At 32.3% G+C, this 215,417-nt stretch overlaps 24 protein-coding genes, 2 long non-coding RNA genes and 4 other non-coding genes across 50 annotated transcripts; 11 read left to right on the top strand and 19 right to left on the bottom strand.

Moving 5' to 3' along the window:
• Positions 1-12,517: 12,517 nt before the first annotated feature.
• On the bottom strand, positions 12,518-14,882 carry LOC126688027 (gibberellin receptor GID1B-like). Its single transcript, XM_050382589.2, has 2 exons — positions 14,399-14,882; positions 12,518-14,122 (listed from the first exon to the last, which is right to left on the bottom strand). Exons 1-2 carry the CDS (start codon positions 14,435-14,437, stop codon positions 13,127-13,129), a joined length of 1,035 nt encoding a protein of 344 aa, XP_050238546.1. The 5' UTR covers positions 14,438-14,882; the 3' UTR covers positions 12,518-13,126.
• A 3,718-nt stretch (positions 14,883-18,600) lies between these two features.
• On the bottom strand, positions 18,601-22,431 carry LOC126687883 (uncharacterized). The gene is made up of 4 exons (XM_050382439.2): positions 21,935-22,431; positions 19,436-19,913; positions 19,131-19,365; positions 18,601-19,049 (listed from the first exon to the last, which is right to left on the bottom strand). The coding sequence occupies exons 1-4, from the start codon at positions 22,075-22,077 to the stop codon at positions 18,601-18,603; spliced, it is 1,305 nt and encodes a 434-aa protein (XP_050238396.1). The 5' UTR covers positions 22,078-22,431.
• A 21,719-nt stretch (positions 22,432-44,150) lies between these two features.
• On the top strand, positions 44,151-46,149 carry LOC126653918 (protein VAPYRIN-LIKE-like). The gene has a single exon (XM_050347917.2). The coding sequence runs from the start codon at positions 44,465-44,467 to the stop codon at positions 45,917-45,919; it is 1,455 nt and encodes a 484-aa protein (XP_050203874.1). The 5' UTR covers positions 44,151-44,464; the 3' UTR covers positions 45,920-46,149.
• Positions 46,150-48,618: 2,469 nt separating this feature from the next.
• LOC126685866 (histone H2AX-like) lies at positions 48,619-49,340 on the top strand. The gene is made up of 2 exons (XM_050379840.2): positions 48,619-48,860; positions 48,945-49,340. The coding sequence occupies exons 1-2, from the start codon at positions 48,657-48,659 to the stop codon at positions 49,167-49,169; spliced, it is 429 nt and encodes a 142-aa protein (XP_050235797.1). The 5' UTR covers positions 48,619-48,656; the 3' UTR covers positions 49,170-49,340.
• A 659-nt stretch (positions 49,341-49,999) lies between these two features.
• TRNAA-UGC (transfer RNA alanine (anticodon UGC)) lies at positions 50,000-50,072 on the bottom strand. The gene has a single exon. It is a non-coding gene; the product is annotated as a tRNA-Ala (tRNA).
• Positions 50,073-50,173: 101 nt separating this feature from the next.
• LOC126686152 (uncharacterized) lies at positions 50,174-53,287 on the top strand. Its single transcript, XM_050380186.2, has 12 exons — positions 50,174-50,289; positions 50,404-50,503; positions 50,586-50,694; positions 50,812-50,900; positions 51,095-51,151; positions 51,380-51,488; positions 51,568-51,669; positions 51,797-51,861; positions 52,277-52,380; positions 52,492-52,556; positions 52,767-52,821; positions 53,015-53,287. Exons 1-12 carry the CDS (start codon positions 50,232-50,234, stop codon positions 53,173-53,175), a joined length of 1,074 nt encoding a protein of 357 aa, XP_050236143.1. The 5' UTR covers positions 50,174-50,231; the 3' UTR covers positions 53,176-53,287.
• Positions 53,288-54,414: 1,127 nt separating this feature from the next.
• Positions 54,415-61,680, top strand: LOC126686992 (serine/threonine-protein phosphatase BSL1). The gene is made up of 20 exons (XM_050381327.2): positions 54,415-54,855; positions 54,940-55,079; positions 55,188-55,267; positions 55,367-55,461; positions 56,440-56,539; positions 56,623-56,692; positions 57,051-57,152; positions 57,385-57,466; positions 57,548-57,718; positions 58,311-58,494; positions 58,625-58,826; positions 58,910-59,077; positions 59,161-59,399; positions 59,629-59,713; positions 59,801-59,899; positions 59,974-60,173; positions 60,253-60,328; positions 60,748-60,883; positions 60,962-61,101; positions 61,201-61,680. Exons 1-20 carry the CDS (start codon positions 54,651-54,653, stop codon positions 61,282-61,284), a joined length of 2,658 nt encoding a protein of 885 aa, XP_050237284.1. The 5' UTR covers positions 54,415-54,650; the 3' UTR covers positions 61,285-61,680.
• Positions 61,681-62,196: 516 nt separating this feature from the next.
• LOC126687422 (uncharacterized) lies at positions 62,197-63,289 on the bottom strand. Its single transcript, XM_050381982.2, has 2 exons — positions 63,209-63,289; positions 62,197-63,123 (listed from the first exon to the last, which is right to left on the bottom strand). The coding sequence occupies exon 2, from the start codon at positions 62,811-62,813 to the stop codon at positions 62,385-62,387; it is 429 nt and encodes a 142-aa protein (XP_050237939.1). The 5' UTR covers positions 62,814-63,123; positions 63,209-63,289; the 3' UTR covers positions 62,197-62,384.
• A 1,407-nt stretch (positions 63,290-64,696) lies between these two features.
• On the bottom strand, positions 64,697-75,339 carry LOC126687098 (nodulin homeobox-like). Its single transcript, XM_050381472.2, has 18 exons — positions 75,112-75,339; positions 74,194-74,236; positions 73,877-74,002; positions 73,638-73,796; positions 72,970-73,053; positions 72,764-72,892; positions 72,235-72,453; positions 71,701-71,832; positions 71,524-71,619; positions 70,738-70,899; positions 70,130-70,421; positions 69,909-70,034; positions 69,757-69,826; positions 68,751-68,814; positions 68,567-68,635; positions 66,660-67,193; positions 66,524-66,558; positions 64,697-65,436 (listed from the first exon to the last, which is right to left on the bottom strand). The coding sequence occupies exons 2-18, from the start codon at positions 74,233-74,235 to the stop codon at positions 64,902-64,904; spliced, it is 2,874 nt and encodes a 957-aa protein (XP_050237429.1). The 5' UTR covers position 74,236; positions 75,112-75,339; the 3' UTR covers positions 64,697-64,901.
• Positions 75,340-76,770: 1,431 nt separating this feature from the next.
• LOC126687099 (nodulin homeobox-like) lies at positions 76,771-85,161 on the bottom strand. 2 transcript variants are annotated; one of them, XM_050381474.2, is made up of 16 exons: positions 84,888-85,161; positions 84,450-84,492; positions 84,220-84,345; positions 83,976-84,134; positions 83,358-83,441; positions 83,140-83,268; positions 82,597-82,815; positions 82,174-82,305; positions 81,997-82,092; positions 81,506-81,667; positions 80,909-81,200; positions 80,687-80,812; positions 80,535-80,604; positions 79,548-79,610; positions 78,906-78,983; positions 78,676-78,727 (listed from the first exon to the last, which is right to left on the bottom strand). In XM_050381474.2, the coding sequence occupies exons 1-15, from the start codon at positions 84,929-84,931 to the stop codon at positions 78,977-78,979; spliced, it is 1,752 nt and encodes a 583-aa protein (XP_050237431.1). In that variant the 5' UTR covers positions 84,932-85,161; the 3' UTR covers positions 78,676-78,727; positions 78,906-78,976. The 2 variants fall into 2 exon arrangements, with proteins under 2 accessions (XP_050237432.1, XP_050237431.1); XM_050381475.1 differs by lacking the exons at positions 80,535-80,604; positions 80,687-80,812; positions 80,909-81,200; ... (8 more) ...; positions 84,450-84,492; positions 84,888-85,161 and adding exons at positions 76,771-77,045; positions 77,150-77,386; positions 77,500-77,742 and having other exon boundaries at positions 77,852-78,727.
• Positions 85,162-86,806: 1,645 nt separating this feature from the next.
• LOC126687100 (cytochrome c oxidase subunit 5C) lies at positions 86,807-88,278 on the bottom strand. Its single transcript, XM_050381476.2, has 2 exons — positions 88,125-88,278; positions 86,807-87,304 (listed from the first exon to the last, which is right to left on the bottom strand). Exon 2 carries the CDS (start codon positions 87,266-87,268, stop codon positions 87,077-87,079), a length of 192 nt encoding a protein of 63 aa, XP_050237433.1. The 5' UTR covers positions 87,269-87,304; positions 88,125-88,278; the 3' UTR covers positions 86,807-87,076.
• A 1,976-nt stretch (positions 88,279-90,254) lies between these two features.
• On the bottom strand, positions 90,255-97,903 carry LOC126687097 (sister-chromatid cohesion protein 3). Its single transcript, XM_050381471.2, has 22 exons — positions 97,656-97,903; positions 97,384-97,552; positions 97,095-97,207; positions 96,813-96,905; positions 96,463-96,626; positions 96,122-96,358; positions 95,854-95,998; positions 95,587-95,765; positions 95,337-95,482; positions 95,129-95,253; positions 94,655-94,828; positions 94,270-94,431; positions 93,980-94,180; positions 93,771-93,905; positions 93,460-93,663; positions 93,181-93,325; positions 92,896-93,002; positions 92,508-92,645; positions 92,028-92,293; positions 91,734-91,858; positions 90,808-91,095; positions 90,255-90,503 (listed from the first exon to the last, which is right to left on the bottom strand). Exons 1-22 carry the CDS (start codon positions 97,695-97,697, stop codon positions 90,490-90,492), a joined length of 3,372 nt encoding a protein of 1,123 aa, XP_050237428.1. The 5' UTR covers positions 97,698-97,903; the 3' UTR covers positions 90,255-90,489.
• A 5,397-nt stretch (positions 97,904-103,300) lies between these two features.
• LOC126688070 (NPL4-like protein 1) lies at positions 103,301-106,342 on the bottom strand. Its single transcript, XM_050382644.2, has 2 exons — positions 105,222-106,342; positions 103,301-103,859 (listed from the first exon to the last, which is right to left on the bottom strand). The coding sequence occupies exons 1-2, from the start codon at positions 106,200-106,202 to the stop codon at positions 103,611-103,613; spliced, it is 1,230 nt and encodes a 409-aa protein (XP_050238601.1). The 5' UTR covers positions 106,203-106,342; the 3' UTR covers positions 103,301-103,610.
• A 1,001-nt stretch (positions 106,343-107,343) lies between these two features.
• LOC126688140 (peroxidase 24-like) lies at positions 107,344-109,343 on the bottom strand. The gene is made up of 4 exons (XM_050382739.2): positions 109,128-109,343; positions 108,317-108,508; positions 108,059-108,224; positions 107,344-107,888 (listed from the first exon to the last, which is right to left on the bottom strand). The coding sequence occupies exons 1-4, from the start codon at positions 109,332-109,334 to the stop codon at positions 107,482-107,484; spliced, it is 972 nt and encodes a 323-aa protein (XP_050238696.1). The 5' UTR covers positions 109,335-109,343; the 3' UTR covers positions 107,344-107,481.
• Positions 109,344-118,321: 8,978 nt separating this feature from the next.
• On the top strand, positions 118,322-121,483 carry LOC126653520 (rho GTPase-activating protein 2). The gene is made up of 4 exons (XM_050347425.2): positions 118,322-118,899; positions 119,521-119,641; positions 120,042-120,392; positions 120,629-121,483. Exons 1-4 carry the CDS (start codon positions 118,547-118,549, stop codon positions 121,172-121,174), a joined length of 1,371 nt encoding a protein of 456 aa, XP_050203382.1. The 5' UTR covers positions 118,322-118,546; the 3' UTR covers positions 121,175-121,483.
• Positions 121,484-122,266: 783 nt separating this feature from the next.
• Positions 122,267-123,261, bottom strand: LOC126688041 (uncharacterized). Its single transcript, XM_050382606.2, has one exon. The coding sequence runs from the start codon at positions 123,065-123,067 to the stop codon at positions 122,648-122,650; it is 420 nt and encodes a 139-aa protein (XP_050238563.1). The 5' UTR covers positions 123,068-123,261; the 3' UTR covers positions 122,267-122,647.
• A 359-nt stretch (positions 123,262-123,620) lies between these two features.
• Positions 123,621-124,633, top strand: LOC130015734 (uncharacterized). Its single transcript, XR_008791073.1, has 2 exons — positions 123,621-124,210; positions 124,289-124,633. It is a non-coding gene; the product is annotated as an uncharacterized LOC130015734 (long non-coding RNA).
• A 5,355-nt stretch (positions 124,634-129,988) lies between these two features.
• On the top strand, positions 129,989-130,842 carry LOC126687882 (E3 ubiquitin-protein ligase SINA-like 10). The gene is made up of 2 exons (XM_056106371.1): positions 129,989-130,076; positions 130,148-130,842. The coding sequence occupies exons 1-2, from the start codon at positions 129,989-129,991 to the stop codon at positions 130,840-130,842; spliced, it is 783 nt and encodes a 260-aa protein (XP_055962346.1).
• A 7,463-nt stretch (positions 130,843-138,305) lies between these two features.
• LOC126687316 (uncharacterized) lies at positions 138,306-140,829 on the bottom strand. Its single transcript, XR_007644102.2, has 3 exons — positions 140,095-140,829; positions 139,266-139,355; positions 138,306-138,674 (listed from the first exon to the last, which is right to left on the bottom strand). It is a non-coding gene; the product is annotated as an uncharacterized LOC126687316 (long non-coding RNA).
• A 2,879-nt stretch (positions 140,830-143,708) lies between these two features.
• LOC126687315 (RNA-binding protein BRN1) lies at positions 143,709-148,303 on the bottom strand. The gene is made up of 9 exons (XM_050381848.2): positions 147,879-148,303; positions 147,661-147,743; positions 146,466-146,517; positions 146,156-146,281; positions 145,985-146,064; positions 145,073-145,252; positions 144,510-144,849; positions 144,275-144,418; positions 143,709-144,155 (listed from the first exon to the last, which is right to left on the bottom strand). Exons 1-9 carry the CDS (start codon positions 148,069-148,071, stop codon positions 144,028-144,030), a joined length of 1,326 nt encoding a protein of 441 aa, XP_050237805.1. The 5' UTR covers positions 148,072-148,303; the 3' UTR covers positions 143,709-144,027.
• A 6,144-nt stretch (positions 148,304-154,447) lies between these two features.
• LOC126685672 (uncharacterized) lies at positions 154,448-157,496 on the bottom strand. 4 transcript variants are annotated; one of them, XM_056106417.1, is made up of 9 exons: positions 157,401-157,496; positions 157,193-157,309; positions 157,049-157,110; positions 156,723-156,959; positions 156,458-156,628; positions 156,260-156,309; positions 155,738-155,898; positions 155,066-155,103; positions 154,448-154,918 (listed from the first exon to the last, which is right to left on the bottom strand). In XM_056106417.1, exons 1-8 carry the CDS (start codon positions 157,417-157,419, stop codon positions 155,081-155,083), a joined length of 840 nt encoding a protein of 279 aa, XP_055962392.1. In that variant the 5' UTR covers positions 157,420-157,496; the 3' UTR covers positions 154,448-154,918; positions 155,066-155,080. The 4 variants fall into 4 exon arrangements, with proteins under 4 accessions (XP_055962392.1, XP_050235544.1, XP_055962393.1 ...); XM_050379587.2 differs by having other exon boundaries at positions 155,766-155,898; XM_056106418.1 differs by having other exon boundaries at positions 154,898-154,987.
• A 7,510-nt stretch (positions 157,497-165,006) lies between these two features.
• LOC126688309 (U1 small nuclear ribonucleoprotein C) lies at positions 165,007-167,257 on the top strand. Its single transcript, XM_050382961.2, has 6 exons — positions 165,007-165,292; positions 165,402-165,444; positions 165,531-165,572; positions 165,655-165,898; positions 166,273-166,539; positions 166,928-167,257. The coding sequence occupies exons 1-5, from the start codon at positions 165,285-165,287 to the stop codon at positions 166,524-166,526; spliced, it is 591 nt and encodes a 196-aa protein (XP_050238918.1). The 5' UTR covers positions 165,007-165,284; the 3' UTR covers positions 166,527-166,539; positions 166,928-167,257.
• Positions 167,258-167,657: 400 nt separating this feature from the next.
• LOC126688307 (uncharacterized) lies at positions 167,658-171,344 on the bottom strand. 2 transcript variants are annotated; one of them, XM_050382959.2, is made up of 8 exons: positions 171,260-171,344; positions 170,872-171,120; positions 169,137-170,755; positions 168,761-169,030; positions 168,604-168,684; positions 168,407-168,509; positions 168,256-168,322; positions 167,658-168,114 (listed from the first exon to the last, which is right to left on the bottom strand). In XM_050382959.2, exons 1-8 carry the CDS (start codon positions 171,327-171,329, stop codon positions 168,060-168,062), a joined length of 2,514 nt encoding a protein of 837 aa, XP_050238916.1. In that variant the 5' UTR covers positions 171,330-171,344; the 3' UTR covers positions 167,658-168,059. The 2 variants fall into 2 exon arrangements, with proteins under 2 accessions (XP_050238916.1, XP_055962232.1); XM_056106257.1 differs by having other exon boundaries at positions 168,256-168,316.
• Positions 171,345-171,487: 143 nt separating this feature from the next.
• On the top strand, positions 171,488-171,559 carry TRNAP-AGG (transfer RNA proline (anticodon AGG)). Its single transcript has one exon. It is a non-coding gene; the product is annotated as a tRNA-Pro (tRNA).
• A 3,446-nt stretch (positions 171,560-175,005) lies between these two features.
• Positions 175,006-175,077, bottom strand: TRNAP-UGG (transfer RNA proline (anticodon UGG)). The gene has a single exon. It is a non-coding gene; the product is annotated as a tRNA-Pro (tRNA).
• A 13,599-nt stretch (positions 175,078-188,676) lies between these two features.
• Positions 188,677-196,038, top strand: LOC126686228 (uncharacterized). The gene is made up of 3 exons (XM_050380273.2): positions 188,677-188,784; positions 189,002-189,949; positions 194,956-196,038. The coding sequence occupies exons 1-3, from the start codon at positions 188,756-188,758 to the stop codon at positions 195,929-195,931; spliced, it is 1,953 nt and encodes a 650-aa protein (XP_050236230.1). The 5' UTR covers positions 188,677-188,755; the 3' UTR covers positions 195,932-196,038.
• A 3,464-nt stretch (positions 196,039-199,502) lies between these two features.
• TRNAY-GUA (transfer RNA tyrosine (anticodon GUA)) lies at positions 199,503-199,592 on the bottom strand. The gene is given in 2 exon segments: positions 199,503-199,538; positions 199,556-199,592. It is a non-coding gene; the product is annotated as a tRNA-Tyr (tRNA).
• Positions 199,593-199,737: 145 nt separating this feature from the next.
• Positions 199,738-201,782, top strand: LOC126686685 (secoisolariciresinol dehydrogenase). Of its 2 annotated transcripts, none has more exons than XM_050380863.2 (3): positions 199,738-200,029; positions 200,225-200,305; positions 200,936-201,782. In XM_050380863.2, exons 1-3 carry the CDS (start codon positions 200,010-200,012, stop codon positions 201,735-201,737), a joined length of 903 nt encoding a protein of 300 aa, XP_050236820.1. In that variant the 5' UTR covers positions 199,738-200,009; the 3' UTR covers positions 201,738-201,782. The 2 variants fall into 2 exon arrangements, with proteins under 2 accessions (XP_050236820.1, XP_050236821.1); XM_050380864.2 differs by having other exon boundaries at positions 199,739-200,029; positions 200,231-200,305.
• LOC126686686 (uncharacterized) lies at positions 200,827-204,161 on the bottom strand. 3 transcript variants are annotated; one of them, XM_050380865.2, is made up of 3 exons: positions 203,815-204,161; positions 203,470-203,731; positions 200,827-201,831 (listed from the first exon to the last, which is right to left on the bottom strand). In XM_050380865.2, exons 1-3 carry the CDS (start codon positions 204,061-204,063, stop codon positions 201,764-201,766), a joined length of 579 nt encoding a protein of 192 aa, XP_050236822.1. In that variant the 5' UTR covers positions 204,064-204,161; the 3' UTR covers positions 200,827-201,763. The 3 variants fall into 3 exon arrangements, with proteins under 3 accessions (XP_050236822.1, XP_050236824.1, XP_050236825.1); XM_050380867.2 differs by lacking the exon at positions 200,827-201,831 and adding an exon at positions 201,860-202,459; XM_050380868.2 differs by lacking the exon at positions 200,827-201,831 and adding an exon at positions 202,192-202,434 and having other exon boundaries at positions 203,815-204,160.
• A 182-nt stretch (positions 204,162-204,343) lies between these two features.
• LOC126686684 (auxin response factor 2B-like) lies at positions 204,344-210,497 on the bottom strand. Of its 13 annotated transcripts, none has more exons than XM_056106136.1 (17): positions 210,336-210,497; positions 209,952-210,049; positions 209,695-209,832; positions 209,500-209,612; positions 209,226-209,321; positions 209,034-209,090; positions 208,698-208,853; positions 208,111-208,195; positions 207,201-207,291; positions 206,799-206,963; positions 206,544-206,663; positions 206,177-206,261; positions 205,916-206,084; positions 204,983-205,629; positions 204,849-204,901; positions 204,717-204,777; positions 204,530-204,620 (listed from the first exon to the last, which is right to left on the bottom strand). In XM_056106136.1, the coding sequence occupies exons 1-16, from the start codon at positions 210,392-210,394 to the stop codon at positions 204,756-204,758; spliced, it is 2,154 nt and encodes a 717-aa protein (XP_055962111.1). In that variant the 5' UTR covers positions 210,395-210,497; the 3' UTR covers positions 204,530-204,620; positions 204,717-204,755. The 13 variants fall into 13 exon arrangements, with proteins under 13 accessions (XP_055962109.1, XP_050236807.1, XP_050236809.1 ...); XM_056106138.1 differs by having other exon boundaries at positions 204,603-204,620; positions 204,717-204,769; XM_056106134.1 differs by having other exon boundaries at positions 204,344-204,620; positions 204,717-204,901; positions 210,336-210,496.
• Between the last annotated feature and the right edge of the window lie 4,920 nt (positions 210,498-215,417).

Raw genomic sequence — 215,417 nt, 5'->3', positions numbered from 1 at the left:
CAATTTCGATTATAACAATTTGTTTAAATTAGAGTTAGCAAAAGTTTGAATATATCTTTCATATTGTTCTAATTTTTCTTTTTACAATCAAGAATTCCAAATATGAGGGCATATTTGAACCTTTTTCTGTTCCAATTTAAACAAATGCAATTAAAACTGAAAATTTAAAAATAAAATAAAATTAAAAGATTTTAAAAGTTGGGATCATAAACAAAAAAAATCGAAAAGATGAAGTATTTTCAACAATTAAACCATTAAAATCCAATGAAATGAAGGAGCATTTATCCCCAACTTGACACATAATATCAAATGAGTTTAGCTAAAAGCACATAGTTTTACATTTTTTCATCATTTTAATCGACTTGTAATATAAATGCTTTTTTTGAATGTAAATCTAAAGATTAATTAATAGAACACATATTTTTTTATTAATAATAATATGATTATCTAATGAAAAAAAAAAAATTAACCCTAATTGTGTCCTATCTTGTGATATATATGTTGGCGTCAGTTGATCTTGTTTTAATTTCTATATATGTGAATCGGGGTAAATTTGATTGACGTTTAGCAAGTAGTAAAATAAGTCTATGTAATAATTTCTCACTATTAAAAAATATAAAAAAAGAACAAACGAAATTATAATAGTACTATCATTTTAATGATTTGTTATAATGTGATTAGTTTAGTCTCGTGATAGATGAAATATATAAGAGTTATTTTTTAAAATTAAAGTGTAGTTAAGAAATTAAAAATTGCATCCGAGCATTTTAATTAGGTTGACACTCTAGTAGCAAATACATCACTTTTCTTACTACATATAGTAAATAAATGAGAATTTATACAAGTTCAAGGACCAAATCGAAAAAGCAATTTGGTTGACACTCTACTTTGATTTTACAACTTCAAAAGCATAATTATTAGTCCTTTCATATGAAAATTTTAGGTTCTTCCATATATTTTTAGGTCTTGATGTGCATTCTATTTCTGCTTGTACCTTCTCACGTCATTTTTAATAAAATTAGAAGTTTATTTTTTCGCTGGTTTACAAGATGGTCGCTCGGTTGACACTCCATTAGAAGCGAATATCAAATATTGTCGTGCAATTAAATTAGTTAAAATGTTGAAGAATTCCACATTGAATAATTAAGAGGTTGCCGAGTGATTTATAAGTGGAGATTAATCCTCCACTTATAAATCTGTCAAATAAAAAAAATTAGGTTTAACTCATATAAAGGTCCCTGTACTTTACACATTTTTTTCGTAAGTCCTTATACTTCATTTTTGTATTATTTGATCCCTCTACTTATCTGTTTTTGATTTTCAGGTCCTTTATGAGTTTTTTTCGGTCCTTTTGTATGGCTGGAGGAAACAAAAATTGTAAGTAGAGGGACTTGAGGAAACAAAAATTGTAAGTAGAGGGACTGGAAAAAACTCACAAAGGACCTGAAAATCAAAAATAGATAAGTAGAGGGACCAGATAATACAAAAATAAAGTATAAGGACCTATGGAAAAAAAAGTGTAAAGTACAGGGACCTCTACATGGGTTTGGCCAAAAAATTATAATTCAATTAAGAAGAATATTACAGATAATAATAGAAACTGAAGTACTGCTAATACTCTTGGACTATGTGTTACACTTTAATTTAAAGTAGAAAAGTTCCAAAATTATCTTAACTAATGCCTAATGGACATTATGAAGGACTTCAATTACAAAAGTTCCTAAATTCAGCTGGTGAGGCTGAAGCTGCGGCAGTAAATTAAAATTTGGAGGCCACAACTTAAGTAAAGAAGGACTTGTAGGCTTAGAATTCATTGTCCAGGTACCAATTTATGATCATTAAATTTTATTGTAGGCTTGCTACTGCTGAGTTTCTTTAGGTGTTGGAGAGTTGGCTAGCTTTTCTGAGATAGAACATGTTTTGTTAATATTTTGATTTAGAAGGTTAACTGATCATAAATGTATTCAAACTATTGTTATTTTGTATTGGTCAAATTCTAATTTGTTTTATTTTGATTACTAGACTTTAATTTTATTTCAAGTATAGCTTTCTAAGAAAAATATATTCACTTATGGTATTTTTGTCTTTACTTACCGAATAGAGATATCAATTTGAAGGATCAACTGTCATTTTTAGGTAAAATGAGACCTTAATGGAGATGATGGATGGAACTCCTATTTTGACTGCAGTTCCGTAGCAGTGGAATTGAGCCATATAACAATCAAATTTTGCTAGCTTTTGCGTATGCACAATTTAAGGCTAGAAGAAGTTCTTAAACCAAATTATGCATGCATCAGCATGACAAGTATTTAGGTAAAAAATATAAAATTCGATCGCCATACATACATTTTTTGTCAGAAAACTTTTGTTGAAACAAAATTAGAATTCAGTAATTAAATTGAAAAGTGATTAAAGTTTGATAAAATCAAAATAAAACAAATTAAAATTTAGTCAACAAACTATAAAAACGACAATTTGGATACCCTCATAATCAACTATCTGATATTGAATAGCATTGTAGATTGTTCATGAATTTGGATACCCCTCCAGCCCATCCAGACCTGTTCACCTTGAATCGGGCTTGAATAATGATTTTCTTTCAAGTCTTGCCCAAATCCGAAAAACCCATTATTTTAAAGACGAATTTATTAGACTTTTAATATTATTAAAAATTTAAAGTAGGCTCATTCAAGCATGGCACGAGCCCGTATAGATAGTATGTTTGGGCCGGATTTGAAAATAAATTTGAAACATGAATCGAATTAGGGCGGACTCGAGCTCGTATTTAGAAAAGTCAAGCCTCTCTAGTCCAGCACAAACCTGCCCAATCCCCATGAATGTATTTAATTGAGTGTAATATTACCAGTACAACCAAATGAGCCGGTGATGGTTAGGCTCTTCGCGTGCATTCCTTAATACTTAGGTTCGATCTAGCTTCAGTTAGCCTGTGATTTTGGGATGAATTAACTCAATATCATAATCTAATAATAATAGCTAACCTGATCAGATTTTATTTCTATCGAAAAATAAACATAATGCGTCCTTCATCAGATGTGAACAGCTCTGACTAAATTTTAGTATCATTTAATATGACATTTATTTACTGATATAGGATCATTTTAATTGGTTTTGCTCATTGATAGTCTCGGCATAGCTTTCTCTTAGTACAATTTACATTCAAACATGTAGTAGATCAGAAACATTTACATGAATTTAGCTAGATTCAGTTAAACTGATGGATTAATGATGTAATATTTTAGCTAGAATTAATATGATATTTCTTATTAATCGGTGATTGCATTAGTTAATGTCACGTAACACAAGATAAATGAATAATTCATAATTCTACGTGGCGGATTCACCTAAAATTTTCTCATAATATACATATACATTATCTGCAACATTGAAAAGAAAATCCATTCGGAGAATTGCATACAATTACATCTCATTAATAAAATAAAAAGTAAATTTCAAAGCGCGGGTGGGTTGGTAAGGCGTTTTCCTAGTTCAAATGGGGTCGCGGGTTCGAACCATAGTCATGTATGCAGCCATTTAAAATTTGGGGGAGTTTTGCCTCCCGCAAGCACCTACCCGACTCGAGTGGGATTAGTCTGAATGTGGAAGACTTAAAGGCACCGTTTCATAATTGGAACCCGTTTAGGATACCTCATGGTCAAACAAAAAAAAAGTAATAAACGCACTCAAATAGGTCTCATCGAATAAATTTTAGATATCATATATTATTCGCACGATCGATTATTTGTATATTTTCTTGTTTAATAATGCATGTATATTCAGAACTGAACCGGTGAGGCCACCAGTTTTTGGTTCAACCACTTGAATCGGTTCAACCTGTTTAATAAATTTAAAAAAATTGGCTCGCCGGTTTTGTACAAATTCAACCTCCGGTTTATTGGTTCAACCTTCGGTTTGATCCGATCTAACCCAGTCCGACCGTAAATTTTGGTTTTTAGCATTTTAGACCGGATCACTGGCCGGTTCCAGATTTAACCAGTTTGACATGTCGGTACGGTCCGATTTTAAAACACTGTGTTTATTAGTATTTTTTATAATTAGTATTCTTTTAGTTGCATATTTATTATCTTAGATGTGAAAACACATATAATTGAAATTATTGAAAAATAAATAATCTGTTAGGATAAATTTTAAATTTATATTTGAGGATAAAAATGAATTTTATTTGGTGTTTCTCAGTAATATTAAATTAATCCAGTTTTTGTTTATTTTATTTCATAATTTTATATATATTCATATATTATATATATTCCTTTTCCAATAATTCAGCTCATTCAGTCGGTCCGACCCATTTTTAGAAACAAAATTAGTAACTAGAGAATTATTTATTCTTTGAAATATAGTTAAAAATTCATTATATTTAAAATAATTAATTAATTATTATATTTGAAACACTTTTAACTTTAATTTATCTATTATTTTTACATGCTTTTTTTCATAATTTTCATATTAATCATTTTTAAAGATATTACAATATATATTTATTTAAAACTGGTAAAAAGTAAAAATATGATCTTAATCTTTTATAAATAAGAAAATTAAATTACACTCCAAATTTTAATTTTCTATAACTCGGCCTCTTAAATTGCAAAAATTGTGCAAAATATGCCTTTAGATTAACTCCATTTTTTTCTATCAGAAAAAGAAGAAGTTGATTTGTACTTATTTTAAAATCGAGATGCCCTAAGTTGGAATTTAGATGGATAAATATCGTTTGATCGAAATTGACGGGCGTGTATACCTTTTATCTATTTTTTAATAGTAAAAGTATGATTTTTTTTTTTTGTCAAAAATAAAGTACGATTTTTAGAGTCTCAATTTGTTAGTTGTTAATTCCAGAGACATGATCTCTTGATGAATTCGAAGACGCTTAAGGTAGGCGCCTAGTCCCACAGTGGCACAAAAGTGTGATTACAACTTACAAATATATCACAATGCAATCTTTGAATGTGTCTTTATATGGAAAATTACAAAAAGGATTAATCATAAATTGTGAATATGGAGGATCTTGCAAATGCTATGTTTATTCTTGGACTTGAGCTGAAACAGACGAGTTTCAGCAAAGGACAGGAGAATGTATCTTACATAAAAATACAAAACGAAATCAGATTTGGCTTTGAATTAAATATAATATAAAATTGTTTTGGGTAATGCAAAATATTAATTTATCTCCTCAAAATTTGAGATCTTATCTAATTTGGTTTGTCATTTTCTATTAAAGCAGATATATTTCAATCCAAGGCTATATGACCTCAGGCAATCTCAAAAGCTAACTTAACTTACTTAGCAATGTTGGTATTGTGATCTTTCAACAAAATTATTTTAAGATTATTAAATCTAAATTATATTATTTTTTGTTAATTATACTGAAAATATATCTAAGATATTATAAAACTATGCTTCCTTAAAATTTGGTTTATTCTTCCACTTGGCTTGAAATTATATTTATTGTACTTATCTATGTTTATGTATATGCAATCAAGAAAAAGTTTATGTATATAGGATTTATTTGTTAAATATATTTGATGATAATGTTCATTTATGTAATGAAGTAAAAATTTAATTGGGATTAATATACTGGATAATTCAATAAATCTTTATACATCCCGAGTATTTTTCTATACAAAATATATAAAAAATACATGCTACTTAATTTTTTTTAACTTATATCGATATTAACCCATTTTCCGGTTCGTTTTAAACTTTTTGCACATAATCACATTGTACTAGAAAACTCAACCATTAAACCTCTGTATTTTCATTTTCATGTATCCACTATCTTTTTGTTAATGCGAATGTTGACGCCGTTACACTCTTTTCATTTTCATGAGCATAACTAATTTTTTAGTCCCTTAACCATCAACCTTTTTAATTTTAGGTCCCTACACTTTTGAATATAGAGATTAAATACAAATATATAGTCATTTATAGTTTAATCAAATAAAATCAAATATACGATATTAGAAATTATATTTTTAATGACTATGAATTTAGCGTATTTAAATAATAATGTCAAAATTTATATATTTAGCCATTATTTTATTAAATATCTAATTATTTTAGCTTTAAATGAAAAGAATATAAACATCTAATTTTTTTTATTATGTTAAAATATAAAATTTAATTTAATTTTTAATTTAAAAAAAAACATGTTGGGATGAGTTTGACGTTTTTTATATTCAGTATAATTTAAAAAATTAATTGAGTATGTATTTATTAAAATTTAGTTAAATTAATTAAAAATAAAAAAAAGAAATATAATTTTCCCTCGGACTTAGTTTTTTTTGAATGATTTCATTCTTGGAGTAAACAAATAGTCTCAAATTTAAAATTTGGGATACAAATGAAACATGAATATACAAAATAGGATAAAATTGGTGTTTTTTTAACGTCGGAATGGAATCAAAATGGGATAAAAGATGGGATTTTTACATTAAGCATTAAAAAATTGTTTCAATACGAAGAAATTATAACTCTATGTGGTTTTGGCTTTTTGGTTTTCATATATTTACTCTATAATAAACAGAAGTTAGAATAGAATTTTCTTTGATAAATGAGGAATTGAGAGTATTTGTGGGAGAAATTGCCCACGACCTTCACAATTTTGTGCAGTGCTTATACAATTTTAGTTATAGTTTGTTAGTAAAATTTGAGTAGAATTATTTTTAAATTTTATCAATAATTTTATTGGCATACTAATAAATTATAATTTAAATAATATAAGCGCTAGACAGTAATTTTATTAAACCGTAAATTTTATTTCTCCCACAAATATTTTCTCCAATTATAAAAAATATTATTTTGATGACAAATTTTGTTGGAATGCAGTGAATGTATTCGTATGTACATATGAAATTTGGTGAATGTGTTCGAATGTAATGAAAATATTATATTTCTATATTATCATATATGTAGTATGAATTATTCCATGTATATATACTCGATATAACCAAAAGTTTATCATAATTAAGAAATATTAAACTTGGTATTGTTGGAGTTCTATCAAAAACAATGTCAACTATGCAGTAGCATTGTATTTTCTTGTGTTCTATTGTTGCCTATGTCTTATGAATACACATGGGATGTTCTCATTGGCTTATTAAAAATAACATTGTATTCTTTTGGCCAATAATAGAAATTCATCCGATCCAAACTAAATTGTCAATTATTTTATTTTTGAATATTTACATATTTTGACGATTCATTTTTATGTTTTTCTGCCGGCGAATCGTTTTTAATTTTTTTTTGTAAATCGACTTCGTTTTATGTAAAGGATTTCTTTCGGTTTTTTTATTTTAAAAAGTTATTGATTATTAATATTAATTAAATAAAAAAATATTATTATTTGTTAATTTTAGTGAGGAAGAAGGCTAAAAATAAAGGACTATTTTAAATGAAAAATCAAGTAAAAAAATGTTAATTTAATATTTTGTGTTATAATTAAAATATAAAAAAATATATGTTAAAATTAGGATTTTTTTTATATCATGCAATTAAAAAAATCAAAAAGTGAAGGAGTTTTGAGTATCAGACCTTCTAAATTTGACCAGTAAATTTAGAAAACTCACTTCGAGTGATAAACTAAACTTAGGTTAAGTCCAAAAGAGATTCGGTAAATAGTGTGAATGGGAAATTACAAGGTAGGCTTGTATAAAAATCGAATTATAATTTAAACTGAAATTTATATACCAAACAGTAATAATCAACTTTCATGATATCTTAAAAAAAAAATAGATTTCTATGACATTTATTGATTGTGCAAAATATATGGATTTCACTCCTCCAAAATCCCTCAATCCAAACGTGCCGTAATGATTTTATTTTGGATTATGATTCCCTCATATTCACTTTAACTTAAAAGAAAAATATCCAATAAATTTTATACCATTCATTACAAAATGAATTGTGTTGATTAAAAAAGTCCAATTATAATTAAATTAATCAACACTTTTCATTTTATAATGAACAGTAGAGATTCCTCAATATCCTTAAGTTGAAGTGAACTCAAGAAAATTCTAGTCCATTTTTTTCATCAAAAACTATAATATCGTGAGATAAAGATCGAGTACATCGTTAATCAAATGAAATGAAATATTTGAAATTAAAGTAAAACCAAACAATTAATCTATTTGAAAAAATACAATAACATAAAATTTTAAATTAAAAGTTTGACGACGTAATATTCAGGTAAGTGTTTATATTGAAAATTTTGAAACACTATTTACACTCTTAAAAATTTCATCTTCCACGTACCTCGTTTCAATAAAGTTCAATAATATAATAATTTCAACAAAGGTTTCTTTTGTCCATGAAGCATAAATGATCAATTAAGATTAATCTCATAATTATTTTTTAAACACCTCAAACCTGATATTTTAGTCCATTTTACACTTTTATCTCTAAATTGTCCAATAATATTTTATCATTTCGGCTTCAATCTATAAATAATGCTCTAATCATATTCTAACACTTCATCTAAAGAAGTAAATAAGCAAAAATATCAATTTTAAGGGCGTATTTTTTTTTCAAAACTACAAACTTAACGTCATTTATTTTTTATATCAAATTCAAAGATAAAATGGATGTTTATTGATAATAATTTTGATACATTAAGAAATTTGAACATAAAGTTCAAAAAAATGCTAACCAATTTCGATACATCGAAAAAATTATGAAAACATATAAAAGCCGAAGATCATCCCTACAACAAAATTATGAAAACATAATGCTAACCAATTTCGATACATATAAAAAATTATGAAAACAAATTTATATGTCGGAATATTTTCTTAAAACAAAAACAAAAACTACTAAATATACGGATGAATAGAGGATGATTTCCGTCTAAAAGCCGAAGATCATCCCTACATATCCTCAAAAACCAGTTAGTGGGTGAAACGGTGAAGAGAATTAGCTGAAGAAACAGTGAGGACATCATCTGATAAACAATGACTTTGCCGTGTCCTGTTAGAGAATATAATTTCAAAACATCAACAGCTCATTTACATAGGATAAGACATAATAAAATCATGTTAATCTCAATATATTAATAATAATTAATTAGTATTCAAATTAAAAGTAAGCAAAAAACAAAATCACATAACATTAGCATATAATAATAAATGGGTAGGATTGACAAATTGACGCAGATGCAACCTAAGGTAAAGCATAGTATAATATAGCAAAGGAGCCTATAAAGTCAATAAAAGACAGGCTTTCATGTCTATATTCGAGCTTACCTCTGTCCATTTTCTATTATTAATTTAATAATACAATATTTGGATGTTTCGTGTTCGTGTTCGTATTGTAAAATTAGAGCAATTTCATAAAATTGTTAAAAGAAATTATTGTCATAATGAGTTTTATCCGACTCGTGTTGAATTAAGACAAAAGTTCCAAATCAAATGAATCGTCCATTTACGATTTAAGTGGTTGTGTCGATTCAGCTAGTTAATTCGATATAGAAAAAGTAATAATAATTGATAAAAATGTTATTAAAATTTTATTAACTTATTAATTTTATCAATTACACCAGTTTAAACGCTACACCTATTCGGAATGGATTGGGATTCCCTCAAGTTCAAATGAACTTGAGGGGGTCATGTTTACGATCTACACCGTTTATTGTAAAATGAACGGTGTAGATTAATTTGATTAAAATTGTACTTTTTTGATCTACACCGTTCATTTTGTAATGAACGGTGTAGATCGTGAACATGACCCTCTCAAGTTCAAAATGAACTTGAGGGAATCTCAATCCATTCGGAATTCATGCTTACTAGCAAATTTGCCAAGCGTTGCTTTGGCTTTATATTATCAATTGAATAATTAGTATTAAATTAATATATTATTTTCAATAAAATAGTTTTAATGAGTATTTTAATTCTTTTATTATACATATTGGTTTTAGAATTTAAATAATTTTATTAAAATATAATTATATGCCTTGATAAAGGTTGCACGACAAAAGACAACATGAATAAATACATATGTTGTTGAAATATAAATAATAAAATCTATTAAAAAATAATAACATAAATTATAGAATTAATTTAAATTATCATGTTTTAATTATTAATTTAAATATTATAACTATTAATATAATTTTATCATGAAAAATATTGCAAATAAAATTTATATATTAGATTAAAAAATTTAATTAACAAATAAATATTATATAAAAGAACATTGGTATTAATTTGTCACACAATTTTTTTTAAATAATTTAATCAATACTTATAAAGATGTTGACATTTTTGTAATGAGTTAATATTATATTATAAAAAAATGTACTTCATAATTTATTTTTTAATTCAATCCAAAGCATAAATTTACTAATAGAAAATGGTACCATTATATTTAAGTTGCAGTATATTTCTTCTTATTTTTCTATATTTAAATATACAATTTAACAAAAAGTTTATTTGATATTTGAAATTGTAACAACTACTTACGAAAAAGTAGATTCTAGTTAAAGTGAAATCAACCAAAACAAATTCTCATAAAACTTTAATCTATAGGATAATTTTTTAATTCTCGACACTTTCATATTTTTGTATGCGTGTTTGTTATAAGTCTATTTTTTTTATATTTTCACTTGTATTGGAACAAAAACTTGCTACATCATTTTTAAAACATAAACATGCATAAAAACTACTAAAATGACCAAAGATCAACATTTTTCAAAAATAATTATTTGTCCTTAGATATTTTAGCATTTATACTCACATTACTTTATCATATTTAACAATATATAATATTTAAAGATAAAGATAGAAGCTTCAAGTCAGGATTTTATTTGATTATTTATTAAATCATATATTTATATATATAATTGGAATACACATAAGAATATACTTCTATATAATAAATATCTTCATAAAATTCAAAATAAAAAATAAATTATTTCATATCTTTATAATTTTTAAACGCATTATAATTTTTTTTATTTATAATTAACAAAATAAGAAAAGGTTACTATCTAAAAAATGTTTTATTATATTATAGTAGTAAAATATTCTTTTAATAATAAATTAATAAGAAATCATAATTTACTAAATTGATAAATCTTTTAAAAACAATAAAATTAATAAAAACACAGTATAAGAATTAAAGAGTAGTTTTAAACAGATATAAGAATCAAATATGTTATTTTTTCATATTAGAATTTAGTTGGACTTGTTAGGCGGGTGGATAATCCCTACCCTTCCTTTGTAATTCTTCACTCTTTGTTTAATGTTTATACACAATATTGATGTCGTTGGTATTTTATGTCGTTTCGATTTCACTTTCATGTATAGTATAATTTATACATAGAAGATACTTTAGATTTAATTCTTATTTTTAATACTTAAATTTCAAAATAGATTTGAAATAATAAAGTAGTAAATTGTTTGCCTCATAAATCAATATAAATAAAGTCCTTATAATAGCAAAAATGAAGCTTGTTTGAAAAGCAATCTCAACAGGTTCCATTTTGTAAGTATTTGGAGTATTTATTTATGAAAGTGGTCCTTTTAGAATAGATCCAAAAATCCCAACCACTAGAGGATGAGTTTCCTTCAAAACAAACCCAATATTTTCCCCAACTCCAAACAAACCCAATTGCAATGCCCAATCAATCACTACCTGACAACTATTAATCAATCTTGATTTAGAAATTAAGATGGTGATATCCACCTTTTTGACCTTTTGTCCAATCATTTACTCCTTTTTTCCCCTACTCCAAACAATTTATTTGGTGCCCTATTTTTAGTGGATTTTTTTCTTTTTTGGCTTTTGTGAGACATTTTGATGGCACCATTCTATGTACAATGGTGACATTTCTCTTCAGTGTGATTTTAATTTTGAACAAATTGTAAAATAAATAATACAAATTTCTAATTTTAGTAATATAAAATATTAATTATTAAATATTGATAATTTGTAATTGAGCAATTATTCAGTAATTGATGAAAATGCTATAATATACATTATCATATCACTATTCCGACGTTTACGTATCATTATAAAAAAAAATATTGCAATTATAAAAATTAATAGTTTGCATTTTAAATTAATTTAATTTTTTAAATAAAATTTATAATGTGTTTTATAATTACTCCAACTCTTTAATTTTTCATGTTTTTTTTTTATTAATTTTTTCAATTTGGCATTTGGTATATGCTTTATGAAGCCATATTGAGATTTAAATCCTTCATGGGATGCAAAGGAAGTGGACATATGATGAAGCAAGGATTCTTCTATCAACCTTAGCCTTTTCCATTTTAGAAAAGACTCTTCTTCTATTGGCAATAGGAATACTTTACAAAACCACCCAATGTTTAGTTGAAATGACACCAAATTACTTTCATTTAATAATATATCAAATTTAAACCAATTTTTTTTACCGCTCCTGTCGTTTTATCGAACTCAAATTTAAATTAATCGACATTAGTATAAGGATCGAATAATATTATAAATGAATAAAGAAAATAGAAGATTTAGCAAACAAAATCTTTAATATATTTCTAATACACAAGTATAACAAACAGGTTCATAGCAACATGGATACATTCCATTTCTAAGTTAAACTGAAAATTAATGAACCAATTGATGATCATCATCAAATATTACCCTCAACACTTGTTCCTTCCTCATTATTTATAGCCAGAAAAGTGAACCAGGGTCCATTGTAAATTCTATATCTAGTTCCAAAGACGCAGAACTCAGATCACCACCAATCCTATAGTGGTGACATGTTAACAAGTATATAATACTACACAATCTTTATAACTACACACCACCACTGCAAAAGGGAAGGCAAAAAAAGATAACCCAAGTGAAGTGTCAATCTTCTGTTATGCATTTGGCTGCCTATAGACTATCTAGCACAAAATCAGAACTGAAAACGCCCAATTGAGCAACGCCCAGACGGGTGTCGAGATACGAAGATGTCAAACTTTAGGGGTCGAGAAATTTAGGTGCAACATACCATATAGATACGAAAACACCTAAATGGGTTTCGAAACACGGAACGTTGAACCAAAAAACTCGAGAAATTTCCGGGCACCATGGTCTATAGGTAAGGTTAAGTAGTAGTATTAGAGTATTAACAATTAGGATTGACAAAGCTTTTAATCTCCTCCATAAGGCTATAGAAATGCTCATTATTGGGCAAAAAGTAGAACCCAATTGTAGCTTGTTCTAGATAAAGAAGCTTCACATGATGCCCACTTTTTTGTAGCCCTTCAACATAAGCTAATTGCCAATCTTGAACAAGATCCAAACCAGCCACAACAACTAAACTTTTCGGCAACTTCAATTGCTCAACTTTTTTCGCCATCGGACCGAATATATTGCAGGCCGGATGATCTCTGTCTTCCCCTTCCGGTAGAAATGCTCGCCAATACCAATCACGATCTTGCACCGTTACGAAGTATTTCCCATCCAATCTTTTCTCGGATTCCGTTCTTTCTTGGCCGCCGAACATGGGGTGAAGCAGTATGTTGCCAAGTACTTCAATATCCGCCGTGGCTGCTTTTACGGCGACGTGATGAGCTATATTTCCGCCGGAGCTGTCACCGGCTAGATACACATGAACTTTTGAATCTTTACCACTTTGAAGCCAAGTTCTTGATTTAACCCACTTTAGAGCTGCCCAGCCGTCATCATACGCACATGGGTATCTATACTCAGGTGACCGGCGGTAGTTAACGGATACAACAACGGCGTTACACGTGCTGACAAGACGGCGGCAGAAGGTGTCGTAGATGGCGCTGTTTGCGGACGAGTGAGTGAAGCTTCCTCCGTGGAAGAAGATTATAACGGGGATGATTTCAGTAGTGCTTAACGGCTTTTCGAGCTCAATAACGCCCCATTGAGCTTCGTTTTCCGGTGCGGGTTGATAAATCCGGTTGAGAAGACCGGTGGCTCTGTCGACGTGATCGAAAGAGAAAACCCCGTCAACTGGAATGGTGTTGGCGTTCACTTTACGGTCAAGAAACTCCGCTAAGTCACGGTTGAATGTTCCGTCAGGGCGGCGGAGGAGATTGTATGCTAGCTTGAAGTTAGAAATGAGAACCCATGTGTTTAATGGAACTACCCTCTGCAATAAAAAAAACAGAGGATTGTAAGAATTAGAACTGATCACACACATGTTGATTTGAGAAAAAGAAAATAGTATTAATAAACCCCGAAAAACCCACAAATAGTAGCGAAATCACATCAAGAACTCAAACTGTTGAAGTTTGCAAATCAAACTACAGTTTATCAATAATTAAAACTAGAAACGCTGGAAAACAAACTGTTAAATCGTGGATTCAGCGCTCTCCCTCCTCTCCGATTATATAAGAAAAAAAAACAGAGGAAGAGAAATTATTACTTTAGATTCATTGATGTTGACTTCATGACCACCAGCCATAGATTCTGGCTCTTCTTGAACGCCCGGAAAACAACAAAACCCCAACAAAGAAGCGGCCAACTTTACAAGAAGTAGTCGGAAAACAACTCCACCTCGGCCGGGCCACCACCCCGCAGCAGCAGAGAAAACAGTCAACTTTGTTGTTGTTGTTGTTGAGAGAAAAATGTTGATGATGATGAGGTTGAATTAATATAGGTTGTTTCATTCAAGAAAAGAGCCAGCAGTAAATGAATGTCCACAGGATAATATATAGAATTTGTAGTATGTTTTTGTTTTTGGCGGTGGAGTGATGATTCCTAGTTTAGGAGAAGTGAACGAAGAAGGAAGGGACAGTTGTTGAGTTGGGCTGTGTGGAATATAGGGTTGATTTTTGAATATGAATAAATGAATATATAAGAGAGTGAAAATTGGAAAGTACGGTTATAGAAAGAATTTATGAGAAGAAGAAGGAGAAGTGAAATGAGAGAGAGAAAGGAAAAGGAGGTGGACGGAGACGATAGTAACGACAAAGCAGGCGGCCGAATTAATCTGTTCATGTGGGTCCAACCTACCCCCACCTCCCCTATGTTTTACACGCTCTCCATTTACTATCATTTTTTGCTAATTCAATATTTTTATTTATTTTATGAAAAAACCAACTAAATATTTTTATGAATTTTTAATTTTAATTATTTTTATTTTTAATAAATATTTAACTTTTATAAATCAATTTTAATATGAATTATTTATTCAAACCATTTTTGCTTCTATTCTATTATAATTTAAATATATTAAAATTGTAAGTTTATTAAATCTATTTAAATTTGTGATAAATTAAAGTGATAAAATATTATTTCAATTGTAAGCTTAATGTGAGGATATATAATGAATATAATAAAAATTTCATAAATTATGTACCCTACATTATAAATGAATAGAATTAATAAAATTATAATAAAAAGATTTAAATTATGATTAATTAAATTATATAAATAATATCTTTAATAAATATATTACATTTTTATTGGCTCTATAATTTTTTTTCCCGGATTGGCTCTATAATTAATAGTATTACTTTTGTGGTTCCATTTTAAAAATTTCATATTTTTATACAAAAATTAAAAAAAATACTTCTTATTTTTGTCTTTTTATCCTTTTCATATTTTGTCCCTATTTAAATAGAGGAATTTTATATAGATTATATTTAAGGTGACTAAATTAGGGATAAAAAAATTAAATGTGAAAATACTCTAAAAATAAAATATGTAACTGATAAAATGGAACGTAGAAAGTTACACATAAAGTAATGACGTATACTTTTTCTTTTTAACCTACTTTTTTTTATCCCACGTGACGTTGTATTAAGAAAGTGATAAAAATTGATTTTTGATATATACAGTTTTAAAAAAGAAATTAGACAATGAAATACTGACAGGTAAGAAAGATTATTAAAGGTGGATTGATGGTAGGTTATAAAGAATTTTTTAAAAATATATTAAAAAAAACTATTTGAGTTATGACATTTGAATATTAAGATTTTGAATTGGGAGTTTGAGATTGTAAGGTCAATTTTGGTTCGGGAGTAATTGGGGTAGGACAGTTGTATATTTTGGAACTTTTATTCATATCTTTTGTTATTGAATTAACTTTTTTGTTCTTCATATTATAAAACAAAATTAAAAACCCCAAAAAGTAAATGAGTTGGTAAGACGTTCTTTTAATTTAAATGAGATTGTGAGTTTGAACCATAGTTATATATACAGCCGTTTAAAATTTGGGACAAGAATTTGCCTTCCGTAAAAGACCTATATGACTCGGGTGTGGATTAGTTTACATGTGGAAAGTTCAAAGGTATCGTCTTATAGTTGAAAGCCGTTCAGAAAACCTCATGAATCTTATACCAATAAAAAACTAAAAAACTTTCATAATCTCCATTAGCTCTTAAAGAGCCGAACTAGTTCGACTAGTTTGACTATAACTAAATTCATGATCTAAGTTTACCGTACTTTTTTACGCTGTAACTGTTTTTGTTGTATAATTAATATAATAGTTTTTACATTGATTTTGTAAAAAATCATATGATCCGACTTTTTTATAAAAATATAAATTTTTATTTCAACCACTTATAAAATTTTATGAACTGACAAATTAAAATTGTTCCATTTTGATTAATTCAAAAAAAATTATTTAACTTCCAAAAGACATATATAAAATCAAGCTATATTTTTTATCATTTTTTAATATATATATATATATATATATTCATTCAAACAATTCAATTAATTCAATTAATTATTAAACTGATTAAACCGGTTGAATTGTTAATCGATAGCAATGTCAATTTAAACCGACTTAATTTTTAAAAATAGTCTTTGTATGAGTATCTAATTGATAAACAAATTAATTTGAAATTTAATATTTTTATATAATTAAATATTAACTTTTTAAGAATATACTAATTTTTTATAATATTTGAAAATTTATGATTTCAAATTCAATAGATTATTAAATATTATTTTTAGTTTACTTTTTATTTTGTAGCATTTCAAGGAAAATAAAAATTATAGCTCCTGTAAATTTGAATTATAAACCAAACACAATTTAATATTGCTTCCTAGCTTATAACTCTCTATATATTAATTTTTTTAAAACATAAAATATTTTAAATCAAAAATCTTTAGAGTTGCTATTGACATACTAATGACTAATTATACTCTTTATTTTTCAATTAAACAATGAAACTGCTCCAGGAAAAATTTAAATTCTGTCTTTTAATATATTTAGAGGCTTTTTATATTTATTTTATTATTGAATGAAAGTGATTGTAGCTTATAGTAATGACAAAAGAAAAATTATTTTTAAAAATCAAAGTAACAATCAGCATTTTTTATTTTTATAAATTTATTTATATTTTTTTTGAATTTGAATTAATTTGACTCTAAATTAAAGTATTAATTTTATCAACTTGTACCATAACATTTTTGGAATTATTTACTTGATTAGCTGTATTTTTTATCTTTAAATAATATAATGAGACAAATAAAATAACAAATGTTCTTTTGACAATTTTAGTGAAAAGGAGAAAACTACAATTATAATTTATTATATGGTTGTTAAAATTAATCACGTGATTTCTATTAAAACCCATTAAATAAATTTTATGTTCAAAATCATTATGTGACTAAATTATTTTCTGAACTAATAAGAGTCAAATTAATAATATATGTTATAAATATATTAAAATTTAATAAAAAAGACCGACTTATATTGTCATTTTTTTTTTGAAATTGTACATTCAAGAAATTAAAATGATTTATAAGGTGTAGTGGGAAAGAGGTCTGGCAATAGCTGTAACAAAATAAATTACTATACATTAAAATAAAACAATTTCCACTAAAAACAAATCCAAAAAAGGAAGCAAACGAAGACTTTCCTGCGTGCGGCCAACGCCAAGGCACGTGGCGACAAAGGGTTCCGTCTCGACTCTTTTGACAAACCCACCACCCCACCATCTCCTTTTTCCTAAACTACCCTCCGTCTTTCCCTTATCTACCAATCTACCCTCGCTTGAGGAGGACACGTGTTTTGTCTGCTAGTGAAAAGCGCGTGACGGCATGTCTTTTGTCAGGACTCGAAAACTTCTTTTATGTTTTGGCTTTTTTCTCTTTTTTAAAATTTTAAAATTTTATTTTTTTCCTTTTTTACGATCATCCATTGTGGGCTTTTGATTTTGTCGTATTTCGGGGAGTCCTGGTGTCTCTTGTCAATCCGTCTATATTTGGGACACGTGTCTTTCTCAGAGCGATTATTTAGTATTTGTGGTCCCCATTTGCTTAGACATTTCCTCTCCTCAGTGTCTTAGGTGCTGTTTGATAAAACTGAAAATTAAGTGCTGAAAATTAAGTGCTGAATTTTAAGTGCTGAATATAATAATTGCTGAATCTTTTAAGTGCTGAATTAAATAAGTCTGTTTGATAACTATAAATATCAAAAAGTATAAAAATGATTTATTTTACCTATTTGACCTTTCAACATTAGTTATTTCGAATCTAAATATTAAATCTATTATAAATTACAACTCTTAAAAGTATAAATAAATAATACACGAAAAAACACGTAAATTTAATGACCAAATTTATATCAAAAATTAGATACCATAATAAAATTACTATTACAATAAATATTTAAACTCTCCTGTTTATCAACTCATTTGCAATTTGATCTCTTAAATTCGCCATAAACATTTGATCTATTCGTCTTTGTGTTCCTTCTTGCATAACATTATTGTTAGCTCCTTGAAAAATCACCTCCTCTCTATCAAATTGCTCAAAAAAATCATCTGTAATATTCATTTTGCGTAGATAGTTATGCACAGAAACACAGGCAATAACAATGTTTCTTTGCACAGCAAATGAGTATGATGGCATTGTCTTCAAAATAGGAAATCTTGCTTTTAAAACTCCGAAAGATCGCTCAATAACATTTCTTAATCTAGCATGGGCATGATTAAAAATTTCTTCTTTTGTTCTAGCACGATCGTTTCGAAAATCTGATAACCAATATCGTGTGTTACGATAAGGAGCCATAAATCCTCTAGTGTTTGGATAGGCAGCATCACATAAATAATATTTATCTAAACAAAAAATAAAAAAAACTGTTAACACATGTAGAACAAATTAAAATGCTTAAATAATTTGATAAATAGATTACATACCATGTGGGGTAAAAGGAAAATTATTACTTGGATCTCGCATAGTTTCTGTCAAAACTCGTGAGTCATGTGCTACTCCTTCCCATCCAGCCCAAACAAATGTGAAAATCATGTCAAAATCACATATAGCAAGCACATTTTGATAGCAATCTCCTCTCCCTCTGCCTCGGTATGGTGTTTGTTGTGTAGGTGGGATGGAAGCACGAACAAGCGTCCCATCAAGTGCGCCAACAGCACCCTTTAAAAAAAATATTTTATAAAATATAAATTATTCATAAAATTAAGTGTTTTTTTATCTCATGTATTACCTTGAATACGTTTCGAAGTCGCCGATGATATGTAACTTGATTCAAATCTGGATCGAAAGTAGTAGGTATCACCATTTCCTTTGCAAAATGTAGCATTGCCAGTAATACTTCATGAAAATAGTTATGTACAGTTTGAGTTGAATGGTTGAATCTCCGTTTTATGGCGCGGTTTCGATGATTTTGACTGAGAGTGAACATAAATATTGCCATTTTTTCCTCTACTGAAATGTAGCGACTGTTTTTTAACCATCCTTTAGCTTTAAAATGTTGACATAATGCTAAAAATGCTTCTTTTTTCATTCTTAACATTTCCAAAGAATGCGCAGGATTTCCATCTAATATTTCTTGTACATATCCACTTCCACTAAGAGAAGAGTTCGTATCCGGCCTTCTCCCAATATGACGTCTTTTAATTTTTTTATATATAAGAAGTGTGGCAATTATTTTTAAACTTTTCCTCTGTTTATCGGTCAACATACTGTTATAAAATTCAAAACACAAAACACAAAAGGGATTAATAAAAATAATAGGTATGCAAATAAATAACAAATATCAAATAAGAACATATAGAATAAACCAGATAAATTATGAATTATAATTAAAACTTAGAAATTATTTTCAAATAATTAAATAAATTAGAATAAAAAAATCCTAAAATAAAAACTATCAAACATTTAAAGAAATCCTAATTTCTTAGCAACTATTTTTATCCAATTAATTCTAACATCTTCAGACTTCTTGGAAAGAACCATCCATTGCTCTCGGTATGCTTTGCTTTCACAGAAAATACTACAAGCAAGAATGTATAAAGGATCATCCACTGTCAACGTGCTCATCTCATCTAACTTTACATTGCACTCTTCTATGGTAGGTCCATCAGACTCTCCAAGAGTTTTTAGAACTGCCATTAATTGAGCATCAATGTCATCAACTTTATTTTTTTTATGACGTTTTCCATTTTTTTTTTCAGAAACTGTAGTTGAATTTGGTGAATCAAGATCAACATCAATAGGTGACTCTAAATTCACTTGTTCATTAGCAAATGAAAATTCCAAGTCATCTAAATTTACTGTGTCTGGCATAGTTTCTTTAGAAGGACCCCAACCATCTTTTCCAGTTGCTGTTATACCATCAAATAAAGATTTCATCTCATCTGCAAATTGCAATCCAACATATCGATATTGTTTTGCCTCTGGAACTCTCTGTTACATTATAAAGTTAATATTAAATATTTTATCTAACTATTTTAATAATTAAAAGGATATATTAAATTAATTGATACCTTTATGTATTCATCCCATTCTTCAGGACTCCAAGTAACTGTATTTGTTACAGGATCAAATCCATGTCCGCTTTTTCCTACTATATTCGACCATATAGTATATTTTCCCTTCAAGTAGTTCCATTGATTTTTCATTTGTTTTTGATTTAACTTGAGATTTCTTTTCTCTTCAAGTGATTTTATAATTTTTAGCCAAGAATCCTTTTTCAAACTACTCCCTTGTTTTCCAGCTTCACTTACTTGTTCAATGCATAAATCTAAAAATAATTTAACTAATGTAGGGTCCTTCCAATTAGCTCTATTAGAATCATCAGACGCCATTCCTATATATAAAATAATTTTAGCAATGTAATTATCAATTACGAAAAATAAAAAAATTAGATAATATAGTATCGAAATACATTGAAAAAGATAACAGTTTAATGCTCTATCAAAATTTAATAAAAATGAGACTCAAATTGACATTTAACAGATAACAGAAGGTGTTGCCCAAGGGCCAAGCTCACCATGAAATTCAAATATTAGACATACTGCAAGCTCTAGACTATATTATATTCTAAAAATTCAATTCTTAGGTGAGAAGTTTCATATATATCATGGAAAATGTTACGTAAACCCTTTATGAGTGACTCTTTGTATTCTATTATCAAATAAAATATATTATACATGTTATTTGAAAATCTATAAATCTTTATTATCTGAGTATGAACTGTTTTCTTTTATGTAAATATGTACTTTTAATGTAAATATGTACTGATCAAATGTTTGTTTATATGCACTATCAAATTTATACAAGAGTTATTAACTTTTTAGTTATCATTAAGCTTGCAGTAATAATTTTTTTTGTTAAACGGATTTTTAGAAAATTGATAACTTTAAATTCTAAATTTTATCTATCAAACTAATGCTACGTGAGTTATCAATTTTAATTTGTAGGCTCTATTTTCCCCTAAATTTATTGTTTTAAATAAACAAATAACACTTAAAAAAGCAAAGCTATTTTTTTTAATCATCTCATATAAATCAAGAGCTGGGTAACTATCATCATACATAAAAAAATAAAATCTAAATAATAGTCATTCTCCTCAACCTCAATTATTCAATATCAACCTAAAATGTATCCTTTCTCGAAAAATGACATCTAAATTATACTCATTCTTTAATATTGGTGCTTTCATTAGTAGCAATAATTAAATAGTATAATAGATCGAGCGTACCTTAAAATTTCAATCTGAGACTTTAAATTTCCTTCAAACTTCAATGATAGCTCACCACAATTGTGCTGGGTATAAAACAATAAAAGAACAAAATTTGACAGTAAAGTATTTTTTGCATTTAATTGAATTATGAGAGTGCCCATTTATAGTCTCATAAAGAACTGATAACAACTAAAATATCTCACCTAATCAGAAATATTCATGGAATCATATTTTATTTTAACTAACAATTACCAAGATTCTAGGAATAAATAGAAAGACAATCCAAGACTGGTTCAAAGCACCATCAATTACGAATCCCACTTCAACAAATTAAACTTGTTGAGTAAAATTGATTTTCCAAAGCTATCATCAGTTGTAGAAGTAATGATATTAAAAATCTCAATAATTTGAATTATGATTTTATCTTTTGATAAAAAGATTTGAAGAAAGTTTAAAGATTTGTTTCTCAAATTAGCAACTCACGTTATATAGCAGAGCTAACAAAAAATAGGGTTTTGATTTACAAAGAAAGGATATATGGTAATTATTATAAAACTACAAGGACAGGTAAGTCAATTTCATAATTAGCTTTTTAAAATGTGTGGCTTAGCGTGTTCAGTAGATATTTTAAGTCAAAAATTTCAGCTTATTATTTTCAGCATTTTTCAACTTAATTGAATAATTTAAGTCAATTTATTTTTGGTTATCAAACCAGCTTAATACAATTAAGTGCTGAAAAAATTAAATTAAGTCAAAAATAAGGTTATCAAACAGGCCCTTATTCTTATAACTTGTTGATACCGTAGGAGTGGGACCCTAGATCATCATCCATGACCATCATATGCTATATCAACTTATTCTGCCATTTATCAAATTAAATTTAAGAATTATAATATCAACTTATTCTGCCATTTATCAAATTAGATTTAAGTATTATAATATCAACTTATTCTGCCATTTATCAATTACTCTATAAGAATTGATTTGTATTTTTTTAGTTTTACAAATTACTTATATAACCAATTAACTTTAATTTATATAATTATGTCCTATAACATAATAATATATTTAAATATTATCTTTATTATTATATTTTTATATAATTTCTAATAAAATTAAAAAATTAATTAAATAATAAAAAATTACATATATTATAAATTAATAATATATGAAATCAGCAAAAAAGATATTTTAAAATATAATACAAACAATTATAAAAATAATTATAAAAACAATAAGAATAATAATAATATTAATAAAAAATAACAACAACAATACCACTATCCATTATCCGTGTGCTCAAAAAAAATATTTTGCAAGTAAACAAGAGGCATGTAGAAAAGATGTGGAGCGTGCTTTTGACATTTTGCAATCATGCACGTTTTGCAATTGTTGCGCAAACTACACGTTTTTGAAAAACATTTGTGTTGCGTGATATAAAATGAGAGTGCATGCATTATCATGCACAACATGATAATCGAGAATGAACGTGATCTTAGATACAACAGAATTGCGCGAAATCAGTGGTTGAAATAGAAACAAATGAATATATTCGGTTTCAACAATTTCTTGCTCATATTAGCAATAACACTAAAAAATAACAAATTTTCATATTATTATCATTATTATAGTATAATGATAATGATCATCAGTTTATCATCACATTATGATAGTATTATAATCATAACATTTATTAGCAATAACACTAAAAAATAATGAATTTTTATATTATCATCATTACATTGTCATCAGATTATCATCACATTAACATTAACTTATCATAACATTATAATCAGTTTATCAAAACATAATTATATACATATATTGGAAAAGCATACCTTTTCAGGCTTGTCCTTGAAAATCTCATTTAGTTGAGTTTTTTCAAAACGCTCAACAGCAGCATGTATATTCTTTCTAATACCAAACTCAAAATCAGAATATTCAGTATCATTGTCAAAAGCCAAATCATTTAGTTTACTAACAAATTTAGCGCAAGCGGACCTCGCCAAATCAAAAATTTTAGAAGCCTCGGAATTAGGATCTGCAGCTCCATCTTGGTGGTTAAGTCCATCACCAATATGTTGACCAATCTCATGATCAGATGCTACAATATTTGACCTCACTATAATCTACAAACATACAAAAAAAAGTAATCAAAAATTAAAAAAAGCCAAGAATAGCCAATAATTATAAGAATAATTATACCATTTCATTTTCATCGTCAAAAAGTTTGTAATCAAAGTTCACAATCTTTTTAATATCCTTCGGACTCCAGCGCAATTAACGGGGGAACGCAGCAGGATTACTCAATGAGCACAAAAACTCAGAAACAGAAACTAATGTTTCATAAAACCAAAACTGGATAGCATATGGGAAGCCGTACAAACGATAAAACGAAGATTCATTAGATAAGTGCAGCTTGGTCCAAAGTTTATTCTTCGTAGACTGGACAAATAATTCAAAAGAATATTTCCCTAAGGAAAATCATCGAAATCAGGACAGTCCAACAAGGGAAAGAAGCGCTTTTCAACCATAGTGCTTTCGAGACTACCCAACAGAAAACATTGTATCATGTAAAGCTTTGCAAACTTTACAGCCTTCTCGTCATTATCCCACACAGCTTGATTAAACTTTTCTTCTATAACATCGCGAGTAATTTTATTCACATCACCAAAAAATTTATCAAAAAAAGCTCCATCCTGAAAGAAATCAGAAAATTTGGACTCGTCACCACAATAAACTAGTCCACTAACCAACCCAAACTCATACAAACTGAAGCGAATATTCTGCGAATCATAATTAAACCAAAGTTCCGAAAGATTTGTATGATGCACTTCCCTTAGCAACAAAGAATGAATAAGTCTGAGGCTCAGTACATCCTTTTGAAGCCTTAAAAAGACACCAAACCTGCTCTTCTTGAATGTAAACAGTTGATTAGAATTTAAACTAGACTTTATGTTCTTAATCACATCAAAAGAACATGCATTTCCAATTTTCCCAATATAGCAGTCTTTCGGAGCGATTACATCAGTATCATATAAAAAAGGAACATAAAAATAACAATATTTGTATGCTATAATCAGAATATCATACATATGCATTATCATGTAAAAATCATAACCTGTATATACATTATCATGTAAGTATCATATAATTATATACAATTATCATATGAGTAGTATCATCAGATTATCAATATCAAATCATAAGTAAGTACATTGACATTATCATACAATTATCGTACGAGTAATATCATCAGATTATCAATATCAAATCATAAGTAAGTACATTAACATTATCAAATATATTATCATACAATTATCATATGACTAATATCATCGTATTATCATATAAGTATCATACATTTATCATAAAATTATATGCATAAAAATCACATACCTGCAAAGATTCATCCTTAAGCAAATTATCAATGTCAAGCCTTCTCACCTTAATGTCTCTTTTTGTAATATCAAGATCTGCTTTCCTCTTTCTAACACCAGACTTTTTCACACTTTTTGACTTAACAATCACTTTCTTGTCGTCATGAACAACAACTTCAGTTTTATCTACATTTTTTATTCTCAAACTTCTATGAACAGGAGAATTAACTACTTCATTCTCCAAGTCATTCTCCATTTCATTCTCAACATAGCCAGGCTTTCTCAATTGCGCATCATTTGTGTTAAAGTTCTGTTAAGATCAGATTCACTCATGTTGCGTTAGTATCTGGGAAAAAAAGCAATATACAACAGTAATCAATTACAAGAACAACAAAAAATCAACAAAAAACATATGCATGTACAAAATGAATTAATTAAACAACAATATAAATAATGATCCTAATAGAACACGAACGACATAAAAAAATTAAAACTCTAACATCAAAACAACAATCAAACATAAAAATATTAAAGATATGGAAAAATTAAACAAAAATCGTAATGTAACATAATAAAACAGACTAAAAAAACTCACCGTTGCAGTAAGAGAACGAAGAAACACCAAATGTCGAAGAACAAGAGCGACCAGATTATCAGAACTGTTAAAACTATGAATATCGAAGAAACGAGAGAAAAATCGAGAGGGAATAATGAGAAGAATAGAGAAATTAAAGATAACTGCTTCAGGAGTGAAAAAATAAAGATTTAAATTTTAAGGGTATAAACATAAATCGATAATAAAACCGCTAATTTGTGTAAAGACACAAATGTCCAAAATAATAATGGTATTTTCAATAAAAAAAATTTACCAAAAATATAAAATATAAATATTTTTAAAATTGGAGTTTTTTTCCGATTTTATCTTCTTAGTACCCTAAGCATAAACCCTAACCTCTCAACTTCTTCGAATATGGAAGCAGCTTAAGTAGTTGCCGCGGAAATAGCTTATGCCATGAAGGGTGACAGATTTAGGATGGGGGAGTTTCATTTCAATTTGGATTGTTTATTAGACGGCTACGTTCAGCTGATGAATGAACTAAAGTATGTTCACAACAACCTATATTTAGGTCGAATTACTTTTCACGGAAGAGATTACAAGGTACTTCATCTTCAGCATTCTTTGGATTCCTTGTCTACATATCGTTTGAGTTTTTCAACGTTGAAGAAAAATGTGGGATATTCTGGGGAGAGCAACACTGGTGGAACTGAGAACCTCGACGCTCCGGGGTATTTTATGATTGTGCTCCAACATTCCGGTAAACCAGGGTGCAGGTTAGCCGTCAAAATTCTGACCTCAAATCTATATGTCATTGGATTTAGAGTTTATTGTCAGGGGCAGGGACGAAGCCAAGATTCTTTTAAAGGGGGTAAATTGAATTTTACTAATAAAAATAATTGAGTCTAATTCAACATAAAAAACAAATATCAGACGCGAAATTTTAATTTGTTTTAATTAACTATGATAGCGAATCACGTAATGTACTATATAATTATATCGAAAACATTACCAAAAATAAACTGGCAGATAACAAGTGAATTACTTATATACCAACCTCCATAACAGAATTTAACTCGATATAATTAATATATAGATAACTCTAGTTAGCCAAAATAGACAATAAAGAGAATACAAGAATTCCAATAATATTTGTAAAAAATTATAGACTAAAAAAAATAACACAAAAGCTTTTAAAAATTAATAGGCTTGTTTGTGTGGAATAAGATGCTTCAAAGGAAGATAGTGAGTTTTATTTTATAGGTAAAAAAGCTCCATTTTCCACTCTATAAGCAATATGGGATAAACTGACATTACAAATTTGTCTATTTTAATATTTTATTTTAATAATTGACAAAAATTATATTTTATTCTAATAGAACTCTTAAATAAATAAATAAAATTTGACTTACTAATTAATTTAATATAAAATTTACATTGCATGTTACCAAAAATCATTAATTAGGTCTGAAATAAAGTTATATTATTTTATGAGTTTTTACCAAAAATTATATAACTTAACTAATTCGGTCTCAAAATTAGATCTAATATTAACTTTAGTGGGGCAAGTGCCAATGCATGCCCCCCACTGTCTCTGTCCTTGGTCAGGGGAGATGGCTCGATTGGAATGCGATTAATGAATGGAACGCTGCAAATAATGCCTGGAAACACCCTAACATTAACCCTATAACTATGTTCGAGTCAGTGAATTATTATGCTTTAGGTCTGTTGGATTATGAGATTTCGTATTCAGTTTTAGTTGGAGCCTTTTACAATATCGTGCAATACTCAGAGAATCTTGTTGATAAGGTCGAGGGGAGGTTTATTGCAAATAATGTTGATAAGGTTGAGGGAAGGTCTATTACAATAATGTAACCATTTTTCAGCGAATCTTTAAGATCCCGCTCAATTGGGGATCAATTTGCAGATATGGCTCTTTTTTTATAGAGGAATTCGAGTTGACGAAGGTTTGGTGCGAAAGTGGAACGGTGTCTCGTTTGCTAAATAAAGACTTCAAGAAGTCTCATCTTGATATCTATGAAGATATTCAGGTCCTGCTTGTGCCCAGCTTGGTCAAGTTTAAAAAAGATCCGTAAAATATGGGTTTTTTTTTCCGTTTAGAATGAGGTAATGAGATGTTTAAAGTTTTTATTTTAAATATATCTGATGATGTCTGCTAATGATGTATAAATTATTTTTCGTTGTTGGATTAAAGTTGCTCATAAACCTTCGGTATCGTCTTGGATTTGTACTCAATAATCCTGAGGCATTGTGAGCGGAGCAGGGTTCGGGGGCCGCTCGCCCAAGGCTTATGGCTGACTTCTCGATCTGGAAATGGTTTGAAAAATGGAGCCACCACCTAGTTCAACTAGAAAATGCCTTTTAACCGATTAGATAGCCTTACTCGCCTCCGGTAAGACTATCGTGCATCGGACCAAAGACTAGGGTTCGTGAACCTCCCCGAGACTCTTGTGTTTGGCTTATAGGTTACCGGCTTTATTTACTGAACATTTTCGTTTCATATCCCATCTCAACAGTATATGCAGTTCACAAGATAAGAAAGCTGTAAATAAACAGTGATGAAAGAAGTAAACACGTTTGACGCGCATATGACTCGTTCTAGAATGGCATTTGAGGCAAGTAGCAAGTACTCCTAAGCATACATCTAACCTTAGAGCTTTCTAGCAAGTAGTATAAGTCTGGATGGTCTAGATTGATTACATGCACAAAGCCTAAAAGCGGATGTATAAGCGTGATTTGATTGATTTTATTAGGTGATTAGTACTTTAACCGGTTATTATTTGATCTGGATGCTTTCGAAAAACTGTAAACAGTATCAGCATGCTCAGGGGCAGTTGGATATACATAAAAGGTTAGGGATACTTTTAAACCTCGTTGACTTTGAGTGTCTGGAGCTCGCGCGAGTTTTGACCATCGGTCTAGTCAGAATGGGCTTTCGGTTAGATCACGAGAGTTGTGCGTCTCGTCGATCCGGTTCTACTGGTTTGATCCAGAGTCGATTACGAGTTATATTTTGAATATATTAATGCAGTTGTGTTTTTAGGCATACTAAATGGGAAAGATAATGAAATTTCTAATATATTAATATAATACTTGGCTCCATTGTATTTTCTTTTATATAAAGACTATTATTATAATGTAATACTTTAATAAAGTAACTTTATTTTATAAAATATTGCACAAAATATAGAATATAAGTATAAAATTATCATAAATATATAATATATATATATATATATATATATATATATATATATATTAGGCCTAATGTCTTAAAAAACCCCGACCTTTTAGCCCCTTTTCAATCATACCTTGACGTTGCAAATTTGTCAATTTTACCCTATTTTGCATTTTTGTGTTTCAATTGTACCCTGAAAAATTAAATTAACATCTTTTGCGTTTGGAAATTTTTTTAAAACATTCTACATGTCTCGCATATATTAATTGTATATTTTTAAAATTTATTTAAATTTAGTTAAATTAATTAAGAATTTAAATTAGTGTTAATTTGATTATGGTTTTTAGTTAGTTTTTAAAAATAAAGGACTTATTTGTACTTTTTTGAATAAAAAAGAATTTAATTTCATGTTTAGACTTAATTAATTGAATGATTTCATCATTTAAGTAAAAAAATTAACAAAAATTAAAATATTGGGGTACAATTGAAAACAGAAAATTCAAAAGTGGGTAAAATTGACAAATTTTCAACGTCGGGGTAGAATTGAAAAAAAGTTTAAAGGTGAGGGGTTTTTGAGTGATTAGGCCTATATATTATTTAATTATGTGAATATTATTTTTTAAAATTTATTTATCAACTTTATTTAAAAATAGCTTAAATGGTATAATTTGTTAGCAATCTGCTGGGTATAAATTCAATTATCTACACAAACGCTCTTTTTTTAATTATTAAAAAACACTTTATTTAAAAGTGGACATTAATTGGTTTTATCATAAATTATTACTCCTTTTATCCCACTTTAGAAGTCTCATTTCACTTTAAACACAGATTAAGAAAAAATTAACTATCTTTGTCTTTTCATGTTTTGCCCCCTATTAATGATAGTGAATTTTCCACAGAGCTCTTTTAAGATAATTAAAATAAGGGTAAAATAGGGTATTCAATGAAAAAACATTTCAAAAATAGTAATGAGACTTTTTAGATGGAATATCGCAAAATAGAATATGAGATTTTTTAAACGGGACGGAGGGAGTACTTTTAAATGACATGACTTAGTTTGTTATGAGTTTTTGACAATAAACTAGACGTTCGACTTAAATAGTAATTGTCTCATATAAATTAATTTCGTGAAGAAATTTGTAGCTATAGTCAATTAAATATGTTTTTACAATAAAAATTTACTGAATTTGACCCCTCAAATTAAAAATAAATTTAAAGAAATCTTGATATAAAAAATAATAATTTACATCTTTATATTTGTATGATTAAATATATTTTTATACATCATATATTCTCTATTATACTTTATTTAAGAATGTAATTCAAGCCAAACTAAATGAAATTTTTTTTAACATAGAAACTAAACTTAATGAATTTAGGAATTTAATAAAATTTAAAAAACATTTTGACCAAACTAAGTCAAGTCAAATCACTATGATTAGAAGTGAACCCTCAAACACTAATAAGAGTTGTTAATGACACAAAGAAAAACTCTTTGGAGACAAATTTTAATTATAAAATATATTCTAAGAAAATTTTATAATGTGACTTTCTTTTGAAATAAAGAGTTTACCATTAGTTTAGTGATTAATATGATTTCTACTCAAATAAACAGTTTATAATTTCTACTCAAATTAAAATAAAGACTAACAATAGTAAAATTACGCATTTTGGAAAAATTACAAAAATATACATAAAATAATGTAAAACAATTGATATTGTGGCTGAGAAAAATATTTTTTAAGCTTAAAAAATTATCGTAAGGAAAATTAAAGAAGTATTTTTGAAAAATGGAATTTTAAAATAATAACTTAGCTTCATGTCAGTTTACTATACAGTCAACCCTCTAATAATTAATATATACGGTGGATTAATAATTTATTAATTATTAGAATTATCAATTTATTAAATATTAAATAAGATGTAACGTTGAAATTAATTTTTAAAAATTTTATTAATTTTTAAAATTATTAATTTATTAAATATTAATTATTAAAGAGTCTAATATACTTTGTCATTAGGAGAAATCTTAGAGTTACTGTAGACTCTATGCAAATCGCGTGTTCCAGTTTATCCTTTAGCTTTTCTATAAGCTGTGGGTCCTGTGCTTCTATTTTATTTGTAGATTTGGTATGTTTGTAAATCAAATTAATCGGGATCATTAGATTTAACCTTTCATCTATGAATAGTGATACTACTTATTTGATGGAGAAAACAATAAAAATGCCAAAAATTTGGCTCAAATTACACTAATTGCCATTTAACTCATCTATTTTACATTCATACCATAAAACACCAAAATTTTACATTCATGCCATTCCAATAAAAAAACATATGGTATCTCTTTCTCTTTCCATATGGTCCCCTTTTCTCTTTCATATGTCCCTCCCTCTCTTTCTCTTTCTTTCTTATCACGTGGTCTCCCATTTCTCTTTCTCTTTTATCATTTTCTCTCTCATGTGTTTCTCCCTCTCTTGCCACGTGTCCCCCCTTTCTCATACACACATATCATATGCCTATATAATTCATTTATATAACATAAATTTTAAAAACAATATTATTTTTAATTTTAAAAACTTAAATTTATTAAATTATTAAAATAAATAAATACACAAATAATACAATTTTTGTAATTATTTAATTTTTATGCCATGTATAATTATATATTATGATGTATCTATCATGTATAAATATATATCAAGATGTATCTATAAAGTACATTTTAAAAATGTCCCTATCATGTATAAAATATGTATCGGAAAATGTATAAATATATAAATGAACCTATCAAATTAGTCGGTTGATTCAATTAAATCGATAAAAATTAAAGATAAAAATTAAAAAGTTTAATTAATTCGGTTATTTAAACTCCATTAGTACATATAATTCACTTTCTCGATCAAAAGATTTTGGAAAAGATAAATTAATCCACATGCGCTTCTTTTAACTATTTATTTTTTTAAATAATACTAAGATGTATCGAAAATGAATCAAATATGTATCGAAAATGAATCAAATATGTATAAAAAATGAATCAAATATGTATAAAAAATGAATCAAATATGTATCGGAAATGTATCAAATATATATATATATATATATATATATATATATATAATACGTAACAAAACAAAAAATATATAAAAACAAGAAAAAATATTAAAGACTATCGAATATGTATATCAAATATGCATCAAATATGTATCGGGAATGTATCGAAAATGTATCAAATATGTATCAGAAATGTATGTTTCGGAAAGGTATCAAATATGTATCAAATATATCTCCAGCATTTTTGTTAAAGGAATCAATCTAATTAGTCGATTGATTCAATTAAATCGATAAAAATTAAAATTAAAATTATAAAATTAAATTTATTCAGTTAATTAAACTCATATTTTATTATATCTAATTCACTTTCTCAATCTAAGATTTTAGAAAAGAAATTAACCAACCTATGCGTCATTTTACTATTTATTTTTAAAAAATAACTCAATAATTATCTGAGATGTATCAAAAATATATCAAGAATGTATTTAAAATGTACTGGAGATCTACAAATAATACTCCAACGATTACGGTTCTTGAAACAATAGAACTTGACAGATCAAATATGTATCAACGATGTATCAAATATGTATCAAATATATATCGAATATGTATCCGTTATATACGATTTGAAGATGATAATTTAAATTTAACTGTTCAAGAGCCTTGTTTTATGTTTGATTGTTTCTTAATTTTGTTTCCGTAAATTAGATTCACTGTATTTCATTATTATTAAAAATTATTTTTTTAGTAACTTAATTTTTTTTTAATTCAATACTTTTTTCAATTAGAATAAGTGTATCATACATATATCTATTATATAAATTATAATAATTTATTGTAAAAACAAAGCCATATAAAAAATCGTTATTTAAATTGAAAAACAGAAGGTAATTGAGAAATGAAGGGCACAAAGGCCAATGACATTAATTAAAATAAAAGAGAAAGATGAGGGTCATTAATTACAGAGATTTCATATTCAATTATGCTTCCTAATCAGTAATTACACCTATTTTTCATTTTTGATGGATTTTCTCATCTTCTTTATGTCATCTCCATTAAATTATAAAAAATTAGCAAATTTGTAGAATCTAAAAGCTCCATTTTTTTTCTTTCTCAATTATCATGAAGAGGAAGAAGAAAGGTGGGCTATCAAATTCAGATTCAGTTGCGGGTTGATTTAGGAGAAAAAGAAAAAGAGAATAGGTATAGAGGAAGGTCAAAGGGAAGAGGTGAGGCACGTGACAGATGGCACTGGGTGAAAAGAATTGATAAGTTTTGGCATTGTGTGAAAAGAATTGATCAATTTTGGCACAGATGGAAAATTAACGCAAACAATGGTAGTTGATGTTAAAATGTAGAGTTTTGTGGTTTTTTTTGTTATTTTCTCTATTTGATGCTTGAATATAAATTTGCGGTTTAAAATACTTTCTAAATAGTTTTAAAAAGAATAGCAAAGTCAATTTACTTCTTGAAAACCATAAAATTTGAATTTTTTTATTTTATACCGATTTTTCCGATTTTGTTTTACTCATATAGCCATCTAGTTTAAAAATATTTATCACTCGACACCAAATTATGTATTTATTTAGAATTAATTTTTCCTGCAAATAAGATTGTAGGAACTCCTACAAACAAGTGCAGTGGTGGTCTAGGAGACTGCCACATCAAACATTATTTTCTCTCTATAAAATAGTTAATTAACCGTTCTATTTTATTCAATTAACCAACTCAATTCAAGTTACTTTACTATTTAATTACCATATTTTTATATAAATTTAAAATGACACACCAACACCTAATAGAAAGGTTTAAGTTAAAAAAAAAAAATTAACCTATTTATAAATACATACATTTATAAGATTATTTCTATAACACATTTTACATATATACATTTTTAATAAAAATATAGTTTATATTTATCTAAATAAATCAAGCAAAAGACGTTTATTTGAATAGTTTAGTGCTTCTCGAGAGATAATGAAAAATTTATCACATTATGAACCAAAACTAATTTTCATGTATTCAACTTCTAAAGTTTAAATTATTTTTTTATTACTTTGTTTATATTCATATTTTACATTTTTGTAGATGTAATTATAGATCTAAAAATAAAATAAGATTAAATGAATAAATGCAATGAGCAGTATGTGCAAAAAATGATAAATTATTAAGTGTGACTGTGTGAATTGAAGTCAGTAAAAAAGTCTGGTTATTTAAGCGTTTCAGTATTTGGATTGAAATAATTTAATGGTTAGTTAACCGTTTTAAGAGAAAATAATAATTTGTGAAGTGGCAGTCTCTCATGCCTCCGTCGCACCTATTTGTAGGAGCTGTTTGCAGGAAAATTTGTTATTATGTGGCGTGTAAATAGATTGTTCATATGATAAATATTCTCTAAATATTTTAATTTTAAGGCTTAAATGCACAAAAAATCACCAACTTTCTCGTGTTTTTGGTATTTAACATGAACTTTTAATTTTGGCGTAAAAATACATGAACTATCAAATTTTTGCATATAAGACCAAGTTTGCATTTTTTTCAAAAAACGATGTCGTTTTAAGGTAAAAACGGTGCCGTTTTATGGAGAAAATGGTGTCGCTTTATGCCCAAAATGATGTTCGTGTTATTATTGTAAAAATCAGATAGTTCGTGTATTTTATGCCAAAATTAAAAGTTTGTGTTAAATACCAAGAACACGCAAAAGTTGGTGATTTTTTATGCATTTAAGCCTAATTTTAATGGCATTATAGTCAACCTTCGGAAAATACCCTTCTAAAATAAATTAAAGTTCGATGACTTTAAGAAAATAAATTAATATATATTATCCTTTTTAAAATAATTTAAAAACTCAATGACCTCTAATATATTTGACCCTTAAACTGAATGTGAACTTATTTTCTTCATGTACGAACCCTTCCTAGAGCTTTTTTTCGTACTTTAATCGTCTACTTTCAATAAAATATTCAACCCATAAAATAGAAATTTCAAATTAATTCACGCCATCTGAAATTTCTATAAGTTTAATAATAAAATTGAATGTGAGTTTTAAATTAGTCAACATACCATAATGTATAAGATTGTTCGTATATGTATAATTACAATAATAACTTTATTAAAATTTATTAATAAAATATTTTATTTTTTTTATCTTGATACTATTTACACTATTAGATTACATCAAATTGTGTATTAATCTCAAAGTTTTATTTTTATGAATATTTATTTAATAAGTATAGATGATAAGTTTAAATATAAATGACCGTACAATTTAGTTTTATTTTGCCGACAATAGTTTATAAGACCATATTTCCTTGAATAAAATAATATTTTCAAATTATATCAACATCGCCAGAAATATTTAAGTGACGTTTAATTAAGAGATACAAAGAAATAAAGAAATATTAATTAAAAATACACGAATAAACAAAATTTGATAAAGTGGAAGTATATGTACTGTCGTTTAATGGAGTGGGTAAGCATGTGATGCGCGCACACGTACAATGTACCGAAACACATTGTCGTCTGGGTTTTTCACTTTATTGTCTTCTTCTTTCCAATTTCATTAGCTAGTTTTCCTCATTTTGTTAATTTTTAAATCATAATTTTAATTGTCGTTTTATCCCTTTATAAGCAAAAAAATCTATAGCTTAATATACAGGTCCCATGCTTAATTCGTCCATTAGGTCAAAAGACCTTTTGAAAGATTTTTGGCCTCACTTGCCGATTGAGTTAATTCCACCTCCTTAATTTTTAGTTTTGTGTTAATTTCTCTCTTTAAAATTAAAAATTTAATGACCCAAAAAAAAATCTCATCTGTATTGAATTTTTTTATTATATTTTTTTCTTTGTCAAAGATAGCTTACTCTAATTGTTAGCAAGGTTAGCGGGAGTTTATGTTAAACATATTTTAAATAGGCACACTGACACTGTCCATGAGTGTTGAGGGTCGAACTCTCAACTTTATACACATACCATTAGAGTTTGACCAACTGGACCAAATCTTCAAGTTTTCAAACTCGTCATTATTTCAATTTTATAGGTATTTAGTTCTTAAAATTAAATTTTTTCATAGAACAATAAAATCTTATATTTGACAAACAGACTAAATAAACTCTTAATATGTTAAAAATGTACAGAAAAACTATAATAATGTTAAATTTTACAATTCAAATTTCATATTTCATATAAATTTTCAATCTCTTTGAGTTAAAAAATTACAACTAAAAAGAATAATAAATAATAATTATTTTTAAATTTAATTTATTTTTTTAAGTAGAAATTAAAAGAAATTAAAAAACAAATAAATAAAACAATGTGAACCAAGATTTTTTATTTTTTTTAAAAACGAAGGATATACTTGAACTCATTTTTTCATTAAGAGCCTATCTAAACCATATGTGAAATACGAATAATATTTTAAATCTTTATTTAGTGAAAAACATCTACCTTTAAAAAATGGATACGATTAAAAATTAAAAATTAGAGTAAAATTGACGATTTTAAAAATTTAAAATATATTAAAAAATAACGATAAGGTGAGGCATTTTGAACAATTATACCAACAATAAATCATAAAAAAGTTTTTTTTTCTAAATAATAGAAACATATGAATAAAATTTTAACAGTGACAATAATGTTTAAATTCTTTGGCATTATTTATGCGTTTTATAATTTTATATTCATCATATTCTATTTTAAATATATTTTTTTGGATAAATATTTTAAACATATTTTAATGAGATGACTGAAATTTAAATCCTAAAAAATATTAAATTTAAAGTTTAAAGTAAACTCTAAATTGTCTTCACTCTTGACAATCCAAACAACTATACAAACATCTCATTATATGTAATTAACTCCAATAATTTTATTTACAAATCAAAGCATAGTCAATGAAGCATTTTATTAGTATTGGCAGTAGTGGTGGATGATTCTTGAAATTGGGTTAAATGAAAAGAAAACGAGGCAATTGTATACATTGAATTTGGGATGATAATTAGGTTTCCATTAAGTAAAACAAAACAATCACCAAATTTTTTGTTTTATTTTAATTTTTGGTCAGAATGTCTTTACTTACCAAACTTATTATACACTGTATGTGTCAAGTATCTTTTATTTCATTGCCTTCTTTATTTGACCTTAACTAAAGTCTCACGTTCATCTTACGTTCATCTTTATCTAATTTTTCTCCTTTAATTGCTGCTTATAAATAAACTAAAGTTTTATTATTTATTTTTACAAAAAAATCATTAACTTCAAGCAGCTATAAATATAATTTTTTTGAAAAATATATAAAACTATTCTTAATAATCTAACATAAAAAAAATATCTAAAAATTATATACATAGAACTATTCGCTAATCGAATTATAAAATAAAAGTAATGTAATCGTCTTAACATGATAGAAATTAAATTATCAATTTTATTATAAAGTACTAATAAAAAAATTATACAACAAAGACAAATAATTTTTTTCATAAAAAGAGGTAAAATAAACCTTTCAAAAAGACAGATAAAATTTTCATAAAAAAATATACATAACAAAAAAAAATTAAACAATTTTTTAAAAGACAAATCGTTTAAATGTACATTACACATGGTTTGTTGAAGAGGTTAATTTCAATGTTATGTGGGTAGGCATGAACTTTAGTTTTGTTGTTTTATGGACAAAGCATTTATGGAAACTTTATAATTTAGTTAGGTCTAAATATGGTGATGCACGTAATTATCATTATTCAATCCATTTACGAAGTCAATTTAATGCAACTTTTCCTCAGCCTTCAAAAATGCTTGGCGATAAGAGGCATGTTTTTTGCTTACATACTCCTTTATTTGTTAAAATCCAAAACTATATATTAAAATGTTTACCTTCTTTGTTTTTGGCCGAATGAATAAATTCATTGATATGAAAAACGACTACAAAGTCTCAATTCTAGCCACAAAATTTGTGTTAGAAAATTACAACGAATATTTACATCTCGAAGGGTTTTTTTGGCCAACAAATATGTTACCCAATTCAATTATGTCTAACAAAAGTAAAAGAAAAAAAAATTGATTGCCAATGAGCTATTTGTAGTCCTTAACTACTACATCACAATCAAAATCTACTCTTGAATTTGCTACCAATGCATCAATGATGCAAATTGCTCTCAAAAATAACTTCTGATAATTGAAGATGCTTACCATATAATTTTAATAATTGAAGATAGAAAAGCGCCTGTAATAGAAATTTAACCTACAATTTTAATAGTCTGCTATCAAGACTTGTACCATTTGAATTGAGTTATAGCTCGTTGGTTGCTTATATCCAAATTAGCATAATTAATTATTTTGCATATTACAAAAAAAAACATGTTTAGTTAAAATTAAAATTAAATTATGAGCATCAATAACTATTTATCCCAACAACTATAACTTAATAATATAAATATTATAATCTATTGTAAAAAAATCAATTCAATTCGCCCGCACTTTATTGTTATATTAAAAAAAACAGTATCAATTATTTAAAAAAAAAAACAGATTTCTCCGATAAGTGGCGAACTCCTATCATATAAATTTGGATTGGGATTCCCTTAAGTTCATTTTGAACTTGAGAGGGTTCACGATCTACACCGTTCATTGTAAAATAAACGGTGTAGATCAAAAAAACACAATTTTAATCAAATTAATCTACACCATTCATTATAAAATGAACGATGTAGATCGTAAATATAAGCCCTCAAGTTCAAATGAATTTGAGGAAATCCCAATCTCTATAAATTTTCCTCCAAGCCCTTGATTAGATCCCTAGCTTTTTTGTTCGGAGATAATCCAAATGAATATAATTAAAATATTGTTACCTTGAGAAAATTTATATGTTATATTGTCAAATCAAGACCCCAAAAAATTATGTAGATAATTAAAACCCTTAAAGTTAGACTCTAATTTAATTTGAATTTCTTTTGCTTTTATTTTTCTTTCAAATACTGGCATAAATTCTATTTACTTTTTTTTGTAAAAAGTTAAAATTTCTATTAATAATAATAAAAATTACACAAATACTGGCATATATTCTATTTACTTCAAGTTTCCATATTAACATATAAAAATATAAATCTTGACTATGGTAAAGTCATAGCATCATTCTAATTATATGCTTTATTTAATGAAAGAACTCATATATTTTTCCTATTTTTCTGTGACAAATAATAAAGAAATTATTGTGGTCTAAGTGCAAGCCACATCTTGGATTATAATAGTTTATATTGCAACTAGTCGTTATAAATTATAGACTGCAACTTGAACTGTGTTGGATGTTGGAGTTGACAGCAAGTTTTGTCATAATCTATTCCTTAATTTATATATCTAATTTATTTTAATTAATAGTAATTAACTTATTAAAGTCTTTCTTCTTAATCCAAAAAATATATTACATAAAAATAATAAAGTCAATGTTTTATGATACTCCACCTTTGGTCAGTGGCAGATGCAAAATATTTTCCAGTCGAACTTAACTTCTAATTTATTTATGATTTTTCGCCAGCACAATCTTCTTATAATCCTGAGTCTTGTTTGTCTCATTTTATATATCTTATCTTAAAATGTTTTTACTTTTATTTTTATGTAGTTAGCAATTTTAAATATGTATTAAATGTAATTTAGATTTGATAGAAATAACAAAACAAAATAAAATATAATCATATGTTCTATTAATATCGATGTAAAGCTCGTCGGTTTTTTTAAAAAACGAGACGAAGAAAATATAATTTAATCATATAAGATAATAATGAAAAACTGAGGGCATGTGTTAGTTAAGATGGAATAGGATAATTTAAGTGTAATGGTTTAGAAGAATCCACGACATAAGATAATAAATTATGGATTCTTTTATTGTATATCCCAAATTTCGTGGCAAGAATTTGCATACGATTGCATCATTCAATCACACAACATAAAAAAACTATTTTCATGCCACCCATTTAAATGCCATCCACTTCTCAGCTTACCTTTTTTTTTTTACTACTCATTCCGCATTCTGTTCAATCTAATTAACAATATAATTGTTGCGTCCTAAAAACAAATCAATAATGTGTTAATTATATAAAAAAATTAATGCTAAAAAATAGTATTAGTAATTAAAAGATTTTCAATCGCAAATGTTCGTTGTGTTGTAAATATAACATGACACTTAACAAATTAATAAATGGAGTATAATTTATCAATATCAAGCTAATTGATTTTTTTAACATACAATTTAAGAAAGTTAATGATTTTACTTTTATATATTTATAATACATTAAATGCATTATGTTTTTTTTTAAATATGTCTAAGTGCGTTAACTAAAAAGGAAAAAATTAATATAAAATATATTTTATAAATAAAAAATATCAATTAGAATGAGACACAAAAAAAAAAATTTGATTATATTAAAATAATCGAAATATAATATTATGTTTAAGCATTCTTTTACATTAAATACAATATACATGTAAAAATTTAATGGCTTTGAGAGTGATGGGACCTGAACTTATGACATCGGATCATTTAATTCAATTTTTATTTTTTAAACAACTAGCCCCTAAACTCTTTCATTTTAGGCCAGATTACTTCATAATTTAGGTTTTTATTGCAAGAATTAGATTTAGGATATTATATCTCAACTATTGAAGAGATATCTAAATTATGAAGTAATCTGACCTAAAATGAAAGAATTTAGGGATTGGATGTTTTAAAAAAAACTGATTTAAATGATCTCGCGTCGCAAGTTCGGGGAGCACTATGACAATTTCTTCTAATCTTATTAGTATTTTGCTCTCAAAATTATATTGAAAGTCATGGGTAGTATCTGGCAAAAGTAAGCCCAAGCCCATGATTTCGTCATAATGTAAAGTTAGCACAGAGCTTATAATTACATAAACAGGCCTAAATAGGCCATTATAACACGATGCCCATTATTGGCATCGCTACGATGGGCTTTTCCTCTTCTTTTCTCGAGTGTTGTGTTGAAGAAATCAAGAGATTCTCTTACAATTATTATTTAATAGATTTATAATTCATAATTTTAAAAAATATATTTTTTGGGGATAATTAATTATTTTATTGTTTAATAATAAAAAAATTTAAAATGTATTCGATATAAATATCAGGGATATAACAGCCGATCTACCTCATAGATAGACATATAAATATTTGAATTTTTGCAATTATTTTTTAAGAGAAATTGTACTCACTGATTATTTATATTAGTTATAATTCAAGTATTGTCTATACTATTTCATATGATTTTAAAATAAAATAAAATAACAAATATTTGGCAGAAGATAATGCAAATGAATGAATAATTTTTTAGTGAATGTGAAATAAATTTAATTGATTTTTTATAATATAATACCAATATTAAGTCCATAAATACGGATTTCTTATTAATATATTTAATATTAGGCTCACCATGTATATTAATTATTAAAGATTCTCATATAGACCTTATTTTTAAACATATTTCACCGAATACTCTCGTCCTTTTTTCCTTTTAATTTTTCATAATATTTTCTTTAAAACAGTGGTGAAACTTGCTACTGCTTACTCTAGTTATAGAGTTCATTTGCACCCACACTCACTGATGTTCAATATTTTCAGAATAATGAATATTCTATGAGTAAAGGTCATACAAACACAATATTGTCAATATACATAATAAATTATTTTATGCCTTAAATAAATCCTAAATTATTGGAAACAAAGATTTTTGTAATAAATAATTGTAACCTTTGATTCTTAATCCTTGACCCATAATCATAGTTTAGGTACTTCTCATGCATTTACCAAGAAAATCAGGACTTCGATTTTTTGCTCCTGAGAATTTGAACAAAAATTAAGAAGTGTCAATGCCAGGAAGATTATGCCAAACTTTGAAGAAAAGAACCGGCAATGTTTTCACACTTTTAGAACAGTGATTTAGAATCGCCAAATCTATTCAGTTGATTCGACATAAACAATACTTCCTCCTTATTTTAAGTGTTCCGAATAAATAAATTTATTTTCATTTTTTAAAATTAATTAAGTGAATATAATTTAAATACTCTTAATTGATTATGACTACCAACAATAATTGATGATTTTTGATAATTTCAATAATAAATATAATTTTATATGTATTTCATCAGTCATTTTAAATCAATATATAATAAAAATACACTAAAAAGTGTACGGATCAATTATTTAATAAGAATATTATAAGTAGATAATATTATTTTACTATAAAAGATAAATTTTTTAATATATGTAAGTCAAATAAGTAAATTAATTTATGGATGAAAAGAATATATATATATATATATATATACTAGTAAGTTTGAATTATTTTTTTAAAAATAAATTATATCGATAAATTTTATATTTATAATAGTATGGCTGAGAGACTTTCTCTATAGCCGCAGATATTCTTGTACGATTTTTCCCATTCCGATTTCAAGCTACATATATAGGAAGATGCATTGCTTAGAAAATTAGGTTATAGTATGTTGAATAGAAAAACAGTGACATCTGAACTAACTTTTGAAAATACACTAATGACGAAACAATCAAAGAAAAAACGTAATTATGTTTTTAAATCCTTCAATTAAGTTCCAACTTGTAAAGCAATGATCAAATGAAACCTTAAGTCTTGTTAGGAATCTTTATTTGATTAATATTATTGTTCCATCATCTTTTGAATTCATGTTCGTCATTATATATAAATAATGTGATTATGAAACGGTAGCAGACAAATTAACACTTTTGAGCTTTGACCCATGAATAATTAAGCTGCTGATTTAATCATGAAAGGCATATTTAACGCAGAGATCCAATGGCATTATACTTAGATCCTTTCTATTACATAAGCTTCGTTTGAAACAAATTATTATTCATGAAGCCAGTCCACACCTATGAGATGCTCTAACCATAGTTCGCTTAATATATGATTAAGTGTCCGGATCATATATCCGTTCTGCGGAGAGGTATGAACTGAAAAATTTAGTTCGGTTTGATAAATTAAAAGATTTATTTTTTCGGTTTGATATTGAATATTATTATCTTTTACTAAATTTTAATGTAAACAAACTAAAATAACCAAATCAAACTAGAATAGTCTAGTGAAACAACTATAGTTCGATTAGAAAATGTTAGTTCCTTGTAAATTTATGGTGTAAAATTGAAACAAATGGTAATACAATTTTATAGTATTAACAATTAAGATATAGTGTTAGAAAAATCTATAAACAATTAAGAAACATTATGGAAAAGTTATATTAATAATAGTACATCTCAGTATTAACAATTGAGATGTATTATTGGTAAAACAATAACCTACTTTTATAAATTTGTCTGGAATTAAAATTATTGGTTCCTTAAAATAATCAAGATTAGTTTTCAATCGAACTGAACCAAATCAAGCTGAAACATCTTGATCGGTCAAAATGAATTATAAATAATTTTAAGAAATGGTCTATTGTAAATGTTGGATCGATTTAATGACTGAATCGGCTATAGCACATCTGTAATAGTAATAACTTAAAAATTATGCTTTAATGAAAACTATTTTTAACCATATGCCTAATCCTTTTATTAATCATCGAAAAAGATAAATTCCACGAGCTTAACAAAATTTTGCACAAAAACCTTTATTATTTGAGCTATAGTTTCTTTTTTCAAAGATAGAATAATATATTATATATAAAACATCAAAATACACCGTAAAGCAATATTTAAAAAGACCAAAAACAAATTAAAACTTAATAATTGATCCAACAACACAATAGATACCGCCAATATTCCGATGAATTTAAGTGATAGAGAATTTTCGAATACAATTTGCATTCTTAAAACTTCCATCATCAACACATTCCACTTTTAATATACTCCAATGAATAACCTTTAAGTTTACAATTTTATCAAAACTGACTAAAGTGGAAATGTTATCAAAACCGTGCCCACATATGAAAGTAGAGAAAAATGCAAGTAGCATAAAAAGTTAAAACATTTCTTAAATAAAAAAAAGCACCCAAAATTGTCCTTTAATATAGACAAGTCTTCTTACATCTTCAACACTTTAAACAAAACTACACCCTTTCATTGTCAATGTCTCCACAATCCTCCTACATCTTCTAACCTAAACCACCAAGCAAAACTCCTTAATCACCTTGATTAAGAAATAAACTAAACATTTACTAATCAATCAATTAACAATTAAAATCCAACCCCCTAAATTGAAAAACAATTAACATTCAAAAACCCTAAAATTAACACCAAAACAAACAGAAAAAGAGCATTCCCATCATCTTCATCTTCCCCAATTTTTCCTCTTAACCAAACAGAATTTCTCAATTTCAAATCCTCCGCCATGGATAGACTAGTAAAACCAGATTTAAAAGAAATAGAAATAACTTACAAAAAGGCCCAAAAATGCACAACAACGTTCAGATTAAGCAATCTCATGCACACTATGTCAGTAGCAGTTTCATTAACTTCCACAAACCCATCAATTTTTTCCTTCAGCCAATCATTCTCCATAATCCCGCCTCTCTCCACGTCATCCTACACTCTAACTCTCTCTCAACCGTCCGATCACCAATCACCGCCGCTCCACACTCCTCCACACGCCGTAACCGTAAAATCCGCCATGCTACCCACCGGGAAAGCTCACCTGGAGGATCTCCGTCGTCTCTTTGCTAGACCCGGGCCCCATATTTTTAAAGATGGGATCATACCCATTTCTCTTGTGGGTCCTCACGTGGCTGATTATATCATTACTAATCAAAATTACATCCACAGCTCTGATCTTTGTGCTTATTTTAACAGAGCTATATCTGGTTGTACTGGATCCCAGCTCACATCACTTCTGGAATCTGCTGTGGTATCTGGTAATTCTAATTTGGTTGCTAAATTGATTGATTTAGGTGGGGATTTTAATTTTAAGAATTTAAAAGGACAATCTTTGATTAGTTTAGCTGTTAAATCAGGTAGTTTTGATGTTGTTAAAACCCTAATTTCATCCGGTTGCTCATTTGATAATTTAGTAGATAAAGTATTGCATGAAGCAGCTGCTATAAATAGAGTAGATTTAATGGAGTTGTTGTGTTCTCGTTTTAAAGATCTTGTCGGTTCGAATTCGATTGATTTACATGGTAGAACACCAATTCATGTTGCTGCTAGTTTAGGGTATGCAAAAGTGATTAGATTTTCCGCTTCGGTCGGAGTTATAGTTGATTCGGTTGATTGTAATGGCTGCACTGCACTTCATTTAGCTGCAGAGAAAGGGCATTTAGAAGCTGTAGAGTGTTTATTAGAATGTTCGTATTATATCAAATATGTTGTTAATAAAGATGGGAAAACCGCTTTCGGAGTTGCGGTTGATAATGGAAATTCACATTTGTATAGTTTGTTACAACTTGGGGATGTGTTACATAGAGCTGCTGGATTAGATGATGTTAACGCGATCAAGAATTGCGTTTCTCAAGGAGTGAATGTGAATGAGAGGGATCAAAACGGATGGACTCCGTTGCATAGAGCTGCATTTAAAGGTCGGATTGAGAGCGTAAAAGTGTTGCTGAGTTATGGAGCGAGAGTTGACGTTGTTGACGATGATGAGTATAGTCCGCTTCATTGCGCTGTCGAAACAGGAAATGTGAAAGTTGCTATGTTGTTGATTGCTCATGGTGCTAAAGCTAATGTAAAGAAGTGTGTTAAGAGTTCTATGATGGTTAATAAGTACTGGTCTGCTCCTTTAAAGAAGAAATCTTTGTGTGGAGAAGATGGTACAGAGTTATGTGTTGAACTTTCTTCTTGTGTTTTGTAAATGGATTTTGCGGTGAGGATATGAGAGAGATGGAGAATGTTTTGCATTCTGCTCCGGTCCAAGACGGCAATGTCTTTTATTTTGAGGATGAATGAGAAATGAAATGAGTAGTTTTCTTTCATGTATATGTTTTTTTTCTTCTTTTGATCAATAGTCGAAAATGCTTTTGTTTGATAAAAAAATATGTTGCAGCAATTAGAAATAATCTGCTTTAGTGCTTTCTTTGTTTATGTTTTTGTTTTTCTTCTAGGATAATTACTATGATCCTGATTTTAGGCTGTTTTACGGTTGTGTCACGTTATTTTTTACAATAAGCCAATAATTTGCGATATAAATTTTTTAATTATTGTTGTTTTTTTATCATTTAATATTTATACACGGCTAACGTCTTATTGGTTTGTTGCAACACGAATGGCGTGCCGCAACCTTTGTGTTGTATAATTATTGATTATTTTATAGTTTTCTCTGTGTTAATATCTATTTATAATCTATAAAAGCATGTGTTTTTTTATATTTTAAAGAGTATTTTTGTAAAATAAAGAGCATCTTTAAAATAAGAGTTAATTCTATAAAATATCAAACGTTTGCGGATTTTGTCAATTATAGCCAAATCTTTCGAAATCGGCAAGTTTTGCCAATTTTGAATATTTGAAACCTTTTTTTCTTCCAAATTAGAATCAACTATGAATCTTAAACTTATAAAAAGTGAAAATAATATAATAAAAGACATATACATGGGATATTAAATTTCCTAGGTTACTCAATTATTCGAAAGTTACAAACAGGATACTGTCTAATTTTTTCTTAAGCCAAAATGCAAGAAAATGATGCGTTTTTTGATGACTTGTAACGTCTGAATTTGTCAATGAATCTCTCTCCTCCACATGTGTATGCCACGTCAAAATTCCACTATCATTTTTCATTTAACCAAACGGTAAAAAATCAAAGGAAAAAACGTAAAAGTACTTTCTTCAGTCTCCTCATCGATGTTGAAACTCTAAATTTTCTTATTCTTCAATTTTCTTTATTCATTATCATCCTTTCTTTCAAAATTTTGTACTCTAACTATTAATCAGGAAACTCAATTTTAGAACAATTCACATTATCGATTCATGCCAATGACTGCACATATCCAATAGCTTGGTGTCTTTATCGATAGGGAAACAAAAGAGAATCGGATGTGGTTTATTGGTCTGTTGGCAGATGATTTGCAGATCAATAATAGTCACGAATGGCCTTTCATGAACGATCGACAAAAGGTAACTCTTGATTATCCATTTTTTAATGCCAAACATCTAGCACTGTTACAGTTTGTGTATTATCAACTACATGTCTTGATGTATTATTGGTTGATTTCTCTTTGATTATTGTTTGTTTATTGGTTGATTGTTGATATAGGGACTGATACATGCAATAGACACTTTGTTTCCTCATGCTGAACATAGGTGTTGTTTAAGGCATATCCTTACAAAATTTTAGAAAATCATATAAAGAAAAGACTCTAAAAGACATTCTGTGGGCTTGTGCTAGGGCAACCTATAAGGAGAGGTTTACTAAATGTTTGGCATATATAGGTGAAATAACTCAGGGTGCATTTAACTATCAGAGTCGCATTATTAGCCATTGGACTAGGTCTCATTTCGATTAACATTTCAAGTGTGATATGTCATTGAACAACCTTCCTGAAAGCCAACCATGTTATTTTTGAAGCAAGAACTAAAGGCATAATAACTATGAATAAGATGATTATGACAAAGTTGAGTTCTACACCAATGAACGAGTGCCATCTTAGTGCCGTGTAAACATTTGGAAAATAATGGTAGTTTGTGCATAATAATGCTAAAATTTAAACTGCGTGATTAAAATAAAAAAATATATAAAGTTCGTGATTTTTTCTAACATTAACCCTTTATAAAATAAAGAGTATCTTTAGAATAAAGAGTAATATTTTCAATTGTACTCTAATGGCCTCTCTAATATTTTTTTATAAATAATAATAATAACATTAAATATTAATAATATTAATTTAACAAACTTTCTTTTAGTTTATTTTTATAAATAATGATATAAATATTAATAATATCTTTTTTTATATTTTTAACCAATGAGTTTATTCAGATTTTATATTTAAAATAAAAATAACAAACTCATCATTTGAAATTTGAAATCTTATCTTGTAAAGAATAAAATAGAGACTGAAAATCATTCTCTCAATATAGAGTCATTTTTATTATCTATTTTGAATTTAAAAAATAAAAAATTAATAAAATCTTCAGTCAAAAATCTTACAATTTTAAAGAGTCTTTAAAATGCTCTAATTATAGCATAAAAATGGACAAATTTTAGTAATTCCCATTTGAGATTTATCCAAGCTGGGCTGGACAAATGACCCAATTGCTGAGAATAGCAGCCTGATTATACCAACAAATACGACGTCGTTCACAGCAATGAAATTCAAAAATGAACCCTGCTGCCACATTGGCAATCCTCGTCAAAATAAAACTACCCAATCAACCAAGCTCCTTCTTTCTTTCAAGTTTCATTAAACAAAAACATTCCCGCCTAATTCAAATTTCGCCGTTGCCACGTTGGCAATCCGCGCGGAGCGCATACATTCCAATCAAAACCCTTTCCCTTCATCTATATAAATAAAAACTTCGTTTACATTTCTACTCCATAAAACATTTCATCTTCGTTTCAATTTCTCAAAGAAGATCTCAATCAGAAAACAGAAACAATGAGTTCTACACCAGCAGCCGTTTCAACCAAAGGAGGCAGAGGCAAGCCAAAAGCCAAAGGAGTTTCAAAATCACTCAAAGCGGGTCTCCAATTCCCAGTCGGCAGGGTCGCCCGTTTCCTCAAGAAAGGAAGATACGCCCAGCGGGTCGGGTCCGGCTCCCCAGTCTACTTATCTGCTGTTCTTGAATACCTCGCTGCCGAGGTTTGTTAATTTCCTCTGAATCCCTAATTTCCCCTTTAATTAATCTAAAACATTGATTAATTGATTTAATTTCTCTTCTGTTAGATATTGGAGCTTGCTGGAAACGCAGCGAGAGACAACAAGAAGAACAGAATAATTCCGAGGCATATTCAACTCGCTGTGAGGAACGATGAGGAGTTCAGTAAACTGTTGGGATCGGTGACTATTGCTAACGGAGGAGTGTTGCCGAATATTCATCAGGTTTTGTTGCCTAAGAAGGGTGGAAAAGGCGGGAAGGGTGAATCTGGATCTGTTTCTCAGGAGTTTTAAATGAGTTGTTGTTTTGGTATATCTGCTGTGCAGTTAGTTAGTTAGATTGGGTTGGGTATTACTAATGGTTTAGACAGTGTTATATGAGGATCTTGTTATTGTAGATTTGCAATGAAATTTGTCTCTTCGGTTTATAACAATCAAATTTTAGAATCTCTTTTGTTCTTCCAATTATCAAATGTAGTTGAATTTCTGTTTGTTAATTGGTGATATCCGTTATTATAATCCAAGAAATTGATGAATTTAATGGGGCTAATTAAGTCGATAAACATTTTTCTCAAGGTAATGGAAAAACAAATTGTCTTCACTGTTGGAAAATGTGTATTTGATAAATCTGTAAATCAAGAAGCTTGAATTGGAGCAACATTATCTCTATTAATAAATAGCTATGCGCAGCACCATCATCATATTTGTGCAGAAAATGATAGTTCATCTGTGTGAACCTATTTGTTTTAAACTCATTAATTTCGATTTCCATCTGCAATATGTATTTCACTAATAGATTATCAATTTTTCTAATAATAATTAAATAAAGTGTTTGCTGTTAATGTCTTTTGCTGGAATTTATCGTTCGGCAATTGGCATGAATGATATTTTTGGCCAAGGTGTCACAGCCAAAGTCTTACTACATCCAATTTGGTGATCACTATCACCTCTATTTTATCAAAGACATACCCTTTTAGACCTGTTTTTTTTTTTCTCATTGGTTCACTATCGAAAGTATTTTAGACTAATCCTCTCATCAAGGGAAAACAGCGGCGATAAGTTGTCGAGGTGATCGTTGGCAGAGGAAATGTTTGTGAATTTTTTTAAAAGAACAAAAGTAAAAGTGGAGATGCAGGGTATCGAACCCTGTACCTCCCGCATGCAAAGCGGGCGCTCTACCATTTGAGCTACATCCCCTTGTTGAATGTTTATTCTGTTAATAAAAATATAACAAGGTTTTTTGAAAAACTCCATTTATTCTGGTTTGTTGACTGTGGCCTCAGTACATTGCTCCTTGATAAGAGTGGCTAGGAGTACCGGCAGAAAGCACTGGGCAGAGGCAGTGCAGGAAGAATAATGTCTGTACCGGTCTTCAACATCACTCCTAATTTAACAGTTTCAAAGCTATGCTTAGGTTTGTTTGCCCTACTTCTCCTTCTCTCTCTCATTTCTCTGTATTGTAAAAAATCAATTTATGCAAACTCTAAAACCCCACCGGCCACCGCATTCCGGTGTCGATTGTTATCAGGAACTATGACATTCGGCGAGCAAAACTCAATGCTTCAATCATTTCACCTTCTCGACCAAGCTTTCAATGCTGGCATCAACTTCTTCGATTCTGCTGAAATGTATAACGCTTGTTTCTTTTCCTTGGCTTGTTCACTCATTGCCTTGTTTTTTTAGCCTTAAATTTTCATCTCTCTCTAACAGGTATCCAGTGCCGCAACGCGCTGAGACTCAAGGCAGAAGCGAGGAGTACCTTGGCCGTTGGATTAGAGATAGGAGAATTCCACGTGATCGTATTGTCTTGGCGACTAAGGTTTTCAATTCAAATTCAATTCTCTTTTGTTTTTATCGATACACAAAATTGTTTCTACTTAAATTGTGATGTATGATACTGAGGTTTCTCAATTTTTATTGCAAATTTTTGATGCAGGTTGCTGGTCCTTCTGGTCAAATGACTTGGATTCGAAATGGACCTAAGTGTTTGGATGCTACTAATATCACTGAGGCCATTGACAATAGGTTGATTTATGTGTTCATTCTATTTTTAGCTTTTATGTCATCATCATTTGGAATAGAATAGCTGTGTGTTGCTCTACTCTCAATTAATTTTGTGTACTCAGTCGAATTGATTATCATTTACCAAACATGCTTTAGCGTTTTCTGTTTTTTCCCAGCCTCCATTTTGACCTAGTTTTCACATTACACTGATGCAGCTTATTGCGAATGCAAACGGACTACATTGATCTCTATCAAATCCACTGGCCTGATCGGTTTGTATGTAGATCCTACTCCATTTTGTTTCTAAATGCCCTCCTTTTTGTCCACTGGTTAATTGGGGTTAGCAGTAGAGTGGGTTGGTATATTGTTTCAAGGGAATAGGTATTATCAGTGGTTATAACTAGAGGAATTCCTGCAAATAGTCTCATCTTCAATTTTTGGTTTTGTAGAGGCAACTATATGCTGTCTTTTTTGAATTTGACTTTTGTCTGTTCCTGTAGCTATGTTCCTATGTTTGGAGAAACCGAGTATCATCCAACTCGACAGTTTTCTTCAGTCAGTATAGAGGAGCAGCTTGATGCACTTGGCAGAGCTGTTGATGCTGGCAAAGTATGTGGTAATATCACGGGTTTTTTTCCGCTCATTACCAGAGCATCTCTAGTAACCGTGCTTTACGTTTCATTTGCAGATCAGATACATTGGGCTTAGTAATGAAACACCATATGGTATCATGAAATTCAATCAGGTTGCAGAAAAGATGGCTTGCTTTCCAAAAATAGTTTCTGTGCAGGTTTTTTATTAGTTCTCTCTATTTTGAGAATGATGCTTTCTGTTCTTGTCCTTAATCAATTCCTCCTACCTTTGGTGCATTCATATTCACACTGGCGCTAATATGTAGATATTTTTCCAAATGACAGAACTCATACAACCTGCTCTGCCGAACTTTTGATTCTGGTTTAGCTGAGTGTTGTCATCATGAGCGGTATGTTGTAATCTTTGACTATATGCTATTGCTAAGTTTGAATTGCATATCCATAATATGTTAAAGAGAAGGTTTAAACTTGTCCTGCTTAGGAAAATTTCTTTAAATTTAGATACTATCTTGTATAATGTTGATGCCAATCGGTGGTTTGACTCGGAGCAATTAGATTTAGGAATCTGAGTTATTATTGCAATGTAGGACCGACATGATAGAGTACATAGCACATCTTTAATTTCGTCGGAAACCGGTTCATCCTTCAATAGGAAGTAGCTTTACCATTAGTTTAGAGTATTTTGTTCAATTGTTTGGCATAAACCTTACTAGATTTCATTATGTTCTTATGCTATTGGATTTTTTTTTAGTTTATGGATTCTGCTCCATTTAATAATCATTTCTGTCATGTTGAACTTTTTAGAATCGGCTTATTGGCGTACAGCCCCCTCGCAATGGGCATACTTTCTGGGAAGTATTTTGCACCGGATGGGGGTCCAGCAGATGGCCGATTAAATCTTTTCAGAGGTTGATCACATAATTTATTTTATCATACAGTTTTGGAAGTTTAATAAAGATCCTAGGATTAAATTCATCCCCATTTCTTCTCATGTTGACTATTTTCTCATCTCTTTCCAGGAAGGTATTCAGAAGCAGAATCAAGATACAATTTGTCTAATAAAATGATAAAAGCAGCTACTATGGTGAGCACATTCTTATTGATTTTAGATCCTAATGCTGTTCTACATGTCCATGTCCTAGTTAATTCATTACAGGAGAGTTAAGAAAGTGCAGGAATGCCCATGTTTCCAGCTTATATTTTTTAGCTGTAGAATACTTTTAGTTCACCATTGTACGAGTGTATGTATGCTGAACTTGTTGCAACTTTTGTTGATAATTTCTTATATATGCAGGAGTATCTTGGTATAGCCAAAAAATATGGTCTGCATCCTGTATCTCTTGCAATTGGTATGATTACCCTCGACCTGTGTGTTTACTAGTTCAGTCGCCCATTTACGCATAGTTATTAAGTGATTACAGCGTTGGTCTGTTTTTGAAGTTACACGATTATTGATTGCATGTTCTGAATATGAGTGCACTGAGAATGGCAAGGACAATATAGTATGAGCTAATCTAAATTTTTAGGTATTGTTTTTTGCAGGTTTTGTTTTGAGACACCCTCTTGTTGCAAGTGCAATATTTGGAGCTACCAATTCATGGCAACTCCGAGAGATAATTGATGGTTGCAAGGTTGAGCTGACACCAGAAATAATAGAGGACATCAACGAGGTTCATGGCAGGTTCCCTAATCCATGTCCCTGATTCTGATAGATTTGTGTGTATTGTATGTGACAGGTAATAACTAAATCTGTATCAGTATTTCATGTGGACTGATCCGATCATATTCAATTAGAAGTTGAGTTTTTTTTTTTAACTGAGATATGGTTAGCGGAGTTAGCAGGAACTCATTTTTTTGAGTATTCGTATATTCCAAAAGTGTTGTTTTCTAGAACTCAAAATACGTCATGAGACGTGTGAAATATATGAAAATGGCAGACCATAAATTGCTAAGCTTCTGCCTTGTGGTGGAAGCTGGACTAAAACTAATAAATATGGCAAAAGTTTTGACCCTTTCGCATGATTGACTCCGTTAACATCTCTAGAAAAGCAGCCTGGCGTCAAACATGATGGCACGGCGCCATAATCAGAATTCATAGTAAGCATTTTGACCTTTTTTTTGTTTCCAGAAAAAACAAAAGAATTAATAAATTTTGTAGTAGTTGACTAATGAAGAAGTGCACACAGAACCAAAAAGAACCGATCTGAATTAAAAATAGTCCTTCGGTTTAATACATTAGTACTATAACTTTTTGAAAATAATTGATCCGGTTTGGCTCAGTTGAACTTACAAAACCAAAAATCCCAAAGAAAAGACAAAAAAGAGAACTGAACTATACATATGTATAACTTTTTTAAAATAATTTTTTTTTTCCAAATAACACTATTTTCCTGTCATTAGATATTAAAATGTATAATATATTAAATTTGGTTTAGATAAATTTAATATTTTAAAACTAAAAATTAACCTAATTGAATATTTTTTTAAAAAAATATAAATTACTTTTGATATTTAGTTTTGAACCAAATCGAATTACCATCTGCCACCCTACCCTACCTCATGATGCATTGCGACCGAGCCATTGCCATTTGCCAACTCCTTTTTTCACATATCACATGATGGCATATCTTGCCGTTTAATTGGCCTACACAAAAAGGTCGACACTATGCCGTTAATCCCTGCCAGCACCTAAAGTATAAAGCATGTGAATATGGACAACATACAAAGCTAGAGCATTTTTAGGAGCACTTCTATTCTTTTATTTTCTAATTACTAAAATACACCCATTCCTAGTAAGTTTCGAATTCTCATCATTGAAAAAGATAAATAAATAAATAATAATAACAATTGACTCATTTAAGACTAAACAAAAAAAGTAAAAGTAAAAGAAAGAACTCAACCTATGAGTAAATAGATAGATTATCATCATTTTTAATTCCTACTCCTTTTTTCTTTGCCCTTTCTTTTCGCGGAAATGTCCAATTCCAAATTTTAATTGCCATTCATTCCATACTTTATACTATATCGCATTAATAATTTAATATTCCGGAAGAAATGAAAAATACGGTCTGGACCGTTTAACCCGCTCTAACTCCACCACCACCACCGCCTCTCACGGCGCCGTCGATCTTATCTTATTGTATTAACTGATTAGATTCAGTGGCGTTAAGATTTAGTAATGAGTTCGAAGCCGTGGCTTTATCCGGCGCCTACTTACCGTCCCTTGGAATCCTACTGGGATACGGAGGAAGACGCTCCCGGTCCTCGGTGTGCTCATACTTTGACGGCAGTTGCCGCCACTAATACTCAAGGACCTCGACTTATTCTCTTCGGCGGCGCCACTGCTATTGAAGGCGGCGGTTCTTCTTCCGCTCCTGGCATCAGTTATCTAACTCCGTTTCTTTTACTATCTCAAACTTCTTCTTCTTGATTAATTACTTCAACTAATGATTAGATTTGTTTTGTAGGATTAGCTGGAGTTACCAATTCAGTTCACTCTTATGATGTTGTCACTAGAAAATGGACCAGAATGCGACCTGCCGGTGATCCGCCGTCTCCTCGGGCTGCTCATGCTGCCGCGGCGGTTGGTACCATGGTTGTTTTTCAGGTGATTGATCAAATTTGAGATTAAATTGTAATCTGGAACTTCTTCATTTATTAGTAATTTATAGTTTTTGTTTTATAATGTTGGATTGAATTGGTGTTGAATGGGTAGGGTGGGATAGGTCCTGCTGGACATTCTACTGATGATCTTTTTGTGCTTGACTTGACTAATGATAAATTCAAATGGCACCGGTGAGCCGAGTTTCCTTTATTCATCGCTTGTGATTTGTTTCCCATTTGACTGTTTAATTTTCAGCATTTTCTTCTTTTAATTGATGTGAATATATTTAGAGTGGTTGTACAAGGACAAGGTCCCGGTCCTCGCTATGGGCATGTTATCGACCTGGTTGCCCAACGCTTCCTTGTTACTGTCAGCGGCAATGATGGTACTATTTTATATTTCCCCGTTTTTGGATTTTTGAGTTTATGTTGCCTTTCCTCTTTCGTAGCACTAGTGTAGTAGCAAAAATTTATATGATCGTTTACATTCTATAAATAGTGCAAGAGACTTGTATACTGCTCGTTTTTCAATGAAGATGCATTCACATTGTTAGATTCAACTTCTTTGTTTTGTCAGTCTTATATTGGATTGATAATCTTTAAATGGTGCCTAATATGCCGGGGTAATACTTATAGGTCTTAGAAGCTAGGACCCAGGTTGCTGGTTTTGAAATGATAATTGAGTTAGCAAGACGTAAATTTGATAAAAATGTATCCTTCTGTATGACCTATTTTTGAATGATGAGTGACTGCACGATCATATGCGTCAAGATTATTAATTTAGCAAACATTGTCCATTGTATACGGACAACTCCTAAAGCTACATCAACCTAGAGTGGGAAAACTCGCATCATTTTCTTGTTCATTATGTTTGTGGTTTTGCATTTTCTATGTCAAAATTAACCGAGAGATGGCTGGATGTAGACTACGAGATTTTCTAGTTAAAACTATTTCTCACTCAGAGACCCCTAGGATTTGATACTTTCTTATGACCACTTTATGGTCTCAAGTTTCAACATCTGCCTTACAGCACAATCCTGATATGATTACTCCGGGTTTAATAGCTAATCATTGTTATTTATTGTGTCAAATAAATATAACTAGTCTGGAATCGTTGTTGTTTACTATGTCAAATAAAAGCATGGTATATCTTTCTGCTTTCTCTCTCTTCTGTTGTGTGATCATATTTTTGCAGATTAGATTAAGAGTTTTGTTGGTTTGATTGGTACGTTTTGTGTTATTGTTTTGGTTGCATAGTCTGTGATAGAGACATGCCTAAATTTATGTATGCTCAAAATCAAATATTCATGTTGTGTGGGCTGTTATATGCAGATGAGTAAATGATAATCTCCTATTAATTGTAGGTAAAAGAGTTTTATCTGATGCATGGGCTTTGGATACTGCCCAGAAGCCATATGCATGGCAACGCCTAAATCCTGAAGGTGATAGACCTTCTGCTAGGATGTAAGTTAGTTTAGTTTGTCAATAGACGCATAAACTCTTCTTTTTTTTAGTGTTTATACTTAACATTAATCATTACTCTGCAGGTATGCGACTGCTAGTGCTCGTTCAGATGGCATGTTTTTGCTTTGTGGCGGAAGAGACTCCACTGGCATGGTATAATCTCTTATTTCTATGAGGGTGTGAAGCAACTGAACATGAGAGACAAAAATCAACAACACTCGAAGATTATGTTAAAATGAATTCCAAATGGTCTTGAAGTGGAATAAGAATTGGGACTTAAAATAACTCAAAAGAAATGAATTTTTTGGATATTAAAATGGGACAAAATCATGTCTTCTGCAATCTTTTCCCTAGGCTTTAAATTTTCTCATAAATTTATCTTTCAAATAAACTGATGTTAATTCTGATGCTTCAACATATATAAGGCTACTATCTTTTCCGAAGGTATGGTTAGTGATAAGCTGCTTTTGGTTGGTTTCTTTCGATTCATTGTTGATGTGTGCTTGTACAGGCACTTGGAGATGCTTATGGCCTCTTAATGCATAGAAATGGTCAGTGGGAGTGGACTCTTGCACCAGGGGTATCTCCTTCACCGAGATATCAGCATGCTGCGGTGAGTAGTTTATAGAGGCCAGAACTTTGTACGTACTATATTTTTAATTCTCTAGTTAATTGTAGTAATTTTTGATATATAATCTGTATTTATAATGTTATGTGGACAGCTCGGACACTCGGATTATAGGTAGACATGTCTTCTTTTGTTCCTCCATTTTCTAGCGAGGAAATTTTTGTTTGCCTCTCCAATAATGATCCAATACTATAAAGTTTCAGTGATTTGCTTTCAGGTCTTCGTTGGTGCACGATTGCATGTAACAGGAGGTGTCCTGAAAGGGGGGCGTTCGGTAGAAGGTGATGCAGCTGTGGCAGGTAATGCTGTGGCATTTTTGGGTCCTTATTATAATAAAAGGTAGACTACTGTTAATCTTAGTGCTGCGTCTATTTGTTTAGTTTTGGACACGGCTGCTGGAGTCTGGCTGGATAGAAATGGGCTTGTAACTTCTTCAAAAACAAGCAAGGGGCACACTGAATATGATCCTTCTTTGGAGCTAATGCGTCGGTGCCGCCAAGCCGCTGCTTCTGTTGGTCTTCGCATTTATATTTATGGTGGTCTAAGGGGAGGTAATGATTATGTTACAAAATTTTGAACCTTTTTTTTTTTACCTCAAATGGAATGTATATTTTCTTAAGAAGTACAATCTCTTAGCTGGGGTTTGACAAAGCAGTAACTTTGATTTGCCATCAATCATGTAACTAAATACTGTATGCTTCAGCTCTTGAATACCATATAGCATCCAAGGTTACAACTTACAGCATTCCATAGTCCATTTGGGACATTAGCCTGCTTTATGCTTCAACTCTTCTGCTAAATAATGTACTCTTTACTAGAGCTCTCCCACTTTAATGCACATCCTGTCTTTTTCTATTCTTGTGCATGTATTTCTTAGTCAACTCGAATTAAACACATCGCTTTAGCTTTATGTCGCTGCTATAAATATTGCAAGCTCTCATTTTATGGTGTACTTTTTGGGCCTGTGATGATTTCGCTGCTTGATTTTATAGTCTCCTCCAGTAGAGAACTGAAAGTCTGATTGAATATGTGGGTCAGATTCTTCTTTGGCTGGACTATTGTTATTCAGAGAACTGTCAGTAAGTCTCATTATTGTGCAACGCACGATCTTAACTGTATCACTGCTGCCCATGCTCTTTGCAGATGTGCTTCTAGATGATTTTCTGGTCGCAGAAAATTCACCAATTCAGTCAGACATTAATTCTCCTATATTAACCTCTGAGAGAGCCTCAAGCATAACAAGTGCCAGGATAAACTCTGCTAGTTTAAATCCTTATGATACTATCTCAGATGGCGGACTAGAGTTCCCTTCACCTGGTGGCATCAGGTTTTAACCATTGCTCTTTTTCTCTTTTGTGTGCATGTGTTATTGGTGCATGCAATATGTGCTTTTGTCATTACTATTTTTGTTCATACATCATTCCTAGCAACTTCTATTGATTTCTGTTTTCTATCAGTATGGACAAAAATTCAATGGAAAAACTTAGGGAGGCTTCCGCTGCTGAAGCGGAGGCAGCTTCTGCTGTCTGGCAAGCTGCTCAGGCAGCATCTGCCAATTCTGCTGAAGAAACATCTGTGTCCGATGACAACTCACAAGCTGCAGAAGGAACTTCTGATGGTAGTGACATTGAGGCTGATGTTCGCCTTCATCCTAGAGCTGTATGTCCTCTTTATCTATCTGGCAAAATGAAGTGTTGCTTCAATTTTGCAGGATGCAGAATAACACTTTGTTGCTGTTACAGGTTGTGGTTGCTAAAGAGGCTGTCGGGAACCTTGGTGGGATGGTTAGGCAATTGTCACTTGATCAGTTTGAAAATGAAAGTAGACGAATGATTCCTATGAATAATGACATGCCATATTCTGCAAAAAAGTTCACTAGGCAAAGGTCTCCTCAGGGTTTGCATAAGAAGGCAAGTCAACACAATAAAAGCATAAATAAACTCACAGGTACTTTTGTTATGGACCTACCTGATTTTATCAGTTTGTCTTGCAGATTATTTCCACATTGCTTAGACCTCGGAACTGGAAAGCCCCTGCCAATAGGAGGTTTTTCCTGGATTCTTATGAAATTGGTGAGCTTTGCTATGCTGCTGAACAGATCTTTATGCACGAGCCAACAGTTCTTCAATTGAAAGCTCCAGTAAAAGTTTTTGGTGATCTTCATGGGCAATTTGGTGATTTGATGCGTCTATTTGATGAATATGGATTTCCTTCCACTGCAGGAGATATAACGTAAGTAATAAGATTTCAGCTCTAAGAATTTACATGTGGGAAGAAGATCGAAGGATAGAGACAACTGATTAATATTAGCTTTAAGTTTTAGTATTGATGATCATTTGAACCTTGTAAAGTTCTGCTGCTAGTATTGAAGATTTACTTCTTTCCATTTGGTGTATATTCTATGACAGCTTTCATTTCCATGCCTTTTCCTTTAACCAGCTTATCTATTTATATGCTGTAGGTACATTGACTATTTATTTTTGGGAGATTATGTCGATCGAGGGCAGCATAGTTTGGAAACTATTATTTTGCTTCTAGCTCTCAAGGCAAGATGTGTTCTTTTAGGAAGTGCACAGATTATACTTCATCTTTCTCCTTTGTGTAATTGCGCTTTTATTTTACATCTTTTGCAGATTGAGAATCCTGACAATGTTCATTTGATACGTGGCAACCATGAAGCTGCTGATATAAATGCACTCTTTGGTTTTCGTCTTGAATGCATTGAGAGAATGGTACATCACATAAACTTTTGTTTGTTTTCTTTTCCTTAAAGTTCAATAATGTTTATAGCCAATAATATTTACAGGGGGAGAGTGATGGTATATGGGCATGGACACGTTTCAATCAACTATTCAACTATCTTCCACTTGCTGCACTTATTGAAAAGAAAATCATATGTATGCATGGTGGCATAGGAAGATCTATTCATTCAGTGGAGCAGATAGAGAAGATTGAAAGGCCCATAACGATGGATGCTGGATCTATTGTACTAATGGATCTATTATGGTATTTTCCTCTTTGACATCCATTTCTTTTTGTTGAGCTATATTTCCATCGATTTGTCTTATGCCACCTCTTTACACAGGTCTGATCCAACAGAAAATGATAGCATAGAGGGTTTGAGACCAAATGCGAGAGGCCCTGGTCTTGTCACTTTTGGGGTATTTTTGTCATCTCCTACTTTTACTTTCAAGATGCATTTGCTAGATCTTTTACTATGTACATATTCTGTCACAATAAGAAACTCTTGCCTATTATTGTCTCTAGCCTATGCCATTTGGCAGCACACTGCGGTATCTCGAGTGAAATATACCCAGACAACACTGATTGTTAATTGCAATATACCACTTAGTGAACCTAAACCTTTGAAACTTGGTTCTTGCATTATAGTTTTATTTTTATATATATATATATAATTGCATTAATTATAGTTATTCTCTATACTTAATCGTCATAATTTTATAGTTCTGCGTTTATGGAACTCACACAAATATTTCTTTGTCATGCATCTTTGAAATATGATGCTTGTTTGGGTCACTTAAGGAACTAAAGCTTTGCCTCAATTTTAACATAATTGCAGCCTGACCGCGTAACGGACTTTTGTAAGAAAAATAAGTTACAGCTCATTATTAGGGCACATGAATGTGTTATGGACGGGTTTGAACGCTTTGCTCAAGGTCAATTGATTACGCTGTTCTCAGCAACTAATTATTGTGGTGAGTCAAATCAAAATGAAATTATCTTTCTTCGTTGGTGGAATTGTATCCGTGTCCTAATTTCAAATATCCGTCTAGGGACTGCAAACAATGCTGGAGCTATACTGGTGGTTGGCAGGGGTTTGGTTGTGGTTCCAAAATTGATACATCCCTTGCCACCGCCCCTTCAATCGCCTGAAACATCGCCAGAACGTGTCATGGACGATACATGGATGCAGGTATGCTTTTTTCATTCCTAGTCCTATCATTACCAGTCGAAAATGAGTTAAATCTCTGATGACCTGATATTTGTCTTGTGCGCTCATAATGTCTTGCAGGAGCTCAACATCCAAAGACCGCCTACTCCAACTCGCGGTCGGCCACAACCTGATCATGACAGGAGTTCACTTGCATATATATGATACTCCCAGACTGATTTTTGTAATTCATGAGATCATTTGCAGATTTCCCATGTCTACAGGAAGCTCTGCTTGACCCTTGTCAATTTCGAGCAAAATATTTCCCACTCGGCGATGCTTGTGTTGTACTTTTAGATTATACAAAGAAAGAAGCAAAAAGAAAAGCATTCTCAAATTTGCCCAGCTTTAGAGAAGGTTTAGGGGTTAACCAATGAGTGTAACATAATGTACACTTTAGTTTGAGCAGGGATAGTTATTACTGTTGATAATTTATAGAGAAGGAATAGTTCTGTGCATTGTAATATAAACAGTTTTAAGAGGTTTTTACTGTATAATACGTTAATATTGTTTTTTCTTAATTATTCACAGTGAATCTATTGTGTTTTTTTCCGGGTTCAATATTTGAAGTGTAAATGCATCATCAGTTCTCTTTTCTTACATATTTCCACCGTCTCATCTAGAATATGTTGTTTGTTTTACTTTTAATGTACTTCAATTAAAAATCTCATTCTATTTTTTTCAGCATAATTTTTCTTCTTTACCTTTTGTTTGTCTTATTGACTAAACATGTGTAATAAGACAACAATTAATTCGTACATAATAATTTTATTTTATTTTTATCTTTTTAATGTGTAAATTAAGAAACGGATTTTCTTAATGAGATGGATGTAATTTATAGTGAAGTGTTTCAGCTTTTTTCAGTTTTCCTCTGAATTATATATGCTTTTTCATAACATGTGTAACCACACACAACACAAATTATAGCGTGTTTTGCAATGCAAAACATAAATTATTTCGGAATTCGAATTACTAATTGAAAAACTAATCATTTGGTGTTGATATAAACGCTAATATTCATCTTATTATGTCTTTTCTGTTTGAGTTTCGAAGTTCCACATCTATTAGTGATTGACGTAATTAAAAAATAGTTCTTCGTGTTTCGAAATTGCAAAAGCTCATGATTTGTTTGCATTTAAGCAAAGTTTATACAGCTTGAACTTTGGTTTGCTATAAGCCTGGACTATTGCAAACACTGAATCAAGAACATGAACAAGTGTTTGAATTGAATTTTACATGACAAAATACTTTCGTACGTCTGACATTTAATCTAAGCGCGGAAAAATGCGAGAATAGGCAGAAATAACAGCCTCCTGCACATATTTCTTCGAATTATTCGCGTCTGGAACCCAACGAATCTCACTCATATTCGGAGTCTCCACATAGGCCATAGTGAACTCCCCAACTTTCTCAACACTACCCCTTTTCCCTGCTCTCAAAACAAGATTGTTCCGATTGTACGAAAATATACCTTTACTTAAACCAATAATGTCACCAGGTTCGAAAGCATCGCATTCTTCGCCCCATAACTGGAAGTGAACAGCAGCTGTTTCATCAGCCACCAAGGCCAGACATGTCTTGTTTTGGCCTTCCATTGTTGGTCTGCCTTTGTCCAACAGTATGAATTGAGTGTTTATGTTGGTTTGAGCTGAAGGTACTAAATCTTTTACAAATACTTTGCTTCCTCCTTCCATACTAGCTTTTGTTTTTCAGCTGTAAAAATGAACAAATAAATGATCTCAGTGGGGCATTTTTACAAACAGCTGGACGACATAGAACTAGTAAAAGAATTGAAAAGTAGTGGCAAGACTATAGAAGCTGGAATATGATTTCAATGTAACAATTTAAGCAATTTGTAAACTGAAGCTGCGAAAAGAATCAAGTGCATAGAGCATCCAATATGTTTTTGCATATTCCAAACAAGGGTTTTCTACGTTACTTAATGCCCTCCAAACACTATTTTCTTAACTCATTTCCATTTTAATAAAATACGCTCCCTCCGTCCTGTAAAGATAGAATAAGTAGTTACTTTTTTTGTCCCACAAAATAGAAAAAGTAGTGTTAGTTAACTATAAAATTATTAAAATACCCTTATAGCATCTCCATTGCATGTTGTATTTTTTATGCTATTTTTAACACAAAATAAAATAAATGTTATGTATAACACATATTATTGAAATCCACTCCATTGCAAAATGCTTAACTAAATGCTAAATTTATAATTTTGTGATTATCATTATTGATGGTAAATCTGTAAATAATTTAGATATAATAAAATTTGGCATATGCTAAACTTTTTAACAAATTTGGCACAGAGTTTAGCATATACTAAATGAGTGTTTATCCCATGCAACCGTTGCGCCACGTCATTTTTACATCAAGTCAATGAGCATTTGCGATAGGGAATCTTTTAATTATTACTTATTTTTTTTATCATTCAATTTTCCACATGGCTAACGCACAATTGGTTTGTTACACGAATGACATGGCGCAACGGTTGTGTGCAATAATTTTTCATACTAAATTTAGCACATAAAATAGAAGTACAATGGAGACGTATTTTTTTTATACTAAATGCTAAATTATAACACTGTGAGGTATTTTTGGCACTAGAGTGGAGATGCTCTTATATCAATATTAATTGATTTAAAGTTTCAATGTATGCTTTTTATGCATCTAAAAATCTATTGGCTAATATTTATATAGTGGCTTTGGGTTGTGTAAATCACTAATTTATTATGATTTACTCCAAGAAATTAAAAGGAAAATTTAGGAAAATTATCACAAATTACCTATAATTAACTACTTTCTTTATTCTTGTGAAAGAGCTACTTTTTCTATTTTTACGGAACGGAGAGAGTATCTTTTTATTTTACTATATTTAAAAAACTATACAAAACATCTATATCTAAGAAAACTAATGAAAGTTCATTTCACCTCTCAAATTTGGTATAAAAGATCAAATCTGGTCAAATTTGTGCTCTTTTTTACAAAAATACCTTCAAATTTAATATTCGGACTCATTTTACTCCCTCATATGACTTGGCCGAAGATAATAAGACTATTATATGCAAATTGAAGTTGAAGGGGAAAAATGAGTCAAAAATATTAAACTTAATGGTGTTTTTTTTCTTTCAAAATTTAACTTTATTTGATTTTTTAAACCAAATTTAAGGATAAAATGAACTTTTTTTTAGGTGACGAGGGAACTCCCGGAGAAGCCTGACCACCCTTAGTAAACCCTCGAGGAAGCTAGTCTTGGCATCCCACCGTCCGGACCTCCCACTTAATATGAGTCTTTTAACAATTCATTTACAAATGTTTCCAATAAGTCCCATTTTTGTTGCTAAAAGAACTAAGATGGTGTATTATTTATATTTCTCCGCTGATACATTTCTTTATCACCATCACCAAACAGCTTTTCAAGTTGGCTTAAAAAAATTCTCAACGTTTCTTAATAACTTTTTTTCTAACCTAGTGGAATCAGAATAAATATCACTCATTGAATGATTATTATCACTTTCACTCAACAATAGAATAGATAAAAATGATTAAAAAGGTAAAAACAAAGTAACCGTAAAAAAATACCGGGGAATCTCCAATGACTAAACTAATATCCACATGGCTTTTAAAACTGTAATTCTGTTTTTAGTAAATGAAATGGGCAGAACAAAGGAAGAGAATAATAAAACCTGAACCTCTATCTTGATCAGAATCTGCTAAACTAAAAGGCTAAGCTAAAAAACTAAACTGCTAAGGCTATAGACACTAGAATTCTAACATTACGGCGGAGACATTACTAGTTTATTTAAATCCCACATTACTCTCATTACCCCAAACTTTCTTTCAGATCCGCTAAATGATATGCCGGTGCCTTCAGAAGGGTACAGAAGCCTCGGAATTCTTTCAGTTACCTTAAGCTCGGTAACATCCACAACGCAAGTCTCCATTTCTGCCAAGCGGTACCCATACCATCTACCCCGCACTTGATGTACTTTCCCTTTAGCAATTTCATTTCCTTGCTTATCTAGTAGCATTACTACTTGATCTGGCTTCCACTGAGCACCATCATTGCCAGCTAAATAAGTATCGGCATTTTCAGTTCTTACTGTGTTTTCAATGGGTCTTGCAGTTGCACCTGACGGGACATTTTCTTCTCCATGACTCTCGGATGAGTCGTGTGAATGTCGCAGTGATGCAACGGCTTGCTTTTCTGAAAGAGAATGGTCGACCTCCATTGGCGCTCGGACATCTTTGCCTGAACCTGAACCTACACCTCCGCCTGTTCGTGCTAGTCTAGCTTTCCGATTGTTGAGCCTGCAATAACATAAACGACAACTGCATTAATTAGCAAATCTTCAAATTAGAAAAACATGATAAAATTTGTCAACTTCTACATTGATGCCCATTTAAATCTAAATCATATTTAAATATTCAAGACACAGACCCCAGTCAACTTGTGAGCCCTCAAAATGACAATTTCACCTATGAATTTGAAAAATTACTATTTCCCCATAACATTTTATTTTTCTTGATTTTTCAAAATTGAGGGGAAATAACAATTTGGACCTAAATTCAGGAGGGTTATAGTAATTATCCGTAAATTAAATCAGGGGTTTGCAGAATCCAATCTTCCTCTTTCTCCCACCATTTTGTTACCTAACCAACTAGGGGAAACCAGTGAAATCACCAAAAACCACTACCTGAACATTTTGAACTAAATGTTCACGAGAGTATGCCCGAGTTAGCATCCATGCCGAATGGCTCCCCTAAACCCAGCTAATAATATCCGTAATAACAAAATAGAAACAGTTTAGGTTGAAATGAAAGAATTAAAACAGGCCAGATAAAGAACCAAGCTGCCAAACAAAAAGGACCAAAGAAAAAGATACAAGTAATAATAATACAAGGGTAATATATTTCTTTTCTTTGCCCATCCTTTTTAAGTTCATTTTCTAATGATCTTTAGCTACACTTTCCAGAAGTAAAATGATCTAGCATTTAGGGTGAGAAACCTTGGAAATATATGGCTTACTTCTATACTGGCACCAAATAGAATCAACTTAAATCTAAATGACAGCACTGCAACTCTCTCCCACCATGCAACAATAGCAATTAAAATAACTAGTAACCTGAGCTTTAAAATATAAGGAGTATGCTCCCATGCGCATTGGCTATGTTGGAAACTCAATGGCTTATGTTGAAGTGTAAATATATTCCAATTACTCTATTTTAACTCCTTCAAGATTTACTACAGCTGCGCTATATCTAAACTGCTAAAGATTCCCCAATCTGGTTTATACCTTTCCAATCTTGCTTATAAAAAGGAATGTAACCTTACGGAATTAAAAGAATCATCAATTATAGGATGGAAAACTATGCTTATGAAGGGTAGCTTCCTCACCAATTTTTTAGCTGCGATGGTGTAACTTCGGAACCCTGGAAAACAGTGCCAAAACTTATCAGAAAAGACAGTTGCATCTTCATGTAGATGAACTAACAAGAGAATTAAGTTGCGCTACAAAGAGGTATATACATACAAGAAGAGTAAGCTTATCAGCCCATGATTGTAAAGCAGCCGCATTCCGATGCATATCAGGTTCATCCCCTAGAGCCTCCTCAATTAATGACATTTGGTAGTCATTCATTATGGTTCTTTTCCGTTTTCTCGGCTGCTTTTCGTCAAATTGAGTGCTTTCAACCTTTTCACCTTCTTGAACGCGTTGAAGACCATTTTCTCTCTTGTGTCCGATTGATTTTGGGGTCTCACCATTTTCAATCTGGCTGGCAAATTTTTTTCCTCGAGCAGAACTGGTATCTGAACCACTTGTATCAACATTTTGAAAATCTCTGTCAATCTCTCTTATAACAGTGGATGCAGTACCACCAGATTTACCCTTGTCTTCCCTCATTGCATCATTGGCATGATTGATATGCTCATTTCTGAAGTTAAGCTGCTCCTCTTGAAAAGCGGAGTTCTCTGACATTTCCTCTTTCTGATTACTGCTAATATTGCGTTTCAACATTTCCTTTTTCAATAAAGGTGATGTGTATCCCCCTGTACTTTGCGCCTCCTAAGAGCAATCAAATTTGTTAGGTTTGAAAAGGACAGGCAACATCGCTGAGATGAAAAAAGAGAGAATTTCAGGAACCAATGCATGTCAATCTCAAATACTTGAGATTCAATGCCCTCACAAACATTTTCAACTGTTAGTTTTAAGCTACAATAGATAAATATTAAAATGAATCTAGGGCTCTATTTGTTTCATGAAAAATATTCATCCATTAATTTTCCTCATTGTCTAATGTTTAAGAAGCTAAAAGAAAAAAATCAAAGTAAAAACTTTTCTATCCAATGAAAAATAAGCCCACTTTTATGGAAAAAAAACTTTTCCTTTTAAGTAAAGAAGGTCATATTCCCCAATAGGGCTGTAAATGAAACGAGCTGCTCACGAGCACCTCAACGTTCGGCTCGATAAGAGCTCGGTTCGTGTTCGTTTGTATATTATATCAACCGAGCTCGAATTTAATTTTATGTTCATTTATTTAACATGAACATAGTGGCATTCGGCTTGTTTACATTCATGAATAACTCATTTAGTTGTTCGTGAACGAGCTTGATTAAGAGTTCGTGAACCTTCCCATATATGAGCTTGAAGAGAAGTTTACGAACTGGCTCGTATAAAACTTGATAAAGAGTATGCGATTCAGCTAATCATTTTTAAATTAAATATAAAATATTCTTTTAATATATTAAAACTATATTTATTCAAACAAACTACGTAGTTTTGATTTAAAAAAAGCAAAACTAAATTGTTTCTGTAATCTGTACATGTTCGTGTTCATGAACGAGCTCGTATAGCACTTCACGAGCTCGTTCATGAGCTTGTTCATTTAGCAGTTTAATGAATATGAACCGAACATGAACACCTTATTTAAAACTCGAACGAACATGAACCGAACATGAACACCTCAAAGCTCGGCTCTGCTCGGTTCATTTACAACACTATTCCCCAACTTCTCTCCTTGATATATGTGATGTGGCCCACACGAGACATTGATTTTCAGTCTCTCCTTATTTCAAGTTATTATTAGAACTTCTCTAAAATATTTTTGTATATGACAGCCAAACAATAGAAAAAATAGGAAAATAATTTCCATAATAGAGTATTTTCTGGAAACAAACAGAGCCCATCTAACATCTAGTTGTCAAGAAAATCAGGATTATTTTTGGACTTGTAGCTACTGAATGCGACTGAACTTTTAGCTCACACATCATATAATGACCGAAAGGGTAGAATCAAGATTTTTGTCAAACTTGTTTCCATTGTTACCTAGATATATAATAGAACCGCAAGAGAATCTTACATCAGAAATTAGCACAATGGCCTTTGTTCTCGATTAATGCATCAAACATAATGCATAAACCATGAGCTTCAGAATGTACCTGATGACGTTCATTGATATCCAGTTTAGAAAACTTGTCCAAAGATACCGACCTTTCAAATTTGTTTTCCTGAATTTTTTCCAAAAGCATCATATGAAACATTATTAAATTATATGAAAAAGAAAACAGATTGCCATGGTCGGAGCACGAATAGACTCTTAGTTTACAGAGGAAGAATTCTTACCTGAACTTGACTTTGTTCAATATCAGCAGCATTAATCAGCGGCTGTATTTGGTTAAAAAATACCCTACGAAAAAATAAATAAAAGATGCTAGAGTAAATAACCAGTGTGGATTTGATAAGAACATATTCTACGGCACATGCACATAGTGCTAGTGTGCATCTTATGTGTGGGAATTTTTTTAACATGCATCCGTTGGCTATAGTAAACTCTGGCAATTTCCAAAAGAGATGAAACCACAGCTATAGCTACAAGTGAAAATGTAAGACTTCAATCTACTAGTGCAGCCGCTTGGGAATCTATTTCTGAGGCTGTGACAACATGTCTAATTTTCACATAACGATACATCATAGCTTTAAGGAAAAAAACTGGGCTATAACCAAGGGGAACTAGTCATTTTCCATTCCATTTCATCTGTTTGCAGATTAAGAAATTGCCTTCAAAATTTTCCAACTGATATGTATGCCTAAGAGAAAGTATGTTTAAACATGCATGAGATAAGATAAGACATAGTTATCCATGCACAATGTAATGGTTAGGATAGGTAAAACCGTCCTATACACACAGTTCTGCTATTCAAGTATAACAGCACATTGTTAGCATTTTCAAACTCTTCTCATAATTGTATTTTCTTTGAGAAACTAGTGGTATGGGCTGAAAAAACATGCACCAGAGACGAAGAAAACGCCGTCTTCGGTATTGCTAAGTGATTTTAGTAATGCAATTAGAGTATGCCAATTTTAGTAATTATTAATAATGAAATCAGAATTCATAAATAATAATGAAATCAATATGAGTCATGAACGTGTAATTCTTTAACAGCATCACTTAGTCTGAACAGACAAAAGCTTATCTAAAATCTCAAAACCGCTAAATCTACCAAGTAAACAGGACCGGTTACAATAGCTTCTCTCCAGTAATTATTGCACATGATATTCGAAGTTTTAGAAAATTACAGAAAAGAAATAGACCTTCTAGGAAGAACGAAATGAGAGTCTTACAAATTACCTCAAGAGTTGTACATCCTCTTCATTCAGAAAGTTAGGAATCAGAGATTCTGCATGGCTTAGTAATGAACCTGCACATGCAATTTGCTTGTAAGGAATGGAATTAAGTCATAGAAGTTTGCCCATTGGGAAATTATGAGAATTCATGCTTACGTAGGTTCCTGTAAATAGAGTTTGCTTTGTTAGCATCAGAAGGAAAAGAAAATTCAGGCAAAGTTTCAGATGGATCCATCCGCATGCACTCAAGGAACTTATGAAGGAAGAGATTTCTTTCCTGCTCTGTCGGTTGCAACAAAAAATTGAATTAGGTGATAGTGGCAAGGCATAAAACCAAGCTTGGCACAAAAATTTATCCAACTTGAGAAGTAACTAACCTTCACAAATATGCGGGACAAAACAATGAAGGTTGGCTATTACTTTGACAAATAATGAAGTTCTCTGATGAGCATAGGTAGCTTGGGGCATGTTACTGGGGATTAGAGTAATTTCTAAATTTAGAAGATTTGATGAGTGCAGTGAATAAAATGTGTCCAAAACCCATCCAGCTGCTGTAAATATATCAAACTCGAGAGCAGCATCTTCTTCTCTCGGTGGAAGTTCAGAAGAACACCAAATGGATAAAAACTCTCCATGAGGAAGTGAAAATATGGCTGTAAGAACCTTAGTCTGGGCAATGAATTGAAATTTGAAACAAAAGAGAGAAAAGAAGAGGAAAAAAGAGTAATGAAAATCTTCACCATTGATGCTTTAAAGAATAATACATTGAGCATGCATAGTATAACATAAGACAGTCTGCAGCGACTTCCCATTTTTTCTCAGTAATTGTTTCTTCATGTACATGTAAGTTCCAAGATAAAAAGTATTTTAGGCAATCTTTTATCAATCTCAGATATATTCTCCAAATAAGTCACAGCAGTGATTAACCAGAAGTGGGATTATGCTTATAAGAGTATACAAGTTATGAAATCAAAAGATAGCTTACAAAGCATGTTGTAATGTAAGACCGGAAGTTTGAATCATCTGAGAAAATATCAGCTAGACGCAACGCATTGAGTCGCAGAAGCCCCATGGGAAATGTTTTTCCAGAATTAGCGCTAAGATGTTTGGAATCTTTACTAAGTGCAGCCTTTAATAATTCAAGAACCTACATCATGAGAGCAGTAGAAAAAAAGTAAGCCTTGATCAAGGGAAAAAGAAGGATGGAACAATTAGAGTTTGTCGCGACATGACCCCATTTGCAAGCTAGTCCAAAAGGAAATCTCTCATCTTTTTATACTGAAAACAAGTATATTTTTTTTTTAACCGCGAAAACAAGTATATGAATAGTTATACATTTAAGGAAGTTTCTCATAGGTATCAAATATTTTTTGGGTTAAAAAATCATTTTGTTTCAGTGCAGAGGATATATAAACTACTCTCTCCGTACCATTTTATGTCACTTTTTCAGTTTCACACAAATTAAGAACACAATAAATATTATAGACAAATTTCTTTTTATACCCCTCATTTTTGTCTTGGTTATATGATCTAGACAAATGCATCATTAATTTTACTCATTAATCTATATATCACTCTCATTAATATTAAAGGCAAAGAAGAAAAATGTGTGTTAATAGCACAAAAAGTGACATTCTTTTTGGGACATTAAAAAGTATAAAAACTGACAAACAAAATGGGATGGAGGGAGTATAAAATAATAAATCATATTAAAAAACCATAAAGAATGTGATCATGCGAATCTGCTGCAGAAGCTGCATTAGGAACTGACCTCTAATGCAACGGACTTGGCCAAATCAAAGCTAACTGGAGAACTTGCAACCTCATCAAGGTAAGAGATGCTTTCTGCTTCACACAGATGCAATAGCTGCATAATTACATTAATAAAGGATAAGTGCAGTATAGTCTAGCACAGACATAATCAACAAGTCTAAATTGCAAAACTTACAATAGATAGTACTTTAGCTTTGAGTCGTGATACAGCAGCAACAACTCTGGAAGACTCTATAAAAGTGGGTGTAACATTTAACTTTAATATGGACTGCGCCAGGAAAAGAACGCCACCCTTTCCACATAGTTCCTAAAATGAATAGAATCCAAAATAATTACTTAAATAATGAAAACCAAAACATCATGAGGATATTGCACATGAAATGTCCCCATAGTGCCAAACAAATCAAGCATAGAACTAGGATATATATCAGGGAAAGGGAGGTCATCCAAGCAAATATAGTTCATAAATTATGGTCTCGTGCAATATTTTCATGATGATTTTGTTCCATTTTTAGCCAAATCAAAAAGTTAGCATCCATACTCATATATCTCTAACTGATCATATTCCCAGCTATTTTACAAAAAAAAAGTGTAATACACAAACATTCAGCTTTCTGAGAGCGTTGGTTTGGACAGATGTTAATATTGTTGGCAACTCCAAAACCAACTTTAATCCAACCACAGAGAATCAGAGTTTTTATTTTAAAACCTTGTTCCTTAGTAGGCGCTCCCTAAATGACTTTTGCTGGCACAATGACTGAAGAAACTGTAGAGAAGCCTCACATTGTTGGCATAGATAATTAATTATTTGTTCAGCTGTCGGTCTTGATCTCATGTGAAATTCCGTATACTGTGCAGATATCTTGACCTGAAGAAACCTGATGGCTACATGCACTGCTCCAAAAGCTGCATCCATAAATACATCAACCTATAACAGAAATATCAGGATCGGCATGAGCAAAAATGTCTCAAATTATGTGAACTACAACACCAAACTGAGATCATAAAATCACTTTTTTTCTCATTTGTTTTTTACTTGCTTCTATTGCCACTTCCTCTTCATCAATTCTATGGTTGCTTTTGCATATTTAAAAAAAATTGTAAAAGAGAAAGACGCAAGTCACTGTTGAATTCCTCTTAGATTGTTAAGGAAAATGAAGGAAACAAAATTTTGCAGAGATACCATAATGATTCAACGCATTTACAATAGCAACTTAAATACACTATGGTGAGTGTACCTTGGGATGAGCAAGCAGCACCTGAACAAGATCTTGCCAGTGTGAAGAAATGCATCCTGTTAATAGATTCATACAGCAAGCTACCAATGCCGAATGGAGAAGGGACAAAGAGCTTGAATTATTATTTTCCTATGCCATTAAGACAGCTCCCAGTTAAAATAAACAGAATGCGATGTAAAACTTAAAAATAAAAGACTTAACAATACCTGCATGATACCACTAAGAACAATTATCACATAAAACACCAGATCCAACAATTTTTCTGACACTTTAATATCATCCAGTAAAATCTGCACATCAACAAAATAAAAGGTATGATTTATGAGAGTCCAAAGTTGTGTGCTCGCTCAACAATCTCACTACCAAGTCTTCCAAAATTTAAATGCCAGAATGTGAAAGAATATAACACGGTTCTTTACATGCCCATAGAGAGATGCAGAGATGATAATACTTCAAAATCATTTTGAGTCAACTAAAGAGGATATCTATATCCTAAAGGTAAGCCCAACCTACACACCGAGATATTCTTGCATATCAAGAATTAAGATCCGATTAACAAAACAAGTTTGACACACATCCAAATACATGCACTTGCATGTAGTTAGAAGACCGACAACATTAGAACATACAGGTGAAAAGTAATGATCATAAAGGTATCAATATTTAAATTAACAAACCAAATGCATAGGAAGGAAAAGAATTCAAGTGGAACAATGACCATCTCTTCTCTGCATTATGTAAGAGAGTGGATCTTACTATAACATTTTATAGGCTCATATTCACACAGTTAAAATTCCCTGCAACTAAAGAAGATAAATGCAAAAAGAATGCTGCATTATATATAAATGAAATCTTAGAAAAGGATCAACAAAACCTGCTCGAGTTTAGTATGCCGAGGTGCAAGGTCACATAGAGAATGCAAAAGCCGAATACCACATAATAAATATCTCAACAGCGGTTCATCTTTCTCGGATGATATAAGCACCGCAATAAGATGCAAAGGAAGCAAGCCTGCCAGTTTTTCCACATCAATCTGAAAATAATGCAATGTAAGAGATGCAAGAAATTGTAACTATAATAGCATATGGTAATGATAGCACATTATTGGCTGACCTTTAGATTTGATCCTTTTTCAGTGGGGAAGTGAATTGCAAAATTTTCAGTCTCTCTCAACAATTTGTTAAGTTCCTGAGAGCTATGCCCATGTAATTCTTTTACAGCAGAAATTAAGTCAATGACCTGTCAACATGATGAGAATAATCCATGTTAAAAAAGGGAGAAAGAGATAGAGGCACCTTGGATTACTGAAAACCATTTGATTTTTCTTTTCAAGGAAGAAAAGGATGAAGTATAATTACGTTTAATTATTAAGAACAAATGGAATTAACTAGAAAATGCAAATTATTCATGCATTTAAAACTTCTACTTACTTGTTCAGAGATACAACCAGAGTCATCCTTAATAAGCCTCATCCTATCCAGGACAAGAAAACGCCATGAGCAAATTATAAACAGAAGCTAATAATAGATGTGTTTTATCAAGTTTGAGCTGATTTTAGAAGTAGCAACCAAAAGAGGTCTCTCCGTAAGCATTTCAACAAGAAGCCCTAACAGTTTCATTGCCAATAAACAATTTGAAGAAGCAACCTTTAAATTTTGTCAATTTCAAAAAACATCAAATGCAAAAACAACTCCAGGAGCGAAAAACAAAGGTCAGAAGCTAATTATAAGTGTATAGCCAATCACAGAAAATGAAATAATTGTAGCAATACAGAAGTCGGTTATACATTATACAGGGATATCCACTTCTTGCAACAAATTGACACTCAAATAATAATTCTCCACATTCCAACGGAGAACAGGCATGATACATCAATATTTGCAGCACTAATATAGTAATTGAAATTTTATCTTCATATTTCTTCAAAGATTGTTATAGCTTTTCAGTACGAAGAACACTAATAAAAATCCAAATACAAGGCAGTCTCGCAGTTTCGGACACACAAAAATGGGTCCTAAACCAATTCAAACCACCGTTTAGAGCTCCTGATATTAGCTTTTAACAATAACATGCAGAAAATTAATCACAAAACATGGTGCAAAACTGCAAAGTTCAGCTTAAAAATTGCACACTTCTCCACATAATGAAGCTTATTAGCATTTTCAAGACAGTGAACTAAAAACAAACCAGCGTCACAAGCTTGATATACTTAAAACAAACCTAAATTTCAAGCAAAAAAAACAGAATTAAAACGTTGAAACCCTAAAAAAGCAGAGCGAGTAACCAGTACATAAATTAATCAGCTAAAGCATAAAAATAATGCGAGGAAGTATTATAATGAAGCTAACCTTCAAAAATTGATGTCGATGAGCTTCTTATTGAGCGCCAAAAACAAAAACAAAGCGAAGAACCAGAAATGGGAATAAAATTGGCGGTATTTTTGATTGATTGGATAACTCGTAAAGCAGATAGTGATAGAGTAAATATTGTTGAAGAAAATTGCAGAGGCAAAGGTATTTATGGGTTATTTTTCTCCCTTTTAGTTGAATTTTGGAGAGTATTTCATTTAACAAAGGATCAACGCATCCCCTCAACTTAACACACGGGATTATTTAATCCAATTTTAATTTGTTTGAACAATTAACTCTAAAACTCTTCATTTTTGGATCAGATAATTTAATAATTATATTTTAAAAACGCGTAAAATACAAATTGGAGGTGAGTAATGCAAAATAAAAATTAAAAAATTTCCTAATTGTTGTAATAAACTATTCTAAATTTATTTTTTACAATAAAATAAATAAATTATGGGATTATTTGACCCAAAAATAAAAAAATTTGAAATTAATTGCTCAAATAAATTAAAACTGGATTAAATAACCTTATATCACAAGTTCGGGGGCGCGTTGATCCTTTGTTCGTATTTCAAACCATACGGTGAGACAGTGACTGCCCTCAGTGCTATTAGTAATTGTAAATTACTGGTAATAATAAATTGGTCAACATATTTTTTTAATTGAAAAAGTTCAACTTTGCCCCTAATGTTTATGCCGGTATGAACTAGCCCCTCTTATTTATTCAAATAATACCCTCAATTTTTTTTAAATGGATCAATTGTATCCTTATAATCAAACGACATTAAATTCTTCGTTTCACAAGAATGGTACAAATGAGCCATTTAAAAGAAAATTGAGAGTATATCTAAAACAAATATATCACGAAGAGCATATTTATTTTTGAGGTAAGGGCATGTTTGCATATTTTTAAAAAATATTTAATTTTTAAGTAAACATAATATAATCATACTACTTGATAAAATATAAGTAAGATAGTTAGTTTAATGAGATATAATTAAAAATCTTTACTAATTTTTTATTATTTATATTTTTACCTACAGAATTAATTTGTAGTTTGTTTAATTTTATAGTATATAATGATTGTACGAAAATAATCATGATATTTTATTATCAATTTTTAAAATAGTTTTGCCAATTTTTTGAAAATTGACTATAATTGATAAAGCCACAAATGTTTGATATTATATTGAAATTAATTTTTTTCAATTATTAAGACTAGTGTTATTATTTTGCTTGTCACTTCTACTTTCACACATAAAGAATAATTATAGATAAATTATGGATATTTTATAATTCAAAATCTCTTCTCTTTAATTATAAAACAACTATAAAAAAACAAAAAAAAACTACTGTACTTTCTAAATATGTCGAATATTTATAATTATTTTGCTAATAAACATAAATAGAATAATAAATTTTTAAGCTAAAAGATAGAAAATTGCAGCTGCAACTTTGTCATTTAAACACTGATTTTCTCTTCCTGCAACTCTATGATTTACTCCCCTCCTCCTGGACACATATACAATTATACACTTGTCTCAGTCTTTCAAAAAAACCTACTACGGTGACTCCAAATTGTAAAACTGCATGGAAATCAAAAACTCTGCCAAACGAACGGGCAAAGACACCAAAATGGAAGCGAAAGGCCCATAAAGAAGAGAGGCAAATTATGCTCGACATTTTAAGGAAAAAAAATAGAATTTTCAGTTTCGTACGAACGCAGTCACAAGAAGAACACCAACAAACATTTTTGACATAGTAATGTACTTGTTTAATATTTCGATTAGATTCTTGAATGCTGGACAAAGCTGTATCTCCACAGCTCTGCCGGAGTCGTCGAACTCGGCACCGTCCTCCGAATCATCACAAAAATCATTTATGCCTAGACGAATCTTTTCGGACAATGTAGGTGACAAATTGCTTAGCTGGAGATGCAAAAGCCAAACACGTTACATTAAAACAGTAGAGGGGAAAAGGACGACAACTTCATGTATTTGGAAAATCACAAACTTTACTGTTAAACACTAACCGATCTCTCATCTCCATCTCTCCGCTTCTGTCCTACAGACACAGCTTCAAGAATAGCGCCAAACAATTTTTTTGACATAGTACTGCACTTGTGGAATTTTTCTGACATAGCTGCACTGCAAGTTCGATCACAACAGGATCCGTCGAATTCGGAGCCACCCTCCAATTCCAAAGAAAAAGAATCAATACCTAGTTGAATCATTTCGTACAACTTAGGTGACAAATTGCTTAGATGAAGCTGCAAAATCCAGACACATTACATTAAAACAGTAAACAGAGAAGAACAGCAACTTAGCGTATTAAAGTCATTTACAATTTAGAAAAATACAAACTTTACTGTTAAATACTAACCGATTTCTCACCGCCATCTCTCTGCTTTCCTACAGGCACAGCTTCAAGAATGGCCCCATACATTTTTTCTAAAACAACAGTGTACCTGTCTAAACAATTGTTCACAAGCTGTATCTTCATAGCTCTAGCGCTGGCTCTGCAAGTTTCTGAATCCTTGGGATGATCTTCCAATTCAACACTAAAATGATCAATTCCTAATTGAATTGTTTCATTCAGCGTAGGTGACAAATTGCTTGGCTTGAGCTGCAAAATCCAGACACCTTACATTAAACAACGAAAGCACGGCAACTTTATATGGCTAACAAAACACTTACAGTTTGAAAAAACAAAAACTTTAATGTTAAATACTAACCGATTGCTCATCATCATTAAACATTATAGTAAATCTGCCTTTTCTCCCCAAAAATGGAGTTGACCTCCAACTCAACATCCTCGGACAATGATCTCCTTCTCTGAAGACACAATCGGAAAAAAAGTTCTTCGCACCCTTACAGCACTCGTAAAACCAAATTTGTAAAGCATATGGGAATCCATACAGTCTATAATTCCATTTCCCTTTAGCTCCATCATTATTTTTGCTTAATCCTTCCGCCATTCTCTTTTTCATACTGGCAATAGTGGTTGCATAAGCATTTTTTCCCCAAGCATACGCATTATAATCTCCATAATCAATAAAATCAATTGTAGTCCTATTCACAACGTTGGTTGACTGCCCCGATAAAATAAAACACTCAATCACATACAGCACCGCAAGCTTTACAGCATCTTCATCGTTAGCAGCCCCGGCATTTTGACAAAACACTTCACCAACGGTTTGCTTGTTAACACTGTAAGTTTTACTGATTTTGTTAAAAAATCTTTCATACAGCCCATCCCTCTTCTTCTTTGTTGCATCATAGGACATCGCCAGGCTGCCGCGGCTATTCAATCCTGTAATCAACGAAAACTCGCGGATGCTAAATCGGAGTCTAGTGCCGGCTATATCAAACCACATTTCATTGGGGATGGGCTGCTTCAATTCCCTTAGAAGCAGATTGTGGATGAGTTGCGTTTGAATATGGAATTCAGGCAATTCCAATAAAAATCCGAAACATGTCTCCTTGAACAATTTCTTTTTTTCAGGAGAAAGAATCTCTGCAATTATTTTCAGAGGTTTCATGTCCAGATGCTTGCTAACACAAGCCTTCAACAACTGGTGCTCATCAGGCCTCACTATAAGTGCCCAGTTCTAGAAACAAAACAGTGATTTGTCATATTCTAGCCTTATATAGTGATTAAACCAACCGAATAATCATGTGATTTATGTGTAGATAATAAAAAGATAAAGAATCGCAGCTATGTCCGCCACAAATTTAACAATTAGGGAATAAGAACTAGTTAAAATTTAAAGACAATAAAAATCAAACCTCATTATCTGTAGCAGCTTCTACATCGTTTCTTTTACGTTTCATTCTCTTTTTCTTAGCATGAGAAATATCTAATTTCTACACAAAGGGAAAAAAATGAACTAGTTAAATCTTCAAGAACAGAAACAAAGTTCTCTAAATATCAACATTAAAACAAAAACCTTCCGAGGAGAGTCAACAGATTTCGCCTTATTCAATTTGACATAAACATAACAACTAAATCTACTAGAGAAGTCATTAAATCAATTAAATGTAATGCGATTTATATATCAAATAAAAATCAAAGAATCATTTGCACCCTTCTGATTAATATTAAACAATTCATTGAAAGATGGACACAATAGATAAGTATCTACACAAAAAACCAAGATATCTAACTAAAATATATACATGAGTCCGCGTCTACCATGGACAGACAACTTCTTAGGCGTATCTTCCAAAACCTAAGTCCGACACAAATTTAAAAATAAGAGAATAAGAACAAGTTAAGATTTGAAGACAACGAAATAAATTGGTGATTTTGAAATCAAAACTCAGAATTTCTATGGTATCTTCTTATTTTACTACTCATATGAAAAAGAAAGAAGACTGTCACGGTTGGAACACGAATAGGCTCTTAGTTTAGAGAGGAAGAAATCTTACCTGAACTTGGCTTTGTTGAAAATAGCAGCAATAATCAATAGCTGAATTTGGTTAAAGAACAGCCTACAAAATAATATATAAAAAATACTAGAGTAAATAACCAGTTTCGATTTGATAAAGACATTCTATGGCACATGCATATAGCATGCATCTTATGTGTGAGAATTTTTTAACATGCATCGGTTCTCTATAATAAACTCTGACAATTTTGGAAGAGATGAAACCAGCAACTATGCTGTAAGTGAAAATGTAAGACTTCAATCCACTAGTGCAGCCGCTTAAATATCTATTTCTGAGGATGTGACAACATGTCTATTCCTCAGAATGTATTACACCATAGCTTTAAGTAAAAACCTGGGTCATAACCGAGGGGAACCTGTCATTTTCCAATCCCTCTCATCTGCTATGCAGAATATGAAAATGCCCTCAAAAATTTCCCAACTGTTATGTATGAGTAAGAGAAAGTATGTTCACATACATGACAAAAGATAAAATATAGTTATCCATGCATTATAACCCGTCCTATACCTACAGTTCTGCTTTTAAAGAATAACAACACACTGTTAGCATTTTCAAACTCTTCTCATAATTGTATGTTATAAGAGAAACTATGGGTATGGGCTGAAAAACATGCACTAGAGAAAGAGAAAACGCGGTCTTCAGTATTGCTAAGTAATTTTAATGATGCAATCAGAGTATGCCTATTTTAACAATTATTTAATTTAACTGTTATTTATGAAATCAGAATTCATAAATAATAATTAAAACAACGAAAGTCCTAAATGTGTAATTCTCTAACAGCGTCACTTAGTCTGAACACGCAAAAGCTTATCTAAATTCTCAAACTGCAAAATTCTACCAAGTAAACAAGACCGGCACCAATAGCTTCTCTCAAGTAGTTATTGCACATGATATTCAAAGTTTCCAAAAATTACAGAAAAGAAATAGAGCTTCTAGGAAGAAAGAAAAGACAGTCTTATGAATTACCTCAAGAGCTGTACATCCTCCTCATTCAGAAAGTTAGGAATCAGAGATTCTGCATAGCTTAGTAATGAACCTGCACATGCAATTTGCTTGTAAGGAATGGAATTATCTCATAGAAGTTTGTCCATTGGGAAATTTAGAGAATGCATGCTTACGTAGATTCCTACAAATAGAGTTGGCCTTGTTAGCATCAGCAGGAAAAGAAAATTCAGACGAAGTTTCAGATGGATCCATCCGCATGCACTCAAAGAACTTATGAAGGAAGAGATCTTTTTCCTGTTCTGTTGGTTGCAACAAAAATTTGAATCAGATAAACCATGGCAAGGCATGAAACCTAGCTTGGCACAAAAATTTATCCAACCTGAGAAGTAACTAACCTTCACAAATATGTGGGACAAAACAATGAAGGTTGGCTATTACTTTGACAAATAATGAAGTTCTCTGATGAGCATAGGTAGCTTGGGGCATGTTACTGGGGATTAAAGTAATTTCTAAATTTAAAAGATTTGATGAGTGCAGTGAATAAAATGTGTCCAAAACCCATCCAGCTGCTGTAAATATATCAAACTCGAGAGCAGCATCTTCTTCTCTTGGTGGAAGTTCAGAAGAACACCAAATGGATAAGAACTCTCCATGAGGAAGTGAAAATGTGGCTTCCAGAACCTTAGTCTGGGCAATGAATTGAATTTGAAACAAAAGAGAGAAAATAAGAGGAAAAAAGAGTAATGAAAATCTTCATCATGGATGCTTTAAAGAATAATACATATGAATCGGACAGTCTGCAGTGACTTCCTATTTTTTCTCAATAATATTTTCTTCATGTACATGTAAGTTCCAAGATAGAAAGTATTTTAAGCAATTTTTATTAATCTCGGATATATTCTCCAAACAAGTCAATGCGGTGATTTACCAGAAGTGTGATTATGCTTATAAGAATATATAAGTTATGAAATCAAAAGATAGCTTTAGCTTACAAAGCATGTTGTGATGTAAGACCGGAAGTTTGAATCAACTGAGAGAATTTCAGCCAGACGCAACGTATTGAGTCGCAGAAGCCCCATGCGAAATGTTTTCCCAGAATTAGCACTAAGATGTTTGGGATCTTTACTAAGTGCAACGTTTAATAATTCAAGGACCTACATCATGAGAAGCGGTAGAAAAGATTTAAATGTTAAGTAAGGGGAAAAGAAGGATAGAACAAATTTAGTTTGTTGTGACATGACCCCATTTGCTAGCTAGTCCAGAAGGAAATCTCTCATGTTTTTGTTAGAAAACAATTATATGTAAAGTTATACACGTAAGGAAGTTCCCCATAGGTATCAAATATTTTTGGGATAAACATTCATTTTATTTCAGTATAGTGGATCTGCAGGATATAAAAACTATAAAATACAAATTCAAATTAAAAAACCATTAAGAATGTGGATTATGCAAATCTGCTGCAGAAGCTGCACTAGGAACTGACCTCCAATGCAACAGACTTGGCCAAATCAAAGCTTACTGGAGAACTTGCAACCTCATCAAGGTAAGAGATGCTTTCTTCTTCACACAGATGCAATAGCTGCATAAACACATTTGTAAAAGATAAGTACAGTGTAGGCCAGCACAGACATAATCTACAAGTCTAAATTGAAAAACTTACAATAGATAGTACTTTAGCTTTGAGTCTGGATACAGCAGCAACAACTGTGGAAGACTCTATAAAAGCGGGTGTAACATTTAACTTTAATATGGACTGCACCAGAAAGAGAACACCACCCTTTACACATAGTTCCTGAAATGAATAGAAACCAATTCTTTTAGTTCAATGTTTTTTTTACAAAAACCAAAAAATCGTGAGGATATTGCATATGAGATGTCCCCGTAATTCAAAACAAATCAAACATAGAAAACTAGGTTATATTTCAGAGAAAGGGATGTCATCCAAAGCTATTACAGTTCGCAAATTATGGTCTGAAGCAATATTTTTGGGATTATTTTGTTTAGTTTTTCCAGCCAAATTAAGATGTCAGCATCTCAATTAATATTCTTAGCAACTCCAAAATCAGAGTTTCTATTTTCAAACCTTGTTCCTCAGTAAGCGCTCCCTAAACGATCTTTGTTGGCACAATGACTGAAGAAACTGTATAGAAGCCTCGCATTGTTGGCATAGATAATTAATTATTTCTTCAGCTGCCGGTCTTGATCTCATGTGAAATTCCGTAGACTGTGCTGATAGCTTTACCTGAAGAAACCTGATGGCTACATGCACTGCTCCAAAAGCTGCATCCATAAATACATCAACCTATAACAGAAACATCAGGATTGGCTTGAGCAAAAATGTTTCGACCTTTGTGAAATACGATAACAAACTGTGATATGATCTTAAAGATGACTTTTATTTTCCTCATTTGTTTTGTAATTACTTCTATTTCCATAAGATGCACTTCCTCTTCATCAATTCAATGGTTGCTATAGCAAAGTACAAAAAATAAATTTGTAAAAGACACAAGTCAGCATTGCATTCCCCTTATATTGATGAACTAAAGAAACGAAATTTTGCACAGAGAGGCCATAATGGATTCAACCCATCTACAATAGCAGCTTAAATACATTATGATAAGTGTACCTTGGGGTGTGCAAGCAGCACCTGAACAAGATCTTCCCAGTGTGAAGAAATGCATCCTGTTAATAGATACATACTGCAAGCTACCAATGCCGAGTGCAGAAGGGACAAAGAGCTTGAATTATGATTTTCCTATACCATTAAGACAAGTCCCAAATTACTAAGAATTGAATGTGATGTAAATCTTTACAAAAAGGACTTGGCACTTGGCAGTACAGTACCTGCATGATACTACCAAGAACAATTAGCACATGAAACACCAGATCCAACAATTTTTCCGACACTTTTACATCATCAAGTAAAATCTGCAAATCAACAAAATTAAAGATATAAGAGTCAAGAGATGAGCTCTCACTCACCGCCAAGTCTTCCAATATGTAAACGCCAAAATGAGAGAATAAATATCACGGTTCTTTACATGCCCATAGAAAAATGCAGAGAGAATAAAATTTCAACGATATTTTCAGTCAACTAAAGAAAATTTATTTCCGAAAGGTAAGTCCTTCACCAACACACCAAGATATTCTCGCATATTAACAATTAAGATCTCAAAAACTAAACAAGTTTACCACAGACCCGAATATGTGCACTTGCATGCAGCTAGCAGACCGCCAAAATTTTAACATTAGTACATCCAGGAAAAAAATAATGATCATAAATGTATCAATATTCAGATCAACAAACCAAATGCAAAGGAAGCAAACAAATTTCCAAATTGAACAATGATTGAACGCTCACATTCACACAATTGTCAATTTCCTTCCCCTAAAGAAGATAAATGCAAAGAGAATGCCGCATAACATAATAAAAACGAAACCTTGGGAAAGGATCAACGAAACCTGCTCGAGTTTAGCATGCCGAGGTGCAAGGTCAAATAGAGAATGCAAAAGCCGGATACCAAATAGTAAATATCTCAATAATGATTCATCTTTCTCAGATGATATAAGCACCGCAATGAGATGCAAAGGAAGCAATTCTGCCAGTTTTTCAACATCAATCTGAAAAATAATATGCAATGTACGAGATGCAAGAAAATAGTAACTATGATAGCATATGTATATTTATGACAAATCATTTTCTAACCCTTAGATTTGATCCTTTTTCAGTGAGGAAGTGAATTGCAAAATTTTCAGTCTCTCTCAATAATTTGTCAAGTTCCTGAGAACTATGCCCATGTAATTCTTTAACAGCAGATATTAAGTCAATGACCTGTCCACATGAAAACCATTTGAATTTTTTTAAAGGAAATTTTTTAAGAACAAACTGAACTACCAGAAATTTCAAATGATTCATGTAGTTAAAAATCTACTTACTTGTTCAGAACTACCACCGGAATCCTCCTTAATAAGCCTCATCCTAGAGACAAGACCGGAAAATTTCATGAGAAAATTACAACACAAAAAATAGAATTTTCACTGTATATTAAATTTGCAGCAGAAACAACAGCATGATTCATCAATATAGGTCCACAATCACACTGTAGCTCTTGAAATAACATAACATGCAGAAAATTCATTACAAAAACAACAAAAAGTAGCCTTAACATGGTGCAAAATTGCAAAGTTCAGCTTAAAAAGTTGCATATTTTTCCACATGGTGAAGCTTATTAGCTTTTTCAAGTAAGAAAAAGACAGAAACAAAACAACGTCACCATTTTTGCTGAGCTTAAAACAAACCTAAATTTCAAGAAAAAAATAGAATCCAACTCTGAAACCCTAAAAATGCAGAGAGTGAAAGAGATAGAGACTAACCAGTCCAGATTTTGTAAATAGTAGTAGTAGTAGAGTGTAATCATTAATTTAGACACATTAGTTTTAAAAAGAAAAAGAAACTAAATTTAAAGGCATTAGGTATTCATAGGTTTCTGCTGAAAATAGTAGTATTAGGTGTTGGAGTGTTGAACACTCTTGGTCTGAACTATGTGACAAATGGTCATTTACATTAATGTTGGACTGTTGTCACACATATTTAGGATTGCTTTTCAGATTCATGATTTAAATTAGGAATAGGTGATTAGTACTTATATATAACTGCATTTTATATATTTTTTTCTTGTTTTAAAAGTCACGGATATTATGTTTCAAAAGGTATTGGTTTTATAGATAATTCGTAGGTCGGATCAGAAAATGAATGAAGAAAAATAAGTCTAAATCTATTCATGTTCATATTTTTGTCCATTCTTTTCAATACATGAAGAATTACACCTATAGAAAATTTTGAAAATTGACTAATTGAGCATTTTTTTTCTTATTTGTAAATTCTTCTCCATTAAGTGCATATTTTGTTCACAAGAAACTAGACTCGGTTCTTTTTTTTGCCTTCCACACTTTATGGTCGAGCTAATATATCTATCATTTATAAAAAAAAGTGCATATTTTGTAATTTTTAGAAACATTTAATGAATTTTTATTTTTAATAGAAAATAAAATAGACATTTTAAACAATAAATTAAAAAAAAATCATTGAAGGTGTATATATAGAAAATAAAATGCACATTTAAACAATAAATTTTAAAAAAATCATTGAAGGTGTATATAGAAAGTAACAGTTTCAAAATTGTGAAATAAAGCTGATTTGGATATTTTTAAGGCAACTGGCCTGGGGCATTAAAAACGAATTTAGAATTACAAATTAAGAAACAGGTTATTAGATTTTCATGGTCCATTCATTGGCTGCCTTTACTGAGACGAGTGCCACAAAACTCGGATAGCAGGAAATGTTGAGAGCGCGCCTGCTAGAAACTTTGCCTAACAAGGAGAACACAACCTAAGATTACTTTAAACGTTGTAAATAATCACTTCTAAGGGCATCTCCAAGGGAAGTCACCATTTTTCCCTCACCATTTTTCAATTTGGTGAATTTTCACCAATTTTACTCCAATGGTCATCACCAAATTCTTCACCAAAAAACATACTTTTTTACTTTTTAATATAATAATCATTTTTAATTCTTAATATTTTATACACTTTTTACCAATTACACCCACAAACTTATTTATGCTCATATTCATCCGAATTCTAGTATTATTTATATTAAAAAAATAATTTGTTGTTAATTTTTTTAATTATGAATGTCGTAGTATGTTTCGTTTACCAGATTATTGATAGAATATGTGTTCTATTTATTTATTATGTAATGTCGTAGTATGTTTCGTTTTTAAGTTATTATTTCGTAAAATTATCTATGTAATGTTTTTATATTATTGTCTCGTAAAATTAGTTATGTAATATTTTTTTAATTGTCTCGTAAAATTATTCATGTAAAATTTTTATGTTATTATTTTATAAAATTAGTCGTGTAATATTTTTATATCATTGTCTCGTTAAATTATTTAAAAAATAAATAATTAATTAAATATAACTACAAACAAATTATATGTACCAAAATATAAATTAACTACATTATTATATTCAAAAAGTGAAATGGTGAAGGAAAAATTCCTTCACCATTTTTGATGAAAGAGAGTGTGAGGGAGTCACCAAAATGCATTTTGGTGACTCCTTTGGAGATGGGGAGTCATCAATTCCCATTTTGATGACTCCCCTTGGAGATGGTCTAACCATCAACAGGCATTTCTAAACATCACCAACGCCTGGGCCTGGCTATGATGCCCAGAAAACCAAAAAACAGCAAAATACATTTAAGCAATAAGTATAAGATTTCAGAAACGTTACCATAAACAGAAATATCGAATAAGAATTGATAAGTTTTTGTGCAACATAGAGCTTCTATACATTTGGTGCTGTAACGCAATATGAAAAACACAAAATAGCAATCGCATCATATTGTACGAAAAGGAAAAAGAGCAAACACTCATTAACAGAAACATTATTTTGAAAAAGACAATGCTAAAAAGAGGGCAACAGATCAAAGTTGAGCGGCATTTTACCGCTGAAGCTGTGCATACAAAATCATGATGACTGAATTTGCATGAAGAATTTCACTCTTCTGCAACAACACTGATCTCGCCTTTCTCAAGCAAATCATAAAACGCTCTAACTTTCCTCTGCTCATTCCAGTGATGCATCTTCCAAAAACCACCGGCAACCAAGCCAAGTGCGAAACCAATACAAAGCTCCTTAACAACGCTCGGGCCCTTTAAGGTAGCATGAGCAACCCTACCACCAGCCATTCTGATAAATTTCTCCAATCAAAAAGCTTAAATAACCTGCAGCAAATATAAGCTTAATTTTTAGGAATTACATAGCGGTGAACATGAATCATGTAAGGAATGACAGGACAAGAAACTTGAATTTGAAGGGGAAAAAGTGCTGAGAATATGACATAAATCATTTTCATGCCTTCTTCAAACTATAACTATGTACAAGACTAGTTTCCTGCTACTGCTAGAAACAAGATATGAAATCAGAATAGAACATTAAAATTAATGACGGAGCTAGGGGCTGGGGTGGCCTTGGCCCCCGCCTTAGAAAAATTGCCTCCCTACATATAATGCACATTGCGATTTGGCCCCAAATACAATAATCCTGGCTCCGTCAGTAATTAAAATATAGGAATAGCAGTCATGGATTTGATCGAATTTATCCTAATAAAATCCACCTAAAAACTAACAGTTTTAACAAATTATTCCTCATATATAATACAAAAACTAACAAATCTATCATTGATTGAGATTGACAACAGAACAAACAACCAATCAATATGAAAATTTAAATTTCATATAATTTCACCTCAAAAAAAATCTTTCTTCATTTACAATTCAACAGTTGTGAAACTATTTTTATATTTTAAGAAATATATGATACAACCTAATCATATAATTCATTGACATATCTCTAAAAATTAAAATTCATATATTGCCCTAGATCTGTTTATTTAAATCCAATATCCCGTTAAATAACAAATATATTAGAAGCTAAAATATGTAGAATTCAAACAAGTACTAAAAAACACAGATTTGTAGGTCACAATTGGTTCCCATAAAATATAAATAAATTAAAGAATAAAAAATGAACAGAAACAGTTACCGACAAACTGGAGACGCCTAATTTTGAGAAGAGAGTGTACGGAAGAAGAAAAGAGACACTATTTTGCTAATACGCGAAATTTTGACTGGTAAAAGCAAAAGCTGCGAGAGAGTTGATCAGTGATTGGCCTTGAAAAATTATTAAAACAAATAAGAAAACGATATCGTTTACACCTCTAAAAACTCAGAAAGAAAAATTAGAAGAGTAAAAGGTCAACACGGTCCCTGAACTTGTGACTCTAAATTAAATAACACACTCTCAACTATTTTGATCAATTAAGGACAATATTCTCAAATCTTAAATCAATTAAAAACATATTTTCTATTTTTAGATGGCCAAACCCATCCTCAGGTCCCTCTACTTTTCACTTTTTTTTCGATAGATCCTTCTGCTTTAATTTAACGTTTACAAGTCCCTTAAACTTCGATTTTGTTGTTATTGCACCCTTTTACGGATGGAATTTGGAGAGTGTGCCACACTCTCCGTTATTGAAAGTGTGGAAAAAAATATATAGCATTTTAATTTTAAAATAAAGTAAAAAAATACATTAAAATTCTTATATTTGATATATACTACAATTAAACCCTTTGACTTAATTTACAAACAAAATCAAATCCAATTTTTATATTTACAAATAATTAATATTTTTTAATCCACAATTTTAATCTCGATGCCGTTTTTATCCTTCCCGCTCCAACCGCCCCCACATAAAAAGAATTAAATTTGAATTTAAATCAGAACCTAATTTTAATTTAAAAATAAAAATTACTTTTAAAATTTTAATTACCGCCGCCCACTCGCACTCCGACCACCACCATAATTCTCAACCGCCGGCCATCACTGAAAAAGTGGTGGCCGTTCTTCTCCTCCATTAATGGAGGAGAGACCTTCTGGTTTCTCCTCGAGGAGACCTGGTTTGTCTCCTCCATTAATGGAGGAGAAACCAGCAGGTCTCTCCTCTATTAATGGAGGAGACCTGCTGTATGTCTCCTCCATAATGGAGGAGACGAGCCGTTTTCGTTTCCTCCATTAATGGAGGAGATGTCGTCTCCTCCATTAATGGAGGAGAGACCTGCTGGTCTCTCTTTCATTAATGGAGGAGAAGAATGCCACCACTGAAAAGTGGTGGCTAGCTGATTTTTTTTAACTCCGGCAATGGAGTTTTTACTCCGGCAATGAAGTGAAATGGAGGAAGAAGAAGATTAATGGAAAAAAGTGTAAGTTGATTCTTAAATTTTAGCCAAATTATTTTTTTTATTTTTTTTATATTGACAGGTCATCATTTAACGGAAGTTTATCATTTAACGGAGAGTGTGACACACTCTCCATATTCCATCCGTGTAAGGATACAATAACATCGAAATTAAAGTTTAAAGGACCTATATACGTCAAATTAAAGTAGAAGGACCTATTGAAAAAAAGGTGAAGAGTAGAGGACCTGAGAATGGGTTTGGCCTTTTTAGATCAATGAAAGACCAAATAGCTCATTTCAGTCCATAAACTAATTTATATTATATAATTTTATTCTTAGTCGATCCAAAAATAAAAACATTTGTCTTTAACTTATTAAAATAATTAAAAATAAATCTCGAATCACAAATTGAAAGGGTGAATTGATGTTTTACAAAAAGTGAGATAGTCAGAAATAGAAATAAGCAAACAGTATCATTTTGATAAGTATGTCAGGATTTGGACAGAACAACTAAAATATCAACAAAAGTTAATTTTACTTTTTAACTTGTTACAAAAGATCAAATAAATTTTAGTTCACAACTTTAGAAAAAACACACATTTAAAATTTGACATTATGTCTCATTTTACCCTTTAATTTCAAATTATCCAATAATATTATACTTTTATATAAAATGCTCTAATCACTTTTTTATCATCACATCTGAAATGATAAAACAAACTATAACACCAATTTTAAAGGGTTTTTCTTTTTCAAAAACCATGACTTTATTCTTATTTGATCTTTTATCCCAAATTCAAGGGGAAAGTAGACATTTGTTGGCGTATTGATGCAATTGTGAAAAGGGATGAAATTTGACCATCTCAACCAGTCGTTTACAGTCTGTTTCCATAATATCGATCAGAAAAATTTCTAAAACTTATCCACCAACCAGAGTATAAATAAGCACTTCAAGTAACCATCTACATTCATTAGCAGCCAATGGTACAAATAGCTTACATCTGAACTCTGCATTCCTACTTTGTACATTCTGTTGTAACAGAGATATACAATTGCTGTTACTAATGTATCAAACAGATAGGAGTAGTTAAAGATGTACAATCTAGTCAAAAACTAATCAACAACTCGTGCCGGCAGCCTTGAATATACACTAGCCTTTGGCGTAGACGACCACTAGTTTGATCCCCCTGCAAAAATGATAGAACATCAAGTGAATAACATCGACAAACATTGAGACAATTAGCTGCAGTATTCAACAGATTATTTGACTTTTATAACAAGTCTATTTTCATAATTATCAGTGGTATGAATCCACGATTACGCCTCACATGATGCAGCCGCAATAAAGAACCAATTTTAGGCATTTAATCACAAGGATGTAGTGTCCTCACAAAATCGTCATGAATTTTCAAAGAGCAGTTCTCGTACCAAATAACAAAGGAAGAACATTGGTATTATGCCTGGAAAATACATATTAGATGCATTTCTTACCTGATGCTCTAGAAACAGAAGCTTCCATCTTTGCCTGACTACTATTTTCGTCCCTTGAAACCTTTAGAGATCTCAACTTGGCTGATGACTTAAATGAGTGTATCAAAGGAGCATCTTCGTCATCCTCCTCATCTTGCTTCTCTTCTTCATGTGCACCTTCTTGATCTGATCCACTAATTGAATCCTCCTGTTCACTTTCACTTTGCTCATCAAAGAGTCTCTTTCCTTCTATATTTTGACGCTTCCTTGGACGACCCCTGCGTCTTGCAGTGGTGGCCTCTTTCTCATCTGCACAAGTTGACATTATCATCATTATAAAGAAATCTTAACCCTAGTCCAAATTCATAACAAAAATGGCCTCATGCAGTTCTGGATACTTGACAACCACCAAAGTCTCCATAAATAGCTTAAGCTGTATGTTTTGGCCTAGACCATACAATGCAATGAATAAAGACTAAATGTAATTAATTCTGACAAAAGACAGTACATGTAAGAAATAATCTCAGTTTATTGTAAGTGCTAAAGTATATTAGGAGGGTTAATAACTTAATATAATACATAACATATTCTTCTCCAATTGTTTCGTAACAGTAAGGAAAGGGGGGAAATGAATCTTAGTGCAAGAGTAAGTTTTTCAATTGTATCCACTAATTTAGATTTGAAGGATTCAGATTTAAACCTGGATAACAGCCTCCTTAAAAGGCAAGATGGAAGCTAAGTGTAAATAAGTACTGACACCTCACAAAAATACATGGGAAGAATAACAAATAACAATACAGTACTGGGATCAAATGAAATACATGGCACCTCACAAGAGTTCCCATAAAAAATGGATAGCTTATTAAAAGATTGGTCGATGTCAGACAGACAAGACTAGTGGATGAGAAAGATCCAAAGTACCAGCAGCAGACAGGATAAAAAGTTACCTGGCAAGCCTTCATTCTTTGCATACTTTTCTTGAAGGCTGTCAACAAATGTGAAGTAGGGGCGCCAGCCACTGGGATCTTCATCGGTGTTCACATTTTCTGTTCGGCTTTGGACATCTGTTAGACTGCATGCAAGGTGCAAATAAATGAGCATGTTAGTTCCAGTATATTAAAATCAAACGGGAAAATCACTAGCAATGACAGCATAATAGATATAAGGCATGCTGGCAGTATCCAACACAGAATATAATCAAGATTCCGCTAAATATCAAAATTAATGAATGCGACTCTTACATTCCCAAGATATCAGGCCTCGGAAGTTTGGATACAAAATGAAGCATGGCACTTTCTAGAAACGATAGCTGCTTTGGAGCATTTACAAAAGAATACTCAATACCCTCCTTAACAAGTTTTAAGATCTCTGCTCTATGTTTGTTCCGGGCAGCACCTATAAATGTTCCAGAAAGTCGAGCAGCCAAGTCCTTACAGTCCTGAAAAGATTTTCCTGTAACGGATCCATCATCGCTTCTAGAAAGTTCTTCCAGATGTCGTTGATGGGCCTAGTAATAGTAGAAAAAACAAAAAATAAAATGTCCATTTAGTGATAATTCTAGTGCAAACTCTTAAATGGAGAAAAACACTTAATAGTAAGGCTGAAACATCAAAGTCTAGAAGGCATACAAGTACCCGAAGGGATGATAAATATATAAAGAACTGTGTTTTCTAAATAAACGAATCATGTGAATTCTCATTCTTCTGAAGTAAAACTAGTACCTTTATCAATGCTTCTAGAAATATATTGGAAATATCACCATCATTTTTCTTTAGAATAGAGAGTAAATGCTTAACTATCTCTGCAACACTTGATCCATGCATCACAAAATGAGAAATGATCTCAGGGGCAAGACTTTCCTGCGTTACAAATAAAAGATCCAGTAAGAAAGCTACAAAAACTTTACATGCCTAATGGTGGAATCTAGTACGAAGATAAGATACTCGGGAGCACCAAAACTAAATTTGATAAGATCTTTAACTACAGTTGCGACACTCCCAACAAGGAAAGAAGAAGAGGGTATTGCTGTCGCCTGAGAGGAATACCCAGTTTGTTTGCCATAATCTAAATTAATATCATACGCTCAACACATGGTAGTTATAAGCTCACCTTCGAAACTGTTCCAGTAGCAACCAACTTTGCGGCAGCTATCATAACTGCATCTCTGTTTGTCTCCTCAATGTACTCTATCTTAGTTTCTTCATCTTCTGTCTCATCTGTGAAGAATAATGAGATGAATTGAGGGGGAAAACAAAGCACGTATACAAGAACATAATGCTTTCAAGCATCAAACACCAGTCAGGTAAGTACACCAAAAAACATAAAAAAAATGAAACTATATAAACTTATAACTAAAAAAAATTACCGCATCAAGGACTGTAAACAAAGAATCACCTGAGATGTTGAGCTGCTGTTCACAAAGTTTCCAGAATTTTTTAACAACAGATGCATCGGGAGAATACCCTAGGATTTCCAGCTTTGTAGAAGAAAAATTTGTTTGCCTGAACAAACACCAGGCCTCTGCAAGTATAATACAAACCTGCATGTGCCACTCTTTCATCAGACCACAATAAAGCATTCAATAAATATTCAATATAACTATATGTTTTTGCAAATCTTCCAGTTGAAATCTTCCAGTTGATTTCATAGATCAAAGCAAAGAAAATAGCTTACTCTGCAAGCTAAGTGATTTGAGAACTTATTAACTTTTGCTCCTTCAAAAGGAATCCCAAGAAAGTACTCAAGTTCCTCAAGCAAAATATCGCGTTTTGAAAGTAGAGAGGACAACTGTGCCTCGGAGATTGTTTCACTAGTCACAATAGATTGCAGTGACCATGCTACATGCAAATAAATATTGAGAAGCAGAAAACTGACAACCTGGATGAGAAAAATAAACAGCTTAGGGCTGTAGGCAGCTGAAAACAGATTATGGCTAAACATCAGAAAATATTTGGAGAAAAAGGAGTCCTGAAAAGTTCACAAACCCCATCGTCCACATTTCTGAAACTGTGGAGAGCCCTGATGATATCTTCAAAGAAACTCTCAATGGGTACAGCTTTTGATAACTGAAGCTCATATAATCTTTTCAAATTTACAAGAAGAGAATATTCATCACCATCCTGCAAATTAAACATTGTCACTATTCATCTACTTTATCAACATTGTGGAACAAACAGCAAAATTAGAACTATACCGCTGCTTCTTTCATTGCAGATTTAAGCTTAGCAATCAATTCATCTTCAAGATTCTTTAATTGATTACCAGCAAAATCCTTCAGCTCTCCTCGACTCTCAGTAGAACAAAACAAAATAGCCTTCACACAAGATCTTAATGCGTCCTTCTCACCATGTTTAAAAAATGATTCTTTCATGAGCTGAAGAACATTTTTGAAATTCTGAAAGGACCAGCTATTTGCAATTAACATCAAACTAAGCTGTGAAAGAAATAAAAAGAATTACATGGATACAAAATTCTTCCACAAACCTGCTCCTGTCTCTTCAAGGAATAAAGCTCTAAGTTCATGTGTAGAATAATCTCAACCAGTGATGATATTTTTGCTTTATCGGCAATGAATTTGCGTAGAAGTAGTGGATAGTTCTTCGTCATGGCAATAGTTATGTCTCTTCTATTACTTTCAAATACTTCCTGACAATTGCAGAACAATTACTATTCCTTTGAAGTGACAGTAGAACAAACACCATGTTTCCATGAATGCATTTAAGCATATGAAAAAGACAAACAACAAATGGAAAAATAGCACACAGATAAGAATTTAAAATTTTGATGATGCAAACAAAGTCAGTATTCAATGAGATGTCTGATGAAGCGGAAAAAAAAAAAGAAGCTTGCATGGCAAAGAATTACACACTTTCTGAGCCTTATTATAGTACTGCTTTCGATTATCAGAAGCTGGAACTATCCTCTCTCCTACAGCTTTTCTGACAGATGCAAAAAGAAGTCTGACCAAATTTGTTGCATCATCATCAGTAAGCTCAACCAAAGGATTCTCATCCAAAAGCATGGAAATAATACACTTCCAGTCCTGCAAAATAGAAGCTATTTACCATCTTGTTATGGAAAGCATATAAAATATTTCCTAGTCATTATCATCTACTGTATGCTCTTATTTGACAGCCAAACAAAATTAGCAGCACAATACTTATGAAGCAGAAAAAGTACTATGCATGTTATCAGGAGCAGGTAGAATAACAACACGGGATAATGGGTCAAATGAAGGTTGAGCAAGGACTATAGTTACTTTCAACTCAAAATTACCCTCTTTCCTTTTCACAAACCTAAGTTCATTTCAAATATCAGAAAGCAATAACAAGTAACGACGTACCTTCATTGCTTTCATGTATTCCCAAACATCATCAACCACATAGATACTAAGGATCGGGTCTGCTGAAAACTCCCTTAAAATTTGCAACATTCTGCTGAGATGGATCTCAGAGCCATTTTCATTGTCTGAAAAAAGAAAGTTATGAGTACAAGTGATCTTTCAATTTTGACAAAGACCACTAAAGTAGAATCCAAAAAACATAGTAAACCTTTTGAACCAGTTAGAGAGCTATTAAACTTTTGCGCAATCAAGTGTTCATAAACCAATTCTCCAATGGCACGCCTGATATCTGCCGGATCATCGATGAGTAAATCATACAGAGGACCCAAATCATCATCAGAGAGACGCTGATGCCTGCGAAACATCACAAGGCCCAGTTTTTAGCACAAACACCTTTTGTATAAAACCCGAGGTAACCAAATAAATATATTATATATACGTAAATTTAGGACAATAACCTCAGTAATTGTTTGACGAGTCCAATAGCACATACAGCAACAGAAACATCAATGTCATCAGCAAGCTCAATCATGCGGTTGGAAAACCTTTCAGTAAATAGTCCAAGAGTAGGCACATTATCATCCACGTCATAGAGGCTTTGCAATGAAAGAACGGATGCTTTTCTTACACCAGCATTCTTAATGCACAATAAACAGAAGCAAGTTACATTCTTGTGGATCAGATCACAGAGAAAAAGTCAACTTAAATAATTTACTGTGACTTACTTTGTCATTCAATGTCCATCCGAGGTATTTTAAGTATAAATCCTTAAGGAAAAGTGACGGATATGACAAAATCCAAACACCAAGTGACTCAATACATGACATTCGAATGTTAGAATCAATATCTCTGTACCGATGCACAAATAACCTTCCGAAAAAAAACAAGAGAGTCAGAAGACTAATATATGACAAAATACCATTGATGAAACAGGATACATATCATATTTCATAATAATATATTAAAAATAATAAGATAAATAATATAACGTACCCTGTAAATATTTTGCGAATCATTTCCTCTAGCGCAACAATTTTATCATGAGTCATAGATAACCTTTTGTTTAGCGACTCGACACGAGGTCCATCATCTCTCTTCTTCATTTCAACATTTAACTGTCTCTGAGTTGTTTCTCTCTGAGCTCCAAGAGTTTTAGCAACTGTTATGAATGATGTTACGAGTTGAAGGCCTATCGTAGAAGCAATTTGACGGTATATCCTTGGAGGGGTGCTGCATGTTGTTAACACCATACAATATAACCAAATTTAGTTATTTCATAACTCTAGGAGGAGATATGAGGTATCACTAAGAAGGGAGACAGAAAGATAACTAACCATGATAGAGCTATTATGTAATCTATGCACTTGTCAAATAAAACCTTATCAAATAATGGCCCATTCTGGCATTCAACCACCAGATTATCCCAAAATGTGACCAGGTTATTTTTGAAGTTCTTCAATTCCTTCTTCTTTGAACTTTGATAATCTTCAATTTCCCCCTAATCATGTTCCATAGAAGACTTAAGCAAAAACTAAAGTCATGAAGATAGAATGTGTAATTTACTGTACATGACCTTTTTACTTGATTTTCCATTAAAACATTTCACCATGGAAGGTTTAAATGATAAAGTAACCAAAAAGGCCACAATATCACAAGAAACAAAAAAAAACAGAAGTGTAGATACCTTTCTAGCAAGATTAACAAGTGCAACAACAACATCATCCACGTCAGTCTCTTCAAGTAATTCTTCCTTTATAGAAAATTTAGCTCCACATGCCTGTACAGTTGTATAATCAATTAAAGCAAACCAAATACTATAATCCAAAATAAATTTAAATGTATCTGTAAGCCAGAAAACTTGTGATGTCAATCACTCGGTAGTTTAGTGGTCATTCATTTGTATTGTTATATCTATCTCTATCTCTATCTTTATAATTTCAAAAAAAAAAAAGTTTCTAGGAATTACCTCAAACAACATAGTCAAGAGTCCAACCATGGAAGGTTTTGGATCCTTCTCAAATTCCTCAACAAAATTCTTCACAGCATGAGGAATATTTTTCCCATTACCTTTTATAACTTCTGCAATAAAAGAAAATCGAACACACATCAATAAAATCGCATCCGCGTGATTCAAATTTCAGGTAAAAATAAGGCTCTAAAACTGGCAATATCATATTCAAAATTAAGCATGAAGCTAAAATTAGAATAAATGAGCAACATACAGTTAAAATCAAATAGGAGAAATAGGAAAGTACCGATTAAGCTTTGATCAAACTTGACTGGCTCTGAAGCTCGGTTACGTTTAGCTTTAGGACGAACTTCTTCAAAATCGTCCGGCGAAGCTTCTCGTTCGGCCTCGTTTGTTCCATCTTCACTAGCATCACTCGCTCTCTCTTGGTACTGAGTGCGACCCCTGTTCCTCTTCTGTTCAAATCAATCAACAAAAGAGCAAGAAATAACGGAAATCAAATTCAAAAAAAAATGAAGTAGGAGTCTGACAAGTAGCGAGAGTAAAATAAGGACTCACAGGACGGCCACGGGAAGTTTCTGGATCTTGAGCGTCCTCCATGAGCTAGGGTTTTCAATTTGAGAAGAAGAATGGGAGAAAATGAACCATAAATTAACAATTTCGTTATTCCTTTTGCTTGTGTAAGTGAAATTTGATTAGAGATTTTCTTGCCCTAGTTTTGCTGCTGAGAAAGTGAGATGAAAAATCTCCCGCCAAATGAATTATCCGCTTTTTTACGGACTCTTTTAACACGTCCGCTTGGTAAATGCTCGGATCTAGGGGAGTTCATAAAGCTATTAAAAAAAGGGGCTTTTTACACAAACAACCTACATTGACTAATTGTTTACTTTTATACATAACATATTTTTCACTTACTAAACTACCATATACGGAGTTGATTATAACTTTTATACGGATTTTATATATTCAACCCTAATAGCACAATCATTATAATTTTATTTATTTTCTCTCTTCTCATCATTCAATTCTCTCTTCCTCTCAACTCATATTTCTCTCTCTTCCTCTCAGTTCATCTTCATCTCTCTTCTTTACCATTCTTTATTTTTCTATTCCGCCGTCTTCCGCTTCACCGTCCTCTATTCCTCCGCTCCTCCGTCATCGTTCTCATCATCGTCTCCGTTGTCATCTTCGCCAACGTCATCATCTCCTCTGCTCGTCGTGTCATCTATTTGATTTCAGATTTATAATTTATTCATTCTTCTTATTTTTCTTCTTTTTACAGATCTACAATTATTTTACTGTTTTTTCACCATTAAACATGTATATAGATTATATTTCAAGAATATAATGTTAATTTCATGTTATGTAATATAAAATTATGGTTATATGGAATAATTTTTTGTTATTTCTGCATTTTGTTTTTGTGTTTGGTTGTATTTCTGTATTTATTTATTCTGCAGCTCGATTTTTTGATGATGGTTGATTGTTGAATTATTATAATGTTACAGTGGTGTTGATTTGTTGTTGATTTTGTGTTGATAATCAGTTGGTATTTCCTTGATTTTAAAACATTGGAAAATTTTGTTTTTTTTAAAAAAAATTGGCAAATTAGATAACTTTGTCAGCGAAATAAACTAAATAAAATAAAATTTAACCGAGACTAGATAATTATATGTTAGCGTTATCATGTTGACATGTTGTTGATTTCTTGTTGATATTTTGTTAATTGTCACAGTTTTTCAAAAAATTATGTTTTATTTTATTCCTTATGTTGATTCGTTGTTGATTTATTTTTGACATTATGTTGATAAGTATTTCAACTTTTTTTGATTTTCAATTTTATGTTGACATGTTGTTGATATACTGTTGATAACATGTTGATTTTTCAATAATTGAAAGAAAAATAAAGTTAGTCTTAAATTGATGTATTAATGAACTATTGATATGTTTTTGATAATATGTTGATTGTTTTTGACTTAAATCAATCAATGTTCTCATTTTACAAACATCTTGACTAAATTAGCATTAATTGTTGATTCGTTGTTGATTTATTGTTGACATTATGTTGATAGGTATTATAACTTTTTTTGATTTTCAATTTTATGTTGACATGCTGTTGATATACTGTTGATAACATGTTGATTTTTCAATCATTAAAAGAAAAGTAAAGTTAGTCTTAAATTGCTGTATTGATGAGCTGTTGACATGTTTTTGATAATATGTTGATTGTTTTTGGCCTAAATCAATTGATGTTCTCATTTTACAAACATTTTGACTAAATTAGCATTAATTGTTGATATCATGTTGACATTATGTTGATAACTTATTAATATGATAGTAGTAATTCTACTAAAGAACAACAAAAGTACAAAATATTTAAAATAAATGAATCAAATAAAGAAATTATCAGAATAAGTAATCAAAACAATATGAAAAAACAACAACAATAATTTAAATAAAAAAATAAAATTATTCTTACATATAAAAATAAAATATATTAATTATACACCAACACAATAGTTCACAAATTAAAAAATCTATTTCAAAATATTTTTCTTTCTCAATTCTCTTCGCAGCCGCACAGTTCCTTCAATATCACTTATATAATTGTTTTCCATTTTCTACCTCTCGTACCTAACTAAATTTCGACAAAGCCGGTTATGATACAATTTCATTTCATCCAACAAAAGTTTATTTCACAAACAATATTATCTTATTTGTCAATGTTAAAATAAAAAAAATCAGTTGATATCAACATAAAATCAACAACACTGTAACATTACAATGATTCAGCAATCAATCATCATCAACAAATCGTTATGCAGAAGAAAAAAAACGCAGAAATACAACAAAACACAAAAAAATGCAGAAACAACCGAATTTTATTACATAAAATCACAAAATTATTCCACATAACATGAAATAAGTATTAGATTATTTAAAGATACTCTTTATACATGTTTAATGGTGGATAAACAGTAAAAGATAAACAAATTACAGATCTGAAAATGAAAAAAAAAGAACAACAAATTTCAGATCTAAAATCAAAAAGATAAAAAAAAGATGGCGCTGAAACGACGGAGGCGAAACGACGGAAATGGAACGGCGGAGGCGGAACGGCGGAACGACGAAATGGCGGAGGCGGAAATGAAAGAGCAGAAGTCGTGGAAATTTTCTTTCACATCTCAAAAGAAGTCATGGAGAAGAAGAATGATTGAGAGAAATAAGAAGAATCGTATAAAAGAAATAAATTTGAAATACAAGTTATCAAAGTAAGAAAATGAGGTAGGTAAAGTAAAGATTTAACTTGTACTGTATAAAAGTAAATAGGCTGTCAAAATCAGTATTTTATATAAAAAGCCCTAAAAAAAGAGCAAAATATGTAAGGCTCTTCATTTGTCACAATTTACAGTTTGATATGTCTTATTTTCAAATCAAACGATTTGATATCTCAGTTTTCATTCCGTCAACAATTTGTAGCTTATGTTAATTCCGTTAATAATTTCATATTCATTTTTAAACAATTTGATACCTCATTTTCAATTATGTCAACGATGAAGAGCCGACATCGAGGTGTCAAATCTTCCGGTTCATGTGATCTTTTTGGAAGATCACCTTTCAATTATGTCAACGATTTGATACCTTGTTTTTAAACTACTTGGTACTGATCGAATACCTAACCTCACATTAACAAAAAGGAAGAGAGGAAGGAGACACTACTAGAAAACAGTCATTTAATCCGTCGCTAAATGACCAAAATCGATTTGCGACGGAAACAGTCCGTCGCAACATTTATGGTCGCAACGTTTGACAACGACGGGAAAAAAAAATTTGCGACGGATTTTGGTCTCCGTTTTAGCGACGAAATTTTAAATTCGTCGCTAATTAACGACGGATTTAGCGACGGATTTAAATCCGTCACTAATTTTAAAAAAAAAATTAAAAATTTAAAAATTACATCGTAAAATAAATTTTTTATTTAATCAATCTCTCATCCGCGCCATCCGTCACTCACCCACCCGAGTTAAATCACCCACCCGCATCCACCTGTCAATTTTGCTAACTTCCCAGTACTTCACCCATCCTTCCATTGCTCCCACTCAAGACTTTTTAATCTTGTAGTTCTCCCGCGCACAACTCCACCTTAACCAGCTCATATTCATGTTATATATTTATGTATATTATACTTAAATGTAACTAAAAACAACAAATATTTGTTTCCATAATTTAAACCCGCATTCTAAGATAATTTTTTTATAATTAATAATTTTATTAAAATATTTATATACTTTAAATAAATAAATAATATATAATTATTATTTCATAAATAATATTTAATTATTATTTTATAAATAAAAACGTTATATTAAAATAATATAAATTTAATTAAAAAAATTAATAATTATTTTTTATTAAATACTATCTTAAATAATATTAGATACCTTTTAATTTTTTTTGACATTGAAAATTAGCGACGGATTTGAAATCCGTCACTAAATTCCATCGCAAAAGACATAATTTAGCGACAGATTTTAAAATCTGTCGCTAATTGCGGAAAATAAAAGGCGGGAGTATTCCCGCCAGTAATTAGCGACAAATTTTAAAATCCGTCGCTAAATTTTATCAAAACAATTGCGGGACTACTCCCGCCAACATTAGCGACGAAAAATCCGTCACTAAAATCCGTCGCTAAAACGCTGTTTTCTAGTAGTGAGAGTGCCTATAAAAAAAAGTCACAAAGATAGGGACCATAATTAATACTAGAGACCCGGACAGCCCTCGGCATCCGGTACTAAAAATATTTGTAACATTACTTGAGATCCATTATTGGCGCCGTCTGTAGAAACTCCATAAAAATTCTTTTGATCGGATCCCGCAATGGCAGACATCAGTAACAAACTAAATAACCCAACTGCAAAAGGAAAAGCCAACTTACCAATCGACACCACCGGAACGGATGACGGAAGCCCGTCCACACCGATAGTCCATCCACCACCGTTGAGAGCACCCATCCATTTTTAGGGATTCGAGACGCCCAACCCAAACGAAAGGGACAATCTGGATCAACCTTTCAGGAGGTAATCAATCAGACCATCGACGAAGCCCTGAAGCGATTCCGAGAAGAGATAGCTACAATAGTAGACAAAGTTGTCGATGCACTGACATCTAGAGCGCCAAGGAGAACCGCGATGAACCGGAATGTAATCAGTTGCGCGAAGTTAGAGGAAGAGAATTTGGCGATGCTTTCGCTTGATGAATTTCTCATAGATCGGACTTTGTTTTGTCAGACTCCGGGCTATTCCATATCCGTGCAAAACCCAAATTGAACCGAAAACCGAACCAAACCGAAATTTTAATGTTGGTTCGTTTTTTGCTCAAAACGGTTTGATTTGGTTTTTGTCAACCTAAAATTTTGACATTCGGTTTTCAATTTGGTTTTAGGTTCTTGCAAACCGAACCGACCGAAAAACCGAATAACAAATTATTATTATTATTATTTTGAAAAAATTAAATATGTACATTTATACCTTTTTAGTATTTATTCTTTAATATATATAATATATAAGTTAATAAATTTATTATAATAGATAAAATATAGATATAATATATGTAAAATTATTATTAATCAATAATTTTTAAATTTTTTATTAAAAAACTGGGAAAAAAAAATCAAAAAATCGGGTTTTAACCGAACCGAACCGAATTTTTTTGTTCGGTTTAATATCGGATTTTGGTCTATTTCAGTACCGATTCGGTTTTGAATTTTTATTCAATTTCGGTTTTCGTTTTTTTCGGTTCGATCGACCGAACCGACCGATTGCACAGCCTTATCGGAGACCACTTAGGTCAGGTTTTGGTATCATCAACAAATCATAATCTGCCAAGCTCTGATGTTGAACAAAAATGAGGTACTTGCGCAATTCAAGGTCTCAACCTTGTCTGCAAGCGATTATAAAACGGTTAGCTCTCGACTCCAACAAATTTCTTTTTTAACATTTCTCACCATTGTCTGATTTATAAAGATACTTTACAATTAGTAGTGACCTTTGATTCTATTAGCTTTCGGTTCATAGAGAATTTAAAAAACAACCCATGCGTTAGCAATGCTCATAAATCATAATCATATCCAACCTTGTATTTTAGAGGATTTATCCTTTACCAATCATTGAAAGAATAACAATTGAAGATCACAAAAAAAGAAGTGAAAAAACCAATTTGGTTTATCAATTTCAGAAGTCTCGACAATTTATGTTCATTCGAACATTCAATGAACACAGTAACATTTAAGGAATAAGACCTGAGACACCTTGTGTTGGACGCTTGCGTGTTTAATTATTTACTAAAACATTCAGCAGAAGAAGAGAGAAGATATCAAATCATTTGATTCTAAGATGCTCGAGTTTAAATAAATAAATTAACCCGCAGTACATATAAACATTGTGTAACTAAAGTTGATGGGGCACAGATCCCTCTTTTGCCCCCAGAAATCAACACACAGATTGCTCCAGAACATCATGAATTGGCCACTGATTCAATTATAAGTTGGTAACCTTCTGGTACTGCTGTTTGGGTTAGAACACACTCTGCCAGTGCAGGAACATCTGATAAGTCTAAAAACCTTCCGAGAAAGAGTAACAGGTGAAAGTCGGAAATCCTTTTCACAAACGGAAGATTCTTTAATCTGTCCAGATGATTCTTCAGTGCCCTCTTTGTCACCTCGATGATTCTGTTCTCCACTGGAAAGGATGATGAAATGGGACCCTGCAATCGATATGACATTCAAAAGATCATTGTAAGCTCTACGGAACCAGCAAAGCAAATAAAATACCATCAGAGCAAGAAATACTACAAAAGAAGATTTTACCCTTTATATTAGTATATGACAAAAGTCCACACAGCAAGTAAAGGAATAACTAACAAAACGTAGCAGATGGTGCAATCAAAAAATTAAGGTTCTCTTTCTTGTTCCCGTTTTATGAGACATCACTATAAAAACTCAGTTTTTGGGATAAAATATTTCATTTGCACACTTTAATCATTGTGATTTATATTTGAAAATATAACGGTTTGAAGAAAAATAATGAAGTTGTGACAATACTGTTTCACCAATATGTGGCTTTAATGCTTCACAAACAAAACTATCTTCAAGTACTTTTGGATAGACCCGGCAAAGTACCTTCTAAATCCTAACTGACAAATGCAGGCTACATCTCAATTGTCAATATGCAGCTTGAGTTTAACATATAAAAGGTACATAGGAAATGGCAGGTAAGCACAAATGCACATAACCACAGCCATGCATGATACTTTATCTCGTTTATCCATATATAAAAGGCTTGGTACAGTAGCCAAGCAAACTTCAACACCTTGCACACTAGCTGCTAATACCTTAGAAGATCAAATGACTAACTAGCTAGCTTCATCCATGATCCCATCTCTAACCCTCGTGTAAACATACAAGCAATTGTCGATCACATGCAACATGCATGTGGAGAAATAATTTGATCCTAGAGATCACAAATTTGCATCTTACATAGGTCTACAGGAACAACTAATAGGACTAGAGAAGTTAAACTCAGGTTGTGGCAAAACTAGACATACTGCACTAATCTATATTCTGAAATAGCAATTCAAAATTCGTAAAGTTCTACGAGTTTAGGAATTCATTTCAGAATTCGTAAACTTCTACGAGTTTAGGAATTCACGATCCAGAAATTTTGCCCCAAAATCACATCCCAACACATTATCTGGTCCTCCACATCCTCTCCACTTGATTCTATTTTTATTTTCCTAGTGATTCTATTTTTGTTTTCCTATTTCTGAATTCACTATTCACTATTTCTTTTTCTTTATCTACTATGATTCCATAAACTATTCGATTAACCAATAATTAATGATGTCAGAGTAAAGCCTTTACCAGGAAACAATCTCATTTAACTGAACATGAATTCTAATCTAGACTATCAATAATCTAAATCTCTAGACCAAAACTTCTTGAAGCAAACAGGAAGGATACAGTCAACCATCAATAATCATCACAAAACAAAAAAAACTGAACTGATCATGTAACAAAAAACAGAATACACATAAATAAAATATAAGGCAAAGCAAATTAAAACATACCTGATGATCCAAAATCTTAACCACAACCAAAAAGAAATCATTATCAACCTCCCTAATATCTTTCACACCAACAACAACATCCTTCTTCATTCTAGACAACTTAGGATCCAAATCATCCCCAATCTCTTTCTCAAACCAATCCTCCTTAAACAATCTAATACACATATCACTCATTTGAAAAGCTTCAAAATGCACATCAGCGCCGCCATCCTCACTCACTTCAAGCTTCACAACAGCAGTAACCCACTCCTTCAAATCACTCTCAGCATGAAGTTCAGCAGCCTGCAACACCTCCTTATTGGACAAGGTATAATCTTTCTTATCTTGGGTAATCGTCTGCGTAAAAATAAACCCTACCCGTCTCATCCCTAACCCAATTGCAATACCATCCACCAATTTCTCCTCATGGGGATCCCTAAACAGCATCAAATTATCCTCAGTACCTTGCTGAGGCGGCTCGTAGATAAAATTAACCTCAACTTTACCATCATCAGACACAATCCCATACATAAACCCACCTCGTTTAACAGCAAAAGCAAGCGTCTCATTAACATATTGTTGAAAAACGTTAGCGCAATCGCGATCAAACGATACAGACTCACAATGCGGATTCTCCTGTCTAGAGACTCTCATTTGCTTCGCGATTAAATCATCCATGGTCATCTTCTTCCCAAACGACCCAGCCGGGCTAAAAACAGGGCCGGGGATACTCCGTTCGCCGTCGTAGGCAAGGAAAACCATGGAGCCGTGGGCAATGCTGAGAGAAGACAGAAGCGTGTTAGGGTTAGACATGTCAGTGAATTTGGAGAGATCGGACGGTGATTTGGATAATAAGAGGTTTTGGTTGGTGGATAGGGTTTGGTTGTGAACCGGGATGTTGAGTTGGTTTTGAATTAGGGTTTTGAGTTGGGAGATTGTGATGTTTGGGTTGTCGATTGTGACCCGCTCGAGGCCGTCTCTGCTTCGAACTCTGAGCATCATCGTGGCGGAGGTGGCGGGGGTGAATGGGGAATTGTATTGGGAGGTGGGGGATTTGATTGTGGAGGGAATTGGAAGGGAGTGGGTGCTTTAAGTACAGAGTTGGAGTTTTGTGTTGGCTTGATGGGGAAGATGGTGAAGATGGTGAAGGAAAGTAAAATATATGATTCCCATAAGGATGTGGATTACGACACCGTTTCCATGTTGGATTCAGTTTTCCTGATTCTACTTGAATTCGCTGTTTTTATGACCCGGCCCATTGAGTCCAGACAAGTCCAATCAGCCTTTTAACTTAGCAATATCTTTTGAGGAAAAAAAGGTATTACTTATAAAATAAGAATAATTATTAATTACATTTGTACTTGTTGATTTCCTTTTTGTACAATACTAGTTTAACCCCTAGTATTTAAAAAAAAACTTATTTAGGTAAAACAAATTAGATTGAGAGTTTAGTTTTTGTAATTTAGGATTTTAATTTTTAAAATAGTGGTGGCTGGTGGCTATCGAGGCGAGGGAGCGGTGGCCAGGGGTGCTCCGCGGTGGTCGATCTATTTTTTACGTGGAGGATAAAAATATTAAAAATTGATAAAGAAATCATGAAATAAGATGAAAATAAGTAAGTATTCCCGATTTTCAAATATTAAAATAATTCTTTTAATTTTTTTATTAAATTCGACATTATCTTTTTCCGGTGCTAATTGCTTAGCTATATATTTGATTTTATAAGAAGAGTTAAAAGAAATCAAGTTTTATTTCAGAAAATAAATTGAATAATTTTTTTATTTTAATTTTAAAAATATTAGAAAATTAAATTCATATGCATACTTTTTTACTGTAAATTTCAACATTAATGTACTCATTTTTTAATAATTATAATAATAATAATTATTAAAAATATGTTAATATAAGATAAATTATGGAGTAATAATCATAAATAAATTATAATTTTATGAATTATGTTTTAATACATAATTTGAATGCATAAATGTTGGATTCATAGAATATATATAACTACATTATATATATTTATCTATTATAACCTTTATAAATTATAATATAAGGCATGAAAGTATATTATACATTACTTAAATCAATCTTCAATTATAACCAAGAAAAAGTCCTTGATGGGAAATTAGATCAGAAATGGAAAAGAAGAGGGCAATAGTAGTTTTATTTGTTTATTCCATTTCTCATTACAAACTAGATAAATTAATGATCACATACAATTTCACGGTCCACTCACAAAAAATTAAAAATGCGTACAAAAACAAAAAAGTAAATCTCAAGAATTGATAACACTGCATTTCTTCCTAATCTCCCCTTTAGTACCCGTAAGAATCTCAATATTTCCCATTCTCTTCATAGACTGAGCAAACTCCGTAAAAAAAACTCTAGAATTAACCAACTCTCTCGCAATATTTCTGGCAATTTTGTCCGTCAGAAGTGCTGCATCAGATTGGAAGAGGCCCTTGTTCTGCTGAAGAATAACAAAGTAATCGTTATCAAATGTGAATGAGCTTTTCGGATCCATTTCGACTGTTGTGGTATTGTCCGCGAGACTTGTGCATTTAGTCTTGAGGAATTGAGCGTAAGTAGGGTTGAGAGACGGGTCCTGGTCGCCTTTTCCTGTGAAGTTGTAGAGCCTGTTGCTGAATAGATTGCAGTGTCCTACTCCAATTGTGTGTCCGCCTGTAGAACATTTCAGGAATTGATGTTATATGATACGATTCGGATAATTCTACAATGTACATGTTGTTAGTGGTATGAAAAATCAAATTGAATCGATAAATTTTATCTCGATAACTTAACGAAATTTTTAAATTTATGAATTGAGCTTCATATTTGATATGCATATTCACCTGAAAGCACAACTAGATCATGGACAGTGAGACCCTTGCTCTTGAAATTTTGGATAAGTGTGGAGAAATTGGCAAATGGAGAAGGAATATTAGCAAAAACTTCCGAAGCCAGCGAAACACTCCCGTCTCTTCTGCCGGTAAGAACTTCCCATAATGGTCTATTGAACTGCAAAAAATGTAACAATTAGAATTAAAGTATGATCAAATTTAAATACCTGAAAAAAAATTGTATTTTTGTAGCTAAAATTAAGATTAAACCTTGAAAGAAACTGAGTCCCTAGCAGCCAAGGCCAAGATGTCAGCACAGGATACAAGTCCTTTACATTTTTTCTCAACCTCTGTTTTTATTTCTTCAATAACATCAAATCCTGTCAAAGTTAGATTTGGAATTGAATCTTTCTCTGCAGTGTTATTTGCTGTTGATTCTATTAATATTGAACCGTCGCATCCCTGATATAAAATTTACATTAATTTGTGCTATAAATTTCCATTCAATTAGAAGCAAACTACTCGAAAAAGAAATATATATGTTTTTTAGAACCGGAATTGTCACTGAAAATTGAATTATTTTAAAAACAAAAAATTTATAGCACTCTATCCAACTCATATACATGTGTCTTGTTTTAATGATCCAATTCATGTCATATCTTTTTTGAATGACAAATGTTCATATCTATTAGGGACGTGATCATTTGTCACACCTTTATGTCACATCTGTCACAAACATGATAATGATGGTATAAAATAGATAAACTTTTTATAAAAGATAGTATTTGAGCTTTCCTATACAGACTGATTTTGGACCGATTCTAAATTTGACCGGTTTTAGATTTTTCAGCTTAAACCGGCCAGTGGCTAGTCCTAATATACATGTCCTATTTAGTTAGTTTATACAACATAATGCATCATATTCAATGAATATATATATATATATATATGTATGTATGTATGTATGTATGTATGTATGTATGTATGTATATATATATGTATGTATATGTGTGTGCGCTAAAATATTTTGCCAATATATTAATGGTGCAAAATATACTTGGCATATGCATGAAGGTCTTACCCTGAGAAAACAGTCGTGAAAATGCATCCTCAGTAACTTAGCAGGTAAGTTAGGGTTGCTCAAGACATGTTTTTGAGTGGCATTTCTAATGATATCTTCAGCTTGAGGACAGCTTTTTCTATAGAATTGCTTCCTCAAACCACCTCCTTGACAAACCACAACAACACTCAAAATTAACAAACAACTCAGAAATACACTAATCTTCATTTCTAAGATCTTTTTCTGTAGAATTGTAGTGCAATTGTTCCCTTTTTATACTTGTTCAATTGCCATATTTCCTTACAAATTCCAGATAAGCAGTGCATATATTCTACATATAATATTGCATGTGTCCTCCATAACCCTCTCTAGTTTTTAAATGCTGCTTAAATCTTTTGACATAATTAATTAAAATTCCAAAAAGAAATACCATTTTTCTGCTATTAATTAGCTGGGGTAAAATTGTGCAATTAAAAAAGGAAGAAGAAAGACAGAATAAAATGATTAAAGAAAATAATAGTATTAAAATGAATAATAAAAAGACAATTTATGACTGACCATCAAAAACACCATTCACTATGTCTCTTTGATTCCGGTCTTATTATATTTATAATCAGTGATTAAAAATTCGATCTTGACAAGCGCTAGGCAGCAATCTGCTAAATCGTGGGATCGATTCCTCCCACAAGCGCTCCTCCATCCCCTAATTATAAAAAAAAATTAAGAATCGGCCAACTGCCCGATTTAAATGAACCTAAAAATTAGAACCTAATTCAACTATTGGACCGGATTGAACCAACACTACTAGAAAACCAGCATCTAAATGAATGAAATCCGTTGGGAAATGTGTCTTCCGACAAATTGTCGATAAAAAATGGTTATTAATTTCTTTGGAGGCGGATTAAAAAAAATTACCGACGGAAATTTAAAAAATTGTCGTGGATTTTACTGACGGATTTGAATCTGTCGCTAAGAGACGGATTTTAATCTGTAGCTAATTTTAAAAAAAAACAAAAATTTTTTTTTTTTAATTAAAGTAAAAAATAAATTACTAATCTACTATCCCCTCTGTCACCCACCCACCCGTGATAGGTCATCCACCGTCACACACTCGCGATAGATCACCCCGCGCGTAACTCCACTTGAACCGACTCAGATTCTTGTTATATATCTATATATATTATAGTTAAATGCAACTAAAAACAACAAATATTTGCTCCCGTAATTTACTCTGCATTTTAAGATAATTATTTTTGAAATAAATAAATAATAATTATTTTTATTATCCCGTCAATTTAAAGACGGATTTAGCAGCGGATTAGAATTTCGACGCTATATCCGTCAACAAAGAAAAAATTAAAAATCCGTCTCTAAAATCAGTGGCTTCACCAGTTTAGCCAATAGTTCGAATTTTAAAACACTGCTTTAAGTATTCTCATAGAAAATTGAAAATCCCAAATCAAATCTAAACATTTTAACTATCTATAAAGAAGGAAATAGATAGACACGCTAACCTAATGTACCTTATAATAATTTGCCAAAGTCAATGCTATGAACAAGGAAGTAACAAAAGTCAATGTTGCATACCAGTTCAAGGCACTCATATGAACATTATTCTCTCTTTCTGTCTTTCACATGGTTTCTATAATTTTTCTAATAATTAATCTTTTAATTGTTCATCATCATACTGAGGAATTGTGATGAATATGCATGCAAACAATAGCTCTAATTAGCTACCTAATTTGGAATCTAATGATCACCTTAAATTTCAATTATACTTAGTGTATCTATCCGTGATGCATGCTGACATGCTGTGGAATTTGTGTCTATAATTACCTGGAATAGATGACTAAAAACTGTCATTAATATATTTTTGTAGTCGGATAGGGAGAATTTTTAGCCTTTGTAAAAAAAGAAATTCTCATTATTTTAGTAGAATGTTTTTCGACAATAGAGGTGTCAAAATGGAGTGTCGGGTCCAGTTCGCGTTGTTCAACCCATTCAGTTGACACGAATAGGGTTAACACGACCACGACTCATTTAACTAATCGTATCAAAATCTTCAACCCTAATACGACACAGATTTTAAACGTGTGACACAATTAACACATTAAGATAAATGGATAACACGATTAACACAATTACACGGCTAACACGACACTACTAGCATGGCATGTTTAATATTTAAAAATATTTAAACTATAAAATAAAATTTTAATCTCAAATTTATCAATGAACTCAAATTATAAAAATTAATATAATTGATTTTATTTATATATTTAATATAAATATATTTAATTAGTTTAATTATTTAATTATTTAATAATTTCATTTTTCATTTTATATAATTAATAACTATTTTGTTTTTATTATTATAAAAAATATAATTAGTAGACGGGTTAAGTAGGTTGGATGGGGTTCGCGAGTCAACCCGTGACACAGCCCGTTATTATGTCATAAACGGGTTGACATGTTTTCAACACTAACCCGCTAAGTTTCAACCTGAATTCGCCAAATTTATATGTTAGGCGAATCGTACTATCGTGTCATTATCCTTTTTGACACCTCTATTTACACGCATTTCATCTTAGCCATAGTTCATTGGTCATTAAAATGCAATTTTTATTTTAGATAGTGTCACTACAAGAAATACTGTATTTGATAACAACAAATTTACAACTAATTTTTTTTTACTGCTAGAAAAACATTTTACAACAATAATTTTTAAAGTTGCTGCCATTAGTTGGTATAGCAGTATTTTATAAAAAAAATTTGTCAGTTATTTAAGACAATGTTTTATCAGCAGCAACATGCTACAATTTTTTTTATTATTATATATTAAAAGTAATAATTTTAGCACTATTAGCAGTAAAAAATATTTGCTGTTCTAATATTTCTTGTACTCTGTTTATAATGAGTGCATAACTAATAATTACAGTTTAGAAATTATGTGTTTATACTTTATCCAGAAATTTTGGGAAATCAATTTAAGACCAATATGCCTTCAAGGCAGCAGCTAGTCAGGTCCTGATAATGACAATGCTGAGTGATGAAGGAACCTAACTAGAAGCCCATTTAAAAAATTAGCCCAAATCTATTTTGTATTTTCCAAAGCCATAAATTTAAGAAAAGATGGAATTCAGTCTGATTGAAGAGAAGTTTATAGTAAATACTCTATTTTATGAAATAATTATAAAATCGTTATGGAAACTCTATAAACAAATGAACTGGCAAACAATAACTACCAATGAGCTATAACTGAAATGATATAAATATTAAACAGAAAAATATTAGATTCAATTCTTTTCACTAGTACTCTTCTCTTCCGATTATATAAAAAATTTGAAATAACTGGCAAATTGTTTAGAACTGAGTAAATTTTAGTTTCAACTACTCAAATTTAGTTGAAACCACCAAACTTTCAAACCTGCAAGACTAACAAAATTTTGGGTTTTTTTATAATTTTTTTATATCAAAATAGTCTCTTTATGTTTTATACTAAAATTAAATATTAATTTTGTATTCAAACAATCAAGTTAAAATTACACTATTAAATTAAAACTTTAAAATCAAATCAAATTTAAATTTAATACTTCATCTATTTTAAATTAATAGACTATTCAAATATAAATATTTTAAAAAATAGTATATTTAGATAAAATGAATTAATTTACAAAAAACAAACAACTCACTTGCTCTTATTTAGTATACTCAAAAAATTTATTGTCTTAGTATTTTCTTAATTCATGTTACTATAATATATTAAAAATATACATGACAGTCAATCATTCAATTAATAAGTAGTTGTCTATAATTTAGGACAAAAAAAATTAATATTATTTTTAATTTGAAACAGAATAAATAGTATTTTAATTAATTAGATTTAACATAATTATTATATTGTTATATTTGAAAATATAAATGAATAAACTATACATATTGTATGGTGGTACAATAGATGATTAAAAATCGGATCGGACCAGCTTATTGAACTAAAAATCACAATTGTCCAATCCAATTTATTTAAAAAAATAAAAAAATTGGTTGATTTAGGTTGGATCAGTTGGATCTGGTTGACCCAAAATGAGTCTCCGGTTAAGGCACTAATTGATTCGGTTGAACCAATTAAATAGTTGGTTCTACCGATTAGCTCCCAATCTATATTTAAATTAATTTTTATAAGCAATTTATTCAATTAGATGAAATTGTTGAACTGGTCGAACTGAGAATCAGTAGTCGCACCTATTTGCTACATGTTTTTCAATACCTGGTTTAAATTTAAAGAAATTTGAAAAAGAAATGTAGAGATTAAACATATGGCTTAATGCATATTTTAATACTTGAATTATATCACTATATTCTATAGCATCCTTTAATTATATTTTTTTATCACACATCTAAACTTTTATTTTTTGCCAATTTAACCTCTCAACAATGTAATTATTAAACTTACAACCCTTTGTTTACCAGCCTGGCTAAGAGCGTGAAAGATGACCAATAATACACATTTAACCCTTAATTATACTATTTTGTCATATAATGCCTAAATTTATATGTGCAATTAATAGAAAAAATAGTTAACGGTGTTATAGGTCAAAATAGTATAATTTAGGGGTTAAATTACATATTATTGGCCATCTTTCACGCGCTTAGGGGTTAAATTACATATTATTTAGCATTATGTTTTATAAAATAAAATAAGATAAATAATAAAACTATTTAAAATGTTAAATTGTTATACTTGTTACTAAATGAAATATCATATTTATACATATTATTACATATTTTAGGTAATCTTTTTATATTTTTTTTAATTTATGATAGTATTATAAAATAGTTAACATAGTGAATAACATGTAATGAGATATATTAATTTATTAACAGCAAAAATAATTTTTAGTTATTAATTTATTAAAATAATAAAAATATTAAAAACATTCAACATATAATAAAAAGACATTTGAAAAAAAATTAAGAAATAATTGCAGGAATAATTTCAATATTTATGAGTTATTATTTCCTTCATAGAAATTATCTTGGGTTGTAGATTTAAAATATTATCAAGAGAATTTTTATTTCTATTATTCTATCAATTGAACTCATACAAAGACTAAAAAAATCCATTTGTGGTTTAAAATAATCACCAAGTGGAGCGGGCGGATCGCCAAGTTGCACATCCAAAAAGCTCCGTCAACGTGTTTGAAGAATTTAAATATAAATTTTTGTTATTTTACTGATGTTCTTCTCTTTATGTACTTCTTGAATGTAGTGTTTAGCTTAAATTTAGATCAAGTTGTACTTTTATTTACCTATTAATAAAATACCATTATTATTATAAAAAAATGCCAAAAATTCTAATATTCGAGAGTCTTAAATCGTAACGTTTGAAAACACTCTGCAATATTATTTTATTTCTATTTTATTTAGCGTTAGGGCTCGCGAAGTGTGATTTTAAAAGATTTTCAAATGTTAAAGTTCATTCTATTATGAAAAATTTAATACTTTTAATTCGTGATTTGAGGTTATTTTTGTAATTGTTTTTATTATAATTAAGGCCTTTTTTTAGATGTTGATAGAAAGGTGAAGGATGTCGGGTAGTTGGGCTAAGAAAGTGGGATGCAGTTTACCTATAAGTAACCTAAATCTTGTCATTTTGCTGCCCAACAGAATCCAATGTCCCATTCTCAATCCAATGCAACCCAACTGCTAATCAATTTTATTTATATTTCAACCACTCAAATTCAAACGACAAATCTATAAATTCCATTTGGTTTCCCTTTAATCCCGCCAAACCCCTAAAAAGCACTCTTTTATTGTTGGAAATACCAACTTTGGTCCTCTCTCATAATTTTAAACCCAACGGTCCTTTTCTTTAACAATTTCCAATTGTTGTTCTCTTTTTGGGGAGTTCTTTTTTCTTGTTAGTTTCCAACATATATAGTGTTAATTCTAGTTGAAGATACATAATTAATTTGATAATTTTAAGCTTAATGGCGAAAAAAGCCGAACCTTTACAATTTGTTATAATTTAAATCAAATCTTTTAATTTTTATAATAACAGCCAAATTTGAATTTTGTTGTTGCAAGTTTGGCCATCAATTTGGCTATTATTACAAAACAAATGCAATTTGACTATTATTATAAAAATTATAAAGTTTAGTTTAAATTAAAATAAGTTGTAAAGTTTTGACTTTTTTAACCATGAGGCCTTAATTTTATTGGTAACATGAGAATAAAATTGATAATTTCTTCTAATTCTTACTTAACTTTGTATGTGCTTCTAATTAAGTAACATCGAAGGAGACAATGACAAAGGAACTTTCATATCCTTGTACTATAGGAATTGATGGGAAAGCTTTCTAATTTTAACACATTCTTAATGAACATAATTGCAGAAGTTGGAAAACAATAACTATACATCACAATTAGGTACATCAAGTTTTGGTTTTCTTTGCAAGTGAATATATGTTGCCGGTTAAATTTCATAGTTCATTATAGTTAATAATAATTATATGCCGAACAAAGGATCAATTCACCTCCTCAATTTGGCATGAAATATCAAATGAGTTATTTTGAATGTTTTTGGATTAAACAGGCCCGTAACTTTTGTTTTTCGCTCAAATCAGCCCCTCTGACACAAAAACACCCTAAAAAGAGAGTGAAATTGCTAAATCCAAAAATTAATTCTAATTAAACACAATAAAAAATATAATTAATACTAATTAATTTTAATATTTCTAATTTAACACCTAAACCTAATCTAACCCTTGCCGTCGCCGGAATCCCTCGTCGCCGCCGCCCGAAAGCCATCATGTTCCTAGTGTGACTGAGAACGATCTGTTCTCTGTTCTCATACGAGAACACGTCGTTCTCGTTTAAGAACAGGTGTGTTCTCATCTGAGAACAGATCGTTCTCAGTGTGACTGAGAACGACATGTTCTCAGTCACATTGAGACGATGATAACGGCTGGTGGCGGAGGAATCTAGTGGTAGAGGGAAAGGAGAAGAAGAAGAAAAACAAGAAGGGAGAAAATCGAGGAATTTGGTGGAAGAGAAGTAGAAGGAAGGAAGAAGGAAGGAAGAAGGAAAAACAATTCCTTAAATTTTATTAAAAAATAAAATTAAAATTAAATTTTTAAAATTATAAAGCCATAATTGAAATTTAATAGAAATCAAAGATTAATATAAGAGATGAGATAAATATTGAGGGTTTTTTTGAAAATTTTTCATTTGTTTTAGAGAGTGTAATACACTTGCTTGGCTGAGAGCGAAGGAGGGACTTTTTGACCGAAAAACGCAAATTGCAGATTTGTTTGATCCAAAAACATTAAAAATGACTTTTTTAATATCTCGTGCCAAATTGAGGGGTGAGTTGATCCTTTGTTCATTATATGCCTTCACAAATACTTTTTATATGACCTTAATAGATAATCCCACCACATGCTGCCAATTTGTGCCAACATGTTATAAATATGTCGTGTATCTATTTAAAAATACACATATTTTCCAATTCAAAAACGATCCATTTAACTAATGGTGTTAAAAAATCAAACCATAACACATCACATTCATTTAAATTAATACGCGTCGAACTCTCTAATATATTTACTAAAAGCGATCATAATAAATCGCATGTTTAATCCATTTACCACGTTTACGGTTTATCAATACTTGTTTAACACGTTGTTAAGGTAAATAAGTATAATCAAGCAATAAACCTCATAAATAACCGTAAATCTTAATACAACAAACAATAATAAATAAATTATTTGTTATTTGAGTATATTTGACCACATATAATAATTTAATTAATTAACATAATTAATAAACAAGTTTAAGTATGTCTTAGACGGATTAGGAGAGTTTAACCTGTTTAAACTACTATTTAACCGTGCCATAAATGCGTTGACCCATTTATAACCCGAATCCACATAGCCTCAACTCAAATCCGCTTAATTTCGTGTCTTGTCGTGTCGCGTAAAAGAATCATATTGGAAATTGCCAGTCCTACACCTTCCCAAACTAATATATACTAATTGTCAAAAAAAAAATATACACTAATTTTTATTTTTTAATTCCAAACTATAAGTATTTACTTCCCCCGTCCATTTTTAATTGTCGCTTTAGGTTATATTGCTAATATTAAGAAAGTGCTTCTCTTGTCTTAAATTATAAGCATAAAGATTAATATAACCCTATTTATAAACTCCACTATTGAAAAATTTAGTTTTGAAAGTAGAGTTATAATTCACTATTGGATGATTTAACTTTGAAAATTGAACTATCATTTAATGAAGTGAATTAATAAAAAGGTCAAATTTGGAATACTATTGTAAAAATCACATAGAAATTCTAAAGTGACAACTATTGATGGACAAAAATATTTGCCTAAAGCGACAACTAAAAATGGACGGAGGGAGTATTTATTACTTGAATTATTAATGGTTATATATAATTTTATCAATTATAGCGCAATATATGATAAAAAGATACAACTAAAATATAAAATTACTAATATATTAAATAATGGTAATAATAAATTGTGATTTTTTTATAAATTAATTAATTTAAATAAATTATTTTTTTATATTTTGATATATCAATTTGAGAAGGTTTGGGTAGTTACTAGAACTTGATATACATAACTTAACCCGCGCACAAGAAATGTACACATACCCAAATTGTTAGGACAAATACAAGTACTAAAAAATTTAGTAAATTCATGTAAAATAAGTAATTCTATAAAAACATATACCACACTTGCGTTTATTTAATGCAGTGTTTACTTTATTTTTTAGTAGCGTTTACTCTCTTTTAATGTAATATAGTATAATTAATGAGAATATTCATGTCATTTTATCATTTTAGGTCTATAATTTGAGACAAAAAAACTTAGAATAATACCTATCAATTTGAGGGATGAGTACTAAATAAATTCCATGATATTTCAAAAAAGAAGATTAAATCCATGATGTAGTATATTTATTTCCTTTACATGACCAACATTTAATTAATGACATTAGTTGTGTTCTGTTAATTGCAGCAACCATACAAAGCAATAATCAATTGAAGAAGGCCAGTCAAATTAATTTTTTACCAAGTTAATTAATGTAACAATAATAACACATTGATGGCATTAACGATAAAACCAGAAAACTACAAGGACATAATCGTCCAACAACAAAAAAGAGTATAGATTGAGAGTCCTTCAAATTTTGAAACTAGTGGCCGTTTGAACTCCAACTTTCAAAAAAAACTTCAAAAAACAAAACAAAAACAAAAATAAAAACCCAATCTTTCACTTCTCCTCTTCAATGCAACTCTCTCTTTACTCCAAATAGAGCTAAACTTTTCTCCATTTCAACACTAACCCACAAACTTAAACCAAAAACCAAATTCAAATCCACATTTTTCAGCTTCTTGGCGGTGGAAAATTAATTATGGCAGGTCTAGTAATGGTGACCAAAGGTGGTGGCTGCGGCGGCGGCGGAGGCGGCGCTGCTAGAGGAGGAAGAGGGACAGCAAAAGGGAACAGTGAAGAAGAGCAAAATCAGCTGTCAATGATAGCAATTTTGGTAGCTGCTATAAGGAAATCACTGGTGTCATGTCGTTTTGAAGAGAGAGAAGATGTGATGCCTAATAATAGTCCAGTTCATCATCAACATCATATGGAGATTGGTTGGCCGACAAATGTTCAACATATTGCTCATGTTACGTTCGATCGGTTCAATGGGTTTTTGGGTTTGCCGGTTGAGTTTCAAGTTGAGATTCCTTGTCGGGTTCCTAGTGCTAGGTACTGTCTTTAGATTCTCTTTTTGTTTTTTGTTTGTTTTTTAAAATTATTTTTTTATGAAATTGAGATTTTTATTTAATGGGGGAGCTTATAATCACGAGATATGAACTGGGTTTTGGTTTGAATTATTTGAGTGTGCTTAAATTTAATGAAGCTAGATCTGAGTTAATTGAAAATGAGTTGCTATTTTTAGCTTTGTTTAGATTTCAAATTATTCTAAAAAAAAAAAAGATTTCAAATTAATTTCCTTTTCCCCTTTTTTTAGCTCAGTTAGTTTGGTTACTGGTTAGCTTATATTATATGGTCAAACCCAGTGATAAAGTTTATACCTTTATGATACTTTTCTCAAGCATAATAAGAAATTCTCGAATTTGGGACAGTTTAAAACGGTTTTATTTTCTATCTTTGTTTTTCCCCAGTAGGAGTTTTTTTGTTCTGTGAACTTTAAGTTTGAAAATGTTCAATCCAGTGTTACTATGGTGGGGGTTTCATTACACTATAACTTCAGCCACATTAAAAAATTAATCAGAATTACCTTATATTATAGAACTGTGTAGTTGTCAAATGTTTGTTATATGATATTTTGACTTATGTAATTTTTTGATGCATCAAATTTTGCAGTGTCAGTGTGTTTGGTGTCTCAGCAGAATCAATGCAATGCACTTATGATTCAAAAGGAAACAGTGTCCCAACTATTCTCTTACTAATGCAGGAAAAGCTTTACTCACAAGGTGGTATAAAGGTTTGTACTTTCAGCTTCCTGTTAGATAATTAATTTTTGTGTTGAATGCAAATTAAGAACTTTAGCATAATTTGTAATTACAACACGAGCATTATTTCTTGCAATATCAGACACGAACTATTTTTTTTTTTTTGAATTTTGGAACTCCGAACAATTTTGCGATAAAAGAATATGACGTGTATACCAGAATGTACACTATTCCGGCATCCTCATTGGCACTTTTCATCAAATTGCTTGGTGTTCTGAAATGTAAAATATTGATAGTTCGTGTTCGGCATTGTCAAAATATAAAGTTTGTGTTGTAATTGCAAAACCTGCTTAAGTTCATGATTTGTTTTGCAATTAACATTTTGTTATAACTTGAATGAATTATTAATGTTAAGTTTGGATGGGTTTTTAGGCAGAAGGTATTTTTCGGATCAACCCAGAAAACGGCCAGGAGGAGCTTGTGAGAGATCAGCTGAACAGGGGAATTGTGCCAGATGATATTGATGTACATTGCTTGGCAGGACTTATAAAAGCCTGGTTTCGAGAGCTTCCGTCGGGTGTGCTGGACGGGCTTTCCCCTGAACAAGTTCTTCAATGCAATACAGAAGATGAAAGTGTTGAGCTTGTAAAGCAGCTAAAGCCAACAGAATCTGCATTGCTCAATTGGGCTATTGATCTCATGGCTGATGTTGTGCAGGAAGAAGAGTCCAACAAAATGAACGCTAGGAATATTGCAATGGTCTTTGCTCCAAACATGACTCAGGTACATCAAAACCATACGTTTTGAAAATCCGGCTTCCACATCATCCATTTTCACCGGATTGTATCGAATTGCCAGTTGGAGTATATCTTTACCACCTTATAAAACATGATTATATTACAAAAACGTGTCTAGTTAGAGAATTTTTATGACATTAGCCCAATGAAAAAAACTTTAAGTAGCTTAATTTTTTGTTGAACTTTTTGCCAAAAGTGACCGTTCTTGTTTTCTTTTATCAGATGTCTGATCCATTGACAGCACTTATGCATGCTGTACAAGTAATGAACTTTCTCAAGACTCTAATCACAAAAACAATACGAGAACGCGAAGAATCCGCTTCCGGAGGATATTCACCCATGTCTTCTCATTCATCTGGTCAGCAAACAGATGAAGATTTCGATAGTCACCAAGAGATGGAAACAAGTGGTGAGCTGAGACACCAACCATCGGACTATGATGATAATGCCCATTACAGCGCTGGCAGTGATGATGATGCCGATGACGGTGATGATGATGATGAAGTCGAGTCATTGACGGAGATAGAAGAATGCTTCTTGAGGCAATTCAATGATATGAAAAGTGCTTGCAATAATTTCGTTAACCAAATAGAATCTGCAATCTCGTATACAGATAGCAAAGTCGAAAATTCAAGTGCAGCTACAAGCGACGGTGAAGACTCTAGAGGAAGTACGGTTGATGTAGAACAAAAGATTGATCGAAGAAGACCATCATCAGACGAATGCCGAAGCTCTAATGATGTAGAGATGCTCGACAAATTAGCTTAATATGTCGTCCTGATGCATCAAATTCCAGATTTTCGTTTGCTTTCTCTAGTTGCGGTTGGTTTTGTAAATTAACACCGCATTAACTTGTCGGGGCATTGCTTCAACTTCCAGTCATAGGTTGTTTGTGAGTCATGGTTCAGCTTTGAGCTGAACTTGAGCTTGTTTTGTTAGTTTCTTCAGCTTGGAGGTGACATTTGGTTTACGTGTTAGACCAGTCGTATTCATGTATGGAAGTCTAGTTCCATTTCTGTGTATCAAACGGATCAGAAGTCTGCTATGATGATTTCTTTTTAGTTTCAGTCAACTTAATTTGGAAGTCATGCTTAATCACTAAAACATTAAAATCTAATGCTCATTTATCAATTTTATTCCAATCTTTTAATTTTCATTAATTTTAGCATGATTTATTTCAATTATATTTTATATATTTCAAATTTATAGACAATAATTTCATTTTCTTTTTATCGCAAGCTATAGGCCGTTATTTATTTCTCCTTTTGCACCGAATTGATAGGCACCTTATAATACTTCATGTCTTAAATTATAGGCCATCATTTATATTTTATAGACAATTTTAAATTTTAAAAGACTTATTGACCCTTACTAAATACACATAGTCACTTTCATAAAAAGATTGTCTTCAAATGAATTATATATTGTTTCTAAACTTATAAAATTATAAAATTATAGATAAAGTAGCAAGTTTTAACCAATTTAACTATATATATTATCATATTTATCCAAACGACCTATCATTTAGGAAAAAAAAAGAGGTATTTGAATGATTAATTGTCACATATTTTTCTATTAATTATGTCAAAATGCATTAAATAATTTTAGCAATATGTTACCTTGTCCACATACCATTTTAACTTATAAGTTATTGGTGATATAAGTTGAATTAAAATTGATAAAGCTGGATAAAGTTTGAATTGCTTTTCTAGACTTTTTGGACAACTAAGCCTATTTATTCTTTTCTCAACAACAAAAATGGCCTATTTATTCAAACCATTAACGCATTTTCGTACAAGGCACCTAAAATAAATAATTAATCACCATGAAGAACTTAATACCATAATGAAGATGAATACATAATAAAAGATGAACAATTATAATGCATAGCATTTGTACACTTGTTTTATCATTCAAGAGTTGGATATTAATTTAACCAACTCTTTCTTCTCTCCTCTCTATGAACCAGAGGATACACAGAAGAAATATAATTACTTACAATTAATTATATTCTAAAAAACCCATAAAATAAATAGAAAATTGAAGAAAGAACCAGAAATGAAGAAATAGGTTGCACGGACACTTCACTCAGTCAACATTTTCAGTTTCGAGAACGCATCGGACACTTAATGTTTCGTACGAAACTTCAAATTTTAACATAAAAAATCTTAAAATAACGCCATTACGCCGACTGTGCAAATGCCCCGTTTTCCGTTCCGTGCTACCTATGCGAAGGAAGGATCAAGAAGCCAAACAAGCCTCCCAGAAAAGCTTATTCCTTTCCATTTCATTAATGGGTTCATTAGTTGATTCTTCAGAAACACAAGATTTCTGATCAACCCATTTCTGATAAAACCGAACCTCATCATCTTCATCTTTAAATTTCTCTTCTTGATTTTGCTCTTTAACATTATTCCTAAAATCAAGAACACCGCCATTAACATAAGCTTCTGCTCTAATTTCAGCACAGGAACAATCTGAAACATCACAGCTCCAAGATTCCGCATCATCATCATCAAATTTGAAAAAGGGTAGATTAGGATCAGATTGAAAATCAACTTCAGAATCACCAGAGGCTTCTACAAGCAAACAAGATGACAAATCAACACTCTTTTTAGTGTTGGTTTGTTGTTTTGAATAAAAAGACCAGAAATTTTCCATTTTATTTGGATTATGAAAAAGCACAAAACAAAAATATTTGTATTACATAAAATAAAAGAAGTAATGGAGAATCATGGGATGTGTTTAAATTGTAAAAAAAAAAAGGAATTGTTTAGTGTCTTAATATATCTATGAGTCGGCCTCATGAAAATGAATGATTATATAAGTAAAAAATGAGAGAAGCATGTGTGTATTCTTCTAGAAGAGAATTATGGTAGATTATTTGTTTATGAGTAATGAATTGATCAATATAGTTGTACATCTAGAAGAGCAACTCAATTTAGTTGACTTAACTAATTTTTTTTTTATAATTTTATTAAATTTTTTATAACTTTTTTGATGTTATTCAAAAAAAAAAAAAATTTGATGTTTTATTTTGATAAGAGAGAGAAATATATTTATTGAATCTCTATTCTCCAATCGAAATATAATTTTTTTTACTATTTATAGAAGGATTGCAAAAATTAAAATATCTACTTTGATTCATAATTTTTAATATTTTGATATGATTTAATATGAATATTTAGGCTAATAATCACCCGTGGCACCTCAACTTTGGGGGTACGGGCGCTAAACCCCCTGATGTTTAAAAACGGGCAGTAAACTCCCTGAACTTTGAGGCGGCGCTCACAAAACCCCCTAAGATCAAATATCGCCGTTTTTTTCGTTTTCTGTCGACGTGGCATCCAATTTCTCGTCCGGACACCAAATGGCGGCGCCTGTCCCCCCTGCATGCATGTCTGACACCTGCTGCTTGTGTAAGAATGCGTCAGTTGACTTTTTATAAAAAAAAAACAAATGAAAAGTAACCGCGGTAATTTATTTTTTTCTCTCTCCTACTTTTCCTTTTCCCCACTCGCTCCTCTCACTTCCGTTTCACTATTTTCGTTTCAAATATTTTCGCCACGCTTCGTCTTCTTCCCCTCGTTTTTTCGTTTCTTCGCTGACACTGACCTAGGGTTTGCTCCTTTCCCATTTTTCATTCAATCTTTCTCATTTTCCTCGCATTCTTCCCCATTCTTCTTCCATTGTTCAACATTGTCTTTCATTTACCGAAGTGTAAAAAATATAAGTAAAATCGCTGAAAAACCTAACTAAAAGAGAACATTACTTCTGCAACAAAGAACAAGAAAGTGATTAAAGGTTAGAAATTTAAAGTTACTCGTTATTTGATTTTTTGTGGGTTGGTTAGAAATTTTAACTCCACTAACATGTTGGCAGGTTTTTAGTTTGTGTGGCTGCAAAAAATGAAGAGAAAAGGATTCAGTAGACGAAAACGAAAAGAAAAGAGTGATTACAGAAGCGGGCCTCCTGGAACTGCTGGGTATGGCTTGATGGATAGTTCCAGCAGCGATGATGTTGTTGAAAGTATGCTTGTAGTCTATTTTATAGGACATTTTTGCTAAGAAATTGGCGGGGGTTGATGACTGTAAAAGTTGATAAATTTGTAGGACCACTTAATTACCAAACATGTCAAATTTTTTTTTAGAGATAAATTGGTTGATTGGTTTGGGACCATTTCTTTTTGGCTGTATATGCTTTTTGAATAATAGAATATGCTTGCTATGCTTGGTGATTGTGATAGTTGAGTTTTTAATATGTCTTTATGTGTTGGAACTGCTGTTTTAGACAATTAAGTATTATTGTTTGTGTACTTAATGATGGTTGGTTGGTTTGTTGGTTGAATTTAGTGTTGCTTTTTTTCTTCTTCTGTTTTTCAGTTTTCCCTGCAGAATTAAATTGTTTTACCATCAACTTACACATTGGTGGGGAACTTGGGGAGTGGGGATATCATAACGGGGAAGTGAAGAGTAGGGTATATAACCTTGATGTCATTACAATGGGTAAGTTTGATAAATGGGTGGCAAAACTGTTACCCAAGAAGCTTGTTGACTACCATTGGAAAGAGACAGCCGTAGAATATAACGTGGGGATAAAACCAATTAGCCATGAGGATGATTTTATGGAAATGGCTAGGGCTGGGTCAAAGGCGGGGAGTGTTGAGGTGTACGTTAGGGAGTACTCCGTTGGGGATGTTAGGAAATTAAAGCCTAAGAGAAGTCCTAGTCCTCCCCCTCCATCAGCAGTTGTCTTAGAGGAAATTGAAGAACCGAAGGACAGTTTCAGTTATCCTAGTCTGGGCCTGGTGTTGAGTCAGGAAAATTGGGAGAAGCATGGGGATCGTGGCTTCAGAAAAAAAGCGCCAGGTGCCATCAGAATGGTGCAAAGTCAGGGGCCAGGGGTGAAAACGCAAGGGAGCCAGGGGCCATGGTTGAGAAGAAGGTCAGCAAGTCAAGGACCACTAATGATTGAAGGCCAATGGGAACCTGAACCCCCCCCTCCGTACACAGCCGTTGGTGAATCAGAGGTTCGACAGTGGATGAAAAATACTATGGAAGATCTGATGAGGGCGGGGCCTAGTGAGGGGCAAAATCTAGCTGAGAGGTTTGAGGAGGTGCAAAATGAGGGGCTGAACGAGGGGCTAAATGAGGGAGAAAATCAAAATCTGAATGAGGGGCTAAATGAGGGGCTAAATGAGGAGCTGAACGAGGGGCAGAAAGATGGGGTGAGTGAGGGCCAAATGGAGGGGCCAAACGATGACGAGCATGGGCAGATGGGAATAGATGAGGTTAGTGAGGGGCTTTATGATGGGTTACCTGCTAGTGATGGGATGTGGAACGAAGGGGACCTTGGTGAGGTCAATCAAGAAGCTAATCAGAGGGGCCCTGCTGCTGATCTGCAATGGGAACCTGAGAGGCCAAGTCAGGTTGAGGACCAGTGGCAAAAATGGGGGAACTTCGATGAGTTGTTAGATGGCCTTTCAGCTGAGCTTCGGGTGCTATTCGACATGCCCAGTGAAAGAGAGAAGGATGTTCCAGAGGGAGTTGTAAATGAAGAACAGAATGTGCAAGAGGAAGGGGGGCATGTGGATGCAGAGCAGAATGTGGAAGAGGAGGGGGGCATGGGGATGCAGAGCAGAATGTGGAAGAGGAGGGGGGCATGGGGATGCAGAGCAGAATGTGGAAGAGGAGGGGGGACATGGGGATGAAGAGCATATTGATGATTACATAGTTGACCCCGACTACGATATATGGGATGATGACGACGATCTCTTGACAAAGCTGAGATCAACAGGCCAACTACACGGAGAGTCATCAGTTCCAGTTCAAGATGGGGATGAACACGATGTTCAATCAACACAGAGGTCTGGTGGCAGACCAAGGGGTAGTTCACAGCCAGAATTTGGGCCAGGTGGTGTAGAAAGAACCATAAATCCGGATTTGAATGAAGCTGAGTCGGACTATATTGCATCGGATGACAACAACACAGCCTCTGATTCTGATGGTCAAACGAGTGCGCGGTTTAACAGGTTCGATGAGCAGGCTGCGAGAGCCAATCCCTCGTTCACCGAAGGAATGTTGTTTGATAATAGGCACCAGTTCAAGAAGGCCTGCAGGGAGTGGGGAATAGTCAACAGGTATCAAGTTTGGTTCCCCACTAATGAGAAGACGCGGGTTAGGTGCAAGTGATATGCCAACTGTGGTTTTTTTGTCTTCGCTTCAAAACTAGATATGGCAAATCCGGAAGACGAGACATTCCAAGTGAAGACCTTTTTCTTGGAACACACTTGTCCTAAGAGGACAACCAACTTCCACGTCACAAGTGCGTATCTGGCAGATAGTTTTTTGGAGGAGTTCAGAAACAATCCCGACTATACCCCTGAGCAGTTTAAGGGCAAGATCCAAAGAGAGCTGAAACAGAACATCCCAATCCAGAAAGCAAGAAGAGCTAAGAGGAAGGCATTGGATAAGTTGGAGGGGGATGAAGATGGACAGTATGAGAAGATGTATGACTACAGGAGGGAGGTCCTTAGAACAAATCCTGGCAGCACTGTCGAGTTTAAAGAGCCGAGAGGGAAATTTCAAGGCATGTATGTCTGTTTTGATGCGATGAAGCAGGCTTTCAGGAATGGCCTTAGGGAGATTGTGTGCCTTGACGGTTGTTGGCTCAAGGAAAAGTATGGGGGTCAGTTGCTTTCTGCAACCGGTATTGACCCGAATGATTGCATGTACCCCCTTGCAATGGCGTGGGTGAAGGTTGAGAACACAGATTCTTGGACGTGGTTTATGGAGCTGCTGAAGTCGGATCTGCACTTGGGCAACAACACAATTTTTATGTCTGATAAACAGAAGGTAATTTCTTTAATGCAGAAGCTTGTTTTGTTTCTTGCTCTCTTTGGTGTATAATGTGCAGTTGATGTTAGGAAAAACTCTAGGACCATCCTGGCTGCCAGAGTGAAACCAATTTTGACCATGTTTGAAATGATCAGAACCCAGCTCATGAAGCGGATAAGTGACAAGCAACTTTTGGGGAGTAAAATTCAGACTGATGTGTGCCCTAAAATTTTAAAGAAGCTTGACAAGATCATCGATGAGGGATGGAAGTACACCGCAACCCCTACCGGCGGCCCACAAGTTCAAGTTAGTGGTCCCGGGGGGCAGTTTGTGGTGAATTTGCCTGAAAGAACTTGCACCTGTAGAAGATGGGACCTGACTGGGATTCCATGCGTCCATGCCTGTGCTGCTATTCATGAGAAGTACCCACGGCGGTACATTGATGACTGTTATAGCAAAGCGGTGTACGAGCGAGTTTATAGCTTTGTTATCAATCCCATGAATGGGGCTGATATGTGGGAAACAGACCCAAACCCCTTCAATATCATACTCCCACCCTCACCAGTGCAACAAAAGAAGAGAGGGAGAAAGGCAACGGTAAGGCGACTGGAGGCTGAGGAGCTTGAAAAGCAGGCTGCCGAGAAAGCAAGCGACGCACAAGCGACGAGGGCCAAGTTATCACGAAAGGGGCGTCAGCGAATTAAGTGTAGCGAATGTGGACAGTTTGGGCACAATATCAGGAAACATTTAAAGGAAAGAGGTCAAGCTTCGGGTGGAGGTGAACAGCATCCATCTGTAAATGAATGTGAAGGACCAATGGCAGAGAGTGAAGTAAGTAACTTTCTGAAATTTCGGTTGCCTGTGTAAGTACAATCTCCCTTCTAATTGTGTTTTTGTTGTAGGCTACTACTGAAGTGCTGCATGCGTCCCCAGCACACCAGACATTGCCATCTGAAACAGAAGCTGCTTGTAATCTTGACAGCCAAACGAGTGCAGTTGATGATGGTGCTCCACCCAAAAGACAGCGCAAGAAGAAGAGTAGTACAGAAGCGTCTGAAAGATACAAGGAACATCTGAGGAAAAGACCTAGGCAGGGCTAGATTTATTTTGTGCCTAGATAATGTTTATTTTGGACCTTATATTTTGTGCCCAGATAATGTAACTGAATCTGTCCTAAACATGTGGGTGTTGGTTGGTTGTCGTTTTTCTGTGAATTTCTTGTCTATTTATGTAAATTATATTTCTGTCTATTAATTTGCCGATTTTTGATATATGATGATGTTAGTGAGTAGATAGGAATACTGCCATTCAAGTGCAGACCCTAAACAAATATTACTAATCAATCATGGACCCTGAGATTTGATAAATTGTTATCCATGGCCCTTAAGTTTATTTGTAAGACTTTTGATCAGAGGGTTAATAAAATGTTCATCCCTCATATTATATAACTTATCCACCGTGGACCTGTATATTATACGTTTCATCACGCGTGGACCCTAATGTTTAGATAGATGATCATCTATGGCCCTTTAGTTATTAATTGATATCAGCATGGCCTACATTTGAATTTTAACAGCGCCCCACTTAAATAGTCAATAAGTAGCTGGTTTTCTTATTTCGTTCTTCGTTTCCATCTCTCACCCATTGCTTACTACTTAGACTTCTAGGGTTGCAAAATTCCGAACTGTATTTTAACACGTCCGCAAATGGAACGGGTATCTCCACCAGTGGTTTGCGATTGCGGCATCCCATGTCGTTTACAAATTTCGTCAACGGATAGAAACCCAGGTCGAAGATTTTACACTTGTTCAAACAGAACTGTAAGTAATTGATGTGCTTTACTGCATGTACTTAGCCTTTATTTCTTTGTTCAAATTGTTGCATGTCTGAAGCCTTTATTTTTTCGACCTAAATTTGCTAGAATCAGTGTGATTTTTTTGCCTGGCTAGACAATGACATGCCTTACCAAATGTCGGTGGTCCGAGGCTTGAAAAGTGACATTCATGTCATGACTGTTGAACTGGAGGAGGCCAAAAGTTTGCTTGCTGCTAAAAATGACGAGTTCCAGGGATTGAAGGAGTCCCATGAAATGTACATAGACGAAAATCAGGGATTGAAGGAGTCCATTGAGATGCATCGCGATGAAAATGGAATCTTGTTTGAGGAAAGCGGTCTACTTTTTATGGAGATAGACATACTGAAGGGCCAGATCAAGGACATGGAGGTCAAGTGTGCAGACTTGAAGAGGTCAACCAGGATCATGAAGTTTGGTTTTTGTGCTGCTTGTGCAGTTGCAGGATGCAGTGCAACCTTTCGTTGCATGAAGAAAAAATGATAAAAATATTAACAGATGTAATGTTGTTTCCTTTAATGTAATGTTGCGTATTATTAATGAAAAAAACTTGACTTGTCTTATCATTAATTTTGTACAGTAATTATTAATTTACTACAGTAATTATTATATTATGGATGTTGGTGTAGTATGCAGCCCGATATCATTAATTATAACTACTGACTTGTCTCATCATTAATTATGTTTACGAAACCAACAAACCCATCCGTTGGTCATTAAGTATATACCCTTTGATTACCCCCATTAAGTACATCCACTGACTTGGGAAACAACACGATGGTTAGGTTGAATATGAAAAGACAAGTATCCAACTTATTTAAACAAGTTATCATGCTTAATTACAACCGACTTTCTTCTTACAAAGATCATTCTTCATTTAAAAAAAAAAAAGCTATGTCTGATAATATAGTTCGTTCATTTAATCTTGAAGTTATGGATTGCCCCATCTGCTGCGAACCGTTAATTCCTCCAATTATTCAGGGTTTTTACATTTCATTTATATGTTTTCATTTTTTGAATTTTTTGATTAGTTTATTGTTTATCATATAACAGTTTATTTTCTTCAGTGTGAGAATGGCCACACAACTTGCAGCACATGCTCTGTGAAGGTTAAAAATTGCCATTCTTGCACTTTGCCCATAGGATCAATGAGAAATCGGGCGATGGAAGCGGTCGTGGAGGCTGTTACAGTGTTTTGCCAGAACAAAATTTATGGATGCACTGAAAGCTTCAGTTACGACGCAAAGACAAAACACGAGAAGTACTGTTCCTTCGTAGCGTGTTCATGCCCGGTTCCAGACTGCACCGTCAAAGGGTCGTCCAAAATGATTTATGGTCACTGCAAAGAGATGCATACAGATTCTTTTATACCATTTCATTTTGGACGTAGATTCGATGTTTCTCTGAACTTGGATGATAGGGGCTTACTTCTCCAAGAGGACACATCAGACACTGTGTTTGTTCTGAACAACACAACGTCTTCTTATGGGAATATTATAACTATGTTTTGTCTGGGACCAATGTCAAACGGACGCTGCCCTTATGACATCGAAATAAAATTTACTGAATCCTCCGTTGACAGGTTTCATTCTTCTACGAAGAATTTTCAAGACACCAACAGTTACTACCGTTCGTTGACAGGGTTACTTATTGATAGCAGTGATCGTGATTTTTTTCCTGACGGGTTGGTAAAGATGGAGCTTTGTGTATGTCGATCATGGGAGCTTGGTTCGGAGGATGACATATAATGACAAGGATGCTGCCCGAAATCAAATTCTAAGTCTTGATGATGTATTAAGTTTTTGTGTCGTAACTTTGTTTAGAAAATTGAGAATATATAAGTTAGTTTTTTTGTAGTAACCTTTTCTGTTTGTTTAATATGTAAGACTTTTGATCAGTATGTGTTTTAAAATAGACGTAATATACTAATTATTATATGTTTCTTAACATATTATTTTAAGGGTCTTTATTTGATTACATAATACAAGATCAGGGTCCTTGGTTGAACAAGTAAATAAAGTTTAAGGTCCACAACTGAACAACGGTCCTAAAGTTCAGGGTCCACGTATGATCGTTAAGTTTAGCTTCCTAAAAACCAAACCAACCAACACGTACAAACACAAATAACGTTTCAATAACGACCAATTCACAATAATAAACGGGAATATCATAAGCAAACAAACAATACTTCTCCAACATTTAATCAACCAGCGCAAAAATATAAATTCTCAGTATTAATACTAATTGCAAAATAAATATTAACCTAAAAGGTTACAACTGTTGATGCATAACTTTGCAAAAAAAAGGTAACTCAAGTGTGTCAATCTTCAGTCTGAACCACCAGACTGCTGCTTCTCCAGGGGTTCATCAACAACTTCAGGTTCATCAACAACTTCACTTTGCAGCACCTCCACTGGTTCACCAGGACTTTCAATCTGCAGCACCTCCACTGGTTCACCGGGACCTTCAATCTGCAGCACCTGCACTGGTTCAGCCTCAGCAACAGCCTGCAGCTCCAATGCATCATCCCCATCTTCAAGTTCTTTCAACTCAAATAATGTTTGTCCAAATACAAGCCTTAGGTTGCACACGTCATCACAGCTTAACTTCCTAACATACACATCAACACTACCATCTTGTGTCCCAGCCAGTGCCATGTCCATGACATGGTCATCGTTTTCCATAGGAATTAATTCTGCAGTATACATGCCAGCCCGCCTCCAATAATACATTAACAATCCCTGAACCTTCAATTCAAGTAACCACTTATCTAGACTATTTAATCCTATATCCTCAATATGAAATTTTCTGACAGCCACATCCTCATTAAAATAACCAAACCATTCAAAGTCTCCATTGTAGTTAAGAATAATTTCAAAGACCTCAAAAAAACGTTCTTCACTAGTAGCTGCGCAAACCAACAAATTTAAAAACAAACAAACAATTTTCAATTACTGAACAAGTAAACCCAAACTGAAACAACATCAAATGACAAACTAGAAACAAAATACCCGCAAAAAACAACATCCCATAAAAAATCAACCCCAAAATTCAAAATAATAATAAAAAATAACAGAGACCAGAAAAATCATACATTTTCGTTTCTTCCCTTCTCTTTCTTCTTTTCCCAATTTCGTAGTTTTTTTTGATCCCATTTTCTGAAAATTAACAGAGACAGACAAGATAAAAATTTTAAAACACGTCGGTAAATGAAAGACAATGTTGAACAATGGAGGAAGAATGGGGAAGAATGCGAGAAAAATGAGAAAGATTGAGAGAAAAATGGGAAAGGAACTAACCCTAGGTCAGTGTCAGCGAAGAAACGAAAAAGCGGCAGTGAGGGGGAAGAAGACGAAGCGTGGCGAAAATATTTGAAACGAAAATAGTGAAACGGAAGTGAGGGGAGCGAGTGGGGAAAAGGAAAAGTAGGAGAGATAAAAAAATAAATTACCGCGGTTACTTTTCATTTGTTTTTTTTTTTTTTTTTATAAAAAGTCAACTGACGCATTCTTACACAAGCAGCAGGTGTCAGACATGCATGCAAGGAAGACAGGCGCCGCCATTTGGTGTCCGGACGAGAAATTGGATGCCACGTCGACAGAAAACGAAAAAAACGGCGATATTTGGTCTTAGGGGGTTTTGTGAGCGCCGCCTCAAAGTTCAGGGAGTTTACTGCCCGTTTTTAAACATCAGGGGGTTTAGCGCCCGTACCGCCAAAGTTGAGGTGCCATGGGTGATTATTAGCCGAATATTTAGCTGCAACATATCAGTTTAATTCATAATAGATACCATTAGAATTTATTTAGAATATTATGTCACACTTACTCATAAAAATCAATTAGAGAATAAATAAATAAATAAATAAAAAAATATTAATTATGAAAAAAGAATTAAATACAAACAATAAAAATATCTTAACTTGCATAAGTCGTATAGTATTAAAATATTGAAAGAATATTAATAACACATAGTCCATGATACTAATAAAATATTGTTCAAATTATTAAATATAAACTGAATAAAAATCTATCAATATTCAACAATCCACACTTTCAAGTTTGGAACATTCTCTCTAATCCTATTATAATTCTAATTATTTTATGATCATTTTTGGTTTAATTTTTTTAAGGTTCGGAAATTTGCATGATTTTGTGCACATATTCTAATTTAGATTATGCATATATAGAGAATGCATGATATTTTTTAATTAAGTTATGGTATTCTTTTTGTTGATTTCAATTAGTTAATTATATATATTTTGTTGGTAAAACAATAATATTAATATCTCCCCCAACTATTTTACGTGTTCAAATTTAATTGGAACTAAATTGCAAAATTGAAGTGGATGATCTTAAGACCAGTTCTACTTTTTTGGTGTTTTAAGATTTGGGGTGAAGTCACATCATAAACCACAATTATTGTTAAGTATTAGAAGAGTTCTATTTACTACTCATCAATATTCTATGGCAAATCAAAAATTTCCTATTCTTTAATGCAGAAAAATTTAGTTGGAATTTTATATAACCGCAATTTATCCATTCCTTCATTTCTTTTATTTAAAAATTAATTAATAGAAAATGACAACTTTTAATAATATTTCGTTTACCTTTTCTTCTCTTAGTTACATTTCTTTTATATGGATTTGAGGTCATGTCATGCTCTAATCTAAACCCCCATTTACGTTAAATTAAATTTAGTTTTTTTTTTTTTTGAATTCATCAGATCTCATTAAATTGAATATGAAACAGTTACATTTGTAAGAAACTCGGGATAATTTGAAAACTAAACCCGATGACCTGACATGGAACAGACAACATGCTGCCTGATTCGCAGACCTTACGAAAAATAAAAATAAATTACTAACTGTTTCGCGAATTAAGTGCCGTCTTCAATCACTCTTCGTTCAAATTTCTCCAAACACCCGCAAACTCATTGCATCCGATTCAATCAAACTCCTTCTAAAAAAGAGACAACAACTCCTTCTAAAAAGGAGACAGCAAACCTTTCATAAAGAAAGGACAAAGTAAAACATTCATACAAAAGACAAAAAATAAAAAATAGATAAAACTAGTATAGCTCATAGACGAATCCATTTTGTTACTGAAAGATCTTCAATCTATCGTCGCTTCTTGATAATTGAATTGCGCTTCATGATAAATTTTAATCCGTCAGAAAAATGAAAAAGAATTGGCTATTTATTATATTTTATGAAACTAAAATAACATAAACAAAAGGGGTGGCTACCGTCAATAGAAAAATTAAGCCATTGACGGCTGCCGAAGAAAAAAATAAGAAAAAAGTTTTAGGTGGCTAGGGTTTGTTAGAGAGAAAAGAGAAGAGAAAGGGGCTAGAAATTAAATTTAGTTAATTGGGTGTTAACAACTATTAGAGGAAAATAATCTGCCGACGATGGAGTATTAGAGTCTTCTAGAGGTTCAAATAATTCAACTTAGGACAATATAGAATGTTTGTTTAATTTGAACAGTAATGTATAATTCGAAAGTTTATTTTATATTTTGTTGTCTCATTCTAGTTGATAATATATTTATATATTATTTTAGAATATTAATATATAAATTTAAAATTACTATCACAATAAATATATTATACTTTTCAAAATAAATTTAAAATCTACTGTAGAAAAGATTTAATAGTGTCAAAAGGTTAAAAAATTAAATTTTTATAAATTTATCCATTTTTTCTAAAATTTATTAATCTATCCTAATTTAATAATTTTTATTGTAATTTTATTTATTTTTTCAATCAATTTAATTGTATCAATCTTTCTACTTTTGTTTTTGGCTCAAGAGCTTTAAAATTACTTTTTTTTACCTCTAACACCTTAATATAGAAAATTGAATTGAATTTTATTATTATTTTTTATTTTTAAATTAAAAGTTCAATTATACAATTGTAAACAACCGAGTTTTACTACTTAAGGAGTAGAAATTCAACTCAAAATAAATTTATTAAATTGACCAGAAAAAAGATATAACTCAATAAAAATATTAATTATGATATATTTTTAAATTTAAATATTTTTAGATAAATTTATAAAAAAATCATCTTTTAAACACTATTAAACCTAGAAAAGAATATCAAATAAAGTGACTCCCACTATGCAATATATATAATCAGAAATTTGAGTTGGTATTTGGGCATGAACTTGATGAAGCGGAGGTTTTATAGAAAAGTTGAAATACTGTGAATACTGTTTTAGTAAATTTAATAATCAATTTTCATGCTGGAAACGTGGAAGATCATCCAAACCGACTTGATTTTATAACAAAATTTCCAAACAAATTAACTGACATCTTTGGAAAAACTGTGGGCAGACTAACTTCAAAAAGGCAACGTAAATTAAATATAGCAATCTTTGTTGAACTCATTTTAAATTTCTTGCTGTACCCAAAATAAGAAATATTAGTTCTACAAGCTTGACTTTAAGCCAGCAGTAACATGGCAATTAGGTACCATTGAATTAAGTTTTTAAAATTTAGGACTTTGAAGATTTTACTGTTTAAATAAAATAGTAAACAAATCTAGGCTCAATTTCTTTTAGAAAACCACTAATTTTAGTGAAATTTGTAAATTCAACATAAATTTCCAGTTTTTACAATTTAAAACATGAACTATAGTTATTTTATAATATGAAACACCAAGCAATTTTTCGTAAAAAAAAATGCTAACGTGGACACCAAAATATACATTATCTCGCGTCTACATTAGTAACTTTTTAACAAAAACTTGCTCGGTGTTTCAAATTATAAAAATTCAAAAGAAAATTGCAAAAATTAGAAGTTTATAAAAATTTGTCAAAAGATTTAAAATTGGTAATTTTAAAAACAACTAAGCTTAATTTTTTTTTCATTCAAAGAGTGCTTTACCTTAATCTTATAGAGGAATCACATAGATTCCACTAATCTAATCCTTTAATTACTAGAAACGCTCTCTAATCAAACATATGTTATATCAAGTTGAAGAATTAATGAAATAATTTCGTTAGTTTTCATTCAATATAAAAGAATTTGGTGTAACACCATTAAGTGTCAACCATCTGTGCTGTTCATTTGTGGCCCAGGGCCAGCATATAAAGTCAAAGAGAGAAATATGGACCCATCATGGCAATTCATAGCAATAATATAATGCCTAATGGAATTGGATTTCAGACAGAATCCAAAAAAGTGGAAGAAAATATTTCTTATATCTAAATTATAGTGTTGCATGAAAATCTGTTTCAGTTGTGTTTTGTGGTAACCACGGCTATGAAAGGCGCGCCTCAGGGCCCTGGCCAGGTGAGGCCACTCGTCGAGAGGCGCGCGCTTTCGACACCTCTGCTGTGAGGTGAGACAGCCGCTGCCTTAAGGATTATTTAAATTAGAAGTAAGATTTTAATTTGGACATTTACTCAATATTTATGGTACACCAACAATAATAACTCTATCTTTTTAACCTAATATTCAAAACAATGACACAATAGTTAAAAGAGATAGGCTGTTTTTTTAAGCAAAATTAAAATATTATTAATACTGCAAATTTATATTGTTATAAAGAGTTTATCTGCTAAATTCAACAAAAAATAATGATTGACTCCTAATAAGAAGGATATAAGGATATACGGACTTAGCCACTTTTTGGGTCATCCAATTACACATTCGCTTAACAAAAATTGAGATTAATGATAAGCGAACGGTATATAATATAACAATGTGAATTCTCTCTGATTGTCCAAATTTCTTTTGCTCGACAGTGGCAAACGATATTTAACCTGAAAACCATGCAATAAATAATAGAGTTCAAAATAATATACATAAATAATACCAACCATATATATGCAGTCATCAAAATTAAAAGTTGGTTCAAAAATTGAGGTTAATGATAGGCTGTTTTTTTTACTTTTGGAAAAAATGAAATCCTAATTTTTTACTTCCTCCGTCTTACATAGTTGTCCATTTTGCCTTTATCACACAGTTTAAGAAAAGTAATTATTGCTTATGGATTTTGTAAAATTTTCCTTACTTTTTTTGTCATATCCCTATTTAATATAGGGCTCATTTGCAATTTATTTTCAATTTACTCATTAGTAGATTTTAAACAGGGCTAATATAGGAAAATTGAGTGTAAAAGTTAGTTATTTTTTGAAAGTGGACAAGAGTTTTGGGACAAAAATATTTCTCAAAGTGGACAACTCTATTGGAACGGAGTGAGTAGTTTATAACTCAATTTTTCTTTTCTAGAAAATTAAAAGAAAAAACACAGTCCGAAAACACGCAAAGTTTTGAAGACCTAAATTTTTTTATTGAACGCTTAATTTTTTTTATTCAGCACCTAAATTTTTTTATTTTATCCACTCAATATTAGAGAGTATGAGATATATTTTATAAAAAAAATCAAGTATGATGTATTTTTTATAGGTAAAAATATGGAAGTTTCTCATTTTGTCCACTCTATATTAGAGATATATTTTTTGAAGTATGAATATTTTCTAAGATGTATCAAAATAAAAGTGTATAAAATAATTTTTAAATTTTATGGACTTTAAACATATTTAAAAATAATTAAGTGATCTTTTAGATAATTTTTGTTGGTTTTCCATTTTTTAACCCCACTTTCAAGATAACAAAGCAATAGTTGAGAAAAAATAAAACAGGCATCAATAGTAAGCAAAAGCAGTCAATCAATACAATTTTTTTTTTGAACAGAGGATCACTTTACCCCCTCAACTTGGCACAAAGTATCAAAAACGTCCAAATTAGCAAAACCGGATCATTTTTACCCTGAACTTGTCAAAACCGGTACAAAAACACCCCTACGCTGACGTGGCACCCTAAATGGAGAGTGAGTTTCTAATTAACCATTATTCATTCTAATTAGTTATAATTAACTCCTAATTGAATTCTAATTAATCATAATTAACTTCTAATTAATCTAAGGACCCTTTTAGATATTTTTACACACAAAAAAAACTTTTTTCATTTTCGGCGAGGAGGAGCTCTTCCTCCTCGCCGGAGAAGAGGAGCTGCTGCTCATCGGAGCAGCAGCTCCTTCAAGAACGTTCTCTGTTCTTGAATCAAGAACAGACCCACTGTCACGACCCAAAACTATTGAGCCGCAACCGGCGCTAGGGAACGGGAGTGGTAGCTCCGGAACCCGTAACAAGCCTAAAATCCCAATTAATTTTTCGCAACTATAATATAAACAAACAATATCAAACAACGGAAGCAAATATACATATATAACATATAATCATGCATTTACACTAACTGTTTCAAAACCTCGCGGGCTCTAGTTACCGTACTTTGTACGAACTGGCCTCGCGGTACTATATACATCGGTTAGTGTTTCAAACATCTCACCGGCATCTGGGGCTGTGGATCATATACTAAACACGTAGCCTATCAAAATGCATATAAAACAATAACAGCAGTTAATATATACAATCAAAATGAACTGCTGTCTAGGCTACTATACTATCGACACAGGACCACTACTGCAGCACTCACAGAAGTCAGAAACTAACATATACAGCTGACTTCTGGACTTCAAAATTGGCCTCTAGCTAAGTCCACAAGCTAAGCACCTGAAAGACATCAAAGGTGAGGGGTCAGTATTTGGGAAAATACTGAGTGAGTTGACATTTACTAACAGTATTAATATAAAAACATAGCATCGCATGTCAAGAAAATATTAATATAAAAGATATAAACATGTACTTGATCCGTGTGAAACTAATATCCTAGCATGCGACACATCTCTCGAATAATCATATATCATTCAACCCAATCGTAAATATCAATTGCGAGTCCAACTCGCTGGTGGCCCAGCCACTAGATACGGGGACTTCCAGGCTACACCGTAGCCGAGTTCACTCTCGTATCGAAATCATATACCCAATCGTAAATTTCATATTCATCAACAGCTCCCAGTTGTGTCAAGTCATTTCTCAATGCAAACATACTAGACTGACTCGATACTGGTGATCACACAGCCTATTGACACCCAATAGGTAGCTAGTTTCTTCGGATCGCATACTAGTTCTTGCATATAGAAATTAAATAAACATATAACATTCAATCAATTGTATATAATGCGATGCATGAAAACAATATATATATATTTTCATAAAATAATTTCAATATATATAATACATGAAAGTAAAAGTACAACTCACAGTGAACCGCAATCCAAGAAATGATATGATCGATCTGATAATACGCTCTCGCTAGTCCGCCTCTATTGACTTCACTACTTGCTGACACGTCTGATAAATCGTTAATAGTTAGACGTGATTCTCGCATTCTTATATGTATAATACTTTTAAGTTTCATGATTTAGTTTCATTTTATACTTGTTTACGTATTCAATAACTTTAATCATGTAAACGATTTAGCGAATACTATTTCTCATAATTGAGAATTGCTTAACGTCCTTGACGTTTTTCATTATTGTTATTTATCTAAAACGTCGAGCTAATCTCGAGATTAATGATTCTCAAAGTCCGAAACCCGTCCTTTAGAGTCAAATTACTCAAAACGTCGAATGCCTAGGTCAATTACAGTTGTATACGCGTGGGGGCGAGTTGGGGTGCACGGGCGTGCGTTTTGGTGGGTGCACGATCGTGCAACCAAGTACACGTTCGTGCACCTCAGGGGTACACGTTCGTGTACTTATTGTACACGTTCGTGCACCATGAAAAGTGCACGTTCGTGTACTTCAGTACACGATCGTGTACCTTGCTAGGTGCACGTTCGTGTACTTTAAGTACACGTTCGTGCACCCGTGGTACACGGTCGTGTACCACGTGCACAGCCCCGGAAATCAGATTTTCCGGGGTTTCGCCACAACCCCGACGTGCTAAGCATACCCACGCTCAATACCCATATCACGGTTTCTTCAAAAACGCTATACTAATCTCGAAAACGTCAAATTCAACCCAAAATCACAATTTCATTAAAACAGCCTATAAACTTGCTTTTAGCACCAAAAATCCGAAGATTTACCTTGAAATAAAGCTCAAGATCAGTAGAGGATTGAATTCCGGAGAGATGTCCGCGAAAATCGCTTGAATCGGACGTCGAACGGAGAAACGGCGGCGAAACGACGTAATCGAATGAATTTCTCTCGCTCTCTCTGGATACTTCTTCCTTCTTTCTGATTCAAATTCTAAAACCTTATATGTTAAGGTTAAAAGCTCACTTTGATCCTTTCTTTCTTTCCTTGTTACCATTTATTTTTCAAACTTTTCTTCCGTACGATTTAGTCCATAGCTAAATCGTTAAACTCTTTTATTACGACTTATACGTATTATTTATATCTGATAAATAATACAAAGCCCGATATTAACACTTTCCCGTCAAAATCCAATATTTCTATTTTCGACATAAAGTGGCTAAATTACCACTTTGGTCCCTATACCTTATTTTAGGCTTTTCTCGCCATTCTCCCATTTAATTCCAATTCTAACTTTAGAATTAAAATATAATATAAGTTTTCTCCATAATAACCTTTTTCTAAAACCGACCTGCTAAAACTTATTTATCGGAATCCAATATCATCACTCCAGCGAATCTAAACTGGACACGTGGTCCAATTGGATAATTATACAGTTTGGGGTATTACACCCACGGTCTGTTCTTGATTCAAGAACAGATCATGGATCTGTTCTCGCCAAGAACAGATCGCCTCGGATCTGTTCTTGGGAAGAACAGAACAGATCGCAACATCTGTTCTACCTAAAACAGCAAGAACAGATCGTTGGATCTGTTCTTGAAGGGCTGTTGCTCCTTACCGGAGCAGCAGCTCTTCTCAGGCGAGGAGGAGCTCCTCCTCGCCTGAAAACAGACTTTTTTTTTTGAAAATTAATTTTTTTTTTATTCCGAAGGGTTGATTTTAATTTTTAGTGTATAGTTTTTTTTACGGTTTTTGATTTTATAAAATTGTTGATATCTATATAAATTAAAAAAAATTGTAAAAAAATTAAAATTAGAGGATTAATTTGTTATTTTAAGCTTATTATTGAAGGAGTGAAATTGTTTTTTTTTTAAATTATTAGGTATTAAGTTAAAATGTTTGAAAAAAATTAGGACTATTTTAAACCTTTTTTTTATTTAAAACCACCTTAAAAGAAAAACCACCTTTGAAAACCGGAGAGTGTATCTCACTCTCTTAAGTGAGAGTGGGGAGGGGGTTTTTTGTACCAAATTTGACAAGTTCAGGATAAAAGTGATCCATTTTGCTAATTTGGACGTTTTTGATACTTTGCGCCAAGTTCAGGGAGTAAAGTGATCCTTTGTTCATTTTTTTTTTTTATGATCAATGCATTTTCTCGGAGCTATTCTTTCAGAAAGAAGGCGCTTCGCCTCACGCCTCAATAACTAGAACCTCTTGGCACCTCAGAGCACCTTTAATAACTATTGTTGTGATAATTATGTATTAATAATTTGTTAAGAATGTTGAGGACTTCGGGTTATAAAAGTAGGCTTTGCAGTTTGGACTTGTTCGAAATGCGTATGCACAACTTTGCATAAATTTGCCATCAAAGAGTAGTCTTGAAATTTCAAATTTTTAAGAGATAATTACTATCACTTCTATGAGTTTAAGTCTGAAATACTATTTTGCTCATGAATTTTAAAAAAAAAAGCCTAATTACTTAAAAAACTCCTACCTTATAACATTTTTTCGTTTATACCCTGACTTAAGAAAAAGTTTATTTGTACCTTTTTTTTTATTTTTCATTTTCGTCTCTACCCTAAAAAGCTAATTTGACCTCTTTTCATTTGAAACAAATATTCAAAATGATCCTTTATATTTAGCTTATATTCTAATTAAACATTAATATTATTAATTATTTATAATGTTTTCATCCTTTAATTAATTTAATTGTCAAAAATTTAAATTTTAGGGTAGAGATGAAAACGAAAAATCAAAAAAAAGGATACAAATGAACTTTTTCCTAGGTGAGGGTATAAACGAAAAAATGTTATAAAGTGAGAGTTTTTAAGTAATTAGGCAAAAAAAAAAAACTATTATTTCCCCTCATATTTACAATTTATATAACTGAAACCCCCCATAAATGAGAATTTCAGTTAAAGAATAAACATAAGGGAATAGTACTTTTTTAAAACTCATGGAAAAAACAATATTTCAGACCTACATTCATAGAGGTAATAGTAATTATTTCAATTTTTAATCCAGACAAGAATAAGCATTGCTTGAAAATTAAAATTTTAATTGGCTTTTTATTTGCATAAGTTGAAGCTGAAAACATGAAAATTGAATATGCAGATATGGTGGTGAAAAGCATAGAGAAAGAAAATAAAAGTTTCTCATGTGGTAGCAATTGAGGTCTTGGCAAAAAAAACTCAAGATCCTTTTATTTCATTTATATTTTATGCGTTGCTTACGTGGATTAAAAGTTAAACGCTCTATATACTCTCACATAACACGAATGAGACACACTTGTTTAATTCCTACAGCTTAGCTACAAAAACATCAAAAAATAGAAGTATAAGGGCCGCAAAAGTGAAATTGATTGTTAAGAATTTTCAAAATAAAAATTGTATAATAAAGGGACTTTGAGATGGAGCTTTACCAAATAATTTAGGTGTTGCCATGTAGTTTCCATGTTGCTTCACAATAATGGTTTTCCATCTTGTATAAGCTAAACCATTTGCGTTTCTAGATAATGAAACCCAAAAAGAGAAATGAGTAGTTCAACTTGTAAAAGTGGGTTAATTCCTAATCATAAAATGTTAAAATAATAGAGACGTTCTAACCTGGTTTTAGTACAGCACCACCCAATTGACTCGTTTGAGATTGAAATTCATCATGTCTGTCCCAGCATCAGCATCCGTCACGCAACCAATATCTACTCATACAAGTATTAACGCATCATTAACCCACAACCAGCCGACCACCTTAAATCATTGTCCTTAGTTTTTACCGATCATTCCTGCTTTGCTTACTCCATTCTGTCGCCCTTCCATTGTATGGAAGAAGCCATCTCTTTTTTCTCTCCAGCCGCCTTCTAGACCGAATGCGACCACACAACTATGCAAATTAATTTATATGTGGCTACACCTGAAATAACCTATAGACCAATGGAGTATTCTCGAGAGTTCCCGATTAATTCAAACTATTTCTTTAACGGAAGCTATTAGAGTCACTAGGGATCGCATTCAAGATTCAGCTCAAACCTGCTATCAACCATTTTAGTTGAAACCAGAGCTTTAAGAAGTTTCTTCACATCTCCACCAGATGGAGCTTTCCGAATTTATAGGTCCGAACTCTGCAATCCTCGTCTTCAGAAGCTCATCTGAATTCTGTAATTCTCCAAAGCTCTGCTGTCTGTTTCACAAGCGGATTAGTACTGAAAGAAAGCACAATGGAGTGACTGACCAAAGACTATAATGAAACTTAAATTAAAACCTCCATCATACTCTCCACTCAACATATAAATGACTGGAAAAATACATAATGACTTCACGCCTTTGGTATAAACAAAATGAACAGGCACTCAATAATTTTGAGCACAAAACAGTTTGGTTGAAGAAACAAAAAATTCAAGTTTTTTGCTTAAAAATATCACCCAACTGCAAAACAATAAGAATAAAGGGACACAAACTGAATGGATCTTTCAGCCACATTATGTAAACAGAGGTTCTCTGAGGAAGAATCAATAAATGAATAAATGCTCTCTAAAAGAACTTTCATGGTACATAAATTACAAATCGTATGGGTGCATGATGCACCATGAATTACAAGTTTCAGGAATTTATGATCCCTTGAAGCAATTACACAGGTGGGACAAAGCACATGAGCATAGATTATCCATCCATCCCAAATGTAGATACCGCAGTCACTCCCTTTAATCCAGGTTGAATGCGACCGCATATCACATTGAAATCTGCGTGCTTCCATCACTAACCTTCTGATCAATATGGTTTACTTTGTTTATTGTCTCTCTTAAGCTGAACTTTCAATTTCTTACCACCTAATTGGCATCCATTCATCATATTAATTGCAGTTTGTGCTGCGGCTGCTGAATCGTAACTAACAAATCCTGCAAATAAAGCATATTATAGGAATATAATGGATTCAAAAGTTACTGCATTCCATTTTTAAATCTGATGCAGTAAAATAAAATAATAGATTCAAAAATAACTAAGAACAAATGCATACCGAAACATTTGCTAACCCCAGTTGCTTTGTCAACGAAGACTTTCGAACTCAAGACTTTGCCATATGGTTGAAAAGCATTTGCAAGCTCTTGGTCACCATAATCTTGAGGTATGTGATAAATGAATAAGTTAGCACCAGGCGGACCTAAGTTGAAGAAAATAGAAGAGTTAACATAGTGCCACCACAGCGAAAAATAATTAGCAAAATACAAAACTTGGAGATACAGATAACAAACCTTCTAATTGACCTACAGAACTTGAACTGACACCGGAAGCGGTTGCAGAATTACTGCTTGAAATCGTGGGTGATAATGCACCAGGTGAACTGTTTAAAGGCCGGTGACTCATCATTCCTCCAGGATATGCCACTGGATACTGGGCACCTGGTACCGCATGATAAGCAGAGCCAACGTAACTTACAGGAGGCATCGCATAATTTCTAGGGCCCATATTAGAGGCAAGATCAGGTCTAATTCCTCCACGCAATGCATTCCCCTGAGGAATAACACCATGATAAGCAGGTTGACTCTGTAAAGGTGGTAAGCGGTATGGCATGATTCCATACGTTCCAGGAGCCTGCAAGGACAACATCATAACCACCATCTGATTCCACTTTGATTTGGAAGAAGATTTGACTAAACATAAGAAGAAGGAAATAAGTAATCAAGCTGCAATAGCCAAAGGGGTGTGGGACAGCAGTTTAAAAAAGATCTGCTGTCTAGTCCAAAACTTTTTTAAGCATTTTATCAGTCAAACTATTTGCTGACACATAGGCAGCTGCAGTAGCAATAACACTGACCTGATATCCATATCCATTATAAGGGGGAACATACCCCATCGGCAAGGCTCCAAACAATGAAGGGTGTTGTGAATCAGCATTTGGCATATTAGAAGCCTGAGAGTGTGCTTTCTGAGCCCTCCGAGCCTGCCTCTCCTTCTCTGTGTCTGCCCATTTCACAACCAAAGGCACACTTGAACCCTGGTAGAATCAAAGATAAAAATTACAGTATAAGTTACTGCAACTATTACAGCATAATAATGCCAATCCTCTAGTTATAAGTGTAAATAATATATAAACTATATTAAACAATATATCTAGTTGATGCTAGGAAGTAAAAACAACAAAAAAGGTTTGGTCGTATATGCACCACTTGTTTCAATGCCCGGTAATCAACACAAAATATTGCATGTCATTAACTACAATATTAGGATGTTTGATGAACCGAAACAATTGTGATAATAAGTACTTTTTCTTGCTTCTGCCCATTTCACCTACTCTTGGTCAAAATGCTAGCATAGTCCAATGAAGAGATTTTAAGAAAAACTTAACCAGCATTTAAAAAAAATTAACATATTCCCATGTGTTCCTAACTAATTCGGGATCAAAGTTGTTAAGTTGACACCTACCTGATAAAGTAATTACCTAAGCTTCAGTACAGACTGCAGCTAGTTGATTTCTAACACTTATAATACAGTTGCATTTCCTGCCACCTCTAACTGATCTTGCTTAAAATATATTACTAAGACATATATAACATCTCCACAAACAACTGCAGTTAGCATGCAATTGTTACATCAAATCAATCAAGAAACAACCACAGTCAATGCATAAGATACTCTAGAAAAAAGTCACCAGGGTCAATTACAAAATCCCTTAGATGTTTTGCAAAGACAAAGTTTTTAGGACCTAAAAACACATAAAAAAGCAGACCTCCATTTTATGCTTCCCATTGATGGCCTCCAGAGCAGCAAGGGCTTGATCTTTTGTCTCATACTTCAAAAAAGCACAGCCTACCAAGTAATTAGTCAATATTAATGAAAAATCGGGCTATCATGCAATGGGAAGAATAAACTATAAAACAACTTGATAGTTCATAATCACCTTTGCTCGTTTGCTGCGAGCCTCTAAGAATTTGCAAGTCCTTTACAGTCCCATAAGTAGAGAATAAATCAGATAATTCAGCTTCAGAAACATTTTTTGGAAGCATACCAACAAACAGTTTGTGTTCTGGATCACAAGGAAAATGTAATGTCATTTAGAAAAGCACATAAGCATAAAAATAATAAAAAGGAAATATTGAAAAACTGAATAAAAAGAAGCATATTGTGAGAAATGAGAATACTGGCTGTAGCCGTTTAGAGCAATCATCTTAAGCACAATCACATAAACAAACAATGAAATTATATTACACCTAGCCTTTCCAATTCGCCATCTGCATATTTCACTTGCAACGGACTAGATGCCTGAATTGAACAAAAAGAATAAGGTGCATTTCAATTAGAGAGACAATGAAATTGATGCATCACATAGTATACAGTAAGAAAAATAACTGAGCATTGATCCAAGCATTTATATATGAATGATTGGCCAATTCAATCGAGTGGATTGAAAGTTTTCTCTAAGCTTGTTGAGGAAAAAAAATAGGGAATGGCATAAACAATTAGCCCACAGTGGCAACCATAAGATTGGCTCATATAGAGCTCCTTCATTTACTGAATCCCTAAGTCAGCAAAGTAAAAAAGCTGCATAAAAGTGCACAAAATAAATAGTTGTGGACATAACATGCGAGTAACCATGATTTATGCAAATCGATAGTAGACCCTTTTATTTACTTTTTTTTATTTTGGTCTCTTCATGCAAGAGGATGGGACACAATTTGATCTTCTAACATCTACCTAAACCTTCCTTACCGGACCACCAAAGCAAGGCCCAAAAAGCTTCCATTGTAAATGTTAAAGAAATTGAGAAAGAACAGTCTCCATTAGGCATCATTATCATTAAAACCCAGGTTAGACATGGTTCAACCAATTCTATAATTTCTTTTCCAAACATCTAATTCTACAATTTCATCATAACTATTCCCCATGCAAATGAGAAAGTATACCGCGTATTGATCTTCAAACTGCATTTCTGGAAAATAAAAAAAATCTACATTTATTTTTAACGAGAAGTTACACCCAAATCTTTTTGGATCAACGTCATCTTTTACATCACTCCCTGATTAGAACAGTTGCCATTGCAACCACTAGATTCTATCAGAGAATCTCACCATAAACTAACCTTGATAAGAAACTAAAAATCATGATCCCTACAAATGTTGTTGCCTTGCAATTTTCTAGAAGCAATCAGCAATAAATCATCTCAAATTTTCAACTTCACGACCACTAAATTGACAAGAAATGCAATTAGCATGTGTTAAACTAAAATGCAGTAGCATATCAAACAATGCAGTAAATCAATTGACCTATCCAGTCAATTCTCCATACATTACCACTAACTACAGTTAAAAAACATGCAGAGATCAGCAACTAGACAGTAAAAACAAAGCCGAAATCAAAAAATATTCACAATGCGGAAAACAAACAAGTGAAGATTATAAAACTAACCCCGGGCAAAGTTTTCTTGTTATGGCAAGCATCAACAGCCTTATCTGCTTCTTGCCTGGATGGACAAATCACAAAACAACAGCCTATAAAGCAACAAAAACTACACAAAATTAGGGTTAAAAAACACAATTCGCGAAGTACAAACAGCAAATCACACAAATCAAATCACAAAATGCGAGATTAGAACAAATATTAGGAATGTGAAAGAGAAGAAAAACCTCTCGAGGCGCGCGTGGTTTTATCCTTAATGATGTTGACCTCGTCGACGAGAGAAAACTCTTTAAACATGGACAGAAGCTGAGCTTCGGTCATATGCTTCGGTACTTGACCGACAAATAGCTTTACAATCTCTTCATTACTGCTGCTGCTGCTAGTCGGAGATTTCTTCTCCTTTATTATATCCTCCGCCATTAATGCACCTCTCGAACTCTCTGTTTTTCACACAAAACACACGCACTTCCCGTTTCTGGTTCGTTTGGCGTGTTTCTCTCTCTAGATTCGTGTTTCTCTCTCTAGATTTATGTTTTTTTGTTTTTCTTGTTCTCGAGAAGTCGTCGATGGGGGAAATTGGAGGATGAATTTGTTGGATCTTCGATGCATTAATTAATTATTTAATTATTTAGAGAAAAGGGCTCGATCTTTCCCGGAATTACGGCTACGACCTTACAGCTGTTTTTATTTAGGACAGTTGTGAGCAGCAGTAAAAGGGGCTGTACATTTGGGGAAATTTGTGGGAGAAATGACGGAAATAGCCCTCATGCAGTGCGTTTGCATGGCAAGTGTGAGGGGTACAGGACGAGTTAAGGAATGGAATTTGATTGAAAAAGGTTTGGGTTATGTTTGGATATGACTTCTTCAGTTTAATAGTGAACTTCTGAACACTTTTCAGATTCAGTTATTTTGATTACATAATTAACTACCCAAAATAATTTATAACTCACCATTTTAATCAACTTTATATATCCCGTTTTATTTAACAGAATTTCATTCGTCTAATTCACCTCCAAAATTAAAAACGGATACATGGTTGGACCATATTAGACTTGAGCCTTAGATATAAAAAATATTAATTAAAATCATTTATAAATTTATTAAATAAATCAAACAAAGCTTTCATATATCAAATTATATTAAAATCAATATTTTACAAAACATCACCAATACTGCAAACATAATTAAAAAAAAGGGTCTAACATATTCAAGATAGTTTGCAAGTTATTTGAATTTTCTTCTAAGTTAGACAGGTTTTTATAAATAGTTCGATTAAATAGTAAAATATCAAAATTTGATTGGTTTTTCAAATATTAAAAATTTAAAAATTGAACCAAATTAAAAGATAAAATTTAATTTGCTTTAATTTTTAACTATACTGAAATACAAAAACAATTTACATTTTTGAAAATTTTAATAATAATAATAAATGAATGTGTTAAATTTATGAATCAAACTATACATACTGAATAATAATGTATTACACATTTTAGTATTTGGACATTTATAATTTGAGTTTTTTTATTTTTTAAAATCAAAATGTAAACCAACTGAAAAAATCATAACAATCAGTTTCAGTTTTTTTTATTTAATTTCTTTACTCGTTTCGCACAAGTGTACACCCGCACCTAAGATCACACTTATATAAAATTTACTATATTAAATTATAGGTATAATTACTAAAAAATACCCCAATTTTTTATTTTTTTCGTTTGTCTCATCTTTAAAAAATCTTCAATTTTAGTCTATTAATTAAATTTTACTTTCAATTGTAGCCATTTATTTAAATTTGAGTAAAAACCATTTTAAATAAACCTCTCGTATTGCTCGTTTTTGAAAGTTATTTTGATAAAAATATAAATTGGAACAATATGAAGTAATAAATGCCATATTTAAATTTGGACAAATAGCTATAATTGAAAGTAAAAAATAAAAATTGGGCTAACATTAAAAATGGCAAATCAATTCATGAATGATTGTGTAATATGTTATACAAAAAACAATTATCTTTATTGACAATGAAGATATCTTACAATAGTTTTAGAAAATGAAGACTCGTAAGATACAATTGCCTCTTAGAAAAAGAGATAATTTATTGATTTTGAATTTTTTTTTACTATCAGTTGTATTTTACATTAGAAATTTTAATGATGAAATGATGTTAATTATTTGTGATATGATTTTTGGTGAGGCACGAATAATTTAAAATTTGGCTTCATCACTGTCCAAAAGTATATATCTCGAAAATTAATTTTTAATCCATTCATTTTTTTATTGTCACGTCAGTTGTGTTAAAAAGAATGTGTTAAAAATGAGAGTTATATAATATTACTCACTCCTTATACCTTTATAGTAAAAATAAAAATAATAATTGTAACTAATTTATTAAAAATATGCTTATATTTTAAAAAATAAAATATTATAGAATTTCTATATTGAATGCTCATGTAAAAAAATAGTTATATCGTAAAAATTTATCAATTTTACACGTTTTTATCATTTTAATCACGTCGTTTATAAAATCGTTATTAATCTCATACATCAACTACCAATTTTTTTTCAAATCGATACACTTGGTGAAAATTCAGTGAAAATCTATGAATTGACAAACAAATAGTGACATGTTAGAACAAACTAGATAATGACACGTCAACGATTTTCACTGAATTTTTATCCGATGTGTCAGTTTGAAAAGATTGATAGTTGATATATAAAAATAATTATTTTAAATCAGTATGATTAAAATGAAAAAACGTATAAAGTTGATGAATTTTTATGGCAGACTGCATGTCTCTTAGATTTTTCTAAATGCATCACATCATAATTTGAATTTTGAGAGACAGCATGCATGGCTCGTAGATTTATCCAATTAAATCTTTTGATGCAAACAATTAAAGTGACCAACATGAAATTTGTTGCATTATACTATATAGTTTTCATTCCATTGATAAAGACATTTCTTATATTTGTTTCTTCTACATCAGAACACGCTTTTTCCCTCCTTCCTTTTTGAATTTACTTCTCATAAACAAACCATATGCCCCCCTTTTCCAAAAACGGTCCATACAATTAACTCTCATACATACAAAGTTCTTACTACTAATTTCTATTTTCACTTTAATTTTCCATGTTAATGTTAAGAGTCTAAGCAAAGACGTGCTTATAATCTAAAATACTTATAAATGCAATTGTGAATAAATTTAACTCCAATAATTTTTTATAAATAAATCTAACAAAAAAATCAGTATCACTATTTTTTTTTGATTTAAAATTATTGTCAATTCTAATTTAGTTTAATAATTATTTAACTAATACATTCCATGATTTGTTAAGAAAATAATTTTAAAGATTAAATGTATAAAATTACGAAAAATAAATTAATTTTTTTAAAATATGTATATGTAATTTTTTAAAATCTATAACTAAAATGTATGTCAAATAAATAATTAACAAAATTGGATCAAAATTGCAGTTAATCATTTAAAGTCGGGATAAAATTATGAAATATTAATTATTTGGTTAGAATAAGAACATGGAAATATTTAATTTTTTGAAAGCTTAGTTTATTACCGATTGTCGCAATAGAGTTGCAGCAGTCTTACTATCACTTAATTAAAAAAATATAATTAATGTTATAAATTTTAACAATCAATTTTTATATAGTTCATTGTGAATTTTAAATAAAAATAATAAAAAAATTAACTTTAAGAATTATATTTTGTTAAAATTAGATAAAAAGGAAAGAAAGTAGATTATTATGTTGGAATAAAGCAAGTATATTAAATATAATTGGCTTAATTTTATTAATTTAATCATTAAAAGTACTAAAAATAGACTGGTTTTTATTATTTTGCTGTCTGGAGTGATTAGTTTAAAAATGAAAAACTTGCACGGAAAGGGAGAAGTTGTTGAGCAGAATGGTTGGGCGCGTCATTTTCAGCAAAAAAAAAACACATCGGATCCGTTATTTTGGGGGACTAAAGGGGTATTAATGTAATTAGAAAACGAAGGTTATAACGGTAGTTTATGATCAAATAGAAGGACTAAAGATAAGAATGCCAGACTGTCCCGCCAAGCGCTGAGTAATGCTTTGCGTCGCCGTTGTGATTTGCAACTTGCTCTTCTCTTTTATGACTTTTTCCACTCCATGTCTTCATGTTTTATCATTTTATTTTGCAACATCATTATTAAACACAATATAATAAAAATAGGGTCAATTCCAATACAACATTTGAAATATTTACTAACCATTCGCGAATTAAATTAAAATTTTTGTCATTCGTGAATGAACTAAACTAGCCGATTTTGAATGATAGGTGATATTTTGAAACCTTTTCTAGCAACATTAATTAAAATCGGCTAGTTTACCTCATTCACATATGACAAATTTTCCGGTTTGGTTCACAATTAATTTGACTATTTTTTCTTTTTAATAATAAATGTATTTTCATGTTTCTAAATTAAAAGATGACTAACTAAATACATATTATTAATTGAATTAATTTTAATAAATTAAATAAAATTAATTAAGCTTTTGATCGACAATAAGTGATAATTTTAATATTGAAATAATTTTATATACATTTTATGAATTATTTGAGTCACTATCTAACAATGAAATCATGAACTGATAAATCATTAAACAAGAGTGCTTTCAGTAATGGAGTATAATTTTAACTACACAAACTAGATTTCGAAAATATATAATAAGTCGAACAAGTTGATTATGGATAGACTATAGATGGAGTATAATTTTTGAATTTCTTACCATATCAACAGTTTAGTTGATCATTAGATCATGAATTCATCAAGTTCACTCATGCTCGAGCTATTTAAATCAAATTTAGATATTTATTTTTGCATAAGTCCGCTTTCAATCCAAATTTATAATATTAGACATTTTTTCACGTGTAATTGACCTCACATATTTAGTTAATTTTTCTATAGAACTAAAAGAAATTCGACTCGATTCCATATAATTTTAATATATAAATCAAATTTGAACAATAATGATTGTGCTCGAACATAATTCATTCCGAATTTATAATCTTATTTGAAAGAATCAAATTCGCTAACTGTGATTCGAACCTGTCCAAATTTAATATATGAGCATATATCACTTTTTATGAGTGATAAATTGTTTTAAACTTTATTTGTTTTAAAAATATTTTTATAAATTTATGAATTCTATTTATATTCAATCTAAATAGTAGAATTCACAAATCTATAAATTTCACATTTTATAAATTTATTAAATTTTAAAATTCTCCGTGTGCCTTAGTAATGTGTAAAATAGTGTACAAAATTTAGGTAGCATTTCTCTCAATAACCAAGAATAGATGTCCATTTTACATAATAGAATAAAAAATATATGCGGGTTCCACTCAACTATACATAAAAAAAAGATTAGATAAATTGAAGTGTCACTATTTTTGATTCCCAAAGCTACAAATTTCACCATCTTGAATTTGTTTCCAATTACGTAATGAACATTCCAAAAAAGATTTTGTCAATTGAACCAATCCAAAATTCCAATTATTCATCTTGCTCCAACCAAAATTCATAAAAAAGGTAAATACTAAATCTTAAAAAGAGAAGCAAAAAGGGTGATCAATTTAGAATCTATCTGGAGCATTTAATTTGCTGATTGGCTGCCAGCAGTAACCAGCAATTTAACTTAAAATGGGTCCCTATACTTTGTCTATGCTTATGCTTCACCCTTTTGGACTACCATTTAAGTCAAAGGAGCCATAATTGGATTTGATGTATGCATGTTTCAGAGTTTTTAATTGAAATTGATCATATTGGCTTGGCCTATTCTTGCCTAGAAATACAATTGGCCAGAAAGAAAATAATAGAATTTCTTGTTTTGTGGCCATTTTGGTCCATGACTCATTTTGAAAAAATTACTACAAATGTAGAATTAGGTCATATAAATGAGAAAAGGACCCTTTTCAATTTTTGTCAAACTCCAATGAGTTGGAAGAGACATATTCATATTATAATGTTTTTTCTTAAAGAACAGATGTGAGTAGACCTGAGCTTAGTTGGATTTGATCGAATTCAGATAAGTCAAACATAACTCTTTCATATTTAAATTAATTTTAATCCGAATTTAGCTCGGACATAAATTTTTATTTAAACTCGGCCATTAATTGAATTTATACAGGTTTACTTTAACTTTTTAGATCTTTATTAAAATTTAAGAATTTTTTTCTATTTCCGTATGTGAAAACAATTTTAATGCGGATTTAGATTCAAACTAAAATCAGTAATAAATTAAGTATCCAAATATGGTACACATGGACAGACCAGATATCCAGTGCCTTAACAAATCTACCTGTGATTTAACATAGACATAAAGATTAGGCAAGCACCACGGTCTGAAGATATAAATCAGGAATAGGACAGGACAGGAGAGAAGCTGACAAATAGAAATGTGCATTTAGTTTAAACCAAACCTAAACAAACCAGAATATTTTTTCTCAAAATCGAGCCAAAGGAATTAGTCCCTTTTCAAACCAAAAACCAGTTGGCTCGGTCAATTTTTCAGGTTCAGATTCAATTTACATTAAAATTTAATTGAACTAAACCAAAAAACCGGCCTCGTTTCTAAACACCCCTACTGAAAAAACGAGCCGACAATAGAAACCTTACTGAGTGACATCTTGAAATGTGAGCATTCTTAATGTCAAATTAGAATTAGTTGTACCTACACTTTTTAATCAAAGGATGCTTCACTGGGCCGATGATTCCCCATAATACAAACTACAAAAAAAAAAGCTTAATGCTCAAATTTGAAGAAAAAACGAATAAATAGACGAATTACCATTACAAAATACAAATACAGTGAGAAAAAGAATGCAACATTGCGTATGATGAATCATACCACAACTCCATCAGATAAGTGGACCTTATCTTATTAGAATAGTGATGGGGATAGCATGGCTCAACAGTCCGTCGGTATTTTATCGTTTTATTGTAATCTCTGCTACATCAAACAGCCGTATGACTTCTTATGTGCTGTAAGAACTAACTAAAATGTTCCCCCATTCCGGAATAGTTGGGAGTGAGGACAGCACTTTGAAACTTCAAAACAACATACAGTGAAATATTGTGTGATCTTCCTCAAAAAAAAATTGTGGGATCATGAATGCATTAGCTCCACCATTAGATGGCATTCAATCCAGCAAGCTTCCTTAGCTTCTCGCACAGTATAAATGTGATCGTAGTTTGAGGACCCAATCTCGCAAAAATTGCAAAACCCCTGGCAATAATTTAAAAAATTAACACTCTAATAATCCGAAAAGATCGATTCACCACACAACTTCCGAGACTGCACAACAATAAACATGCCTCAGGAAACTATAAGTCTAAGTCCTGGTTGGGTATAAAGGACTCAGTAGGAACTCACCCCTTATAAAGTGCCCTAGGGCTTTCTGTAATCATAACCTGAAACCAAATTTTCAAAATAAATCAGACAATTATTATATACTCCTAACATTCAAATGTCACAACTTTCGTATACAGACACCATAATAAGAAATAAAAAAGCTGACAGACGAAGAACAAGTTCACAGTTGTAAGAAATCAAAAAGCTACTGCGAAATTTTATAGCAGCATCAGCTCATGTACTTTTAATTTCCACAATGATATTTAGTCATATCAGAAAGCCCAACAAAGTGACATGTAGAAATAAACATGCACACATGTTAATACAACATCTCTTGTGAGAGAAAGCCCTAATCTTTAAGCCACAACAACAACAGGACGAACATAGAGAACAGAGATATCCTGATTACAGCAGATAGACAAATATCCAAGCAACTATTTGAATACAAACTTGACATTTCAGCTTAAGATGAATGAAAATCTTGTACAGTTTCCAGTTGTATATTAATGTTGAGTGTCACATCTATCTCAATTATCTATTTTAGATATCAATAATATCTACAAGTTTTCAGGAACTCCCATTACCTTCGACGTAACTAACTAATTTGACATAGATACTACAAAGAATAAGAAAATTTTGATGATAAAAAATGGAAGTCAGATGATCAAAATGGGGGAATTTACACACACACACACATAAATAGAGAGAGGGGATTTGATGCCTGATATGCACAATGAAACCCATTCTTATAGCCTCCAGCTTTTTTAGATTCTCGTTGAAGCATGAGACGGGTTTTAATCATATCCACTGGTGCAGTTATAAGCGTACTAACTGTGCCCGCTATTGTACTTGATCTGAATAGGACAAACAAACATCCAGTTAACACTAACATGAATTAAAGAAGAAAATCACTTTCATGTGCTCTTGTAAATAAATGTGCCAAACAAAACTAATTCTACAAGTTGGGTAGAGCATCAGGGGCACATACGATGTGTACCAATGGCATCTATATTTATCATGACATGGAATATCAAAAATTTCCGTGCTTCAGTAAGCTATCAAACTAAAATGTCCAGTAAATGGATTGAACAATTGCAGTTCTTTTTATCCAAATTGGACGATTCAATTTGGCTAAATTCCTAACAAAAACTTAGATGCACTATCATTACAATATTGGAGTGTTTGTAAAAGATGACTACAAGTAAGGGGCCATACACTAGATGCAGATAAAATCCTTCTTCCATAGGAGTCCACCTAATTAGAACCTGCACCAATTGAAAGTTGAAACTTTAACAGAAAAGTACAATGAAAAGAAACATAGAAACAGATGAACATATTAGACTGCAGAATTGGAAATCAACAACTAAGAAAACATGGAAATTACTTGGGGGATATTCAGAGTGAAAAAGAGACCCGCTTGGTTTCATCATAAGTTGCCAATTGTGACGCAGTTAAAGCAGCAGCTCTAACAGTAGCAGGGCCAACTCCCTTCCATAGAGCCCATACTCCCTCCTCAGAGATAATTTTACGCAGTTCCGCAACTGGTCCAACTTGCTTCCTATTTATGTTCATCTGCAGTCTAACCTGATACACAACAAAAAGGCAATAAGAAACATTCAAAACATAAATAAAAATTAACAAAAAAAAAATCTCAAGAATGCATAAGATAATCGAATACCTTGAGAACTTCAACAGGGTTAGTGACAGCAGTAGCAAATGCACCAGAAATTGCTCCAGATGCAATCTTAACCAATAAATTAGTGGATCCAAAAGCCAAATCACAAGCATATTTCGACGGTTCATATAGCCCTAAACGAAGGCCTCCGTAAATTAATGACCTTATCAATGAAGGAGTCAATCCTGAGTACAATGCCTTTGGTCCCTCATTTTTCAATACTTGAACAAACAAACCTCCCTGTATATCATCACCCAACATGATAACCTTAAAAATCTAATCAAAATTGACCAAATAACCAAAATTAACAACCACAAAGGTTCCCCTACCATTCCAATTAAAGGACCTCTCTGCCCCACAAGTTGCATTTGCAGCCGAACTTTCAGGACATCTGTCACACAAATTGCATACAAGTACAATAAAATTGAAGGCAGTCATGACCACATCCCGATGAAGATCAAAGATTTTTTTACCTAAAGGATGAGTGAAGCCGGTGGCGACAGCGACGGAGGCGCCGCTGGTGGCGAAATGGTAAAATATTTTGGATGATGAGGTTGCCCATTCTTGCTTTTTGCTTACCTTTTCTGGTTCTGTAATCAAAAATTTGAGTTCAGCATCGGAATTCAGTTATTTTAATTGGGGAATAATATAAAAGAGGGAAGACGAGTAAATATCTGAAACCTGAATTGCTTTCCGTCATGATCTTATGATTTCATTGCCCAATCCCTACTGTGGAGAAAGTGAGATGGCATAGTGTACTTTTTGTTAAGTTCGCAATTGGCGCCGTATTTTTTTATTTTTAATTTCCAAGCTGATTTTTTAAATTAATCAAGAATTTTTCATAACAATCCGGAAAAAAAAAAGAAAATTTTAAAATTATTTAATTAAAAAATACATAAAAGAAAACACAATAATACACCAAAACACATTGAAAAACATCAAAAAAAAAATACAAATATATTTTTCTTAAAAACAAAACATAAATACTAGTAGTTCACAAAATGGACGGTGAACATATCACGTGTTGACGGCATGTAGATCACATGTTGACTGCTTATTGACCACCATCGGTTTGATATTTTTCCGGAAAAAATTCGGCAACCGGTCACCAGATTCCGACAATATATTTTTAATGTTTTTTCTTAAGTTTTTGGTGTTTTTTTTATAATACAATATTGTTATAGATAAATATTAAATATAAATAAAAATATTTAAATGGTTAAATATGAAATATAATTTTAAAAAAGTTACAGTAGTTTCTAAATAAAATTTAAAAGACGATGATAAATTTTTCATACCAACTTATTCTCCAAATGATCAATAATTAATATTTTTATTTTTATCAATTAAATTTTAAATTAGTTAATTAAATTTATCAATTATTTTCTTTTTATAATTGATGGAGTCTGCCTTCTGAACCGGTGAGTGAACCTGCAAAACAGGGTAGAAGTTAACCGGACGGTGGTTGTCCGATTAACTCTCCGATGCTAAAGTCAGTTTAGAGCTTTGAGCAGCGTTTTGAGTATATGAATGTAATTGTGATTCTAGGCATACCTCGTGCTGCTTTTATAGTAGTCGAATATACCTAGTAGAGTTGTATTAGGCAGGTGAATCCTACTTTGTAGGGATTCGGCCGTATCGTAGAGATTCTCCTGATTTGTCGGGATCTACCTTAATCTGATAAGAGTCCTATTTAGGAACGTCTTCCTAAATAGTCTTATCTTCCTAAAGTAGAGCTTATCCTTCCATATGTAGTGTTTGTGTCCAAATAGGACAAGATTTCCATATTTAGTCGTTTACCCGAATCCCGGACTCAAAGCGCTTTCGGCGGATCACGCGGGATTCGGTCTTTATTAGCGTGTTACCGAATCTTAGAGATTCGGCATCTCCTTCATATCTTTCGGTCTTCAGGGGGAGTCCGGTGTCGCCTGAGAGTGGATCTCCTGCAACTCGGCTCCATTATACTTACAGTAGGATTCGGTATCCATCATTAGCCCCCCCGCAAGTGAGCTGAAGTAGTTTGGCATTTATGCCTTAGCGGATTTTAGCTCTTTTGGAGCTGAGTTATTTTATACGGGCGAGTCGTTTTGTATTCCGGGCGAGTCGTTCCATATGTTTGTGGGTGACGTTTCTTCTTTAGTAAGATTCTGTGTTGCCACGTGTCGGCATTTAATGATTCAACGGTTAATGATTCAAAAGCGTTTTGTATTTAATCTCTTCGCATTTCTTCTTTTCCCTCTTACTTTGCTTTTCGAATTTACTCTCATTTCTTGTAGCTATTTCCTTTTCGTTCTTCGTTTGATTATTTGATTCTTCGTGACTTGTTTTCTCCAGATTTTTCAGGTATGTTTTCTTTCGTCGTTTGGATGTTAATATGGCTTTCTTCTTTGTATATTCTCCATAATTTATATTCTGGAAATTCCTTCTGTACTTGGTGTTCTTCGATGTGTTCTTCAACGTGTTCTTCAATATATTTTTTGTTTGATCCTTATTCTGTGTTTATGTTTGTGATTTCCTATTCTAGGATGCCTCTTAGTCGAGTGGAAGATGCATGCGCTGCTATGGCTTTTACCCGATCAAAGCTTCGTAGGGATGAAGTCTTAGATATCTATTTTAAGTATAGCTTTCCTTTTGATTATAGGGTGATATTACCCGGTGCCGATATGGCTGCGTCCGATTCTCCAGGGTCTTCTTGTAGGGCGGTTCTCTTCGAAGAGCAATTTGCTGATGGTCTTAGGTTTCCTTTAGATTTATTTTTAGTAGAAGTGTGTAGGGATTTAAAGGTTGCTCTGGGGCAACTTTACCCTGGTACGATTAAAGTAGTGCTCGCCTTTTCGGAGGCATGTAGGCTCCGGGGTTGTGCCCCTTCTCTCAAAGTGTTATATCATTTTGTAGATTTTAGGAAGTGTGATGGTTGCTTCGTTTTCGCCCTTGGCAGGGAAGGGCGGTCTCGTATTTATCTTCCTTGCCTAACCAGTCGCTGGCGAAGGCGTTTCTTTATTGTTTACCATAAATTTGCTTTTCTTCATTTTTCGGACGGTTTTTCTTCTCATCAGGTTCGGAGCTGTCCGTCTCCTTTAAGTTTATCCGAGTCAAAACTTGCTTTTGACATATCTTCCTGTAGTATTGTGTCGCGTCCCATTTTAGATGTCTTGGTTAATAGTCATCTTCGGAGTCGATGGTTTCCTTTGGAGGATCCTCCTCGAGGCTTGGCAGATCTTTGCTACTCTTTTGTTCAAGGTATATTAATTTGCTTAAGTTCTTTTTAATGTTTCTTTTGTAGGATGTCTTCTTCTTCTGACGATTTCCTTTCCGAATTTCAAGTAGATTTGGACGTTCCGATGGGTGGTCCTGACGTTCCTATCGCCAACATTATTCTTGGCGACATTGTCGTGGATGGGGCTCCTGTTGATATCCCCCTAGCTCCCGCCGAGATAGCGTTGCCTGAGGTTATTGTTATAAATGATGATGATGGTGATGACTCGGCTGTTCCAGTAGGTGACGAGGCGGTCCCGTCGCCACTTCCCCCTCTAGCATCATCTATCATCTCGGGGGGAGTTGGGGGTGTGGCCTCAGAGGGGCCTGTTGTTGCTGATTCGGGAGAGATTTCTCTAGGTCGAGACCCGGATTCTTCGTCTAGAAAAAGACGTCGAGTTGGCGATGATTCTCCAACGAGGGAGAGTTTTCCTGGAAGCTCTTCTTCTGCTCCAGACTTGGTTCAATGGGTCGAGGGTCAGGATCCTGCCAGCTTGCTGAATCCGAGAGTGCTAGCGGAATATATCCGGACTTTGGCGATTCCTGATGATGTCACGTGGTTCTGTGGTAGGCCGGGTCAGGAGCTTTCCGATCTGGCTTGTTTTCATGGTTTCTCTGTAAGTGCTTTCTTTCTTGAGTATAATATGTTTTTTGTATTCAGTTGTTTTCTTATTTGTTTATTTCTGGTGTGTGTAGGCTCTTCAATCTGTTCTGGTATTGAACGACCGCCGACAGTGTGCCGAGGAGGAGGTCGAGCGTCTGTCTGCTCTTTTGGCGACTTCCGAGTCTGAAAGGGCAAAATTGAAGGCCTCTTTGGAAGAGCATGATTCCCTTCTGGCGCAGCTCAAGGCGCAGGATGCGATTAATGATCGCCAAGTGAAAGTGATTGAGAAAAAGACCGATGACTTGACTCAAGAGATTGAGGAGCTCATTCGGATCAATTCCCTTGTTGGTGGGGAGAGGGACAGTCTTAGATCGGAGGTTGAAGGTCTTCACATCCGTCTGCTAGATACGAAGGCTTTTTACTCTGCTCTGATAAGCGAGTATCGCCTTGCAATTGGGAAGAAGCTTCTGGAGCAGAATCCTAATATTGATCTTTCTGGGGTTAACGGGTTGGATCCCCAGGCCATCGCCCGTGATCTCCTCGTCAAGATGTCTAAAGACCGCGTCTAGTAGTTTTCCTTTCGATTGTATTTGCTGATGTATTAATTTTGCTTTTGTAATTCACAATTTATGAATATATTTTCTTCGTGTTTCTTCGAAATGTGCTTTCGCTTTATTTTTATGTACTTGTCTTGCCTCGAGGGTTATTCTAAACCCTGTTCTTGGCGTTGCTTTTTATAGAGTTAATCTAAACTCTTTTTTGTTTTTGTTTCGAGTTAATCTAAACTCTTTTTTGGCGATTTGCCTTTTCTGAGTTAATTTAAACTCATTTTTAGCCTTTTGTGGCGATTTGCCTAGTTCGGCGATTTTGCCTTGAGTTAATTTAAACTCGTTTTCTTGGCTTTTTGCTTTTCTTGAATTTGATCTTTAATTTATTTTCTTCTTTCGTCTTTGATTTAGCCATTCGTGGCTGTTCTTGATTTTTATTTCTTTATTGGTTCGTCTGGCTAATCAGATGGTAGCAAAATTGAATTTTTATTGATAAAAAGATGGCATACAAAATATTAAAGATAGATTTGACGCCATCTGGTAAGACGGAAAGTCGTTACCGATGATGGGTCATTTTTCGTTCCTATTCTTCCTTCTTTTCGGTCTTTTTTTCTTGGAGATCCACCACTGACTCGTCATAGCACTTCTTGGCTATTCCTTGGTCTCCTCTCAGCGTCACTACTCCCTTTTCGGTTGGTACTTTCATTGCCAACGCTCTTATGCTGGTTACTGCTGCCGAATCATGGAGGAAAGGCCTTCCTAGGATGGCATTGTATGTCAGTTCCATGTCCACTATGTTAAATAGTGACATGATTTTCTTATTTATTCCTCTTTCTGGGCCGATTATTACTTCCAAGGTGACTGCTCCTAGTGGAGTGATGGAGGGGCCGCCGAGTCCTGATAGTGGGATTGGGACTCGGCGTAGCCTTGACGCTGTTCCTCCCAGCATTTTGTATGCTGCGTTTGTCATCAGGTTTACCGCGCTTCCTTCGTCGATTAGGATCCGCTCCATGTTCCAATTTTCAATGATAGTAGTTACTACCAAAGCATCGTTGTGGGGTGCTTTGACGTGTTCATAGTCTTCTACATCGAAGATCACTGGCGGCATGTGAGTTTCTCGTATGTTCATTACTTCCTTCCTCTGCTTCCTCCTGATCGTGGAGCTGCTATGCCCTCCACCATTAATCATGTGTATGGTTCCCAGAATTTTGGATGGGCGTTCGTCTTCCTTTTCTTTCGGCTTGTCTTCTCTGTTTCTTTTTTCTCCCTTGTCATTGCTCTTCTCTTTTCGGGCCACAAATTTCCTCAGCTCGCCTGTGTCGATCATTCTTTCGATTTCGACCTTCAAGTCCCTGCAGGTATCCGTTTCATGTCCGTAATCGTCGTGAAATTTGCAGTACTTTCTAGTGTCTCTTATCTCCGCTTTCATCTTTGGTGGCCATACCACGTTTTTGACGTTTTCTTTGATCCACATGAGGACATTAGTTCGGCTGGTGTTTAGCGGAGTGAAGTTATTCTCGTCATCTCTGGGATCGTATCTCGATTCATATCTTGTTTGGGGGGCGAATCGTCTGCTTTCTTCGGGTCTTCCTCTCCTATCATCAGGTTTGGACTCGGTTTTTTCTCTGGATCTCTCTTTCGATTCTTTTCCTTTTGCTTCCTTACCGCGAATCGCCCTTCGCCCTTCGTCTAACTCGAAGTATTTCTGGGCTATGCCCATTAGGTTCGAGAAAGTTGTGGGTTTATTGACTAGCAACTTGTCCACCAGCTTTCCGAATCGCGTCCCTTCTCGCAATGCTTCTGTCGCCATGTCGACGTTCAGGTTGTCTATCTTCATAGCTTGCTTGTTGAATCGTTCGATGTAGCTTCGCAGGGTTTCTCCTTCTTCTTGGATGCAGGCTCTCAGGATACTCGTAGTGGTTTTAGCTGGGATGTTTGTGAGATATCTATTAAGGAACTCCGTTGAGAGCGAAGCGAAGCTTTTGATCGATCCTGGTTTTAACTTGTTATACCATCTCTGGGCCGTGCCCGTGAGTGTGGTGGGGAAAACCCTGCAAAGAATGGCGTCTGATACGCTGAGTAGCCCCATGGTCGCTGTGAACCTAGAAGTATGGTCTCGGGGGTCTCCTTCCCCATTGAAGATTGGAAGGATCGGCAACTTCATGCTGTGCGGGATAGTTTCCTCCATGATCTCGGGCGAGAGGGGTGATCCTTTCAGCCTGAGGTCGTCTATATCCAATTCTTCAGATTTTAGTTTTTTGAGCGCTTTGGCGATCTTTTCTTCCAAATCTTCTTCCACCACATATGTGGCTTTGCTTTTTTGGGGTGTCTCTGACGATTCGCCCTCTCCTTCTTGGTGCTTTTTCTTAGTTTGCTCTTTCCCTGCATCTCTTTCATGTCGCTTACTCTTTGGCGGGGCGTCTTCTTTTTCCTTCTCCCTTCGTTCGTCTCTCTTTGAATTCAGACCGCTCCTGGCGTCCTCCTGGTTGTGCTCATTTCTGGGTGTCTCTGGTGATTCTTCGTTGGATTTGTCTCTGTTCGGACTTTCCTCGTCGCTGGTTCTATTTTCTCGCTGGTTTCTTGCTTCGTTTCTTTCTCCGTTTCCTCTGGTTCGGGGTTCCTTGCTTTTATTGTTTTCTGCCCTTGCCTCTCGTCGGCCTGGGTTTGCATTTTCTGTTCTTTCTCTTCTTCTGGGAGCTGTAGGGCTGAAGTTTTCTCTTAGGATTTTCATAGTTTCTTCGTGCCTGTCGTTTGTTCTTTTGGCTTCGCTAGCCAATCTGTCAAGATTTGCCTGTACAGATTCCAGTATTTTCTTCAGCATTTCGTTGTGTGAGTCTTGTGCTGCTGCGTTTGGTGCTTGTTCTTCAGTGCCTAGGTTGAAAGCAATTGGGATGCTTCCCCTTATTGGATTAGTTTGGTACTGGGGTGTTGAGAAAGAGGGCCCTCCGGTGTTGCTTTTTTCCCCGGAGTTGTGAAGCCCGTCTTCCGTCACGTTGATTATCTCCGGAGTGCTTTTTGGGTCCATTGGTTGTTTGTCTTTCAGGTTTACTCTTTCAGAAGTCATCTTCTTCAATGAGATTTGTATTTGAGTTCAGAAAAGCTCCTTCTTTTGAAGTTTAGTTAAGCTTTTCCCACAGACGGCGCCAATTGATGGAGTCTGCCTTCTGAACCGGTGAGTGAACCTGCAAAACAGGGTAGAAGTTAACCGGACGGTGGTTGTCCGATTAACTCTCCGATGCTAAAGTCAGTTTAGAGCTTTGAGCAGCGTTTTGAGTATATGAATGTAATTGTGATTCTAGGCATACCTCGTGCTGCTTTTATAGTAGTCGAATATACCTAGTAGAGTTGTATTAGGCAGGTGAATCCTACTTTGTAGGGATTCGGCCGTATCGTAGAGATTCTCCTGATTTGTCGGGATCTACCTTAATCTGATAAGAGTCCTATTTAGGAACGTCTTCCTAAATAGTCTTATCTTCCTAAAGTAGAGCTTATCCTTCCATATGTAGTGTTTGTGTCCAAATAGGACAAGATTTCCATATTTAGTCGTTTACACGAATCCCGGACTCAAAGCGCTTTCGGCGGATCACGCGGGATTCGGTCTTTATTAGCGTGTTACCGAATCTTAGAGATTCGGCATCTCCTTCATATCTTTCGGTCTTCAGGGGGAGTCCAGTGTCGCCTGAGAGTGGATCTCCTGCAACTCGGCTCCATTATACTTACAGTAGGATTCGGTATCCATCAATAATTAACTAGTAACAGCTTTTTTTTTATGGAAACACCCTATTTTTATTCTATTATCAATTTTTTTTGCCAGGTTCTATTATCAATTGCTCATTATAAATTTAGGAGCTGTTTAAATTTCTGTCTCATTATAATTCAGCGATGCAGCGTCGTTTTAATTATGTTTGCCAAACACACCCCTAAACTAAAAACAAAAGCGAAACCGTCGATAGCTCTCACTCTAAACCCCTTCAGAAACCTGCAGTTCTCTGCTCGCCGATAGCCGATCCCGGCCACCTCATTTCTCCGCCGTGTTTGTTTTCATAACACCTACAACAGCAGATTCACCTCTACTGTTCAAGTTTCCTTTTCCTTTTGCCTCATTATTTTGGTCGTTATTTTCATCGCTAGCATAATTTTAGGGTTTTGACACCAGCCATGCCGAGGTACAGAAATTAACGTTCGTTGAAATTCACATTAGTTATTATTAATTCTGATTACTCTTGCTTATTTATTTATTTTCTCTAAACATTTCATAATTTGATTAATTTGTAGGTATTACTGTGATTACTGCGACACTTACTTGACTCACGATTCTGTAAGCGTAATTTTGTCTATTAATTTGGTTGTGTTTTAGTGCAATACGTTTCTGATGATTATATTTTTGTGTGTTTATAATTTTAGCCCTCTGTTAGAAAGCAACACAATGCTGGTTACAAGCACAAGGTACAGTTCATTGCTACAAAAATTTAGTGTGTTTTTAATGTTGTTTGAGAAGCTTGAATTTGATTTTTGTGGTTTTATTTAGGCAAATGTGAGAAATTATTATCAGCAGTTTGAAGAGCAGCAGACTCAAAGTCTGATTGATCAAAGAATAAAGGAACATCTCGGTGCAGCATTTCAGCAAGTTGGAGCTGCTTATAATCAGCATCTTCTGGCACGGCCGCGTCTTCCTGTTCTACCAACACCTATGATGCCTATGGCAGGGAATCCGCAGATGATGGCCGGGTTTAGGCCGCCTCTTGTCCTGCCTCGACCTCCAGGTCCCCCGGGTAGAAATTATACATCACGAGTCTCTATTTCTTTAATAGAAATGAATCTTTGTCCTGCTATCTGTTATGTGTTTTGCACTGGCATTTTATCAACAAAGTAATTTCTTTCTTTTGAAATGAAAATTAGAGGGTTAATGTTATTTAGTTATATGGAACTATATTTCTGTAGGCTTTACTATTCAGTAGTTGATAAATTAGCAATTTAATTGCTTCATATTTATATTTATGTGTGAAATTTCAGTAGTTGATAATTCACTTTTTAATTGCTTTCATTATCATAAATTATTATTTGTCGCTTTAATGTGACGCATCATATAGTGATCTACTCTGTTAGAGGGAATTATGTGATATTTATTTTCTTCACCTGTTGGTAGGTTATTTCTCTGCTCCAGGCATGCCACCTATGATGGCACCACCGGGCACTCCTTCCTTACCTGGTCAACTTAATGGTCTTCCAAGGCCTCCTATGATGATGCCCCCGTCATCTGCTCCTGGAAGTACAACAGCGCTACCTCCTTCTAGTGGTGCCCCCTCCATGGCTCCTAATTATCAACCTAATCCAACACCACCCTCAAGTGGAGGCTATGATAGCTTCAATAACAACCAAGCTCCTGAGTCTAATCATTGATCTGTTCAAATTGGTATGCTTTGCCATTGTTTCTAATGAAGAAAGGAACTCATAAAAGAAACCTTTTACATGTATTTGGGATCATGTGATGACTGATAAGTACTGATATGCTGATTATTTCTAGGATAATGAAACTTAAAGCATTTGGACGTGTCCTTTTGGTAATGTCTATAGTATTGAAAGCATTAAGAAATGAGTTTTTGTTTTCATAGAAATGGATTATCTATGGTGAATTTCTGTGTAGTAGACAGCTTTTTTTTTGGTGTGAATTTATGTACAATGGAAAGTTGTGTTTGCAGAACTTCTACGTCACTGGATCCTAGTTTAAATGTCCCTTTTATAATAATTTCCTTGCTGAATGGTTTGTGTATGCCCTCTTTAACAATTTCCTTTTGTTACAGGCATTGAGAAGAAAGCAAAATCAACTACATAAACATTTCGGCCCCTGAATTAGATCCTATCTTGTGCTATTAAAGTTGTTCCAATGTGGTGCTAATCTTGTGTGCAACTGTCATTCTTTTTACAACTTAAGATACTGTTAAAAAAAGAATAAACATCGAGGTTTAGCTGGAGGCACTTGCTTTTTTCCCGAACTTAAATGTCATTTGATTTGGATGGATTAAATTCTCTGCTAATGCATTCTGACCGAAGTGATGCCATGGTGTATTGCATACAAGGACAGCATTGTAATTGTGGGTATGTTGCATCAATAGATTTTGGGTGATGATAAATCTGTTATTAGCCTTTAAACTTGAGTCTCTTTGCTAGAATTATTAATCATTTTGTGTATTCCAATCTTTTTTCAAAGACCATTTGTATTAATATTTTAGTAACATGGCAATATACCTGTGGTTTAGTTTCTTATCAAATTTATGGAGGTCAAGTTACTAATACTGTTTTTATACCATTTAATGATATAATCAATGCTGGATGGTTGAACAAACTTCCTAATAATCTTGGCTGGCTCGCTTTTAGTAGGAACTATAATGCTGGTGTGGGTACTTTAAAATACATTCACCTTATGCATCAATAAACCTGTTCTGGAGTCGCATGATCTATTTGTTTCTAGCATCATGAGAAACTGGCGTAAACTAGTAGCAGAGGGCAGCCATGCTCGTAAACAAATTCAAATTCAGGCTGATCCACTCGCCCAATATGTATATGAAACCCCAGAACTAGTAACAAATAAAACTTGAATAGTTCTGGACGTCATACAATCTTCTGTGCTTGAAGCCATATTTGTTCTTCATGACTTCAAAACTTCTGTCTGGCGCAAGTATAGCAATATGAGACATTGTCTGAGATAGGAACTATGAACAATTAATTAGTATATTGCAGTTTGTTCAGCAACAAAATGACAGGGTTTGACATGATTTCGTCTGCAAAAGGGTCTTTTAATCACCATAGAACTTGGTGACCATTAATCCTATGGCTTTTTACAACAAAAAAACAGCCCCTGCTTTGTCTCCCCATGGTACGCATATATACGACTTTGAGCAAAAAGTGTAAGACTAGCAAATGATCATATCTTCTTCACCTTGTGCTGGAGCGCTTGTTTCTTTTAGCTTGATTTGTGAAAAGTCGATGCCTGTCCATCAATCATCAAAAGGCAACATCAGCAAAGTAGCGGAAAAAATCTTCGAAAGAGAACAACCCATTTGGCAGGCTTAAAAAACTTGTCAATTAATAAGATTCTCTACTATGATTATGGTACTATGCCAACCCTGACCTTTCATATTCTAATTTCTGAATAACTATGCCATTCAACAGAAGCTCTGAACTATAAACAGCTGCTCCTGCAAGCCGGGTTAGTCCGTATTAGCTTAACAAATTTGAGAGATACTTTTCACTAATATGAACCAAGTTTTATTCTATTATACCATTATCAATGTAAGGCACACACAAAGCATAATCTTCTTCACATGAAAGGATCAATAAATCATCTGGGATTTTCTGGCCAGACATTTGACAATTTTCCATTACCTGAAGAGCAATTTCTCACAAACGACCATTAGTATAGATATAGTTACTTCAGAAGCTTCTAATCTGAAAAGGTAGGGTAGGACAATATGCATACCTGGCCATGAACTGCCTTAACCAAGCTAGCAATCATACCTTCATCGGGTTTTACATTAGGGGTAATTAAGACACTCATACCCTGCAAATGGATCGGATGTTTATAATTCCAACAACATGATACCGTGGATATCAAAAGAAAATGAAGTAGTACTCACCTTCAGAAGAGAATGGTGGGTTGCACGAGCCAGTGAGGCTGCCATACTGAAACCAAGTTTCTTTTCTTTCTTGGCATCTCTCAGGATAAAGTTTTTCTCATCAATTAGGCAGCTTGCTTGCCCACAGCTCTCAAGCCATAAATGAGTCACCACTGGTTTACCAAGAGCAATAGCTTCCAACATATTCCTTGTTCGAACAAAATGGTCTGCTATGAAATGTGTAGCATCCATTGAACATGATGCAATTGCAATGCCCAACCGCGCTATGATCTGGTACACATATATGGAGAACACGTATATGAATTTTATGTGATCATGCTACTGATGAGAAGGATAGGAAAACAATATTAAGTTATAAACATAACAGAAGAAAAACCTTCTTCTGCTGCCTGATGATATCATCATCCAAATGCTGGCTAAATAGAACTTTCACATCTGATGTATTCATTTTCTTTCTCAAGTCTTTGAACTTCAAGCCGGGTTTTGAATCTGGGATGCCTAGTCTTAGAAGCTCTTTTGAAAGGGATGATTTGGGCAGAATTTCGTAGCATGGTTTTTCTTCACCTTCTATTCCATCATTTGTTGACATGTTATTAGCTCCATTTGAGTGGATTCGTCTCCTGCGAGGCATTCTTTTCCCTTTACGGAAGCTCCAACCATTGTAATTTAAAGAATTCGCCAAGGACGGTACCTCTAAGCTACAGGGTTGTTGAGTCTGTTCATTGTTTTTCAATACATCAGGACTATTGCAGCACAATTTGGTAAGCTTCCCTTCAGCATCCAACACTTTATCTACTCTTACAATTCTTTTTCTTTTGTACGTAATTAAACTTCCCTCCATAATAGCATTGTTCCTTTTCGCTGGACTATCTGACTCTTTTTTAGTTTCGCTTCCCGTCTTCCACTGAGCAAATGACTCCCCTTTTGTACAATTTCCTCTACCACTCAAGACTTGTGATGGTTTAGCACACAGAGAACGTTTCTTTCTTTTGTATGTAATTATACCGCTCTTCACAGTATCATTGATAGTTTCCCCTAACTTAACTGAACCAGCTTCACCTTCCTTTTTGTTCAATTTTCCTGTAACATCTTCCTTTATTTTGTTGACAGGTATTCCTGCTGAAAATTCATTATTCAACCTCTTAGCCGAAATATTGCTCCTTTTTCTTTTTGTTGGTATTTCAAATTCAGTATCTAACTCTAGATAACTAGAGTATCCCCAAGATGAATTGGCATAAGCATAACTCTCTCTTTGCTTTGACATTTCTTTGATGTCTTCCAAATCAGAAAACATACCCTTCTGAAGGCAAGAGTTTTTTAAACCAATTTCACTCTTTGCCACACCTTGTGAAGGGTTCTGAAAACATTCACAAACATTATTAGTACAATTGCAACTATGTGATAAGGCTGCCATAGCTTCAGCTGCCATTTGAGTACCAAAACCAACATCAAAAACATGTGATGCACTTTCTTCAATGCTATAAGCATCTGAATCCTTCCCCAATTGGATTTTGTTCAACACTTCATTCGAGTTTTTGACAGAGTCATTCTCAACATTCAATTCAGATGCTAGGTTATATCTGCTCATCTCTTTTCTGCTGTCAACTGCAGGCCTTAAATCTAAACTGGGTGAAACTGCCACTTTCTTACTCAGGAAATCAATTCCTCCGCAATAATCATTATCAACCCAATTAAAAGCTCCGTTTTCCCCACCTGAAGACCTGGTTTTAAGTTGTTTAGCCAAACTTTGACAGCCCTTAATTCTCGAGACAGGAGACACTTTCTTCCTGACAATATTTATAGGTGTAGTCCCCCGAAAAGAGTCTACATTGTTAAGTAAAAGGTAGTTATCGACAAACTCAAGCGCATTAGCTTGAGAAGACTCTCTAGGTTCTTGAGAGCCAGTGTAATTCAACTCTGTAAACTCCTGATCACGAGCTACCTTCCGAGAATAATCCCTTCCCACATTCGGACTTTCATCAACAATCAAAGCTTCTTCAATCCCCAGTTCATCAAACATCATACATTAGTCATAAAATGATAGAAAAATTAATGCAAAACAACCCAAAATTTTCGCAGATAAAATTATTAATTATTGCAACACTACTAACCTGTGCCACACTGTTGCACAGAGTTCCCTTCATCTTCACTGTCGAGGACAACTTCCTTGTCATACTCGGTTATTTCGAGCGGCCGGAGACCGTCCTCTGCACATTCAGAATCCTCCACTACCTGGGAGTCAAAATCAAGGGTCACCAGTGGTGTTCCATCGGAGGAATCATCGAGTGAAACGGCATCGTCCAAGGGTTCAGTATCTTCCACCATTTGATCAGTACCATTCATCTTTTCATAACCTAATTCTGTAAAATCAAAAACCAATAATTAATTTCAAAAAACAAACAAAACTTCACTCTCTTAAAACACCATAAAATAGCAAATTAAACCCAAAATTCAAGGGTTTGTGATCAAAAGAAATGATAAAAGAAAAGAAGCTCATACCAGGTGGCGGTGACTGAGAGTGGAAATAGAGGACTTGGGTATCAGTGCTGTCGTTGCTGTAATCATCCATGGTAGATTAAGCGTTTATATTTTCTAAACTATAAATGACCGAATCACCGAGTTTTTGAACTGTAATTTGCAGCCATCGGAGTACAAAACTTTGGAGGGAAATGAAAAACGGCTATCTTTATTATTTAGTTTATGTAATTTGGAGAGCATGGACAACAAGGGCATTTGGTCTAGTGGCATGATTCTTGCTTAGGGTGCAAGAGGTCCCGAGTTCAATTCTCGGAATGCCCCTTTCCTTTTTTCTATTTATTGGCTCCCATTATTAGATTTTGTTCTACTATTTTTTTTTTGCCAAATACTATTTTATTTCAAAACACCAATTATAACTAATTTTTTGATTAAAGAAATACTTGCGCTGAAATGAAAAATAATACATAATCTTTAGTTTAGGTATATCAAAACTAATATATCTATTAAACTAAATATATTATAATTCTTTTATTTTATATCATATGTACTTTTAATATACTAGTTTCACATTACGTTCGTGCTACGCACATGACTCGTAATGTGACTCGTCAATTTATGTATTAATTAAATTCATTGCAATTATATTAATTTATTTTATTGTTAATCAACATAAACTCAGTTAGAGTGTTTGTTAGACACTGCAAAGGTCGTGGGTTCAATTTTTTCCCACAAACGTCCTTCCTTTCTCAATTATTAAAAAAAAAATTACTGATATAATTTATATATAAGTAAATAAAGAGTGTGATTAAAAGTTCATAAAAACATTACTAATTTAACAATTATTTTTTAATCCTTGTGTAAATTTAATATTGTCTATTTTTGTATGAAAATAATATTTAGGATTACCTATTAATATATTTGTAATTTTTACTAAATTTTAAACTATAAAAGATTATCTATTAATATAATTTAATAAATAACTATAATTTTTATTAAATTTGTAACGTTTGTCAATTTGAATATGATATATGAAATAATTCAATGAATAATAATTTCTATAACTTATTATAGGTTTTTTAGACTGAAAATTTGATGTATTAGAGTTCTCAAAGTCAAAAGAACTTGATTATCTTAGGTTTAATTTCACAAAAAATCACTATCTTTAGCATCTTTTGCATATTCAACATGAACTTTTAATTTGCCAATGTCAGACATAAATTTTTTATTCCTTTTTCAAATTAAACATTAGTTAGTTTTTTAAGAAAATATTGCAATATAGTAGGAGATGCTAATACTAATTATATTTAATTATTTTTAAGAACATTATTGTAAATGTATTTGTCCCCCGTCCATACTTTTTATATAGTATATATAGATTAGTTATTTTAGACTAGAGATGGCAATAGTAAGGAGACTTTCCGTGCTCCATGAGAATCCGCCTTGAATGAGACGAAAAATCTTATTAATTAGCTTCATTCGAAAAAAGAAAAATTTCACTCTTCATTTATGAAGAGTGTAGTTCCAATTCTATAAGGATCTTCATCCCCGTCTTCATGGGAATCTGATGTATATACATGTATTATTATTAATTTTTATATATATATATACACATATATATAATTTCGATTTTGACATTATTTAATTTTATTTAATCAATATAGTTTTATTATTAAAATTTCATATTGTATAAAATTATATAGTGATAAAAAGATTAAAAGATTATGGAAATACAATCATCAATTCGAGTTTGATTATCTTTAAATCCAACGTGAGTTTTTCTATTTGAACGTGTTCCTATGTCGTCGTGATCAAATGAGAATAAATAAGAGACTAGTGGGATTGACATGAGGAGGATAAGAATAGCTACATACAATGTCATACATGTTAATTTAGAGATTTCTTTTTAAATTTTAAAAAAATAAAAAAGAATTATGCCTTAAAATAAAATATTAAAATTACTTTTTCTTAAATAATTAAAGCCATTTCAATGACATTAATTATTATTAAAACACTTTAAATCTTTAATTTGAATGCTAAAAAAACTGTCATGTTTAAAAATTAAACGGAATTAAAAAATTCACGAATACATAAATTTACATGAGATAAAAATAAACACGGATATATCTTCAGTTCCCACCAATTAAATGGGGATGATACTTTTTTTTTACAGAAGTAGCGATGGAGATGGAGGTGACTTTTTCGTCTCACCCCGTCCTATTGTCATCATTAGGGGTGTCAAAACGGATCATGACACGATAACATAATTCGCTTTACACGTAAATTTGGCGAATCTGAGTTGAGGTTTAGCGGATTCGTGTCGAAAACATGTCAACCCGTTTATGACACGAAATAAATGAGTCGTGTTACTGATTGACTCGGCAACCCATCTAATCTGCATAACCCGTTTACAAATTATATTATTTATAATAATATTGAAATAAAATATTTTTAATTTCATAAAATTAAATTAATTAAATTAAATTATATTAATATATAAATAAAATTAATTGTATTAAAATTTTATAATTTGAGTATTAAATGATAAATTTGAGGTTAAAATTATATTTATATAGTTCAAATATTTTTAAATGTTAAGTGTGTCGTGTTAATTGTGTAATTGGAAATGGAAAGTGGACTCTCTCTCTAAAATATTTGCTCTCCCTTCTCTCTAAAAGAAAAGTTCTTCATTTGTTCATCTTTTTAAGGGTGGAAGAAGATGATTTCTCTGGCATTAGCCGGAAAATCATTTTCTTTCCGCCCATAATACTATTTACTATAGATCTACTATGTCCTTCTTTTAGTTGAATAAAATCTTTGATTATGAAGTTTTTTGGGTGTTGATTTGTATTTTTCATATTTGAATAAGTCTAAAGGTTTTTGGTGTTTGTAGGTGCTAGATCTATCAAGGTTTTTGATGGGTTTTTGAATTTGAGATCCGATTCTTTAAGATCTAAAATATATGTGGGGTGTCTTTTAGATCTATACAAGTTTTTGAAGATCTTAAAAAATGGGGGTTTTTAGATCTATCAAAGTTCTTGTAGATCTATATTCGGAGAGTTTGAAAACCCATTTAAACTACTGTAGATCTAAAATTAGGGAGGTTTGTTGGGTTATCTTTGATAAGAATTCATTGAAGATGAAGATCGGAATGCTAAGCTCAACTGGATAGAGCGGTTTCAAAAGCAAATCGGAAGAAGAACTATCCAAGTACTCCGTCTACGAGAAACATAGTTTCATCGTTGTTAAATTTATGCGGGAACATAGTCACAGATTTTTTCTCACTTTTGATTATTTATTGCTTATCTGGAATTGTTACTTAGTTTCTAATTGTTCAATTTTGAAAGATCATAATGTGGGTTGTGATATGACTTTTATATTTTGTACTTGAATCTTCTTAATGAAATTCTATCGTTTGGAAAAAAATAAATAAATTGTGTAATTGTGTTAATCGTGTCGTGTCACCCGTTTATCTTAATGTGTTAATCATATTGTATCGTGTCATTCGTTTAAAATTTGTGTCGTGTTAGAGTTGAGGATTTTGACATGATTTGTTAAACGGATCGTGTTCGTGTTGACCCTAATCGTATTAACAGAGTGGGTCGACACGACACGACCCACCAACCCGTTTGACACCCCTATCTGTCACTATATTAGACATGGAGATGAATGCTGCAGAATGACGTAAATGCCCTTTTGTAAGAGAAATGTTCAGCTGAAAGACCAAAATGCCCCCAGTTATAACAGTCAAACGTTAATAAGAGAAAAAAGGGGCGTTCCGAGAATCGAACTCGGGACCTCTTGCACCCAAAGCAAGAATCATACCACTAGACCAAACGCCCTCATTGATTAAATCGATGATATTTAGCTATCAATACTACGCAAAAACTGCACCATATCTACAGTTTATTACCTGTAGATAATTATCTCTAACACTAAATTCAAGTTACAAGTGTATATAAATAAATATAGTGAACTTTCAAACAATATTTCCATTTATAAAAAAAAAACAATATTTCTAACATTTTATCCTCTCCTATGCGTATAAGTAGTGGCAGATTCAAATTCTTTTTTTCATACAGTAAATAAAATATAATGTAATATATATTTTAATACTATAAATTTATAAATTTTGGTTTCATAAATAATTTAATGTGAACAAAATTATAACGGAGATATCAGTACAACATAAGAGCATCTCCAAAGGACTCTTTAAAACAGTAAAACTCTCTAATTTAAAGAGTTTATTTATAAATTTAAAGTCCAATGGACTCTTTATCTTTAAAATTTAAAATAGAGAGTTGGTTTGGCTCTCTACATATGGAGAGCCAATTTCACTCTCTATTCCATTATCATTACTAATATTTTGATTTTCAAAATAAGATTGACATGATTTGCTTTCCAACAATCGGGCTTTTAAAAAAAATCAACTCCACTCTTAGAAATAACTGGTATCGCACTGAAACAAATATACTCACAGCTATAATAATTTTCTCATCTACAACAATTTTATTTAACTCTTCGACTCAAATTTGAGAACTATATATAGCAAATATTATGCATCCTTCACAGCAAAGTGAAATTCATGCCTAGTGGGTGAATGATTTTATTTGTTATTGCCGGTGGCTGCAATTTAAGGTATCGATCATAAAAATAGCTTTTAAGTTTTACTAGACAATAGTTCATACCTGAAATATGCAGGACTCGTACATCATTTTTATCATATTACGTGAAATTTCATTTTCAATAACATTCACTCATTTTTAATAAGAACCCAAACCCAAAGTTGTTTGATGTTTACGCATTATACAGGTGCTAATTCATTTTTACCGAAATAAATGAATTTAATTGAAAAAGGTCAAATTAAATTATTAGAATTTAAAGAGTCCATTGGATTTCATTTATAACTTTTACTCTTCATTTTAAAGATGCTCTTTATTTTATCAAAGATGCTCTTTAAAATAAAGAGTACCCTTGGAGATGCTCTAAGGCTCGAGAGTGTTCAATTTGTTCCTTAGTGCAGCTATGTGAAATTTAATTATATCGATCAAACTCGTCATAAGAATGCTAAAAGACAGTTCCGAACGTTCATTCCGATCATAAGTGAGTACAAGTAGAGAAAAAAAGAGAGTAGAAAGAATAATAAAAATGTAGAAAAGAATATCAGAAAAGGTTTTATATGAAGTCATATTTATAGAGAATTTGCAAGGTGTAGTTTGTGAGTGTTTATCCCACGCAACGGAAGTGTCACGTCATTTTTACAAGTTAATAAGCCTTTGCGATATAGAATTTTTATTTATTATTTATTTTTTTATCATTAAATCTTCACACATGTCAAACGCCTCATTGGTTTGTTACGGGAATGACATTACCAATCTCAATGTTAATTTGTTGAGCTGTACAATTATGTTATTCTTTGGGCTGTTAATAAGAATTGACTAAAATTTAAAATATTTATAAAATTTAGGAAAAATTTCATAAAAATTCACCAATTTTAAACGTTTTTTTTTATTTTAATTACGCCTTTTAAAATTTATCTCAGAAATATACTACTTATAAAAAAAATTAGAATTGATAAAATTTTAAAGGTCTAGTTGATTTTTTTTGATTGATTTGATTGGACACTCTCTTTCTGCTTGTCAGGATGAAAAGTGTTTAAAAAAAAGGCTTAATTACTTAAAAATCACCCACCTTGTAACTTTTTTTCATTTATACCATGACCTAGGAAAATTTTCAATTGTACCTTATTTTTAATTTTTATGTTTCATCTCTACCCTAATGAGTTGAATTGACCTATTTTCTTTTAAAAAAAGTTTAAATTAGTCCTTCATTTTTAACTTATATTCTAATAAAACGTTAATGTTAATCATTTATGTATCTTGTTTTTAATATTTTCATCTTTAAATTAATTAAATTATCAAAAAAATTACTCTTAGAGTACAAACGAAACATAAAAATCGAAAATAGGGTACAATTGAAAATTTTCCTGGGTCGTGGTATAAATGAAAAAAATTATAAGGTGAGTGATTTTTAAGTAATTAGGCCAAAAAAAAACTTATTCAATGTTTAAAAAAAGAAATCAGTGTTCACACCGACGCGGTTAATTTTTTTCAGTTTAACCGTCAATTGAACTGGTTAAATAAAATCTTACAAAAACAAAATTATTTTGAGCATGGTTTATGATCCAATTGTCAATTTAATCGTTGGTTTAACCAATTTAGATAGTTTAATTTGGTTCAACTAATTCAGTCGTATCCAATATGATTGGATCAAATTTTCAATTTGTATGGTTAATTAAACCCAACAGCTGACCGGTTTCCAAATCAACTGACAAAGTTTGATTTTTTAATCACTAGAATTATTTTGCTGATTATGATGAGAAACTGTTTAGAAGTAGATAAAGTGTTAATTTAGATGATAAAATGATTTTTTTTTTTGATCAAGGACATAGGCCAAGGCCATAACTACACTAAGTGAATCTACAAAATCTGGGCATGGATACACCAGCAAGATCTTCAAAAATCAAACAAGCAATTCCACTCAGCATAACCTCAAAAAAACTCCGCCCTAAGGGAAGAGAAAAACCATAGTTAGCCATCCAATCCACACACCGGTTGCCTTAATAAGATCAGAAATTTCATTCTGCAGATTCAAGCTTTCAAGAATTAGTTGATAAGTTAGTTATTTAGATAGCTAAGAGTTTGTTAAAGATTCTGTTAAGTTAAACAAACTCTGTTAGCAGTTAGAGTTAAAACTAACGTGTATAGTTAGTTGCCAGCTCATATAGAGCCGATATATGCATAGCAAATATGAATAAAACACCTGTCATAAAAGGTGTGTATAAATATTGTAAAACTCAGCTTTATTGATTTAATGAAAAAGTTATTCTTCAATCTTCTTCTTTAATCTTTTTCTTCTTCATTATACAAAGCTTACACAGAAATTTAATATGGTATCAAAGCAAAAAATTTTGCTTCGCTGATTAATCATTTCATATTCTTATATTTGATTTCATCTTTTCCTTATTTTCTTTTTCTATTACGTTTTTCTTTAGTCAAAAGAAACATACAGACACAATTTCTTTTATCATTTGATTCATTTTTTGATTTTCTTGAGAAAATTAGGGTTTGTTCCACATTAAACAAACAAATTTCATTCTTTCTTCTTAATTTTCCCCTCAGAACAGTTCATTATGGTTGATTCTGAAAATACTTCAAGTCCTTATTATCTACATCCTAGTGAAAACCCATCTTTAGTTCTTGTTTCTCCACCATTGAATGGTCAGAATTATCACTCCTGATTTCGATCAATGAGAATGTGTCTTCTCTCGAAGAACAATTTGAAATTTGTAGATGGAAGTATCTCAGTACCATCTCAAACAGATCATATGCATCCAATTTGGGAAAGGTGTAATACTATGGTGCTTTCTTGGATTCTGAAATTCTTATCACCATCAATAGCACAAAGTATTTTGTGGCTAGACAATGCAGTTGATGTATGGAGAGATCTATTTGACAGATTCTCACAAGGTAATGCTATGAGAATTTCTGACTTACAAGAAGAAATTGCTGCACTTAAACAAAATAATCTTTCTGTTACTGAGTATTTTACTCAATTAAAGATTCTCTGGGATGAATTTGTTAATCTTAGGATGATTCCAGTGTGTTCTTGCATATCTCAATGTCATTGTGATGCTTTAAAAACAGTAAAAGAACAACAAGAAGGTGATTATGTTATTAAGATTTTTGAAAGGTTTAAATGAGTCTTACTCAGTAATTAGGACTCAAATATTGATGTTAGATCCTTTGCCAAAGATTAATAAAGCCTTTTCATTAGCTATGCAACATGAGAGACAACTTACAATAGGACTGACTATTCCTCAGAACATAGAGCCTACTGCCTTTGCTACTCAAGCCAATTTTTCTTATCAGCAAAGACCTATGTTCAATAATAGTAATAGAGTTTTTAAACCAAACATGACTGGTGCTACTAGTGGACAGAATTATCGTCCTCAGGGGGGACAAAAGAGGTTTTTTACAGCTCCTAATAATGGTAAACCAATGTGCAGTTTTTGTGGATTATCTGGACATAGTGTAGATATTTGTTTTAAGAAACATGGATATCCTCCAGGTTATGGACCAAGATTTAGACCACAGACTTTTGTTAATCAAGTAGGTGAATATGTTCATGATGAGGGACGACAATATCAGGATGGTTATAGTTTTGATTCAACACAAGATCAATATCAAGATTCTTGTGATTTTGGATATTATGAGAATAATAAGTTGTCTGTTGAGGGTCAAGATCACAATATAAATCAAGCTGGAAATAGTGTTATAAAGGCTCCTATTATTACACAAGATCAATTTACTCAGATGATGACTCTTCTGCAAAGTCAAACTGCAAATACAACAGGAGGAACTACACCAAAAGTGAACATTATTTCTACTAACTATGATGTGAAGTCACAATCTGAAGGTACACAATTCTTTCTTATTCTTATTTTAAGAATTTTGTAGGATGTTCTATTGCTAAGAAACCTGTTTGTTTGGATTGGATTATAGATTCAGGTGCCACAGATCATATTGTTTGTTCTTTGAATGCTTTTTCTTCATATAAAACTGTCAAAAATGTTTTTGTTACATTACCTAATCATTCAAAGATTCCTGTGACACATGTTGGTATTGTTAAATTTAGTTCTAGTTTCATTTTACGTGAGGTGTTGTTTGTACCAGATTTTTCTTTTAACTTGATTTCTACAAGTAAATTAACATCTCAGTATGATTATTGTCTTATTCTTTATTAAGAGTGTTTGCATAATACAGGATGTAACCAATTGGAAGATGATTGGATTAGCTAAACAAAGACATGGACTTTATCATCTTGATAAAGAGCAATTTGAGACTTCTGCTGCTGTTTTTGATGTGAAAAAAGTTAATAGTATAGGCACTTGTGTTGATTCTGTGGATAATTGTTTGATTGATTCTGTAAGCAGTAAGAATATATGGCATTTTAGGTTGGGGCATTTAGCTAATTCTAGACTGAAAGTGTTACAATCTGTTGATTCTAGTATTACTATTCCTGTAAATAGTCATTGTAAGGCTTGTCATCAATCAAAGCAAAAGAAAAATTCTTTTCCTTTAAGTACTTCTATTTCTACTGATTGTTTTGATCTAGTGCATATAGATATATGGGGTCCAGCAAAGTCTTTTTCTTTGTATGGACATAAGTATTTTTTAACTATTGTTGATGACAAGAGTAGGTTCACTTGGTTATTTTTATTAAAATTAAAATCAGAAGCAAGGCAATTAGTTAAGAATTTTTGTCAGTATGCAGAAACTCAATTTAATAAGAAAGTCAAATGTATTAGACCAGATAATGGTTTAGAGTTCTATATGCCATAATATTATAGTTCAAAAGGAATAATACATCAGACAACATGTGTATATACTCCTGAACAAAATGCTATTGTTGAAAGAAAACATCAACATATATTAAACATTGTTAGAGCTTTAAAATTTCAAGCTTTTTTACCTTTGAGTTTCTGGGCAGATTGTGTTAGTCATGCAATATATTTAATAAATAGGAATCCTTCACCTGTAATAGCAGATAAAACACCTTATGAGATTTTATATAATAAGGTAACTGTTTTTGATAATTTAAAGGTTTTTGGATGTTTATCATATGCTTCAACTTTACCTCCAAATAAGCATAAATTTACTCCTAGAGCAACACAATGTATCTTTATTGGTTATTCATCTACAACTAAGGGTTATAGACTTTTTGAAATAGATACTAAACATGTCATTATCTCTAGGAATGTAAGATTTTATGAACATTTGTTTCCATGTCAAGAATCCAGTATTCTTAAAGAGACATTAGTATTACCAGCAACTATTGATTATAAGTTTGTTGATTATGATATATCTGTTCCAGTTGTTCCTATCCATAATTCTGTTACTGCTATTACTGTTCCTGTGCATGATCATGCTACTGCAATTTCTGATATTTCTGAAATTTCTAATAATGTGTTAGTTAATGATGATGTACCTGTTAGGAGATCATCAAGAGTGATGACTGAACCTTCTTTTCTTAAAGATTATGTTTATAAACTCCCTAGGACTCATGCAGTTTTGTCAAACAGACAATATACTTCTCCTCATGATTTTTCAAAAGTATTTTCTTATGATAAATTAGCAGATTCTCATAAAGTTTTTTCTATTCAAATTGATTCACAATTAGAACCAAAAACTTATAAAGAAGCTGTGAAGTATGATCATTGGCAGAAAGCTATGAATCAAGAGTTAGAAGCTTTAGAACTAAACCAAACATGGATTTTAACAAAATTACCACAAGGAAAAGTTCCAATAGGGTCTAAATGGATTTTTAAAATCAAATATAAAAGTGATGGGACAATAGAAAGATATAAGGCTAGGTTAGTTGCAAAAGGCTACACACAACAAAATGGTATTGACTATTTAGATACTTTTTCCCCTGTTGCTAAGATGACTACTATTAGAATGTTGTTAGCAATTGTAGCTTCACAGGACTGGATAATTCAGCAATTGGATATCAACAATGCATTTCTGCATGGGGATTTACATGAAGAAGTTTACATGTCTTTACCATTGGGATTACACAGTGATCAGCCTGACATAGTTTGTAAGCTTACAAAGTCCCTATATGGACTGAAACAAGCTAGCAGACAGTGGAATGTCAAACTAACAGATGCACTCATATCTCAAGGATCCATTCAAGCTTCATCAGATTCCTCATTATTTACAAAGAAACATGATGGATCATTTACAGCTTTGTTAGTCTATGTGGATGATGTTATTTTAACTGGCAATAATTCATCTCACATAAACTCAATAAAGCAGTATTTACATGAAGTCTTCAAAATAAAGGATCTGGGTCCTTTGAAGTTTTTTCTGGGATTAGAAGTTGCAAGAAGCAAGACAGGAATCAACTTGTGTCAGAAAAAATACACTATTGACTTGTTAACTGAAACAGGGTTCCTAAGTTCTAAACCAGCATCTACACCTATGACAGCAGGAACAAAGTTGGTTAAGAATGATGGTCCTTTGCTTGAAGATGTTAAGGCATATAGAAGACTAGTAGGAAGACTGATCTATCTTACAAATACAAGACCAGACATATCTTATCCAGTTCAACAGCTATCTCAATTTTTGGATTGCCCAACTGAGATACATCAAGCTGCCATTTCAAGGGTGTTGAGATATTTAAAAAAGTCTCCTGGTCAAGGCTACTTCCTCCTTCTTAGATTTCTTAAGCAAGATGGGCATACACAATGTATATACTCCATCTTGAGGGGGGATAATAAGATCAGAAACTTCATTCTGCAGATTCAAGCTTTCAAGAATTAGTTGATAAGTTAGTTATTTAGGTAGCTAAGAGTTTGTTAAAGATTTTGTTAAGTTAAACAAACTCTGTTAGCAATTAGAGTTAAAACTAACGTGTATAGTTAGTTGCCAGCTCATATAGAGCCGTTATATGTATAGCAAATAGGAATAAAACACCTGTCATGAAAGGTGTGTATAAATATTGTAAAACTCAGCTTTATTGATGAAAAAGTTATTCTTCAATCTTCTTCTTTAATCTTCTTCTTCTTCGTTATACAAAGCTTACACAGAAATTTAATATGCCTTCCCTATACGTATGACAAATAGTCACTTGCCAGTCCCTTTGGATAAGTCTAGTAATGCTTGAGATCAAGCTAGAATTCGCATTGATATGCATCGGATTATTCGATAAAGCTTCAACAGCAAGCTTACTGTCCATGTGAAGAATCACATTCTTGAAACCTTTCGACCAAGCAATCTCGAGACCGTCGTAAGCTCCCCACAACTCAGCCTGTAAAACTGAACATCTGCCAATGTATCTGCTGTAACCGAAAATCCAATCACCATTGCTATCACGAGCTAAACCGCCAGAAGAAGCATCATTATCCGGGGACCGAACAGCGCCGTCAGAGTTAATTTTGATCCAACTCACAGGGGGCGGGGTCCAACCTATGAGACAGATTTCCTTAAGAGCAGAACCTGGGGTTGAAATGGACTGAAAACGATGAGCTTGAATGGTATGGTTCACCATCGCCTGGATAGCATGAGAAATCTCTAACGCCCTCATAAAATTCAGAAAACTTAATTATCTATGTTTCAAAGAACTAGATATAAATTACTGAAGACAAAATCCTTGGCAAGGCTCCCGAAGCAAAAAGAAAATGGTGTGATCTTCCTTGTGACATTCTAGCATCAATTGCCGCCGGGTTTGAAATAACCGACCTAATCCGTTTTCGCAGCGTATGCAAAGATTGGAATTCCGCATCAAGAACAGCCTCAGCCGAAATCGAATGCTCCTCAAATCGAGAACCGTGGTTCCTACTTTACAGCGAAAATTCTTCTCAATGCCTTATGGTAAGCAAAAAGGGTAACATATACATAATCAACATTCAAGAATTGAGTGGCTTTACTACTTGTCTAGCATCAAACAGAGGTTGGCTTCTTCTACTCCGAGAAGATTACTCCGTTTATTTCTTCTGCCCGTTTTCACATGCGAAAATCGAGCTTCCGAAGTTAGTTAACCTCGGATCATTATCTAACCATATCGCAACTTTCTCGTCACTCACATCCCAAGATTGCTTAGTTTCTATCACCTACAAAAATGGATCATCGAAAACAATCAAGTTATATGTTATTCGTCGCGGGGATAAAGAGTGGACACAATTTTCTCATTCTCATGACTATGTAAAGAAACTTGGACAAATCAAATGTCTATCTTATTAAGAAGATGAACTACACATCATGGACGCTAAAAAAATATTAAAATAAACTATCACTTGAAGAGTTTAACATGGGATCATTATACCATAATTCCTTACACAGCCCCTTCTACTACAGTCTCACATATTCCAACTTATATTTAGGGTTTAGGGTTTAGTTTTCAGGGTATAAGCTCATTTTTAGTGAAAACATTGACGCTGTTGAAGAATCTGAAAAAGAATGGCGTAAACTAAAAGGAGTGTGGATTCATCCTAGATTCTTTCTTCTTTCTCCTAATCAAACCTGGTAGGTCTATAATCTTTGTTAATTTTAATTTAAAGTATTTGATTGTTGATCTTCATCTTTTTGTTTTAGATATCTATTTATTATTTTTTCATGGTTGATGTTTATTAAACTTTTTAGGGATTATTCCTAATTTTAATTTTTTAATGTTTCAACATCATTAAGTCATAAAGGTTTGTTCATGAACCCACATACATAATTATGCTCTAAACTTTATAAATTTAGTCTCAGATTATCTAATAGTAGCTATTTGCATACTTAAAATTCTCATTAACTAGTCGTAAAACCGCACGCGAATTAATATAATATTATCGCTTTTATAATATTTTTATTATAATATGTTAATATATTACATTTGTTTTATTTAAATTTAAAAATATTATATTAAATACAATTCTAAATTTTCATATTATGAATAATAGTGATTAATTTACTATACATTATTGATACAAAAATTATTATATACAATTTGATATAAAAAATGAAATAAAATTTTGCATAATCTATGAAATTTATTAAAACAAATTATAATATCTTATATTGGATTTATTTGATTTGATTTTTATTCAATTATAATAATTTATCGTTAATGATAAATAATAATATATAAAATTGATAGCTAGTGAGAATGCTCTGTTATTATAGCTGTTAAAAACATTTGTTATTTTATTTTTTTAGAAATATATAAAATAAGAAATGAATTTTTATTATAACTTAATGATTATAATTAAAAAATTTATTTTATTTTTATTTTGTAGTTGAAACTTAATTATTAATTTATTATAGCCTATAGTTTTATATAATTTTGACTAATTGACTCTTCTAAAGATATAAAATACACTACCAGTTGATTAAGGTCTTTGGATATAAATTAAAGCATTAAACATATGAAGAAATTATTATGGAATAAAGGATCAATTCACCCCCTCAACTTGGCACGAAATATCAAATAAGTCATTTTGGAGTGTTTTTGGACAAACGAATCCCTGAATTTGGCAAAAAAGATCACATCGCACCCCCCCGAGCAAGTGAAACACACTCTCCGGTTTTGAATGGTAAAAAATTTAAAATAGTACTTAATATTTTTTTATTTTCTGGTTTAATACTTAATTATTTTTAAGTTTCAATTTTACCCCTTATATTTTATAACTTCAAAATCAATTTATTTTTTGAATAAAAATTTAGGGACCAAAATTTTCTTTTTCTCCCTTCTTCTTCTTCCCTCTTTTCACCAGATCTACATTTTCTCCCTTCTTAGTCATTCTTCTTTTTCTTTTTTTTTCCTTCCACCGGATTCCTCCGCCATCGCCGGTGCGCCTCCGTTTCCAAACAACAAAGTCATCTCCTTCTCCTCTGTTCTCGTTTGAGAACAGAGCCTCCGTTCTCAGACGAGAACAGAGAGTCTGTTCTCATCTGAGAACGGAGGCTGTTCTCGTTTGAGAACAACCTGTGTTCTCAGACGAGAACAGCGGCTCTGTTCTCGTCTGAGAACAGATCCGCTGTTCTCAGACTCAGACGAGAACATCGTGAGGTACGGGACTGGCGGTGGTGAGGTAGGGGACTGGCAGCGGTGGTGGTGAGGTAGGGGACTGGCGGCGGTGGTGGGGTAGAAGACATAGGTTTCTAATTAGAGTTTTTTGTTAATTAGGTTTAATTAAAATTTTAATTATATTTAATTAGGATTAAATTAGAATTAATTAGGATTAATTTTTTGTAATTAGATAATCCACTCTCCTTTTTTGTGTCAGAAGGGTGAATTTGATTCGGTTTTGTTAAGTTGCGGGTTGAATTGATCTGGTTTTGTCAAGTTGCGGGTTTGTTTGATCCGGTTTCGTCCAAAGTGACTCATTTGATATTTCGTGCCAAATTGAGGGGGTGAACTGATCCTTTGTTCAATTATTATGGTACCAAAAGTCAAATAATTAAACTAATACGATAATATTGATATTTCATTGAGATGGTATGTAATCTGGAAAAGAATTGTAGAATGTGTGGTTTCTTTGTTGGTACTGTTTGTCTGTAACTGAATTGGGGGTTATTGATTCTGAGAGTCATTGTACTTTCCCAAAGTTGCAAAATGGTCACTGAACAATTTTTTATTTCAAAATTGACCATGTACTTTGTGATTAGTAACTTCCGGCAATCACTAAATGACATCAGGTGACTTTTGTCCTACGTGACTTGCCGGAAGCTTACTCACACCTTCCTCTTTGCCATGTCATTGTCGATATCACTCTTATTTTTCTACATCATCATCTTCTTCCCTAATTTTTTAAACATTTTGCGACAAAAAGAAAGGTGTGAGTCAGCCTCCGGCAAGCCACATAGGACAAAAGTCACCGGATTTCATTTAGTGATCGCCAGAAGTTACTAATCATAAATACAGTGACCATTTTGGAACAAAAAATTGTTCGGTGTCCATTTTGCAATTCTGGGAAAGTACAGTGACTCCCAGAAAATAACCCATGAATTGGAGGTTGCAAGATTTGGAATCCGTAAAAAAGAGAGCAAATATGCCAAACTGAATCAAAAAATTTATTTTTTAACCGAGTCAAAATTATAAGTATTTAAATTTTTCCAAATCGAACTGGATCGGCCATTTGGTCGATTTTTATGTTTGAATTTGATGATTACAATTTGTTTTTTTTTAACTTAAATAAAAAAAATTGATGTCCAAAACTAAATTTGAACCGAAAGGTTAATTATTTAAAATATCAAACTAAAACAGATCAAAAAGATTTATTTTTATCAAAATCGAGTCAGCCTAAAATTTTAAGGGTGTAAATTCTCCAAATCGACCCGACCCATCAGGTTTTCAATTCAGTCGATTTTGAACCAAACCAAAAAAAATGATTTTTTTGATATCGAACTAATCGAACCAAACAAATATTTTTTTTCATTTTTCTAGAACCGATTCGGATCAAACCGAACCAAAATTTTCAGATTTTTAATAACGAACCGAACTAAAATTTTAAGGACTGAATTTATTTCATAATGAACCAGATCCATCTATTCAACTTATTATAATTTAACTAAAAAATTATGTCTAAAACTGAATTGATTTAAAAAAAACTAAATGTTTTTATGATATGGTTTGGTTTTTGCACACTCATTTCCGTTCATATTTATGCACTAATTTATTAAATCAAATAACATATGAAAAACAAACATTTTCATTACCATAAGTATCCCATAAGTGTATTATTTTATAAATAAAATGGGTAATATCATAAAAGTTAACTAAGCTTACACATTTTGTCATTTTAATCACGCCGTTTAAAAATCATCATTTTCATACATCAACTATCAATTTTTTTTCAAATCCATATACCGTTTTAAAATTCGCTGAATATCGCTGATGTGTCACTATTTGATTTTTTTGACATGCCACTATTCGTTTGTCAACTCAACGGTTTTTATTGAATATTCACGCGGTATATGAATTTGAAAAAAAATATTAATAGTTGGTGTATGAAAATGACGATTTTTAAACGGCGTGATTAAAATGACAAAATATATTAAGTTGGTAAATTTTTATGATATTAACCCTAAATAAAAATATAATGTAATTATCCAGCTGTGGATAAAATTTCGAAGGTCTAATCATTTTTTTTTTGATTAATTTGATTGTATGCATCTTTTTGTTGGTTAAGATGAAAATTGTTTAAAATAAAGGACTTATTGTGTTAAAATAATCAAACTAGAGAACAAACCGATGAGGCCATTATTTTTTGGTTTAACCGTCAATTGAACTGGTTGGATAAAATTATATAAGAAAATAACCTTTTTAACACGGTTCATGAACCGATTATCGATTTCATCGATTCGATCGGCTGGTTTAGTTTGGTTCAATTGATTCAGTGAAGTGCAATTTGATTGGACCAAATTTTTCGATTTGTATGGTTAGTTAGACCAGACAATTGGCTAGTTTCCGGATCAACCGACCTGTTTAGTTTGATCTTTCAATCACTCTAATTCTTTTTGCCGACTATGATAGTGTTTATAAGTAAATGAAGTATTAATTTTAGATGTTAACATGATTATAACCTAAGTTTACATGGCCAGTGATCAAAGCCTTAAAATTCTGGGGCACAAATATTTGAAAAAGGTAAAAAAAAAAAAGTTCATTTCCTAAGCATTAGGTTAAGAGTAAATAGAATACAAGACAAACATAAGAAATTCAGCCACGATTCTCCGAACCGATGAACACTATTTATATGTTGCAAGGACTCTAACTATAAGATATATTTATAGAGTTACTCAACGAATCAAATACATTATTTCAATTTTTTAAAAATGAGACTCTTATCCTGTTATGAATTTGCGAATTTTATAAGAGCCAATATATAAATAAAACACAGTCTTGCCTGTGGTTTTAAATCCAGCCGAAGAAATTTCGAAGCGTCGCCGGTCTCGATCGGTAAACTACATCATTATGTTGCTTTCATCCTATAATTTTAAAAGGTACATGTTTGATAATCGATTATATATACATACTGATTCAATAGTCATTTTAATTAATATGCACGAGTTGTGCGCCCGCCCTAATCAGAATTGGTCGGAGACACAAATTTCTTTAAAAAAAAGTTTTGATTCCAAGTTTTTAATCCCTAACTAATTGCTGAATTTGCATTATATATATGAAATTCAAAAGATTTACTGAAGAGAAAATCTTTGGCAGGGCTCACAAGGAAGCAGAAAGAAAATGGTGTGATCTTCCTTGTGACATTTTAGCATCAGTTGCTAGCGGGCTAGGCATGATCGACCTAATCAGTTTTCGCAGCGTATGCAAAGATTGGAAATCCGCTTCAAGAACAGCCTCAGCCGAAATCGAAAGCTCCTCACATCGAGAACCGTGGTTCCTATTTTACGGCGAAGAATCTTCTCAATGCCTTCTGGTAAGCCAAACAGACCACAAATACACAATCAACATTCAAGAATTGAGCGGCTCTACTGCTTGCCTAGCATCAAACAAAGGTTGGCTTCTTCTACTCCGAGAAGATTACTCGGTGTACTTCTTCTGCCCGTTTTCACGCGCGAAAATCGAGCTTCCGAAGTTAGATAACCTCGGATCGTTATCTAACTATATCGCAACTTTCTCGTCACTACCCACATCCCAAGATTGCTTAGTTTCTATCACCTACAAAAATGGATCATCGAAAACAATCGAGTTATATGTTATTCGTCGCGGGGATAAAGAGTGGACAAAATGTTCTCATTCTCATGAGAATGTAAAGAGTCTTGGACAAATCAAATGTCTAGCTTATTACGAAGATGAACTAAGCATCCTGGACGCTCACAAGAAATCTATAATAAACTATTACTTTAAGAGTTTAACATGGAAGCATTATGACATAGTTCCTCCTTCTTACGCAGGCCCTTCTACATCAAATCTGCCATTTCTGGTGAAAAATTGTTATTTCAAAGACAAAAAAATGAGAGAAAAATTGGGATTGGAAAAAAATGTTTCGGTCTCTATTTGTGGGTCGGCATGTCTACTAGGTAAGCAAAATGTGGTCATTTTTAGTGAAAACATTGATGCTGTTGAAGGATCTGAACAAGAACGGCGTAAACTAAAAGGAGTGTGGATTCATCCTAGATTCTTTCTTCTTCCTCCTGATCAAACCTGGTAGGTTTGTAATCTTTGCTAATTTTAGTTTAAGATGTTTGTTTGTTGATCTTCATGTTTTTGTTTTTGGGGATTTTTTAAGTATCTATTTATAATTTTTCATGGTTGATGTTTATTAAACTTTTAAGGGATTATTCCTAATTTTACTGTTCAAATTCGTTATGTCATACAGATTTACGTTGTATTTTTTTAAAAATACAGAGTTGGAAAGTCAAACATACTCTTTATTTTCATTTTTAAAAAACTAGTGTTACTTTACGTGTTTCACACGTAGCTCGTAGTGTGACTCGTCAAATTATTAAATAAAATTTGAAATAGTAGTTAATTTGAAATAGTATATCTTGTTAAATACTTTAAATGATTGTTGTAATTGTTTAAAAAAATTTAATTGCAAATTTTATAAAGTAAAATTTAAAATAGTAGTTCATTGAAAGAGTTTACCTTATTTAGAATTCTATATGATTAAAAAATAATTTGAATAGTAATTATTAAATAGTTAAAGTAGTACATTTTAATTAGTACTCTAAAGAATTATTTCAACATAGTAGTTTATTTTAGTTAGTACTCTAACTTATCTTAACATAGTAGTTTATTTTTGTTAGTACTCTAATTTTAACGATTATGAATTCTATACAATTAAAGAATAATTAAAATAGTCAAAATAGTATATATTAATTAGTACTATAGACAATTACTTTAACATAATAGTTTATTTTAGTTAGTACTCTAACTAATCTTAACATAATAGTTTATTTTAATTAGTACTCTAATTTTAATAATTAACTTAATAATTTTTAATTAATAATTAAATTTTATAAGTGAAAAGGACAATAACGTAAAAGTGCTTGCCCCCCCAACCCCATCCCATCCGTGCTTACGGTGATTTTATATATAGTATAGATATAAATGGATCTTCTGGAATCTCCTTTATTATCGATTATTAATTGTAATTTGACTTATATTTGAATTCTTCAGCGAGTTCCTAGGTCCGACTTGGTGGACGAATTCCACAGAACTCGGTTCATAATATTTTAAATGGAATTAGGTTTCATCAACAAAGAATAGTAATTTTTTTTAAAAGGAATTAATAATTTCATCTAATTTAAATTAAATATATCAATATTTATACATTTTAAAAGATTTTAATAATATTTTTTAATATTTCATTATAAAAAAGTATAATTACTTTTTTTGTCTTTTTAGATGATAAATTTTTGGGGAGCAATTATAATTGTTTTCTTGATCTTATCTGGCATAATGGCTGACTGGGTGTTATTTTTGAAGCATTTTCAAACATTAGGATTCATTTTCTTACGAAAAATTAATTCAATAGAGTTAGCTTCCTAGTTACCCTATTTTTGTAATTATTTCAAAGTATATTACTTTATAAAAACATTAGAATGTAATTATATGTATGTTCTTTTTTTTAATATAATTCGGGAAGGGAGGACCGCTTGTGAGAGGAATCGAACCCCCGACCTAGCAGTTGGTTGCCTAATGTTTATATCATTTGATCTATAGCTCATTGGTGTAATTATATATATGTTGATAAAATATCAAAGGTCTAATTGAATGTTTTTGATTGACTGATTGATTGAATGCCCTTTTTTACGGGTCAAGCTGAAAAGTGTTTAGAATAAAGAAATAGTGTTTAAAAGATCAAACTAGTGACCGAACCGACAAGGTCACTGCTTCCCGCTTTAACCGTCAATTGAGTTGGTTGAATAAAATTATATAAGAAAATAAATTTTGAACACGGTCCATGAACCAATTTTAGGATAACTCGCTGGTTTAGTCAATTCGACCGATTTAGCTTGGTTTCATTGATTCAGTCCGGCCAATATAATTGGCCAAATTTTTAATTTCTATGGTTAATTAGACCGGACAGCTGGCCGGTTTTTAGATCAACCGAGCTATTCAATTTGATTTTTTAATTAGTACTGGAATTGTTTCAGCCGACTTTGATGAAAAAGTGTTTAAAAGTAAAAAAAACAGAACAAACCTAAGAAATTCACCCACGATTTCCCGAATCAATATGTTGCAAGTGTTTAAAAGTAAAAAAAAAAAAACAGGACAAACTATATGTTGCAAGGACTCTAACTATAAGCTATATATATATAGAGTTACTCAGCTGATGAAATACATTATTTCAATTTCTGAAAAATAAAACTCTGATCCGAATATGAATCTGCGAATTTTATAAGAAACAGTCCATAAATAAAATACATTGTATCTCCTCTATCCATGACTCTAAATCCAGGCGAAGAAATTACGAGGCCTAGTCGGGTTTTTGATATTTTTGTTCCCCCTTCTAAGGGAAAATTCTAATTTTGTGCCTCAGGCCACAAAAATTCTATTTTTGTGTCTGGGAACCCACCAGCCCGCAATAAACAATTGCGGGCTAGTATCAGCCCGTAATTGCTCATTGCGGGCTGGATTAGTCCGGCTGATTAAAAAATTAATCAGCTGGATTAGTATATAAAGCAGCCCGCAATTACCAATTGCGGGCTGCTTTATATTTTTGTTTGGGGAGATTCTCTCCCCAAGAAATAGACCTGACATTTTCATAATCTATGCCCAACCTTACATAAGTAAGATAAATAAAAAAATAATGTCAATAATAATAACTCTAGATTTACAAGAGCTGACTTGTAAATGGCATCCAACTGGTTACTTATTATTCAACAATATAATTCGTACAATTGAATGCAAACCTTAAGAAATAATATTTTAAGCCTTCTCATCACTGCATCGTTTTCAAATTTTTACAATAAAAATAAATCATTTTTACGATAAAAATAAATGTGGGTAATTAAATCCACAATTTCAAATTCGCTTTTAATTTTTTAAAATGTGTCTCTCTGAAAGATTATTTAAGTGGGTAATTAAAATGTGGGTAATTATTATTTTTTTACATCCATATTTTAAAAAAATTTAATAAGCATTTTTACGATAAAAATAAATTATGAGTGTTTTATGTCTAATTTATTTACATATTAAATTTTAATAAACTTTTCATATTAGACATAAAACACTCGTAATTTATTTTTATCGTAAAAATGCTTATTATTATTTTTTAAAATGTGGATTTTGAAAAAAAAAATTAATTACCCACATTTTAGTACCCACTTAAATAATCTTTCAGAGTGAGACACATTTTAAAAAATAAAATTTCTAGAATATCATCAAAATGTAAGAACTACTACAACGCTGCTAAATTCATAAAACACAAAAAAAAAACAATTGGTAATTACAAATCCGCCGTGAATTGCATAAAATGTAAAAATTAAGATCGTATAAAGTGATAAAAGATAAAAGAGGATGAGAGAGCTAAAGACTAACCAACACCGGCGATAAGGCAAGAAGCAGCCACAAGTGGCTCCTGTACTACAAATATTTTAAGCCTTCAATGTCATTTTTCTTTCTAATTTTATTCTTCTATAAAAATGCTTGAATGAAGAACAACTCTTTACTTTTTTAAAAATAAAATTATTTTTGATCAGTAATTAATTCTGAAATTTATAAATATTAAGATTATTACATATAATTTTACGGTTACTTTTAATTGTTATGTATGATTTTTTAAAACTTTTGTGCGATACACTATTAATTTATTTTTTATCACTTTCATATTAGATGGAAAAACGCCCGACACGGTTAAAATCGCTTTTCATATTAGACATAAAACAGTCGTAATTTATTTTTGTCATAAAAATGCTTATTAATTTTTTTTAAAATGTGGATTTAAAAAAAATAATCACCCATATTTTAGTTACCCACTTAAATAATTTTTCAGAGTGAGACACATTTTAGAAAATTAAAAGCGATTTTGAAATTGTGGATTTAATTACCCACATTTATTTTTATCGTAAAAATGATTTATTTTTATCGTAAAAATTTGAAAGCGATGCAGTGATGGGAAGACTTATAATATTAATTCTTAGGATTTGCATTCAATTGTACGAATTATATTGTTGAACAATAATTGACCAATTGGATACCATTTACAGGTCAGCTTTTTTAAATGTAGAGTTATTATTATTGGCATTATTTTTTATTTGTCTTACTAATGTAAGGTTAGGTATAGATTATATAAATTTTATGTTATGAAAATGTTAGGTCTATTTCTTGGGGAGAGTCCCCAAACAATAACATAAAGCAGCCCGCAATTGGTAATTGCGGGCTGCTTTATATACTAATCCAGCTGATTAATTTGTTAATCAGCTGGATTAGTCCAGCCCGCAATGAGCAATTGCGGGTTGGCAATTGCCCATTGCGGGCTGGTGGGTCCCCAGGCACAAAAATAGAATTTTTGTGACCTGGGGCACAAAATTAGAATTTTCTTTTAGAAGGGGGAACAAAAATATCAAAAATCCGGCCTAGTCTCTATCGAACGGTGTTCGTTTTAAACTACATCACTAAGTTGCTTTCATCCTTCAAATTTACAAGGTACATATTTCTTAATTATATTACATGTACATATTGATTCAAGAGTAGTACAATTAACCTGCAATCCAGTGGCAGAACCTTGAGTACGCCGTGATCCGCAAATTTTTTAATAGAAAAAGTTCGGACGGAAAGTTTTATGTTAGTTGGTATGAAAAAATTGCAGTTCGTCCCGACTAAATTTGCTGGCTATGACTGGATGCATTCAAAGATTGAGTCCGCAATCTTTGGATATTTTTTAGAGAACATGCTATCAATAAATTTATTATAATTATTGGTGAAATTTTTTCTTGGTGAAATTTTTTCTTGGTGAAATTTTTTAGAGAACATACTACTAGATTTTTTTTCTTGGTGAAATTTTAGCAGTAGATATAAATAAATTTATTATAATTATTCAATAATCTGTTTGGATTTTGGTCAAGTTTAGTCAATCATCTTCCATGTCTAAATTTCTTCATGATTCTTTTATGTTTACTATTATGATTGTATTAGTCATTCTGTAATCCTGAACTAATTACTGAACTCGCAATATAAATTACTGAAGCCAAAATCTTTGGCAGGGCTAGCATTAGCAAGGTAGCAGAAAGAAAATTTTGTGATCTTCCTCCTGACATTTTAGAATCAACTGCCGCGGGGTTAGGAATAATCGACCTGATCAGTTTTCGCAGCGTATGCAAAGATTGGAATTCCGCTTCAGGAACAGCCTCAGCCGAAATCGAATGCTCCTCAAATCGAGAACCGTGGCTCCTACTTTACAGCGAATTATCTTCTCAATGCCTTCTGGTAAGCCAAAACAAGGACAGATACACAATCAACATTCCAGAATTGAGCGGCTCTACTGCTTGCCTAGCATCAAACAAAGGTTGGCTTCTTCTACTCCGAGAAGATTACTCCGTTTACTTCTTCTGCCCATTTTCGCGAGCGAAAATCGAGCTTCCAAATTTGGATAACCTCGGATTGTTATCTAACTATATCGCAACTTTCTCGTCACTACCCACATCCCAAGATTGCTTAGTTTCTATCACCTACAAAATTGGATCATCGAAGACAATCGTGTTATATGTTATTCGTCGCGGGGATAAAGAGTGGACAAAATGTTCTCATTCTCATGATAATGTAGAGAAACTTGGACAAATCAAATGTCTAGCTTATTACAAAGATGAACTATACATCATGGACGCTCCCAAGAAATTTATAATGAAGTATAACTTTAAGAGTTTAACAATGGATCATTATAGCATAAATTATTACACAGCCCCTTCTACTACAGTCTCACATATTCCAACTACTGTCCCACATATTCCATTTATTATGAGAAATTCTTATTTTAAAGACAATGAAATAAGAGAAAAATTGGGATTGGAGAAAAAAATTTCGCTCTCTATTTGTGGGTCGGCATTTCTACAAGGTAATATAAATAAGGTGATTTATAGTGAAAACATTGATGCTCAAGGATCTGAAAAAGAACGGCTTAAACTAAAAGGAGTGTGGATTCATCCTAGATTCTTTCTTCTTCCTCCTAATCAAACCTGGTAGCTTTATATTCTTTGATAATTTAATTTAAAGTATTTGATTGTTGATCTTCATCTTTTTGTTTTAGAGGATTTTTAAGTTTTTATTTATATTTTCATTTCTTAAACTGTTTAAGGAGTTATTCTTTGTTTTACTGTTCAAAGTCGTTATGTCATAAAGGTTTATGTTGTTATTCATGAGAACGGAATAATCATTCAATATAACAGTTGTGCTACGTCGTCATTCGCACGACACATCAATAAACATTTATAATATTAAGATATTTAATGACGAAAAAATAAACATTGATTGAGTATTTTATCACGACTTATTATAAAAATGGAGTGGCACGCAGATAATGTAGATTGCATTTGTACTTTTTAAAATTCAGATTGCTGTTATACATTCTTCAGATTTGAAAATACACGTTATACATACATTTTAAAAAGATATTAAACTCCATAGATCATTGAGTTATTTCAATATTACAGAAAGGGTACTAAGTTTCAAATCGTTAAAAAATGGTCACTAATTATTATTTCACGGAATATCACTCAGGCAAAATGCACTAAATTTATTGTGTTTTATCCTACATGGCATGCCATAATTCAAATAATTCAGTATCATTTTTTAATAAAATAATATAACTCAGAATTAGTTTTGTAATTTGTGGTAAATTTAATAACCTTCTTTTAAGATGATGACTTCTCTGAGAAATAATTCAATAATTTTTTAACAATTTGAAATTTAGTATCCTTTTTTTAATATTGAAATAACTCACTGACTTAGGGATATCCCATTTTTACCACTAGAAAATAAACCAGCAGTAATTTTATCAAACATTTGGTGCGCATAATGAATTGAAACTGGATATCCTAAAAATAATGGTACAGCTAAACTGCAATTAAAAAAAGAACGGCAAGAGAATCTAACCGAGATCTGTATCCAAGGCTGAAGATGGCGATAAAAGGATGCATGGGTGAAGAAGGAGACTCTTTCCCTGAAGAATGTGGAAAATTACTGACATTAATGGTGAATTCTCTTTAGGTAATTTTTCAGATTCTTTTGATGAGTGTGCAATATTGAAGAAGAAGTTACTTTAGAGTTGGATTAACTTATTTTGAGATCATTTTTTTTAGGACAAATGTCGTAAAAAGGCCGAACTTTTTATAAAAATTTCATAAAAGTCATGACCTTTCAGTTTTGTCGATTTTGGCCAAAAACAGATTATTTGGTTTCAATTGTGGTCAACTCTCAATTTGTTTTCAATTTTGCCTATGTTGTGCTTACCTGGTATGGACATATATTAAAAGGTCAGGATTTTTGTGAAACCAAATAATACATTTTTGGCCAAAATCGATAAAATTGAAAGGTCAGGACTTTTGTGAAACCAAATAATCAGTTTTTTGGACAAAATCGACAAAATTGAAAGATCAGGACTTTTGTGAAAGGTTTGACCTTTTTACGACATTTGGACTTTTTTTTACGTTTTTTTCTCATTTAAATGGTCTCTAAATTTTCAATTGGTCAATTTTTTACCTTTTTGAATTCTCAAACGGATGTTCGTCTATTCCGTTATACCAAGTTCCGTGAAGTTAATAAAAGACAATAAAATATTCAACATATGAAAAATCAAAAAAGTATGAAAGTTAAGATTGATATAAAATCATACACACATTAACAGGAACAAATAAGACCAAATATCAAAGTTTATAAACTATATAAGATCAAATGAAAATTTAAATATCAAATAATTAGTAAAGTTAAAAGACTTTTAAATAGGTTACTTTTTAAAAATTCAAACAGACAAAAAAGGGCCACATACAGTCGATCCTCTAATAGTTAATATTCTATAAATTAATAATTCTAATAATTAATAGAAAATTGAGAGAACCAACTTCGTTCCTCGTCGGATAATTAATAATTCTATTATTTAATAATTAATAAAATTTAAAATATATTCTACATGAATATTAATTATTAGAGAGATTTTTTTAAAGAAATATATAACAATTGATGATTTATTTGAGACAATACTAACCTTAATTGATACCGTGGAAGTTTAAATACCATGGAATTATGATTTTTTTAGTGGACTATTATTTACCGCCCCAAATTACTACCTACCGCCCAACTTTTTACCAAAATATCCCTAAGCCATTTTCAGTTTTTAAAAAAAATTCAATTCTCTCAATTCAAATAAAAACCCAACGAATATCCGAGCGAATTTACAATAAAAATGTCAAAATCGACTACAAATAGAAGACGGAACCTCTGATAAATAATCGGTTTTTATTTATTTAAGTTTTCAAATTTTTTTATTTTTTTTTAATGGGCCATCTCCCTCGGCGATGGCCCCTCGAGGCGATAGCCCATAGGGTCCATCGCCAAATCAAGATGATGACCCATTAAAAAAATTAAAAAAAATTAAAAAATTTTAAAAACGGAATAATTTAAAAACCAATTAATTATTAAAGGTTGCCGTCCTTTATTTTTAGGTGATTTTGATATTTTTATTATAAATTTGCTCGGTTATTTGTCGGATTTTTAGTTGAGTTGAGAGGATTGAGTTTTTTTTAGCTGAAAATGGTTTAGGGATATTTTGTAAAAAGTTGGGCGGTAGGTAGTAATTTGGGGCAGCGAATAGTAATACCCTTTTTTTTATTCTTTTGAGAAATTTTAAAAAAAGTTATTAGATAAACAAATTAAAATAAGTAAAGTATTTCTAGTATAAAAAATATTAAAAATTATTTTACATTATCAATACAACTTCTTAATAATTATTTTTTAGTTTGATATCAATTGATATTTTTTAAATTGAATATAAAATTATTTTTTTAAATTGAGTGACTGTAAAGTGTATTTAGTTAATTTTTTTATAATATAATATTAATATTAGATCTATTAATATAGATGTTTTAAAATATCTTTTATAATTTTTTATATAAATTCTATAAATTAATAATTTTAATAATTAATAAATTTTTGATTCACCATGTGTATTAATTATCAGAGGGTCAGACTGTACATAAATAATAATTATGCCTCTGAACTTTATAAAGTTAGTCAAGTACACACTCAGACTTAACTAATAAACATTGGCACACTTTGCACACTTAAGATTGATATAAAATTATACACACATTAACAATATGTGAGAGTCGCTTAAAAAGGAAATTTATCAGCTCTATCAACTCCTAAAAGAGTGAAATTAATAGATACTTTTAAGGCAAATGGTAAAAAAGGGTCAAATTTTTTGCAAAAATTCAAACTTTTCAATTTTTCCTGAAATGCATGATTTTCGAGGTTAAAATAAGAATAACATAAGTTTGAGTGCGTAGTGATCAATGTCTTAAATTTTGGTGCACAAAAAAATTGAAATGGCTCCCTTCAAATTTAAAATTTTGTTCATTTATTTCAAGTACATTTAGATGGATGATATATTGGGAAAGTGATAAAAGAATTATTACATTAAATTAGAATTTATTTAAATATCATCCATTTTAGTGCACTTGAAAAAAATAAAATTGAGGGTAGTCATTCCACAAAAAAAAATTATAAAAAGTAAATAAAAAACAAGACAAACTAAAAAATATCCGACCTGCCGGATTCGAACCAGCGACCTAAGGATTAGCTGTGGATATCCGACTACAGTCCTCCGCTCTACCAACTGAGCTAAGGTCGGTTTTGTAATCTAATTGGTTATAAAACAATAAATTATATTAATTGTCATAATCATTGGATACTCATTAGCTTTTGTCTGAACGCAATCGTAATTTACATATTCGCTTAAAGCAATAAAATAAGAAGGCCGCATGCAATTTTAAAAGGCTCATAATGAGGACAATTAGCTTACTGATTGGATGTATGTAAATTTCTTGGTCTGGATAAGCATAGAATAATCTGCAAATGAGCCTTGAAATTATCAATTGTTTTGTCTCATTAACTACAAAGAAAGAAATAACAACTTGCAATAGCATATTCTGTCGGAGACATTATTGCCATATAAATCGTTATTATTAGGTTAGGTGCATGAACTCATACTGTCAGAACTACGACCATCTCTCTGTTTCTCCGTCTTTTTCACAAGTACTGTTGAAACATGTTCAAGAATGGATTCAGGCAAGTTTTTCATTCAACACTGTGTTTAGATCTTCATTTTAAGTTTGGTTATTGCTTCTGTTTGTACAGTTATGTTCTTGGACCATTAGATTCAAGTTCAATTTACCATTTTACTGTCTTTTTTGGCTGCTGAAATTGCTGGTTTTTTCGTTTTTTATGTTGGGATACAACTAATTATTGTTTCCATTATTGTAGTAACAGACGGATTGCATCTATTTCAAGAATCTCGTATTCTGGCTTCTTCTTCAACAATGGCTTCTCTACCCAGACTGGAAGGTGTGTCAATTTTAATCATGTGGGAACTTGCCGAATTATACTTTTGGATTATTGTTACTATATATCCTCACTTTTTGCGTTTTTTTTTCTTTTCGAGGCACCATATATCCCAAGTTCCCAACCTTTCATTTTGTGGCATATATAACCTAAGTGTCTTATACGACATCGTTTTGGTCATTTATGAAATATAACACATAAACCACAAACCGTGCTATAGAATAAAAAAAATTAAAAGATTGGGATACGAGCTGAGATGTTTAGATTGTGCTTAAATCGGAAAAAACGTCAAAAGCGGAAAATATATAGTAACGATAACCTTATACTTTTTGATATTTCATTTTTTGGTTTCAAAATCTCTAAATTAATATGACTTTCTTGTTTTTATTTTAATATTTTCTGTTATAACAATATATAACGATCGTCACCTTTTTGAACTTTCTGGGTATCATTATTATATACTGCGACAGTATCTTTACAGTCATTGGTTAGTTAAATATTTGAATTTAAATTGTAGCACTATATGCCTAAGTTTTAATTTTAACACTGATAGTAGCCTGACCAATAACATTGAAGATGGTTAAACAAATAAATACATTTGATGCTAAAAAGTTCTGTTATGGTGTCGCATAGCAAGCTAGAGGGCAAGGTGGCACTGATCACAGGGGGAGCTAGCGGCATCGGAAAGGCAACTGCTACCAAATTCATCAACAACGGTGCAAAAGTTATTATTGCTGATATTCAACACCAACTCGGTCAAGACACTGCAAAAGAACTCGGACCCAATGCAGCGTTCATAGCCTGCGACGTCACTAAAGAATCTGATATATCCAACGCCGTAGATTTTTCCGTTTCTGAATTCAACCAACTAGACATCATGTTCAACAATGCAGGAGTGGCCTGTCACACTCCTCCCAGTATTGTGGACCTTGATCTAGCAGCATTTGATAGAGTGATGAACATAAATGTGCGAGGAGTAATCGCAGGGATTAAGCACGCAGCGCGTGTGATGATTCCTCGAAGAACCGGCTCCATTCTGTGTACTGCTAGCATCACAGGAGTTATCGGCGGATCAGCTCAACCCACATATTCTGTGTCTAAGGCTGCTGTTATAGGAATTGTTAGGTCTGTAACATCACAACTGTGTCAGTACGGTATCAGAGTCAATTGTGTATCGCCATTTGTAATTCCGACTGCCTTTGTCATGCAAGAAATGGCTCAATACTATCCAGGAGTTGATGCTCAAAAGCTAGTGGAAATGCTGCATAATACTGGTATACTAAAGGGGAAAAACTGCGAGCCGGTAGACATAGCTAATGCTGCTTTGTATCTTGTATCTGATGATGCTAAGTATGTTAATGGGCATAATTTAGTCGTAGATGGAGGGTTTACGGTATGCAAGAGTCTAGGATTTCCAGCGCCGGATCAGATGTAATTTGAACCCAATGAACGGAAACAGTACTAAATTTTATTTTCTTGATTCCCTGTCTCCATTTTCAGAACACAACTTAGACAATCACTTGCTTCTCCTACAGAATGGAATTGCTACCGCATTGAGTTAAAATCCAATTATGCCGCATGTTTAAAATTGTAACTATGCCACATTTTAAAATTGTAATGGAGAGTTAGTTTAATGTGGTGGATAGTGTTTACCCAAGAACATTAAGGATGGATAAAAGTTTGAAAAATAACATATTCATCCTCTTCAAAACATATCAAGAAACGAAAAAGGGCCTGCCTTTGGTAACAGAATTAGGGCACTGGTTATCAGCTGTCTGAATATTTCTCAGCTACGTAGCACGGACACGGACATGGCGAAACAATGTTAGTTTAACATTTTATATATTAAAAATGAAGTTTCGTGTTCGAAACGCCAAGTTTCTGACACATTTCTGAAATGGAAAACGTTGATTAAATAAAGTGCTTGTGCTATTTAGTTTTCTCAGGATATATGAAAATCAAATGAAAAAGCATGCAAGTACCTGAACAAAACAATAGCAGGCAGAGTTCTAACTTTCCTAGCTTGGGAAATGTGAGCGGAACACATGCAATCAGTGCAAAGCTCAACAAATTCAGTTCCTTTAACCTTTGCTTTCTTCATGCTACTCAACTTTCTCCAGCCGTTTCACATTCTAAACAGTCGTGCAAACCAGAAAACTGTACTAAAATTAAGAGACGGAAATGATGGGTAAAGAAAGGTTGAAGTAGAAATTCTCTCTTAATAGTAACTGACTAACTGTTCCAAAATTTTAGCACCTTATGTCATTTATATCTAAGATTCATATGGACACAACTATCACACGGATTTGTATTTGCTATAAAGACAACCTAAGAAGTAGTTGAGAGAATATCATCACAAGCAACAGTCCTCCTGTCCCTGTCTTGAATATCTTTAAAACTAATCAAATAGATCCACGTACATGCGAAACAGGCAAGTTAAGTTTAACACTCACAAGGACTCAGCAAGATAACCTAGAGGAGCTAATAAAATAGCATCATCTGGAAAAGGCATGCGAGTTTAGACATTCAAACTCCCATGGTTCACGATAGTAGCATAGATGCAATCAATGTTTTCCATTTCCGAAACATGTAGGAAATTTGGCGTTTCAGACATGAAACTTCATTTTTAACATAGAGAACTTTAAAATAAGACCGTTTAGCCAGGCTCGTGTCCAAGTATTCCGTTTCCCCACATCTGTGTCCATGCTACATAAGCACAAGCTAGGTAAAGAGTTGTTTCCACTACTTACTTTATTCATCCTCTTGCATTGTCATTAAGATTCAGAACTCTCAATTCCTAGCAAATTAACTAGCTAATAAACAGATTGCAAACCATTGAACCTAAAACACGGACTAAGCCCAAACTTAACTCCTTCTTCTTCCCAAGATCAACTTTTGTTTCTATCAAAGAATTAAGCTCAAACTTAATCTAACTACAATTATGAGTTCATGGTGCCTCTAAATGAAATTGGAAATCATACTTACAGTTAAAAAGATTTACACTTCCAAGTTCCAACTATATACTAAACACACTAATTCTCCACTTGAATTTCAAAAATCCAGAGAGTTCCGAATACCCGAAAATTAGATACATAACAGAAAAATTAAGCCACAGAAAAATGATATATAATTTAGTCGACATTACTTCGTATCCTCATCTGATTTACCTTGAAGAAGCTCAATTCGTTGAGAGATCAAGTAAATAGCCGCATTAGCGGACGAGAAGGCGCCATGAAAACTTTCTTGATAAGAAATAGATTCCAAATCCCTAGCCATCAACAACAATATCTCACCTAGCTCGGTTCGCTTCATTACCAACGACTCATAATATGACATAGCAGCAACATTACTAATTTCTACATTAGTTTCCTCCGGACAATACTCATCGTCCAGCCATTTGTGCAGCGTAACCCTAAGCCACTCCGATTCCTGCAAAACGACGTCGAAACTGCTCCATTAACAGACAAATTTTAAATTGAATGATTTTTTTTTTTAAAAAAAAAAAAAATTACCTGGAGTGCGGTGGGAGGGAGTAACCAGTGGTCAGGGACGCGTAGGGTTTCTACAATTTCTCCGTCTTCTTGGGGATTGGAATGAGACGAGTGGATTTTAGGAGCTGTACGGAAGGGGAAACGGAGTCGTTTTGAGTTGGTGGATGGTGAGAAGCGGAAATGGATGGGAATTGTGAAGATTCGGGGAGTGGCATTGATGATTGAAGAAGTAATGATGGTGGTGGTGTTATGAATTGGGAGAGTCGACATTGAAATTTATGATTGGCGATGGCGGGAAAATTGAAGAGTTTGTGAAATTAGAGGTAAGGATTTTGCGATTTATTGCAGATTCTTCATTTTCTTTGTAGATAATGAAAATTTATAGCTATCCGGTGCTAGATCAAAGTCTAAACGACGGCGTTAAAGTGAGCTTGAGATCACTACGGCGTCGTTTTCAGTTCGGGAATAAATGATGTATCTGTCAATTCTACTTATTTAGTCAGGTAATAATCAAAAGCATACTCTGCATTTTTGAACTTGGACAAAATCATAGCCAGTGAACAAATATTTAAGGTTCAAACAAATACATAAAAGATGCATCAAGCTTTATTTAAAGTTTTATTTGAAGCTGCATTTCCAGCATTATTTCACACACACAAACACATTTATTCGCAGACAGAAGCGTTTGAACACGAAACTGATGACACAAATCGACTCGAGCAAGTGTTTGATGCTACACATATACTCCATTTGGAGAGCTTGGATTCAGCCTCCCAATGTCCTTCTTTTGGCAGATAACCATTCTTCGGACCGTACGCTGGAATTTCCTGCAAGTACAATGCATTTTCCCCAAATTAATGTACAGCAAGCATAAGCTATTGTGTAAATTTCCTACCAGACTTTAAGCTGTTTTGATACTTAACTTCCATGGACAATCTCCAACCAGCATCAAATCCCCTTCGTCATCGTATGTTACCTGCCAACCTGTTCTCTCGTCAATTAAACTTCCATTGAAGTCGAATATCTGATCCAGTTCACGAATCAGTTCGCCATACCCGTTAAACCTGGTAAGGTCGATTAATCTTCCAGCAGCTCCATATTTAAGCACCTGATAATTTCCCAAATGTTAAATCTAAATTTGTAAATAAAGATATTTTGATTTCAAAGTAGAATCCACAACTACAAGTACCTTTGTGCAAGACAGATCAGTGGCAGAACAGTTCTTGCATTGACTGTCTGAGTTAGTGGCTGCAGATGTACTCTTAGATGGCTCGGAAACGCTGGATTGGGACATTGGAGAGGGAGAAAAGAGACTTTCATGATCACTATAAGTAGAAACTTGTGATGAAGGGAGCTCCGGTGGATTTTTATCTAAATCAACTCCGAAAAGCTTGTACCTGCCGCCACCTTTTGGTGGAGCGTGTGGAATTTCGTTTGCGTCCTTCAGTTTCAAAGTTCTTGAACCTTGAGACCCCGAATCGCAAGAGTTGACATTCAGAATAGAAAATTTTGTGCCTACTATGGCATTTTCAGGAATCCCATAAGAGCTGAGGGGAGGGCGACAGCCATTACGAAGATCCGAGATTGTTAAGTTTCCACCAGAAAATAATATTGTACCACTAGGACAAGGATGAAACGCGCCATGCATTGCAGAGCACAACTGATTCTCCAACCCTAACGTTTTGTTATTTGGTTCAGTATTTTGAGGAATCAATTGTGAGAGTATCGAAGTTTCATGTGCGCCAAATCTGTTAACACAAGTGTCCCTCTTTTCTTGACCTTGCAAGACCCCCAAGAGATTTGGGGTTGCATTTTCAACTGGGCCATGCAAAATGCCTGGTCAAAAACTTTGATCAGCTGAAATAAAATTGCAGAAACAAAAATAAATTACATTTGTCTTCCTTCCAACCAATTCGGAGAAAAAAGATGTAAAAAACGCTGTTATTTTAAACTTTCCTTTGTTAAAAAATGAAATTTCGTGTCCAAAACGCCAAATTCCAGACACATTTTTGAAATGGAAAACGCTGATTAAATAAAGTGTCCGTGGACTCCGTGCTTCTTTGAAGCCTTCACCAAACAAACTAAGCAGGTGGACCAAGACAAGTGACAAATAAGTCCTTACCGGCTTTGATCATGCTGGGAAACCCAGACAGTGATGCATCTATAGAACGCGCCTTCTTTGATGGGTGTAGAGGAGAAGTATGTTTCTTTATGGGTTCTATTGGTTCAACTGTCCAAGGAGAAACTCTATCCGGACGTGTAAGTCCTTCAGACGTGTCGTCCCATTTTACCTGAAAAAAAATGGCACAGTACTAAAATGTATCGAACAGAATTTATCCTAAAGGACATGTAGTGTCTTAAATATCATAAACAAAAATTTAACCTTAAGACTTCTCCATTCTGAATTGGGCCACCGAAATTGATCAACGTCTTCACTGCTAATGATGCTGCCTTCAAAGCTGTCAATCCTTTGGAGAGAATGAAGATATTAAGTTAAAAAAAAAGTAAAGCGAAAGCTAATAAAAGGTGTGCTTCAAATAACCAGCTTAACCTCCATAAGTAGCTGCACAATCTGTACTTGTAATTAACTATTGCATGTAAAAACTCCAATGACACTGGAGAATCCCAACAACTTTCATGCTATTAAATGTGACTACGGAATTAATTAGTGCCATGTACAATTCAGAAATGCAGGGTCTAAGAAAGAACTCAATTATGAAAAGAGATAAATGTTTCACAACGCTTTGCACCTCTGTTCTGAACACTCTTCTCCTTCAAACAGCATTCTGAACCTTGTCCCAACAGAATAGTCAATTTCTGCCGACTCCAAGTACTGATCAAGAGGAATGATGAATTCCGTGGGACTTGTCCTAGAAAAAGGGATATAACATTTCCATGATTAGAACTTTAGTGCTTAAGCTGGCCCGAATAATCGCTCTGAAACCAGAGTTATAAACTGCTTTTATGATTACTCAACATCTCAGTTAACATAAATATTAGCTTACCACGGATGGAAGTACACCATAAACATGGTCCCAGTGTTGATGGCATGGACAGCCGTAGCCAATATACCATGCTGCATGCTACAAGCTGAGATGACACTGGTTGATGCATTGTTCTGTTGTTTCATTGCACGACGGACCCCTATGCGAAGTTCTTCATTTTCTCCCCTGGAAAGTGAATATTGTTAGTCATATGACGAACAGAGATCTTGATAAAACACCAAAAGTATAATAACCTATTCGTCTATAACTCAACTTTGAGTAATGGACTGTGCAAGTCACTAATAAAGACATGTTTAGTAAAGGAATTCATGCCAAGATAACATTACAATTGCAAAGTTCATTGTAGAGTTTGAAGCCCCTAGTGCACACACAAAATGTAAGAGGGGAAGAGTGGGAGAGAACCTAAGGAAGATAAAAGCATCCCCCGGAAGAAGTTTTTTTGAAGTAACAAATGTGCTCCAACCAGTAGTTAGCAAGTGCCTCTTTGGCTGACCTACATTTCAGTTCAAAAAAAGAAAAGAAAAAAGCATTAAATTCAGCATTTCAAGCAAAAAAAATCTGAGAAAAGTATTCCTTATAAGCTGTAATTGCATAGCTACCTATAATAGCTTCGGATTGTCACTTAAATTTCAACAAGGTACCTATATTTAGGAAGAAACGCCAAACTAATAGTTGACTCGTAATTCTTCTCCTCAAAGATGAAGTGAAGTCTGTTTTAGGTTCATTGACATATTGCCACACCACATAAAAACTGCGTCTTAGATGGTTTCTCGCTCATATTCTATTTGTTTGTTACATTTACTTCTAAGTAGATTTCCTAATACCCGGTCCTATTATTATTTCATTTTCAGGCATAAAAACAATTATAGATCATGCACAGAATTAAAGGTTGACCAGTGAGGCTCTGCTCTTGGTTCATAGACATATCGCCGCCCCACATAAGAACTGTGTCTTTGATAGTTTCTCGCTCATTTTCTATATGTTTGTTTCATCAGAGTTGTATGCCCACTAGGTTTTATTTACCCCAGGAATCTGAAATTTCACCCAAGTTATATGTTCAATAAGCTTGCTAAATTACATGCACCAAGTTAGGATGCAAAGGGATGCTACTTATCACTCTATGGTATAGTACTGTTTTAACATAAGCTATGGATCCCAGCATCATATGTCAAATCAAACTTTTTTAGATGCTTCCCTAAAAAGCTATCAATTGAAGATGATAACTAGTCTATGGTAGTGTTTCATAGTAATGCATAAGGAATCTAAAATGAATTTGTTGTTTACTGTAATAAATGTAAGAGCTAAATGTTACCCCGAAATACATGTCGGAAGCACCAGTCGTAACCATGCACGTCTTTTGCATAAAGCTTTTGTTCTGGGGGCTCTCCAGACATATCCTGAAGCAACAAATGTAACATATGAATTTTTCTTGCATAGATTGCTTGTAAGTTGTAACATGCTTGTCAAAGCACAATCTAGTCCACAAGAAAGAAAGATTCAAAAGAAAATCCCACACTGTAAACTTCCCCATTATGCAAAGGAACTATAGTCAAATTCTTAATGTTGCAGTTGCAGATAACTAAAGTGACACATCGGTTGAAGGGATTCACCAAACCCAAATGATTAAGAAATGATTATTCTGTCTCGACATCAGGAAAATCCATTTGTTTTCTTGTACTTTTAATTAGGATTTAATTGTAGAAAGAAATTTCTGCTAACTGAGTTTAAGATGGAAAAAGACCCCGATATAGAGTCCTGTCACCCGCGAAGGGACTTTTTCTATTGTTAAATACATGAATTTTGAAAAATAAAATATAACAAATTTGACTCATCAAGATGGAAATGTTCATAGCATACCCATTTTGTTGCCAATAATTAAATTACAAGAAGATTACCAACCATGGATGGAAGGCACTCCTCTGCATGCCGCTTTAGAACAGAGAATCCTCCATGTGTGCTCGTGTCAGATGATGTGAGTTTCTTGCTGAAGGATCGAGTACAAGTTTTGCGAGACAAAGTCAGAGAATTTCCGTCCAATAAGCTTACTATTTCTTGCTGCAATGAAACAATGCTGTATAAGAAATTCCTATCATCATCTAAAATAAGAACATAAGAAGAAGTAGCTAGCCTGAACAGTTAACGGAACAGCCAAACCCCTGATTTCAACATAGCACAAATGACAAAACTATAGATATAAAGTGGATTCAATCAGCATCTCTGTAGACTGTAGCTAACCTTCGCCTCTGGAAGCAAAGTTATTTGGGCAAACACCTCGTCTGTTCCAGCTTCCGCCTATAATTGGTAACATAACAAATTAGCATAGTAAAACTAGATAATTTAATATGCAACACTCGAAACCCAAACATCTTTTTCAGTCCAAAAACATTGTGGAGAGTCATCATACTATATACGGAGTACATTGCATACCTTCAGTTGCACATTAAGAACCCTGCAGAAGATCTTCGAAGGTAAATTGTAGGGAGGCATTTCGGTTTTAGTATCTAGGTTCATGAATGCCTCTACCTAGAAGAAAACATATCACAGAAATTAAATGCTAAAATATCATGATATAACAACAAAAATAACCAGCTTCCATGTCTTTTGAGGCTATGCCACATTGATGTTAATCATGGTTTTAAAATCTCTTCACTATTATATCAATATAGACTGTAAAAAATGCAAATACATTGAAGAAAAGAACCTGTTCCATGTGCCCCTGGGGAAAGTAGACAACCCTCTCCCCAGCCTGAGGAACATAAACAAGAGGGCCGGCACATGCCTGCCATAATTCCTTGTATAAGTCATCCTTGTCAACTGAAACATCAAGAGCAACGATTAACTGCAAAACCAACCAACCAAAGCTAAGCAGAGAGAAAACAATTGAGACTTAACAAACCATGATGGTGGTTAGGAGGCAAGGTGTCCCTGCCACACTTTCTTGATTTGGTCGCAGCATTGTTTGATCCTTTTGCTTCACGATGACCAACTTTACTTCTATTTCCCTTGCCCATTTCCCTCTCCTTAATTCTCTGATCTTTCACAATAATTCAGTTTATAAATACAAAACAAAACCAGTGTATGTCTATCTATAAACAATAGCTTCAAGAAGAAGACAAAACGAAATACAATTGGAAAGGTGATATAACTATTCACTCGTACTAGCAGTAGCAGTAGCAGTACTTGATGATGATGATGATGACGACGACGACGAATCACTCAGGTGTCTCGCAGTCCACTCAAATAACATGCAACTGTAAAATGTACCCAACTAACATTCATTCGTCAACTTTGTTTATTTGTTTTATCCTCATAAACCACTATTCTGCTAGTTCAGCGGCAGAAGAATTAAGCAAGCCTGATTGAAGAGACGTGGGGGACGGGATAAACGTGTCTGTGCTGTGTGTGTTTGTGTAAGGGGGGGTTAAGGTTAAGGCTTAGGAGTACTGGTTTTTCAGTCTAGCTATGACTATTAGCTAGAAGTTTGATGCAGTGAATGTAGTGTGAGGACTCGGGATTGTAAATGTAGAGTGCACGTACTATTTAATCATGATGTGGGTCACTGTCGTTGTTGGGTTGGCATGGAATGGAGAGGCCATCGTCGGCGATGATTGCTAACTGTCTTTACCGTTTCTTTCTATGTTTCTTTTCGTCTTCTTCCTTTCCTTTTGGCTTTCTCCGCCCCTCCATATTCTCTATCTAAACACTTTCTTCTCATGAAAACATTTTTTTCTAATCATTATTATTAGGAAACACATTAATTAATTAGGTAGACTTAATTTACCATGTCATTTTAAATTAAGTCAATCATAGGAATACATTTTTAAAAGGCTTAATGCCTTCAAAAACCCCGACATTTAATTCCTTTTCAATCCTACCCTGACGTTGAAAAATTATCAATTTTACTCCACTTTGCATTTTTCATTTCAATTGTACTCTAAAGCATTAAATTGACCTTTATTTATTTGACAAAAGTTTAATAATTTTTTTTAAAAATAGTCAATTTTATATAAAAAGTTAATCTAATGCAAAAAGGGTCAATTTAGATAATTTTTGCCAAATAAAAAAATGTCAATTTTACGCATTAGGGTACAATTGAAATGAAAAAAATACAAAATAAGATAAAACTGACAAATTTTTAACGTCAGGGTAGGATTGAAAAGTGGATAAAATATCAGAGGTTTTTTTAAACCTTTTTAAAATGATGGTATTATTATAATATTATTATTAAAGAATATAAAAAATAACAAACAAAATTATAATAGTGTCATATTTTAAAACGTGTTATGATGTGATTGGTTTAATCTACGGATAATATGATAAATTAAATTTATGTAATAATTTCTCAGAAAACTACTGCAAATAACTTAAAAAAATTACAAAACAAGCCTTTCATCCTTCTTTAAAAAAAACAAGAAAAAGGACAAATTTGGTCCCTAATTATAAAAATTGATTAAAATATTATTTTTATTAATATTTTTATAAATTAGTCCATTATTTTAATTTAATTATTAAATATTTACTATAGATTTTAAAATATTTAAGTAGAAATTTGTCTCTTTAATTTGTAAGTAATGAAAAATTAGAATATAAATTTATTTTTGCAGACAAATCAATCATAAAGTTGGTGATTGTGGTCAACTAATCGCATTTTGTCTCTCTCATTTTGTAACCTATCCCCTAATTGTCAATTTTTCCTTTCAACTTATAAGTTAATTTGATAAAATGGAATTAATTGAGCATATAGCCATTAATTTTGTGATTGATTTATCCACAAATTAATTTATGTATTAATTGCCCCATTGCTTACAAGTTGAGGAGAGAATTTGCTACTTAACTCTGTTCTAAAATAAATTAAAAAAATTACTATACATTTTTTAAAAAAATATAACTAAAATCTTATTATTTTTGTCTAATAAAAAACGAAAACTGTGTTTTTGTAATTTTTTTAATATTGTAAAAAAAATCTAATTTTCTAATTTTTTAAAATCATAAATTCAAATTTAAGACATTAATTTGTTTAATTTTGCGGCTTTACTTGTGGGGGTAAGTTCACTAAGGAACTATAAATTTTTGGAAAGTGGTATTTTTTTTTAGTTGGTTCATTTTTATCAATATACTTCCCGTGAAGTTGAGCGGTTGACTTCCCTTCGACTAAGGAAGACTCCCCTAGTAAAATTTAGGTAAGTTCTTCTTTCTTAATTAAATTAATTAAAATATAATTACATCCCTACATTTGATTAGTCAATTTAGTTATTGAAAATAATATTGTCTTTATTAAATTAATTAGAAAATATTTTTTGAAAAGTTATTAAGTGAACCAAGCATTAAAAAGATTGATTTTTTTCACTATAATTTGGTCAGATCCTTGAATCCCGGCAAAGGACAACCCTTATGTCACTTATACAAAACCTGAAGGCTGTGAGATTATTTATGTTTCTCAGTTAATTACTCCGAAATTAGTGTTGGGATATTTCTATTACTGAGTTCCTTTTTAATGAAAGGGACAAGGTTTTTATTTACCGATTCCGTTAAATCCTCGACAGTACTGTGATTAGTGGTTTTGGAATAAAAAATGGAAAGGTTTATTTTCAGTCAAAAGTGCATACTCGCAAGCTTTCCACATACAACATCTCAGTGATTCCACTCTTCAGAAGGCAGACTGAAAGGGTTTTGGAGATTGCACATTCCTCTATCTATAAAAAATTGTCTTTGGCGAGCTCTCACAGGATGTTTGCCCATTATTGATAACCTTCTCGAAAGACATGTTGCTGTTGTAAATCAATGTCCTCTGTGCTACGAGGAAGGCGAATCTGTGTCTCATGTCTTTCGTGATTATCCGTATGCTCAAGACTGCCCGAATTTATATTCTCGTTTTTGCAATATTCACTATGTGGCTCCTTTTACTGATTGGTTTATTGAGAACATGACTTTGTGTCACGACCCAAATTATTGAGCCGAGACCGGCGCTAGGGAATGGGAGTGGTAGCTCCGAAACCCGTAGCAAGCCTAAAACCACTATTAATTTTTCGCAATTAAAAGTATAATATCATATATAAACCTTTTTAAAAAACTCTTTTACATAATATAATTGAAGATATTAAAATATCATATTACCGTTTACATTCAAAACTAACTATTTGAAATCCAAATGTTTATCTAATACTGACATCTACTGACTACTGCAGCTCTAGGAATTCATGCTTGTGCAAGTCCAATGACTTCTGGCACAATGGAGATGGTTTGTCTGATCCGACTCTGCTTATCTGCAAACATCAGAGTGAGGGGTCAGTATTTGGGAAAATACTGAGTGAGTTTGCAAGTTACTTATAGTATTATCAAAATATAGCGTCACACGCTTAATACATATATAATTTTATGATATAAGCAAACATTATTAATTTCAAAAGTGTGAGTCCAACTCACTAGATACGGGGACTTCCAGACTACACCGTAGCCGAGTTCACTCTGCGTATCTAAATCATAAAGTGTGAGTCCAACTCACTGGTGGCCCAGCCACTAGATACGGGGACTTCCAGGCTACACCGTAGCCGAGTTCACTCTGCGTATCTAAATCATAATATATATTGCATAGACATATATAAATTCTTAATCATAAAGTCAAGTACTCTAGACTGATTCACCCATGATCATGTAGCCTATTGACACCCAATAGGTAGTTGGTCTCTTCGGACCGCACATTAGACACTTATCTCCAAAACAACGAATACAACAACATTCATATAATCAAATCTATCAAACAAAACAGCTTATACGAGCAAATCATATAGATACGAGATATTTAATATCAATACTCATAATATAAGAAAATAACTTTTATAATAATACGCAAAAGTAAATTGCCATTCACAGTGACCGCTTTCCGAATAATAATAATATAAAGATCCCATGAACTTCACGCGTCGTTTGATCACACAGCTATTCCAACTCATCGGTATGGTAGCTCGTCGATACGTCAGTTCCTATTCAAATCATATGTATGTTTAATCCATAAACATAGGCTTAATATCAAAACCCTAAGTTATAAACTTAGGTTAATATAATCGTAGTTCAAATACGACTTTTAACCTTGATCGTATTCTAATACTTAGTCGAGATACTTGTTATATCTCTTAGTCGTATTCCAATACGTATGATACCTTCAAACTTTAGGGTTTAGTTTCATTCCGATGAAGTTTCAAATAGTTTTCAGGACAATGCGCAGGTGCTGCCTGCGCACTGACACTGTTTAGTAAAACGACGATCTCTCCCAATTGAACCGTTGGATCGAGCTGAAATTTGACAGAGGCGTTCCTAAGAGGCAAATCTATAAACTGACCGTAGGATTTCTCAATCTGGCAACATATAGGTAGTGTGCGAACGCACACAATGAGTGTGCGAACGCACACCCCAAAATTCAAGGAGTGTGCGATCGCACACTCAATGTGTGCGAACGCACACCCTTGACAGCCCCCGGAAAAGTCATTTTCCGGGCGCTGCGCCGCTTTCCGACGCTCCCGACATGCTTACGCTTCATTTTAACATATAACCCAATTCGAATCTCACCAAAAACGAGTATAGAAACGCGATTACAATTCGTTTAATTCGTTTAAACGAAATAACCCTAATTTACTAATTCTCACAATAAAAACGTCAAGCTTACCTCGATTTAAAGCTTAACGATGATAGAGAATCGAATTCTGGACGAATCGATATAAAGAACTCGCGATTTGGACAAGAAACGGCGAAACGGCGACGGAACGTAACGATCGCCATTTCCTTCTTCTGTAACCTTCTGCTCCTTCTTCTTCTTCTCTTAATTCATTTGGTTTCCTTAATATATCATGGCTAATTAGCCACTTTGATCCTTCATTTCTTTAACTCCAACCAATTCTCTTTTAAACTTTCTAATTTAACCTAACGGTTAAATTATCCTTTTAACTTAATTACTTACGTATTATTTATATTCAAATAAATAATACTAATCCATAATTATTATTTCCCGTCAATAATCTTTTAATTACTATTCTCGAGATTTATTTGGCTAATTTACGTTTTGGCCCTTGAACTTTCCAAAAGTTGCAATTTAGCCCAAAACGTATCCGCGTCCAAATTTTAAAAGGTCTCCGATTGACCCGAAACTTTTACCACATATACTATAAAACATTTCGTGGACCTTGGCGAAATAATTTCTATTTTAAGTCATAGTGGCTAAATTACCACTTTAGTCCCTGTACCTCATTTCGAGCTTTTCTTGACATTTTTCTTTTCTAATTTCAATTCCAACTTTAGAACTGAAATATAATGTTAGGTCTTTGCTATAATCTCTTTCAAAACCGATCTACTAAAACTTCTTTATCTTATTTTTATCGGAAGACTTTCCGTTATCGTCACTCTGGCGACTCAAAACTGGGCACGTGGTCCAATTAAATACTTAAATATTTTGGGGTATTACATTCTTCCCCCCTTATAAAAATTCGTCCTCGAATTTTCTTATTCCTTTCTTACTTTAATCCCATCTACATCTAGAATTCTTATTCATAATAGGAATACCGTGTTCGTCTTACTGACACTTGTCGGTGCATGAAATCATCATTTCAATTTCTGTACTTCTTACACTAT

The sequence above is a fragment of the Mercurialis annua genome, linkage group LG6 (assembly GCF_937616625.2).
Source record: "Mercurialis annua linkage group LG6, ddMerAnnu1.2, whole genome shotgun sequence".
NCBI classification, from domain to species: Eukaryota; Viridiplantae; Streptophyta; class Magnoliopsida; order Malpighiales; family Euphorbiaceae; genus Mercurialis; species Mercurialis annua.
Note: the sequence above shows the minus strand (reverse complement) of the source record. Positions and strands in the feature narration are given on the sequence as shown.

What these genes read in the sequence shown, in the direction of transcription:
- LOC126688027 (XM_050382589.2), bottom strand. Translation starts at nt 14,437, where the DNA reads ATGGCTGGTGGTCATGAAGTCAACATCAATGAATCTAAA. An exon ending in TCAACATCAATGAATCTAAA is followed by an intron (nt 14,123 to 14,398) that starts GTAATAATTTCT and finishes TTTTTATTGCAG; the next exon opens with AGGGTAGTTCCATTAAACAC.
- LOC126687883 (XM_050382439.2), bottom strand. Translation starts at nt 22,077, where the DNA reads ATGGGCACTCTCATAATTCAATTAAATGCAAAAAATACTTTACTGTCA. An exon ending in TCTCAGATTGAAATTTTAAG is followed by an intron (nt 19,914 to 21,934) that starts GTACGCTCGATC and finishes ATTTTATAACAG; the next exon opens with TATGTTGACCGATAAACAGA. An exon ending in GACTTCGAAACGTATTCAAG is followed by an intron (nt 19,366 to 19,435) that starts GTAATACATGAG and finishes TTTTTTTTAAAG; the next exon opens with GGTGCTGTTGGCGCACTTGA.
- LOC126653918 (XM_050347917.2), top strand. Translation starts at nt 44,465, where the DNA reads ATGGATAGACTAGTAAAACCAGATTTAAAAGAAATAGAAATAACTTAC.
- LOC126685866 (XM_050379840.2), top strand. Translation starts at nt 48,657, where the DNA reads ATGAGTTCTACACCAGCAGCCGTTTCAACCAAAGGAGGCAGAGGCAAG. An exon ending in TTGAATACCTCGCTGCCGAG is followed by an intron (nt 48,861 to 48,944) that starts GTTTGTTAATTT and finishes CTCTTCTGTTAG; the next exon opens with ATATTGGAGCTTGCTGGAAA.
- LOC126686152 (XM_050380186.2), top strand. Translation starts at nt 50,232, where the DNA reads ATGTCTGTACCGGTCTTCAACATCACTCCTAATTTAACAGTTTCAAAG. An exon ending in ACTGAGGCCATTGACAATAG is followed by an intron (nt 50,901 to 51,094) that starts GTTGATTTATGT and finishes ACACTGATGCAG; the next exon opens with CTTATTGCGAATGCAAACGG. An exon ending in CCGATTAAATCTTTTCAGAG is followed by an intron (nt 52,381 to 52,491) that starts GTTGATCACATA and finishes ATCTCTTTCCAG; the next exon opens with GAAGGTATTCAGAAGCAGAA.
- LOC126686992 (XM_050381327.2), top strand. Translation starts at nt 54,651, where the DNA reads ATGAGTTCGAAGCCGTGGCTTTATCCGGCGCCTACTTACCGTCCCTTG. An exon ending in TTATGGTGGTCTAAGGGGAG is followed by an intron (nt 57,719 to 58,310) that starts GTAATGATTATG and finishes TGCTCTTTGCAG; the next exon opens with ATGTGCTTCTAGATGATTTT. An exon ending in TCCACTGCAGGAGATATAAC is followed by an intron (nt 59,400 to 59,628) that starts GTAAGTAATAAG and finishes TATATGCTGTAG; the next exon opens with GTACATTGACTATTTATTTT.
- LOC126687422 (XM_050381982.2), bottom strand. Translation starts at nt 62,813, where the DNA reads ATGGAAGGAGGAAGCAAAGTATTTGTAAAAGATTTAGTACCTTCAGCT.
- LOC126687098 (XM_050381472.2), bottom strand. Translation starts at nt 74,235, where the DNA reads ATGAGGCTTATTAAGGATGACTCTGGTTGTATCTCTGAACAA. An exon ending in AGCGCCTACTAAGGAACAAG is followed by an intron (nt 71,833 to 72,234) that starts GTTTTAAAATAA and finishes TATTCATTTTAG; the next exon opens with GAACTATGTGGAAAGGGTGG. An exon ending in CCAAGTCCGTTGCATTAGAG is followed by an intron (nt 70,900 to 71,523) that starts GTCAGTTCCTAA and finishes CTCATGATGTAG; the next exon opens with GTTCTTGAATTATTAAAGGC.
- LOC126687099 (XM_050381474.2), bottom strand. Translation starts at nt 84,931, where the DNA reads ATGATTACACTCTACTACTACTACTATTTACAAAATCTGGACTG. An exon ending in TGCTGCTTGCACACCCCAAG is followed by an intron (nt 82,816 to 83,139) that starts GTACACTTATCA and finishes TTTCTGTTATAG; the next exon opens with GTTGATGTATTTATGGATGC. An exon ending in AGCGCTTACTGAGGAACAAG is followed by an intron (nt 82,306 to 82,596) that starts GTTTGAAAATAG and finishes TATTCATTTCAG; the next exon opens with GAACTATGTGTAAAGGGTGG.
- LOC126687100 (XM_050381476.2), bottom strand. Translation starts at nt 87,268, where the DNA reads ATGGCTGGTGGTAGGGTTGCTCATGCTACCTTAAAGGGCCCGAGCGTT.
- LOC126687097 (XM_050381471.2), bottom strand. Translation starts at nt 97,697, where the DNA reads ATGGAGGACGCTCAAGATCCAGAAACTTCCCGTGGCCGTCCT. An exon ending in GATGGACATTGAATGACAAA is followed by an intron (nt 95,766 to 95,853) that starts GTAAGTCACAGT and finishes TTGTGCATTAAG; the next exon opens with AATGCTGGTGTAAGAAAAGC. An exon ending in CTCTCTAACTGGTTCAAAAG is followed by an intron (nt 95,254 to 95,336) that starts GTTTACTATGTT and finishes TTCTTTTTTCAG; the next exon opens with ACAATGAAAATGGCTCTGAG.
- LOC126688070 (XM_050382644.2), bottom strand. Translation starts at nt 106,202, where the DNA reads ATGATGCTCAGAGTTCGAAGCAGAGACGGCCTCGAGCGGGTCACAATC. An exon ending in TTAAGATTTTGGATCATCAG is followed by an intron (nt 103,860 to 105,221) that starts GTATGTTTTAAT and finishes TATCGATTGCAG; the next exon opens with GGTCCCATTTCATCATCCTT.
- LOC126688140 (XM_050382739.2), bottom strand. Translation starts at nt 109,334, where the DNA reads ATGAAGATTAGTGTATTTCTGAGTTGTTTGTTAATTTTGAGTGTTGTT. An exon ending in TTCACGACTGTTTTCTCAGG is followed by an intron (nt 108,509 to 109,127) that starts GTAAGACCTTCA and finishes ATTTTATATCAG; the next exon opens with GGATGCGACGGTTCAATATT. An exon ending in TGATCTAGTTGTGCTTTCAG is followed by an intron (nt 107,889 to 108,058) that starts GTGAATATGCAT and finishes AATGTTCTACAG; the next exon opens with GCGGACACACAATTGGAGTA.
- LOC126653520 (XM_050347425.2), top strand. Translation starts at nt 118,547, where the DNA reads ATGGCAGGTCTAGTAATGGTGACCAAAGGTGGTGGCTGCGGCGGCGGC. An exon ending in ACTCACAAGGTGGTATAAAG is followed by an intron (nt 119,642 to 120,041) that starts GTTTGTACTTTC and finishes ATGGGTTTTTAG; the next exon opens with GCAGAAGGTATTTTTCGGAT. An exon ending in TTGCTCCAAACATGACTCAG is followed by an intron (nt 120,393 to 120,628) that starts GTACATCAAAAC and finishes TTCTTTTATCAG; the next exon opens with ATGTCTGATCCATTGACAGC.
- LOC126688041 (XM_050382606.2), bottom strand. Translation starts at nt 123,067, where the DNA reads ATGGAAAATTTCTGGTCTTTTTATTCAAAACAACAAACCAACACTAAA.
- LOC126687882 (XM_056106371.1), top strand. Translation starts at nt 129,989, where the DNA reads ATGTCTGATAATATAGTTCGTTCATTTAATCTTGAAGTTATGGATTGC. An exon ending in AATTCCTCCAATTATTCAGG is followed by an intron (nt 130,077 to 130,147) that starts GTTTTTACATTT and finishes ATCATATAACAG; the next exon opens with TTTATTTTCTTCAGTGTGAG.
- LOC126687315 (XM_050381848.2), bottom strand. Translation starts at nt 148,071, where the DNA reads ATGGCGGAGGATATAATAAAGGAGAAGAAATCTCCGACTAGCAGCAGC. An exon ending in TGGCGAATTGGAAAGGCTAG is followed by an intron (nt 146,282 to 146,465) that starts GTGTAATATAAT and finishes CTTGTGATCCAG; the next exon opens with AACACAAACTGTTTGTTGGT. An exon ending in CTCGCAGCAAACGAGCAAAG is followed by an intron (nt 146,065 to 146,155) that starts GTGATTATGAAC and finishes ATTACTTGGTAG; the next exon opens with GCTGTGCTTTTTTGAAGTAT.
- LOC126685672 (XM_050379587.2), bottom strand. An exon ending in ACCCTGTTGAAGTTCTCAAG is followed by an intron (nt 156,629 to 156,722) that starts GTATTCGATTAT and finishes GTTGTGTATCAG; the next exon opens with GTTAGACTGCAGATGAACAT. An exon ending in GGTTTCATTGTGCATATCAG is followed by an intron (nt 155,104 to 155,765) that starts GCATCAAATCCC and finishes ATTTGGTTTCAG; the next exon opens with GTTATGATTACAGAAAGCCC.
- LOC126688309 (XM_050382961.2), top strand. An exon ending in CTTACTTGACTCACGATTCT is followed by an intron (nt 165,445 to 165,530) that starts GTAAGCGTAATT and finishes TTATAATTTTAG; the next exon opens with CCCTCTGTTAGAAAGCAACA. An exon ending in TCGACCTCCAGGTCCCCCGG is followed by an intron (nt 165,899 to 166,272) that starts GTAGAAATTATA and finishes ACCTGTTGGTAG; the next exon opens with GTTATTTCTCTGCTCCAGGC.
- LOC126688307 (XM_050382959.2), bottom strand. Translation starts at nt 171,329, where the DNA reads ATGGATGATTACAGCAACGACAGCACTGATACCCAAGTCCTCTATTTC. An exon ending in CTCTCAGTCACCGCCACCTG is followed by an intron (nt 171,121 to 171,259) that starts GTATGAGCTTCT and finishes TTGATTTTACAG; the next exon opens with AATTAGGTTATGAAAAGATG. An exon ending in TGTGCAACAGTGTGGCACAG is followed by an intron (nt 170,756 to 170,871) that starts GTTAGTAGTGTT and finishes TGGGGATTGAAG; the next exon opens with AAGCTTTGATTGTTGATGAA.
- LOC126686228 (XM_050380273.2), top strand. Translation starts at nt 188,756, where the DNA reads ATGTTGCTTTCATCCTATAATTTTAAAAG. An exon ending in TCATCCTATAATTTTAAAAG is followed by an intron (nt 188,785 to 189,001) that starts GTACATGTTTGA and finishes AATCTTTGGCAG; the next exon opens with GGCTCACAAGGAAGCAGAAA. An exon ending in CTTCCTCCTGATCAAACCTG is followed by an intron (nt 189,950 to 194,955) that starts GTAGGTTTGTAA and finishes AATCTTTGGCAG; the next exon opens with GGCTAGCATTAGCAAGGTAG.
- LOC126686685 (XM_050380863.2), top strand. Translation starts at nt 200,010, where the DNA reads ATGTTCAAGAATGGATTCAG. An exon ending in ATGTTCAAGAATGGATTCAG is followed by an intron (nt 200,030 to 200,224) that starts GCAAGTTTTTCA and finishes CCATTATTGTAG; the next exon opens with TAACAGACGGATTGCATCTA. An exon ending in TTCTCTACCCAGACTGGAAG is followed by an intron (nt 200,306 to 200,935) that starts GTGTGTCAATTT and finishes GGTGTCGCATAG; the next exon opens with CAAGCTAGAGGGCAAGGTGG.
- LOC126686686 (XM_050380865.2), bottom strand. Translation starts at nt 204,063, where the DNA reads ATGTCGACTCTCCCAATTCATAACACCACCACCATCATTACTTCTTCA. An exon ending in TCCCTCCCACCGCACTCCAG is followed by an intron (nt 203,732 to 203,814) that starts GTAATTTTTTTT and finishes GTCGTTTTGCAG; the next exon opens with GAATCGGAGTGGCTTAGGGT. An exon ending in ACGAATTGAGCTTCTTCAAG is followed by an intron (nt 201,832 to 203,469) that starts GTAAATCAGATG and finishes TCCATTCTGTAG; the next exon opens with GAGAAGCAAGTGATTGTCTA.
- LOC126686684 (XM_056106134.1), bottom strand. Translation starts at nt 210,394, where the DNA reads ATGGCCTCTCCATTCCATGCCAACCCAACAACGACAGTGACCCACATC. An exon ending in CTTCCGACATGTATTTCGGG is followed by an intron (nt 207,292 to 208,110) that starts GTAACATTTAGC and finishes ACTGAAATGTAG; the next exon opens with GTCAGCCAAAGAGGCACTTG. An exon ending in CTGATCTGTCTTGCACAAAG is followed by an intron (nt 204,902 to 204,982) that starts GTACTTGTAGTT and finishes GGAAATTATCAG; the next exon opens with GTGCTTAAATATGGAGCTGC.